The following is a 288358-nucleotide window of genomic DNA, read 5'->3' as shown; positions in this document are numbered from 1 at the left end:
ATATTGATTAGGTACTCAATTGATTGTACTAGGTAACTCAGTACTCCCAAAATGAGATGGTCTCTGTTCTTAAGGAACTCATGCTTATAACTTAGTAGAAATCTTTCCTATATTGCCTTTTCCCCCCAATTTATAGTGAAGGCTGAAAATCTAGATACTATTTAGGGTTAGTAAATATTCTCTTATAAAAAGTCAAAAACTTCTTGAGGAGTCTCACTTAGTCATTCACACATTAGTATGATTTAATTTAATAAGATTGCTTTCCCTCTCATACCTAGTTAAACAGCTTGCCTTGTAAGAATAAAGATTCTGATTGGGGAAGGAGAAGTAGGAAATTTGGAACTATAAAACAATTTTTGGAGGTTGGCAGCCTCAGGGAAAGCCCTTGGAAGAGGATAAGAACACTGTTCATTAAGATAGAGATTCTTGTTTTAAAATGAAATCAGGCCGGACACAGTGGCTCACACCTGTAATCCTAGCACTTTGGGAGGCCGAAGTGGGTGGATCACCTGAGTTCAAGAGTTCAAGACCAGCCTGGCCAAATGTTGAAACCCGGTCTCTACAAAAATACAAAAATTAGCCAGGCATGATGGCAGGTGCCTGTAATCCCAGCTACTCGGGAGGCTGAGGTGGGAGGATTGCTTGAACCCGGGAGGTGGAGGTTACAGTGAGCTGAGATCGCACCATTGCACTCCAGCTTGGGCAACAGAGTGAGACTCCATCTCAAAAAAAAAAATTAATTAATTAATTAAATAAATAAACAAGTAAATAAAAAATAAAATGAAATCAATAAAAAAATAGATATTCTTTTTACCCAAGGATTGTCAAACACCTCTGTGACCTATAGTTTTAATTTGAACCAAGGCTGAGAGAGAGAATTTGGAGGGATTATGATTTTAATTTCTCCAGTTGTAAGAATCTTTGACTCTACTCTCAACAGCAAGAGGTGGAACTTTTTTACTCTCTTCTCCACTAGACTGTAAGCTCCATTAGGTTAAGATATGATCTGTCTTGTTCATAATTGTGTCCTCACTGCCTAGAACTATGGCTGGTATACATGTAGTAGGTGCTCAAGAGATACTTGATGAATAAATGAATGAATGAAAAAAGTGACAGTTGGATACAAACTGCTAAAGGGTGTAAACGAGGTGGAAATTGCATCAGGTTGAAGAACACTTTCTACACCCTGGTTTAGAAAGAGCTTCATGGAGAATAGTTTTCAACGCAGAGCTAGTGGACTGTTTGCCTGGACCTCAAGGACAACAGAGGAAGAAAATAACTGCTGAGAACCAGTAGGGAACATTACCCAGTTGGAGTAATAACACTTCCAAAAAGTGAACACTCTAACAATGAACTATTTCTTGAGTATAATGGAATGTACAATCAGATTGTGTGCATATTCTGATTGTACAGAATATGCCTGGTGGGATGATTTTACTTCTCTTCTGAGCAATCTGGGAATTGTCAGGAAAATGGAGATAGCTTCAGGCTAAGAAGGGATTGCCCAGGGAACCGCCTGGTGTTTCTGCAGAATCACTGCATGCTCCACAGGGCAGAGCCTCTCATTGAAGGCTCTGGGTGCTTTGTATCTCAAGAGTTGTCACCCCTTAAGCCCAGGAACCCACTCCAAATTTGTTCTACAGGGTTGTTCCTATCTGGAGTGACAAGTGACTATGCAGTCTGTTTGCAGGGAAGACTTTCCAACCCAGTGTGGCGTGGGTGTGGGGATGATTCTGCCCCAAGGCAGGGAGGAGAGAAAATGTCCTTCAGTGAGACCCTTCAGCCTGAGAATCCATAATTACCGTGTAGACTGGCTGCATAATATGACCTATTCTCCAGCTCCCTGAGTGATGGCAGGTGTGGTTAACTCGACAGTCTTCCTCCTGTGCCGTACATCTTCTCCTTTCCCCAATTACACCGACAGATTATTCCTTCCTGGTGTCCTTTTTTTTCCCTTTGTCTCAGAAATAACGAGGTGTCATGAGTCTGCCATACATCACCCTATCGGCAGCGAGTGGTGACTTCTGATTAGTGGAATACCATGGGAGCAGAGGGAGGGAGCGTGGCAGCACCGGCTGCTCTGCCTGGCAGCCCTGTCGCGCCTCAGAGACTGGCGTTTTGTCTGTGTCAACAAGAATCCGCCTGGATATTACTCATGTAGCCGGACATAATGAATTCAGCTGTTTGCTAGTGCAGCAAATAGGTTTTTTGCCAGTGATATTAGGATCAAGCTGAGTAATAGGATGTGTCCATACCAGAGTAATGTCCATTTATTAGCTTCTGTGGGAACACACACACATTAAGAAAAATCACATTTCGCATGGCTCTGTAGCTGAGGGAATTGCATGTTAAAAATTTCCACTCAAGCAACCTCAAGCTAAGGATTTGTATTCCAAAGAACTGGACCTATTTCACCAAAAGTATTTACTTTCGAAGTAGAAAAATCTTACAAGCTTAATGAGCACAAATGACTCTGCCTTATGTAAAAATCCCTCTGGGAAAGTTAACCTTAGTGGAGGAGAAAAGCTGGAGGTCTACAGAGAGGGCAACCCAGGGGAAATGGCTGACACATGCTGTCTTTCAACATAACGTCAATTGGCTTTTTTTTAATGGCAACATAAGATTGACTTTAATTGCCTAGGAGGTTACGCTGGGAACAAGAACAGGCTTCTAAGTCATCAGGAGAAGCAGCTGTCTACTTGATTTCAGGGGCTGGGGGCATATTCCCTTAGTCCTCCTTAGAAACCTCTCATCAGCTCAACCTCTCATCAAATGGTGGGACTAAACTCCCACCATTTCAGATTCATCCCTTGGCTTGAGATTTGCCTTTGCCCAGTGAAAGATGTCAATAGGAAGCGCCAAACGTGAAGCCTCTTAGAATTGTACAGTGCCAGCCCCCAGAGACTTAGTAGTTCGGAACTCTTTCTTATGAATGAGTTTTGATGGGAGAGAAGGTGAAAATTGGAGGGCTCTGGGATCTGGTGGAGGGGAAAGAGAATATAGACAAAGTAGAGAGGGGGTGACTAGTAGTTCCAAAAAGGTATGAAAAAGTGGATTTGGCATGCCTGTAGTCCCAGCTACTCAGGAGGGTGAGGTAAGAGAGTTGCTTGAGCCCAGGAGTTCATGGCCAGCCTGGTCAACATAGTGAGACAGACAGACGGAAGGAAGAAAGGAAGGAAGGGAGGAAGGAAGGGAGGGAGGGAGGAAGGAAAGAGAGAAAGAGTCGAGACCAGAAACAGAGACCTAAAATTTTGCCTATTTCACAGTCTTGCAAAGGAAAACGTAATAAATAACAGTCCCGATCTTTGTCACTTGGAAGTTTACAAACGTAGAATGCCTTCTAAGGCACATCCCATGCAGCCTAGACAACCGCTTTCCACGAAGCCAAAGGGACAGTGGAAATGTCTTAGTGGTATGCCTTCTTCCAGGTGGAAAGGAAAAGGCAGACATGAAGGTGAATATTCTGAGGTGAGGCAAACCCACCTCCTGTTTTCCCACACAGAGGGCCCCACGCAGTCGTAGCAGTGGAGGTGTTGGGTGATGCTCTGCTTCTCCATGGGTCTGTCAAGCATGTCTCCCATGGAAGGCACCCCCTTGGCACCAACTTGGCAATTGCAGCCGTCAGCATTTTGTGATCTAGTGAAAGTGTCCATGTTCCCTGGAAGACAGTAGGGCAATTCCTTCAGCTCAGACCACCAGGTCAGAGAACGCAGGGGGCTCCTGCCAGACAAGCACATCTCCCAACCCAGCCCCCGTGGCCCTGGCTCCACTTTCACTAGTTCCCAGATGCCTCTCCGGAGATCAGGTTGCGTTCCCTGCCCTTCACAGACGTCCCTCACACCGACTCAACTTCTCGAGCCATTTTTTCCTCAAGACCAACTTCTGAATAGATTACTGGCTCATGAGCTACGCTGTTCCTTGCTATCTTAGAAAACAAACATAGGGGTACTCTTTTGTTTTAACCACCTGCCACCGGCAAGAAACAGCCATGTTCCAAAGAAGTTACGATCATAAGGTGAACACACAGGTTCCAGCATTTTACTCATTTCTTCTGGTCACTGTCCCACATTGCAGATGCCAGCTTATCCCTCGACTATTGCTCAGTCCTTGGCCCTCTTTTCTTCTTAAGCTGCATCTGAACAATCATATGACAATCACATGACTTTGTCATTTTTAGGCTGAATTCTTCCAAGTCTCTGTCTCTGGTCTCGAATCTTTCTCTGAACATGAAACCTCCATATCCAGCTGCAGGATCAGCAGTCTCACTTTAGTGTTCTCCAGCCAGGACCAACTCAGCATGTCCACACAGAGTTCATTATGACTTCCCCTACAGTCTGCTCTTCCACCTGAATTATTTATATTGGCTTCAGGCATCCACCTAATCACTTAAACCCTACACCTGGAAATCTTCCCAGACAACTTCTTCCTCTCCAGACCCTCAAATCTACTTACAAAATCTTACATCTTTTTAACACCTCTGTTACTGACCCCTTCCTTCTTCTAGACACAGTCCTCTTTCCCTAATCCAATTTAGGCCCTCCTTGTCTCTTGCTCTGCTCTGGTAGTAAGCTCACCCTCTGGGCTTTCCTGTCTCTAATAATTCTTTTGTAATCCTACCAAAGAATGGCTCCCATAAGGCAGATATGATTGTTATCCTCCTGATTAAAACCCGACAGTGGACTCCTCTTTGCCCTTGGCATATAATCTGAGCTTCTTTGAATGTCCTATGAGGTAGCCCACGAAATGTCTCTGCTGAACCCTCTGACCTTATCTCTGGGGAAGCTGTCCACCTGCCTCGCCCCACTGCCCCCTTGCCATGCTCCAGGTCAACCACACTCCCTACCTCCCTGCTACCCACTGACCCCAATGTCACTAAGTCACTTTTGTCAAGAGAGTCACTCTCCTTGGCAAGTAGGTCTGAAGTTAGATTTGGGGTAGAACAATAACTGTAAAACACATGGCCAAAAACTCAGGACAATTCAACTGCCTTCCCAATCTAAGGACTATTATGGTGGTTTGGCATAATGAAGGTGGGCTGACCCTCTATTTCTAATATAAATAGAATACAGCTTAGCATAGCTCATTTAAAGTGCTTAAATAAAGAAGCAGCTTCCGGAGTCAGAATTCTTAGGTTCAAATGCTACCTCATCAATTAACCGTTAGTTTCCTCATTTTAAAAATAGAAACATTGGTATTCACATGAAATTATTGGCAGCAAATTTTAAAAGTGGAAATAATAATACCTGTCTCATAAGGTTGTGAGAAATAAAAATATTAATATGGTGCCTGGCAAAGGGTGTTTGGTAAATGTTAGCTATTGATGTTATCATTATTAATAGCATTTATAGAATTCCATTTCTTTTCTATCAAATTATCAGAAGAAGATTTTACCTTCGAAACTGTTGGAGAGATGACCATGGGATTCAGCAGTTAGGCTTGCATTCTGATTGGTGGCAGGAGCAGATTGACAGGTGCAGCAGGAAAACAAAGACATACAACCCATTCCTTCCTCCCCCACACTGTTTTATATTTTATAAAGGGAATTCACAGCCTAGTGGATACGGGGTTGAGTAAAAGTACTTCCTGCCTCTATTGAAGCTTCAGGACACTGGACTGGAGTCTTCCACAATTCAGCCAGAACCCAGGGTACTGCAAACCACTTTGTGATCCTCCATCTCTGTAGGCTACAGTTTATAAAACACTTCTATCTCCATGATTTCATGTGATTCCCAGAGTGACTCATGAGATTTCAGACCTCTCCATCCTCAGACAGACCCTGTCACACGCCTCTGAAAATGCTTTAGTTGTTGCCATGTGGATGGACACTCAGAAAATACTTAAAAAAAAAAAATCTAAACTGCTTGCTTTAGTGGTTTTGTGTAAAATGCAACCAGAGAGAGAGAGAGAGAGAGAGGTCCTTGGCAGATAGGTTTAACTCAAATCACTGAGCAGGAAAATATCTGGGAATCTGGCCTGGTTTGAGAAAAAGAGCCAGCTTTTTTAGCTGACTAGAAAGCAGCTTAAAAAGGAAAAAAATGAAAGGAAGGAAACTAATGAGGTATCTCTTTCCTCACAGATAATGTGGGATGCTCACCCAGTGGTTTGCAGTGGCTACAGCATCTGTTACACTTCAGTGACAATCAAAATGCCTTGGAGATAAGACAACAATTATGAGACCTGCCTGAGAAGAAATGAAAGAAAACCCAATCGCAGCCAAATAGCACTGCCATCTATTAACAAATTATTACAGGCTGAAGCAGTCTTTAATGAGATTTTAACAAAAGAAATCCAGTCGTGTTCCTCTGGGGCAAAGAGATTTTATTATCATGTGAATGGTTAAGCAGGTAAGAGGACCTCCCTTGGAGCTCCAATAAAGAGAAAATGTGTGAGCCCTGTGTTCTCCCTCTCCAAGGAGCTCTAACTCCCAGTCAAGATGAAAACGTCTTAGAGAAAGGACCCAAATAATACTGTTCCAGAGAAAGTTTTAGTTTAGTAAGTGGCCTGATGAGACAAGTGAGTCTTCAAAAAAGCTGTGTTAGACCTTTGTGTTGTGATTCCAATCCTTTGTGCTTTTGGTTATCCTAAAGGACATTGTGACATTCTCAAGAGATTCTTAAGTCAAAGGGTATAGTGGCAACATTAATCTGGAGGAACAATGAAGCTAGCTAGAGTCAGGAAGTGCCTGCCCATGATCTTGTAGAACCGCTGGGGTTTCAGAAGAGAAACTGATATGAGTCTAATGTTGTTAGTTCAAAGGAGGAAAGAAAAATTGGTTGCATGGAGTGAGTCAGAGGGAGGGAGGAAAATATGCAGTCCAAGGAAGTCGGTGAGAAGCCCACTCAGATGCACTAGACTGTCTTGCATGAGTTGGGTTTTTCTTTTTGCTTCTCCCACCCCTTTCATTGATCCACTACATGAACACTTATAGGTAGCCAATAATATCAGGAGAAATATAGCCATTTTGATACTAATATTTCTGTTACCCAGGAATTTGCTTTATTTGCAATATGAGCCTCCAATGCCTGATTAAAGGAAACTGAGGACTAACCTCGGTGATCCAAGAATTCCTAGACTGTTAAATAGTGTAGTTTCTTTAGAAAGGGACTCTGGACCTCCTCCTGGGAGGAGCCTTAGAAGGGCAGTGAGGCTAGGGTGAGTAAGCAGGCTCCCCACGTGAGGGTGAGTCAGGGAGACTGATTCCTTAGCAGCTGGGGCACTGTGTAAGACTAGGTCACCTTCTGTGGCAGAAGAACAACCACAATCACTATGTGTTATGCTGGTTATATTCCCCTTGAGACCAATGGCAGACACTGGCTGTTAAAATATTTAGTGTCTGATAATGTATGATTAATGGGTAAGGAGTAGAGTAGCACTTCTTTTAATGGCTCACACTGTAGGAAAGAGATTTAATAGAATTGAAGATGAACTTAGAATGACATAGAAGATAAATCTCAGGAACGTACATCTTTGGGACAGATAGCTCATTTTGTCAGAATATAGTGCTATTATTGTTATTAGCTAACATTTATTAAGCACTGACTAAGTGCCAGGAGCTGCTTCAAGTGTTTTACGTATGTTAACTTAATGCTTCTTGTGCTGTGATAATGAGCCAGTATTTGTTTTTTAAATTTCCAATGTGTCATGGACAAATGCTTTTGTGGAATTCAATAAAAATAAATTACTACAAAAGTGAAAAAAAAATTAAAACATGCAAAATTCAAGCTCAATTTTTTCCTTTTTTAACTATTAGCTGTAAGAGACATCGAATTGTCAAAATGCTATAAAAGTTTCTAAATCCTTACTCTTAGTTGCTATACGTATCTCCCCGTAGACTAGTAACAAACCTTCACCAACTGGCGCAAGTCTACGAACTCTGTTGAAGAGCACTGTATTAACTCATTTAAACCCTCCTAAAAGTTCATGACGTCATTAATATTTTCATTCTACAGATGAGGAAACTGAGGCACAAAACAGTTATCTTGCTACTGAGGCCAATTAGTTTTGCAAAGAGAAAAATATCTATTTCATGGTCATAGAAGAGTACCCCAACTAGTCACTGAAAAATTAAGAGTAGCATAAGAAAAGCAAGCCTTAATGAGAAAGTATGAATGGAGTTTTATTATCCAGGCTTCTGTGGAAAAACCAGGAAAGGCATAGGCCATACTGGTGACATTTTGGGAGTGTCATCGTTGCTATATTGGGCAATAGGATGAAGTGTCTTAAGACTGTGGCTTGAGGGCTAGACTTTCTGGGTTAGTTTTCTTGCTTGGCCACCTACTTCCTATGCGCAGTTGTTAGTTTCTATCTGAAAGGATGGTTGGGAGGATTAACTGTGTTGTATATGTAAAGTATTTTTTTAAAATGCCTGGCACATAGTAAGTGGTTTATAAGTGTTATTGTATTTGCATATGAAAAACCATCCATTGCAAAAATTTCAGATTCCTTAAATGCCTCCATCTATAGTGGTTTGACTTCTGATTAAACAAGCCCATCCTCCCTGCCTTAAACTAGAGCACCTGGTAAAACTCAGCAGTGCTGCAGTGGTCACTGCCAGACCTCAGGTATAGAGCAACGTTTGGGGCTGGATAATTATTTTTCTTGAGGAGGGGGTGGTTACTGTGTGCATTGTATGACAGCAGCATTCCTGGTCTTTACCCACTAGATGCCAGTATTATCCCCTTCCAGCTGTGACAACCAAAAATGTCTTCAGTCATTGCCAAATGTCCCGAGAGGCAAAATTGCCCCCAGTTGAGAACCAGATATAGAGAAAAGAGAATATTGGTAATAGTCTCCTATATTTTCATAGCTTTTCAGTGTAAAAAGGCTTCTGCATGTTTTAACTCAGTTGGGAAAAAGAAAAAGAGGAAAAAGATAAAATAGATCAGAAGAAGAAAAGAGAGAAGGGAATAGGGGAGGGAGAAGGAAGGGAGAGAATGCAGAGTGCAAAGAGATGAAGTGGAGCAGACACGCAAAAAACAAAGGAATGAACAAACAGGTGTGTGAGTTTGTGTGATCGCCCATGAGCGCATCTACACCTGCAAATCCTCCCAGCACCTCCCATTCAACATGTTCAAAACTGAACTCAGCAGGTTGTAGATAAGGAAGGAAGCTGATGTCCATGGCGGTCTAAGGTGTGACCTTGGGCAGATTCTTCTCAGTCTAGTTTCCTTGATTGTAAAATGAAGATAATACCACGTGCCTTAATGGACTGTGTGAGCTGGCATGGAGCTGACCTATGACAGTGTGCTCTTGCCCATCCTTTTCCCTCCTCCTTGTCTCATGCCAGTAAGTTAAGGGCTAGGTTCTGGCACTCTTCCTCCTTCACAGCACTGCCTCCCGGACAGAGGTCCTGTCCCTCACTAGCACCCAGTGCTTCTGTCCATTTGATGCCACCATTCCATTCCTCTTTCCACTGCCCCAATTCATGGCCAGCCCTCAACACTGCACATCTAATGTCCTGTGGGAGCCTCCTAGTAGTTAGACTTCCTGGCTCCGAGCTCTCCCCACGCCAATCCAGATTCAGGTTCTAAAACAGCACTGGGATCAAGTCACTCTAATTTTTTAAAAAACTGTTCACTGGCTCCCCAGCATAAAATCTAAACTTCTTCACCTATCATTAAATGCCATCCTCTCTCCCTACTTCCCACTGTCTGTCTCCAACCTATCTTCCTAACCTTAATTCTCCATTGTGCTACCCATCTCTCTCTCTCTTTTTTAAGACGGAGTTTCGCTCTTGTTGCCCAGGCTGGAGTGCAATGGTGCAATCTCGGCTCACTGCAACCTCCGCTTCCCGGGTTCAAGTGATTCTCCTGCCTCAGCCTCCCAAGTAGCTGGGATTACAGGCACGCACCACCATGCCCAGCTAATTTTGTATTCTTGGTAGAGATGCGGTTTCACCATGTTGGCCAGGCTGGTCTTGAACTCCTGACCTCAGATGATCTGTCCAACTCAGCCTCCCAAAGTGCTGACATTACAGGCATGAGCCACCGCGCCCCGCCTGTACTTCCCATCTCTTATGAAACTAAAAAGTCAGTTTCTTATGCACACCCTATGTTTTCCTCACCTTCCTGGGATTCCCTTCCTAAATCCCCACAGTCTATCCCCATCCCTCAAGGCCTATTTCACTTGTTAACTTCCTTCATGAAGCCTAACCTCCTCTTCCTGGACATGTACAGTTGTCCTTTGTTATCATCAGGGGATTGGTTCCAGGACCCTACAGATACCAAAATCCATGGACGCCCAAATCCTTTATATAAAATAATGTAGTATTTGCACATAACCTATGCACATCCTCCCATATACTTTATCTCTAGATTACTTATAATACCTAATACAATTTAAATGCTATGTAAATAGCTGTTATACTGTGTATTTTAAATTTGTATTATTTTTTATTTTATTCTCAAATAATTTTGATTTTTGGTTGATTGAATTCACATATGCGGAACCCAGGGACATGGAAGGACTATATTCAGTCTCTCTGATCTCTGGATTCTCATAGCACTTTTTCTGCTTCTACTATGTAGCATTTATGTCTTTCCATCTTGTACCATGAATATCTATGTGTTTATGTCTTACTGTGTCCCGAATTGGTGGGTTCTTGGTCTCACTGACTTCAAGAATGAAGCTGCGGACCCTCCTGGTGAGTATTACACTTCTTAAAAGCAGCATGTCTGGAGTTTGTTCTGACAGTCGGATGTGCTCCGAGTTTCTTCCTTCTGGTGGGATCCTGGTGTCGCCGGCTTCAGGAGTAAAACTGCAGACCTTCATGGTGAGTGTTACAGCTGATAAAGGCAGTGTGAACCCAAAAAGTGAGCAGCAGTAAGATTTATTGCAAAGAGCAAAAGAACAAAGCTTCCACAGTTGGAAAAGGACCAGAACAGATAACCGCTGCTGGCTCGGGCAGCCTGCTTTTATTCTCTTATCTGGCCCCACCCACATCCTGCTGACTAGTCCATTTTACAGAGAGCCGATTGGTCTGTTTTACAGAGAGCTGATTGGTCCGTTTTGACAGGGTGCTGATTGGTGCGTTTACAATCCCTGAGACAGACACAAAAGTTCTCCAAGTCCCCACTAGATTAGCTAGACACAGAGTGCTGATTGGTGCATTTACAAACTTTGAGCTAGATACAGAGTGCCGATTGATTTACAACCCTTAGCTAAACATAAAGGTTTCTCCAAGTCCTCACTAAACTCAGGAGCCCAGCTGGCTTCACCCAGTGGATCCCGCACCCGGGCTGCAGGTGGAGCTGCCTGCCAGTCCCGCGCCTTGTTTCCGCACCCCTCAGCCCTTGGGCGGTGGATGGGACGAAAGGGCGCCGCGGAGCAGGGGGCGGCGCTCGTCGGGGAGGCTCGGGCTGTGCAGGAGCCCACGGCGGGTTGGGGGAGGCTCAGGCATGGCGGGCTGCAGGTCCCGAGCCCTGCCCTGCGGGGAGGCAGCTAAGGCCCGGCGAAATAATCGAGCCAGCGCCGGTGGGCCGGCACTGCTGGGGGACCCGACGCACCCTCCGCAACTGCTGGCCCGGGTGCTAAGCCCCTCACTGTCTCCCGGGCCGGCCGGCCGTTCCCAGTGCGGGGCCTGGGAAGCCCACGCCCACCCACAACTCGCGCTGGCCCGCAAGCGCCGCGCGCAGTCCCGGTTCCCGCCCGCGCCTCTCCTTCCACACCTCCCTACAAGCTGAGGGAGCCGGCTCAGGCCTCGGCCAGCTCAGAAAGGGGCTCCCACAGTGCAGCAGCGCGCTGAAGGGCTCCTCAAGCGTGGCCAGAGTGGGCGCCGAGGCCGAGGAGGCGCCGAGAGCGAGCAAGGGCTGCGAGGGCTGACAGCACGCTGTCACCTCTCAATCCTGTCTACTGTTCTGCTAGAGAGGCATCCTAAATGCCAGGCCAAGGTGAGGAACAATTATTTGCTTGATCAACTTCCCAGAAGTTTCTATCAATAATTCTTCTGGGTTCAGAGTTCTCAGAAATATTGAAACAAAGTTGGTTTCTAATTCTGTCTAAAGAGATAACATTTTTACTTTGAAGGAGACATCATATTACTCTTCCCACTTATTTCTATACAGGAGGTAACTTCACTAACTGTTCAAATATCCACTCTCTACTGGTTCCTCCCCAGGTAGAAAAAAAAAGATTAATTCTTTAATTTTTATAGTGAGCAGGGCTATTGGCTTCGAAAACAGGAAACCAGGCCTAGCAGGTCGTCTGGTCCGGGCTTCCACATCTATCTGTCTTCTAGGTGAAGACAGCCCATTGCATCTTCCTTGCCCATGCAATAGAGAGAACTAGGTCTATCTTGCTTGTGACAGTGTGTGTGACAAACCTTGTGGCAGTTTGCCTTAGTGAATTAACGGCAAACTCAGACTCTCAGCACTCTACACATTCCTCACCTTGGAGGCTCGTGCCTGTCCCAAGGCCCAGATTCCAGTGCAGAAGTGAGAAGCCCCCAGTTTGGCACCAGTTTCAAGCAGCTTTTCTCTATCCGAAGTTGTACCACAGATTCTCATATTGTAGAGATTGTTGGGCACTTGCCAAAGTGTTGATAAAGCTAATATTTTTGTCTTTTTTTGGCTAGCGGTGCTTATGTGTATTATCTAAGAGTCAGAATCCAGAGAGGAAAAGAAGGTGGTTTTACATCCAGAACTGCTGGCTCTGTTGCTGGGTAAGGAGCTTTCTCCATCTTAGTCTGTTCTATATCAAGGCTAACCTTACTTTCATGGATCAGCGAATCTGCAGGCCCTTTCAGTGATTTTTAAAGCCATACACACAAATACTATCTAACAACCCTCAAAGATGGCCTGCCACTAGAAATTTATTCATTTTACAGTTACCAAAGTAGGAGGATGGAGACACCTTCAGTAATATTTGTTTAGGGACCTAGAATTCAAAACTAAAAACTATGTAGTCTAATTTTGTCACAAATAGCTCATACATGTTAGCAAGTTAATTCTGACAAAAGTCAATCTAGGCGGGCTTACTTATATTTCTACTTATCATCTTAAAAATAAAGTTTGAGTTCCAGTCCCACTACCAGTTGTTCTGTGATTTGGATAAGGCCTATTCCTGGGCCTCCATTTCCTCGTCTAGAACAATGGGTGTTTTGATCCAGACCATCACTGACAACCCTCCTGCTCCTATGTCCTTTTCATACTCAGAAGTTAGCATTTGAGCCTACGTTGCCTTCAGGGTGTATTTTGGTGGCTCTGAGGGGTTTGGGGAGAGGCGTAGATCTAGAGGAAAATTTAATGAACATAAAGGGAGAAACTTGCCAGATGCAAAGTGGGAGTTTATTCCAGGAATATTAAATTATCATGAAATACATCCATCTACATTTATTAAGAAAAGGAAGCAAAACTCTTCTTGCCTGAGGCCTTCATTTCTAAAGCATTAACAAATTATTCATTTCCTTCATGAGCTCTTTAGTCCTTGGGGTATTTAACACCAGGAGTTTGACCATATTATGACTCATCCTTATATCACATGATAAAGATGATACTAAATATTGTAAACATGACAGTGGATATAAGTTATGAATCCTCATTAATTTATTTTGCTTTTAGCTTAATGGCTTAATACTTTGCAGTAGACTTCTTTTTACCCAAAACAGGACTGGTGCGTCTCAGATTTGCAGTATTTTCATGAGTAAATACCACTGACCACATTAAGAAAGCATTCTTCTTTTATGCAAATGTGTGCCAAAGATTATTAAAATGAGAAAGAATTTTACTTTCTCAGCCACTTTAAAAAAATAAGATTTTAAAACAGGCCATATCATTATTTAGCTGTATACTCTATGTTAGTTTTCCGTGACTTCATAACACATTATCACAAACTTAGAGCAACATCCAATTCTTGGCTCACAGTTCTGTAGGTCAGAGTGTGGGCTCTGCTGGATTCTTTACACAGGATCAAACAGGGCCAAAATCAAGGTGTTTGCCTACTGGCTCTTCCCTGGAGGATCTGGGAAGAATCTGCTTTCAAGGTCATTCAGGTTGTTGACAGAATTCTATTCCTGTGGTTGTAGGACTGAAGTCCCATTTCCTTGCTGGCTATTGGTGGGGGGCTGCTCTTTGGTCCTTAAGGTCACTCACATTCCTTGGCAGATGACCCCTTCCTTCTTCGAGCCAGAAATGGTGCATAGAATCCCCTTTGTGCTTTGAATCTCTGACTCCTCTTCTGTTGCTAGCCAAAGAAAACTCTCTGCTCTTAAAAGGTTCATCTACTGGGTCAGGCCTACACAGATAATCTCTGTAACTCAAGGGTAACTGATTTGGGACTTTAATTATATCTGTAAAATACCTTCTCAGCATTAAGAAGATTAGTGTTTGACTAACCAGGGACAAGCATCTTGAGGGGACATTTTTATAATTCTATCTATCTGTCATACACAGTTGTCCCTTGGTATTCATAGGTGATTGGTTTCAGGACCTCCCCGAATAGCAAAATCCACAGATGCTGAAATCCCTGGTAAAAAATGGTCTAGTATTTGCTTATAATCTATGCACATTCTCCTGTATACTTTAAATCAACTCCAGGTTACTTATAATACTTAATACAATGTAAATGCTATGTAAGTAGTTGTTTTTAGGGAATAATGACAAAGAAAAATGGTCTGTACATGTTCAGTACAGATGCAATATCTTTTTCCAAATTATTTTCTACCTGTGGTTGATTGAATCCATGGATACAGAACTCACGGATATGGAAGGCCAACTGTACTTTAATGCAATTAAGCAAATTATCTAACCTCTTTTTTTTTTTTTTTAAGAATCCTACTATGACAGCTTTAATGAGTAGACCTACAAAGGGATTATGCTTATGATAACTTTTCTACATCAGCCAACAAAACAAAATAATAAAAACAACAACAAAAACTGTTCACACTGGATCTATAAGATGCCAAAGCACATGAATAAAAAATAGACTTAATCATTATCAGTCTTGTTCACTGCCATTTGCCCACCTCTTGGAACAGAGCCTGGCCCAAAGTAGGTGCTCATTAAACATAGTGTTTGCTGAATGAATGGATGTACAGCACTAATTACAGCCCTTTAGTTAACTCTTCATCAAGTGCTCCCTGCACACAGTGGACTTGTGCTGAGTATAGTGAAGGAAGATTCATTGTTCTGGTTGATTTTATGCGTCAACCCAGCTAGGCTATGGTACCCAGTTGTTTGGTCAAACACTAGTCTATATGTTGCTGTGAAGGTATTTTTTAGATGTGATAACACTTAGATAAGTAAAGTTTGAGTTAAGCAGATTGCCCTCCATAATGTGAGTGGGTCTCATCCAATCAATTGAAGATTTTAAGAGAAAAGACTCAAAGCGGGTGGATCACTTGAGGTCAGGAGTTCAAGACCAGCCTGGCCAACATGGCAAAACCCTGTCTATACTAAAAAAAAACAAAAACAAAAATGAGCCGGGTGTGGTGGCACATGTCTGTAGTCCCAGCTACTCAGAAGGGTGAGGCAGGAGAATCGCTTGAACCCAGGAGGCAGAGGTTGCAATGAGCCAAGATTGCACCACTGCACTCCAGCCTGGGTGACAGAGCGAGACTGTCTCAAAAAATAAATTAAAAAAAAAAAAGAAAAAAGACTGAGGTTCCCTGAGGAAGAAGAAATTCTGCCTTCAGATTTCTTTCAGACTCAAAACTGCAATATCAACCCTTCCATGGGTCTGTGGTGTTCTGGGAACAGGGAAAAGAACAGCCCAACTAAAGAATCCCAAAGGTAGAGAAACATGCTGTTATGGAACCTGGAGCTAGGTTGCAGAGAGCCCTGATAAGCATAGAACATAGGCTGCAAAAGCCTTAAAGATTCATCTTTTAAATAAACAGCATTAAGTACTTCTCTTTCTTGTGGCAGGCTAGAGTTCCTATCATCTTGCCCAGGCCTCTCATCTTGTAACAAGAAGCTGAGACCCAGGGCGAGTGTCCTTGGGTCACAGGGGAAATCTTTGCAGGAGAATGCAATCTTCTACTACCTCAGCCAGCACTCTGGCTACCACATTTTCCTGCTTCCTGCGTCTCCAAACTCATCTGCCCGCTCCCGCATTGCTTACTGCAACTCAACCACACTGGTTCTCTTGCTGCTCCTCAAATGCTCTAAGTTTGATCCCACTTCAGAACCATTACACTTGTTCCCTCTGCCCAAAAGCCAAAAGGACCTTGCCTTGGGTTTTCACACACTGGAGCTTCTTGCCTCTGATCTCAGCTCAGCTGTTGTCTTCTCAGAAAAGTCTTCCCTGACCACAGGCTTAAATGGTGCCTCATCCACATCTGTCCCATTGCCCTGATTTACTTTACTTTTTTTTTTTTGAGATTTTTTTTGAGACAGGGTCCCACTCTGTTGGCCAGGCTGGAGTGCAGTGGCACAATCTCAGCTCACTGCAGCCTCCCCTTCCCGGCTTCCTGGGTTCAAGTGATTTTCATGCCTCAGTCTCCTGAGTAGCTGGGACTATAGGCATGTGCCACCATGCCTGGCTAATTTTTGTGTTTTTAGTAGAAACGGGGTTTTGCCATGTTGGCCAGGCTGGTCTTGAACTCCTGAGCTCAAGCAATCCACCTGCCTCGGCCTCCCAAAGTGCTGGGACTACAGGTGTGAGCCCCGCATCCAGGCTACTTTATAGTACTAATCAATATCTAGAATTACTATTATTTACCTCTCTATTGTTTGTTTCCCCAAATAGAATATAAGTTCCATGAGAGTAGAATTTGTTCCCTGATGTGATTTGCTCATTGCTTTAACCCCAGCACCTTGAATAATGTACATATTAGGTACTCTATAATTATGAATCGAATTAATGAATGTTGAATACAGATCTCAGTTCTTGCAAAGTGGTTTAAAGGGGAAAAGAGATCAAGAGAAACAAAGAGGCATTTTTATGAGGTAAGCAGAGAAGCCACCAGCAATCACCTCTGGTCCCACAGCAATGCCCTTTCCCTTCTTCCATTTTTTTTCAAAGCAGATGACTCTAGATGGAATTGTTAAGGTCACAGTTCTTGCTGGATAAAAATCACAAATCGTACTGACTTCAGCTCACCATTAAAATTCCCCATAATGCCAGTTTCAAAACAAAGTGCTCTCCGAAAGATGAAACCTTATGTGTTCCTCCCCTAACATTCCCCTCTTACCCGAGCATCATATGAAGCCTGTCAGCTTCCCTGGACTCACTGTGCTTTATCACTAATCCTTCACTTTTCCCTTTCTGCCTCAAAGGAGGATGCTCCCCGCTTCTCTTACTGAACCAAACATGGATTTGCTTATGCTGTGCAGTAAAGCTAAACATCCACCCTGAGGTTTTGCAGCAAAAGAAAGGAGGATGTTTATTTGCAGGGCCCCAAACAAGGAGAATCTGGCAGTTTACACTTGAGACCTGACCTACTTGATGGCTTACAAGCAAGGCTTTTTGTTGTTGTTGTTGTTGTTTGTTTGTTTTGAGACAGGGTCTCACTCTGTCATCCACGTTCAGCGTGTGCAGTAGTGTGATCTCAGCTCACTGCAACCTCCACCTCCCAGGCTCAAGCGATTCTCCTGCCTCAGCCTCCAGAGTAGCTGGGATTACAGGCATGCACCACTATCGCCCGACTAATTTTGTATTTTTAGTAGAAATGGAAACCGGTTTCACCATGTTGTTCAGGCTGGTCTTAAACTCCTGGGCTCAAGCGACCCTCCCACCTTGGCCTCCCGAAGTGCTGGGATTACAGGTATGAGCCACCGTGCCCAGCCTCAAGCAAGGTTTTTTCAAAGGCTGAGATAAATTTCAGGAAATCAGAAATCACAAGCAAAATGGTAAATCAATACATGGAGGTTATATATTGGTTTGGCCTAAAAAGGTGGTATATCTCGAAGTGGGGCTTTACAGGTCACAGGTGGATTCAAAGACTCTCTGGTTTGCAATTCACTAAGGAAGCAAAGCTTTGTCTAAACATTTGGGGTTGGAAGAAAAGAATGTTAAGATCTAGCCTGTGGGCATGACTTTCTCCAGGCCCCTCAGGAAGAAATTTAGAACAAAGAATGATAGAGTTCAGTCCTCAGTTCTCCCGTTTGAGGTCTACATGCCAGCAGACAGTATTTTCCATTTGGTGGGGTGCGGGGGAAGGTAGGGGCGGGTCCAGGTTTCTGAAAAACAACTCAGGGACAAGGTATGTTAAGATGTTATCTTTAGTTTCTCTAGAGAACCAAACATCCTGTGACTCTAACTTTCTTGGCTACTGTTTTAAGCTATTAGGTTACTCATTTACTTCTCAAGGCTAGCTAGGTGCCTGGAATTTCCCTTGAAGAAGCTCAAGATTTTCCTTTATTCCCATGCTTGGGTTGGGGGTGGGAAGGCAGGATCCTAAAAGGGGTCCCTGCTCTGTCTCACTTCCATTTCAGGATTTTCTTCTTTACTTGTTCTCTGAACCCCTTCCCAACTGATCTTCCTCCTGCCTCAGATCCACATTTCACATTGCCACCCAAGGATCTTCAATAACCACTTATATGAATATTGCTCTCTTACTCGGATACCTTCACTGGCTCCTCAAACTCACATTATTGAGCATGGTACTCAAGACCCTCCCCAAGGACAAAGACCAGCTTACCCTCTTCACCCTTATTTCTACGTGCCCTAGCATTAAACTGACGTCAAAGCATATAGGATATAACTAACTACCTGCAATTTTAATGCAATGGAGCTGTTGGCTTGTAGCTGTGACAGGAAAAGACATTTGACCACAGGGTATCCAGGGTATCTGGTGCAAAGGCATTCTGGCAGAGCAAACCCAACACATCAGTTTTACTGTTTCCCATGACTTGCGAATCCACCCTGGAGAGGATTTGAATCAGTTGACTTCTTCCTCTAAAACCTTCCTAGCTGCCTGGCTGTTTGTGTGTGTGTGACTGCATTACTGAGTACACAAGCCTTTTGAATCAGGGATCTCAGATTTTAGAACCGTCAATTGTTTCACATCATCCTAAACCTCTCTTCCCTTCCATTAGCATGGATAATTGGAAGCTGATGAGGGTTAGCATTACACAAGGAGATAAATTCGTTCAACAAACATTCAGCAAACACTCATTAAGTACCTAATGTATGCCACCTTGAGATACAGTGTAGAAGAGGACACAACCATGTAAGCATCATTACTTCAGAAGAAGAAATGCTATAATAAAAGTATGTTCAATATTAGGTGTACTGAGGGAACATAGAGACAGTGCTTCTCTAACAATCTAAAGAGCACAGGGAAGGCTTTGGGGAGAAGGTGACAAGACATGGAGGATGTGAATCTGAGGCAAGGATAGAAGGAGAAGTAAATTTGCCAGACTTCACCCCCATACCATCAGTATAATTTGAGAAATATTTTAAAACATCATGACTGTACAGATTTTTTTAGTGGCATTATTTGGGCCATACTGAGTGATTGCTGCATGCATTTCTACTCCTTTGACCTACTTTTTCGTAAGTGTCAACAGAGGCTTGCAAACAACCACTAAAATAGTGTTCACAATGTGTCAGGACGGAGTTTTGAATTAGAGGCGTCCATGCTGTGCTGAAGCTGGTGGTCTTGTGAGCAGAAACACTTTGCTAAGATTGTGAGAGAGAAGCGAAGGAAGCATAGCAGGGCAAAAGGAGGGAAGAGACAGAGCAAGCCTAAAGCTAAAGAGTTGTGAGGGGTGGAGCCCGGGTCATTCAGGGATTTTTTTAAAGTGGGTCGCTCACAATGTTTCTGGAAGAGCGTACAACTTAGCAGACAGAACCCATATGACTTGTAAATTACAAGGCAGTCATTACATAGCCAAGCTACAGGAAGGGCGCTTTCTGTTAGTGGCTACGTAACTCTCGATTTCAAAATGCCTACTGGTTCATTTGCAGGACTCAGCAAAAAATAAGCACAAGAGTACATCAAACTTAGCATTTTGGATCAAGCCAATTTTGTTGCCAAAGGACACTTCATGAGATCAGTAGTAGCTGCCTCTATGTTTATCATCTAAAGTCATAAAGGTACCATATTCTCAACTTCTTCCTATTTCAGTTTTTAAATTACTGAGTCAAAAGCAGTAAGCATTTAAATCACTTTTGATAACTAGCCTATAATCAAAAGAGCTGTATTAATTTACTGTACCACCCACAGGGTACATGTATACCAGATTCACCACGATCTGTCATACATTTAGCAAAACTTAGTGAGTTAACAATTTATGATTTAGTATATTTAAAACTGTGTCCGGAATTGGTGGGTTCTTGGTCTCACAGACTTCAAGAATGAAGCCGCGGACCCTCGCGGTGAGTGTTGCAGCTCTTAAGGTGGCGCGTCTGGAGTCTGTCTCTTCTGATGTTCAGGTGTGTTCGGAATCTCTTCCTTCTGGTGGGTTCGTGGTCTCGCTGGCTTAGGAGTGAAGCTGCAGACCTTTGCGGTGAGTGTTACAGCTCTTAAGGCAGAGTGTCTGGAGTTGTTCGTTCCTCCTGGTGGGCTCGTGGTCTCGCTGGCCTCAGGAGTGAAGCTGCAGATCTTCGCCGTGAGTGTTACAGCTCATAAAAGCAGTGTGGACCCAAAGAGTGAGCAGTAGCAAGATTTATTGCAAAGAGCGAAAAAAACAAACCTTCTACAGAGTGGAAAGGGAGCCGAACGGGTTGCCAATGCTGGCTCGTGCAGCCTGCTTTTATTCTCTTATCTGGCCCCACCCACATCCTGCTGATTGGTAGAGCCGAGTGGCCTGTTTTGTCAGGGCGCTGATTGGTGCTTTTACAATCCCTGAGCTAGATATAAAGGTTCTCCACGTCCCCATCAGATTAGTTAGATACAGAGTTTTGACACACAGGTTCTCCAAGGCCCCACCAGAGCAGCTAGATACAGAGTGTCGATTGGTGCACTCACAAACCTTGAGCTAAACACAGGGTGCTGATTGGTGTATTTACAATCCCTGAGCTAGATATAAAGACTCTCCACGTCCCCACCAGACTCAGGAGCCCAGCTGGCTTCACCTAGTGGATCCCGCACCGGGGCTGCAGGTGGAGCTGCCTGCCAGTCCTGCGCCGTGCGCCTGCATTCCTCAGCCCTTGGGTGGTCGATGGGACTGGGCGCCGTGGAGCAGGGGGTGGTGCTCGTCGGGGAGGCTCGGCCCGCACAGGAGCCCATGGAGTGGGTGGGAGGCTCAGATATGGCGGGCTGCAGGTCCCGAGCCCTGCCCCGCGGGAAGGCAGCTAAGGCCCGGTGAGAAATCGAGCGCAGCGCTGGTGGGCCGGCACTGCTGGGGGACTCAGTACACCCTCCGCAGCCACTGGCCCGGGTGCTAAGTCCCCCATTGCCCGGGGCCAGCAGGGCTGGCTGGCTGCTCCGAGTGTGGGGCCCACCAAGCCCACGCCCACCCGGAACTCCAGCTGGCCTGCAAGCGCCGCACGCAGCCCCGGTTCCTGCTCGTGCCTCTCCCTCCACACCTCCTTGCAAGCTGAGGGAGTGGGCTCCAGCCTTGGCCAGCCCAGAAAGGGGCTCCCACAGTGCAGTGGGGGGGGGGGGGGTGCTGAAGGGCTCCTCAAATGCCGCCAAAGTGGGAGCCCAGGCAGGGGAGGTGCTGAGAGCAAGCGAGGGCTCTGAGGACTGCCAGCACTCTGTCACCTCTCAAAACAGTACCTTAACAATGGTTTAACGTGCATTCAACAAACATCCAGGAAACAATTATTAAGCACTTAATGTACTTTGATTACTGGAGTTATCTTTTTAGGCTGGCCCAAAGCCACTAGAAAGGTCCATTTGAATCAAGCATCATTGCTGATTTGATGATTTCTCCCTTTCCTTCATCCCCCATAGGAATCAACATATATATGTGTGTGTGTATGTATACATATGTATATATACAGTCAATGAGTTCTTTTCACTCTCTCTTTCAAAGGTCTCTTACATCTATCTATCCTACTATTTTTATTCCTGCTACCATCAGCATAGTTCATAGTGCAGAAAGCTTAAGTCTGTGCTACTGAAAATGTCTTCACAGGTCTCTCTGCCTTCAGTCTTCCCCATGGTAATAATCACAACTCATTTACTGAGCAACTACTATGAGCCAAGCCGACTGCTGGGTGTTTCATAGACATTACCTCCCACAACAACCCCATGGGGCAGATGTTAACTCCACTTTACAGATGAGGAAAATGAGACACAGAAAATTAAGATAATCACTGAATTTACACAACAGTAAGTGGAAGAGCAGATATTTTAACCTGAGTCTGAGTCCAAAACCTGTGTCCTCAATGAAACATTTCTCGAATCAGTCCTCTAACCCATTCTAAACATTCCTGTACTTGTTAAGTCATTGCCTCTTAGCTTCAAACCCCTCCTATGATACCCAGCTTTGTGATGCTCAGCTGGGACTCTGCAAAACACAGCCCGCTTTGCCAGTTAGCTCCGTGTTGGGCTCTGCCAATAGGGGGTGCTAGAGGAAGAGCTCAAGGCTGGAGGAGGGAGGACAAAGTCCTCAAAGCAGCCCAACTACCTGCTTCCCGTGGACTTCCTGTGAGCATCACTTCTGTGGAACTTCATCCCAGCAGCAGCAGTTCTGTCCTACAGTAGCAGCTAAAATGCAGTTTGCCATTTTCCCAACACTTACAGAATGAGTTTTATCACGTCCCCCTCAGAGATGCCAGCATTAGCCAGCAGGTGCCCCTTTTCCGAGATGCGGGTCCCAGCCCCACTTAGGCCCTCCTCCCAAACAGTATCTCCTCTTCAAGTCTGAGCTTTGGCTTCTCAGAGCTGCTCCTCTTCAGCTTCCAGGGTTTAGTCATTCTAATATCTTCCTTTTGTTCCCTCAGCCGTAGGGGTGGTAGTGTTTTGATGCTAACTTCATAATATCTTAGAGTTCCTTTTTACCTGTTCAAGTATCTAGTTAACGAATTTATACCTCATTAACAATTCTGGAGGAGCTGTTGCCAGAAGGAACTTACTCCAGAAAGCAAGTGAACCTGAGTGATGCAAGGAGTGAAACATATTGGATACTGTGTTGTTCCCCCAAGTCCCCTCTTTTGGGCCACAGCACCCATCTTCTAGTTGCTGGGGGTATCTACAGCTGCATCCCCTGGGTTTCATGGAACTGCCTCACCCAAGGCTACAGCCCCTGTCAGCAGTGTCTCATGGCCAATGACCTGCTGAATGAGGGGATATAAAGGTCAACCCCCTTGCCTTAATCTGGGTTCCAGGATTCCTGTGGGATCAGCAGAAGCCTCAGGAGCTACCTCATTGTGAGTCACTTTCTCCCTCTGCCCAATCTTCCTGCTTTCCTCACTTATTTCCATGTGTTTCTCCCCAGAGTATTCCCAATAAACCTTCTGCGGTAACTGTCTATCTCAGTCTTTTTCCAAGTATTTCTGGTACACTAACCTTAATTAGTGATATCCAACATCACAAATTAGTGATGTCTGCAGAGATTTCGATGGGCACTATGATTGAGGTTGGAGTGGTGGAGAGCAAATACCAAGAAGAAAACTATTGCTACAGGAACAGTTCATACATCCCATCTCCATAAACCCAAAGCAAAATAACAACAATATAGAACTATCATTCCTGAAAAATAGCCTAATGCAGGAAGGGTGTGGTAGTCACATCCTGGTAGCATTTTCAGGATATTTTTGTTGTTCTGTGTTTTCAACTACTTTTTAGCTTTAACAAGTCAAATTGCCTTGCTACCCCGAGGCCGCTTCAGAATACATATGCCGCATTAGTACTTGAAATCTGCATATCTTATTTTTGTTTTCCACTGCCTGTAATTCTATAAATAAAAGGGAAAATAATGTATGAAATTTCAACTTATCTGCAATTCATATTATATAAAACATTAACTTTTGGGAAGAAGGAATTGATTTAAATTATTAAAACCCTAAAAATGCTAATACACAAAACAGTCATCTCTCATAACATTATGTATTCTAAGAAGTTGCTACTTGAGTTTTTCAAAGGCTTACTCATGAACTAATTTTCTCAGTCTGCAAACAAATTTAAGTGTTCATAAATGCCATTAAAATTATATCCTGCAGTTTTGAAACAATATTCAATTAATTTTTAATGAAAGAAAATATATATAAAGGAGATAGAATATTCTTCAATTAGTGGTATGGTTTATACCTCAGGCAAAGAATAAAGCCTCCCTGAAATATTTCAAGAAAATTGACTATTTTTGGTTTATTTTTAATATCATTATAAGCCATAACTACATTTTGTTTTAGGGAGATAAACATTTATAACAACCAAATGTATGCCTACCAGAAGTTTGATTATCTGAATAAACTCGAGTTGAGGAATATTTAATATGTCACTTAAAGTTAATACCTAGGAAGAAGTCTCAGTTAAATCCCAGGTATAGAGGTGAGTCCTCATGTTTTATTTGGCCTGATATGATATTGCTGGGTCTTTCCTAAGGCCTTAAGATAGTGCTGTGAAAATGTCATTTGTATATTTTTATGATACCTGCATTTTGTTTGGATGTATTTTGTATGTTCTTATTTATACCGTAGCTTATACTTCCTGACAGTTTTTCGTTTTAAATTGGATCATAAATATCCTTCACTTAATAATTTCTTGATTTTCCTCTTTGCCATTTCTTCACATTTTATCTTCAAAATAACCTCTCATTTTCTTGACTTCCTGGATAGCACAGAGAAGAAGACACATTCTTCTCTGAACAAGGGGGAGGAAGGAAGGAATTACAATAAGAAGCCTAGGTAGAGGCAGAGTGGGCAGTGAGATACTTTTCCTGCCATCAAATGTCTTCTCTAACATTTAGAAAGGTGTGGAAAGGCCGCTAGTTTAAAGACTAACAAACTAGGAAGGCTGACCACATATTAGCAGAGTTTAATATTTTAACCAACTGAATATTAAATTTATACACAAACACAAGATTAAATACATACTTGTTAATATGCTACCTAGCAACTAGGGCTAGCTATTTAACCAGTACATATAGGTAACTGTAACTGAATCCTTGAACTGTGGTTAAAACCTTCTGAAAATATTTGTGCATGTGTGTGTGTGTGTGTGTGTGTATTTACACTGCTCCTAAACTGACAATGGATTTCAGGAGACTCCAGAATTATATATACAATGAAGTAGGAAAGTTGAATTAAAAAACAAACAAAAAAAACAAAAACAACTAGTGTGCTGGTGTTTGCTGGTTACAAAGCAACCAGTCCCCTTTTCCCTCCTCCTATCTTTACCATTTTTTTTTTTTTTTTTTACCTCCCCAGTGTAACTGGGAGAAAACTGACCCCACTACCAGATCCAGGGTTCTGATTAGTCTAAATCAATCAGGATCTTATGATCTGGATTAGGCCATTTTTGCATTGCTATAAAGAAATACCTGAAGGCCGGGTAATTAATAAGGAAAAGAGGTTTAATTGGCTTATGGTTCTAGGATGCACAAGCATGGCACCAACATTTGCTTACTTCTGGTGAGGGTCTCAGGAAGCTTACGATCATGGTGGAAGGTGAAGAGGGAGCAGGCATATCACATGGTAACAGAGGGAGCAAGAAGGGGAGGGAAGTCCCAGACTTTTAAACAACCAGATCTCATGTGAAATAAAGGAGCAAAAATTCATTTATCAGCAAGAGGATGGTGCTAAACCATTAATGAGGGATCCATCCCCATTATCCAATCACCTCCCACTAGGCCTCACCTCCAAAACTGGGAATCACATTTCAACATGAGATTTGGCAGGAAGAGACATCCAAACCTTATTACTATCTCTCATGTGACAACGCATGGGAGTCCCCTGTTCATAGGTATGGACATAGGACCCTTTGGCAGTCTTAAAACATGGCCCCCAAATTCTTTGACAGCCTTCCTATTGAGAGGTAGAATTTCTGTCTCCTCCCCTTAAATCTAGTCTCTTTGATTTCTTGACTAATAGAATGTGGCAGAATTGACAGTTATGTTAGAAAATACCAGTTCCTACTCCCTGTCTCTTGGGATACTTTGCTTTGGAAACACAACAACCATGCTGTGAGGAAGCCCAAAGCAGCTCATGAAGAGACCCACAAGGAGAGTAATCCAGGCCTCTGGCCCTCAATTCCAGCTAAGCCACCACCTGACAACTAGCACCAATTTGCCAGCTGTGTAGGTGAACCATCTTGGAAATGAATCCTCCACCCAATTCATAAGCTAAATAAATTGTTATTTTAAGCCACTAAATGGGTTTACAAAGCAACAATACATAACTAGAACACTGATACTTGACACCTTGTAGGTGAACTTTTTTTCTTTCTCTTGAGAAGTTTAGGCTCTTTCGTTAATCCCTCATGAAATTTAATGTTAACACCTTTTTTCTTTCCTTTTCATTTCCTTCCTTCTTTTTTTTCTGACATTTGGTGATCCTTTTTAATAACAATAATAATAATAATAATAATAATAAATGCTTCAATTCTAGGGAATGTCTTTGATAATCTTCTTTTGGTAATTATCTCCCTTTCATTTTCTCTGTTCTTTCTTTCTGGAACTCTGTGTGAGACAAATTGGATCTGCTGATTGATTTTCAAATTCTCTTTCCTTTTGTTCATCTTTTTTTCTATTTTTCTTCCAACCCTAATATTGAATTTTTAAGTTGAGCTATCAGATATTTAACTTTCAAGAGCTCTGTCTTGTTCTTTGATTCTCCCTTTTAAATAGGATTCTATTCTTTTTTCCATGGATCAAATAAGTCTCTTTTCTCTTTGGAGACATTTATCTTCAGGATTTTTTAAAAATAAAAACCCTTCCGCTTTTGATGTCATATATATTTCTTCAGTATTCCTATTCTCTGTTTCCTTAAGTTTCTCTTTTATTTTGGAGGCATTTAGTGTTCAAATATCTGGTAATCCTTGGCTACAGATTCATAATTTAAGACAAGAGTCTGTCTAGTTTAGTCTACCTACTGGAAATCAGTTTCAATTGCAATTGAGTTTAATAATTTTTTGAGGGTTGCTTTATAAAATGTCTAATTCTAAGCATTTCCAAGGTTATGAAAAGGAATAAAACAAAGCCCTCAAGAAGTTTATAACCTAGTACAGTAGTCTTATTAGTCTCTTCTCATGCTGCTAATAAAGACATACCCAAGACTGGTTAATTTATAAAGAAAAAGAGGTTTAATGGACTCACAGTTCCACATGGCTGGAGAGGCCTCACAATCATGGCGGACGGTGTGGAGGAGCAAAGGCATGTCTTACCTGGCAACAGGCAAGAGAGCTTGTGCAGGGGAACTCCCCTTTATAAAACCATGAGATCTTATGAGGCTTACTCATTATGACCAGAACAGCATGGGAAAGACCTGCCCCCATAATTCAGTTACCTCCCACCAGGTCCCTCCCACAACATGTGGAATTATGAGCGCTACAATTCAAGATGAGATCTGAGTGGGACACAGCCAAACCGTATCAGTAGTAATTTTTTTTTTCTCTCAATCTTTATTTCTTTGCCTGTTTTTACTGCACTGGCTAGGCTTCCTGATAAAATGCTACATAGAAGCAGTGACAGGGATTTTATTGAATCTGTAGATGAATTTAAGGAGTATTGCCATCTTAATAACATTATTAAGTCTTCTGATCCATAAATGTGAGATTTTTTCCATTTATTTAAATCTTCTTTAATTTTTTTCACAGTGTTTTATAGATTTCAGATTTTAAGTTTTGCACTTATTCAGTAAAATGTATTCCTAAATGTTTTATTCTTTTTGATGCTATTATAAATGAAATTTTCTTAATTTCATTTTTCAATTGTTTATTGCAAGTATATAGAAATAGGATTTATTTTTATATATTGATCTTGTCCCCAGCAAACTGGATAAACTAATCTATTAGTACTAGTATTTTGTGTGTGTGGACTCCTTAGGAATTTCTATATACAAGATCATGCCATTTGCAGTAGAAAGAATTTTAATTATTTCTTTCCAAACTTGATGGTTTTATTTTGTTTTCTTGCTTTATTGCCCTGGCTAGAACCTCTAGTACAACACAGAATAAATGTTTTAAGTACAGACATCTTGTCTTGTTCCTGTTCTTAGTGGGGAAGTCTTCCACTATTAACAATGATGTTAGCTGTGAATTTTTTGTAGATGTCCTTCAGCAGGTTGAGGAAGTTCTCTTCTATTTCTAGTATTGTCAGTGTTTTTTTTGTACTTTATCATAAAAGCGTATAAAAATTTTTAAAATACCTTTTCTGCATTTATTAAGATAATGTGATTTTGGTTTTTTATTCAGCTGCTATGGCATAGTACATTAATTGACTTTTAGATATTATTAAGTTGGTGCAAAAGTAATTGCAGTTTAATAAAACAACCATGCATACCTGGAGTATATCCCACTTGATCATGATATATCATTATTTTTATATATTGCTGAATTTAGTTGGCTGGCATTTTGTAGAAGATTTTTATGTCCATATTCATAAGAATATTGGTTTATAGTTTTCTTGTGGTGTTCTTGTATGGTTTGGTATTTCGTCTTCTATTTTTTGGGTACAGTTTGTGAAGAATGCATCTTAATTCATCTTTAAATGTTTCGAAGAATTTACTACTGAAGATATCTGGCATGGGCATTTCTTTGGAGGTAGTTTTTTGATTACTAATTCAATCTATTTACTTCTTATAGGTCAATTAATGTCTATTTCTTCTTAAGTCAGTTTCAGGAGTTTGTGTTTTTTAGGAATTTTTCTGCTTTATCTAAGTTATCTAATTTATTGGCATACAATTGTTTGTAGTCTTCTTTATAATCTTTTTATTTCTGTAAGGTTTCTAGTAATATCTGCTTTTTATTTCTAGTTTTAGTGATTTATGTTGTTGTTTTATTTCTTGGTCAATCTAGCTAAATATTTGTCAGTTTGTTGAACTTTTCAAAGAACCAGCTTTCAGTTTCATTGCTTTTCTCTATTGTTTTTTAATTCTCTATTTAATTAGTTTCCACTGTAATCATTATTATTTCCTTCTTTCTGCTTGGTTTGGGTTTAGTTTGCTCTACTTTATTCTTGTGTTTTAAAATAGATAATCAGATTATTGATTTATGACCTTTTTTTACTGTAGGCATTTACAGCTATACATTTTCTTTTGAGCACTGCTTTAACTCCATCCCGTATGTTTTAAATATGTTGTATGTTCATTTTTATTCACATCAAAGTATTTTATACTTTCCTTTTTGATTGTGTTTGATTCATTGATGATTTAGGAGTGTGTATTTTGATTTCCACACATTTGCATGTTTTACAACTTTTTTCTGTTATTGATTTCTAATTTAATTTCATTGTGGTTGAAGAACATACTTTGTATTATTTCTTTCCTTTTAAATGTATTCAAGTTTGTTTTGTTGCCTAGCATATGTTCTATTCTGGAGAATGCTCCATGCGCAGTTGAGAAGAATGTGCTGTTGTTGTTGGATAGAGTGTTCCATAGATGTCTATTAGGGTAAGTTTGTTTACAGTTGTCCCAGTCTTCCAATTCCTTGTTCATCTAGTTGTTCTATTCATTATTGAAAGTGGGGTATTGAAGTTTCTGGCTAATTGTCAATTTCTTTATTTCTGTTGGTAGTTTTTGCTTTGGGTATTCTGATGCTCAGTTGTTAGGTACATATTAATTTATAATTGTCATATCTTTCTGATGGATTGGTCCCTTTATCCATATAAAATATCCTTCTTTATTTCTAAAAATTTTTTTGTTTAAAAGTCTATTTTTTCTGATATACGTATAGCCACTCCATTTTTTATGGTTGGTGTGTATAATATATGCATTTTATCATCTTTGACTTTCAATGTATTTGTACCTTTGAATATAAACTGTGTCTCTTGTAGACAGCATATAGTTAGATCTTGTTTTTTATCCATTCTGACAATCTCTGTTTTGTGATTGGGATATTTAATCTGTTCACGTTTAATATTAAATAGCTTATTTAATACATATTAAATATATTACAGATAATTGTACATATATCTAATCTCAGTAATAAATAAATATAAATAATTATTTGATGACATAGTTGGGCTTATGATGTGATACAATACAGTTAATATGGTTGGATTCATGTTTGCCATTTTGTTTTTTGGTTTTTATATGTTTCTTTTTTTTTTTTTGATCCTCCATTCCTCTTGTACTGCTTTTTTTTTGCGTTAAGTGAATATTTTCTAATGAAGCATTTAAATTTCTTACTGATATTTTGATATTGCTCTAGAGTTTACCATATTCATCCTAACTTATTGAAATAACCTTCAGATTTATAGTAACAATTCCAATGTAACATAGAAACGTTTTTCCTATATAGCTCTATTAATTTCCTCCCCTTTTGTGGCATTATTATTATACATATTACATTTATACATGTTAAAAACACAAGAATACATTGTTATAGTTATTATTTTATATAATTTTGTCTTTTAAAGAAGCTAATAGAAGAAAAGACAACAAGTTTATATTTATAGCTTTTGTTATATTAACCTGTTTATTTGTCATTTCTGGTTCTCTTTGTTTCTGTGGATTCAAGTTACCAGCTGGATTCATTTTCTCAGCTCAATAAAGCTTTGCTCTTATCCACCTCTTTTGTGCTGTTAATGGCAAATATATTACATTTCTTTTCCTTCCTTTCTTTCTTCTTTCTCTCCTTCCTTCCCCTCCTTCCTTCCCCTTCCTTCCTTCCTTCCTTCCTTCCTTCCTTCCTTCCTTCCTTCCTTCCTTCCTTTCCCTTTTGTTTCCCTCGATTTGTCACCCAGGCTAGAGTATAGTGACACAATCATAGCTCACGGCAGCCTCAAACTCCTGGGCTCAAGCAATCTTCCTGCCTCAACCTCCCAAGTAGTTAAGACTACAGGAATGTGCCACCATGTCTGGCTAATTTTTTTTTTTTAAAAAAGCTTGTAAAAATGAGATCTAAGATCTCATTTTACTGCCCAGACTAGTCTTGAACTCCTAGCCTTAAGCAATACTCCCACCTTGGCCTCCCAAAATGTTGGGATGACAGACATGAGCCATCGCACCTGGTGTGAATATATTTCTGTATGTATTATATGTCCAACAATTTGTTATATACTGTTTATACAACAGATGCATTTATCAGCTGAAACTTTGAATATAATTACAATTTCCCCCCCATCTCCTCATTCTTTATCTCTATGTGGTTAAGAGGTAGTTTAGGGCTGGGCATGGTGGCTTACACCTGTAATCCCAGCACTTTGGGAGGCCAAGGTGGGAGGATTGCTTGAGCCCAGGAGTCCGAGACCAGCCTGGGAAAGACAGCGAGACCCTGTCTCTACAAAAAATAAAAAATAAAAAAATTAGCTGAGTGTGGTGATGCATGCTTGCAGTCCCAGCTACTTGGGAGACTGAGGTGGAAGGATCAGTTGAGCCCCAGAGGTTGAGGTTGCAGTGCGCCATGTTTGTGCCACTGCACTTCAGCCTGTGCAACAGAGAAAGACTGTCTCAAAGAAAAAAAAAATGGGGGTAGTAGAGGAAAAGGAAAAGACCATGACTGATTTGTAGTTGGCCTGGGGAAGGTAATTCTCAGCAAGAAGAAACACATGGAATAAATGACCAGATCAGGTTATTTTGGCAGTGCTTGTAATGTGCAACAATATTGTGCAGAAATTAAGAGCACATACTTTTTTAGTCAATTAGACTGTTACTTCCTGGTTGAGAGACTTTGAGCAAGCGCTACTTTGTTTTTCTGAGCTTCCATTTCCTCTTCAGTATTAATGGGTATAATAATATCTATGTGGTGTGGGAGCTAAGTGATGTAACGTATGCCAGGTGTTCAATAAAAATAGCTATTATGGTCAGCTCAGAAATAAAAATTCAGAGCACACCCACGGAAGACTAGGGAGTACACCAGTGGAAGGACTATGGCCAACAGGGATAATGGCCTACAGTTATTCTGGATGTCATTAGTAGGGCTATTGCACTAAAAGGCAAAGTGGAATTTAGGGACCACGGATGTAGAACTAATGAGTATGATGTGAAGCTTTTCTAATATTTTATCCTTGTCTTAGTGCACTGCTGCACACATTTGAAAAACAGATTGTCAAAATCCCTTGTGTCTACACAGTAGGGTAGTTTTGGATTCATTATTTCTATGGCAAAACATCTTATTTGTAGGTCTTTTATTTACATGCATATTTGCTGGAGAGCTGAAAAAGCAGAATGAGGAGACGAGGGAATACTTGGCATTGCCACACTCTCTTTGTTTTTCTTGGAATCATGATACAAATTGCTTAGGAAAAGAGATAAAGATGCTAATTCAAGAATAGTATCTTAATTTGTTGACTGTGGATATGATAACAGCAGGTAGCAGAGCACTCAGGTAATGAGAAAAATCTTTTATCAACAGAGGACATACCTTTACTATGTTTTTTGCAATTACAATTATATAACTCCCAAATATTTCTTTCTTTCTTATCTTCATGGTGTTTTAAATAATTCCTTTTATAAAATGTATAGGTTGTAATTAAACAAGTTCATGGGCAGAACTTTTCACAATATCCCTGTTTTAGAGAAAATTATCAGGGAAAAAAACTCATAAAGAGAACTGGAAAGTGGCCTGGCCTGCTAAAGCAGCTGATGTCAGCTTTTGGGAACCAGCATGTCCCCCATGTGGGAAGATAGGGCAGAGTCCTTTATCAAACAAGGCAACAGGTGCCCTCCTGAAGAGCTACTCCCTCTTCTTCTCCTGGCTGCTAAGTAAATCATGAAGATTAAATCCTAGCATGTCCAGCTGGGGACATACTACATCTGAAAGGGGAGGAAAGAGATTATACCCCCAAAGCAGCTGCAAGAATTAACTAACATGTACTAGCAGGAGCCAGGGTGCTTGATCAAAGAAGCTAGAAAGTAAGATGCAATAAAGCAAGAGTTCATTGACTAAGGGACACTTCTCAGTGGAAGAAGGGGTGGTTCTTAGAAACCTGCAGAAATTGATGGTTCATACTAAGTGAAGTTGAAATGCCTGAGTGGCCATGGCAGATGGTGGCAGAAGGGATTTAAATGGTCAAGGAGATGGGCATGTTGGAATATATATATGATGTGAGGCCAGAAGACCCACCAGAAGATTATTTTCCACAGCAGGGCCTAGAAGTCACATCATTTACCAAACTGTCAGGAACGTGCTGATAAAACAAGCACCAACATTGCTAAGAAGATCGAGGTTGACTTTTCTCTGTAGGCCAGGGCTGACCGTAGGAGATGCAGTCACAGAGCTGGGCTCATCAATAGCAATGGGGATAGTGAGGTTCTGAAACAAAAAGGCCAGTTGTTGACCCTTAATCGCCGGAAGCCAGAGCAAAACAATTATGATATTGATTGACAAATTTGTAGAGACAGCCAAGGGGATCTAATCTACAAGGAAGCTGTGGAGACTAGGTGAACGTGGCATCCCTAGGAGCAAGATAAATGGGAAACCAACAAGAGTGCTGCCTCATAGAATCAAAAGAAAGCAAAAATGGGTGAATAGAAGGCTGAGGGCAGTTTCCCCAACAAAAAAGTTGTGATACCTTGCTAAATTCCTAAGATAACTGGATCTAAGCCAATTTTCAGACTCTAAACCTATTGACTGAAAAGGTGAATAGGTCCCTAGGAAAAATACAAAGATTTCTCTAGACCTCCCCAAAGGGACCTACAGCCATTTACTCAGGTGACTATCCACTGGAGCAAGAAGAATGCCAAGGCATTTTGAGGACTGTTGGACATGGGAACTAAGTTGATCTAGAAACATAAAGGGTCATATCATAGTCATTCTGTTTCAACGACGGTATATGCAGACCTATTGGAATACATCCAACCTGGAAGAAGCACTGAACAACCAAGAAGGCACTACCGAGCCTTGATCATCAGGTACCCCAAAACTAGTATAATGGGCACATGAACAGAGTGATTGTGGTGTCAGAGATGGAATCTATGCATGAACTCAATAGCATGGAGTCCCACTTACCAGGGCCTTTCTAACTGCCACGTATGAATGTCCGACCTGCCAGCAATGAGACCAATGTTGAGGTCACTTATGGCATTATTCCTTGAGAGACCAACTGGCCACTTGGTTTTAAGTTTTCTATACTGGGTCTTTTCCATCCTGAAAGGGCTAGAGATCCATTTGCACAGGAAAAGAAACTTACTTCAGGTATGGATTTGCCTTTCTCACCTGCAGAGCCTCAGTCAGCACCGCTAATAGGGAGCTTATGGAACAGGTGACTCATAGGCATGAAATCCCTCACAGTATAGCATCTGGCCAGGATATCCACTTCAGAGTGAATGAGTTGTACAAGAAGACCAATAATCATAGAAGCTACTGGTTGTATCACACCTTCCAGAAGCAGCTGGTCTGACAGAGCATTGGAATGACTCGTTCAAGGCAGAATTACAGTGTCAGCTTGGAAACATACTTTGCAAGCGTGGGATGACATCCTATCATATGCAGTATATACGTGTACATTGAATCAAGTTTCTATGTATAGCTTGGGATCAAGAGGTGGAAGCATGAGAGCCCCATTTACCATCATTTTCATTGACCCAATGAGGCACTTTGTGCTTCCTGTGCCCACAGTTCTGGGCTCTGCAGCATTTGAGGTCCTAGTCCCCTCCAAAAGAGCAGTGGTGCCAGGGTCCCATTGATCTACAAGCTAAAGCCCATCTGCGTACTTTGTACTTCTATGTTCAGAGATCAGCTGAGAGAAGAAGAGTCACCATCTTGTCAGTCATAATTGACCTTGATTATCAAGTGGAGATAAGGCTGCTGTTATACAATAAGGGCAGAAAGTAATATCAATGGAATGCAAAGGATTCTCTTTGAGTGCCTCCTGGTACTCTCTTGACCAGTTGTGATGAGGCATGGAAAAGTGCAGCAACTCTGACTTGATTAAGAGGTCAGGAGCTCAGACTTCGCAGAAATCAGGGTTTGACACCACCAGATAAGCCCTCGAGACAAAAAGAAGTGATAGCTTAGTGTGAATAAAATTAGCATGGTTAGTTGAAGAGGAAGATGATGAGTACCATTGCAACCCTATGAACAACTGTAGAGATTGGTACTGCAGTTAATCCCACTAATCTCCTTCTTCTAAGTTTCCAGGAAAAGAGGCTACTATAAGCCAGGGAGATTTTGAATGATATTCTGAAATGTTCAAGGCAAGAAATGCTCTCTCCTTGCAGAGACTGAGTAGAAGACTGAGCATAATAGGGGGAACTGGGGTTTGGCCATTTATATACAAGGAGAAATTCTTGTAACAGGCCATCTTTGCCCTGGAGCTTGCTATCAGGCTGGCTGAAACCTTCTCAGAGTTGCACCATAGCTCTTTTCACCTCCTTCCTTCCTCTTCTCACTTCACAGGGGTCAGACCTGCATTGTGGCCTGGTGACCTTCTATACCTACTTCTACTCCTTTTTCCCTGTTCTTTCACAGGCATTAGCCTCGGTAAATCTCTTGCACTTCTAACTATATTTTGACATTTGCTTCCAAGACAGCTCAAACTGACATGCCAACTGTGAGACTTCCCAGTTTATGCATTTCCATGACTTGAGGAAGTAGATTTCCATGTTTATTTTTTTAACTTTTTTCTTTTTTAAAAAAATAAAGTTATGTGTGAACAAAGCTTAAAAAGTAAAATAGTTCTACAAGATTTGTTATTTAAAAAAAAACAGCATCCTCCTGGCCCTCTCTTACCATTTTCTTTCTCTTAACAGCCAATCCTTTCCCCTTGTTTACCTAATTAATTTGGCTTTTGTCTTCCTATCTCCAATTAACATGGTTATATAGTTACTACTTAATTTTTCAGTTTTAGACATTATCTATTCCACTGTATAAGAGGATTTAGCTGTCTTTCTTTCCCCTACTCCTACCACACACATGCACACTTGCCATAGTTCTTATACTCCCCAAAGTCTTTAATCATACTTTGATTAGGTCAACATCCAATGTTTATATTGTGATAACTAAGTGATTGCTATTCAGAGCTAACCCAGGTAGTAAGCTATGATTACATTTCCTTTCATGCAAAATGAAATTAATCATGATGTGTGTGTGTATGTATCTTCTTAGTTTTTTAATGCACTTATTCAAGCCCCAGTACCTAAATACCCTCTCAAGATGTTCAGGCACATCAAATATTCTATTAATTTCATCTTCATGAAGAAGTCTCTCTCATGGAGCCTCCTGACTTGTCCCTGATAGAACTCACTGACTTCCACTTTTGGTGTCCAGGTGTTTCTCTGGTTCTCCTTACCATCATTCTAGGATTCCAAGAATTTCTATTAGAATATGTTTCTGACAAGATGACAAGAGTACATGTCAGAACTCCTGTTTCCTATAATTTGTGTTTTCTTTTTTTTTTTTTTTTGGCTTATTCCCTCATTATGTTGGAAAAGATTTACAAATAAATATTTAAGAAAGGGTGCATAGGAGGTAACATGTTTTGAAACCATACATGTCTGACAATGTTCTTATGCTATCCTTCCACTTTATTTATAATTTTGTAGAATATAGAAGTTTAGGTTGGAAATAATTTTCCTGCAGAATTTTAAAAGCATAGCTTTATTGCTTTGTAGCTTGTATTATTGCTGCTTAGAAGTCTACAGCCAATCTGATTCAATTTACTGATCAACTATTATGCACCAGATTGTTCTATATCCAATATATCTGATTTCTGACCTTCTTGCTGTCCCTAGTATTCTAAAAGGTCATGAGAAGTGTCTTAGCGTAGGCCTCTTTTTATTAATTATACTAAGCATTCAGAGTGTCCTTTCAATCTGTAATCTGTTCTTCAGATATAGGAAGTTTTCTTAGATTTTTTTTTTTTGGTTGTTGATGATTTCTTCTCTAATTTCTTTTTATTTCCTTTGATGATTTCTTCCCTTTTTCTTTCTGAAACTCCTTTTATTGGTATATTGGACCTTCTGTGTCCCCTTATTTTTGCCCCTATTTTCTATAGCTTCATCTTCATCATTGTTCAACTTTCTGGGAAATGTCTTCACTTATGTTTTTCAATCCTTCTATTGACATTTTAATTTATCTTATTTTTTATTTTGAAAATTTTTTTTGTTGTATAAGTGTCCCTTTTTATCTTGTTCTTGTTTCACTGTTGAAATATTTTCTCTTGTCTCAGGCATAAGTCAAGAGAAAAGGCAGCTCTGGGGAGATTAGTGTTAACAGTTTGTGAATCTTATTCTAAACCTTAAACCTCCCAACTATCATGTTCTTTTGGTGTCTTAGTTCAAATGAGAGAAAGAGGTTGACTGGGATTGATTAGTCCCTGTGTGTTAGGTGTTTATTATCCCTGACCCAATCCACTATGGCCAAGGGCTTAGGCATACTACACAAACATGACTTCCAGATATTTTCCATTGATATCTGAGAGAATAATTCTCAGAGAAGAGCATACTTGTCATGGAATAGAAAGATATCCCAAAAAGTACGTTTTTCTAGTTTTTATTCCTAAACTTCTTTAATACATCTTTTTTTTTTTTTTTTTTCTGAGACGGAGTCTCATTCTGTTGCCCAGGCTGGAGTGCAGTGGCGCGATCTCGGCTCACTGCAAGCTCCACCTCCCGGGTTCACGCCATTCTCCTGCCTCAGCCTCCCTAGTAGTTGGGACTACAGGCGCCTGCCACCACACCAGGCTGATTTTTTGTATTTTTAGTAGAGATGGGATTTCATCGTGTTAGCCAGGATGGTCTCGATCTCCTGACCTGGTGATCCGCCCGCCTCGGCCTCCCAAAGTGCTGGGATTACAGGCGTGAGCCACTGCGCCTGGCCTAATACTTCTTATACTTGAAAATTTTCAGTATGTGTTAGATTCCAGAACTTAAAATTGTATACAGGTGAAAAATACTCTGCGTTTAAAATCAGTCTTTATGGAGCGAGTGGTTCTCAAGCTTTGGTTTACACAAGAATCACTTGGAGGAGATGCTTTTTTTGGTGCAAAATACATTTATTTCCAATTAAAATTGTATTTAAAAATAAACATTATTTTGTACAAAAGCTTTAGGTTCACAGCAATACCGAGTAGATGATCCCATCCCCATGCATGCATATCCTCCTTCATTATCAGCATCCAAAGGGATGCTTTTTAAAAATGTGATTTCTAAGGCCCTACTACAAGAGATTTGTATTCGTTTGATGTGGGATGGAATCTGGAAATTTGTGTTTTTTAAAAAATCCAGGTAGTATTAATGCCATATTAAGGACCACACTTTGAGAAATGGCTATAGAGAAGGTCTTTTTAATGGCATGTTATAAAAGAATAATTTTTTAAAAATCTGGTTTTATTTCAGGAGCCAAGAATATACATGAATGCATTAAGACAGGTATTTAAAAGAAAGACAGGTATTTCATAACCTGTTGGGGGATATTTTGCTTAACTCACTAGGTTGGATGGCCAACAGAGCAAACTCATCTTGGCAATGGTTATGTAGTTGTTGCCAAAAGTTCTTAGTGAACAACTCAAATTCAGCATTCAGATCAATGAAGGCTTTGCAAAATACCATAATTATTATGGCCACCTTGTCACCTCCTGGGCTAATCAGTTTTCTGGGAAAGAACTTTCTTATCTCTCAAAAAAGGGTCATATTTTAAAATTATCTGTATTTCTATGACATTGAACTTAATCTTTTTAGGCAAATGCAAGACATATTATCATGTGACTAAGGAATGGATTCATGGAGGAAAAAATTTAAAAACTTAATGAATTGTTGACTTAGTTTTCAGAATCATTTAACATTCAATTTCCTTCTTTTCTTAAAAAAATTGTAAAGACAGATCAGTAGAATATTTTCTTCTTGTTCTGCATTTGGATTCCTTTATGTATATATATGTTATTTATATATATTATTTATATATGTTTTATATATGTAATTATTCTTTAAAGAAATGGTAACTTGGATTTGGCTTTTTTTTTAAAGGGAACACTCAAAAGTACTTACCACTGTTTGGGTAGTTAAACCATTATTTTGACTTTAACCATGCTTGGCCTTTATTATAACAAATAAAAATATAGTTAATTTGAACTAATTAGCAAATTACATTAATGAAGGATATGTGTGTTGATAGCAATTTCATTTAGATTATGTACAAGAATACAAAATAAAAAGACCAGAAAGCTGGGCGTGGTGGCTCATACCTGTAATCCCAGCACTTTGGGAGGCAGATCACCTGAGGTGAGGAGTTCAAGACCAGCCTGGTCAACATGGAGAAGCCCCGTCTCTACTAAAAATACAAAAATTAGCCAGGCACAGTGGCAGGCACCTGTAATCCCAGCTATTGGGGAGGCTGAGGCAGGAGAATTGCTTGAACCTGGGAGGCAGAGGTTATGGTAAGCCAAGATTTTGCACTGCTGCACTCCAGCCTGGGTGACAGAGCGAAACTCTGTCTCAGAACAAACAACAACAACAACAACAACAAAATCCAGAAATAATTATCTAATTATATGGCAAGAAGTATGGTGTCATGATCTCGGCTCATTACAACCTCCACCTCCCAGGTTCAAGCAGTTCTCCTGCTTCAGCCTCCCAAGTAACTGGGCTTACAGGCACCTGCCACCACACCTGGCTAATTTTTGTATTTTTGGTAGACACGGGGTTTTACCATGTTGGCCAGGCTGGTCTCGAACTCCTGACCTCAAGTGATCTGCCTGCCTCGGCCTCCCAAAGTGCTGGGATTATAGATATGAGCCACTGCACCCAGCCGAGCCCAGTATACTATCTTGGTAAACTGATTTTACGTTCTAGTTTCAAGTAGTAAGTCTATTATGTGTCTGTATCTCATCCTGAAACTTCTCACTAAGGCTCCAATTTTTTATTATCCTCAATAATCTAATTACATTTCTATTTGGATATGCTGTTGTGTCTCAATCATCTCTCATGAGGAATTTCTAATTCCCATATTTTTGTGACTAGCACCATTATTTTGGTCTCCTATGCCTATAACATTAGAACTAACTGCTTCTTATCCTCTACTTAATCCTTTGTCTATTTTGTCACTGTGTATATTAATTATGAGTCTTTTGGCTTCAAGTGACCGAATTTTAAACTCCAGCTACCTTAAGAAAAAAAAAGGGATTTATTGGAAGGATCCTGGGTACCTCATATAATTTAGAAAGAAAAAAAGAGAGAGAGAGAGCTGCAGGAAACTAGAGCAGCTCTACGCACCTCAGGAACTGGAACCAGCAAAGTGGTGCCACCAAAATGCACTCTTTCTGTTTCTACCTGGGTGATAGCTATACTTTCTGGGTCTTTTCCACAAGGCTGGGATTCTAGTAGTAGACTTAGGTCACACCCATTCAGCAGTATCTGCATTTAAAAACTCAGTTTGGCCTCTAGTTTAAATTCAGCCAGTCTCAGGGGGCATTCTTAGTGGTCCAACTTGGGTCATGTGCCTATTCCTTAGAATAATCACCATGGGTAGATGGATGCTGTACTAGGTAATTGGCCCAGGCTGGATCATGTGCTACCCCTGGGGCATGTGTATGTGTAAAAGAGAGAGAGGGAGACAGAGAGACAGAAGACAGAGCCAGAGAGAAAGAATAGGATTGGCAGTTGCATTCGTTCGTGTCCTCTAACAAGCAGATGCCAAACAGGATTAAATGTATAAGGATTTTATTAGATATATTTAGACATATACAACCTATATATCTGTGTAAAAGGATATATATATAGGGAGGGTGCTGGAAATGGCTGGGAAGCCATCAGACCATGATGCAATCTGACTCTAAGTGAAGGTAAAAGAGAGAATAGTTTGGGTCTAGATTGCTAGGCAGTCTATAGAGGGTTCTGCAAGATTATCAGGTAGTTCCTGAGGCAAAGTTGTTGAAAGGGAGTCTCTTGTCTTCCTGGATTGGAGCTGTCTTGGTGTCCCTATCACACTCAGTTACTGGTGGCAGCAACCTGTATGACATGTGGCCTCAGTGCATACATGGAGATGGATTTCCAAGTGCAGCAGCTGAGGCCCTTATTGAAGTGTGCTCTTTTTGGTAAGAGTTCTACCAAGGGCATTGTCATGGCTGCACCTCAGTCCCCTCCATAATCATATGGCTGGAGTGGGAGAGGGGCAACTTTTGGAAAATAAAGGATATATTTTTCTGGTCAGATAAGATAATGTCCAGTACACTAAGTATCGTCAAAATTCTTTTAACATGCCTCTCCACCTAACTTCCTTTCCATGCTTACAGCTGCTCTCATTGTCCATGCTTTCACCATCTGATTCTTGGACTACTGTGGCGTCTTCTAATTAGTTCCTGCATTTATTCTCTACTTTCTTGAACTAATCCTATACTCCCTCTTATAATTTACTGCCTAGAATGTCACTTCGAACATATCACTTTCTTGCTAAAATCCTTACAAGATTCTGGGGGTCCTCAGTCTGCCATTCAGCAATAGTAATATGACTCTTACAATTCCTCAGTTCTACTTCTTTACTCTTGAAAATCTCCTCATCTTTCAAGTACATCATGTTCATTTCCATCTCAAGCTTGTCTTAGAATCATTGACTCTTAGGCAGAAAATCTCTATATGAGCATTAATTTCTCTCCACTTTGGCTTCTTGGACCTTTGGGAGATTAGAGGTGAATCACTGAAAATTAAAGCTAAAGTATAAATGAGGAGGAGTGAGGCGAGAGAAACCTAAGGTATGGGCCCTATGACAAAACTAGCATGTGGTCCTTAGGATTTTGAGAGCAGGAGACTGGGATAAAATGAAACCTGCTGGAAAGTTGGACTGTGGGAGAGAGAGGGATAGGGAGACTGGTACAGGTTCCAGGATGGGTATTTGGCAAGAAGAAAGCCTACCTGGGAAACCATTGGTTTCAACTATCTCAAGTGCTTCCACCAACACGGAGTGGAAAAACCCCCAAAAAACAAACAAACATAAAAAATGCCAAGTAAGGAGGAGGGGAAAGGGCTGGCAGCTTCCCAAATCTGCCATCCACCTAATGCTTTTGTTGAGTCGCCTGTTAGCATAATTCTCTTCCAATAGACCTTGCATGTAGGCTATGATTACAATCTGGTTTAATGTGGTAAAAAAAAAAACCCAATTATTATGCACACTAAACCAAGAGAGACTATTCATGACAGTGATAATCTCGGCACTGGGGCTTATAACAAGCACAGATCTCTTCCTGTACAGCTGCCACCCACTGGTTTTGGCTCTAACCATCGTGACCATACTGAATAAGCCTGATCTCTTTTCATCTGGCAGACATTCAAATATTTGAAAACAATTATCATGGAGTCCCTGAGTCATTTCTTTTTCAGACTAAACATTATCAGATTTTTAGCCTTTTTCACATAGAATATAATTAGAAATATCTTGCCATTGAATTCACTCCAGGTATTTTTTTTTTTTACCAGGGCAGGGAAGACTGGGATTGCTGCTGTCTTTTTGATAGATAATAGGTATCTAAAATTGCAGTCTAAAACCACATTAATAATTTTAGTAGGCACCCCATATATACAAATTGAACTTACTCTCAATTAAAACTCCAGGTCCATTCTACCTGTGCTGCTTCTGGTCTAGGTTTTCCCTATTCTACTTTCATTCATTTATTGAAGGGCTTTATTGATGATTTCTTATTAATTAAATACATTTTTACTAATGAGGGATCACTGTGGGCTTGGCACTGGGAGTGGGGGAAGATTTAGAACTGCTAGGATCCTCTCCCATTGCTGTGACCCAGGGGAGCTAGAGATGGTAGGAATCCCAGGTCAGGACTAAGGCTGAGGTAAGCCAGGAACCTAGGGTGCAACACTTAAGGAGGCACTCATTGTCGGGTTGGTGCAAGCGCAGCACAAATAGTGTACTATTCTGGACAGAGTTCTTATCCAATCCCTTCTCTGGTTTATTGTTTAGAATAAGCTGAGAGCATAGCTCAGGTGGGTCAGTTGCAGGTTTTGGACATTTTAACTACAAACCAAAGTTTTACAGTTTATATTCTGCATTTATATTCATTATAGAATACATTCGTACTCTGCACAAAGGACTACACAAGCATATACCGTTATTTAATATACAATGAGGAAAATCATAGTTGTTATGTGGTATGTCAGGGTGAGAGAATTCAGAATATAAGACTGGGGTTTTTCCTGGAGCCTCCCTGACAGCACTGTAAGGAGGGATAGGAGAAGTATACATAGAAATCCAAATTTTGCCCCCAGTTTGTAAGGTGTTTATGCTCAGGGTCCTCCTGTGGTTTTTGGATCCTTGATGTCATTGTCCAAATTAAAAAAAAAAAAAAACTATAACCAGGCTCCAGATTCTCCCATCTGCAGAGATATAGCTCAGCACATTAAATGACTTCCCATTGACCAGCACCAATAGAAAAGCCCTACATAGAAAATTTGGAGAAAATAAAGAACTTCATCTGTGATTATATAACTAAGCCTCAGACATAAAAGGAGGCTAAATCAAAAGGGAATGGCCCCTAAGAGAGAACAGTAAAACCCTTTCCAGGAAAACAAAGAGAATGAGAGCACAGACCAAGGTGGGTTGAATACACACTTCCTCCCTCAGACTGGCTTGCCCTGTCTGGCTCAAACCAATTCTATTTAAGGAATTCCTCATTTAAGCCTCCTCAGTGAAAGGGAACCAGGAAGGTGAATGAAACAGAGTTACTAACTTAGGGCTCAGTTTAGGGCCCATTCAATTATGAAGAGACACTCTAAATATAATAAACATAAATGCAAATATCATGAGAATTCTTACCTCTGATGGAAGGTAGGCTTGGGAGGCATCACAGAGGAGAGAAGCCATTCGAACCTTTACTTTCAGAATATATTTTTATATTTTTAATGTCAAAACAAAAATTAATATTTTCCAATTAAGACTCCTCCATACCCAGCATATTCCCAAGAGGCAAACTTTTATAAGTTTCTGTTTTTAGTTCTTGCGATTATCACCATATGCTAAATAATATAATTCTATCAGCTGGGCACGGTGGCTCACGCCTGTAATCTTAGCACTTTGGGAGGCTGAGGTAGGCGGATCATCTGAGATCAGGAGTTTGAGACCAGCCTGACCAACATGGTGAAACCCTGTTTCTACTAAAAACACAAAAATTAGCCGGGTGTGATGTCGCGTGCCTTAATCCCAGCTACCCAGGAGGCTGAGGCAGGAGAATCGCTGGAACCTGGGATGCAGAGGCTGCAGTGAGCCGAGATCGCACCACTGCACTCCAGCCTGGGTGATAGAGCAAGACTCTGTCTCAGAAAAAAAAAAAAAAAAAAAAAAAAGAAAGAAAAAGAAAAGAATATAATTCTGGCCGGATGTGGTGGCTCACGCCTGTAATCCCAGCACTTTGGGATGCGAAAGTGGGTGGATTGAGACCATCTTGGCCAACATGGTGAAACCCCATCTCTACTAAAAATACAAAATTAGCTGGGCGTGGTGGCGCGCGCCTGTAGTCCCAGCTACTCAGGAGGCTGAGGCAGGAGAATCGCTTGGACCTGGGAGGTGGAGGTTGCAGTGAGCCGAGATCGTGCCACTGCACTCCAGCCTGGCGACAGAGGGCGACTCCATCTCAGAACAAAAAACAAACCAAAAAAACCCATATATAAATATATATATATTTCTATCTTCTAAGTTTAGACATCTATTGATTCCAGGTTATGAAAGAAGAAGAATTTGGCTCATATATAATCTGTCCTCTGTAACTGTGGGTTCTGCATCCACAGATTCAACTGTGAATTTAAAAATTTGAAAAAAAAAATACCAATACAACAATAAGAAATAACACAAATTAAAAAAAATACAGTATAATAAATAGCACTTACTTTGAATTTGAAATTATGAGTAATCTAGAGATAAAATATACAGAAGGATGTGGTTAGGTTATATGCAAATTATCTTCCATTTTATATAAAGAACTTAAGCATTCATGGACTTTGGAACGGGGAGGAGTGTCCTGGAACCAATTTTCCGAGGATACTGAGGGATGACTATATACTATTTCCCACCTCCTCCCTTCCTCTTTTTCTGAATGTATATATAGAAGATACAATAGAAGAATATATAGGCCAGTTGTGGTGGCTCATGCCTGTAATCCCAGCACTTTGGGAGGCCGAGGCAGGTGAATCACTTGAGGTCAGGAGTTTGAGACCAGCCTGGCCAACATGGTGAAACCCCATCTCTACTAAAAATACAAAAATTAGTCCCATGTGGTGGCACAAACCTGTAATTCCAGGTACTCAGGAGGCTGAGGCAGGAGAATTGCTTGAACCGGAAGGTGGAGGTTGCAGTGAGGTGAGATCACACCACTGTACTCCAGCCTGGGCAACAGAGAGAGACTTCATCTCAAAAAAAAAAAAAAAAGAATATATATATTATATATATATATATGTATGTATGTATATATATGTGTTCTATTGCTCATTTATATCAATTTCAAAATATAATAAAATTTGTCCTTATTTTCCATAAATTTTAAAAAGTAATTTTAATTCTCCCTTATGTAAGTTGGGAGAAATTACCATCCTTGTTCTCCATCCCGCATTCCTCTGCTTTACTTCTCAGCCTCTGATGGCTATATTCTTATTTTGATATTGTCAATATTGATAACATTTATGTTTGGTTCTGTGAAGTATTCTGCGCCTTTCGTAATATCTTTGAGTTAATAAATAATATCTATATGTTATGATTAAAGAAATATTATTTACTGTGTTTCAAGTTGTATGATTACAGTTTTAAATTGGAAAATGTGGTGCTATGTTGCTAAATCAGTGCTGCTCAAAAGAGAATATTCCAAGTGTCAAGGTCAACTAGATTTTCTCTAACAACTTTAACAATGACTCAAACTCAAGCCATACTTAATTTGTTTCATATGTGGGCCATATGGCTTTTCCACCCTAGAGCATCTAACTGCTCTTCTTTCTACTAAGAGAAAAAATGTATGCCTTTTTCATAACAATAAGATCTTTCAGCATTGTAGTATATTAGTTGTTGAATGGCAATTTTCTTTCTGAATATTTTCTTCAGACTTCCCTTTAAATTTGTTGATTTTCAGGTTCATTGTCTTCCTATGATTTCTTTTCATTATACTCATAGGTTAGTTTCATGGTTTCTTGGATCTATAACTTCTTCCTTGGATTATTATTTTGTTGGGCTATATCATCAAGTTAAAAATTTTTAAAAATGTGCACAACAGTAGATTTTTAAAAAATTTATGAATGCCTGAAATGCTTTACTCTGTCCTCATTCCTGATTGAGTCAGGCTTGACATAGAATTTGAAGTTCATAATCATTCTTTCTTCAAGACTCCACAGTCATTGCTCCTTTTTTTTTTTTTTTCAGATGGAGTCTCACTGCAACACCCAGGCTGGAGTGCAATGGCATGATCTTGGCTCACTGCAACCTCTACTTCTGGGGTTCAAGTGATTCCCCTGCCCCAGCCTCCCAAGTAGCTGGGACTACAGGCACGCACCACCACATCTGGCTAATTTTTGTATTTTTTATAGAGGCACAGTTTCACCATATTGGCCAGGCTGGTCTTGAACTCTTGACCTCCAGTGATCTGCCGCTTCAGCCTCCCAAAGTGCTGGGACTACAGGCATTAGCCACCGCACCCGGCTGCTCCCTTCTTTTCTAATATCCAGTTTGTCATTGAAATCTCTGATCCCAATTTGAACCTCAGTTTTTCAGAGTTAAGTTATTTATTTTAATTTTTCTTTTTACCCTTTCTTTTAAAAAATCTCTGCTTTAAGAATCTTCACTATTCTTGATGTTCTAAAATTCCATGGGATGTGTCTCAATGTGGGTTTTCATTCATTCATCTTGCTTGGCTCTTGCAGGGTTCTTTCCATCTAAAGTCCAGGGCCTTTCTTTAGATCAGAGAAATAGTTTTGCATTGTTTCTTTAACTGTTTGCACTCCAGAGCCTCTCTTCTTTCCATCTGGAACTCTTATTGGCTAAACTCTAGACTTTCAGAATTGATCTTCAATGAATTTTATTTTTTTCTCCTATTTTCCATTCACCTGTCTTTTGTCTCTTCTAGTTTTTTCTTTTTCCTTTTACAAACAGATTTTTTGAAGCATAACTGACAAACAATAAATTGCATATGTTTTAAGTATATGAATTGATCAGTTTTGACATAGAAATACACTCATGACACCATTACCACAATCAAGATAAGACATCAGTCAGCCCCCAAAACTCCCTTCTGTCCCTTTGTAATCTCTCCCTCCTGCCCCTTCCTAGACCACTTTATCTCTTTCCTCCCAGGCAACCACTGATTTACTGCCTGTCACTATAGATTATGTAGTTTGTATATTTTAGACTTTTATGTGAATGGAATCATAGAGTATGTATTCATTTTTCTCCCTGGCTTCTTTTCATTCAGCATAATTATTTTGAGGTTCATCCACGATGTTGTGTGCATCAACAGTTTATTCCTTTTAATTACTGGTTATTACTTCATTATATAGATATGCCACAGTTTGTTTATTCATTCACTTATGATGAACATTTGGGTTGTTTCCAGTTTTTGGCAACTTCAAATAATGCTGCTTGAACACTCAGGTACAAGTCTTTGTATGGACATATGCTTTCTTCCTTTTTTTTTTTTTTGAGATGGAATCTTGCTGTGTCGCCCAGGCTGGAGTGCAGTGGCACAATCTTGGCTCACTGCAACCTCCACCTCCTGGGTTCATACGATTCTCCTGCCTCAGCTTCCTGAGCAGCTGGGACTACAGGTGCGTGCCACACACCCAGGTAACTTTTGTATTCTTAGTAGAGACAGGGTTTCACCATGTTGGCCAGGCTGGTCTCGAACTCCTGACCTCAGGTGATCTGCCCACCTCGACCGCCCAAAGTGCTGGGATTACAGGCGTGAGCCACCACGACTGGCCACGCTTTCTTTACTCTTGGATAAGTGTGTAGAAAAATAACGAGATCATGTGGTAGCTCTATGTTTAACTTTTAATGAGACGAGCTGTCTCCAACTGGAAGACAAGCTGTTGTCCAACTTTTTCATTTTTTCTAATGAGTATTTTGTTTCAACAATCATATTTTCACAATCAAGTTTCAATAAATCTTTTTTGTTCTTGTATTTCTCTCTTTTTTTTCTTTCAATAGCAGTCTTTGTTTAAAGGCTTGTAATGTCTTATTGAAGCTCTCTGAGTTCCCCTTGGTTTCCTTGGGTTCATTTGTTCAATTGTTCACCTAGGGATTTTTTTTTTGAGACAAGGTATCACTCTGTTGCCCAGGCTGGAGGGCAGTGGCGTGATCACGACTCACTGTAGCCTCTGCCTCCCAGGCTCAAGCCATCCTCCCACCTCAGCCTCCTGAACAGCTGGGACCACAGGCATGTGCCAACACGCCCGGCTAATCTTTTGTATTTCTTGTGGTAAAGTCAGGGTTTCACTATGTTGCCCAGGCTGATCTCAAACTCCTGAGCTCAAGCAATCCACCTGCCTCAGCCTTCCAAAGTGATGGGATTACAGGTGTGAGCCACTGAGCCCAACCTCTCCTAGGTCTTTTACAAATGTCTAAAGATCCTTTATTTAAGAACTTATATTTTAAAATAAAGGCCCAGGTTGAATAATACATGTAGTTAGTATATCAAAATATAGAGGGCTTTATGTCAGGGTGCCAACACTAGGAGCCTTACCTCTTTCTAGAAAGATGTTCAATTTATTTACAATTCTCTGATTCTATACTACAAATTTCACTTCTTTCTGGCAGTTATCCATACATTTGGGTTTGAGAAAAATAGGGGAGGCTGGATTGAACTAGCTATCCATTGATAGGCTTTTTTTTTTTTTTTTGAGATGGAGTCTCGCTCTGTTGCCCAGGCTGGAGTGCAGTGGCATGATCTCAGTTCACTGCAACCTCCGCCTCCCGGGTTCAAGCAATTCTCCTGCCTCAGCTTCCTGAGTAGCTGGGACTACAGGTGCGTGCCACCATGCCCAGCTAATTTTTGTACTTTTAGTAGAGACGGTGTTTCACCATGTTGGCCAGGATGGTCTCAATCTCTTGACCTTGTGATCTGCCCGCCTGGGCCTCCCAAAGTTCCAGGATTACAGGCATGAGCCACTGCGCCCGGCCCACTGATAGGCTTTTAATTAAGTTCCCTTACTTCTACCCTAGAATCTGTTTTCCACTTCATTTCTATCCACTTCAAGCCCGAGGTCCCTGGTGCTTTATTGGGAAAGACAGCTTTCATCATTGCTCTGGCATTCTTCTATGAGTTCTGGGCTGACATTTCTCTCTATTGATATATCCATTGCAGCTAAAGTTTTCCCTCTAGAAAGTTGTTAAAAGTCTGTGATCAACTAATGCACATACATCTCCCTTTCACCACTATTATCTGAAGATTTAAACATAAGAATAAAATGCTCAGGTATGTATTTTGGAAATGCAGTGTATAATATTGATAGAATTGAAGAATATAAATTTGCACAAGGTAATGATATGTGGAATAAAGGGAAAGACAGTCAAAGTAGGAAGATAATCTAGGAATTTATTGTAAAAATCTGGAAAAGAGATGATGAGGGCATCCATTAGGAAAAGGAGATAAAAGTAGGGTTTTGATTATACACATATGGTGGAATCTACAGATTTAATGACCTTTTGAGAGTGAGGAATACAAATAATTCTAAGTCATTCTAATTTGGACGACTTAGTGGATTGTGGTATCAATAACTTAGGTGGTGAATAAAGGAAGAGGAATAATTTTTTTTTAAAAGACAATGTAGTGAGTTTGATTAACAAGTAGGTTGAGCGTAACAGGTGGAAATTACCAGTAGGCAACTGAAAGTAATAGTCTGATATTTAAAAGGTTTAGAAATGGATCCCAGTGGAAATGTTATGCAAACATTACAAAGGACAATGTAGTTGTTACATTTTAGATTGAGAGTTTGAAATTTAGTAGCCTCTTGAACAATGGTGAATTCAGTTGGATTAATATTTAACAATATAGACATAAACTCAATCAAGTGTATTTTGGTTGGGTGAGGAGTGTGGGGGAGAAGAAAACAAACATGGCTTAGCATCTAGCACAGGAGTACATTTCCCCTCTGTAAATTCATAACAATCAGATGCAGTGAACAGAAGCTAGTAGAAGTAGCAGGTACCCTAACTGCTTTATCTCATATTTTCTATGTCATCTTTTCTACTGAAAGCTAAGCAAGGTCGGGTGCGGTGGCTCACACCTGTAATCCCAGCACTTTGGGAGGCCGAGGCAGGTGGATCACTTGAGGTCAGGAGTTTGAGACCAGCCTGGCCAACATTGTGAAGCCCCACCTCTACTAAAAATACAAAATTAGCAGAGTGCATGCCTGCAATCCCAGCTGCTTGGGATGCTGAGACAGAAGAATCGCTTGAACCTGGGAGGTGGAGTTTGCAGTGAGCCAAGATCATGCCACTGCACTCCAGCCTGGGCAACAGAGTGAGACTCTGTCTCAAACAAACAAACAAATAAACAAAAACTAAGCTAAATATTTATGCATGGAGTTTTAGGAGACAAACTGGATTACTTAAGTACTTATTATCAAGAGTTTATTTAATCAGTTTTTTAGTATTTTAAAAATTCAGTATCTTCATGAAATGAAAACTTTACCATAGCAATTGAAACATGAATTGTGCTTGGAGTCTCACAATTTACTTCCAGTCCTTAATATATCATTTACAATTCAAAATTGTACTCTTACAAGTCATTCTATAATTGATTTTATAGTCTTTCTTTCTGAATCCTTAAAAAATGTTCCATAATTCCTTTAGTAAATTGCTCCATGTTAAAATAGAAAACACTAATAAACTTTCTGTCAGATTATGGCATGTTATACCATGTTAAACTATTAAGTTTTTTCCCTTTCCTTCATAACAGTAAGTAAATACTTAAGCAAAGAGAAATTCTGTATTAGGAAATGATGATTAGGAAGATGATAATGAGAAATACTATTTTACATAAAGAGTTTTCAATAATCCATTTTTAGCTTCTCTTTATCACAATCATCAATGGCTATTTTATCCAATTTTTGTGTAGATGTATGCATCAGAGTTTAAGAACTACAATTATAAAGGATACATGACACCAAGCCTGTTATAATTTATTCATTTAACAACAATTTATTGAGCACCTATATTTATACAAAGAATAATGTTTGACAGCATTGTATTTGAACAGTGTAAGCAATAAAAGATCTTAGTGACCTTCATAGACTCTCTGGTCTGATCAAGCCCATTATTTTACCTCCTTTTTCTAAATGATGCCCTAATCATCTCTTTTCCAGATTATCCTAAATTATCTTTTGCTTTGACTTTCCTTCCTCTATTCCACACATCATTACCCTGTCCAAATTTGCAATTATATAAACCAAGAAGATTTGAATAATGTTTTTGCAGCAGAAGACCATTTTCTCATCTAACTCAATTTATTCTAGGTGTAAAATTCAATTTCTTTCCTGTATATATATATTCTTTAGGGCTTCTAAAAGTTGCTTCCGCTTTCTACATGATAGGTGGCTGCATTTACTGGTGGGTGACATATTTATGTCATGTAAAAGGTTTGTGGCACACTTTTTGACCTCTGAAAGTCACTATATAAATGTCACTTGTCATTATCATGGAAACACTCAGCTGTGAAAAAAGGTTTTAAATATAGTCAAGTACTCTTACCTAGAATAAAATAATAACTTCTTTGTTGTGAATAAGAACACTTAGTTACAGTAGCCTGTATCCTACTAAGCATGTACTTGTTGATCATTTTGTGTTAAATTGGTCTATATGTTTAAAAGTTCTGTTCACTCCTATGAGCTGACAGGCCAGTATCGTGCTGTGTTATTATTCTTTTGAAAAACCTCTGTGTACTGCTCCATGCAGCTAGCCAATAGCAATAACTTCAGTGAGCAATAAGAAAATTATAGCAGATTATACAGGAATAATATCATAGTTACAGAGGAAAAGGAAGTGTAGTTGGCCCTTCTGTCTGAATGAAACGCTTAGAAGATACCATGGAAGGAAAGCACAGGATAATAAATTAGTGTCCGTGCTATTTGCTTACTTCTTTCTTTTCTTTGCTAGAGCTTGTGTTACTTCTAAAGCTTTAGGTGGCAGGAAAAAAACTACCATTTGATCTAAGTGAACAAAAATAATTCTAGAATATTTCATGTTAGTTTTCCCTGTTATAACTGTGCTATCTATAGTAGAGTAAATGACAACTCTTGAGGAAAATATTTGCTGGAGGAAATGGAAGAGAAAACAAAATTATTCTGATTTCTGGTTATTTTTTTCCATCTCCATCTTTAACTACCTCCACACAGCATGATGGATATATTTCTTAACAGTGTCAGGTCATTAGATAGAATTGCCAAACATGGGAAATTGCTGCTATTCTTTTCCCACTACAGACATTACAGTTTATCTCACCAAGTGCTCATTAAATGATCTTCTTTCTTAGTTCCTGGCTGAACACTACCATGCCATTTCTGTAGCTCTAAGTCTATGCTGTTTGATATGGCAGACAATAGCCACAAGTGGCTTTTTAAACTTTAAACTGAATAAAATTAAATAAAGCTAAAAATTCAGTTCCTCAGTTGCACTCCCTACGTTTAAAGTGCTCAATAGTCACAGGTGGCTACGGGCCACTGTATTGGACAGCACAAATACAGAGTGTTTTAATAGTTGCGGACAATTCTTTTGGATAGCTCTGCTGTAAGGGAACTGCAGGGAAGTACGATGAAAGGCAAGTGCTTGCAAAAGAGTTAGAAGGTAGACAAGAGGTGGATGTCTAGACAGTACAGTACCTTTGTAGTTACTACTTAACTCATTTATCCCTGAGGTTGCAATTTTTAGAATTTTTGCAATCAGACCTTGGCGATGACCTTGAGCAGCAGGATGTAAACAACTCCCGCATGCTTAGCGTTCCAATAATGGAACACTAGGCATAAGTTAAGTTCTTTCTGTCCAACAACCTCCTTCTAGGAACTATCTTCCTTCTTCCCCAGTTCATCCACATGAGTCTCCTGGACAAATAAGTCTCCTGGACAAATAGTAGCGATGTTAATCTAGGTTATGGAAACTCACATAATCTGGTTATTTACTTAGTAACTATGTAATTGGTGAGGAAAGGATGGTTACATTTTTCGGGCTTTCAATATGAAATTCTTTAAAAGTTTGAACAATTGGATTACTCAGAACTAGCCAGAAACCACAACTCACAACTGTGGTGTCAAGTTCAGATCAATGTCTTGGAGTTCAAGACTGTTTTAAGGGAGGCTGCCTGGGGAAAATGTCATTAAACATTTTACCCGAATCCTCTAGATGTCCATCATAAACTCTCTCATGGAGCTTTCCTAAAGTATAGGCATTTTAATGTTTCCTGAGTAAAACAGTATTTTCTTTGATCCTTCAATAACAATTCTTGCTTGTAGCCAGTTTTCAGCACAGTGCTGGCTTCACAGATACTCACTGAACTAAAGAAAATGGTAAAGGATGAATGTCTATTGAGCATAAAATGCGACTGAGGGAGAGGTTATATAAAAGCAATGGAAGACAGTTTCTGCTCTAGATTTACAGTCCAACCTTACTTACATAAGTGTAAAATATTTTCTTCTTTGTTTCAGTCCCTAATATAGCTATTTTGCTCTAGGAATTAGCATTTCCTCCACAAGAGAGAATCACTAAACTCCCTATTTCTCAATGTTGTTTATGCCGTTGATTGTCCAGGTTCTCAAATTACTAAATGAAGTTGAGAGTTGGTAAATGGTTGAGCGGTTCAAGTATCTTAAGTAAAAACTAAGTGGCCAATTGTTGATGTGCTCAGGGTTGGCCTGGGACTGTTCACAATGGTCACAGGTTTACAAATTTTTAAAAACCTGCGTGTGACATGCTTTCCAGGTCCTTTGTCAAAACGTCCGTCTGACCCTTACTTTTGTGTGGCTTCAAATGTGCGTTTGCAATGTGTAGACAAATTCCAACTCTGAGTTCCAAGAGGTAAGCCAAGCTCTGTGTGGCAGCAAGGCTTATCAAGAGCGAGGCTAAGGGGTGAAGTGAGTGCGTGCAAGTGAGTGTGTGTGTGTGAGAGAGAGAGAGAGACCACTGCTGTGCTCAGGATTCCTCTCTCCTTTTTGCTTTTTGCCAACTAGCTGTTTCTCCACAGCGGAGATCTGAGACGAGTATGTGGCTGATTCGGGCAAAACAAAACAAAACAAAACCAAACGAAACCAAAACAGACTTCCTATTACCGAATCTGAGAGTCAGTGGGTGGGAATCCTTTTCAACCAAGGAGACCTGTCCATGGTCCTGACCACATCATTTGCCACTCGCCTCCTTCATGGACTCCGTTTGCTCCAAGTACCGGACGGGAGGGCGCCCGGCGCCAGGAAGCTTGGGCTCGGGCCCCCACACGAGCTCGGCGCGCTTCGGGCGGGTCTCGGGCGCGGGCCCGTGGCTCTCCGGGCCGGGCACCTGTTTCGAATCGAGGCGCGAGGCGCGGTGGGGGCGGTGGGGTGGGGTGGGGTACGGTGGGGTGGGGGCGGGGTGGCGTCACGTGCCAGCGGCGGCAGCGGCGGCCCCGGGAAGGTTCCATTTCTTCCGCGGCCCGCACTCGCGCGCTCGGGGCCCCTCCCTCGCCCCGCCCGCGGCGCCCCTCGCGGCCGCGCAGCCGGGCGACTCCGGGCCGGGCCCCGCCCCTCTCGCTGGCGGACTCAGCGCGTCCTCCGCCAGCCCTCGCGTCTGCTGCCCCCGCCATCCAGTTGGTGCGGTCCATGGCGAGCCCATCATGGCGATTGAAGGTAAGTGGAGGCTGACAGCGGGGAGCGAGGACCGGGACCGCCCAGCTGGCGGGGGGCTCGGAGGTGCGCCGGCAGGCCGAGGCGCTGACGGGGCCGCCTCCTGTGGTCTGGAACCGGCTGAAGACGCGCGGGGGTCCTGGCCGCGTCTCGGGAGGCGGGTGGGCGGAGCGGCGCCGCTGGGACGCCGGGCTCGACTGGCTCGCTCGCCCCGGCCTTCGTGGTTTTGCCGGCCTCCCGGCGGCCGCACGCGGGGCAAAGCGGGCTGGCGGGCAGGTACAGCGTCCGGGCCGCCGCCTCCTGCCGGCCGCGCGGAGTGGAGGTCGGGGTGAGGCCCTGCACACCCCACGGGACGGGCTGGGAGGAGCGAGGGGCCACGGGGGGCTCAAGCTGCCCTTTCTTTTCTTTCCCCGGCCGCGGCAAACCATCCTTCCGCAATACCCACCTTCCTGCCAAACTGAGAGTCCAGTTTTTTGTCCCATTCCTAACCCTTCCCTGTGCCCGCTCGGGCTGATGCTGGGTTACACTCTCTGTCCGTTCCCCTTCTGTTTGCTGTTGTAGGGGGTCCAGGAAATTTGGGGTTAGGTTAATTTCCTCCTCAAGTGGTTTTGTTCCCCCCCAACACTCAAAACTGTTTTTCTCCATGAAAAGAAGTAAATAACGTCTTTACAACAAGCACACATTCTTAGAATCCTGCAAATACCAGTCTATGAAGTGTTATGGTGCCACAATGCTCATATTTCGAAAAACAGCTTAATAAAAATTAAGTTCCTAGATAAGGTAGTTGACACTAAAGTGTATTTTTCTCTTGTTCCAGAAACATGTAACTGGGACCAAGTGTCTATATTTTGCCTTGTTTTTAAGGAAGAGATTGTGAGAATTAATTTCACACGTCTAGGATATTTATGTGAAAGATTACATCTTCCAGGCCCTGTCTCTTAGATTAACTCAAACAGTGAAAGTAATTTGTAAATTTTCCCTGTGTGTGTATATTCATCTGTGCGGCTGTGCAAGGTACCTATAGCTATATCATTATTTCTCTACATTGAAAGTGTGTTCCTAAGTAAAACTTTTTAAAGCGTTTCCCTTCTAAGTGATCAATCACTGGTAGTAGGCATCTCTGGGGACTTCTTTTTGTCGGATCATGTGGACTCCAAAGTAGAGTTAGCTGTGTGTTTACATTTAGCTTATTTATTTAAGAGAGGGAGTACCTATTGTATAGAAGACACATTCAGACAGTTTCAAATGTCTGCTTAAGTTAAAATGGTGGGGAATAAGATCTACCTGTAATCTATGATGTTCCTGTTATCTGCAGCAGTACTTTCAACATTTGTTTCCCTCACTGTCCTTTTACCAAAGGTTAAAAATCAAGAAACCAAACCCACTGATTTATGTTGTGTACTTTATTTTCCCAACTAGTTTGTGGTAGAGTTTCTTGTGAAGCCGTGAAACTCTACCACACTACCACACTACCGCACCACGTGAAAGTAGAAAGGTTTAGGCAGAGCATGAGGAAAATCCTTCAGGCAGATGCCATTCGGATATGATGCTATAACTTGTAATTTCTTAAAATCTTTTCAGTTTTTTCCGTTTTTTCTTAGTTCTTCCTTTCTTTCTACTGGCAGTTAAGTGTTACTGATTCATTTTCCATGTCACCTGATGGCATTTTACTCTGCCTACTGCTTAACATGTTTGAAGAATAAGATTTTTAAAATCCTCACATTCTAGAGATTCTTCTGTGTTTGAGATACTCTCATAAATATTTTCATACTGAAGCATTTGCTTACGGTTTCATAATACAAAGATCAGGAATTATATCTTTTCTAGTTTGGCAAAGAAACTGTAATTAATATTAGCACTTCAGATAAAGATGGCAGTTCGAATTAGCCTAACTGTGCGCCTTATCACATAGTAAAATAGATTCATTATGCACACCCTTCCTAGGCTGTGTTATGAAGTAGAATGAGTTCTGCATGAGACTCTGTACTAAGGACATCTTAAAAATTTAGGGGCCCAAAAGGGCGTCTCATCTTTTCAGTGAAGTGTTTCTTAAAACATTCAGTTTCTTCATTCACCTATTAATTCAGTAGACCTTTTTTTTTTTGTACAATAGCTGTATACAATGTTCATTGCTAGATTCCATGGGGCCAAAAAGATAAATAAGACTATAACCCTTCTCTCAAAGAGTTCATGTTCTATTCGGAGAGACAGATAATTTTAAACATGCAATTACAGTGTAGTGTGAATGCTAAGAGATGGATCATCTTTCCTTTGTATAAAAACATTCAATGATGATGGGTCTAACACTGTTTTTTGGCAGTAATTCTTATATTCATAAGGTCTTTGTATTTGGCCGAATATCTGCCATTCAGTAACGTCTGTCTACCCATCCTAGTTTTGCTTTCTGTGGCAATAAATTAAAAGCCCACTATTCTCTCTATATATGATATCCCTTCTGCCATTTGAAGACAGCTCTAGAGTGTTTTCTAGATAAAATATCCACTTCCCTCCTCTGGATGATCTGTAGTTGTATGTTTTAAAATTTGGAATATAGTAGTGGGCCATTTCATTCCAGTTATATTGTTGAATAGCATACATCAAAACTGTTATACCACTCCTTCACTTATGTGTAATCCTATTAATATAGCTTAACATCAGAATAGGTTTTTTTGGAGCTTCATGTTGGCATAGAGCGAGGCTGTAATCAACTAAAACCACAGTCTCTTTTAGCTTGACTACTCCCTTACTTAGCTAACCAATGTTTTGAACTGAACAGATCGTTTATATCTGTTAAGCATACTCTTATTAGCTGTGGCCCAGTGTTTTAGCCCTTGAGTCTAGACTTTTAAGTACTAAGGATTGTTTTCATTTTCTTCTCTGTGTAAACCTATTTTATAACACAAAATTATTTCTACTAAGTAATCATTCATTTCCTCCTTTTATCAGTCAGATGTGTAACTATTAATCAAAAAAAGAGACAAATGTAAGATGATAGAGTTACCACATGGAGCTAACATAATTCCAGTCAGCGGTAAAGAAGTTAGGCTATATTAGGCAAAGTTACAATTTTTGAAAGGCATTTTGAAATATTGACAATAGTTACACATCCTTACTGTTGGCCCAGTGATCTGGCAATACAAGGTTGGGAATCATTGTTGTAGCCTAGCTTATGAAGTGATGTAATTGCTATCCAGCATATTAATTCTTCTAGTGTTGGCCTCTGTTAATCTGATAGTGTTGACACTTTTTTGTTGTATTTGAAATTTCCTCCTCTCTTGATTACATATTTCTCAGTCTTGTCTTAATCTACCTGACCTAATGTTCTAGTGGCTTCCATTCTTGACCCTGTTGCCATTGTCTGCTTTATACACATTGCCGTAATTGCACGCATTGAACAATTTAGTAATCACTTATTTACAAATTTGTTTTTCCTGTCCGACTGTAAATTTCTAGAGGTTAATGTCTTATTCATTTTTGTACCCCTTAGATTTTGTATAGTACCTGAATACAGTTGTCCCTTGGTAACCGTGGGGGAGATTGGTTCCAGGTCCCCTGGAGATACTAAAATTTAAGAATGCTCAAGTTCTTTATATCATATGGCATAATATTTGCATATAACTTATGCACATCCTCCCATATACTTTAAATCATCTCCAGTCTACTTGTAATACCTACTATAATGTAAATGCTATGTAAATAGTTCTTTAGGGAATAATGACAAGAAAAAAAGTCTGTACATGTTCAGTACACATACAACCACTGTAGGCCTAACTACGTTTTCCATGCACGGTTAGTTAAATCCATAGATGCTGAACCTGTGGATATGGGGGGCCAATTGTATTTTGTATGAACTCAAGCCAAGTTTCTATGCATTGTTTCGTGGAATTCTGAACATCGTCATCATAAATTATGCCATTGTCCAGAAGCGTATTTCTAACACAGAATTTTCCTGACTTATATTTCCAAATAGTAGCTAGATACTTTCACATGGATGTCCTCGGCAATCCAAAATGTTAAGCTTAGGATATTCAGAATGTCCCAAAGTTGTCATCACAGCCACCAAACCCAGCCGCCGTGCAAATTTAACCCCCCCGCCACTCTGCAGATTTACCATCTGAGAGGCATTTTTAAGTAACCAGGAATCTGAGTTAAAAAACTGGACACCAACCTTGTGTTATAGTTCACCTCCCACATCTGTTGATAACTAAGTCCTGCCAAGTCTACAATTCAAGTCAATTTGTGCTGCTTGGTGTCTTCACTTTAGTTTATGTCCTTATCGCTCATTAAGAGACTTGCATTAATTTTCTAAGTAGTCTCATTTCCAGTGTTAAGTTTCCTTCCAATTCATTTTCCAAGTTAGTGCTAGTTATCTTCATATTACAAAATGCAAATCTGAGTTTCTTAAAACCTCGAGATAGGGCTGGTCCTTAATGATCTAACTTCCTTCCTTCATCCAGTCCACATTTTTCTTTCTCTTCCATAAGAGTATCAGAAGACTCTGCAAACTGTTTTGCCAAAGTAAAAAATAAACACTTGTTACGTTGCTATATTAACTTTACTTAACTTCTCTGGGTAACATTTTTTAAAAATGTAGAATAAGGTTAAACTAGTGAGAATCTATGTGTGTGTATGTGTGTGTATATAGTGCATTTACTTTTATTAATAATGTACCTTATAGTTTGCTACATACATATATTGTATTTTTACAATAATGAGAAGAATACTGAGATGTTCCTTAAGGTTTCTTTTGGCTCTAAGATTTCTAAGGCAAAATTTAGACTTTCAAAAGCCATTTGAAATATTCAGTTAAAAAACCCAATAGATTTACTTTTGAATAATTTACAGTTTATTCAAGGTTACTTTTCTAACCGACTACACAAAATTAGAAACACTTAGGGAACATTAGAGACACAGTGGTATTTTATTTTTTGTTCTTTTAAGGTTGTATTAGAATGCAGCAGTGCACTTTGGTAGGCTGAGGCGGGCAGATCAGTTGAAGTCAGGAGTTTTGAGACCAGCCTGGCCAACATGGTGAAACCTTGTCTCTACTAAAAATACAAAACTTAGCTGGGTGTAGTGGCGCACACCTGTAGTCCCAGCTGCTGGGGAGGCTGAGGCAGGAGAATCACCTAAACCCGGGAGACTGAGGTTGCAGTGAGCCAAGATCGTGCCACTGCACTTCAGCCTGGGCAACAGAGCGAGATTCAATCTCAAAAAAAAAAAAAAAAAAAAGAGAGAGAATGCAGCAGTGCATGCCAATGGGGAAAGCAGAGAGAACCATATACTGGCTTAATTTATACAATTCGTTATTTGTTGAGTAATACTATTTGCATTATCAGTTTATTTGAAAATATTATGTTCGCACATAGCATATGTGTGGTAGTATAATAGATTGTTTTCATGAATTTTATTTCCATTTAGCTGACTTTATTCTTTTATTCTTTTCCTCTGAATCCTAGTCGATTACTACCTAATATGAAAGTGCTTACATATGAATAATGTAAGAATGAACAAACTACTATATATAAAACATTTCACGCTTTTGAGTAAAATGATTATATGCATATTTTGTATGTATATATAGTAATAGCTAAATTGGAACCTATCGAATTAGAACCCTTGATTTACCATTTTTTTAGAAGGGGGAAATAGTGACAACTCAGGAAGCTGTTATTAGGAGTTTATGAACAAATTTCTAAGAGCCACACATGTATTCAGAACAATTTCTTATTTTCACATTTTTAGGACTATGTTAGAATTGGTATTCAAGATATTATTTTGAGTCATCATGAGATAGAAGTTTTAATGAATATTAAATTATCTTCAGTATTCTGAACTTAATGCAGTAATGCATATTAGTAGCTTTAAAAAATGATCTGGTGCGGAAGTAAAAAAAAGGTTTTGTTTTATTGTCAGCTAACTAGAAAATTCACTTAAGTAGAATTTTTTGTGAGCACATACTTAAGGTTTTATTGTGTTACGTTAATGAGCATCTAGCAGTCAAAAACATAATTGACTAAACGAATTGAATTAAAGAGTAGCTCAAAAGTTGGAAAAATGGATTAATTTGTGAACAGTAATTTAATTTTATAAGATAAAATTTATACCTCTTAGAAAAGACTATTGAATAAATTCATAGGAACTTATGTGGATCAAATGAGATACCATATTTAGCATGCTTTGTAAATTATAAAGTGCTCTGAGATATCGTGAATAAGATCTAGTTAATTTTATGTGATGCTGGAGGGGTAATATGTGTTTCAAAGTGTAGGCTGCTATTTAGTAGAAATATCATAGATGAAATGAGTTTGTAAAAGTATAGAATGGACTTGACTTTTTCAGACTATTTTAATTCTACAGTAATTGCATAGCAACAGCAAAAAGTAAAGGAATTCCAATTTGGGAGGATAACTCCCAGAGGGTTGGAGGCCTGAAGTTTTTTTTTTTTTTTTTTTTCTCTCTTTTTTAAAGAAAAAATTCAAAAAAGAGGACAGGTTAAGAAGTATGAGAAAGTTAAACATTTATTTTGGAATATTTACATGGGAGAATGCTTGAAATTCAATGATAACTGTAGAAGAGAAGAAAACATCTCCAGAGCCTGAATTTCTTTGAATTTTATATTCTACTTAGTGAAGAATGCAAAGGGAATTAACTTTTTTTGGGTGTTTGCCATGGGCCAGGCAACATATATTCATTTTCTCAATCATGAATAGCACTGCTTCTCCCTCTCTTGTCTGCAGCAGACATCTGTTTTATTAAGACATCTTTTTTCCTGCCAGTTGTGGACTTGGTTTCAGAATCCTTGGCAACACTACCCTCCACCCCCACTCCAGCAGCTACTCCCAATCCATCAGAATTAGTATACAAGATGAAAGCTATTTTCTGTCCTGAGGTTATTATTACTATTTTATACATTACTTTAGCTATTATTTTTACTTACTCCAAAGGTTAAGTAACAAGCACAGGTTTGCAAAGACAGTACTAGGTGATGCTGACTTTAGAATTGAAGTCTGACTCAATTCAGAAGCAATGATCTTTATGTAACACTGTGTTTTAAATTGGTGACCAAAATTGGTATTATTCGTTGAATGGTCTAATTAGGGACAAAACTAAAAGATGTCTAGAGGTTAGTGATGATGGTCTAAGTGGATTAAATTCGTTGGGGGGAGTTGCATTAGTAGTTTCATGCTTATGATGTACAGTGTAGGTGTCTGCATAAGGATTAGCTATAAAAGAGTTTATAAATGTAAGCTAGGTGATCATTTAAAGGCTCTGACTAATGCATGTGCTTTGGAGAAGAATCTTTAGATGAGATGGAATTTAAGACATTTCTAAAGTAGCCTTTCAGTGTTTGACCAAGAAGAAATAAGTAGAACCTGTAAATTGTGGTGATTTAGGCTAATGGTCAGAATAAACATGGTAGACAAAAAAATACAGTTGATTTTGAAAAGGACTCTTAGATCCATTTTAAAGGAACTAAATTTTGGGGTTTAATTCCATTTTTGTGTACAGGCATACCTCCTTGCCCTTCATTTTGTTGTAAATTCACAAATTTGCATTTTTTACAAATTGAAAGTTTGTGGCAACTCTGTTGAATGAATCTATTGGCACAATTTTTTCAACAGCATGTGCTCACCTTGTGTCTCTGTGTCACGTTTTGGTAATTCTTGTAATATTTGAAACTTTTTCATTATTATTATATTTGTTATGATGATCTGTGATTAGTGATCTTTGATGCTACTATTGTAATTGTTTTGGGCGCTACGAGCCATGCCAATATAAGATGGCAAACTTAGTTGATAAATGTTGTGTGTGTTCTGATTGTTCCACCAGTTATTCCCTCAGTCTCTCTTCCTTTCCTTAGGCTTCCCTATTCCCTGAGACACAACAATTAATAACCCTACAAATGTTCAATGAAAGGAAGAGTCACATGTCTCTCACTTTAAATCAAAAGCTAGAAATGATTAATCCTAGTGAGGAAGGCATGTTAAAAGCTGAGACTGGCCAAAAGCTAGGCCTTTTGTGCCAGTAGGCGAAGTTGTGAATGCAAAGGAAAAGTTCTTGAAGGAAATTAACAGTGCTACCTGCTGTAGTGAACACATGAGTAACAGGAAGGCTTAACAGCCTTATTGCTGATATGGAGAAGTTTGAGTGGTCTGGATGGCAGATCAAACCAGCCACCACATTCTCTAAAGCCAAAGCCTAATCCAGAGTAAGTCCCTCACTCTCTTCAATTCTATGAATGCTGAGAGAAGTGAAGAAGCTGCAGAAGAAAAGTTGGAGGCCAGCAGAGGTTAGTTCATAAGGTTTAGAAAGAAGCTATCTCCATAACATAAAAGTGTGAGGTGAAGCAGCAAGTGCTGATAGAGAAGCTGTAGCAGGTTATCCATAAGATCTAGCTGAGATCATTGATGAAGGTGGCTACACTAAACAACAGATTTTCGTTGTAGGTGAAACAGCCTGTTAGAAGAGGATGCCATCTAAGAGTTTCATAGCTAAAGGGGAGAAGTCAATGCCTGGCTTCAAAGCTTCAAAGGACAGGCTGACTCTCTTGTTAGGGGCTGATGCATCTGGTGACTTTAAGTGGAAGCCAGTGCCCATTGACGATTCTGAAAATCCTTGGGTTCTTAAGGATGCTAAATGTGCTCTGTGTGTGCTCTACAAATGGAAAACAAAGCCTAAAATTTTGGGGTTTTAAATGACAGAACATCTGTTTACAGCATGGTTTATTGAATATTTTGAGTCTGCTGTTGAGTCCTACTCAGAAAAAAGATACCTTTCAAAATGTTACTGCTCATTGACAAGGCATCTGCTCACCCAGGAGCTCTGATGGAGACGTACAAGGAGATGAAGGTTGTTTTCATGCCTGCTAATACATTTATTCTGCAGCTCATGGATCAAGGATTAATTAAGACTTTCAAGCTTTATTATTTAGGAAATATATTGTGTAAGGCTGTAGCTGCCATAGATAGTGATTCCTCTGATGGACCTGGCAAAGTAAATTGAAAACTTTCTGGAAAGGATTAATCATTCTAGATGCCATTAAGAACATTTGTGATTCATTAGAGGAGGCCAAAATATCAACATTAATAGGAGTTTGGGAGAAGTTGATTCCAACTATCATGGATGACTTTGAAAGGCTCAAGACTTAAGTGGGGGAAGTCACTACAGACGAGGTGGAACTAGCAAGAGAACTAGAATTAGAAGTGGAGCCTGAATATGTGACTACCTTGCTGAAATCTCATGATAAAACTTGAATGGATGAGGAGTTGCTTATATGGATGAACAAAGTGGTTTCTTGAGATGAAATATACTACTGGTGAAGCTGCTATGAACATTGTTGAAATGACAAAGGGTTTAGAATATTATATACACTTAGTTGGTAAAGAAACTGTAGGGTTTGAGAGGACTGACTCCAGTTTTTAAAGTTCTACTGTGGGTAAAATGCTATCAAACAGCATTGCATGCTACAGAGAAATGTTCCATGAAAGAAAGAATCCATCAGTGTGGTAAACTTCATTGTCTAATTTTAAGAAATTGCCACAGCCACCCCAACCTTCATCAACCATCATCCTAATGGGTTCACAATCATCAACATCAAGGCGAGACCCTTCACCAGCAAAAAGATAGGACTTGCTGAAGGCCTAGACAATCAATAATTTTTTTAGCAATAAATTATTTTTAAATTAAGATCATACATTTTTTAAGACACAATGATATTGCACACTTAATAGACTACAGTCTAGTGTAAACATAACTTTTGTATGCACTGGGAAACCAAAAAGTTTATGTGACTTGTTTTATTGTGATATACACTTTATTGCAGTGGTTGGGAGTCAAACCCATCGATATCTCTGAGGTATGCCTGTACCTGGATGTATTTCGATGGGGCTGCCATGTAACTACATATTTTCCTTCTGTAAACATGTGTAAACATGTACATATGTTGTAATGATCCTCTTGTGTATTTTTTTAAAATCCCAGTTTCCAGTTACAGTCACACTTATGTGTATATTCATATACAAACACACATGCACACAATCACAGCACACGTGTGTGCCCACACACATCTATTTTCTCTTACACCCCTTATGCCAATTGTAGAGGATTATGCCAGTTTACATTTTGCTCCTACATGGGTTTGCCTGAGGGAAAAGATGGTAACTTTGACTAAGCTTGTCACTTTCTGTTTCTCCTTTCCATGTTGCTGAGATGATTATTTCAAAAGCAATGCTAGTATTATCTCCGCAAGTATAGTTTTTATGCAGTTCTATTTAAATTACCTTAAAGTATTGGAAAACAATTTCATAACTTTCATTTTTTCATAAAAATGAGGAAAAATCAATATTTACTTTCCAAAATACATTAAATATAATGTTCTTTTTTTTCTGACAATTAACTAGTGACCTTGAGCAACTTTAACTTTTGGGCGTCTCCATTTATCTATAAAATTATGAACTAGACAAATGTAGTTCTGAGTTCTAGTGTCTTCTGTTCTGTCATTCTAATATGGTGTCCCGGTCTTCATTTTCTTGAATTAAATTTGATGTGTGGAAAATTGTATTTATACAGGAGTTCATTTTGGGGGTGATTATTTATTTTAGTGGAAGATTAGTCTCTTTCCAAAGATACTGGCTAAGTGACCAAGTAAGCATTCCCTCTTGTGCATTACACTGTTAAAAGCAGTACACCACTTTTTAGATAACCACCACATCTAAGTCAAGGTATGTCTGCAGTGTCTTTCTTGCCTCCTGATTACAAATTTAACATTTCTTTTGGAAACTTTTCAGATTTACTTTTCAAGACAAAATAGACATAAAATTTGTACAAAGTTCAACATATCTCTAACTGAAAAAGTATTTAAGGCTTTGACTTCCCAACAGACATATACATTAAAAAATTTGCATTTAACCTGGAGAATGCATGTTTTTTTCCTTACACTCCTCCCAGTCTTAGGAAGGATTGGGGATAAAAGGAACGCTAGGCTGGGCGTGGTGGCTCATGCCTGTAATCCTAGCACTATGGGAGGCCGAGGCGGGCAGATCATGAGGTCAAGAGATCGAGACCATCCTGGGCAACATAGTGAAACCCCGTCTCTACTAAAGATACAAAAATTACCTGGGCCTGGTGGCGTGTGCCAGTAGTCCCAGCTACTCGGGAGGCTGAGGCAGGAGAATTGCTTGAACCCGGGAGGCAGAGGTTGCAGTGAGCTGAGATTGTGCCACTGCACTCCAGCCTGGCGACAGAGTGAGACTCCGTCTCAAAAAAAAAAAAAAAAAACACTCAATTTCAGTTTCCAATAATGTAATAAATTTATATGACTTTTTTATATTTCTTCTTTTGTGTTTTTAAAAGCAGGGTTTTCTTGAATTTTATTTTATTGTCTGGAATGTATCCTTAGTATTCCTGTTCATTTTCATAAGAATAGTGATTGCTTTTAAGTTCCACATGTACATCAGTGAAGTCTTATTTGTTGGTTAGAATTTAGGGGACAAATACCAAGAAAGGTCATGCATAGTCTTATTTGCTTGTTTGACTTTTGTGGGTACTTGGACAAATTTGGCAGCTAATTGACTGTAAATTTGAAATATAGTGATTATTCGAGTAACTTAAAAAATTTAAGAGGTTCTTTTATATAATATAGATAAATTGAATACTTTTAAAAGTGGGAATTGGCTTTCATTGTCATTCTGCAGTTCTGATAAACGTCTTAGAATGTAGTAGTTTTTATTGTTACTGTACATACTAAGCCTTGTAAAAATAATGCTGTTACAGTTAAGATTAGGTGTATGTGGTAAAACCTAATCAATTTATATTAAATACGGGGGAGAGTTTAGTTCTAATTACAGGCTTTAAAAAGTACAGCCTTTTTACATGAATTAACTATGTAACTCAAATTAAGTTACGTGTGTAACTTCTAGAGAATAAGCCTTAATATGTATGGAGAATATTTCTAAGTTACCTATGAAAACATCATAGGCCTCAATATATTAATACATTATAGTTATGTTATTTTTATTACATGACCCTTCTAATGTCTCAAAAATAGCCTTTTGTCATAATTTGGTAAATATCCAGTCATTGGACTAGTATCTCCTCAATTGGAAAGAACTGTAGTACGTAGGTGTATTTCATTCTAGCCTTTCAGCAAGTGATCTGTGGGTAATACTCCAATTAGCACTCTATTTTTTACACTGGGGTTTTGCTGAATAATTCATTTATAACCATAGCTTTAAGTTAGGTGTTTCTTCTTGCAAAGCCTATCTTCCTGATAATCAGTGGTTATTCTGTATTTTTAATAAGAAAGAAGCAATGCCATTGTTACAACCAAGTCAGAATGAAGATCTAACCTACTTTGGTGATAGAAATACTATTTTCTAGTTTTTTTAGCTTGCTTCTCAGATGACCTACTTTTTTTAGTGGATATCATGGTTTTTACTTCTCATGTTATTTCTGTAGGATATTTCTGTTTCTTATAACCAAGCTGCTTATAATAAGCTTCTATGCTAAACTGAAATGATTATTTAATATTTTCATTATGGAAAGTTTAAAAGTAATTCACAACATGATTATAAGGTCATACATATATGGAACACTACAAAATTTTATTCAGCTTACATTAAAGTAATGACATGATTCTGAGTGAAAGAAATATGTCTACATGGTAGTAACTAATAGAGAAAATTACTGTTATAATAAATTAGAATATTCAAAGTATGTATTTATGGGGTACAATGTGATGTTTTGATATATGTATACATTGTGAAATGATTAAATCAAGCCAATTAACATATCAGTCACTTCACCTTTTTTGTGATGAGAACATTTAAGGTCTATTCTTTTAGCAATTTTGAAATATACAACACATTATTAATAACTGTAGTCACCATGCTGTGCAGTAGATCTCTAAAACTCCTCATCTGTCTGAAACTTTGTACCCTTTGCAGTATCTCCCCTTTTCCTATCCTGCCCCTCTCCATTCCCTTCTTCTCTCCCACCTCTGGTAACCACCATTCTACTCTACATCTGTGAATCTGACTTTTGTAGATTCCACATACAAATGAGATCATGCAGTATCTGTCCTTCTGTGTCTGCTTTCTTTCACTTAGCATAATGTCCTCCGGGTTCATCCATGTTGTTGCACATGACAGAATTTCCTTCTTTTTTTAGACTGCATAGTATTCCACCGCATATATTTACCACATTTTCTTTATCCATTTCCACCATGTGCCATTATCTTTTAAAGTTAAACATGCACTTGCCCCATAAACCCAGCTGTTCTCCTCGGAATACATTTAGAAGAAAGGCACGCACAGCACACATGTGGGAAACAGAGACATATGTTATATAAAAAGGTTCATAGCAAAATTAGTCACAGCAAACCCAAATCAATCCAAATGTTTATGAACAATAGAATTGAAATTTATGCATATGTATGCATGAATATATGTGTATATATGTATATTTATACACAATGGAATTCTATATGGAAATGAAAAGGAATGAGCCACAACTACAAGTAATAAAATAGTTTGATCTTACCAACCTAATATTGAAAGAAGTAGGACTCAAAAATGCCCACTTAACAATTCCACTTGTATAAATTTTTTAAGCAGACAAAACCAAGCTGTAATGATAGCACTCAGGAGATTAGGTACTTCTGGGGCACAAAGTAGTGCCTAGGAAGATGAGTAAAGGACTCCTGGAATGCCAGCAAAGTTCTGGTTCTTGCCTTGGTTTTTAGCAACTCGGGTGCTTACTTTGTGACAATTACATGAAAGTTTTATATATTTGTGCACTTTTCTGTATTTTTGGTTTTTGGCCCAATAAGTAGAGATTTTTAAAAAAAGAAACATTACAAAAGACTCTTTCCAAAAAAGAATAATCAAAATATCTTTTAAAGTTAAGTTTGTTTTTATCATACTATTAAATTTGTTTTACAAATTTATAATAGTGGGTTGTTGGAGAATATATAATATGAGCATATATGATAAAATATAAATAGTAACTTTACAGGATTGACCTTTCAATAACTTAACCTGTGTATGTTAAGGCTCAGATACAAAAGTGGGTCCTCTCTTACAGTCTTTCCTTCTAGACGATGTGAAGAGATGCTTGGGAAATATTGATGTGATTTCTGCTGTTGAGAAGCTTGCCATTCAAAATCACATACTTGAATGAAGTGTCTTCATTCCGAGACTTCCTAAGACCTAATTTCTGGGTTGTTCCAGAAAATTTTGATATTAGGCTATCATATTCATTTAGTTAAGTATAAAGAGAAGAGTTAGGGAAACTTTTTCTGAGGTCACTTTTAGGTGCTAATTTAAAATGATTCTTTGTAACAGATTCATGCCACTTTCTATGTTTTTAACTTCCCATAAACTTTTTTTAATAGGTGGAGAGAGAACCTGTGGAGTACATGAACTTATCTGTATTAGAAAAGGTAAGTCATTGCTCTGCATGGCTATTTAAATACTAAATGAATACTTTCAAAGTATATAATAGATTTTAGTAGGATGGTGGATAATTTGTATTTATAAAGTGTAAATTTTAGTAAATATTAACATTTATCTTACAGACTTAAGCATTAGTAAAGTGCATATTACTTATTATGTGATTATTGAGAGTTGTTGCTTTATATTTAGTTTTGATGGGCTAACAAAGCCTGGTTTCTAGCATATTGGTCGTTAGACATGGTGAAGAGGCAAAGAATGGAGGGTTTGATTTTTGTTCCCTTTCAGAATCTGGAATCTGAGTGCATGCTGATCTCCCATTGACTTCTGTTCTATTACTGTACCCCATCAGAGAGATGTGAGGAGTTGGTTGAAATTCAAATCGGGAACATATCCAAAGACCACAACATCCTTTGACACCAACAACTGTCTATGCTTCCTTAGAAGGAGCCACCTGACAACTGGGTGGTTCAACAAAGTGGCCCCAGGAAAGGTAATTCAGTTACTAGGTGGGAGGCAAGGAATCAGGTATTCTCTAGATTTGGAAGAATCAGGAGAACCTTGGGAGTCCCCACAACTCCTTATAAGTAATCACAAATCTATGAAATCATATGAAGGAAAGATATTCCTGGGGAGGTCAGGGGAAGAAATCCTCATAAATTTACTACTCTTGTCTCTTTTTAAACTTGGGGCACTTTCTTTTCTTGCATCTCTCTTCAGACTCACTTGGCCCTCCTGAGTCTAGCCAACTAACAGCACTCCTCCCATCCCTAATATTTCACTTTAAGGAAGTTTGGAGCAGTGTCATTATTTGTGATACCTGGGTATGAGAGGCATGGCAGGAAAATATCAGCATATTTTCAGTAAGTCTTTAACAGCTCTGAAAAGCCTCAGCTTCTTTAGACTTGAAAAAATTTTTAATCCTTTTTAGGTGAATTTATGTGACTATTGTTGATATGGTCATACTAGTTTATCTGTGAGTCATTGCATACAATTGCTGTTCATTTAAAATCTTCTTCCTTTATTATAGTTTTTCCATATACCTTTTCTCTAGTACCACAAAGGAGGAAATTGAAGTCAGTTTCGTGAAATCTCAAATTTAGGATTGTGATTCTCATGCTATAACTATTGTTGATTTGTGCTTCTTACCTAAAATGGAGGTAGGGGATAGACAAATTTATGCGTTGTTTTATTTCTCTACATAAACATTTGTAGTTTTCTGCTGTATACATAAATCCAGAATTACTAAAAATGTTTAAAATAATTTTATAGTTATTATCCAGTCCCACTAAAACTTTTTAAAACTTTTAATTTGCTGGGATAGCCAAGGACACAGTAAAGCTTAGTTGGAGTCAAAAGCTATTAAAGATGTGGTCAGGTGAAAAGAGAATCAAAACAAGAGTAGAGACAGCTAGAAGTAAGAAAATGAAAATGTTTAGAGGGTCTTTTGTGGCTACAAAGGGAACAGAAAGCTACAATGGAGAAAATTAGATAAGGATAGAGGATGGTGTGAATATATCTTTTTTTTTCCATGGCTTTTTTATTGTTGTTGTTCTTTATTGCTGTCTCTATTCCTATCCGGGTAGTTCTCAAAGTATGCTTTGCCCAGATTTCTCTATATTAGTCTAGCTTTTTTGCTGTCTTCCATTTATCTATAGAATTTTAATTCTGCATTTAAAAATTTATTCACACCATAGGCATGACGTGGAAAAGTATCTGAATCTCTGTTTATCCTCTCAGCATTCAGTACAGTGAATATTTCATAAGTATTTGAATATTTTTGGAATTAATGCTCTGAGCTAAAGCTTTTTACATTTTATCCTAGACTTCCATAGAGTAGATCATATGAAAGTTATGTAGAGTAATTATAATTAGTATCAGTGATTATTCTAATGAAATGACATCTCTGACATCACAGCCTCCTTTTTGCTTTCTCTCTTTTTTTTTTTTTTCGAAGACAGATTCTCACTATCTCCCAGGCTGGAATGCAGTGGTACGATCTTGGCCCACCGCAACCTCTGCCTCCTGGGTTCAAGCTATTCTCATGCCTCAGCCTCCCAAATAGCTGGGATTACAGGCGCATGCCACCATGCCCAGCTAATTTTTCTATTTTTAGTAGAGATAGGGTTTCACCATGTTGGCCAGGCTGGTCTCGAATTCGTGGCCTCAAGTGATCTGTCCACCTCGGCCTCCCCAAATTCTGGGATTACCACCATGAGCCACCGCACTCGGCTAGACATCACAACTTCTTTTTACCTCTTTGACTGTTTCTGTCTCTTTTGCTAGCCTCTCTCCCCTGTCAGACCTCTGATTATGTCATGTACCAGGGGTTTGGTCCTGGGCTTACTTCGTTTTTCCATCTTTTACTCTGATTTTATCTAGTTCTGTTGTTTTAAATGCCACACAAATCCAGTTCTTGGCTGTCTGAGCTCCCTCATCTTTTATCAAATGAGTTACTTGATATTTCTATCTGGATGTCTGTTAGAATAACAGCTTGACACGTTTAAAATGCAAGTCTTGATTTTCTTACCTGAGCCTATACCTTCCTCAGTTTTCTCCCTCTCAGCTAATAAATAGCACTGTCTACCCAGTTACGCAACTCCTAACTTAAGAATCATCCTGTATTTCGCCATTATTATTGTCCACATTTAATTTATTAGTAAGTTCAATCAGTTCTACCTGCAAAGTATATTTTTTAATTTATCCTCTTTTTTTTCATCCTGCTGCTGTCATTGTAGTCTAGTTCTCTGTGTTTTTTGCCTAGATCACTGTCATAGTTTTCTAACTGGTTTCCGTACTTGGCATTTTTATCTCCTTTCACTAAGTATTAGTGATTTTCAAAAATGTAAATCAGGCCAACCACTTTGCTTGTTGAAATTTTTCTATGGATTCTCATTATACCTCAAATAAAAGTATCTTACCCTGATCTACAAAGACATTATAGTATCAACTCGGAGTCCAAAATGTCATCTGAATATCATCAGTTCAAAAGTCTCATTATCTAAATCACTTACATTATGTATGGGTGAGACTCTGGTTGTAATCCATTGTGGTTCAAAATTCCTTTCTATCTGTGGACCTGTGAAAATAGAAACCAAGTTACCCTCCTATGCATTTCTTCAAATCTCATTTCCCTAAGTTGTGTTTCAATTTTGGTTAAGTCAGTTTTCAGAACTTACATTTTTATGATCAATATTGTTTGCAGTAAAGCCATATTATATCATAATTATATTTCCTTTTTTATATATTTTTCATCTTAAAATATCCCTTCTTTCAGATTGTAAGCACCCATCTTAACTCCTCATTAACCATGGTTCAGAATCCACTCTGATTTCTCTGTCATTCTTATTTTTCTTCTGCTACCACCCTTCCCCCTATATTGAAGTATACGTCTCCTATATCATATATCCCTAGAAAAGATTTTTCTGCTTCCCTAGGAAATAATTAGTCAACATATTGTATTACTCAAGGTACTGTTAGCTGCTGCACTGAACAAACCCCAAACAAATAATGACTCAAACAGGATAGAGGTTTGTTTCTCTCTTTTGTGAAGTTTAAATCAGGTATTTCTAGTTGCCATAGAACACTCCTTCAGCAGTGATTTAGGGATCCAGGCTCCTAGCTTGTGGCTCTGGCATCTTCAGCACATGGCTTTGGAGGTTACTATGTTCATCTTCATTAAGCAGGGAGTGTGGGGGGAAAAATGGGGAAAGGAAGATTGTGTGTAGGAGATTTTTATGGGATAGGCCTGGAAGGAAAGTACATTCCTTAAGATTACCATGTCAATAATTCAGTCACAGGGCTACATCTGTAGTAACTTCAAAACAGGCTAGGAAGTGTTAGTGAGTCAGTGAGCCCAAGAAGTACAGCAACCTATAGTCTGCCATTTATCAATTAATCTACCCTAATATGAAGTGCTTTCCTTGCCATAGTCTTACATGCTCTATATATGCTAATGGTGACCATCTGGATAAATTTCTTCTAGAGGTAGGTATATAACTTAAAGGTGTGACTTCAGTGAGAAAATTTAAGGCTAGGTAGAAGGGGAGATTCATATGGAAAGATGTAATAGGGTTGTTTTGTTTTGTTTTGTTTTGGAGGGGAAGGGGTTGTGAATCCTCTGATTTTGTGATTGTCTTTTGTCTCTTAGGACCCTACACCCTTTTTTTTTCATTTCCCCTTCACCACCTGATTGCTGAAGGGCCTTTTCCCTTCTGCCTTTTTTTCTTCTGCAGAAGCTATGTACAAAGACTGCCTAACTACCCTGTTAAGTTATGCTTGAAACTAACTTATGCTGACTGAGTTATGCTGAAAGTAACTCACATGTACTTTCAGAGTTCCTTCCCTGTAGGCTGTGCTGTCATCTACCCAGTTTTGTTATTGCCGTTGTTAGTATTTTCAGATTTAACATGGACTTTCCTTTCTAACTTTAGCCCCCATTGCTGTCTTCTCTCTTCTGTCTCTCTGGTAGCTTTTCTCTTCCTTTGTTTACACCAAAGCCTTTCCCTTTTGTTTGGGTGGGGTGGGAGCACGAGAGATTGCACCTTATGATTTGGTTAAGTTTTCTGTTTTTACTCGTGTTTATTTTGAGATATTAGCATTCTCTGTATTCAGATTATTCTGAGGATATAGTTTTTATGTGGCTTTACTTTTTTTTCTTTTTTTTTGAGACAGTCTCGCTCTTGTCACCCAGGCTGCAGTGCAATGGCATGATCTCGGCTCGCTGCAATCTCCACCTCCTGGGTTCAGGCGATTCTCCTGCCTCAGGCTCCCAAGTAGCTGGGATTACAGGCATGCATCACCATGCCCGGCTAATTTTTGTATTTTTAGTAGAGACTGGGTTTCACCATGTTGGCCGGGCTTGTCTTGAACTCCCTACTTCAGGTGATCCACCCACCTCAGCCTCCCAAAGTGCTGGGATTACAGGCGTGAACCACCCTGCCCAGCCTGTAGATTTTTTCCTTCTTGTTTTGTAGATTTACTTTTTCCTTCTTGTTGTATCCAGTTTTGGGGAGGTAAAACTGGGAGACATGGAGTTAGGCAGATTCCATTTTTTTTCAGATACTTAGAAATGTCTATGGTATGTTCATGAACAAAAATTTTAATGTTAATTTAGTCTAACTTCTTAATATTTTTTCTTTTCATTCTTTTCTCTTTCTCCCCCTCCTTCCTTCTTTCTCTCTGTCTTTCTAGTGCTTTTTGAGATGTTTTGGGGAAATCCTTCCTTAACCCTAAGATCATAGCAATTCTGTTACTTTAAGAGGTTTAGTCTTGCTTTTTATATTTATGTTATTAATCCATCTGAAATTGATTTTTTATATGGTTAAGAACCTAATTTCATTTTTTTAATGGTTAAGTAGTAGTTCCAGCACAATTTACTAAGTATTCCAAACATTTCCCACTGAAATGCAGTGCCACCTCTGCTACCTCTGTCGAGTTTGTATCAAGTTGGTCTATTTCTGTTCCATTAATCAATTTACCTATTCCCTAACAGTGTCACTATCTTAATTATTGAAGTGTTGTGATTCTTGTTATCTATTAGGACAAATTCTTCTTATTTTTCTTCTTCAGTAATGTTATAGCTATTTCTGGGCCTTTGATTTTCCATATAAAGTTTAGAATCAGCTTGTCAAGTTCCTTAAAAAAAAAAAAGCCTTTTTGGAATTTTAATAGGAATTGCTTTGAATCTCTAGATCTATGTGGAGACGATATCTTTAAAATACTGAGATTTCTTATTCTTGAACATGGTGTATCTTTGCATTTGTTTAATGCCTTTCAATAAGGTTTTGAAAATTCCTCTATAATGATCTTGCATTTTTTTAGATTTATGTTTAGATACCTTATATTTTTTGTTGCTATACTAAATGAAATTTGTTAAGGGAAATGCAATTAACTTTTCCAAATTAGTGTTATATGTAGCTATGTTGCTAAACTATTTAACTATTTCCGTAGATATTTTGGGTTTTCTCAGTAGACAGTTATATCATCTTCAAATAATAAGTTTTTTAATCTTTTCTAGTTATACTTTTTATTTCTTTGGCAGCTTCCTCGGGAAAATAAACAAAATAGAACTAAAAGGATACTCTATAATCCTCTTCCAACTGCTTGACTAAGCATGATCTTATAAATGGACAATAACAAGTGTTGGCAAGGATGTGGAGGAATTGGAACTCCCATCTATTGCTGGGAATGTAAAATGGTACAGCAACTTTAGAAAACAATTACAAAGTTCCTAAAAAAAAAATAGAGTTACCATATAACCCAGCAATTAATACTGCTAGGCCTGTACCCAAGAAAATTGAAAACATATGTTTATACAAAAATTTGTAGATGAATATTCACAGCAAGATTATTCTTTTTTTAAATTTTTTATTATTATTTTTTTGAGACAGAGTCTCACTCTGTCATCCAGGCTAGAGTGCAGTGGCGTGATCTCAGCTCACTGCAACCTCCGCCTCCTGGGTTCAAGTGATTCTCATGCCTCAGCCTCCTGAGTAGGTGGGACTACAGGTGTGTGCCACCACACCCAGCTAATTTTTTGTATTTTTAGTAGAGATGGGGTTTCACCACATTGGCCAGGCTGGTCTCAAACTCCTGAGCTCAGGCAATCCGCCCGCCTTGGCCTCCCAAAGTATTGGGATTACAGGCGTGAGCCACCACACGCAGCCTGGCAACGTTATTCTTGATAGCCAAAAGGGAAACAACCTAAATATCCATCAACTGATGGATATCAACTGATGAATGAATTAAATAAAATGTGGCATATTGACACAGTGGAATATTATTCATCCACCAGAATAAATGAATTATTGATACAAGCTACAACATTGGTGAACCTTGCCAACAGAGAAAGAAACCAGACATAAAAATTGTTTCACTCGCAAACAGTGAAAGAAACCAGACACAAAAGGCCACATATCATGTATATAGGATTTCATTCATATGAAATGTGTAGAATAGACAAATCTATAGAGACAGAACATAGATTAGTAGTTGCCAGGGCTAGGGGAGGGGAGAATAGGGAGTTACTACTAATAAGTATGGGTTTTTCTGGAGAGTGATGAAAATATTCTGAAATTAGATAGTGGTTGCACAACTCTATGAATATATTACAGAACACTGAATTATGCACTTCGGTGAATGTTGTGGCATATGTGTTTTATCTCAATAAAAAAAGCGTCTGCTTACATAGTGTTTTATTCTTAACCAGCTCCTCTTTTTATGCAAAAGTTTCCATTACCTGAAATTCTATTCCTTTGATATTTATTACTTTAGATTTTTTATGTCTTTATGAACCTAAATTAAAATAATGATATACCTGAGACAGGTGAATGTATATACTAATATATGTTAATATGTCCAAGTCATATTAACCTGGAGGGTGGTTTGTAGTTTTATGGCACAGTACTCTCTATTGTCCTGGCCTGTTAGTATTTTTATATACTAAATCTATCTTTATGGCATTACTTTATTGGGTATTCACAAATCAACATGTAATATCCCAGTATAAATGACAATCTGTTTTTGGAAATTGTAGAAAAAAGTCTCTGTAGTGGTTAGAGAATAGGAGATGATCAGTGGTTAACTTTGTTTTTTCAATTTAGGAAAAATATATGCCTTTTTTTAAACATTGAAAACAAAAATGACTTTACTGAATCCATTGGGAAGATGTATAGAATGTTTAAATTTATTACCTTCCATGTTTTTCCTTGACTAGAAGGAAGTCACTTATTTAAACCACTAAAATATAAATATCTGAGCATACTTGAGAAATAGTAGCAAAAAACAGCTTTCCAATCTTTTCTCCCATTTGAATCAAAGATTGTCTTGAAGCTAGGTTGGCCACCTGTGGTTTTTTGAATGCTGCTCATCACTAGTCTAGGTGGCCTTTCAAATATGATCCGAAATAATAACTTAAACCTCATCAATTAACATCTTAAAGTGAGTAGTTGTAACTCATCTGAGAGCAAAGGCTTGTATGACTGTTGACATAGGATGTGCATGGTAGTGGTAGGTTTACAAATTATGGGGCTACAATAGATATCCTATATCTGTTCAATTCTGATAGTTTCTTATCCTAATACAAAACTGTATTAGAATAATACACTTATAAGAGAGTACAAGGTGTGAGAGATGAAAATTTGGAGACAACAGGTAGATTACTGTTACTAGAGCTAGGGGAGAGGCTGAACTTGGTGCTGCTTTTCCAAACTTATGGCAATTAAGGGAATGTTTCTGCATGTGCTGTTCTTTTCCTTTGAGTTGGCTGATGTCACTTTATGGACAAATGGAAATCCAGTTAGGTGTTTATATTTTACTGTCTACACCCTCGGATTCTCCCTTTTTGCTGGGTAGACAGATTTGTTCTTTCTTTCTCTTCCCCCTCAAGTGCATCGTGGGCTCTTCCTTCTTTTGGTAGTGTTTCAGTTATTTCTTTTGGGAGCATAGTAGAAAAGTGTCTGAAATGTAGGTGACAATTTTTCATGTAGAATTTGTGAAGTTGTAGAACTATATTCTGACTTTTTGGGGGCTGGGATAGGTACAGATTTCTTGCTTAGTGACCAAACTTGACTTTCAAGGCTTTTATAGTTCTAATTGTCCAGAGTAGAAGAACAATAAAGTAACTTTTCTTTTTTCTAGTATTTATTAGAGCTAGTATTTAGTAGAAAGAGTACATGATTATGAAATAAGGAGATATGGATTAAATTTCCCAATTTGCTTCATCCAGGCTGGGTAACTAAAGTCATTAAATTCTTTGAGTCTCAGTTTCCCCCTCTGTAAAATGGTGACATTATTAAGGCTTATCTGTACTAATCTCACAAGACTTCTCTGAGGATCAAGTGAAATAAAGTGTATGAAACCCTTTGTAGTCAGTAAACTGGTATGTACATATTATTATTATCTTACTGAAGAAGGTAGGGACAGTCTTGGAACTTGTAGACTCTTACTAGAGATGAATCAGATGTATTTTTTTTTTTTGTATGAATTCTGGAAGGCATGACCTGATTGTTTCTATTGTTTATTCTTTCAGTGGTTTGACACTCAGGACTTTGAATGTATGAGACCTACCTACTGAGTTACTAATGTTAGCCTTCTAAAATGTTTCTATAATTCATTTAAATAATGGCATATGTCTATAGGAAACAGTTTGCTGATCTCTGAACAACGAAGTGGCTCCTAGTATGAAAAATTCTGATCATGAATCTTTGGGTGTTGGCGTATAAGCAGACCTCCATCTTCAATTTCTATGCAAATCCAGTAAAATAATTTTTCTCCTATTGTTAGATCAACATGCAAATTCTAAAATGAGAAATTCTAAAAATTATGTAAAAATTATAATTGTCTTACTTTTCTTTCTTTCTTGTGACTAAACAGTATGTAATGAATAAAGTGCTCTTTTTCTCAGTGTATAATTTAGTTTTAATTATTTTAAAAAATATTGTCATAATATGATTCTCTTATGCCATTTTCGTTTTTTCTGGTTCTTAGCGTAGATATCTTTTTTTTTTTTTTTTTTTATAGCTCAGTGACTTCTAGACACTACTGTTAAGGGATATTCTTGAATTGAGGAGACCAATAGATTTTTGTAACTGCCCTGTTGGTGTACATTGTAAGCTTTTTTTTTCTTCTTTAACCTGGCTCAAGAAATTTCAATTAGGTTGTGAATTTATAGAGCCTCGGTAGTAGCAGAGAATAGGGCTTTAGCTACTATGATTAACATGACAGTTTCATTTACAATTTAGTAGAAGGTGGAGATCATGGAGCTATATTTTCTTTGATTCGTTCTCAGCTTCTTTGAACTTCTTAATGAGAGGTTTATGTGCACCCAGAGGGAGGGTGCCTACTGCATTGACTCATGCTTGTTATTTTTAATTTTATATTCCAAATTCAGGCTGCCATAAATTAACATATATGCTAAGAGTAAAGCAGACCCCCAGTCTTTGAAGGGGAATGAAGTTCAAGAGATAAAGGGAAAGATTATATTATGGAGGTCATAGGAGTACAAGAATCTAGAGTAATCCAAATAAAAATGGAGAGGAAATGGGTGATGAAGACTATGAGAGCCCATCCTGTACCTCACTAAGTTCTGCTTTACTCTGAAAAAGCCATCTAAAAGTGTCATTTTCTTCTTCCCTTATTTCTTCCTCTAATGGCTGTATGAGTTGGAGTTTTGCAAGTGTAAAACTAAGGTGTTTACAGAATGATGTCTGTGGACCAACTTCAGAAATTTAAAGCCTGTTTCAGTTTTTCCTAACCCTTCTGCATTATTCAGTTGAGTTATGGACTTAATAAATCACATTGAAATGGAACAGAAGTTCATTTATTGCTACCGGAACAGAAAGACTAGAATGTTGTTTATCTGCCTGGCCCTTGGTTCAAGGGAGGTGATCTAGGCATTCTTTTACTCTGAATAGACACTGTAGTTCAGATGCCCAGGGTGTGTGTAAAAAAGAAAATCTTTTTTTATTCTTGAGAGAAGAGGAATAGAGATGGATTGCTGAGATGGTCCTGACAGAATTGGTGTCATACATACTATCCACTATAGTTTCTTTGGTAAGGGTCCAGGTATTATACAAAATGACCCATTGCCAATTTAGTTTAGATTTCTCTCTCCTAAGGTCTTTTCCATTGGAAGGAGGGTAGGGAAGAGGGAAATTTTCTTGTTTTATCGACCTATTTCATTCTAAGACTTAGGCAGAGGAATGGGATATATACTAAGTAATTTTGGCTTATGTATTTGTTTTACCTAAATGAATTATATATGTAAAAATATGTATGGCTGGGATCTTTTGATCAATAAAATTAATTTTCTGGTTATTTATTCTGGCCTGTCATCATTTTCATGAGGAGAAAAAATATCTACAGAGGACAGTTTTCATACATCAACTGAAATATGACTCATCTTTTCTACATTTCAACCCCAGAAGTTAGGTAAACACAAACAAACCTTTAAGAAATATATCTACAAAATGAGAGTGATGAATCTGATGAAATGACAGATTTGGTGACGATTTCCTCAAAGAATTGGTTGTTCACATCAGTGCATCTCTAATTACTGTAAAATATGGGCTTCTTTAAACATGTAAGTGTTTACATCCACTTGTAATTTATTTCAGTCAGAGGTGTGAGGGAAGGATCCAGCTTTATATTGATCTCTAACTGATCAGCCAGCTATACAATACCAGTTATTGGATAATTCATTTTCCCTGACAATTTGCAATACTACTGTTTTCATATGCTAAGTTGTTATACACACTTGGGTCAGTGATATAGTTTGGCTCTGTGTCCCCACCTGAATCTCATCTTGAATTGTAATCCTCATTATCCCCACACGTCAAGGGAGGGACCAGGTGGGAGGTGATTGGATCATGGGGGCAGGTTCCCCCATGCTGTTCTCGTGTTAGTGAGTGAGTTTTCACGAGATCTAATGGTTTTATAAGAGTTCGGCAGTTCCTCTTCTCTCCCACCTGCCGCTGTGTAAGATGTGCCTGCTTCCCCTTCTGCAATGATTGTAAGTTTCCTGAGGCCTTCCCAGCCGTGTAGAACTGTGAGTCAATTAAACTTCCTTTCTTTATAAATTATCCAGTCTTGGGCAGTTCTTTATAGCAGTGTGAAAATGGATTAATACAGTCAGTTTCTGTAGTTAAGATTTTTTTCTTTTTATTCATCTATATGTGTTTACTGGAACCACTATTACACTGCTTTTATTATTGAGGCTTTTGTTGCCTAGTAGAAAAGGGTTTCTTGCATTAGTGTTCATTTTAAACATTTTCTGGTTATTCCCTTATGTTTATTTTTCGATGAACTTTGGAATAAAGTATCCTCTCCTACAATTTATATTCCAAAATAATCGTTTTTCCCAGAAAGAATCCTAATGCAATTGAGTTTCCTTGTGCTCTCTCCCTATCATGAGGGGTCACACAGAGCACACTTCCTCAGCAATGAAAATGCAGCAACATGTATACCATCTTCCTGCCTAGGAAAGTCCATTAGAGACTCAGAGCCCAAGGTTTTCATGGAGGGCTTGCCATGTAAGCACCCTCTGCCTAGCTTGCAAAAAAAATGCAGATTTCCAAAAGGAATATACGAGTTCAGCATAAACCATAGTATTTATACAAACAGTCTAGGCACAATAAACTACTTTTATCAATTAATGTTGACTGGGACCACTCTGAAGGTCAAGTTCCCAGATGCCAGCCAAGGGCCAACCTTATAAGCAGGCTTTTCTAAGGATAGCAGTCTCAGGTCTGCTATGTTCACTTTTTTTCTGTACAGAAGGTCAGTGCCAAAGAAGGGCATGTTTTGACGAAGGCTATTTTAAAATAAAATTTTAGATTCAAGAGGTACATGTTCATGTTTGTTACATGGATATATTAATATACTGTGTGATGCTGAAATCTGGGCTTCTGTTGGATCCATCACCCAAAGAGTAAACAGAATACTCAATAGTTATTCAACCCTTTTCCCCCTCCCTCTCTCTTCTCTTTTAGAGTCCCCGTGTCTATTGTTTCCATCTTTATGTCTGTGTGTACTCAGTGAGAAGAAGTGATGTTTGATTTTCTATTTCTCCATTAATTCACTTAGGATGATGGCCTCCAGCTACATCTATATTGTTGCAAAGGACATGATTTCATCTCTTTTGTGGCTGCATAGTATTCCATGATATATATGTACCACGTTTTCTTTATCCAGTCAATCGTTGATGGGCACCTAGTTGATGCCATGTCTTTGCTATTGTGAATAGCACTGGGATAAACATATAAGTGCGTGTATCTTTTTGGTAGAACAGTTTGTTTTCCTTTGGGCATATACCCAGTAATGAGATTGCTGGGTTGAATGGTAGTTCTATTTTTAGTTCTTTGAGAAATCTCCAGACTGCTTTCCACAGGGACTGAACTAATTTCCAGTCCCATCAACAGTCCGTAAGCATTCCCTAAGGAAGACATTTTGAGTTAGTTTTTATATATGATGTGAGATACATATCAGAGTTCACCTGATATGGATATCTAATTGTTTCAGCCTCATTTTTTGAAAAAAACTATCCTTTCTCTGAAATGCCTTTGTCCTTTTGTATCAAATCAATAGATTATATATTTATCGGTTTATTTTTGAACTTCTTTTTTTTTTTTTAGATAGGGTATTTCTCTGTGGCCAGGCTGGAGTACAGTGGCGCCATCTTGGCTCACTGCAACCTCTGCCTCCTGGGTTCAAACGATTCTTCTGCCTCAGCCTCCCAAGTAGCTGGGACTACAGGTGCATGCCCACCACACCCAGCTAATTTTGGTATTTTTAGTAGAGACGGGGTTTCACCATCTTGGCCAGGGTGGTCTCGATCGCTTGATCTCATGATCCGCCTGCCTCAGCCTCGCAAAGTGCTGAGATTACAGGCATGAGCCACCGCGCCCGTTCTGTTTTTGAACTTTATCCTGTTCCATTGATCTGTTTGCCTTGTTGCCAATACCAAAGTATCTTTATTACTATAGCTTTATAACCATTCTTGAAGTGCAAGTCTATAAATTTTATTTGTTTTCAGATTCATTCGCTCTTCCAGACCCTTTGCACGTCTGTGTGAATTTTGGCTTCAGTTTATCAATTTCTACAAAATAGCCTGGTGGAATTTTGGATGGGACTGTGTTAGAAAAAAACACCTGTAGATAAGCTGGATAAAATGGACAGTTATTTTAATATTATTGAGTCTACAGATCCATGAACCTAGTGTATATTTCTATTTAGTTCTTCTTTAATTTTCTTTAGATATGTTTTGTAATTTTCAGTGTATAAGTCTTAAACATTTGATCAGATATATCCCTAAGCATTTCATATTTTTTAATGTTGTAAATAGAAATTTTAAATTTACATTTTTAGTGGTTCATTGATATTATATAGAAATACAGTTATGTTTTATACATTATTTTGTATGCTGCAACCTTGCTAAATGCACTCGTTAGTTCTAGTAGCTTATTTTGTAGATTCTAAAGAAATATTTACGTAGATGACCGTGTCTATGAATAACGACAGTTTTACTTCTTCCTTTCCCATCTGGATGCCTTTTCTTTCTTTTTCCTGCCTTATTTCACTGACTAGAACTTCTAGTACAATGTTGAATAGAAGTAGTGAGAATGAGTATCTTTGCTGGTGGTCTCAAGGGAAAGCATTTAGGGTGATCTCAAGGGAAGAGCATTCAGTCTTTTGCCAGTAAGTATGATGTTAGATGTTTTTGCCTGGGTGAGGAACTTCCTTTTTATTCCTAGTTTTCTGAAAATTTAGAAGGAGTGATTGTTGGAATTTTCCCAAGAAAATGCTTTTTCTGTATCTACTGATATCATATGATTTTAAAACTTTTTTTAGTTTGTTTACATGATGAATCACATGTTAAACCAACCTTACATTTATGAGATAAATTCCACTTGTTCATGATGGATTATCCTTTTACTATATTGTTGGATTGGATTTGCTAAAAATTTGTTAAGACTTTTCGTGTGTCAGTAGGGATGCTGGTTTATTTTGTTTTCTTTTCATGCCTCTTTCTAGTTTTAGTATCAGGATGATACTGGCCTGAGAGAATGAATTGGGAAGTATTCCCTCCTCTTGAATTTTGTGAGAGAGTTTATATATAGTTGGTATTATTTCTTTCTTAAATATTTGGTACAGTTCACTAGAGAAGCCACCTAGGCCTTGGTGGCATAAACCTTCTTTATGGGAAGGTTTTTAACTGCAGACTTAATTTTTTAAAAAATATATAGGCCTCTTTAAGTTATCTATTCTTGAGTGAGCTTTTATTATTTCTGACTTTCAGGGAATTTGTTCATTTCATCTAAGTTGTTGGATTTATTTGTCTGAAGTTGTTAATAATCTTTTTTATCCTATTAATATCTGTAGACTCGAATGAAGATAATCTATTTCATTTCTGATATTGATAATTTCTGCCATCTCTATTTTTTCACTGATCATTATAGGTAAAGGTTTATTGGTTTTCTTGGTGTTAAAGAGTTAGGTTTTTGTTTCATTGATTTTGCCTATTGTGTATCTGCTTTCTAGTTAATTGATTTCTGTTCTGATCTTTATTATTTCCTCTCTTCTGCTAACTTAGGGTTTTATAAGCTCTTCTTTTTCTGGTTTAAGATGTTTTTCAACTCTTATCAAGTAGCACATATCATGTAATGCCCACTCTAGAATTCTGAAATTAAATTCATAGAAAACATTACCTGCTCCTACACTAAATTTTTTTTAAAAATCAGTATATTGAACTAACTATAATATAACTGAGGAATAAAAGGAAAGGAATTTATAATGCAGTGTTAGCTATTTCAGTATGTAAACAATCAGGTGAGACTGTACTATGGCAAGAAACAGTAACACAATCAGGTGCTTATATCTATGCATAAGTTCACTGGGACTGTGACAGAATGTAGCCTCATCTTAGGTCATTGACTGAGACCTTGTTTTCTAGAATAGACATTGAGTGCTATGCATAGTCCTATACTGACATATCACTATTGACCAGAGTTCATAGTTTTACATTAGGGGTCACTCTTGGTGTTCTACAGTATAAGGGTTTTAACAAATGTGTAATGACGTGTATCCACCATTATAGTATCATATGGAGTAGTTCCATACTCCATATGGATAGTACTCCATATGGAGTAGTATCATATGGAGTAGTTTCATATAGTAGATACTATATGATATTATAGTATCATATGGAGTAGTTTCATATGGAGTAGTTTCATCATATGGAGTAGTTTCATCATATCATATGGAGTATGCTCCGCATATTCATCCCTTTCCCACCTCCACCCAACCCTTGGCAGCCACTGAATTTTGTACTGTCTCCATAGTTTTTTTTTTTTCTTTTCCAGAATGTCATATAGTTGGAAACATACAGTATGTAGGCTTTTCAGATTGGGTTCTTTTACTTAGTAATATGGATTTAAGATTCCTTCATGTCTTTTCATGGTTTAGTAGCTCATTTCTTTTTTTTTTTTTTAATAATTTAAACATTTATTGTAGATTCAAGGGGTACATGTGCAGGTTTGTTAAATGGGTATTTTGTGTGATGGTGAGGTTTAGGGTACCATTGATGCCACCACCCAGGTAGTGAACATAGTATCCAATAGGTAGCTTTTCAACCATTGCCTCCCTTTCTTCCTCCCCACTCTTATAGTCCCCAGTGTCTTTTGTTCTCATCTTTATGTCCCTATGTACCCAGTGTTTAGCTCCCACTTATAAGTGAGAATATGTGGTATTTGGTTTTCTGTTTCTGTGTTAGTTCACTTAGGATAAGGGCCTCTAGCTGCATCCATGTTGCTGTAGAGGACGTGATTTCATTATTTTTTATGGCTGTGTAGTATTCCATGGCGTTTATGGACACATTTTCTTTATTCAATCCACTGTTGATGGGCACCTAGGTTGATTCCATGTCTTTGCTATTGTGAATAATGCTGTGGTGAACATATGTGTGCATATGCCTTTTTTGGGAGAATGATTTATTTTCTTTTGGAGATACCTGGTAATGGGATTGCTGCATCGAATGGTAGCTCTGTTTCAAGTTATCTGAGAAATCTCAGAGTTGCTTTCCATGGTGGCTAAACTAATTTACATTACCATCCACAGTGTATAAGTGTTCCCCTTTTTCTGCAGCCTCACCAGCATCTGCTAATTTTTTACTTTTTAATAATAGCCGTTCTGACTAGTGTGAAATGGTATCTCATTGTGGGTTGTTTTTTCTTTCTTTTTTTTTTTTTTTTTGAGATGGAGTCTTGCTCTGTTGCCTAGGCTGGAGTGCAGTGGCGTGATCTCGGCTCACTGCAACCTCCGCCTCCTGGGTTCAAGTGATTCTCATGCCTCAGCCTCCCAAGTAGCTGGGACTACAGGCGTGTGCCACCACACTGGGCTAATTTTTTGTATTTTTAGTGTAGACGGGGTTTCACCGTGTTAGCCAGGATGGTCTTGATCTCCTGATCCACCCGTCTTGGCCTCCCAAAGTACTGGGATTATAGGCGTGAGCCACTGTGCCTGGCCCTCATTGTGGTTCTGATTTTCATTTCTCTGATGATTAGTGATATTGACCATTTTTTCATGTTTGTTGGCTGCTTGTATGTCTTCTTTTGAGAAGTGTCTGTTTATGTCTTTGCTCACTTTTTAATGGGGTTGTTTTCTGTTTGTTGAATTGTTTATTCCTTATAGATTCTGGATGTTAGATCTTTGTCAGATACATAGTTTGCAAATATGCAAATATTTTCTCCCATTCTGCAGGCTGGCTGTTCATTGTGTTGATTACTTCTTTTACTGTGCAGAAGCTTTTTAGTTGATGTAGTCCCATTTGTCTTATTTTTGTTCTTGTTGCATTTGCTTTGGGGGTCTCAGTCATGAATTCTTTGTCTAGCCCAGTGTCCAGAGGAGGTTTTCCTATATTTTCTTTTAGAATTTTTATAGCTTCAGAATTTACATTTAAGTCTTTAATCCATCTTGAGTTAATTTTTGTATATAGTGAGAGATAGAGGTCCAGTTTCATTCCGCATATAGTAATCCAGTTTTTCCAGCTCCATTTATGAATAGGGTGTCCTTTCCCCAGTGTATGTTTTTGTTAACTTTGTCAGAGATCAGTTGGCTATAGGTACGTACCTTTATTTCTGGGTTGTCTGTTCTGTCCTCTTGGTCTATGTGTCTGTTTTTGTATCAGTACCATGCTGTTCTGGTTACTATAGCCTTATACCATTTAGTTTAAAGTCGGGTAATGTGATGCATCCAGCTTTATTCTTTTTGCTTAGGATGGCTTTCACTATTTGGGCTCTTTTTTGGTTCCATATGAATTTTAGAATAGTTTTTTTCTAATTCTGTGAAGAATGACATTGGTAGTTCGGTAGGAATAGCATTGAATTTATAGATTGCTTTGGGCAGTATGGCTTTTTTTTTTTTTTTTTTTTTTGAGACAGAGTCTCACTCTTGCCCAGGCTGGAGTACAGTGGCACAGTCTTGGCTCACTGCAACCTCCGCCTCCCAGGTTCAAGCCATTCTCCTGCCCTCAGCCTCCCGTACTGGGATTACAGGCATGTGCCACCACGCCCAACTAGTTTTTGTATTATTAGTAGAGATGGGGTTTCACCATGTTGGCCAGGCTCGTCTCAAACTCCTGACTACAGGTGTGAGCCACTGTGCCCGGGGCAGTATGGCCATTTTAATGATACTTACTCTCCAATCCATGAGCATGGAATGTTTTTCCATTTGTATCATCTATGATTTCTTTCAGCAGTGTTTCGTAGTTCCTCTTGAGGAGATCATTCACCTCCTTGATTAGATGTATTCCTAGATATTTCTTTTTTTGTGTGGCTATTATGAAAGAGATTGTTCTTGGCTTGGCTCTCAGCTTAAACATTATAAGTGTATAGAAATGCTGCTGATTTTTGTACTTTGATTTTGTATCTTGAAACTTTACTGAAGTCGTTTATCAGTTCCGGGAGTGTTTTCGTGGAGTCTTTAGGGTTTTCTTGGCATAGCATCATATCATCATTAAAAAGTGACAGTCTGACTTCCTTTTGTTCTATAGGGATACCTTTCATTTCTTTCTCTTGCCTGATTGCTCTAGGTAGGACTTCCAGTATTATATTGAATAAGAGTGGTGAGAGTAGACATCCTTGTCTTGTTCCAGTTCTCAAGGGGAATTGTTCCAGCTTTTGTCCATTCAGTATAATATTGGCTATGGGTTTGTCATAGATGGGTCTTATTATTTTGAGGTATGTTCCTTTTGCTGCCTAGTTTGTTGAGGGTTTTTATCACAAAGAGATGTTGGATTTTATCAAAAGCTTTTTTCATGTTGATTGAGATGATCATGCAATTTTTGTTCTTAACTCAGTTTATGTGGTGAATCACATTTATTGATTTATGTATGTTGGCCCAACCTTGCATCCCAGGAATGAAGGCTACTTGATCATGGCAGATTAACTTTTTGGTATGTTGCTGAATTTGATTTGCTAATATTTTGTTGAGAATTTTTGTGTCTGTGTTCATCAGGGATATTGGCCTGAAGTTTTCTTTTTTTGTTGTATTTTTGCCAAGTTTTGGTATTAGGGTGATGCTGGCTTCATAGAATAAGTTACGGAGGAGTCCCTCCTCCTTGTTTTTCTGGAATACATTCAGTACGATTGGCACCAGTTCTTTTTTATGCGTCTGTTAGAATTTGGCTGTGAATCCATCTGGTGCAGGGCTTTTTTTGGTTGGTAGGGTTTTTATTATTGATTCAATTTTGGAACTTGATGTTGGTCTGTTCAAGGTTTCAGTTTCTTCTTGAGACAATCTTGGGAGGTTGTAAGTTTCCAGGGATTTATCCATTTCCTCTAGATTTTCTAGTTTTATTTGCATAGAGATGTTCATAGTAGTCTCTGAAGATCGTTTATATTTCTATATAATTGGTTGTAATGTCTGGATCATCTCACTTTTTTTCTTTTTTAATCTAGTAGCCTATCAATGTTGTTTATCGTTTCAAAGAACCAACTTTTGGTTTCATTGATTCTTGGTATGGATTTGGGGTCTCAGTTTCCTTCAGTTCTACTCTGATTTTTAGTTATTTCTTTTTTTCTGCTGCCTTTCAGGTTAGTTTGTTCTTCTTTTTCTAGTTCTTCTAGGTGTGATGTTAGATCATGAAGATTTTTTCTATTTAGGTAGGTGTATAGCACTATGAACTTTCCTCTTAATACTGCTTTTGCTGCATCCCAAAGATTTTTGTATGTTGTGTCTCTGTTTTCATTTATTTTAAAGATTTTTTAAATTTCTGCCTTAGTTTTATTGTTTACCCCAAAGTCACTCAGTAGCAAGTTGCTTAATTTCCATGAAATTGTGTGGTTTTGAGAGATCTTCTTGGTATTGATTTCTGTTTTTATTTCACTGTGATCTGAACGTATGGTTGGAATGATTTCAGTTTTTTTGAATTTATTGAGACTTGACTTATGGCTGAGCATGTGGCCTATCTTAGAGTGTGTTCTGTGTGCAAACAAGAAGAATGTATATTCTGTGGTTGATGGGTACAATATTCTGTAGATGGTTATTAGGTTCAGTTGGTCAAGTATCAAACTTAAGTCCAGAAATTCTTTGTTGGTTTTCTGCCACGATGATATGTCTCATGCTGTCAGTGGGGTATCGAAGTCCCTCACTATTATTGTGTGTCTTAAGTCTTTCCGTAGGTTTAGAAGAATTTGTTTTATGAATCTGAGTGCCTCAGTGTTGGGTGTGTATGTATTTAGGATAGTTAAGTCTTGTTTAGTTGGACACTTTATCATTATGTAATGCATTTCTCTGTCCTTTTTTTATTGTTGTTGGTTTAAAGTATGTTTTATCTGATATAAGAATAGCGACTCCAGCCCTTTTTTTTTTCTGTTTGTGTGATAGATCTTTCATTTCATTTGATTTTATTTTTTTATTATACTTTAAGTTTTAGGGTACATGTGCACAACGTGCAGGTTAGTTACACATGTATGCATGTGCCATGTTGGTGTGCTGCACCCATTAACTCGTCATTTAACATTAGGTATATATCCTAATGCTATCCCCCCCCTCTCCCCTCACCCCACAACAGACCCCGGTGTGTGATGTTCCCCTTCCTTTGTCCACGTGTTCTCATTGTTCAGTTCCCACCTATGAGTGAGAATATGTGGTGTTTGGGGTTTTGTCCTTGAGATAGTTTGCTGAGAATGATGGTTTCCAGCTTCATCCACGTCCCTAAAAAGGACATGAACTCATCCTTTTTTATGGCTGCATAGTATTCCATGGTGTATATGTGCCACATTTTCTTAATCCAGTCTATCATTGGTGGACATTGGGTTGGTTCCAAGTCTTTGCTATTGTGAATAGTGCCGCTATAAACATACGTGTGCATGTGTCTTTATAGCAGCATGATTTATAATCCTTTGGGTATATACCCAGTAATGGGATGGCTGGGTCAAATGGTATTTCTAGTTCTAGATCCCTGAGGAATTGCCACACTGACTTCTAGAATGGTTGAACCAGTTTACAGTCCCACCAACAGTGTAAAAGTGTTCCTATTTCTCCACATCCTCTCCAGCACCTGTTGTTTCCTGACTTTTTAATGATCGCCATTCTAACTGGTGTGAGATGGTATCTCATTGTGGTTTTGATTTGCATTTCTCTGATGGCCAGTGATGATGAGCATTTTTTCATGTGTCTTTTGGCTGCATAAATGTCTTCTTTTGAGAAGCGTCTGTTCATATCCTTCGCCCACTTTTTGATGGGGTTGTTTTTTTTTTCTTGTAAATTTGTTTGAGTTCATTGTAGATTCTGGATATTAGCCCTTTGTCAGATGAGTAGATTGCAAAAATTTTCTCCCATTCTGTAGGTTGCCTGTTCACTCTGATGGTAGTTTCTTTTGCTGTGCAGAAGCTTTTTAGTTTAGTTAGATCCCATTTGTCAATTTTGGCTTTTGTTGCCATTGCTTTTGGTGTTTTAGACATGAAGACCTTGCCCATGCCTATGTCCTGAATGGTATTGCCTAGGTTTTCTTCTAGGGTTTTTATGGTTTCAGGTCTAACATTTACATCTTTAATCCATCTTGAATTAATTTTTGTATAAGGTGTAAGGAAGGGATCCAGTTTCAGCTTTCTACATATGGCTAGCCAGTTTTTCCAGCACCACTTATTAAATAGGGAATCGTTTCCCCATTTCTTGTTTTTGTCAGATTTGTCAAAGATCGGGTGGTTGTAGATATGCGGCATTATTTCTCAGGGCTCTGTTCTGTTCCATTGGTCTATATCTCTGTTTTGGTACCAGTACCATGCTGTTTTGGTTACTGTAGCCTTGTAGTATAGTTTGAAGTCAGGTAGCATGATGCCTCCAGCTTTGTTCTTTTGGCTTAGGATTGACTTGGCAATGCAGGCTGTTTTTTGGTTCCATAGGAACTTTAAAGTAGTTTTTTCCAATTCTGTGAAGAAAGTCATTGGTAGCTTGATGGGGATGGCATTGAATCTATAAATTACCTTGGGCAATGTGGCCATTTTCACAATATTGATTCTTCCTACCTATGAGCATGGAATGTTCTTCCATTTGTATCCTCTTTTATTTCCTTGAGCAGTGGTTTGTAGTTCTCCTTGAAGAGGTCCTTCACATCCCTTGTAAGTTGGATTCCTAGGTATTTTACTCTCTTTGAAGCAATTGTGAATGGGAGTTCACTCATGATTCGGCTCTCTGTTTGTCTGTTATTGGTGTGTAAGAATGCTTGTGATTTTTGCACATTGATTTTGTATCCTGAGACTTTGCTGAAGTTGCCTATCAGCTTAAGGAGATTTTGGGCTGAGACAGTGGGGTTTTCTAGGTACACAATCACGTCATCTGCAAACAGGGACAATTTGACTTCCTCTTTTCCTAATTGAATACCCTTTATTTCCTTCTCCTGCCTGATTGCCCTGGCCAGAACTTCCAACACTATGTTGAATAGGAGTGGTGAGAGAGGGCATCCCTGTCTTGTGTCAGTTTTCAAAGGGAATGCTTCCAGTTTTTGCCCATTCAGTATGATACTGGCTGTGGGTTTATCATAGATAGCCCTTATTATTTTGAGATACATCCCATCAATACCTAATCTATTGAGAGTTTTTAGCATGAAGCATTGTTGAATTTTGTCAAAGGCCTTTTCTGCATCTATTGAGATAATCATGTGGTTTTTGTCATTGGTTCTGTATATGCTGGATTACGTTTATTGATTTGTGTATGTTGAACCAGCCTTGCATCCAGGGATGAAACCCACTTGATCATGGTGGATAAGCTTTTTGATATGCTGCTGGATTTGGTTTGCCAGTATTTTATTGAGGATTTTTGTATCAATGTTCATCAGGGATATTGGTCTAAAATTCTCTTTTTTGGTTGTGTCTCTGCCAGGCTTTGGTATCAGGATGATGCTGGCCTCATAAAATGAGTTAGGGAGGATTCCCTCTTTTTCTATTGATTGGAATAGTTTCAGAAGGAATGGTACCAGCTCCTCCTTGTACCTCTGGTAGAATTCGGCTGTGAATCCATCTGATCCTGGCCTTTTTTGGTTGGTAAGCTATTAATTATTGCCTCAATTTCAGAGCCAGTTATTGGTCTATTCAGAGATTCAACTTTTTGCTGATTTAGTCTTGGGTGGGTGTATGTGTTGAGGAATTTATCCATTTCTTCTAGATTTTCTAGTTTATTTGCGTAGAGGTGTTTATAGTATTCTCTGATGGTAATTTGTATTTCTGTGGGATCAGTGGTGATATCCCCTTTATCATTTTTTATTGCATCTATTTGATTCTTCTCTCTTTTCTTCTTTATTAGTCTTGCTAGCGGTTTATCAATTTTTTTGATCTTTTCAAAAAACCAGCTCCTGGATTCATTGATTTTTTTCAAGGGTTTTTTGTGTCTCTATTTCCTTCAGTTCTGCTCTGATCTTAGTTATTTCTTGCCTTCTGCTAGCTTTTGAATGTGTTTGCTCTTGCTTCTCTAGTTCTTTTAATTGTGATATTAGGGTGTCAATTTTAGATCTTTCCTGCTTTCTCTTGTGGGCATTTAGTCCTATAAATTTCCCTCTACACACTGCTTTGAATGTGTCCCAGAGATTCTGGTATGTTGTGTCTTTGTTCTCGTTGGTTTCAAAGAACATCTTTATTTCTGCCTTCATTTCGTTATGTACCCAGTAGTCATTCAGGAGCAGGTTGTTCAGTTTCCATGTAGTTGAGTGATTTTGAGTGAGTTTCTTAATCCTGAGTTCTAGTTTGATTGCACTGTGGTCTGAGAGACAGTTTGTTATAATTTCTGTTCTTTTACATTTGCTGAGGAGTGCTTTACTTCCAACTATGTGGTCAATTTTGGAATAAGTGCGGCGTGGTGCTCAGAAGAATGTATATTCTGTTGATTTGGGGTGGAGAGTTCTGTAGATGTGTATTAGGTCCACTTGGTGCAGAGCTGAGTTCAATTCCTGGATATCCTTGTTAACTTTCTGTCTCGTTGATCTGTCTAATGTTGACAGTGGGGTGTTAAAGTCTCCCATTATTATTGTGTGGGAGTCTAAGTCTCTTTGTAGGTCTCTAAGGACTTGCTTTATGAATCTGGGTGCTCCTGTATTGGGTGCATATATATTTAGGATAGTTAGCTCTTCTTGTTGAATCGATCCCTTTACCATTATGTAATGGCCTTCTTTGTCTCTTTTGATCTTTGTTGGTTTAAAGTCTATTTTATCAGAGACTAGGTTTGCAACCCCTGCCTTTTTTTTGTTTTCCATTTGCTTGGTAGATCTTCCTCCATCCCTTTATTTTGAGCCTATGTGTGTCTCTGCATGTGAGATGGGTTCCCTGAATACAGCACACTGATGGGTCTTGACTCTTTATCCAATTTGCCAGTCTGTGTCTTCTAATTGGAGCATTTAGCCCATTTACATTTAAGGTTAATATTGTTATGTGTGAATTTGATCCTGTCATTATGATGTTAGCTGGTTATTTTGCTCGTTAGTTGATGCAGTTTCTTCCTAGCCTTGATGTCTTTACAATTTGGCATGTTTTTGCAGTGGCTGGTACTGGTTGTTCCTTTCCATGTTTAGTGCTTCCTTCAGGAGCTCTTTTAGGGCAGGCCTGGTAGTGACAAAATCTCTCACCATTTGCTTGTCTGTAAAGGATTTTATTTCTCCTTCACTTATGAAGCTTAATTTGGCTGGATATGAAATTCTGGGTTGAAAATTCTTTTCTTTAAGAATGTTGAATATTGGTCCCCACTGTCTTCTGGCTTGTAGAGTTTCTGCCGAGAGATCAGCTGTTAGTCTGATGGGCTTCCCTTTGTGGGTAACCCGACCTTTCTCTCTGGCTGCCCTTAACATTTTTTCCTTAATTTCAACTTTGGTGAATCTGACAATTATGAGTCTTGGAGTTGCTCTTCTGGAGGAGTATCTTTATGGCGTTCTCTGTATTTCCTGAATTTGAATGTTGGCCTGCCTTGCTAGATTGGGAAAGTTCTCTTGGATAATATCCTGCAGAGTGTTTTCCAACTTGGTTCCATTCTCCCCATCACTTTCAGGTACACCAATCAGACATAGATTTGGTCTTTTCACATAGTCCCATATTTCTTGGAGGCTTTGTTCATTTCTTTTTATTCTTTTTTCTCTAAACTTCTCTTCTTGCTTCATTTCATTCACTTGATCTTCCATCACTGATACCCTTTCTTCCAGTTAATAGAATCAGTTCTTGAGTCTTGTGCATTCGTCACGTAGTTCTCGTGCCTTGGTTTTCAGCTCCATCAGGTCCTTTAAGGACTCTTTGCATTGGTTATTCTAGTTCACCATTCGTATAATTTTTTTTTCAAGGTTTTTAACTTCTTTGCCATGGGTTCAAACTTTCTCCTTTAGCTCGGAGTAGTTTGATCGTCTGAAGCCTTCTTCTCTCAACTCATCGAAGTCATTCTCCATCCAGCTTTGTTCCATTGCTGGTGAGGAGCTGCGTTCCTTTGGAGGAGGAGAGGCGCTCTGATTTTTAGAGTTTCCAGTTTTTCTGCTCTGTTTTTTCCCCATCTTTGTGGTTTTATCTACCTTTGGTCTTTGATGACGGTGACGTACAGATGGGGTTTTGGTGTGGATGTCCTTTCTGTTTGTTAGTTTTCCTTCTAACAGTCAGGACCCTCAGCTGCAGGTCTGTTGGAGTTTGCTAGAGGTCCACTCCAGACCCTGTTTGCCTGGGTATCAGCAGCAGAGGCTGCAGAACAGCAGATGGTGATCAGCAAATGTTGCTGCCTGATCGTTCCTCTGGAAGTTTTGTCTCAGAGGAGTACCTGGCCGTGTGAGGTGTCAGTCTGCCCCTACTGGGGGGTGCCTCCCAGTAAGGCTACCCAGGGGTCAGGGACCCACTTGAGGAGGCAGTCTGTCCGTTCTCAGATCTCCAGCTGCGTGCTGGGAGAACCACTACTCTCTTCAAAGCTGTCAGACAGCGACATTTAAGTCTGCAGAGGATTCTGCTGCCTTTTGTTTGGGTATTCCCTGCCCCCAGAGGTGGAACCTGCAGAGGCAGGCAGGCCTCCTTGAGCTGTGGTGGGCTCCACCCAGTTCGAGCTTCCAGGCCCCTTTGTTTACCTACTCAAGCCTGGGCAGTGGCGGGCGCCCCTCCCCCAGCCTCGCTGCCGCCTTACAGTTTGATCTCAGACTGCTGTGCTAGGAATCAGCGAGGCTCCGTGGGCGTAGGACCCTCCGAGCCAGGCGCGGGATATAATCTCCTGGTGTGGTGTTTGCTAAGATCATTGGAAAAGCGCAGTATTAGGGTGGGAGTGACCCAATTTTCCCGGTGCCGTCTGTCACCCCTTTCTTTGACTAAGAAAGGGAATTCCCTGACCCCTTGCGCTTCCTGGGTGAGGCGATGCCTCGCCCTGCTTCGGCTCACGCTGGGTGCACTGCACCCACTGTCCTGCACCCACTTTCTGACACTCCCCAGTGAGATGAGCCCGGTACCTCAGTTGGAAATGCAGAAATCACCTGTCTTCTGCGTCGCTCACACTGGGAGCTCTAGACTGGAGCTGTTCCTATTCGGCCATCTTGGCTCCACCTGATAGATCTTTCTTCCACCCTTTTCTTTGAGCCTGTGGATGTTGTTATGGATGAGATGGGTTTCTTGAGGACAGCAGACAAATGGGTCTTTTTTTCCCCCCAACTTTTAAGTTTAGGGGTACATTTGCAGGATGCGAAGGTTTGTTGCAGAGGTAGATGTGTGCCATGGTGGCTTGCTGCACAGATCATCCCATCAACTAGGTATTAAGCCCAGCATCCATTAGCTATTCGTCTTGGTGCTTTCCCTCCTGCTGCCCCCTACTGTCCAACAGGCCCCAGTGTGTGTTTTTCCCCACCATGGGTCCATATGTTCTTATCACTCACCTCCCACTTGTAAGTGAGAACATGTGGCATTTGGATTTCTGTTCCTGGGTTAGTTTGCTGAGGATAACAGCTTGTGGCTCCATCCATGTCCCTACAAAGGACATGATCTTGTTTCTTTTTATGGCTGCATGGTATTCCGTGGTGTATATGTACCACATTTTCTTTATCCAGTTCATCACTGATGGGCATTTAGATTGATTCCATGTCTTTGCTATTGTGAATAGTGCTACAATGAACATGTGCATGCATATGTCTTTATAATAGAATGATTTATACTTCTTTGGGCATATACCCAGTAATGGGAGCATTGCTGGGTCAAATGGTATTTCTGCCTCTAGGTTTTTGAAGAATCACCATATTGTCTTTCACAGTAGTTGAACTTAACTTACATTTTTACCAACAGTGTAAAAGTGTTCCTTTTTCTCTAGAACCATGCCAGCATCTGTTATTTTTTGACTTTTTAATTATAGCTGTTCTTACTGGTGTAAGATGGTATCTCATTGTGGTTTTGATTTACATTTCTCTGATGATCAGTGATGCTGAGCTTTTTTTCATATGTATGTTGGCTGCATGTGTATCTTCTTTTGAGAAGTGTCTGTTCATATTCTTTGCCTTTTTGATGGTTTTTTTTCTTGTAAATTTATTTAAGTTCCTTGTAGATGCTAGGTATTAGACTTTTGTGAGATGGATAGATTGCAAAATTTTCTCCTGTTCTTTAGGTTGTTTGTTCATTCTAATGGATAGTTCCTTTTGCTGCACAGAAGCTCTTTAGTTTAATTAGATCCTATTTGTTAGTTTTTGCTTTTGTTGCAATTGCTTTTGGCACTTTTGTCATGAAGTCTTTGCCGGTGCCTATATCCTGAAAGGTATTGCCTAGATTTTCTTCTAAGGTTTTTATAGTTTTGGGTTTTACATTTGATTCTTTATTTTATCTCAAGTTGATTTTTGTATATGGTGTAAGGAAGGGGTCTAGTTTCAGTTTTCTGCATATGGCTAGCCAGTTCTCCCAGTACCATTTATTAAATAGGGAGCCCTTATCCCATTGCTTGTTTTTATCAGGTTTGTTGAAGATAAGATGGTTTTAGGTGTGCAGTCTTATTTCTGGGTTTCTATTCTGTTCCATTGGTCTATGTGTCTGTTCTTGTACCAGTACCAAGCTGTTTTGGCTGCTGTAACCTTGTGGTATAGTTTGAAGTTGGGTAGCATGCTGCCTGCAACTTTGTTCTTTTTGCTTAGGATTGTCTTGGCTATTTGGGCTCTTTTTTGTCCATATGAATTTTAAAATAGTTTTTTTTTCTAATTCTATAAACAATGTCAGTGTTAGTTTAATGGGAATAGCATTCAACCTATAAATTACTTTGGGCAGTATGAATTTTCATGACATTGATTCTTCCTGTCCATGAGCATGGAATGTTTTTCCATTTGTTTGTGTCATTTCTGATTTCATTGAGCAGTGGTTTGTAGTTCACCTTGAAGAGGTCCTTCACTTCCCTTAGCTTTTTGCTTTGTAGTTTTTATTGTGTGGAAGCTGTATAGGGTCTACGGGCTATGTACTTTATTATGTTTTTGTGGTAGCAGGTATTGTTCTTTCATTTCCATGTTTAGAATTCCATTAAGGATATCTTGTAAAGCTCATTTGGTGGTAATGAATTTTCTTAGTGCTTGCTTGGTTGGAAAAAGATTTTATTTTTTCTTTGCATATGAAGCTTAGTTTGGTGGAATATGAAATTCTTTGTTGAAATTTCTTTTCTTTTTCTTTTTTTTTTTTTTTTTTTTTGAGGCAGGATCTCACTCTGTTGCCCAAGCTAGAGAGCAGTGTTGCAATTGTAGCTCACTGTACCTCAAACTTCTGTGCTTAGGCAGTCCTCCCACCTTAGCCTCCCGAGTAGCTGGGACTACAGGTGTGTGCCACCACACCTGACTAATTTTTAATTTTTAGTTTTTGGAGAGATGACGTCTTGCTATGTTTTTCATGCTGGTCTCAAACTCCTGGACTCAAGCAATCCTTCTGCATCAGCCTCTCAAAGTGTTGGGATTATAGATGTGAGCCACTATGCCTGACCCAGACTTTCTTCTTTTCAAGAAAGCTGAAAATAGGCCCTTATTCTCTCCTGCCTTGTAAAGTTTCTGCTGAGAGGCCTGCTCTTAGTCTCATGGGGTTCCATTTGTGCATGATCTGACACCTTTTTCTCTAGCTGCCTTTAAGATTTTTTTCTTTAGCGTTGACCTTGGACAGTCTGGTGACTATGTGCCTTGGTGATGTTTATTTTCTATAGTATCTTGTAGGTGTTGCCTCGATTTCTCATATCTAGATGCCTACCTCTCTTGCAAGATCAGGAAGATTTTCTTGCATTATTCCCTCAGTTATGTTTTCCAGATTTACTTTTTCTCTTTCTCAAGAATGCCAGTAATTCATAGGTTTGGTTACTTTACATAGTCCCATATTTCTCAAAGACTTGTTTATTAATTATTATTATTATTATTTTTTAAATAAGGTCTCACTCTGTAACCCAAGCTGGAGTGCAGTGGCGCCATCACAGCTCACTGCACCCTTGATCTTTTGGTCTCAGGTGATCCTCCCACCTCAGCCCCCAGAATAGCCAGGACTACAGGCATGTGCCACCGTGGCTGGCTTATTTTTGTATTTTTCGTGGAGACAAGCTTTCACCGTATTGCTTAGTCTGGTTTCAAATTTCTGAGTTGAAGCAATCCACCTGCCTCAGCCTCCCAAGATGCTAGGATTACAGGCATGAAACTGTTTTTAAAATTCCCTTTGCTTTTGTGTGACTGGGTTAGTTTAAAACACTGGTTTTGAAGTTTTGAAATTTTTTTTCTTTAATAACTCGTTTGTTTTTAACACTGAATAGTATTCCATTGTCTGGATGTTGCACAGTTTTATTTATCCATTCACCTACAGAGGGACATCTTGGTTGCTTCCAAGTTTTGGCAATTATGAATAAAGCTGCTGTAAGCATCAATGTACACATTTTTGTGTGGATGTAAGTTTTCAACTTTTTTCAGTAAATATCAAGGAATGTAATTGCTGGATCATATGGTAAGAATATATTTAGCTTTGTGAGAAGCAGCCAAACTGTCTTTTAGGGTCGCTGTGCCATATTGCATTTATGGCAGCCATTAATGAGGGTTCCTGTTGCTCCACATCCTCGTCAGCATTTGGAGTTGTCAGTGTTCTGGATTTTGGCCATTCTAATAGGTATGTGGTGGTGTCTCTGTTGTCTTAATTTGCATTACCCTGATGACAGATGTGGAGTGTCTTTTTATATGTTAATTTGCTATATGCTTATCGCTTTTGGTGAGGTGTCTTTTAAGGCCTTTGGCCCATTTATTCATCAGGCTGTTTTTTTTTATTGTTGAGTTTTAAGAGTTCTTTATATATTTTTGAAACAGTCCTTTATCAAATGTGTCTTTTGCAAATATTTTCCTGTAATCTGTAGCTTGTCTTCTCATTTTCTTCGCATTGTATTTTGCAGAGCAGAAGTTTTAAATTTTAAATTGAGATCCAGTTTATCAACTATTTTTTTTCATGGATTGTGCCTTTGGTGTTATATTTACAAAGTCATTTTTGGCCATTACTTCTTTTGATATTGTTCTGCCTTTTTCCTCTTCTCCTTTTGGTTCTCCTATGATACATGTGTTGGTACGTTTGATGGTATCTCACAGGCCCTCATTATGTTCATTTTTCTGCCTTCTTTTTTTTCCCCCTGCTCCTCAAACTGGATCATTTCAATGGTTTTATCTTAATGTTTACTGAGTCTCTGATTTGCCTGGCCAAATCTGCCATTGAACATCTCCAGTAAACTTTTCATTTGATCTAGTGTACTTTTCACTGTCAGAATGTCTATTTGGTTTCTTTTTGTAATTTCTATCCCTTTATTGACACTTGTTCTCCTGATTTTCTTTGTGTGTGTGTGTTTTTTTTTTTGTCCCTGGTTTATTTTAGCTTATTAATCTTACTTAAGAAAGTTCATTAAACATCCTTAACTAGTAATTCTAATTTTGGATCTTCCTCAGAGATTGTTTCTGTGAAATTCTTTTATCTTGAGAATGGGCCATACTTTCTTGTTTCTTTGAAAGCTTTGTAACCTTTTGTTGAAAACAACATTTTGAACACTCTATTGTGGTAAGTAGAAATGAGATTGTCCTACTCCTCAGGGATTTCTCATTTTTGGTTAGTAGGTGCTGCAGTCATCTATTTAGTGACCTCCCCAGACTATTTTTGAAAAGTCTTTATTCCTTCTTGTATATAGTCAGAGATGTTTCTTTTTCCTTATATCTGTGGTCAGACAAGGACCTCTCAGAGGTTTTCCTAAATGTCTGGATCCAAAAAAACCAACCAAAGATGTATGTGCCATCTGGAAATAGCCACTGCTGGCAAAGCCACTGCAGCCTGAGGCAGCCAAAACAAAGGCAGGCATCTACATCTGTTCTTCAGGGAAATGCCAGAATGATCAAAATGCACAACCGCCAATTTTTGGAAGTCAGGGTCCTTACTGCTGATTTTAGCGCCAACTAGCCAGTCCAGGTATATGAGCTGATGTCCCCATTGCCAAGGTGGGGCTGAAGGATGGGGGATGGTAGCTGTTTTGTGCATACTGTTCTCTTACTGAGTTTCAGCAGTCTCTCCCTTCAGCAAGCATATCCCTCGTTGCTGTAATTGTCCAACAAGGTTCCAGAGTTTTGAAATAGTTGATTCTGACAATTTTTTCCTGTTTAATGGTTGTTTCAGTGGAGGTACATACCCTTGAAGCTTCCTTCTCCCTCATTTTCTGTGATGTCATTCTCTCTTATCTTTTAAAAATTTTTAAATAATAAGATGAAAATTATTTTTTAGTACACTGTATTCTTTTTGTTGTATATCTGGGTTTCCATCTTGTGTCATTTTCTTTCTGTCTGAAGAACTTTAATATTTCTTACAGCAGATTTGCTGGTGATGTTGTCTTTCAACATTTGTGTATTAGTCCATTCTTCTACTGCTATAAATACCTGAGACTGGGTAATTTATTATAGAAAAGAGGTTAATTGGCTCATGGTTCTGCAGGCTGTATAAACATGGCACTGGCATCCCTCAGCTTCTGGAGAGGGCTCAGGGAGCTTTTACTCATGCTGGAAGGGAAAGTGGGAGCAGGCACTTCACATGGCAAAAGCAGGAGCAAGAGAGAGTCAGTGGGGAGGTGCCGCACACTTAAACAACTAGATCTTGTGAGTACTCACTATTTCAAGAACAGCACTAAGCCATGAGAATTCTGCCCTCAGTACCTAAACACCTCCCACCAGGCCCCACCTCCAACATTGGGAATTACATCTCAACATGAGATTTGGGTGGGGACAGATATACAAGCTATATCATTCCACCCCTGGCCCCACAAAATCTCATGTCCTTCTCATGTTGCTAAATATAATCAGGCCTTTCCAATAGTCCCCCAAAGTTTTAACTTGTTGCAACACTAAAAATCCAAAGTCTCATCTGATACAAGGCAATTGCCTTCTGTCTAGGAGCCTGTAAAATCAAACAAATTATTTACTCCCAAGATACAGTGTGGATAGAGACATTGGGTAAACATTTCCATTCCAAAAGGGAGAAATCGGCCGAAAGAAAGGGGCTGCAGACCCCATGTTAGTTCAAAACGCATCAGGGCAGTCATTAAATCTTAAAAGTTCCAAATCAGTCTCCTCTTTGACTCCACGTCCTATATTCAGGGCACACTGCTTCAAGGGGTGGGCTCCCAATGCCTTTGGCCACTCTGCCCCTGTGGCTTTTTAGGGGGTCAGCCCCCACATCTGTTCTTCCAGGATGGAGTTGAGTGCTTGTGGCTTTTCCAGGTGTACAGTGAAAGCTGCTGGTGGATCTGCCACTCTGGAGTCTGGAGAACAGCTGCCCTTTTCCCACACCTCCACTAGGAGTGTCCCAGTGGGAACTCTGTGTGGGGCCTCCATCCTCACATTTTCCCTCTGCACTGCTCTAGTAGAGGTTCTCTGTGAGGCCTTCATCCCTGCAGCAATCTTCTTCCTAGACACTCAGGCTTTTCTAAACATCTTTGAAATCTAGGCAGAGGCTGCCAAGCTTCCACTACTCTTGCACTCCAAGTGCCTACAGGCTTAACACTACATGGAAGCCTCCAAGGCTTACAGCTTGCACTCTCTGAAGCAGCAGCCCAAGGTATACCTGGGCCTTTTTGAGCTGAGGCTGGAGCCAGAGTGGCCGGGATACAGGAGCAATTTCCCAAGGCTGTGCAGGGCAGCAGGACCCTAGGCCTGGCCCACAAAACCATTCAGTTCTCCTAGGCTTCAAGACCTTTGGTTGGAAGGGCTTCCATGAAGGTCTCTGAGACCTTTCTCCCATAGTATTGGGTATTAGTACTTGGCTCCTTTTTAATTTTGCAAATTTCTCTAGGAAGTGGTTGCTCCGCAGCCTGCTTAAATTCCTGCCTTGAAATTGGGCCTTTCTTTTCTACCACATGGCCAGGCTGCAAATTTTCCAAACTTTTATGCTCTGCTTCCCTTTTAAATGTAAGTTCCTATGTTAGTCATTTCTTTGTTCCCACATCTGAACATAGGCTGTTAGAAGCAGCCAGGCCACATCCTGAATGCTTTGCTACTTAGAAATTTCTTCTGCCAGGGGCTGGGCGTGGTGGCTTATGCCTGTAGTCCTAGCACTTTGGGAGGCCAAGGCGGGTGGATCATGAGGTCAGGAGATCGAGACCATCCTGGCTAACATGCTGACACCCTGCCTCTACTAAAAATAATAATTAAAAAAAAATTAGCTGGGCGAGGTGGCGGGCACCTATAATCCCAGCTACTCAGGAGGCTGAGGCAGGAGAATGGCGTGAACCCAGGAGGTGGAGCTTGCAGTGAGCCAAGATTGCGCCATTGCACTCCAGCCTGGGTGATAGCATGAGACTCCATCTCAAAAAAAAAAAAATTTCTTCTGCAAGATACCTTATCTTTCTTTTTTTCTTTTTTGAGACGGAGTCTCACTCTGTCGCCCAGTGCAACCTCTGCCTCCCGGGTTCAAGCAATTCTCCTGCCTCAGCCTTCTGAGTAGCTGGAATTACAGGCATGTGCCACCATGCCCGGCTAATTTTTGTATTTTTTGTAGAGACAGGGTTTCACCATATTGGTCAGGCTGGTCTTGAACTCCTGACCTTGTGATCCGCCCACCTCAGCCTCCCAAAGTGCTGGGATTACAGGCGTGAGCCACCATGCCCGACCCAATTATCTTTCATTTTCAAACTTACACAGATCCCTAGGACATGAACACAGTGCAGCCAAGCTCTTTGTTAAGGCATAATATGAGTTACCTTTGCTCCAGTTCCCAGTATGTTTGTCATTTCCATCTGAGAACTCAGCAGCCTGGACTTGATTGTCCATATCAACATCATCATTTTGGTCACAACCATTTAACTCATCTCTAAGCAGTTCCAAACTTTCCCTCATCTTCCTGTCTTCTTCTGAGCCCTCCAGACTATTCTGACCTCTGCCTGTTACCCACTTCCAAAGTTGCTTTCACATTTTCAGATATCTTTATAGCAGAGCCCCACTCCTTGGTACCAGTTTTCTATATTAGGCAATTCTTGTGTTGCTATAAAGAAATACCTGAGACTGGATAATTTATAAAGAGATTTAATTGGCTTACAGTTTTGTAGGCTGTGCAAGCATGGCACTGGCATCTGTTCAGCTTCTGTAGAGGCCTCAGGAAGCTTTTACTAATAGTGGGACATGAAGTGGGAGCAAGCACTTCACATGGTGAAAACAGGAGCAAGAGAGAATGTGGGTGAGGTGCTACACACTTAAACAATCAGATCTTGTGAGTACTCACTACTGCAAGGACAGCACCAAGCTGTAAAGGATCCTCCCCCATGATCCAAACACCTCCCACTAGGTCTCACCTCCAACACTGGTAATTACATTTCAATATGAGATTTGGGTGGAGACAAATATCCAAACTATATCCTTTTGTGTGACTCAAAGTTGTGTTGTGTTGTTTTACAAAATTTCACCTTTTATTTTTCAAAGATCATTTAACTGGCAAGGACTTCTAGATTAGCGGCTTTTATTCTTTCAATACTTTAAAGATAGTGTGCCACTTGTTCTGTCTTTTATTATTTCTGATGAATCTCTTGTCAGCCTTACCTCTTTTCTTTTGTAGATAATGTGTAATTTTTCTGACTACTTCTGTTTTTATCTTCACAACTTTAATGCATTTGAATATAATGTTCCTTTGTGTAGTTTTCTTCGTTTTTTTTCTTGTACTTTGAATTTACTGAGCTGCTTTTGGTGATAGTTTTCATTAAATTTGGAACAATTTTGACCATCACTTCTTCAAATGTTTTCTTGATTTCTTCTTTTCTCATCTCTTTTCTGTGGACTTCAATTACACATATATTTATCTATTTGAAGTTGTTCCACAATTTACTGATTATTTGCATTTTTTTAGTCTTTCTGTTGTGTTTATGCTTTCTGTTGATATGTCTTCAGGTTCATTAACATTTTCTTTTGTAATATCTGATGTGCTGTCAGTCTCTTTCAGTGTATTTTTATCTAAGACATTTTAGTTTTTACCTTTGGAAGTTTGATTTAGGCTTTTAAGAAAAGTTCCGTATCTCCTCTTACCACATTCGATCATTCCTCTGGTTCTTCAAACCCATGGAATATATCATCATAATTGTTAGTGTCCCTGTCTCCTAATTTTATCAATTTTCTGAGTCAGTTTTGATTGATTAATTTTTCTGCTAGGTTTTTTTCATTTTGCTTCTTTGCATACCTGATAATTTCTTTATTGGATGCCAAACATTGTGAAGTTTCCCTTGTTGAGTGTTAGATCTAATCGTGATTAGTTCTTGAGCTTTATTCTGAGATAGGTTAAATTACCTGAGACTTTCCTTTCAGTCTTGCTTTTCACCTTTGTTAGGAGGGGCAAAACCTGCATTTAGTGTAAGATTAATTTTCTGAAGCAAAATCCTTCATATGTCAGTCTAATCAGTGGCTCATAAGGTTTGAGATTTTAAAATTCTGGATCTTCAGAATAGTCCCCATTTCGTGCTCTGTGTAAGATTTGGCATGTCTTCCCTCTAATCCTCTTAGGCAGTTTTTTTCCCAGCCTCTGATTGTTTCCTTACATGTATGTGCTAAGAAGTACTGAACTGTATCTTAGGAGTGACTCAGTGCAGGTGTCTGGAGTTCTCTGTCTACACAGCTTTTTATTCTGGGACTCAGCCACATGAACTTGAGCACACTTGGCTTCTTCATACTCCCAGGTTTATCTCCTCAACACTCACCTGACTGTACAGTGACCGCACTGTCCCCTTTCTCCAGGTAGTAAGCTTGGAAAATCATAGTCATACAGATGATCTCATTTTTTTTCTTCCTCTGAATGATCACTCCTTTATTGCCCATCTTCAGTGTCTTGAGTGCCATTGTTTCATACGCTCTCTCTTGTTTTAGTGTTTTCAGGTGGTGGGAGAAATCTGTCCATGTTATTTTATCTTAACTGGAAGTAGAAAATGTGTTTATTAGAATGGGGTCATTTTTGGTATTTAAATAGACTATATAAAAATCTGCAGCAGCGATTTCAGGAGAGACTGGGAAATTACACAGGAACTGAGAGTCCTGGATTAGAGAACAAGATATGGTGAAATTTAAGAGGAGACAGAAATTTGATTATTTAGAAGAATTGGAAATTGGACAATGTAGGTTTATGAATAAAAAGTAAAAACAAAATTTATTAAGGTAGAGAATTAGTTTTATCTTACATTTACCTTAAGGAAAGGCATTCTCTAGCTGTCTGCTCTTCAGCCTTTGAATCATTGTCTTAGAACATTCCATTTGATTTCTGAATGAGATTACTTATTAAGTTTTAACATTCCAGAAATGGTGATATAAATGTAGTTGCTTATATCATCTTTCTTCCTTTAAAACTTAAAGTTAACAGTGATAAAAGATAATGTGTATTATATTTACGTAGAAGTTAAATATATTTTATATTACTTTTTGAGCATGTCAGGGGAATTAGAGTTTAGTATAGTTACGTTAACTAGTAGATATATGGTGCCATCTAATGGCTAACATGAAAATATATTTAGTAAATACTTCAGTGCTTTGCCTAGTGTGTATATATGAAATTTTACTGTGAAATTATTGTTGCTTTAGATGTCCAAGCTGTCATTTTTATTTAAACTCTAAGATATATGCATATTTTCATTTCAATTTATAGTTTTAAAAATTCAGCTATATATTGGTCTGACTTTTCATCACGTTTAAAGCCATGTACTTGCAATTAGCACAATTTAAAGTATATTCAATATAAAATTAGCATATAAATCAATTTTAATAAACAAGTAAAAGTTACAGACCTCCTGTTTGCTATCTTTTACTTCTGGTTCCTTCAAACTGGACCCAATATGTAGTTATAAATTATGCCTTATAGAACCTCAGCTTTATTGTAAACAGAATTCATTTTCCCTCCACCTTTCATCTGTTTTTGTACATTTTACAAAATATATAAAAAATGTTAGAATATTGTATTAGATTGGTGATTTTTCAGTGCTGTTCCAGATTGTTAGGGCTTCTCTAGAGCCACTCACAGGCTGTGACGGAGATGGCTAAGTTTAGAAAATTAGCATATCAATGGCTCTAGAAGTCCTGCACTGAAAAACTTCTCAACTTTATTTAGCCCAATATTTCCTGAATACGTTTCATCATGGAACCCCCCCACCTTCCTTTTTAAAAATCTCACATCTTAATATCTGTTGATCTAGTGTTCCTCAGATGTCATTTTGGCAATTGTCCTAAATTCCATTTTTAAGGATGAAGGAATATTTCATATATATATATGTATGTATGTATATTTCTTGTTTTAATGAAATAAAATGTGTTGCTTTTTCTTATCATATGATAATACTTGTTATTTATCAAAAATTTAGCAGTATGCCATTTACCCTGATGTAATTATTACACATTGTATGCCTGTATCAAAATAACTAATGTACTCCATAAATATATACACTTATATATATACCCATAAAAAAAATTAAAAAATTAATAAATACAGAGTAATCATTGTTTTTTTTACATTCTTGTCATTTCCTCGTTAAAAAAAGCTTTGTCAGATTGGTATTATTACAAAGTTGGAGGTATCACTTTACCTGACTTCAAATTATACTGCAAGGTGTTAGTAACCAAAATAGCATGGTATAAAAATAGTCGCAGATTAGTAGAATAGAATAGAGAACCCAGAAATAAAGCCCCACGCTTACAGCAAACTGATCTTTGACAAAGTCAACAAAATTATACACTGGGGAAAGGACACCCTATTCAGTAAGTGGTGCTAGGAAAATTGGATTGCCATATGCAGAATGAAACTGGACTCCTAACTCTCACCACATACAAAAAATAACTCAAGATGGATTAAAGCCTTAAATGTAAGTCCTGAAGCTGCAAAAATTGTAGAAGAAAATCTAGGAAAAACTCCTCCAGACATTGGCCTAGACCAAGAATTCATGACTGAGACCTTCAAAAGCAAATGCAACAAAAACAAAAGTAGACAAATGGGGCTATATAAACTGAAAAGCTTCTGCACAGTAAAAGAAATAATCAACACAGTGAACAGACAACCTGCAGAATGGGGGAAAATACTAGCCAACTTTGCATCTGATAAAGGTCCAATGTCCAGAATCTACAAGGAATGCAAACAACTCAACCACAATCCCTCAAATAACCCCATTAAAAAGTGAGCAACGGAAATGCACAGACATTTTGCAAAGGAAGACATACATATGGCCAAGAAGCAAATGAAAAAATGCTCAACATCACTAATCATCAGAGAAATGCAAATTAAAACCACAAGGAGATACCATCTTACACCAATCAGAATAGCTGTTATTAAAAAGTCAAATAACATCTAACCTGGCCAATATAGTGAAACCCCATCTCTACTGAAAATACAAAAATTAGCTCGGCGTGGTGGTGTGTGCCTGTGGTCCCAGCTACTCGGGAGGCTAAGGCATGAGAATCGCTTGAACCCAGGAGGCAGAGGCTGCAGAGAGCCAAGATCACACCACTGCACTCCAGCCTGGGCAATAAAGCGAGACTTCGTCTCGAGAAAAAAAAAAAAGTCAAATAACAGATATTGACGGGGATGCAGAGAAATGGAAACATACGCTGTTGGTGGGAATGTAAATTTGTTAAGCCACTGTAGAAAGCAGTTTGGAGATTTCTCAAATAATTTAAAACAGAACTACCATTTGACCTAGCAATCTCATTACTTAGTATAGGCTCAAGGGAAAATAAATCATTATATCAAAAAGATACCTGCACCTGTATGTTTATAGTAGCACTATTCACAATGGCAAAGATATGGAATCAACCTAAGTGTCCACCAATAGATGACTAGATAAAGAAAATGTTTTTTTGTTGTTGTTTTTTTTTGCTTGAGACAGGGTCTTGCTCTGTCACCCAGGCTGGAGTGCAGCGGCACGATCATAGCTCACTCATCCTTGAACTCCTGGGTTCAAGTAATCCTCCTGCCTCAGCCTCCCAAGTAGCTAGGACTACAGATGCACACCACCACACCTGGCTAAAAAATGCGGTTTATATAACCATGGAATACTACTCAACTATAAAAAAGAATGAAATCTTGTCTTTTGCAGCAACATGGAGGGAACTGGAGGCCATTATTTTAAGTGAAATAACTAAAAAACAAAGTCAGATACTGCATGTTCTCATGGGTAAGTGGGAGATAAATAATGTGTACACATGGACATAGAGAATGTAGTAATAGACATTGGCAACTCAGTAGGATGGAAGTGTGAGAGAAGGACGAGGGATGGGAAATTACTTAATGGGTACAGTGTATACTTATTCTGGTGATGGCTATGCTGAAAACACCACTATGCAATATATCTTTGTAACAAAATGGCACTTAAACCCCCTGAATTTATAAAAAACAAATTAAAAAAAGGCAAATGTAAACCATGCTTGCTTAAGAAAACTGAGGGGGGGACAAGATGGCCTACTAGACGCAGGGAGGAAGTACCATTCACACTGAGAGAGACCATATTATTGAGTAAACCACCTTAATTTGGGCAGATCTTCAAAGAGAAAAAGCTGAGAGTGAATGGAAAGGCGACACTGAAGCTGAGCATGAAGGTGGGGAAGCTGGGAACACTGTGTAGGTTAACTGAACCCTAGGACTAGTTCCTGGCCCTTAAGAGCTCCTGGGAAAGAGGCGAATGAAGGACCTGAGGGACAGCTCACTTTCACCACTGACCCCTAGGATCCTAGTTACTCGTCTGCTGTGGACATGTGAGCTGGCAGAGGGATCTTGCTGGGGATAGGCAGAGACTAATTTTCAGATGTTGCAGAGCCTGGGAGTTTTTGTGGGCTGGGTAGCTCTGTCAGAGAGTGACCATAGATGTCTTTTCCCTAGGGTTCCCCATCCCCCTTCAGGAAGTGCCAGCCCCAACTGACCTCTGAGCCAGAAAAGAGTGGGGCTGGCTTCGCCATGGAACAGGGGCACATCTGTTGTGCAAGCTCGCCTGTCGACTGCCCCTCCCTGGACACATGCCTAGCTGCCCTGCATGATTGAGTGCACAGTGTAGCATCTGCAGCCCAGCCTGAGTGCATTGTTTCACCTTATTTCTTTTCCTAGTGGCCCAGAAACACTTGTAATTCCTCAGCACAGCTGGAACCTGACCCCAAGCTGTGGGACATCTGGGTACCCCCAGAGCTCCAGCCTGCAGCCAAGATCTGTGGCCAGCACCTGAGCTGGGGAGGAGACTGTATGTACCCTTAGAACACTGAGGGAGTGACACGCATGGGTTGCTGGACCAGGGTGGGAACCAGACATGCATTTCTCCTTAAACAGGGCCTGTCCAGAAGGGGTTTGGCATATCTCTCTGTTGCAGCCTCTGCCCGGGGGGCCTGGCAGCCCGGAACACCTAACAAAAGAAACTCGGGCATGGGCGCCCATGATTGGAGGGAGCTCCCCCAAGTGGACCTGGTGAGGCTATCTCTTCTCCTTCCCCTCTCCCCGTCCCTGACTTCCCCACTGCAGTGCACACCTGTGAAACTGAGGAAGTACCAAAGAGTTGTGTGGCTGGGTATTAGCCTAGCTACTGGCCATTACTCTTAAGTGCCAGCTACTGGATTGTAGCCCAAACTGCAACACCAAAAATCTGCTGATATATACACCTGTGAAACCAAGTGCAAGTGTTTACCTAAAGATGTTGTATGGAGCCCTAGTCCTCTGAAAGCACCCAGAAATGAAGCTAACTGACTATATACAGTTAACACTGCAGAACACCAACCCTCCAAGATGAGAGTCAGTGCTAGAACTCTGGCAATTCAAAAAGCCAAAGTGTCCCCCTACCTCCAAATGAATCTACTAGTTCCCCAGCAATGGTTCTTAACCAGTTTGAAATGACTGAAATAACAGTCATAGAATTCAGAATCTGGATAGAAGGGATGCTCACTGAGACTCAGGAGATAGTTGAAACACAATCTAGGGAATCCAGTAAGATGAGCAAGGAGCTGAAAGAGGAAATAACCATTTTAAGAAAGAACCAACTGAACTTCTAGACCTGAAGAACTCACTACAAAAATTTTATAATACAATCAGAAGTATTAACAGCAGAATAGAACAAACTGAGGAAAGAATCTTAGACTTTGAAGATTGTTTCTTCAAGGCAACTCAGACAAAAACGAAGAAAAAAGAATTTTTTAAAACTGAAAAAAACCTCTGAGAAATATGGGATTATGTAAACTGATTAAATCTAAGACTCATTGGCATTCCTGAGAGAGAAGGAGAGAGAAAAATAACTTGGAAAATATACTTGAGGATATAGTCCATGAAAATTTCCCTAATCTTGCTAGAGGTTGACATGTTAATCCAATAAATACAGAGAACGCCAGCTAGATACCATAGACGGGAACCATCACCAAAGCACATAGCCATCAGATTCACCAAGGTCAATATTAAAGAAAAAATCTTAAAGGCAGCTAGAAAGAAGGGTCAAGTCACATACAGAGGGAACCTCATTAGGTTAGCAGCAGACCTCTCAGTAGAAACCTCACTAGCCAGAAGAGATTGGGGGCCTATTTTCAACATCCATAGAGAAAAGGAATTCCAGCTAAGAATTTCATCTCTTACCAAACTAAGCTTCATAAGTGAAAGAGAAATAAAATCTTCATCAGATTTTAAGCAAATGCTGAGGAAATTTGTTTCAACTAGACCAGCCATATAAGAAGTCTTTAAGGGAGTGCTAAACATGGAATCGTAAGAACAATATCTGATACCACAAAAACCCACTTAAGTACATAGCTCACAGGTACTATAAAGCAACTATGCGATCAGTTCTACCTAACAACCAGCTAACAAGATGATGACAAGATGAAAATCATACATATCAATACTAACCTTGAATGTAAATACACTAAACACCCCACTTAAAAGACACAGAGTGGCAAGGTGGATAAAAAGAGAAAGCTCAACCATCTGTTGTCTTCAACAGAACCATCTCACCTCTTGTGACACCTGTAGGCGCAAAGGAAAGGGATGGAGAAAGATATGCAAACAGAAACCAAAAAAAGAGCAGAAGTCACTATTCTTATATCAGATAAAACATATGTTAAGCCAATAAAAATTAAGAACAATGAAGGACATTACATAATGATGAAAAGTACAATCCAACAAGACGACTTAATTATCCTAAATACATAGACACCAAACATTGGAGCACCCAGATTCATAAAACCAGTTCTTCTTGTCCTACGAAAAGACATATAGACAACCACGTAATAATAGGGTGAGACTTCAACACCCCACTGACAGTGTTAGATCATCAAGGCAGAAAACTAACAATGAAACTCCGGACTTAAACTCAGCATTTGACCAATTGGACCTCGTAGACATCTACAGAACACTCCACCCAACAACTACAGAGTATACATTCTTCTCATATGCATACTGAACATATTCTAAGAGCCAGCACCTGCTCAGTCGTAAAGCAAATCTCAGTAAATTCAAAAAAACTCAAATCATACCAGCCATATTCTCAGACCACAATACAGTAAAAATAGAAATCAGTATAAGGAAGATCTCTCAAAACTGCACAAGTACATGGAAATTAAACAACTTACTCTTGAAACTCCTGTGGGAACGTTGAAATTAAGGCAGAAATAAATTATTTGAAATTAATGAAAATGGAGACACATCGTACTAGAATCTCTGGGATGCAGCTAAAGTAGTTTTAAGAGAACAGTTTATAGCCCTAAATGCCTTCATCAAAAATTTAGAAAGATCTCAAATGGGCAATCTACCCTTGCACCTAAAGGAACTAGAAAAGACGAAAAAATACCAACCCAAAGCTAGCCGAAGAAAAGAAAGAACTAAAATTAGAGAAGAATTTAATGAAATGGAGCTACAATAATCCATACAAAAGATCAATGAAATCAAGAGTTGGTTCCTTGAAAAATTAAACAAGACTCATAGACTGCTAGCTAGATTAACAAATACAGTTGGAAATGACAAAGATGGCAGTATAACTGATCCCACAGTAATACAAAAGATCCTCAGAGAATAATGTGAACAACTCTAATGCACACAAATTAGAAAATCTAGAGGAAGTGTATAAAATCCTGGAAACATGCAGTCTTCCAAGACTGAATAAGAAAGAGATTGAAATCCTGAACAGATCAATATAGAGATCTGAATTTGAATCAATAATAAAAACTCTACTAACCAAAAAAAAAAAAAAAAAAAAGACCTGGACCAGGTGGATTCACAGCCAAATTCTAACAGACACACAGAGAAAAACTGGTGCCAATCCTACTGAAACTATTCCAGGAAATCAAGGAGGAGGGACTCCTCCCTAACTCATTCTACAAAGCCAGCATCACCCTAATACCAAAACCTGGCAAAGACACAACAAAAAAAGAAAACTTCAGGCCAGTATCCTGAACATATTGATGAACATAGACACGAAAATCCTCGGCAAAATACTGGCAAATCTAATTCAGCAGCATATCAAAAAGTTAATTTACGATGATTAAGTAGCGTTCTTTCCTGGGATGCAAGGTTGTTCCAACATACATAAATCAAAAAATGTGATTCACTGCATGAACAGAATCAAAAGCAAAATCCACATGATCATCTCAATCGACACAGAAAAAGCTTTAGATAAAATCCAATATCCCTTCATGACAAAAACCCTCACCAAACTAGGCATCAAAGGAACATACCTCAAAATAATGAGTCATCTATGCCAGACTCATAGCCAACATCATACTGAATGGGCAAAAGCTAGAACCTTTCTCCTTGAGAATTGGAACAAGACAAGAATGTCTACTCTTACCACTCTTATTCAACACAGAACTGAAAGTCCTAGCCAGAGCAATCAGGCAAGGGAAAAATAAAAGGCATCCAGATAGGGAAAAAAAGAAAAAAAAAGTCAAATGGCTTCTTTTTGCTGACGATATGATTCTACATGTAGAAAATCCTAAAGACTCCACCAAAAGGCTGCAAGAACTGATAAACAATTTTAGCAAGGTTTCAGGATATGAAATCAGTGTACAAAAATCAGTAGCATTTCTATACACCAATAAGGCCAAGACTGAGAATCAAATGAAGAACACAATCCCATTCATAATAGCCACACAAAAAATGAAATACCTGGGAATACATCTAACCAAGGAGGTGAAAGATCTCTATAAGGAATATTAAAAAACACTACTGAAAGAAATTGGAGATGATACAAATAGAAAACACTCTATTCTCATGGATTGGAAGAATCAATATCGTTAAAATGGCCATACTGCCCAGTGCAATCTACAGGTTCAGTGCTATCTCTATTAAACTACCAATGTAATTCTTCACAGAATTAAAAAAAGGCTATTCTAAATTTCGTATGGAACGTTGGATACTCAGGGACATAAATATGAGAATAGTGGACACTGCAGACTACTAGAGAGGGCATGGGGGCATGGGTTACAAAACTACCTATTGGGTACTGTGCTCACTACCTGGGTGCAATATAAATAACCATGTAACAGGCCTGTATATGTACCCCCCTGTATCTAAAATAAAGGTTGAAAGTAAAAATTTATTATTTAAAATTGCTTTATTACTCTGAAGTTGGATATTTTTTCAGTTTTAATGGTGATTTAACATTTAAGAATTAAACATTCTTCTTTGGTGACTACTCCATGGAAATTATTCTTGAAGATTTATTAATGTTCTTTATTTAAAAAGTTAAAGGCTTTTTTGAGTAATTTTTTTTAACCATATGTTAAATTTTGCCCTCTTTTTTGTTTAACTTTGAATTTTGATTGCGTGTTTTTAAGGCAGAGTTTTCATATTTGTACACAGGAAAAAAGTATTAATCATTTTTATTTCTAGGGTTTTTAAAATTTTATATAGTATTTCTATACACCAATAATGAGTAGCTGAAAAAGGCCAAGAAGGCAATCACATTAACCACAGGTATGGAAAACAAAATAAAATAATAAAGTTAGCCATGGAGGTGAAAGACCTCTATAAGGAAGACTATGAAACACTGATAAAAGAAATTGAAGAGGACCCAAACAAATGGAAAGCCATCCCATGCTCATGGATTGGAAGAGTTAATATTATTAAAATGACCATATTACACAAAGCGGTCTACACATTCAGTGCAATCCTTGTCAGAATATCAATGTCATTTTTAACAGAAATAGAGAAAACAACTCTAGAATTTGTATAGAACTAAAAAAAATATCCCAAATGGTCAAAACAGTCCCAAGCAAAAAGAATAAAGCTGGAAGCAGCATACTATCTGACTTCAAAATACAAGGCTGTAGTAACAGAACAGCGTGATGTTGATATTAAAGCAGACACATAAACCAATGGAATATAACAAAGAACCCAGAAATAAATCTATGTATTTATATCCAACTGATTTTGACAAAAGCCCCAAGAACATATTTTGTGGAAAGAACAGCCTCTTCAATAAATGGTGTTGGGAAATCTGGATATTCATATGCAGAAAAATGAAACTGTACTCCTCTCTCACCATATACAAAAATGAACTCAAGATTGATTAAAGACTTAAAGGTAAGACCCAAAACTATAAAACTACTGAAAGAAAAAAGGAGAAATACTTCAGGACATTGGGTTAAGCAAGATTTTATGGCTAAGACCCTCAAAAGCACAAGCTAAAACCCCCCAAAATAGACAAATGGGACTATATTAAGCTAAGAAGCTTCTGCACAGCAAAGAAAACAACAGAGCAAAAAGACAACATGTTGAATGGGAGAAAATATAAAGTATTAGCAGGAACTTATTTGACAAGGAACTTATTTGCAGAATTTACAAGAAACTCAGTGGTAGAAAAGTAAATAATCCCATTAAAAAGTGGGCAAAGGAGATGAATAGACATTTCTGAAAAGACAGTTTCATATCACTGATCATCAGGGAAATGCAAACCAAAGCCACAACGAGGTATCATCTTACACCAGTTAAAATGGCTATTATCAAAAAGATAAAAAATAACAGATGTGTCAAGGATGCAGAAAAATGGGAATTCTTATACATGGTTGGAGAGAATGTAAATTAGTACAGCCACTATGGGAAACAGTATGGAGATATCTCAAAAAAGTAAAAATAGAACTACCATACAATCCAGAAATCCTTCTACTGGGTATTTATCTGAGGGTGAAGAAATTAGTTTATCAGTGGGATACCTGCATCCATAGTTTCTTGCAGCACTATTCACAATAGCACAGATATGAAATCAATGTAAGTGTCCATTTTCCAATGAATGGATAAGAAAATGTGGTAAATTTACACAATGGAATACTATTCAGCCATAAAAAGAATGAAACCTTGTCATTTGCAGCAACATGAAAAGAACTAGAGGTCATTATGGTAAATGAAATAAGCCAGACACAGAAAGACATTGTATGCTCTCACTCATATGTGGGAGCTAAAAAAGTGGATCTCGTAGAGAGTAGAATAGTAAATATCAGAGGCTCAGAATGGTGTATGTGGTAAGGATGGGGGAATAAGAGGTTGGTTAATGCATATGAACATAGTTAAATAGAAGGAATAAGTTCTAATGTTCAGTAGCAGAGCAGGGTGACTAGTTAACAACAATATATTGTATATTTCAAAATCTAGAAGAGAGGACTTGAAATGTTCCCAGCACATGGAAATGATAAATACCTGAGGTGATGGATACCTTAAAGTACTCCAACTTTGTCATAACACATTCTATTCTTGTAACAAAATATCAGATGTACCCCATGAATATGTGCAAAAATTATGTATTAATAAAAATGTTTTTAAAGTTATGATTTTATTTTTATTTTACAGATATTTGCAAATGTATACAAACATTTTTTGCTGTGGTATATAAAGTATTTGCTTTAAAATTGTATATGTATATATTTACTGTTATCTCCCTATTTTTGTGTACAGTATTCTATATTTGTAAGTATTGTATTAGTCCAGACAATTGAATCCTGACTCTGCCACTTACGGCTTTGTGAATTTGGACAAATTCTTCCCTCACATGTTTCGGTTTCCTTTTCTGCAAGGGTAGTAGAGTTGTTGTGAAACCTGAATGAAAGTATACATGTAAAATACGTGGGATAGTGCATGATGCAGAGTAAGCCTTGAATTACTTTTGTTGTAATTTTTAATAGACTTGCCAAAGTATGTTCATCTTATTTTAGTCCTTCATCCTCATACGCACACGCACACACACATACACAATCTAAGAAAATGTTCTTAGATACTTCTGTTGCTTTTATCGAATTTAATTTATTGCTGCTTTTCTTTTTATTATGTTCTCCTTCTACTTTCATTAGGGCTGTTTTATGCCTTCTTTTTTTTTTTTTTTTTTGAGATAGAGTCTCACTCTGTCACCCAGGCTGGAGTGCAGTGGTGCGATCTCGGCTCACTGCAACCTCTGCCCTCCGAGTTCAAGCGATTCTCCTGCCTCAGCCTCCCTAGTAGCTGGGATTACAGGCGCCTGCCACCGCACCAGGCTAATATTTTGTATTTTTAGTAGAGACGGGGTTTCACCATCTTGGCCAGGCTGGTCTTGATCTCCTGACCTCGTGATCCACCCACCTCGGCCTCCCAAAGTGCTGGGATGCCTTCTTTTTAAAACTTGTGTCTGCGTGCCTCATAGTTTTCATCCTTTTGTGATTAAAAACACATTATTTTAAGACTGAATTATGTTTTTCATTAACCTCTGAAGAATGAAGTTTTATTGTTAAAATAATAAAGGACTCTTGTTTTCACTGAGGCTCATGGAGGCTAGAATTGATTGTTGTTTTGAATCCAGGGCATCCTAAAACCTCTTTAGTGCTGAAAATAAAACAAGCAGCTTTGCTGTGTTCCTAATTTTAAAGTTAATACTTTTGAATTGTAATATATTTTCATGAATTTTTTTGCTATATTATTTTGGCTGATTTCCTTTATCAGGCTAAGTAAGTTACCTTCCAGCACAAATTTACTAATTTTTTTTTTAATTATAGGTTGCTATTGAGGTTTCTTAATAACTTTTTTTTTTGGCCCTGTTGAAAGGATGTCTTGACTCCTTTAATGTGTTAGTGTGATGAATTCTATCAGTTGATTTTCTAACGTTACATTATTTTTACATAGTGGGGATAAATCTAACTCTGTCTTGATGTATTTCTCCATATATTTCTGGATTTGGGTTTTAGTATTTATATTTTACATTTATATTCATCATTTTAAATTACATTTATATTCATAATTATTGCCTAGCAATCTATCCCAAATATCAGCTGGCTTCCTGCCTTTTGAAGCGTACATGCTAGTACGGGAAGACAGATAACAAATGATATAAAAAGTAATAAATTATTTGGTATTTTAGAAGATAAGAGATACAAAAAATAAGCCAGGGAAAAGGTGAGGTATGGGTGTTAATGGGTTGCATTTTAAAATAGGGTTGACAGAGTTGCTCTTATTAAGAAAGTAATGTTTAAGCAAAGACTCGAAGGAGGTGAAAGAATCAGTTATGTGAATATCTGGGAAAATGCCATCACAGCAGAGGGGGAACATCCAGGGAAAAACAACCTGGCTAATATGTGAGAAACATCAAGGCCGACTGTGGAATGAACTAGTAGGGAAGTGGTAGGAAATGAGGTCAGAGTAGTCATAGAGAGCCAGATCATGCAGGAAATGAGGAGCCATTGGAAGGTTTTGACCAGAGGACAGTCAGTTCTGATTTACATTTTGAAGGGCTCATTCTGGACACTGTGATAAGATTAGACTGAGAGGGACAAGATTATAAGTGGGTCATTCAGATAGCAGCTCTTGCAGACTGGAATGATTCACCAGGTATCACCATAACCAAGATAAACTGCCCATAAGAACTATACATTTTTTTAGTTCTTTTTAAATTTTGAAACAAAATGAAGAATAATACTTAAAAGCAAGCACCTATGTAACCAGAACCCAGGTAGAGAAGTAGAATGCTGCTATTTCTTCAAAAGCCCCCGTGCACTCTTCCTGAGTATTATCCCTTTTCTGCTTGCTTTTATGGACATTAATATTTTTTTCTTTAAGTTTTACCACCTAAGTACACATCCTTGAAAGATTAGTTTTGCCTGTTTTGAACTTTATATTGGAATCTTTATATTGGAATCTTGTCCCTTCTGCCTTGCTGCTTTTGCTTAACCTCATATTTCCAAGATTCAGTTTTTTGCATGTAACTATTATTCATTCATTTTTATGGCTACATAATTTTCTAGTGTATGACTATATACCCATGATTTTTTTTTCTGTACTGTTGAGTCTCAGATTTTTATCATCTGAAAGATTTCCAATTGCTCCACTTCCTAACGAATACCTCATATTACAAGATCTAAATTTTGGCCATTCTGGAATAGTGATACTGCATTATGATGTAATTTGAAGTTTTCTGATACATAACAAAGTTGAACACCTTTTCATACATTTATTGGCCATTTTTGTTTTATCCTTCATGATAAGCCTGATCAGGACTTTGCCCATTTTTTTACTGTGCTGTCTTTAAAAAAATGTTTTTACACATTTTTTATGTATTTAGATATGAGCCTTTTCCTCCTGATTATGTGTTGCAAATACATTATTCCATATAATATATTATTGGGCTTGCCTAGTCATTATGTGATATCTTTTGATGATCAGAAATTTTAAATTTTAATGTAATAAAATTTATCAGTATTCTCTTGTGTGATTTATGCTTTTTATGTCTTGTTTAGTAAGAAATCCCTTGCCTTGGGATCATGAAGAAAAGTATTTGTATTTTTTTCTACAAAATTGATTGGCTAAAGCATTTCACATTTAGATCTATAATCTATCTAGAATTGTTTTGTATGTAAATTCATTTTTCCCTTATATCCTCGATTTTCCAAGCACAATGCATTCAAAACATGATCCCTCACTCACCCACTGCTCTGCAGCCAACTTTGTCATACATCAGAATCCATGTGTGCAAGTGTCTGTGTCTGGCCTTTTGGTCTGTTATCTATTCCTGTGCCAATACCATCTAGTTTTAATTATTCTACTTTTAAAATAATTCTTGGTATCTGGTAGAGTTTCCTCCCTTTAGTTTTCATTCTGTGCCTGCCAAGAAACCTTTTAATTACTGTTTCAGCTTTTCAGGTACTCTAATACCAGGAAGATGTGTGTGTCCTAATTTGACATTCTGTTAACATTTCTGTTATTCTAATGGAGTTTTCTCCAGTTTAAATTTTAAGTTGTTCATGTATCCGCTGCCATTTGAATTTATTTGGATACTGTGTAACAGGATCTAACAGCTAGATTTTTTACCTCTATTCATTTTTTTTCCTCACATAGGCCCTCTAGGCCCTGAAAAAAGACAAGTTTTTGGTCTTCTAAAAGTGAGGGTAAGACAGTAGACAGTGATGAACTCATCAAAGATCATACTGTTCTGGAAAGCAGCTTGCTGACCAGTCACTTGCTGGCAATGCTTCTTAACTTGCTGTCTTTAAGCCATTGCATTATATTCTTTAGCAGGATTAGGAAACCAGTTTCCCTTTTAAAATGCATTAAATATTGCCAAATCCTTACAAATAATTGGTTTTAATATTTTTTCCCACATAAATTTAATTTTATTCACAAATGATTTATTTTTTTAACAGATGCTGTTTCTGTTTGTTTTATTCTGCTTTTTAAATTTTTTTCCTTATTGTGAAAGTCTCCAAATGTATTCTTTACTAGGTGTTCTCAATTTTACTTTGAAATTGGAGACCATAATTGCTTTCATCAGAATCAGATAGCATAATAGAATGATTAGTTTTCACCAGTTAGAAACATTAAACTGCTGATTTCTATTTGACTAGTATTATATTATTTTAATTTTTTTCCTGACACATTTTACTGAGCCAACATTTTCATTAACATTTATTAGTGTTTGGCTCCTAATGGTGTAGTAACCTTGAAATTATCCATATTGAATTTCACTTTGTTTTGATGTGTTATTTCTTTAATATATTGAGGTCCTTAGTGTATCTTTCTTTCTTTCAGAGAATTAGCAATCATGCCCTACCTAGTATTCCTAGGACCTTCTACAAAATTAATGAACATATTCTCAATTCCTTTATTCAGGTCATTGGTAAAGGTATTAAGTAACACGGGTTTATATATCTCCCAAAATATCTAACTAAGATGGATACCACTGAAAGACGTGTCATGGTATACCACCAAATTTTACATCTCTTAATTTCATCATACATCTCTTAATTTCATCATTTCATTGCTTATCTTTTCTCTTTTTGATTGACAAATTCTTTCTTCAGTTAATGTTGATTTGGTTGCTGGTGACCCTTGTGGCACTATTTCTTACTTTATAACACCTTACTTATTGAAAGTAGCTCCTACTTCATTTTAATTACTTAAAATTTTTATTTCAATCTCTAAGGACAAGACTCAAACTGTTTCTCACATGATTCTGCTCCAAAACTGCGATGCTTGTTCAGAGGTTACTCAGCAAATCTATCAGCAGCTGAACTTAAAGGATTGTATCTTTTCTCAAAGCTTTTAGAGTAGTTTTTCTTTAAAATTTCAAATATATTTGCTTTTACTATATTTGATACAGATATCATATCAACAAAAAGGTAGAATGATATCATTGTGCAAATGGAGCTACACATTTTTTATTCTGTATGCATTGAGAATGCAAGTGAGTCGAACATTCCAATTGCTGTATTCAGGTGGGAGCACAGTATGATCTTGATGTTGAGCTCTTGTCATCACTAACTGAACTATGCTGGACTCATTTATTTAGTGGATAAGAAAACATGATATGCTGGTAAGGTTAGATGAACCTTTGATTGCCTATGTATATGTTCATACACAGTAAATCTATTGAACCATTCAATGTTTTCAGCAAAAGCTACTTCTCTTCAAAATGGATCAGGCTTAGTAGGGGAAAGATGGTTTTAGAGTGAGCAAACAATGTTTTGATCATTTCAAGAAGAGAACCAGGTGTCCTAATATTAAAATTTGAGAGGAAGATGGTGTCTCTCTGAGAGATTTGAATGAAACTGCTTTGTATTTATCAGAATTTTGATGGGTTTGAACTAAATCTTGAAATAAGCATATCTAAAACTGTAGTTGACATCACAGATTGGCTTTAACCAGAATATTCCCCTGCAATTGGTGTTGAATTCAAAATCTTACTCATAGTAGCTCAGCATGAAGATCTTATTGAAAAGAAAGAAAGAATCATTGAAAAAGTAAAGGAGAGGAAGCAGTGACCTTAGATATTGTCCATGCCATTTCTCATTTAGATAATTGTGAAGAAATCCATACACATTGAATAGGTAATGAAAAAAATTGAGACGATTTGTTGTTCAAAAGAATGACTATGCTTTGCCATAGGGAGATTTGCCAGGAAAATAAGTTTTTCTTAGTCTAAAACTTCATTGGAATCATAATTCTAAAGCCTCAATCAAGACTGTCCTTGAAGAAAAGTCTCTGCCAGAGATTGATAGAGTTTTATATTAAGATTTGGTTTAAATATATGAAGTACATTAAGTATTATTAAGTAAGAAGTATATAGTTTAAATACACTTTATATTTGGTTTTCCATACTTAATAAAAGTTTGGGTTTTCTTTTTTTTTCCAATTTCTTCAAGATTGATTTAGAGTTTTTTGTTATGATAGTCAAATGAAATTTCAATTTATTGCATGTACTTAGAGGGAATACAGGTTCAATCTATTCATGGCTTGAACTGTGAAACAAATTGGGTGGCATCTGTTTTATCAACCTGGCCAGGTAGGTAACTGTTTCTTTTAGAGGGCATTTTTTTTTCCCTAAGATCTTAGTGTTTCACATCACTGCCATCTATGCCTTCTTCCATTGTCCCTTTAAGTTACTCACCAGTGAATTGTGTTACTTCTATCAGTAAATGCTCTTTGTAATGATTGTTTTTTATAAAATCTGGAGTTAACAGCTAGCATTGTTACATTCTTTTTTTAATTTACATATATTCTTTCCAGTTTTGCATTGTTTATAATGTAATACGAAAATTTGAGGGAAATTTTATTTGTAAACTAATTGAAATGTTATAAAAGGAAACTGAAACATATTGACCTTCTGTTTTCCTAAATTATCTCTTAGAATTATGAATAATTCTCTATGTCCAAACCCAGAGCAAAATAAATTATAGCATTTTTCTGATTAAAATATGGAGAAAATATTTAGAGCTAATTAAATGTAAAACAGGTATATCTTTTTCAATGAAAGTTGACTTTGATAGTTCACATTTTGGTCAAGAGATAGAATTGCATCTATTAAATGAATTATTAAAGTATCCATGACATGGAGTTAGAGGATTAGTGTTTCATGCCCAGCAGGACAAATCAGCAATACATCCCTTATAATGCAAATTGTAAGTTGTTACTTTTTATCTTCTTAAAAAAATAATTAGATAAAGCATAGGTACTTTTTGTTTAATTTTGCATTTAAGATATAATGAATAGAATAGTCTTACAAAATTTATTTTAGGAGTTATAATTAATTTGTTTTGATAGAAATATTATTTAGAGTATTATTGTGGTCCAAGTAAATCAAAATTGAAAATGTGTTGGTTTAGTAGATAAATATCCCCCATATATTTAATTATTTTCATGTATATCCTAGCATTTTTCTTAGAAAAACATTTTCTTAGCTAGAAAATGTTCTTTCGTGACAAAATATAATGGAGAATTTAAGTGAATTCTGCAATACTTGCGAAGTCGAAATGTATTTGCTCTTGCTTTGACTTTAGTAAGACTATAATTTTTTCATTTTTTTCAATGACCAACTTATCTGTAGAAATTAAAATGAATTTTACCACTGTTACTGAAGCTTAAATTTTAAAAAATTGGTATTTTTTAAGTTTATTTTTTGTAAATACATACATTTATTTCTAAATATAAAGATATAACTGCCAAAGCCAGTTCAGTATACATAACACAAATAATCATTAGTCTTGGAAAGACTAAACTTTCTACATTTTCTGGTGAGATATTGTACCTAGTGCCCCTTCTCACTTTGCAGTATGGTCTTTAGGAAATTCATATAGCGGACGATATAGCTCACAGAGAGCAGTTAATATTCTTTATTGAGCACTGCTAATGAATATCAAGCTATTTTCTATAGAGTATCTTTAGTTTTTAAATTCGTATTTGTTTTATTAGCTTTTCAAATGTGGCATATAAGGATGTACCACATATTTTGGTTTTTAAACTTAATTCTAAAATTAATTTTAAAATATTTTGAATAGTAACTTGAATAGAAAAAAATTAGAATTCCAGTTTTAAAATTCATGTATTTATTTTGAGGAAGTTGAAATTGCTTGCTATTTTTTAACATATATAAGAGCTATAAATAAAATATTTGCACATAATGTATATAGTAAGCTATGTTACTTTGGTCATATAGCTTTTTCTTATCTTTTATATGCAGGTTGGCATACAAGGAGCAGTATTACTTGGTGTTTAAGATCATGGATTCTGGAGTCAAAATGTCTGGATTCAAATCCAGGTTCTACCACTTCATAGATTTGTGAACTTGGACAACTTAATTATTCTCTGGACTTCAATTATTAATCTAAAGACTAAGATAATATTATAGTACTTATCATAAATTGTCTTGAGTATTAAATTTTAAAATGAAAGCAATTACAATATCTGGCAAATGGGAAGCTAAGAGATTAGCAGTTAACAGTTTGGGTTCAGGAGTCAGTGTGCCCAAGTTCAAATACAGACTGTGTCACTGAATAATAATTTTAAGATCTTGAAAGTTTTACTTACTCCTTGTGAACCTCAGTATCTATATCTGTAAAATATGGTTTCAGTGAGGATTAAATAAGATAATGCTTGTAAAGGACTTAAAACAGTCCCTGTTAAATAATAAGCACTTTTTAAGTGTTTGATATTGTTCAGGTTGTTATTAGTTGGTCTTGGTTTTGTTGTTTACCACATTAAAACTTTGCAAATTTGGATCATGGGAAAACGTGCATTAGTGAAATTTGAGTTATTGACTATATTCAACAAATTTAATTCTTCAAATGTGTAATATTAAACTAATTATTGGCTGTGTGCTTTTAAATAGAATTTTTTTTTTCTTTTTGAGATGGAATCTCGCTCTCGCTCAGGCTGGAATGCAGTGCCGCGATCTCAGCTCACTGCAGCCTCTGCCTCCTGGCTTCAAGCAATTCTCCTGCCTCAGCCTCCTGAGTAGCTGGGATTAGAGGTGCCCGCCACCACACCCGGCTAATTTTTGTAATTTTAGTAGAAATGGGGTTTGCCATGTTAGCCAGGCTGGTCTTGAACTTCTGACCTCAGGTGACCCACCTGCCTCAGCCTCCCAAAGTGCCGGGATTACAGGCGTGAGCCACCACACCTGGCCTAAATGGAGATTTTGAAGATCCTCCTTAAGAGGCATATGTGTTTTAAATAGATTTACTTTCCTGCAGTGGGTGGCCTAGAATGCTTGAAAGAAGGTATATGTATAGATAAATTACATTATCTTATACTTATGCAGAATGAGTTTCTAAGCAGATTCATAGTATACAAAGATTTTAGGGGAAATTCTTCTCCTATAATGAATAAGAATATATTTTTTATTAGGGAGGTATAAATCAGTGTAATTTTTTAATTGATGGTGTACAGCAGGGGTGTCCAATCTTTTGGCTTCCCTGGGCCACATGGGAAGAAGAATGGTCTTGGGCCACACATAAAATACACTAACAATAGCTGATGAGCTAAAAACAAATTGTAAAAAATAACTCATAAGATTTCAACAAAGTTTACAAATTTGTGTTGGGCTGCATTCAAAGCCATCCTGAGCTGCATATGTCTGGCAGACCATGAGTTGGACAAGCATGTTGTACAGTATTCATATCTTTAGTTTAATTTCAGTGTATATCCTATTGCAGTTTTATGTACAGGTGGGATTTACCAAATGTTTTTATACTCAGAACTGTTACTGGCTGACTTCTGGTATCATAATGTATTTGAAATAATAAATATTAGTTTAGTTCTCAGATAAGGATGAAAAATAAGCCTGAAGATTTTTAGTATTTTTATTAGAAGATATTTTATTTCTTCTCTACAACCATACTACTGTTTTAAAATTGTAAATAGATAAAATATTTTTAATGAATGTAAAAAACAGGCATTCAGTCAGGGAATTGTGTGAACAGTATGTTTACAGCAGGCATATTTCACCTTTTCCTAGTGGGGAAAGCTGCTTTTTTTTTTAATTTGTCTGAAGCTTTAGTATGTATTTATCTAAAGATATGTAACATAAGATATTTACCATTAATAAAGCCTGGCACCTGCATTTGCCAGCTTGGTATTATTTAGTGAGTGAAGTGTTTCATATGGAATAAGAGGATCAAAAAAGAGGGAAAAATTTTCAAATTTTGTTAACTAACCTGACCTTTACCAGAACATCATACTCATATTTCCCTCTGTGAAATATTCTGTTGGCATTTCCAGTGTAGCATGTCAAAAACTAAATTAATTATCTGTCATTCTCCTTCTACTTTCCTCTTTCCTCCCATGCTCTAATCCAAATGCCTTTCTTTTCATATCCTTCATTTTGGTTAGTGTATTACCATTTACCCAGTCACTCAAACTAGAAACTTTAGAATTAACCTCAACTCTTCTTCTGTCTTATCCTCAACTCTTCTTCTTTCTTATCCTCAACTCTTCTTCTTTCTTATCCTCTAATTTACATAAGTGGATCATTATCAATTTTCTTTGAACAAAGACTAGATTTTACCCTTCTCTGTTACCACTGCTACTACTTAGTTTAAGAACTGAAGATATTTTACCACTATTGACTTGCTACCATATTTCAGTTTTCTAGTTGTTTTAACCAATATAGTTCTACAAGGCAAACTTGTAATCATGTTACTCCCCAAATACAAAAATTTTTGGATGATATTCAAGGTTCTTTGACAATTTGGACCTTGCTTTCATCTCCAGTTACAGCTCCTCTGGTGTATTCTTAATCTTTCCTGAATACACATACATTCATTCATTCATTCATTCATCCATCCATTTGTCCACAGATGTTTATATGTCAGCTATGTGGTGCTGTCCTAGGTACTTTGAAGATACCGAGGTAAATAAATATGACTGCCGTGATTATTGCCCATTAGTGCTTATAGAATGCCATGTATATTATTTCTGTCTTTAACCATGCTATTTCAAATGTACTTTTACTATTTATAGAGGTTCTATTCATTTTTTATACCCTACTCAAGTGTCATCTCTTCTAAAGCATTTTATGGCTTTCTCAGGTAGTGCTTCTTTGTGCTCCAGTAATAATTTATATTAATATCTCTATTATAGTATTTACTGTATGTTATACTTACTTGCTTATAGTGGATCTCTCCCATTAGGTTGAATTTTAGGGCAAGAGAAAGATGAAAGAGGAACATAGAAATAAGGATTGAGGCAAGGGATAGAAAGAGGCAAGAAGAGGAGAGAAGGAAAACAGAAGCAGTATGAGTAGTATTTAAAATACAGACACTGGGGCCAGACAGGGTTTGAATCCTGATTCTTCCACTTACTATCTGGACACATTTTTTAATATCTCTTTGTCTCAATTTACAATGGGGATGATAATAGGATCATTGTGAAGATTAAATGAGTTAATGTATGTAAAGTGCTTAAAACAGTGAGTGGTGTATAGTATCTGCTGTATGGTTTTGTGCTATTTTTGTTATCAATAACTAGCCTTCTTAAGTGACATGAGCTACATTTTCTCTTTCATTTAGTTTTCCAAGACATGGGAGATTTTCAGTCTGCATGATATCTAATCCTTTGTAGCCACTGAAGGCATTAAATGTCTGAGTGTTTTGAGCCTGTACTAAAAGGGGAATTCCTATATATATTTTGTTATTACAGTGTAATATTGAAGTACTACTCTTTTTTGCCTCTTCATACCAGATTCTGTCCTGCTTCTGATTTTCCTGGCTATCTGAAATGTTGATGATAATTACTCTGTTTTCATTTTTACTCCATATCTCAGGCTTGATACATACCACTGTTTTATGTCATATACCTTAGCTTCTTTTATTAAAATCATTTTCTTCCCTGGCTGTGCTTCAGCCTGAGGACAAGACAGGCAAGGCTAATGTCTAGCTATAATTTCTTGGTTCTAGGAGCAAGGCCTGTCCCTCAGCACCAGCCTGATATCCAGCTAGCACTCCTACCGTTCCTCCCGCCTCCTCCTCTCACTCCCATTGCCCCTGCCTTACAATATTACTCTCTGCTTCATCTCCTACTGCAACACCATTGACCCAGCTTTGAAAAGATATAATGTCTTATTCAATTCTATACCTGGTATGCCTAGTTTTTATAAATAATGAAAAAGGAAATCAAAGCACTCATCATTGACCGGTTGTTGACTTCATTTTTAACAAATGAGTTAAGATACTATTTGCCATTGCCCTCTGATTTAAGAAAGAATCTTAGAGAAAATAACATTTTAGTTGCTGCTTGAATGATGGAGGAAGAAAAGTAGATTATACAGGGATCTTTGTAGGGGTGTTTGAAGCTTAGAATCATTCTCAACTAATACTTGAATATTATCTGTAAGGCATGGAGGATACAAAAACTTAGTTCCTGTTTAACTCCAAATGACTGATACAGTGGCAAATAATAAAAAAGTTGAAAGAGAGATTGCCGAGGACTGGAGAAGCTGTCTTTTGTCTTTTCTTGCTGTATAAAACCTCTCTAGGTGATTTCATATATTTGCTTGAGACCAAATTCTCTTGAAAATCTAGTAGCTTATCATAAAAGAATTTCATTCAGTTTCTGGAATATAATGTGATTTTCTGTCTCTGGGCTTTTGCAGATGTTACTTCTGCCTGAAGTAATTCTTACTAATTTCTTAAAATATAATCATAGAGTCCATAACTTCCAGAAAAGCTTTCTTGATCTTTCAGCACTGGAATAAATGTTCCTGTGGTTCTCATAGTCCCTGTTCTTTCCCAATCATAGCCTTTATTACACTATATTGTCTTTATTACACTGTGTTGTAATTGTCTTCACCAGATTGTTCAAGGAACACAGGAACTGTTTATATAACAATGCCTGGTGTATGGTTGGTGCTCCAAATATATAAGTTGGTTGAGTGAATGAGTACGATACAGTAGAGAGGAGTTGGTCGTTCCAGGCAAGGGAAGAAGATCAATAAAAACAAGGAGTGTGGTATTGAATATTGCGGATTCTGAGGCAATGAGTACAACATTTGACTGGAGTATAATATTGAAAAGAGAGGTTAGAGCTTTAAATGCCACATTAGGGAGTACAAAGTTTATTTACTAAGAAAGAGTGATTGAAGCTTTTAGAGATAAAAATAATGATATGTGTTCTCATAAATTTTGTTAAGTAATATATCCGTGCATCAGATATAACCTTTTTCTTTCTTTCTTTCTTTTTTGAAACAGTCTCGCTTTGTCACCCAGGCTGGAGTGCAGTGGCGCGATCTCGGCTCACTGCAACCTCTGCCTCTCAGGTTTAAGTGAGTCTCCTGCCTCAGCCTCCTGAGTAGCTGGGATTACAGGTGCCCGCCACTACACCTGGGTAATTTTTGTACTTTTAGTAGAGACAGGGTTTCGCCACGTTGGCCAGGCTGGTCTCAAACTCCTGACCTCAAGTGATCTGCTTGCCTTGGCCTCCCAAAATGCTGGGATTGCAGGCATGAGCCACCACGCCTGGCCTTTTTTCTAATTCTTATTTTCAAATTTTTGCAGTGCTCTTTGATGGATTAAACATATGATGACTGCCTATTTTATAGACTCCTGTCTTTTTTTTTTTTTTTTTTAGACAGTTTTGTTTTGTTGCTCAGGCTGGCACAATCTCGGCTCACTGCAGCCTCTGTCTCCCAGGTTCAAGCGATTCTCATGCCGTAGCCACCCAAGTAGCTGGGATTACAGGCATGTGCCACCGTGCCAGGCTAATTTTTGCATTTTTAGTAGAGACAGGGTTTCACCATATTGGCCAGGCTCGTCTTGAGCTCTTGGCCTCAAGAGGTTCTCCCACTTGGCCTCCCACAGTGCTGGGATTACAGGTGTGAGCCACTGTGCCTGGCCGACTCCTGTCTTTCTTTTAAGATTGTTCCTACGAATTTATAAGGAAACTTAGAAAATTTGAATGAATGCTGCTGAATGAATTGAACAACTGTCATCAAACTTTGCAGTTTGTTTTTCTTATAAACGAAACTGTTTTTAAACTATGACAATTAAAAAATATAATTCAAATAAGGTAGTAAGCTAACTTATGTTTGGGGTTTCCTTCTTATTTGTAGCTTAAAGAAAAATAAATGCTTACAGCTGTGACTTTTTTTTCTCTAGTATCTCCAGAGGCAGTTGGATTTTTGTCAGCTGTTGGGGTGTTTATTATCTTGATGCTGCTCCTTTTTCTCTATATTAATAAGAAGTTCTGTTTTGAAAATGTTGGCGGGTTTCCAGATCTTGGTTCGGAATACAGTACAAGGAAGAATTCACAAGATAAAATTTGTAAGTATCGTATTGCTGCTTCTCTTGTTTGTTCTTTTTATCCGTACTATTATTTACTTATTTTAATATATGCAATAAAAAGGTTGGTTGTGACATACAATAAACTAATATTTGAGCTACTGTTCTGTAAAAGATCTGTTAAGTAAATTATGTTCAGGTATTCTTCTGTTGTTTATGAATTGCTATTACATAAAGGTGAATTGTCTACTATGACAAAATGACATTTTAATTTTTCATATGTAAGATATGCTTTTGAGCCTATAATAGGAGCAGATACACTTGAGGAAGAAGGAGGTATCTTGTTACTTTATGTAGTGTACTTCCATTGTCCAAGTAGCTCTTTAGAGAGCTTTTTTTCTCCATATCCCTAGAATGCTTTTGAAAGTATTCACCCTTTTTCTTTACCTGCTATTTAATTTTCAGCTAATGGGTAATTTATTGTTTGGAGGAGTTGGAGGTGGTTTTACTTAGTAACTTAATTTATATATAAATTCCGATGATAAAAAATAGTGTTCCACTCCCTCCCTTGGCACCATATATTATAGTGTTACTAGATACTAGGAAAGATGACGGCTGTAATACCATTCTTTCTCCTATGGAAACATTTTCCTTGGAGTGTTTTTTTTTTTTTAATTACTACAAGAGTTTTAAAAATTTTCTATTTCCAAAGACTGGTTTATAAAAATGATAGCAGAAACAAATTGGAAATTATAAAAGCAAAGTGTTAATTTAGAAGAATGTGACAAAAAATAGCTGAGAAATCTGGCTTTACTTGTCTGTGTACCTGTGTTGGAGATATGCTTTTCTCTTACATTTGATAACTTAAAAGGCGATAGCCCCATTACTTATAAGACTCTATTAGTTATTGAATTATATTTTGTGACTTTTGCATTAAGAAACTATAAATAGTATTTTATACAGTTTTAATTTGGTTAAGTTCAGTGTTTCTCATAATCCACTCCAGTTCTGCTTTTTGATCATTTGTGCAGAAAGAACTGGCTAAAAGTATCTCTTTACTGGCCTTTGGTAATTCTCTGGTTCAGCATTTCTGGTTTTTCCTTTGTTTAATGACAACTTTGTACTTTTAAATTTTATTGAGTAGTCCCAAAGAGCTTTTTGTTTATGTGGATTATATCTATTGATATGTACCATATTAGAGTTAAAACTGAGAAAATTTAAAAATATTATTTACCAATTTAAAACTGAGAAAATTTAAAAATATTATTAATTTATTCTTTTAAAAAAACAAGACTATTACATGTTAATATAAATAACATCTTTAAATTTTACAAAACTATTTTCCAAAACAAAAAGAAAATGGGGAAAAAGTGGTGAGAAGAGTGATTTTGTTTTATACTTTTTGCAAATCTTTTTAATGACTAGCATAATGGAAGACAGCTGGATTCTCATTTCTGCCTCTACATTCAATCTGTCATGTAGCCTCCGGATAACTCCAGTGTTCACTTGTGATCCAATGAGAATGAAAAAGTTAAGTACCCCCTTGCTGTTATTGTAAAACTAGTCTTGACCTTGAGGATCCCTTGAAAATGTCTCAGGGAACTTAATTTTTCTGAGCCTTGTTTTTCTTTCACTTATTAAATAGGAATAATAATATTTACCTCCTAGAATTACTGTAAAATCAAGTAGGATAAAATGTGTCAATTACAATGCCTTGCATATAGTAGCCACTCAGCAGGTGTCCACACTTCCTCTCCCCTATTCTTACCACTATGCAAAATTGTTTAGATATTTCTCTTTAATATTTTTCTTAATGTGAAATGATACTGGGTAGTTTATTAGTAAGATAGGGTAGTTCCCTTACGTAGACTGTTAATAAGCAAACTAAAAGTACATAATAAAAATCCTTTTTATACTTCTTTTTTCAGGTGTAGAATAAAAAACCAATAGTATTTGAGGGAAAAATATTGTCTTGCTGCTGTTATAATAGCTGTGGAGTGAGAAAAAATGTCATAACGTTTAAACCAAGTGGTTTGATTTTTTTTTTCCGGAAGAATCTTTACTTCAACATATTTCTTTCAATGCATAATGTATTTACAGAAAGATTAAAAGCTACAATGTGAATTGCTAATATTGAGCTGACGAATAGCAACATTTAAGTAAATGTTAAATTCAAGTTCCAAAGTGGTTGATATTTTCAGAAGAGAAAATTCCATTATTGCACCTTTTAGGAACAAGGAATTAGAAAATGGCATTTTTCAGAAATTTCCAACAGAATCTGCCTTCAGTGTCCTCTCTGGTAGACACAATCAGTAGTGCTGTAGAGGATTTGACCACTGCTGTTGGGGAGGTCAGCTATGCTTTAACTGACTCAGTTGCTGAGCAGGTAACAAGTATGATGAGTGGCTTTCGCCCAGAAGAGGAAAGCTCTGTAGCAGAAGAAGCTGTAGACACTTCTAAACAAAAAAATGCCGGGTTAACAGAAGTCTCCAAAAACACTAATTGTCAGAAAACACAAGCCAATTTAGAGCATAGAGCAAAGCAAATAAATACTTGTAAAACTTCACTAAAGCAAGATCAAGGAATACATGAAGAAAGAGTATTTAAACATGTTAATGATAGGCAACAGACTCTATCAGAGTATCAAGACACTGGTAATACTCGTGATTCTTCTTTGAAAGGCTACATGAATAATGGTGGGATATCAGTTATCAGACAGAATACAAGGGCTGGATCTATTTGTCAAGAACTTGAAAGTACTGACAGATGTAAAACAATTGGAGTAGGAATTTCCAATAATGGTAAGAATGATTTAAAGGAGGTAGGATATCAAGAAATGAAAGGAAATCAGAAGAATGCCAACGGAATAAACAAATTGTATGAGCAAAAGAAATACGTTGGTACAGATAATTGTAAAAAGGAGGAATATTCTAAATCTCGACATGTATATTTGGGAAGAGATCAAGAGAATATGGGGCATTTCAATAAATGTAAACATCTTCCCGATTTAGGGCATTCAGATCATTTAAAGAAAGCTGAAAAATGTGTTAAAAGTAAAGCATCCAAAGGGAATGAGTGTTCAGGAAATGAATGTTCTTTAAAAGATATTTTGACAAGCAATAGGCATATGACACAGAAATCCATTATAAAAGAAGACATACATCCAGCACCATCAACTAATTCTAAAGATAAGTTATCTGGGAAAATTGAAGAACAAATAAATTCAACGAAATACTGTAAAGTGAACGAAGACATAAAACCCAAGAAAACTGAGGCCATTTCTGCCAAGAAAGGAACAGCAAAGAGTAAAGATGAAAAATATTCTAAGATAATACCAGAAAAAGGTGAGGTCTCCTAATGTTGGTGTGAGTGATTAAATTTTCTCTTGATTTTTTTAAATTAGTAAAACATCATCCAAATTTCTCAGCTTTCCTGTTCATGTGTCTATATTTAAGACTTTCTTGAATCCTTTTACTGGGAAACATTTTTAAAGCCATTCAGTATTTTTTCTAAAATCATTTCGAGAGCATTCATGTTATTTGTCCCACTAAGTATTGCCCCTGGTCCCTGCATTATTTGGCCAACTTTTCAGCAGCCCTAGTTTTTCTTAATGTCCATTTGTTTTACAACCAGAAACTCCATGGTTTTCTTACCTGCTTTATTTGGAGTTTATTTGATGTGCTGTAGTTGCATTTGAAATTTTTATATAACTAACTCTGAAGCCCCTTATACAGTATTGCTCTTTGCATCTATCCAAATTTATATCAAATGTTTAATTATTTCTTTGAGAGCAATAGATTTTATTTTATTCAATAATGTGGTTCACAATGTATTTTTATTCATTTCGCCCATACATTAAAAATTTTATATTACTGCCCTGTTTACAATAAGTATACATGAACAATCTATTATTATTCATGAGTTCTCTATGTAGAATTAGGATTCTGACTAAGCATTTATAGTTTTCAATCACAGTATTTGTGATAATTTTCATTATTCACAGTATATGTGATAATTTTCAATATTCATTAGCAGCTCATACTGCTAATAATTACTTCTGGTAATCCCTTAGTCATATCCACTTATTGCTGATCTGATCACAAGGCCAAAAGTACACTGGCTTTTATTTATAAAATACACATCTGGAATTTTTCTATAAGTTCATACTCTCGTAAAATAACAAAAAGCAGAATAGCGGTAATGAGGAAGACTTTTCAGTTCTGCTACGACTACATACATAATAGGGATCTGCTATTTATCTATGATATGAGTGGTTTTACAGTGATATAGGAGAGGCTAATCCAGGATGGATGAACTAACTTAAAAGAAATGTCAGTTTCTGAAAATGTATCCGTTTTGGAGTCTATTCTTCTAGCAGTTTTTTGTTTTTTGTTTTGAGACAGAGTCTTGCGCTGTCGCCAGGCTGGATTGCAGCGGTGCAATCTCGGCTCACTGCCATCTCTGCCTCCCGGGTTCAAGCGATTCTCCTGCCTCAGCCTCCCGGGTAGCTGGGACTACAGGCACGCACCACCACGCCCAGCTAATTTTTGTCTTTTTCATAAAGATAGGGTTTCATCATGTTGGCCCGGGATGGTCTCGGTCTCCTGACCTCGTGATCCACCCGCCTCGGCCTCCCAAAGTGCTAGGATTACAGGTGTGAGCCACTGTGCCTGGCCATTCTAGCAGTTTTTTGATTGTCAGATTTAGTGATCTTTGGTAGGCCTAGTTTAGTTCTGGTAGACTTACTGCTTAAAGTAGCAAAAATTAAAAAATAATGTAAAATAGTTTACATATTATTTTATTCAGAAAATAATGATAGAATGGATACTAGTAATAAATACATTACAAATAGCATGTAGGGTTTTTAACTTTTTAAATTTGTTTTCATTAAGAAGCATGCTAGTACCTAAAGAAACCAAATATTTCTAACATATTCCACAATATAGTCAGTACTAAACTTATACACGCAATGTTCCCAAATGATTTTCAAAAATTGTTTGACACATAGATTAACCCTTCATTTAGCTGAATGGTAATATTACTGGTACCTGAGTTCTAGGTTCTGACACAGGGTTTATAAGGTATAGAAAAAGGGGGAAGGCCAGGCACGGTGGCTCACGCCTGTAATCCCAGCACTTTGGGAGGCCAAGGCGGGCAGATCACGAGGTCAAGAGATCGAGACCATCCTGGCCAACATGGTGAAACCCCGTCTCTACTAAAAATACAAAAATTAGCCGGGCATGGTGGTGGGTGCTTATAATCCCAGCTACTTGGGAGGCTGAGGCAGGAGAATTGCTTGAACCCAGGAGGTGGAGGTTGCAATGAGCTGAGATCATGCCACTGCACTCCAGACTGGCAACAGGGCGAGACTCCTCAAAAAAAAAAAAAAAAAAAAAAAAAAGGAGGAAGGGTTTTCTTCTTTATTTCTAAATGTAGGTTATGTTAGGTAATGTTTTTTAATAGGTGAAGTTTGACCACAGACTAGTTACCCTCCTCAAGAGACTCAAAACCCTCTGCTGGTTTAAGATCCCCACCATGGTATCCCAGAAAGTGCTAACAGCTCTGCACTGGGAGTCAGAGGTCTTATGGCTCGGCCATCTCATTGTTGTCTAATAGTATTTTCTGCAACAATGAAAAAGTCTTATATCTCTGCATTGTTCCATATAGTAACCGCTAGCTGCATGTGGCTGTTGAGCACTTCAAATGTGGCTAATAGCATGGGGAACTGGGTTTTAATTTCTGTTTAATTTTAATTAGTTTAAATAGCCACATGTGACTATTGGCTACATATTGGGCAAGCACTGCCACAATATATGACATTGGTGATGGCATTACCCATTTATGGCTTTATTTTACTGATTTAAAAACTAGGACTAGACTAGATGACATATAACCTCCTTCTAACTCTTAAGCATTTAGTTTCTGTCCTGTATTTAAAAAATTACTTATCCTGTAACTCCCACTCAAATTTCAACCTCAATTTCTTTACTACAGAAGCTTAACTGACTATAAAGAGAAAAATAACCAGATTGAACTAATGAATTTTAACTACTGTAGTCTCTTCACCTTTCTAGAATTGTTTAATAATTCTAAGAAAGTTACACCATTGTGCAGTTTCAAAGTGGTTACCTTTTTAAAAAACTGGTAATAACTAGTGCTTTTTAGAACAATAAAAAATTTAGACCTCCTGAAAGTTTTGTTTGAAATTTAGGTATATTTAAGTAAAGTTTTCCTAGAAATTCTGCCTTTCACAAGCAGTAAGTGTTAACAGTTTGGTGTATATCCTTCCAGATAGTTTTGTCTGTGCATACCTATGTATGCATTATGTGTGTGTATATGCCACATGTGTGTGTATATATATTTTTCAAATGGGAATATAATTATAACTTCTACTTTTTTACCTCCTTTTTTCTCATAACATGATATTGTAGTTATTCTTTCCCTGAGAGTTCTTTTAAATTCACATCCTCATTTTTAATGACTGCATAATATATCATTGAATAGATACATCATAATTTATTTAAACAAAGCTCACTGATGGACATTTAGGTTATCTCTTTTGCCATTAAATACAGTGCAGTGAATTGTCTCAAAAATATATCTTTATTCATCTGTTAATTAATTTCTTAGGCTGAATTCTTAGAAATAGAATTGGTAAATTCCTGGAAATGGATCAGATTATGCAGATTTAAAAGTTTGATATATTTTGCCAAATTGCTCTCTAGGAAAGTAGTATCAGTTATAATTTCACCAATAGTATATACCTGTCTATTGCTGTATTTTACTGCTAGCACTGAGCATTATCCGTTGTGAAAATTTTGACCAAAATGAGAACCAGAAATGTGTCTTTTAATGTGAGTTATTTGAATCAGAGCTATAGTACTGGCAATACTTAGAACTTCACTTGTGTGTTACTTATACTTTAAAAAATGTAAAATGGTATTATAATTTACTTTATATGTAACATGGTTGAAAAATCCCTGTGACTAACAAACATTATTTATATAATAGAATATACAAACTGATCTTTTTCCAAAGCTTGGGCTTCTTATGTGAAAAAATTGTATTTTTTTAAATCTGAAAATTCAGGTTGTGTATAATATATATGTGTGTGTGTGTGTATATATATGTGTGTGTATATGTATATGTGTGTGTTTATATATATAACTTCAGCAAATTTTCTATACTTTATTGTGTAAAAATTATCATTTGACGGGCCCAGTAGGGCCAGGTGAGGGGAGGGAATTTTTTTTTTCAATTACCGTTTGTTCTTCATGTCATTCCAAATAGATAATTCCTACATGGACAAAGATGAGCATGGTTCATCCTCTGAAAGTGAAGATGAAGCGCTGGGTAAATATCATGAGGCCTTATCCAGAACACACAATTCCAGACTACCACTGGCAGATTCTAGACAAAAGAACTATGCTTGGGAAACAAGGCAGAAATACAGTCCTCTATCGGCAGAGTATGATGGATACAGTAGTGAAGCATCAATAGATGAAGGTAAGATGGGCTGTTTTATTTTTTTGTACATGACACACTATAGTATTTGATTACTTGTGCCTGAAATTCTAGGAATCTGTGGTTGCAGAATAAACAAGAGAGCACATACAGTAGAGTCACATTTCTGGGAATGTAATTTATTCAAATTTGTATCTTTGGGCTCAGGCCAAAAATCAAAACCAATACCAAAACACCCCAAAGCAAAAACCAAATAATTTACGTAATGTGTTAATTGTAGCTCTTATTTCACAGTGAACATATGCTTAGCAAGCATGATATGAAAAGATGTGAATCTGCTGTTCTCTCAGATGGAATTGGTTTCTCTATACCTGTTATAGGAACTGATAGAGTTTAAGTCTCTCACGGTGTTGAATATGATTCCAGTGTGTAAATGTATGCTGTTTCATTCAATATGGCTCCTAAACACCAGCCAAATGTTGCACATGGCAGACAGCGGAAGAAATGGTAATCTGTTTTGTGCAGAAGGGAAAACTGTCTGAGATGAATTTATTGAGAGCTAGTACTATATTATACCATTCTTTAAAGGCAATTTAAGGTATTTTCAAGGATTTCAGTAATTTGAAGGATTGTCTCTAACTGATTTTGTGTTATGTGCTGAAATTGACTTTAGAACTCAACCTATATAGAAGATGTCAGTCCACTTATACATGTTTTTACGTCTTTCTGTGACATAAATAAGACAGATTTTGCCATTAATTAAAGCATATTTATTTCCACATTTAAATAAATTATTCACTTGCTTAATAGAATGTATGGCTACTCATCATGATTATTATCTTTATACCCAGATATGAGGGACAGAATAATATATCCTAGATATCATTTTTATCATTATACATAAACACAAGCTATCCTTGATTTTGTAGCTGTGACTTAATGTTTTAGGGCCTATTACTATTGATGACTTAAAGTTTTATCCCAGCATGTACAGTTGTCAAAGGGGGTAAATCACCTATTGCTGTATTTGGCTTCATGCCAACTAAAGATTAGTGCACCTCAATTCTTATGTCTGCTGGTACACAGATATAATAATAAATTAATCAAATACTGAATGATTACTATATGGTCATTATGAGATTCAAGGGAAGAAATAAAAAATATCTGACAGGTACTCTACCCTCAAAAATACATTTTAGTACTAGGGAAAATAAGACATGTGCTTACTAAGTTAATTAAATAATACAAAGCAGTAAAACCAGTCCCCAAATTATGTACACCCCTGGTACATGAATAGTAGAGCAGGAAGAGAATGTGTTTTGAGATCTGGTCCTTGTTAACATTCTGGCCATATCTCTTAATATATTAGCTGTGAAACCTTTGGCAATATAGTTCATTGTTTTTAGATTTCTTTCATTGTCTGTAAAATATGAATAAAACTGAACTGGCAGGGTTGCCATGAAAATTAAATGATATATGTGGTACAGTTTTTAGCATAGTGTCCGATAGCTAATAGGTAAGTGATCAGTAAATGTAGCTAATTATAATGGTAGTGAAAAGAGTGATGGTCATGAGCAAGCCCTGAGTGTGCCTTCCCTTTTTGCAGGTACGTTTAGGATTTATTTTCTATTCATTTCTCTTTCCTCTTACCCCAACACACCTCTGCTGTCTTGAGCACTTCTCGGTAGTTCTGTTAGTCTAGCCTGACTTTATAGCCTATGGAAAGAGCAGTGAGGAGAGAGGTACACAATCTAGGTGCTTCTACTATTCTTGCCCTAACCTCTGCAAGTGGTCCAAGTGCCCCAGAATCACCTTCTCATTTTATTTTACCCATATATTTAGGACCTATCCTGTACTTTTTTACACATTTCTACCCTCAATTATTTGATGAAACACTTAATTTTAGGCATTCTGAGATTATATTTATTTATTTTGTAAACACAAAAAGCTTTCATGAACGCTTTTTAGCAGTCATACACTGCTAGATACTGTGGATATGAAGATCATAAGCTTGTTTATCTCAAAAAACCTACTGACTGGAGGAGGAAAATCAGTGAGTATATACGTAATATGATGAGAGGTCTGTTAGTCACATGAACAAAGTGCAGTAGAAATATAGAGGAAATAAAAAAAAGACAAACTTTCTTGAGATGGAGTCTGACTCTGTTGCCCAGGCTGGAGTGCAGTGGCACGATCTTGGCTCACTGCAACCTCTGCCTCTTGGGTTCAAGAGATTCTCCTGCCTCAGCCTCCCGAGTAGCTGGGATTACAGGCGCCTGCCACCATGCCCAGCTAATTTTTGTATTTTTAGTAGACACGGGGCTTCACCATGTTGGCCAGGCTGGTCTCGAACTCCTGACCTTGTGATCTGCCCGCCTCGGCCTCCCAAAGTGCTGGGATTACAGGCATGAGCCACCGCGCCCAGCTGACAAAACTTTAAAAAACAAAAATAAAAAAAGATACAGAGAGTAGGAGGTGATTTCGATTTTGGGAAGTAGGAATCTGAGGAAGTCTAATGGGGTCTAGGTGAGTTAGGCTTGAGTGAGAATTATTTCAACAAGCATGGAATAGGGCTTTCATGCAATCATGAATCCAAAAGGAAGTGTATTTCAGTGCCTGTAACTTGGGATCTTTGTTTGAAGAAGGAGAATGCCTTGCTCAGTAGTTTTTAAGCAGGAGAGTGTGATAAAATGTAGCGAATATTTCAGGGATAGAGAGAAGTCCACTTGACTCCAACATAGGTGCATTTATACACATACTATCTGTATACATTAATCAAGGTTTTTAAGCAGGAGAGTGTGATAAAATGTAGAGAATGTTTCAGGGATGGAGAGAAATCCACTTGGCTCCAACATAGGTGCATCTATACATATACATCTGAGGGAATAGAAGATAAAATTGAAAGGAGAGATGAAGTCTAAGGCCTGGAGTGCCGCCTGACTAGGAAGATAGGGTTTAATTTGTTTGCCAGTGAGAATTTGCTGAAAAGTTTTTTACTAAGGAACCATAATCAGGGTTGTGCTTTAGACAGATTAATTTAGCAGCAAGCAGACTATCAGAAAAGATATCAGTTAAGGAGATCTTTGGGGTAGTATATGTGGAAAATGATAAAAGTCTGAATTACAGTAGTGGCAATAGAAATAAAGGAAGATAGGAGGGAGATTATTGAGGTGGAGCTTACTGGATTTAGGAACTGAATGTGTTTGGAACATTTGGAAGAAGAAAGGAAGCATCAGAGATGACTGATTTCCATCATGTATGATGAGGAGAATGATGATGTCATTAATATAAATATGAAATCCAGAGAGGGACCTGTGTTTGGTTGGAAGTGAGCAGTGAATAAGAGACATAATAAGTGATTTTACATATGTGATGAGGCAGGATATTTAAGCAGTTGGAAAGGGCTGTCAAGCTTGTAATCATGAATGCGTTTCAGGGAGAAGTTTTCAGATCGCATATGCTTAGAGAATAGAAACTATGGGCGTGAATTAAATTGATGAAGGAGAATGTGTGGAGAGAAAAGATCAGAGAATCATTTCCTTTGACAGGAGAATTAAGGGCGTCATGTAAAGACACAAAGAAACAGTAAGAGATAAAGAGGAGAATCAGGAAAACGTTATATTTTATCAGCCATGGAAGAAAAGTTTTAGAAGAAGAAGGAAGGCAGCATGGTTGGGGAGAATGATAATTCAGATAAACCCCTTTGTCCAGTAGAAGTTGAGCAATCATTTTCAATTAGAGTTTTAGGAGAGTAATAAGGAAGTCAGATTGAATGTTGTTAAGGAGAGTATAAGTGGTAAGGAAGTATACATTTGCCGCCTTCACTTTCTTAGCATCTATTCTCTCCTTATCAACTTTGAGAGTCAGAGAGGTAGTTGGGGGGTTTTGTTTGTAACCCAACTGTTCACCTTCTTCCTGCCACCCACTGATACTCTCCTCTGGTATATATTTGGGAAGGAGGGGGATTTGCGTCTCCACCTGGTGGTTGCCCCTTGGCAAAGCTGCGTCTGCAGAAACTGCTGCTTTGTGGCTGATCACCCACCTAAGAGAACTGCTGGGTACAGTTCTCTTGGTAGGACTTCATTCATTTTCCTGTGTGAATAGAAAATAAATGACACACAAGGAAAGAGATGAATAGAGTAAGTTACACTTCTTATTGCTGTGACCCTTTGGTCTGCATGTGACCATCACACAAGTTTATAAAGGTTAAACTTGACTAATGTGAGTTAACTAAAGGGAATCACAAGGTAGAAGGAAAAATATTTTAAAATATACAGTTTTTACATGGCATAATATTTACCTCATTAATGCTAATAAGGAACCTTTAGTCTATTTCTCAACAGCCTGAGTAATTCCAGTTGAGAAGCTTTGGAACAGCCAAAGCTTCTCTACTCCTACAAATCTGCAGGAGTAGAGAAGATTAGAGAGGACCTGAAGAGGTATTAGGAGAGACCAGTGCAAGAGAACTTTTACCAGGTAGCGAGTACTGCCATTTATTGAGTTCCTACTACGTGCCTCACTCTGTTTCTGTTATGCTGTCATATTTAATTTTCATTGCCATGTATTGTGGTAGGTAATGTTATGCTGTCATATTTAATTTTCATTGCCATGTATTGTGGTAGGTAAGATTCTACAGAATTGAAGTGACTTTAAGTTGATTTTTTTAACCCAAAGTCACACAGCAAGATAAAAACTATACTTGTCAAGTTGACAGCGAAATTAATGTTATTTGGCTTTCATTAGGTCATCACTGCTACTTTAGTAGTCTCCCTAAGTCTATTTCATACAAGATGAATCCCTTCAGTTGGTCCTTTAGAGCAGGTTATATGTTATAAATCTGAAATACACATATTCTAGAAAAAGTAGGAAAATGTAATGGCATATTTGTTGATCATGTTTTCTCCTCTAGGTGGCCATATTAATCTTCTGGGTTTTTTTTTTTGGAACTACAAAAGGGATGATATCTGTAAGAAATTTTTCTAGAAAAAAGAAACATTAAAATAATTTATTAAATCCTTTTGTTCACAGTTTTAATTTATTTTTACTGTGTTGTGCTTAAAATTAAGGGCATTTTCTGATAAACCTCTCTTATTTTAAAAAGGTCAGTGTCAAAATATGGTTCGTGGATATCCCGTTTAATCGATGAGCTAGACCAACCTCTGAAATTTCACTCATGCTAATTAATACTTTCTATTTTTATATTAGATAGGAGAAGCTTATTAAAGATGATTCTATATGAAGATCAAGTTCAGTGTAAAATTACTAGAATGTCTTTTCTTATTGATAGCTTTTTATTATTAGTTTACCATAGAGATTACATAGCTATACTTATGTATTATGGAAAGCTGTATTATTAAATTTACATTATTTATTTTGGGAGCAAGTTAATGTAAAACCCACTGAAAAATAATTTTCAGCATCACTTATGTCTTAGGGTATATAGCTTACCCACACACACACACACACACACTCACCCCTACTTGTCATTCTCTTTCTGTTATAGCTATATCACAAGCTTCATTCTATTAATTTTGTTATCTTAAAATTAGGACTACCAAAATACATTTATTTATTCCTTTTATTTGTATTTTACTTTTATAATAGTTTAATATTTAAGAGTAATAGATTATTTGTTTATATTTCCTTTAAGTCCATTTTAACTTATATTAAAAATTGTTTTATTAATTTTCGTAATTTCTTTGCAAAGTGGAAAAGTACTAAAAATTCTCTCTGTATTTTCCAGAATTCTTTGATATAAAAATAGTATAGTGACTTTGCATAGTTAAAGTTAGGTATATTACATTTGACTCTTGACTAACCCAGGAGTTAGAGGCACTGATCCCCCCATTCAGTCAGAAATTCACATATAATTTTTGATTCACCAGAAACTTAACTACTGATAGCCAGCTGTTGACTGGAAGCCTTTATTGATAATATTAAGTCAATTAATGCATATTTTTTATTTTATCTGTATTTATGCTGTATTATTACAGTAAAGTAAGCTAGAAAAAAGAAAATGTTATTAAGAAAATTATAAGGGGACTTGGGCGCAGTGGCTCATGCCTATAATGTCTCTACAAAAAATTTTGAAAAACTAGCCGAGCCTAGTGGCCCATGCCTGTAACCTTAATTTCTCAGGATGCCAAGTCGGGAGGACCACTTAAGCCCAGGAGTTTGAGGTTGCAGTGAACTGTGATCATGCAACTACACTCCAGCATAGGCAACAGAGTGAGACCCTGTTCCAAAAAAAAAAAAAAGTCATAAGGAAAAGAAAATAAATTTACTGTTCATTAAGTGGACATGGATTATCAAAAAGGTCTTCATTCTTGTCTTCATGTTGAGTAGACTGAGGAGGAAGAGGAGGGGTTGGTCTTGCTGTCTCATCCATCCCAGAGATGGATGAAAATCTATTCATAACTACACTCGCACAGTTCAAACTCCTGTTGTTCAAGGGTCAACCATACATGTTTATTTAGATTTTGGGTAAGCTTTTTTCTTAATTTCAGATTTTTGTTTATGAACATCTCTCCTCTAAGGAATTCTTTATCATGTGTATTATTTTTAAAATATGGCCAATTTGAAGGGGAAATAATCTTGACTCTTTTTACTGCATCTTTGGTGTTTTGGAGATCTTTTTATGTGATGGGATTAATTCCTCCCAATAGTGTAGAATTTTATTTTATTTTTTACAACTACAGTATTTTTCCCTTTTTATTCCTTATTGTGATAAAATATATACATCACAAAACATCACTTTAATAATGTTTAAATGTACAGTTCAATGTCATTAAGTGTATTCACATTGTTGTACAACCATCACCACTATTCCATCTCTAGGATTTTTTCATCATCCTAAACAGAAACTTTATACCCATTAAAAAATAAGTATTCTGTCATCCCAGCCTCTGATAACCAATATTCTACTTTCTGTCTCTATGAACTTGACTACTCTGGGTAGATCATATAAGTGGAATCATACTGTATTTGTCCTTTTTTTGTCTCGCTTATTTTAGTCAGCATGATGTCATCAAGATTCATCCATGTTGTAGCATGTATCAGAATTTTATTCCTTTTTTTTCTTCAATTTTAAAATTGTGGTAAAATACACATAACATAAAATTTACCATCTCAACCATTTTTAAGTGTGCAGCTCAATAGTTTTCAATTCTATTGTTGTGCACCATCACCACTATCCAACTCTAGAACTCTTTTCATCTTGCAAAGCTGAACTCCATACCCATTAAACAGCTCCATTCCCCCTTCCCCCAACCCTGGCAGCCACCATTCTACTTTTTGCCCCTGTGATTTTAACTACTCTAAGTACCTCATACAAATGGAATCATACCCTATTTGTCTTTTTGTGACCAACTTATTTCACTTAGCATAATGTCCTCAGTTTCATCTGTGTTACAGCATGTATCAGAATATTCTTCCTTTTTAAAGCTGAATAATACTCTGTTTTGTGCATGTGCCATACTTTGCTTAACCATTTATCCATTGGGGGACACTTGAATTGCTTCTGTGTTTTAGCTGTTGTGAATAATGCTGCTGTGCACATGGGTGTACAAATATCTCTTTGAAACTCTTCTTTCAGTTCTTTTGAGTATGGACCCAGAAATGAAATTGGTGGCTCTATGGTAATTCTATTTTTAATTTTTTGAGGAACTGCCCTACTGTTTTCCACAGTGACTATACTATTTTACATTTCCTCCACTAGTGTACAAGGGTTCCAATTTCTCTGCCTCCTAACCAACACTTATTATTGTCTGTTTTTCCAAAATAATAGCCATTCTAATAGGTATGAGGTGATATCTTACTGTAGTTTTGATTTGCATCTCCTTAATTCTTAGCGACACTGAACATCATTTCATGTGCTTATTGGCTATTTGTATATCTTTTTTGGAGAAATGTCCAAATCTTTTGCCCATTTTGGAATTGCATTGTTTGTTGGTTGGTTGTTGAGTTTTAGGAATTCTCCATATATTTTGGATATTAATCTCTTATCAGATATATGGTTTGCAAATATTTTTTCCCATTTTGGGATGGCATTTTTTACTCTATTGATAGTATCTTTTGATAGACAAAATGTTTTAATTTTCATGAAATCCACTTTGTGTATTTTTTGTTGTTTTCTGTGCCTTTGGTGTCATATCCAAGAAATCTGCCAAATCCAATGTTGTGAGGCTTTTTCCCTATGTTTTCTTCTAAGAGTTTTGTAGTTTTAAGTCTTATGGTTATGATGTGATCCATTTTGAGTTAATTTTTATATACGATATTCGGCAAGGGTTCATTTTCATTCTTTTACATTTGGATATCCAGTTTTCCCAGAACATTTGTTAAAAAGGCTCTTCTACATTGCGTGGTCTTGGTCCCCTGTCAAAAATCATTTGACCATATATGCAAGGTTTTATTTCAGGACTCTCTGTTTCATTCCATTGGTCTATATGTTTGTCTTTAGCCAGTACAACAGTGTTTTGATTACTGTAGCTTTATAGTACATTTTGAAATCAAGAAGTTTGAGTCCTCCAGCTATGTTTCTCTTTTTCAGAATTGGGATCTCTTTGAGATTCCATATGAATTTTAGGAGGTTTTTCTATTTCTGCAAGAAATGTCATTGGAATTTTGTGGAGGTGGCATTAAATCTGTAAATCACTTCTGGTATTATTGACATGTTAACATTAAGTTTTCTAAGCATCAACATAGTGTGCCTTCTCATTTATTTATTTATGTCTTTAATTTCTTTTGGAAATGTTTTACAGTTTTCACCGTACAAGTCTTTCACCTCCTTAGTTAAGTTTGTTCCTAAGTATTTTATTCCTTTTGATGTAATCGCAAATGGAATTGTTTTCTTAGAAATTTCTTTTTCAGATTGTTCATTATTAGTGTATAGAGATGCAGCTGGTTTTTTTAGTGTTGACTTTGAATCCTGCTACTTTGCTGGATTTGTTTATTAGTTTTTTTTGTTTTTGTTTTTGTTTTTGTTTTTGTTTTTGTTTTTAATGGAGTCTCGCTCTGTTGCCCAGGCTGGAGTGCAGTGGTGTGATCTTGGCTCACTGCAGCCTCTGCCTCCTGAGTTCAAGTGATTTTCCTTCCTCAGCCTCCCGAGTAGTTGGGATTACAGTTTCCTGCCACCATGCCCATACCCAGCTAATCTTTGTATTTTTACTAGTGATGGGGTTTCACCATGTTGGCCAGGCTGATCTTTAACTCCTGACCTTAAGTGATCTGCCTGCCTCAGCTGCCCAAAATGCTGGGATTACAGGTGTGAGCTACTGTACCTGGTCTGATTTGTTTATTAGTTCTAGCAGTTTTTTCTAAGGTGGAATCTTTAGGATTTTCTGCATAGAAGATCATATAATCTGTGAGCAGAGATAATTTTTTCCTTTTCACTTTGGACACCTTTTATTTCTTTTTCTTGCCTAATTGCTCTGGCTAGGACTTTCAGTACTATTTTGAGTTGAAGTGGTGAAAGTAGGCATGCTTGGCTTTTTCTTGATCTTAGAGGATAAGGTTTCAGTCTTTTATCATTGAGTATGATGAGGTGAGGAGTGTTTTAGGAAAGCATGTCAACTTTCTCTGTTGTTGGGATTCATGCATGTCTGTGTGTGGCTGTTGCACAGGGAGGAGCGTCTGAGAGAAGATCACTCACAAGAACAGTTTCTTGAGAGAGGTTTAGGAACCAGACATGGTGAACTTAGCTCAGTAATGAAACTAATTAGTATGGGAAGGCAGTGTTTTGTTTGTTTTGTTTTGTTTTGTTGAGGCAGGTTCTCACTCATTTGCCCAGGCTGGAGTGCAGTGGCACAATGATGGCTCACTGCAACCTTGACCTCCTGGGCTCAAGCAATCTTCCACCTTGGTCTCCTGAGTAACTAGGACTACAGGCGTGCACCACCATGCCTGTCTTTTTTTTTTTTTTTTTTTAATAGAGATGGGGGGTTTCTCCACGTTGCCCAGGATGGGGCAGTTTTCAATATAGCTTGCTATCTGTATCTGTTGATAGTATCATATGGTTTTTCTTCTTCAGCCATATGTGATGGATAGATTACATTCATTCATTTTCAAATGTTGAACCAGCCTGGCATACCTGGAATAAAACCCAGTTGGTTGTGGTTTTTATTCATTATTGGACTTGATTTGCTAATGATTTGTTTGGGATTTTTGAATCTTTCTTCATGGAGATATCGGTCTGTAGTTTTCTTTTCTTGTAATATCTTTGGTATTAGGGTGATGCTGGCCTCATAGGATGAGTTAGGAAATATTCACTCTACTTCTGTCTTCTGAAAGAGAGTGTACAGAATTGAAGTAATTTTTCTCATAAATGCTTGGTAGAATTTACCACTGAATCCAAAATTTCTGCTTTGGAAGGTTATTAATAATTGATGCAATTTTTAAATAGATATATACCTATTCAGGTCGTCTGTTTCTTCTTGTGTGAGTTTTGGAATATTGTGTGTTTTAATGAATTGGTTTATTTCACCTAGGTCATCAAATTTGTAGGCATAGAGTTGTTTATAATGTTCCTTTGTTATCCTTTAATGTCAATGTGGCCAGTTGTGGTGGAGATTGCTATCTCTTTCTCAGGTTGTTTTCTTGTTATAGCTTTTACCTGATTAATGCCTGAGTTTTGTGAAGAGCAAGGGGGCCATTGTAAGACCTCAAAAACCTGTTTTAATAAATCCTGTAATGCCCACCTATTGTTGTTTAGGGATTTTTTCTAAAAGAAGGTAACAAGAAGGAGGGAAATTTATTCTTTCTCTCTTTGCTATGGACTACTGTGCACTTTAGCATCTTCAGGACAAATAAGGGACAACTAGCAGAGAATGACTATGCCCGGAAGTAGAACAGGAAAGTAATACCTGGTGGAGCATTTAAATGCCATGGCAGAGTTAAGTATCTTCCTTTTTTCTCTTCTTCATATGGTGATTTTTTTTTCACAGAGAAGGATATCATTGGAATCAACTGAAGATGCTAGATTAAGAAAGATTAAGTACACTGCCATCTAACTCAGATATTTTTGTATAGTACCGACATAACAGAATGGTATCAATGCAGTTGAATTTCAGTAGCATACCAGCAGCTTCCATAGCCTTAGGAAAAATAATTAAATAAGCAGTGTTTTCTACCAGTTCTTCCTACTTTGGTCTCTTGTATTACCTTTTTATCACCATCTTTTACCTTTAGATTGCCCTAAGCACTTCATCAGGTTTGTCCCACACCAGGTATCTCTTACTCTCAAATCATGTTTTCCTCTCTTGCCAGTAGAAAGATTCTTTACCACTAGAAGTTTCCAAGTTATCATTTATTTCCTTTCTAAAAATGGAAGTAAAAAGGGGGAGCAGAGGAAAACCTAGCTTGAGTTAGAGTATTAAACCATGTGAAATCATACTTGTTTATGATATTAACTCCTCATACCTGCTTCTTTCATTTTTTCATTCAAGTGACTCTGACTCTAGTACCCAGTAAAAAAAAAACCCATCATTGAGAAGTAGAGTGTAAATATTAATAGTTACAAATAAATACTGTAGCAGAAGAATATATCAATTCTGTTGTTTTTTTATTTAAATACTTACTATGAAGACAATAATTAGAAACTGATTAATTTAGCTATACTGTTCTCCTAGTTTACTCTTCCATGTTTTCCATTCTACTAATTGTGATAGAAGCGTACCTATACGTTTGCACTATTTATTTAAGTATTCTCTAAATTTGTTCATAGTACTCCCCAAATTATTGCATTTTCAATTTTTTTTTTTTTTGCCTTAAAACTGAGTTTTAATACGGGACAGGATCATTCAGATATTCTTTCTTTCCAGTTACTGCTATCGTACAAACTAGAATAAGAATTAGGGGATACAAAAAAAGTAGAAGTCAGTTATAATAGCAAAAACCTACACTGAAATGTTCAGATGATAATGTCAGAAGAACATGTCCTGTCTGTCCTCTCTTGAGGCAGATATTAATCATGGTTTGAGTTTTGAGAAGCAAAAAGAAAAGAGACCTGACCGAATGCAAACTTTTATTGGACAATAGGGATAGACCATGAGAGTTGAGTTAAAGATATAAGTATATAAATTATACATTATGGTAATATGTTTCTCTGGCTTCATTCATGTTAAATAATTACAGAGCCATTTTAAAGAGGTAAATATCAACTGAATATCATTAGTTTTGGGTGAAATGGAATTGAGGTTCTATTTATTTTAATGTGTAATTCTGAAAAATCTTTCGTCTAAGCAGTCTTCATGTGGAGCTCTCTTTTTGAGATTTCCTACCTTTGAGAAATAAATTACATTGAAATCTTTGATGTGTGAGTCAAAAATTACCTTGAGAATATGAGGTGTTTTGACGCCTTAGAATATCTCTTTCATTTTGCTTGATATGTACTCATAAGGGTAAAGATTTTCCTAGAAGATCAGATTATATTTCAGTCTGAGTTGTTGAAATGCCATCCACCAAAAGTAAGATCATTTAAATGGATTTTGAGTCTCAGTAAGGCAGTTATTTACTATTCAGATAGTTATGAAAAAAGCTTTTAGCTTTTTATAATTTAACCAATCTTTTAGTCGTTGTGCCTTGGTTTTAGTAGGTAAGTGAAAAACGTATCGTGGGATTTTGGTCATTGGTAACTTTGGAAATGCTTCTTTAAGTATAAATTTAATAAAGCATAACACTTTATAAGGAAAATATTTACACCCTTAAACATTTTTACTTGTTTCTCAAAGAAAGAATATACCCTTAAACTTTTTTATAATTTCATAGTGAACAGCTTTTTAAAGATGATGGATTACAATATTTTGGAAGTCTGAAAAATCTGTATTTTTAGTACACTAATAAAAAGTATAGTTCTGCAAATAACAATAGCTATAATTTATGAATGATTATGTGGTAAACACTATTGTAAACATTTTACATAAATTAACTAATTTAATCTTCATAATAACCGTTAAGAGACAAGTTCTGTTAGTGTCCATATTTTGAAGATGAGGAAACTGAAACACAATGAGGTTAAGGAACTTAGGTCTAAGGTTAATACAAGTGTATGGCAGGGCCAAAATTTAAACACACAGTGTCTGCCCTCAGAGCTAATGCACCAAACTTCTCCACTGAAATAACTTAGATAACATAATATGAGAAAATGTTCTTTTGTGTAACTGTTACACCCAAGTAAATCTTTATTGCTGCTTTATTTTTATTGTGTAAGTAGTACATGTTCATTATAGAAAAATCAGAAGTTAAATTTTATATAAATGTATATACATATATTTTTAAATAGATGTAAGGGGTACAAGTACAGTGTTGTTGCATAGATATATTGCATAGTGGTGAAGCCTGGGCTTTTAGTGTAACCATTACCCAAATAGAGTACATTGTACTCATTAGGCAATTCTCATCCCTCACCCACCCACTTTCCCTCCACTTTTCTGAATCTTCAGTTTCTGTTATTCCACTCTCTATGTCCAATTTCTACGTTCAGTTTCTATTATTACACTCTCTGTGTGTAAATATTACCTAGCTTCCACTTATAAGTGGGATCATGCAGTATATGACTTTATGCTTCCGAGTTATTTTACTTAAGATAATGGCCTCCAGTTCCATCCATGTTGCTGCAAAAGACATGATTTCAATTTTCTATGGCTGAGTAGTATTCCCTGGTATGTGTAAACCACATTTTCTTTATTCAGTCCTCTGTTGATGAACACTTAGGTTGATTCCATATTTTGCTACTGTGAATAGTGCTATGATAAACATAGAAGTGCAGGTATCTTTTTTGATATAATGATTTCTTTTCCTTTAGGTATATACCCCAGTATTGGGATTGCTGGATTGAAAGGTAGATCTACTTTTAATTGTTTCAGAAATCTACATACTGTTTTCCTTAGAGGCTGTACTAATTTACATTCTCACCAACAGTATATAAGCATACCCTTTTCTCCACATCCTCGCCAACATGTTATTTTTTGACTTAATAATAGTCATTCTGACTGGTGTCATATGCTTGTTGGCCATTTGCAAAATGTACACCTTCTTTTGCAAAATGTGTATTCATTTCCTTTGCCCACTTTTTAATAGGGTTATTTGAGGGGGTTTGGTTGAGTTGTTTGCATTCCTCGTAGATTCTGGATATTATAACTCGTCTATCAGATGCATAGTTTGGAAATATTTTCTCCCATTTTTCAAGTTGTCTGTTGACTGTGTTGATTGTTTTTTTGCTGTGCAGTTGCCTTTTAGTTTATATAGTCCCATTTGTCTATTTTTGTTTCTGTTGTTTTTGCTTTTGATGTCTTAGTCATGAATTCTTTGTCTAGGCCAATGTCTAGAGGAGTTTTTCCTAGATTTTCTTCTAGAGTTTTTAAAGTTTCCAGACTTGTGTTTAAGTATTTAATCCATCTTGAGATAATTTTTGTATGTGGTGAGGGATAGGGGTCCAGTGTCATTCTTCTGCATATAGCAGAGGAATGGAAATCCAGTTTTCCTAGCACCATTTATGGAATAGTGTGTCATTTCCCCAGTGTATGTTTTGGTTGACTTTGTTAAAGATCAGTTATTTCTGGGTTCTCTATTCTGTTCCATTCATCTGTAAGTCTATTTTTGTACCAGTACCATGCTGTTTTGGTTATTATCGCCTTACAGTATAATTTGAAGTCAGGTCATATAATGCTTCTAGCTTTGTTCTTTTGCTTAAGGTTATTTTGGCTATTTGGGCTTCTTGTTGGTTCTATCTGAATTTGGGGATTGTTTTTTCTAATTCCATGAAAAATGATATTGTTATTTTGTTGGGGATTACACTGAATCTATAGAACACTTTGTGTAGTATGGTCATTTTAATAGTATCAGTTCTTCCAATCCCTGAGCATGGGTTGTCTCTCCATTTGTTGGTATCATTGACGGTTTCTTTCATTAGTGTTTGGTAGTTTTCCTTGTAGAGATCTTTCACCTTCGTGGTTGAATGTAGTACTAGGTGTTTTTTGTTTGTTTGTTTGTTTTTGTTTTTTGTAGCTTGTTATAAATGGAATTGCCGTCCTGATTTGGATCTCAGCTTATTGTTGGTGTATAGAAATGCTGCTGATTTCTGCACATTGATTTTGTATCCTGAAACTTTACTGAATTTATCAGATCTTGAAGTCTTTTGGAGGAGTCTTTAGAGAGATGATTATTTTAGGCATAAGATTATATCATCAGCAAATGGAGATAATTTGACTTACTATTTTCCAATTTGGATGACCTTTCTTTCTTTCTCTTGCCTGATTGCTCTGCCTAGGACTTCCCAGTACTGTGTTGAATAGGAGTGGAGAAAGTGGGCATCCTTGTCTTGTTCCAGTTCTTAAGGGGGAATGCTTTCTTTTACCTATTCAGTACGATGCTGGCTGTGAGTTCGTTGCATATGGCTTTTATTATTTTGAGATATGTTCCTTCTATATCTGGTTTGTTGAGAGATTTTATCATGAAGAGATGCTGAATTTTATCAAATGCTTTTTCAGCGTCTGTTGAGATGATAATATAGTTTTTGTTTTTAATTCTGTTTATGTGGTGAATCTCATTTATTGATTTGCATATGTTGAACTATCCTTATATCCCTGAAATAAATCCCACTTGATCGTGGTGTATTATATTTGTGATGTACTGCTAGGTTCAGTTTGCTAGTACTTTGTTGAAGATTTTTGCATCTGTGGTCATTAGGGATATGGATCTGTAGTTTTCTTTTTTCGTTATGTCTTTGGCTGGCTTTGGTGTAAGGGTGATACTGGCTTTGTAGAATGAGTTGGGGAGGATTCCTTTCTTCTTGGTTTTTTGGAACAGTTTCAGTAGGATTGGTATCAGTTCTTTGTATGTCTCATAACATTTGGCTGTGAATTTATCTGGTCCTGGGCTTTTTTGTTGTTGTTGGGAGATTTGTTATTATTTGTTCAGTCTCACCACTCATTATTGGTCTGTTCACAATTTCTATTTCTTCTTGGTTATCTTGGGAGATTGTATGTTTCCAGGAATTTATCCATTTCCTCTAGGTTTTCTAGTATGTAAGTGTAGAGATGTTCATGTAGTCTCTGACAATCCTTTGCATTTCTGTGGTATCACTTATAATGTCTCCTGTTTAAAATTTCTGATTGTGCATATTTGAGTATTCTTTCCTCTTTTGTTTGTCTTGGTAGCAGCCTATCAATTTTGATTATCTTTTCAAAGAACTACCTTTCATTTGCATGATCCTTTGTAATTTTTTGGTCTCAATTTTATTTAGTTCTGCTCTGATCTTTGTTATTTCTTTTCCTCCAGTAATTTTGGGTTTGGTTTTCTCATTCCTTAAAATGCAACATTAGGTTGGTGATTTGTGATTTTTCTGTTTTTTTTTTTTTATTGTTGTTGTTGTTAATATAGGTACATAGTGCTATAGACTGCCTCTTAGCATTGCTTTTGCTGTATCTCAGAGGTTTTGGTATGTTGTATCTCCATTTTCATTCATTTCAGAAATATTTTAAATTTCTATCTTAATTTTGTCATTGATTCAAAGATCGCTCAGGAGCAATTTGTTTAATTTCCATATATTTGTATAGTTTTGAGCATTCCTCATGGAATCGATTTCTAATTTTATTCCACTCTGGTCGAGGAAGATATTTGATATGATTTTGATTTTTAAAAAATTTATTGAGACTTGTTTTGTGGCCTACTATATGGTCTGTGTTGGAGAATATTCCATGCACTGATGAGAAGAATGTATATGCTGTGGTTGTTGGGTAGAATATTCTGTGAATTTCTGTTAGGTCTATTTAGTCTAAAATCCAGTTTAAGTTCAGTGTTTTTCTTTGTTGATTTTCTCTCTCGATGATCTGTCTCATGCTATCAGTGGGATGTTGCAGTCCCCCACTATTATTGTATTGCTGTCTGTCTCTTCTTAAATCTAGTTATGTTTGTTTTATGAATCTGGGTGCATATAAATTTCGGATTGTTACATCTTGTTGAATTGACCGCTTTATCATTGTATAATGCCCTTCTTTGTCTTCTTTTATTGTTGTTGATTTTAAAGTCTGTTTTATCTGATATAAATGTAGCTATTCCTACTCACTTTTGGCTTCCATTTGAATGGAGTATCTTTTTCCACTTCTTCACCTTCAGCCTACAAGTGTCCTTTCCAGATAGGTGGGTTTCTTGTAAGCAGCATCTGGTTGTGTCATGTTTTTTACAAATCTGTTCTGCCAATGTTTGTCTTTTAAATGGAGTATTTAAGGCATTTATGGTCAAGATTAATATTGATATGTAGGGTTTCTTCTTGTCATAATGTTTACTGTTACCTAGTTACTTTGCAGTCTCATTTGTGTAATTATTTTATAAGATCTATGAGTTTTATACTTTTGTGTGCTTTTATGATGGTGAGTATCAATCTTTCGTTTCCATGTTTAGAATTCCCTGGAGTATTTCTTATAGGACTGGTTTAGTGGTGATGAATTCCGTTAGCACTTTCCTGTTTGGGAAAGACTATTCTCTTTCATTTATGAAGCTTATACTAGTAAAATAACAAATTCATGGTTGACAGTTTTGTTTTTAAGTCCGAAAATGGGACCCCACTCTCTTCTTGCTTATACAGTTTCTGCTTTTAGTCTGTTGGGATTTCCTTTATAGGTGTTTAGATGCTATTTTCCTCCCGACACTAGGAATTTTTCCTTCATATTGGCTTTAGTCTGATGACTATTTGTCTTGTGAAGTCCTTGCAATGTATTTTCTAGAGTTTTCCGAGTCTCTTGTATCTGGATGTCTGAATCTCTAGCAAGACTAGTGAAGTTTTCCTCAATTATATCCTCAAATAGATTTTCCAAACTTTTTGCTTTTTCTTTTCCCTCAGGAATACCTATGACTCCTAGGTTTTGGTGTTTTACATAACTTGATACTTCTCAAAGGCTTTGTTCATGTTTTAAATTCTTTTATTTATTTTTGTCTGACTGGATTAATTCAAAAGACGTATCTTCAAGCTCTGAGCTTCTTTCTTCTGCTTGGTCTAGTCTGTTTTTAAAGCTTTCAGCTATGTTTTATAATTCCTTCAATGAATTTTTCACTTCTTCCAGACTCTTGGGACACTCAGATTGGTGAGACACTGCTGTCTAGCCTGCAGTGTAGCCAAGAGCTATAAAAGACGCCTGCCCTTAGGCTCACTGCCAAAATAGCTGTAGTGCAGAATCTCCTGCCTCAGCCCCAATCAAGATGGATTAAAGACTTAAACGTAAGACCTAAAACCATAAAAGCCCTAGAAGAAAACCTAGGCAATACCATTCAGGACATAGTCGTGGGCAAAGATTTCATGACTAAAACACCAAAAGCAATGGCAACAAAAGCCAAAATTGACAAAAGGGATCTAATTAAACTAGAGAGCTTCTTCACAGCAAAAGAAACTGTCATCAGAGTGAACAGGCACCCTACAGGATGGGAGAAAATTTTTGCAATCTGTCCATCTGACAAAGGACTAATATCCAGAATCTACAAAGCACTTAAATTTACAAGAAAAAAACAAACAACTTCATCAAAAACTGGGCGAAGGATATGAACAGACACTTCTCAAAAGAAGACATTTATGTGGCCAAAGAACATATGCAAAAAAGCTCATCGTCACTCGTTATTAGAGAAATGCAAATCAAAACCACAATGAGATACCATTTCACGCCAGTTAGAATGGTGATCATTGAAAAGTCAGGAAACAACAGATGCTGGAGAGGTTGTGGAGAAGTAGGAACACTTTTACACTGTTGGTGGGAGTGTAAATGCGTTCAACCATTGTGGAAGACAGTGTGGTGATTTCCTCAAGGATGTAGAACCAGAAATACCGTTAGACTCAGCAATCCCATTCCCAAAGGATTATAAATCATTCTACTATAAAGACACATGCACACATATGTTTATTGCAGCACTGTTCACAATAGCAAAGACTTGCAACCAACCCAAATACCCACCAATGATAGACTGGGTTAAGAAAATGTGGCACATATACACCATGGAATACTATGCAGCCATAAAAAGGATGAGTTCATGTCCTTTGCAGGGACATGGATGAAGCTGGAAACCATCATTCTCAGCAAACTAACACAGGAACAGAAAACCAAACACAGCATGTTCTCACTCATAAGTGGGAGTTAAACAATGAGAACACATGGACACAGGGAGGGGAACATCACACACTGGGATCTGTCGGGGGGTGAGGGGCTAGGGGATGTCTAGCATTAGGAGAAATACCTAATGTAGAAGACGGGTTGATGGATGCAGCAAACCACCATGGCACGTGTAAACCTATGTAACCTTCACGTTCTGCACATGTAACCCAGAACTTAAAGTGTAATTAAAAAAAAAAAAGAAACCAAAGTGATATTAGCTCTACATAGATGTTTATACATTGTTCATTTATACATGTTACATTGTCGTTATAAATAAATGGACGTAGGATCAGACTTTAAAATCTAACCTGTGTGTAACTATAGGAGTTTCTGAACTTAGTAAGAATTAATTCTATGTCTTTATGATATGCATCTTCCAGCAGCACTGGTTCCTAAAGTCATTTAGTCAGGAATCCCCTGTAGTCAAAATGATCTTTGAAAATTCCTAAATGGGTTTGTGTATGTAACTGTATAATAATTCTAAAGTTTGAAGACTATTTGGTCTTCTAAAAATGAATAAAAATAAGCTCTCAATGCAAACAAATAAGTAAATAAAAAGGGGTTCTCTATTTAGGGCCTGTCTCCAGCCCCAGATAGCTGGGCTTCCATGATCTCTGTTCTTTTACGGGAGTGGCCTGCAGTGCAACACCAATATGGTGCCTGTGGTGGCTTCCATTGCCACCTTTAGTTTTTTTCAGAGCCAGTAAAGGCTGCAGTTACCATAAGGAGCTACACAAAGGAAATGTGGGCAGTCAGCAGATGGCCTCAACCTGGGTAGGACAGATGGACATTGAACATTTGCCCACTGGGATGCTGGTGCCAAGGATGTCTCCTCTGATGTTGGGAAAACATGTAAGGATAGGGCCTAGAGAACTGGTGAGTTTAACAGCAGTCCCTACCCAGGGCTCCTGAGGGAGCCAGATAGGAGGCTTTAGGTCAACCCTCTTGAGTCTTTGTGATGTTCAGCAGGAGGGACTTATGGTGGCTACTTGCTTGGGCACCAAACAGCCTGAAAGAAGGTTTCCAAATGAGGAAATCAAAGCTATACTCATACTGTGTGGCTGAATGTCAGCCCTGAGTTGATCACTGATTTTAATTTGATTATTAGTTAAATAGGTGAAGCCCTATAATTTACAAAAAATTTTCTAAAGGAAGCATGCATGTGGGATGCAGAGGTGAATATATGCAGTACATTAATGCTTAATATTGATAACTGCTACTAGGAGATGTATAGCATACACTAAGTGAAAAAAGCAAAGTGTAGAACAATTCGTATACTATACTACCTTTTATCTAGAAAGGGGGAATATGTTTGTATTTGCTTATTGTTAAAAACAGTAGAAGAAATCATAAACTTAAAAATAAATACTCATGAGGGAGGAAACAAGGTGGAGGAGACAGCAGAGACCCTACTACTTGGGTCTGGTGAGACAGAATACTCTTACAAGTTAAGCAAAGCAACTTTATTACTCACAGATAGGCAGCAGGATAAACAGAAGCCAGGGATCCATGGTGAGCCAGTCCCCCAGGATTTAGGAAAGCTGCCCTAGGTAGATAGAGTCTTGTCTGTGTATGCCTCTTGTTGCAGCACAACTGAGGGACCTCAAAAGCATTCTGCTCTGGGTTTTATATCCCAGCATGACTGGGATCACTGAGCCAAGTGTTGCTTAGTGATAGGAGGAATGAGGAGCCTGGGTTTTTCTGGACAGTTTCTTACCTCAGGATGTTCCATTCTGAGTGCATTCTACAGTTATTCTCACAACTGCAAGCAGGAGAGGCAGGGGAAGGGCTGAGTGGACCAAGGCCATCTGGGGACCTGTCCTCCTGCATGGACAGGGATAGAAACTAGACTTCTGTGACAAACCTTCTTTACATAGTAATAAAGCAAAATTAAATTTACGAACACATTTCCTAAAACCAAAAGCACAGTGAAACAAATGAGCTTAACCCTGTCTTCAATTACTTTAACCATACAGAGAAGGATGTTTAATTAAAAAATAAGTGGAAGTTTCTTTTGCTGTGCAGAAGCTCTTTAATTAGCTCCCATTTGTCAATTTGGCTTTTGTTGCCATTGCTTTTGGTGTTTTAGTCATGAAGTCTTTGTCCATGCCTATGTCCTGAATGGTATTGCCTAGGTTTTCTTCTAGAGTTTTTATGGTTTTAGGTCTTACATTTAAATCTTCAATCCATCTCGAGTTAATTTTTGTATAAGGTGTAAGGAAGGGATACAGTTTCAGTTTTCTGTTTATGGCTAGCCAGTTTTCCCAACACCATTTATTAAATAGGGAATCCTTTCCCCATTGCTTGTTTTTGTCAGGTTTGTCAAAGATCAGATGGTTGTAGATGTATGGCGTGAAGGCCTCTGTTCTGTTCCATTGGTCTATGTATCTGTTTTGGTACCAGTACCATGCTGTTTTGGTTACTGTAGCCTTGTAATATAGTTTGAAGTCAGGTAGCATGATGCCTCCGGCTTTGTTCTTTTTGCTTAGGATTGTCTTGGCTATACAGGCTCTTTTTTGGTTCCATATGAAATTTAAGTAGTTTTTTCTAATTCTGTGAAGAAAGTCAATGATAGCGTGATGAGGATAGCATTGAATCTATCAATTACTTTGGGCAATATGGCCATTTTCACGATATTGATTCTTCCTATCCATGAGCATGGAATGTTTTTCCATTTGTTTGTGTCCTCTCTTATTTCCTTGAGTAGTGGTTTGTAGTTCTCCTTGAAGAGGTCCTTCACATCCCTTGTAAGTTGTATTCCTAGGTATTTTATTCTCTTTGTAGCAGTTGTGAATGGGAGTTCACTCATGATTTGGCTCTCTGCAGGGGCAGATTGTAGAACCTTTTTCAATTCATTTCTTTTATTCTGCTTTCAAAGGATTTGATCCAATACAAAGCATGAAGCTACATGTGGTGTGTACAGAAATGATACCTTTCCATTAAAGGAGAAAGGCTTCAGTAGGTAACCATGGAAACAGCCTAGTATCTGTTCCAATTTCTAAGAGAAAATCTTAGTCTTCTAATGAAAACCTACCAGATAGATATATTTCTACTCCAACTCTCTAGTTCTAACATTCTAAAAAGTTTTGGAATCTTTGTTTTACTGAAACAAAAAAGTAAAATATGTGTGTAAAAAAAAAATAAGTGCAAGTTGGGTTAATTGGAAAATGTTGTTATGGTAATCCAAATGGCATATAGTTGTCTCTACTACCGTGGTAACACTGGGGATAGAAGTAAGAATTTGAAATATATTTTGGAACCAGAATTAACAAGTTTGGATGCAGTATGGGGGCTGACAGAAATTGAGAAATCCAGGATAGATTTCTGGGTTTTTGTTTGAGCAACAAACATAGTATGAGAAAGACTAGGGTAGGCATAAGGATTTTCTGGACATGTTAGGACTTTGAGATACTCACATAGGATATGAAGTTGGAAGTTCACTGTGAGTCTGTTTACTCAGAGGGAATATCTGGTCTGGAGATAGGAATCTAATTATCATCACTGTATATATGGTATTTAAAACCAGGTACTCTATTTTTATTATATACTACACTGCAGTTGAATCTGTCTCACAGACTATTCCAGATTTTTTATTAGGATAATACCGAGAATTTCTGTAATATGGGCATGGAGTGTATTTTTTCAGAAATCGTTTAAAATATACTTTTGCATTGGTTTCTCAACTTAAAGCAGTTCCCCATTCTTTAGGAACTATCTTTTAATTTCTAGCAGTAGACTCCAGAAGTTATGTCTGTATTTCATGGCCTTATCTCCACTGCTGTAATTGGCTGGTTGGTGCCAATGTCGTAAATAGAAGGTGCATAAACATCTACTTTTGGATCCCTGGAGAAGTCTTGGTTCAAGCACTTTTTGAGGCTTAGTTTTTTAATCATTTACTGGATTGCATGATGCACCTTCCATTTTTCTCATACTTTTATTTCCTTTGTGTTAGAATTCTAGTTCAAGTTGGTTTTGTTTTATTTAGTTTTACTAATACAGAAATAAATGTAAAGACCCTTGTGTTTTACTACCCGGAACTCATAATAAGTTTAGATAATGTTTTGAAATCTCTAGAAATTTCACTTCAACTTTTTACTCCATTTTAAGCCACTGCTGGCATCTTTCCTTTTGTGGAAAGCTTATTCGAAACAGTCTTTTAATGAATCAAAGCCATAGGAATCTTGTTTCAGCATCGAAACTTATTAGGGTGCTTCTGCCAGGCAATGTGATAGATATGTTCTTTCTGGATCTTGTAGTTTTGATATTAAAGCTATCTCGCTCCTTACACATTTTTCTTCCAAGAATAAAAGTATCTCTGAAGATTTCTCTTTTCTTGGAATTTCCAGATAATGATTTGTATTAGGCTCTTCTCATATTACTATAAAGGAATACCTGGGAGTAGGTAATTTATAAAGAAAAGAAGTTCAATTGGCTCACAGCTCTGCAGGCTGTGCAAGCATGGCACCAACATCTGCTCGGCTTCTGCTGAGGCCTCAGGGAGCTTTTACTTATGGTGGAGCATGAAGTGGGAGCAGGCACATCACATGGTGAGAATGGGAGCAAGACAGTGAGTTGGCAGGGATGTCCCAGACTTTTATTACCAAGGGGATGGTACTAAACCATTCATGAAGGATCTGCCCCTATGATCTAGTCACCTTGCATCAGGCCCCACCTTCAACACTGGGAATCACTTTTCAATATGAGATTTGAGGGGGACAGACATCCAAATCATGTCATGATTCTCTTTATTAATAATAATACATCTACTTTCAGAATATTTACAAATTTTCCAGGTATTTAGACTTGAATAGACTCATATCATTCGGTGCTATACACATTTAGTTCAAAGTTTACAATGTAGAAATTAATTCATCAGTGTAAGTTAGTCAACAAAATATTTTCTTAATGCATTGTAAAACCTTGTCAAACTAAGATCTGTTTATTCATAATAGTGCTAAATACAAAGTAAATGCTTCCCCAAAATTAATTAGATTTGTGTAAAAAATATATAAGATGCTTTGAATGTAGTTAATTTGTAGTTCATTTATTTCAGACCCTTACATTTCAAATTAACACACTTAAAAATTTATAAGTTTAGTACACTTAATGGAGGACATATTCTTTTTTTGTTGTTGTTTTTGCATTCAGATAAAATTAACTTTAAATACAGAATAATGCTACTAGCGGTTTTGAAGGAATATTCTTTCCTATAAGATGAAGGCATTGAAAAGAGCCACCTCCAGCCATTTCTTATCTCTGAATTAATAGTATAGTTACATTAATAAATAAGGACTTTAACCAAATGAAAATGCAACTTCTTATCTTCCTGTACTTTCATTTAGAATAACATTTGGAGATATATTTATCAGAAATAAATAGGAGACTGTATAAAACCAAATGAAATATTAGTAATAAATGAGTAAAATCATGTTAAAACAAACTATTTTTAAGTCTGTAGGGAAAATTTATATTTCTATTCTAGGTATAATATTTTTATGTCACTTTAGAACTTCTAAATCTTCAGGAAATTATCATTATATATTTTCATTAATTCTCAGAAATTTAACAATTTTATTGTATGTTCTGTTCTTGGAAAATTATTATTTTTGTATCTTGATTATATTTGATACTATAAATCACATAATACAAAGAAAATTACTTTATCTTAATAATTGCTAACACATTGAACACATTTTTCACTAAGTATTTTTGAATTGCTTTATGGAGTTATGTTTTTTCTTTAAAATTTACTCATGGCTGGGTATGGTGGCTCACGCCTATAATCCCAGCACTTTGGGAGGGTGAGGCAGGAGGATCACTTGAGGTCAGGAGTTCAAGACCAGTCTGGCCAACATTTAGGTGAGATCCTGTCTCTGCTAAAAGTACAAAAATTGGCTGGGCATGGTGGCGGGCACCTGTAACCCCAGCTACTTGGGAGGCTGAGGCAGGAGAATCGCTTGAACCCAGGATGCGGAGGTTGCATTGAGCCAAGATCACACCACTGCACTTCAACCTGGGTGACAAAACAAGACTCAGTCTCAAGTAGAAAACACACAAAATTTACTCATTTCAAGTGTACAAGTCAGTGATTTTTTTTTGTAACTTTACTGAATGGTATAGCTATTACCATAAGTTATTTTTGGAACATTTCCATTAGCCATTCAGATCTGTCATGCCTATTTACAGTTAATCCCTACTCTCACCCTCAGTATCAGGCAACCACTCATCTACTTTATATAAATTCGCCTAATTTGGACATTTTATATAATTGGGATCATACAAGATGAAGTCTCTTGTGTCTGGCTTCTTTCACTTAGCATGTTTTTGAGGTTCATCTGTTGACTTAGCAGGGTCAGTAGTTCCTTTTTATTACTGAATGGTACTTCATTGTATAAATATACCACATATTGTCTATCCGCTTAACCACTGATGAACTTTTAGGGCATTTCCAGTTTTTTACTATTAGGAATAATGCTGCTATGAACATTCACTTGCAAGTCTTTGTGTGGTTGCTTGTAAGTATTCTAAAATCTCTGTGTACATTAATACCTTTAATCTTCACAGCATCTCCAGAGTTAAATAGTATTATCATCCCCATTCTATAAAAGAGGAAACTGTAAAATTATATTAACATCATATAGCTACTAAGTGATGGACCCAGAAATCAAACCAGTCTGATTCCAGATCCCCTGTTTTTAATTCTATAATTAATTAATTTTATATTAATGTGTCTATCATATTGATAGGTATAGTTAAATAATTATTCTAATTAACTTAGATCCACCATTATATAGTCCTTTTAAACTGGAATTTAAGTAAATATTACTTTATCATTAGATTTATTATTAGAAATTTTTATGAAAAGGATAAAGGTGGCCTTATTCATCCTTCTTTGTCTAGCACCTGTCAAAGAGTATGGCACATAGAAAGGTAGCCAATAAATGTTTATTGAATTAATATAGCCAAAAAATAAAAAATTATGTGGATTTTTCTGTTGCTTAGGTATAGTTTTTTTTTCATTATTTATCCTTTTCTTGTGTATCCTAATTTGAAGAATTTACTTGATTTTATTTTATTTTTGAGATGGAGTCTCGCACTGTCGGCCGGGCTGGAGTGCAATGGCGCAATCTCAGCTCACTGCAACCTCCGCCTCCCAGGTTCAAATGATTCTCCTGCCTCAGCCTCCTGAGTAGCTAGGATTACAGGCACCTGCCACCACACCCAGCTGATTTTTTGTATCTTTAGTGGAGATGGAGTTTCACCATGTTGGCCAGGCTGGTCTCGAACTCCTGACCTCGTGATCTGCCTGCCTCGGCCACCCAAAGTGCTGGGATTACAGGCGTGAGCCACCATGCTTGGCCTTGCGGAATTTAATGTAGATTATATTTTCAATGCATTTCTGATTAAATATCCTGAGACTACTACAGATGTTTTAAGATACTATAATTGGCAAACAGGTTGACTGTAGCTCAAGAATTGGGAATCCAAGTTATATGTTATGCAAAATATGAATAAAAAAGATGTCCACTTTTTTCAGGTTGATTTTTGGCAGGAATACTATGTCAGTGAGATGTCTTCAGTGTGTTACATCAGGGACCACATGATCTCAGATATTATTGGTGCTACTAACTTTGCTTGTTTAAGTGGTGTGGTGTCCACTAGATTGCTCCATTTTGGAAGACCTTTTTCCACTTTTTCAGGAGTAAATAATTTCTGGATTGATACTTTGAGACTGTGTGAATATCCTGTTCCCCAATACCTAGTGGTTTTAACATTCATTGATGATTCTTGACTAAATAAATTATTACCTTTTTCTTTAGTATTGATACTCATAGATTCTTTTTCTATTCAGTGTTATCCACTCCTGTCATTTTTTATTTGGAGCCCCAAATTGTCTCAAATTGGGCTATCAATTGTTCACTCAAACCGACTCCCACATCTTTTTGACCTGTATGTGTCCCTGTATTAGTCCATTTTCACACCACTGATAAAGACATACCCAAGACTGGGCAATTTACAAAAGAAAGGTTTATTGGACTTACAGTTCCACATCACTGGGGAGGCCTCATAATCATGGCAGAAGGTGAAAGGCACATCTTACATGGTGGCAGACAAGACAAGACAGCTGGTGCGGGAAAGTCCCCCTTTTAAAACCATCAGATCTCATGAGTGAGACTCAGTCACTATCACAAGAACAGCGCAGGAAAGATGCACCCCCATAATTCAGTCACCTCCCATCGAGTGCCTCCCATGTCACATGGAACTTGTGAGAGTTAAAATTCAAGATGAGATTTGGGTTGGGACATAGCCAAACCACATCATTTCGCCCCTGGCCCCTCCCAAATCTCATACCCTCACATTTCAAAACCAATCATGCTTTCCCAACAGTCCCCCAGAGTCTTGCCTTATTTCAGCATTAACTCAGAAGTCCACAGTCCAGCATCTCATCTGACACAAGTCAAGTCCCCTCTGCCTATGACGCAGTAAAATCAAAAGCAAGTTAGTTACTTCCTAGATACAATGGGGGTACAGGCATTAGGTAAATACAGCTTTTCCAAATGGGAGAAATTCACCAGAACAAAGGGGCTACAGGCCCCATGCAAGTTTATAATCCAGCAGGGCAGTCAAATCTTAAAGCTCCGAAATGATCTCCTTTGACTCCATGTCTCGCATCTGGGTCATGCTGATGCAAGGGGTGGGTTCCTGTGGTTTTGGGCAGCTCCACCCCTGTGGCTCTGCAGGGTACAGCCTCCTTCCTGGCTGCTTTCACAGGGTGGTGTTGAGTGTCTGCGGCTTTTCCAGGCACACTGTGCAAGCCATTGGTGGATCTCCCATTCTGGGGTCTGGAGGACAGTGGCCCTTTTCTCACAGCTCCACTAGGCAGTGCCCCAGTAGGGACTCTGTGTGGGTGCTTCGACACCACATTTTCCTTCTGCCCTGCCCTAGCAGAGGATCTCCATGAGAGCCCCACCTCTGCGGCAAACTTCTGCCTGAACATCCAGGTATTTCCATACATCTTCTGAAATCTAGGCGGAGGTTCTCAAACACCAATTCTCTTTTTTTTTTTTTAATCTTTTATGTGGATTTTGATTTTTTTTCTTTTTTTTTTTAAATTATACTTTAAGTCCTGGGATACATGTGCAGGACATGCAGGTTTGTTACATAGGTATACATATGCCATGATGGTTTGCTGTATCCATCAACTTGTCATCTACGTTAGGTATTTCTCCTAATGCTATCCCTCCCCTTACACCCCACCCTGCTGACAGGCCCCAGTGTGTGATGTTCCCCTCCCTGTGCCCATATGTTCTCATTGTTCAACTCCCACTTATGAGTGAGAACATGTGGTGTTTGGTTTTCTGTTCCTGCCCAAACACCAGTTCTTGACTTCTGTGTACTCACAGGCTCAACACCACGTGGAAGCTGCCAGGGGTTGTGGCTTGCACCCTCTGAAGCCACGGCCCGAGCTCTGTGGTGGCCCCTTTCAGCCACGGCTGGAGCAGCTGTGATGCAGGGTATTGAGTCCCTAGGCTGCAGACAGCACAGAGACCCTGGGCCTGGCCCACAAAACCACTTTTTCTTCCTTGGCCTTCTGGCCTGTGATGGTAGGGGTTGTGGTGAAGACCTCTGACATGCCCTGGAGACATTTTCCCCATTGTCTTGAGTTTTAACGTTTGGTTCCTCATTACTCATGCAAATTTCTACAGCCGGTTTGAATTTCACCTCAGAAAATGGGATTTTCTTTTCTGTCACATTGTCAGGCTGCAAATTTTCCAAACTTTTATGCTCTGTTTCCCTTTTAAAACTGCCTTTAACAGCACAAAGTCACGTCTTGAATGCTTTTCTGCTTAGAAATTTCTTCCGCCAGATACCCTAAATCATCTCTCTCGAGTTCAAATTTCCACAAATCTCTAGGGCAGGGGCAAGATGCCGCCAGTCTCTTTGCTAAAACATAACAAGAGTCACCTTTGCTCTGGTTCCCAACAAGTTCCTCATCACCGGAGACCACCTCAGCCTGGATCTTATTGTCCATATCACTATCAGCATTTTGGGCAAAGCCATTCAACAGGTCTATAGGAAGTTCCAAACTTTCCCACATTTTTCTGTCATCTTCTGAGCCCTCCAAACTATTCCAACCTTTGCCTGTTACCCAGTTCTAAAGTTGCTTCCACATTTTTGGTTATCTTTTCAGCAGGACCCCACTCTAACTGGTAGCAATTTACTGCATTAGTCCGTTTTTATACCACTGATAAAGACATACCTGAGACTGGACAGTTTACAAAAGAAAGAGGTTTATTGGACTTACAGTATCACATCATTTGGGAGGCCTCACAATCATGGCAGAAGGTGAAAGGCACGTCTCACATGGTGGCAGACAAGAGAAGAGAGCTTGTACAGGGAAACTCCCCTTCTAAAACCACCAGATCTTGTGAGACTCACTCACTATCATGAGAACAGTGCAGGAAAGAGCCACTCCCATAATTCAATCCAGTTCCACTGAGTTCCTCCCGTCACACACAGGAATTGTGGGAGTTACCATTCAAGATGAGATTTGGATGGGGACACAGCCAAACCATATCAGTCCCAATCAGGTCTTGAGTCCTTTCTTCCTTTTAATCCTTTTGTGAGGAAGGACATTTAGAAATGAAGATCTAAGTGTGCTTGTTACTGCTGGGTATCATGTCGTCTAGGCTCTTTTAGTGAACAGTTTATTTTGATACCACGCATTCAATCCAGTACCAGAGTTCTTCCTCTTCTTTCTCTTTTCTGTATTTGTATCTCTCTTCACCCATAGAACTGTGGTTCCTAGCAAAATTCATGTATGTATTAATTTGCTCAGTCCTACGATACATATAAAATAGTTTAGGTATTGCTACTTAAATGCCAGTACCAATAATAAATCTATTACATAAAATTCAAGAATTTTGGTTGCATAATGTTTGTCCTCAGAATATATCCAATAAGGTTGTACAATATACTGTGTTCAAAAGTTATTTGCATTAATTCTTTTTTGTGGTTATCTGTTTGCTATGAATATAGTTCACTTCACACTTTTTATTTCATTCGATGTTGAGTTTTTCAATTTGTTTTTGAATATGTAAAACATTAGTCTAAATTAAAAGCTAAATAAAAACATATACTCAGATAAATCCCATTTCTTTTTTATTTCTTCTGCTTCATTCCCACTCACCTGTGTAGATAACCACTTTTTTTAGTTTCTGGCTTATCATTCCTGTGTTTTGTTTTGAAAAAATAATTATGTGTGTCTTGTTATTTTCCCTTCACATAGAATACTACATATGTGTGTATGTGTGTATATGTATTTTTTCTTTTGCATTTTTCTTTTGTTACTTATTCTGGAAACCACTCCATATGAATTCACAGAAATCTCCTTCCTTCTTTTTTACATCTGCAGGTTATACTTCTGAATACGCTCCTAACTTATATTCAGCCAGTATCCCACGTTCATGAGAAATACCTACCTTTCAGACCACTTTTTATAGGATATTAATATCAGATTCTTTGAAAGCATAATTAGCCTCATATCTGTGTTACCTTCTTTCCTTTACATTTAATATGATTGAGACTGCTAACAAAATCTTAATTGTTTTTAGAAGATTGTTGGATTTCTTGTCTGCTACTTATGTTAACTTTTGGACCCTTTTTTGCATATGTATAGTCAAATTTCTTTATTTATATCCTGAACTGAAGTCAATCAGGAACACACTGTTGTCGAATTGTTAACAATAACTTGTTAAATTCTTTTTGAGCTCTTGGTTAAGTTACTCTTTAAGAGCAATTTATTTGGATTCTAATTATAGAATTTTCAGTATATTCTGGCTGTTTGAGTTTTTTCCCCCATGACAAAGTGTTTGGAGCAAATTTTAGGGGTTTTTTTTTTTTTCTGATACAGAGTCTTGCTCTGTCGCCCAGGCTGGAGTGCAGTGGCGCGATCTCAGCTCACTGCAAGCTCCGCCTCCCGGGTTCACGCCATTCTCCTGCCTCAGCCTCTGGAGTAGCTGGAACTACAGGTCCCCGCCACTCTCCAGACCTGGCGCAGTGGTTCACGCCTGTAATCCCAGCACCCTGGGAGGCCGAGGCGGGCGGATCATCTGAGGTCAGGAGTTTGAGACAAGCCTGGCCAGTATGGTGAAACCCCGTCTCTACTAAAAATAGAAAAATTAGCTGGGTATGGTGGTGGGCGCCTATAATCCCAGCTACTCAGGAGGCTAAGGCAGGAGAATCACGTGAACCCAGAGCCGGAGGTTGCGGTGAGCCGAGATCACGCCACTGCACTCCAGCCTGGGCAGCAAGAGCGAAACTACATCTCACCAAAAAAAAAAAAAAAAAAAAAAAACTCTCCAAGCACAGAAACAACGGCATTCTAAGCAATTTATTAAATATTAAAGAGTTGACAGGCAGAAAGCGTTATAAATGCTTAGGAGTCCATTTAATAGGTTGCTAACAGGAAATTATTGAGGTGTTTAAATTTTTAAAATAAAAAATAGTTCCACATACCTATTATAAGCTTATTTTCCTTTTATTAAAATTTAATTCACCTTTAATGTTACCTTTAAATTTTAGATGTGATATTAAATGCCAAGATCATTCTGCCATATTCTCTACATTTTCTTATGACTACTACTAGTATTACAATTTTATACAATATCCTACATGACTACAAATTTTCTTTCCTTTATTTATACATAAGGACAAAGCCCAGATCAAAGAAGGGCAGATTACACCAGAACATGGAAATAATTGTATCCATACAATATCAATATAGATCAACATTTTAATTTAACTTTTTATGTTCATGCATAGAAGGTAGAATTATATTGTAGTAGAATCTCCTTTGGTTTTTTATTACAGTGAATCACTAATTTATGCCACTGTAATTTTATTTTTGAATGCCTGCTATGCTATGCACAGAGATAGAAAAAGAGCTGTTTAAGAGAAGATTAACGTCTTTCTGCCAAGTTGAGAAGCAACAGGTGGTTTGTGTGCTGAAGTAATAGTAGTGGTAAAATATAAGACTGAAAAGTTAAATTGGTATAGATCATTTAGGGTCTTAACTGATGGGCCAAGCAATTAGGACTGTTTTTTAGGCAGTGAAGGCCATTAGAAGATTTTCAACTAAAAGCCTTACATGACCTGACTTTTGCTTTAGGAAGATAACCCTATTAAGTCTATGAAGAATGGATTGGAGCTGATGGAAATGAGAGGTAGGAAGATGAGTTAACTGTTGAGGCAGGAAGATTGTTTGGTTTAGTTGAACAGTAATAGGAAGCTTGTCAAATAGCTAAATGTAACAATTCCTAGCATTCATTAGGTAATTTTGTGGATTGTGTCTATAGTTTGAGTGCTTACATGTTCAACTTCTGGTGCCAATCTCATTGAAATCTAGAGCCGTTAACTGTTATCCTAACTCTGGTCTTATCATCACAGCACCTTTAATTTTCTATTAATTTATGTATGTAAGTATATTACAAACTCAACAGTCTTTTTTGTTTGTTTTTTTACTTTCTCATTTTGGTATAAAGCCTATCTTCCAGTAGCTTCCAGAGAAATAGTGTATAGCAAGTGAGCTTTTTGAGATGCTGCACATTTGAAAATCTCTTTATTCTAACTTGTAATTGATTAATGGTTTGGCCAGGTATAGAATGTCAGTTTGGAAATCATTTTCCTATAGAATTTTGAAGTCATCGCTCTATTGTCTTCTCACTAATAGTGTTGCTATTTTGGTTCTCATTTATTTTTAGATATTTTATTTTCTCTGCAAGTTTTAATTGTTATTCTTCCTGTGTTGGGAAATTTTGTAACATTGTACCTGGGGTACAACTTTCATTGTTGATGCCAGGTATTTGATGGACACTTTCAGTTTGAATATTCATCTCTTAAGATGTAAAAAAAAATTGAATCATTTATTTCATAGTTCCTTCCATTTTCTCCTTTGTTTCTGGCAAGATTATTCATTTGATATTGAAAAGCCTAGTTTCCTCCCATACTGTAACTTTCTGCTATCACATTTTAAAATATCAAGAGTTGTTTCTCAGTCTCTGATGGTTTCTTACTTTAAGTAATTGTTCCTATTTTATGATTGTAATATCTTTTCATCACTAAGGATATTCTTTTCTTCCATCTTAAGCCTTTTTCTTGTTCTTATATTACATTTTCTTTTTTTTAAGTCTCTTGTCTTTTATATTGGAGGTTTTCTCACATGTGTAGAGATTGTCATATGTAACAGTGATACGTAGAAAAGTAGATTAGAAACTGTGTGCCTGGACTGAGTTTGTTATCAGTGACTTCACTGCTAGTTGATTGGGAAGGAATATGACCATTTCATTTCAGACTCCCACATGTCAGTGTTTATAACTGTTGTCTCTTAGGCCCCTTAATTTTTCGGATTATCCTGCTTTTGTTGAGAAGTGTGATATAATGCTTGGCTGCAGCACTCTTGGAACTGAGTAATAAAAGGTAGCTGAGCATTTAACTGTTCATCAGATTTTCACTTAATTCTCTGTTTTCAGAGGGGGAGTGCTTATCCCTGTTTCCTCTTATGCCTGATGTTCCTTAATTGGATTCTTGGGTGCCTATGATAGAGGACACAGTTTGGGGTGGGAGTGTTGATATTGCTTACTGGGCAAGCTTTCATCTGCCTACTCTTGTTTTAGCATACTTCTTACCCACTACCTTCTAAGGTACTAATGCCTTCAATTCCTGAGCCTTTCTGGACCTCTGTTGAGTGAAAGGGCTTGTTGCTCATCATATTCTGATTTTCACATGAGTCAAGAGATGAATAAGCTGTGGAAAAACTTAATTCTGATCCTGTCTTCAGTGATTATTATCTATGTGATATAATAAACTTTTCAGAGTCTTTTCTTAAATGTAAATTGTCTAAAAATACTTGCCCTAAAGAGTTAGTGTGAGGACTAGAAATACTGCATGTCTTGGGATATGATAGTTCTGAATAAATGGTAGCTATTAACATATTTGTATTTATGAAAAGTCTTTATGTATAAAATTAAATAGGTATGCCCATTGATAATTTGTTGAAAAAAGTAAAAGTTAATGAACTTCAAACTATCTAAAAAATGGGAACAGCTAGCTTTTAATTGATATTTTATTGATTGAGAGGGCAAAATATGTTTTTTTTCCTATTAGAATGTCTTAAAAATAGAATTGTTGGCCGGACACAGTGGCTCATGCCTATATTCCCAACACTTTGGGAGGCTAAGTCAAGAAGATTCCTTGAAGCCAGGAGTTCGAGACCAGCCTGGTCAACATAATGAAACCGCATCTCTACAAAAAAAAAAAAAATACAAAGAATTAGCTGGGTGTGGTGGCGTGCTTGGGAGGCTAAGGCAGGAGGATCACTTAAGCCCAGGAGCTCAAGGCTACAGTGAGCTATGATTGTTCCACTGAACTCGAAATAAAAAAAAAAAAAAGGATTGTCTCCCATATAAAAAGTTAATTTGTTATAGTTATTGGTTATATATCAACTAAAATTTAAGTCAAAGTGAGTTCTCAGTTACCATCTCCAGTTCACCTTTAACCATTTAGAAATTTCTTCTAAGTAGGTGTTTTACTTCTCACAGAACATTTAGAAACATCATGTAAATAAGATTTTTGATGCTATTTTTAAAAAATGCTATTTTGCCTAAGACTAATCCTCATTTCAGATTTAAAACTCTGTAATTATACAGTTAGAGGCAAACTTTATTTTATATTCACTTTAAAAATTGATATAAATCAGCACCCAATGTGAAACTTACCTTTATAAGTTTATGTTCTTTAAAGTACATTTGATGACATCGTATTATAAAAGCTGTACTCAACTAAATATTTCCAACATTTATCCTTATGGAGCTGTTGTCTCTCAAGAGCTTTCAGTGAAACTGTGGGTGAAGGAATCTATAGGGCGTGCAACTAGATGAGAATTGAACCAACTAAAAGGTAATTGAGACCTCACCCCCCACCAAAAAAATATTCCACAACAGTTTTAAACATGTTTTTCATTAAGGGGTTCTGTGGATCCTTGGTAGGGGTTTGTTCTAGGAGTAAGATAAAATGAGGGTCAGGGAATCAGAATGAGGAGGCAGAGCTCGAGCTCCTTATTTCTTCTTTTATTAGTTTAAATAGATTAGATTTTATTTGAACAAAAGGTTCTATAACTAAAAAGTTTTTTTGGGGCCGGGCACAGTGGCTCATGCCTGTAATCCCAGCACTTTGGGAGGCCAAGGCAGGCAGATCATGAGGTCAGGAGATAGAAACCATCCTGGCTAACATGATGAAACCCCGTCTCTACTAAAAATACACACACAAAAAAAAATTAGCCGGGTGTGGTTGCATGTGCCTGTAGTCCCAGCTACTCAGGAGGCTGAGGCAGGAGAATCACGCCACTGCACTCCAGCCTGGGCAACAGAGCGAAACTCCGTCTCAAACAACAACAACAACAACAACAAAAGTTTTTTTGAAAGCTTCCAGTTGTTACTATTATTTATTTATTTATTTATTTATTTTTGAGACTCAGTCTTGCTCTGTCACCCAGGCTGGAGTGTAGTAGCTGCAGTCTCGTCTCACTGCAACCTCCACCTCCCAGGCTCAAGCAATTCTCCTGCCTCAGCCTCCTGAGTAGCTGGGATTACAGGCGCACACCACCACGCTGTGCTAATTTTTGTTCTTTTAGTAGAGATGGGGTTTCGCCATGTTGGCCAGGTTGGTCTGGAACTCCTGACCTCAAGTGATCTGCCTTCCTCGGCCTCTCAAAGTGCAGGGATTACAGGCATGAGCCACCACGCCCGACCCCAGTTGATATTGATAATTGAAATCCCAAGATTGGAGACAAACCCAAACATGAGGTAGTATAAATATCTAAATTAACCTTTCCTTGTTCGCCCATTGTTTAAAACCTTCTCTAGTTGGCCAGTTCTTTGCAGAGGTAATTTGGTCATCATGCATCATGGCTGACTTTGTACCTTTGTTAATATTGTACCCCAGTTTGAAACATTGAACCCTCTTTCAACCTATTTAGCACTGCATTTCAAGGCCAAAGTTAAGGGCAACTCCTGCGATGAAGTTTTCTTGCCAACACTCTCACAGATTAATCTTTCTATTTTCAGAATTTCTATAGACCTCGGTTGCTTTGGATATTCTTTTGTTATGTACAGTAACTTGTTTCACTTCACTTCGGTATGAGTTCCCAGTATCTCACATAGTGCTTGCTGGATGCAAATTTAATAAATCAATAATTTTTTTATTTAATTGGAACAAAGTTATGAACTTAATTTTTCTAATTAAAACCTCTCTTGCCCTTATTACCATTAGCCTTTGATTTTGTTAATGATTTATATATTTGGACTTCTTGAGTTTCTTGAGTTTGATTCTTTAACATTCCTTATGATCTCTTTCATTTTGCATTCATCTTGATTTGGCCACAAAATGGAGTAATAAATCATTCATGTTTGACAGCTAGCTATACTCCTACTTCCCCATAGCCTGACAACAGAATACTCCTTCCATATGCAGATTTCTTGTGACTATTTGGGGGTAAGGAGGACCATCTCTCAGAATATACAGAACACATAAACTTTCTCTCCCTGTGTGTTCTTACATAGGCATTTGATTAGGTTGTACATTTAGGTCTATACCTACCACAGATTATAGTGATGTATAAGAAAGATTGTTTGTCCCTATATTAATTGTGTTTGTATCAGGATGTTTAATGGGACTTTTCTTGAGGGTTTTGTTATTCTGGAATCGGTGACTAGGGACCGAAAGCTGGAATAAAGAGGTAATAGTAATTCATCTCTCTATCTAAAATCTTGAGCTAACAGCCATTGACATTCTGGGTCAGAGACTTCCCTACGTATTTATTATGAGGTAGTCCAAACTGGTTTTATTGCTCCCAAATATCAGTCTAACTGCTGTGCTCCCACTCCCACCCCATATCAAATAAGCAGGAGATGAGGTAGGGGGAGAAAGAGAGTTGGAGTTTCAAAGTTGGGAGGTACTGTGGTTACAGCTCTTCTGCCTCATCGTCTTTTTCAGTGGGCACTTGAGATTTGTGAGGAATACGGAGATATTTTTGAGGCTCCCTTTGAAGGAGCATGGAAAATAGAGGAGGCAAGAGTTATAGGGCTAATGAGGCAACCAGCAAACCAGGGAATTTGTTACCTAATTAGGGGATTAGGAGTATGGACTGCTGACCACAGGAGAAGACTTGGCTGCCCTCCTCTTGGTAGTTCCTCCGTGACTGCAGAGGCTGAGATGAAACTGAATATCACCCAAATGAATTATCTGCATAATTTATGAAGAAACCACCATATCAGCAAAAGCTACCACAGCCAACCAGTGCTAGAGTGAGGTTTAGGGTACCTTTCTACTACCTGCATGCAACCAGTAAGGCAGTCTCAGCAATTTCTGCTATTCCTTTTCCTTACCCCAACACATCAGAGTAATTAGAGGTGGAAGAGAGGGGGAAATGTTCCCGAATGAAGTCATTCAAGGTGCTGGATGGAGTAAAGAGGATTAAAAGTGCAGACCTCACTTTGTCTCCCACTCAAAAGTTCCATGAACAGAAGCTTAGCTGGCATCAGAGGGAGGGAGTAACAAAAGCAAATACATATATAGTGCTTGCGATGTAACAGGCACTGTTTTAAGCCCTTTACTTATATTAGTTCATTTAATGTTTTGACAGCACTGTGAACTATGAACTATTATTAATTCTGTTTTACAAGTTAGAAACTTAGATATAGAGAGGAAATTAAGTTAGACCTGGGAATGGAGTTTTAAATTCTACTAGCTTGAGATTCTTTACTAACAGAAAGTGACTGGTAATGAATGAACTCTGCCTTAGGATCAAATTAAGGGCAGGATGAGAGAAATTCACTATCATACAATTAAAACATAAGGATTAGAATAAAAATTTCCCATGCAAAAAATTCCTGGGAATTTCCCATGCTAAAGTCCCATACTAATTTGGGAATTAATTTGATGGCTAAGAGTTGACAAATTCTCTTACTCAACCTGAGTAAGATAAATTATATATATACCTGTATATGCATGATGACAAGAAAGAATATATATATATATAGAGAGAGAGAGAGAGAGAGACATGAATAGGATTACATTAACATTATTTCCAAAATAATGGCAACTGAAATAATTACTGTCAGAGTTGTGGACCCTAGGATGTAAAGAGGCTGTTCTTTCAGTTCATGCACTGCATGTTTTCTTCCCAGGGTGTGAATGCATTGCCGGAATTGGCAGGATAAAATAATTTATTAGCCACCACATTGCACTAGGGGTCCATACTCTTCTCTGACCTCAGGCCCGATAGCCTGATATGGCTTTCTGTGAAAGATATCTCCTTTTCTTATTGTGAGTGTTAAGAGTCTTATTGCACTTTTCAGAAATTTGGATTGTTACATTCACTTCACCCTCTAATTTGCAAGACATGTTTATATATAGTCTTAGTTTAAGATGCTTTCTCTGAAGGCATCTCACCCTCCCATATAAATCAGTGGATGCAAGTTTATCTACAGTGGGTGGAGAATGAGGAAATGGGGTGGGAACTGGGAAGTGGGAAATTGAAGGATATGGGTGCGTGCCATCTAATTCCATTGTATGAGAGGTATCTGCATCTCAGCTCTAGTCTAGCATTGGTCCTTGCTACACCTGTTTCAGCATTGGAATTATATGCAACTTCATTTGTTTTTTCTTAAGCATACTTAGACGTAGTTAGAGCCAATGGGTATGGTTGTATAGGTCTGTACTCAGGAGACTTGTAAATAGCAGACATGGTTTCTAATCTTACCCTTTGTATAAACTATTACCTTAGGCATGTCACAGGCTCGCGTTTCCTTTTGCACAAATGTTAAGGTTAGGCAATGCGATCTAAGGTAAGGTCCATTCCACTTCTCACATTTTGAGTTCCTATGTTCCTAAGTAGAGCTACTAAAATTGCATTTTATTGCCTTTATAATTGCCAGCATAATATGTAAAGTTAACTTCAAAAAATAAACTGTGTATGCGGTTTATATTCTGTAATCTTTCTTTTAGTTCTTTTATATAGCTACTTTTCTAAAATTTATCATTTGTCTCTATGTCAGGATTAACGTGAGAATTCTGTGTGCTTTGAACTTTGGTGCTGTATTACAAATATTCCAAAGTAGGTTTGTAAAGGAAGAAAACTCTGAGCCAATAACTTATTTACCTTTAGAGAGGTTTAAAATATTCATTGGTTGTACTTGTGGGCAAAAAATATGGAAATTTAAAGGGAAACAGCCCTCTAATAGAAAGGAAAAAATACATATATTTAATCCATGGGCCATGCTGCTATTATTGCTGAGTGAGATCACATGTCCTTTTTTAGGGCAATTTTCCATTTGCTGTTACTGTTATGATGTTAAATTTCTATGCATCATTTTCTCCAGCTTTAATTGGCAGTTGAATTGCTATAAAACATGTTTTTCTGCTATTTTCTTACAGAATACTTAGTGAATAGATTTGATCAACAGTGTTATCTATAAACTCCTAATTAAATTCAGGGCTTAATCAATTAAGACATCTTTGATTTATCTACTCTGTCATCGTTATTTAAGTTTTTTATCTTTGCAAGAAAACTGAAAAGATATGTTTTGTTTACCTGAACTAGATTCTCTGTCTTCACTGAAAGGACTTCCATGCCTTTATTGTATTTCCCAAAGGCCTGCCATTTAATCTTTTTTTTCATTATCTCAGATACCATTGAATCCTTTTTCTCTATCCCATTAATTTCATCCTTCATATTACTACACCTTGACATTAATGGACTGTCATTGTAGAGGATATTATGTTTGGTATGTCAGTAATATTGAATAGGACTAATACGAAATTTTCATAATTGAGTTGGGTTGCACGAGCAATGATGTTCGTATCTGGAGGGTCTCTTTAAATGATGAGTCAAATTTGAAGCTTCTGGGAAGAAAAATTATCAAAATATATGCGTTTATTCTTGCCTATGCGAATTTTAAATCAGAGGCTAATCAACTGTGTGTTACATTTCAAGTTATTGGTAAACATTTATGTTCTTGGTAGCCTCAAAAATAGATGTTTATAGACTAAGATTCAGTTATCTTTTCTTCCTTATTCTTTTAAAAGCAAATATCCACAGTAAAGGTGACATAAACTAGAGTCTGGTATAATGGATATTCAATGCTGTATCTTGACATGCTTAACTAAGAAAACTCAATTTAAGTTTGATAGACTTGAGCTTTTACAGATGAGGGTCACTTCTAGACATGTAACTAGTTATGGAAATTTAGTAGTGGGGTTTATACTTAAGGAATTTAAATGAAGCTAATTTTACTGATACAAAAATAGTAATCTGAATTTAAGTATTAAAAGTATTCTCAATTCACAATATAACTTAGAACTTTGATTTTGTAATTTTATGTACATGTTTGTTGGCTAAACTTCATATAATCTATTGTTATATTGTGAGCTTTGCTATTTGAATCTTATTCAGCTTTGTCTCTTTCAGTATTTAGAGTTAATTTTCTAAGACTACTGTAGTTGCCTTATTTTTTCAATTATCTCTTTTTTTCAATAGTGTAAAGATCTATTATACAGTGGCTTTGCATTTTTGGCATTCCATTGCAGAAAGTATCAATTTGTCACATAAAAAGAAAAATTAGATATACTTTATTCATGTTAAAGTCACACCCTAGCTTTTTTAAAGGCAGCTTTGACTTAGACTTCCAAGCCTGAGGATATTGATTTGAATTATGCATGACTGTCTGGTGTGCAGTTGCATTAGCCTGCTGGATGGATAATGTAAACATGTTCTGAATTTTAAGTACACGACAGTATATGAGTGGCAGGTTAAAAATAGAACTAATAACCAAGTGCATATTTGGAAATTTGATTCTTACAGTGTAAAACTATCCAGGGATGATCTCTGCAAATGGTTGACTGCAAATATAATAACTTGTTTTGTATTCTACAAATATAAAAGATAGTGTCTGATAAGTATACTGGGTCAATGATTTTTTTTCTAATTTGTCAAACTTTTGACATTAGAAAACAAAAGCACAATAATGTGCAAATGAATAAGGATTACCTTTCACAGATTATTAGTTGATTGCTCAGCCATGCTGTTTCTAACATATTTTTCAATAAATAGGCAGGAAGATTTGATGCTTGTTATACCACTTTGCCATCAACACGTCCATTTTGAATTCTAGAATTGCAGTGGGTACAACTAAACGTTGTAGTTTACAAATGAAATTTGACATTCTATTCTCATGAATTCCTGTACCTTTCACTCCCATTTCAAATTGGTAGAAAACAGTTCATTCTAACTACAATCTGTATCTTTGACACTTATATTTTAATTTACATTTCCAACTATACATTTTTCCTAACGTTTTAATTGTTCTTTAATTGTGAAAATAATTTCTAGTTTTAAAGTTTAATATTAAATGTTTTAGTTTTTTATAGTTTATGTGCTTGTATTATATATGCTGTGTGTATGCATGTATATTTATTTGTGCATGTTGGTAAATTTGACCGTTTTTCTTTTGCGTTGATGGTATTTTTCTTCTTGATTCATAATTCATGGATATTAAGAATATTAGCCTTTGTTGCATGTAATATTTTTTCTAGTTTTTTTTTTTTGTAACATCGATGGTGATTTTGTTGACCCAAAATTTTTATATTATCTCAGATTTTTTGTTTTTTTTCATTTATAGCTTCTGGATTATATGTCACGTTCAGAAAGACCTTTCCTATTTTGAGATTTGGAAAATTTTGTTCATGTTTTCTTCTAGTATTTTTATGGGTTCATCTTTTTTACCTGTAAATCTTTGAGCTAGCTTTGATTTTTGTTGCAAGAACTGAAGTGGAGATCTAGCATTCTTCTTTTCCAAATTGCTGCCATTTATCACTATGTTATTGCTGGAAAATCTAATTTATTAATCACTGATTTGAAATACTGCTTTTATCCTATATTACATTCCTTTTTGGACTAGTATCTATTTCTGAACTTTATTGTGTTCCAATTAATTTCTCTATGACAGTGTCTAATGCTGTAACATCATATTCCTTGTCAAATCTTTTATGGTTATTCTTATTCAATAATTTTTTCAGCTGAACTTTTAGAATAATTCTGGTGCTATTTTGAATGAGATCACATTGAATTTATGTTGAGTGTTTCTTGATTACTTTTAATGCAGATTTTAATTACCATTGTGAAGTTTTTTGATGCCCTTCCTTTCCATTTCAAAATATTCTTATGTTTTTATCCATCATTTCTATGTTGTATTCTAGAGGCCAGATACTTCTCTTATGCCTTAACTGCTGTCTTCATTTGGCCACAGCTGGAATTGGTTATCAGTAATCACTTATTCTTTTTTATTGTGTGATGGACTTCTTTTTTCTCCATGATTCACATTCTTCCATTCTTAAACACTCCTAGGTTTCCCTATATGAAGAGTACCCTCCCTCTAATCTTAATTTTTTTTAGTATTTTTTAAAAAATCAACTTGAGATATAACAGCCTTCTAATCTTTTAAATTCCTTTTAACACCCTCTTTCCGTTTCTTATAAATCTCTTTAGAAGGCTAGCTGACAATGCTTTCATATTTTCACGATCCATTTTTCCAAATCATTTGAAAGCTGACTTTTAGTTATCTCACACTAGTGAATTTTTTCTATTTAGTTTTTCATTGTGGTAAAATACATACGCAGCATACAATTTATCCCGTATAAGTGGGACTGTGTATAACTTAAATCATAATATATGCCTTTTTGTGTCTGATTTATTTCACTTAGCATAAAGTTTTCAAAGTTCATTCATGTTATGGCATGTATCAGAATTTCATCCTTTTAAAAATCTGTTATTTATTTCTTTTGGTAAAATATGTAAAATAAAATTTACCATCTTTAAAGTATGCAGGTCTTTGACACTAAGCACATTCACAATGTTATGCAACCATCACTATTATCTATTTCCAGAACTTTTTTATCTTCCCAAATAGAAACTCTGCCTATTAAAAAATAACTCATTTCCTCTACCCCTTAGTCCTTGGTAACCACTATTCTATCTTCTGTCTCTATGAATTTATATGTTATAAATAACTGATGTAAAAATCATACAATATTTGTCCTTCTGTGTTTGGTTTATTTCATTTAGCATAATGTCTCCAAGGTTCATCCATATTGTACCAGGTATTATTTCTTTTTGTGGCTGAATAATATTCTGCTGTATGTATATACCACATTTTGCCTATCCATTCATCCTCTGATGGATTCTTGAGTTGCTTCTACCTTTTGGCTATTGTGAATAATACTACTATAAACACTGATGTGCAAGTGTCTGATTGAGTTGCTGCTTTCAGTTATTTTGGGTGTATACCTAGGAATAGAATTGTAGGGTCACATGCTAATTCTATGTTTAACTTTCCTCAGAACTGCCAAACTGTTTTCTACGATGGCTGAACCCTTTTACACTCCACCAGCAATGCATGAGGGTTCCAATTCCTCCACACCCTCGCCAACACTTGTTATTCCTTGCTTAGTTTTGTTTTTAGTGGTAGCCATTCTAGTGGGTATAAACTAGTATCTCATTATGGTTTTGATTTGCATTTCCTTAATGACTAATGGTGTTAGGCGTCTTTTCATGTGCTTACTAGCCACTTGTCTATCTTCTTCTGAGAAATGTATATTCAAGTCCTTTGCCCAGTTTTGAATTGGGTTGTTATGAGTTGTTTCATATTTTCTTCCATTCTGTGGGCTATCTTTTCTTGGTAGTGTGCTTTGATGCACAAAAGTGCTTGCTATGGTTTGGCTTTTTCCCCACCCAAATCTCATCTTGAATCGTAGTTCCTGTAATCCCCACATGTCATGGGAGGAACCCAGTGGGAGGTAATTTAATCATGGGGGCGGTTACCTGTCATGCTGTTCTTGTGATACTGAATGAGTTCTTATGAGATCTGATGGTTTTATAAGGGGCTTTTCTCCCTTTTGCTTGGCACTTCTTGCTGCTGCCATGTGAAGAAGGATGTGTTTGCTTCCACCTTCTGCCATGTTTGTGAGTTTCCTGAGGCCTCCCCAGCTGTGCTGAACTGTGAGTCAGTTAAACCTCTTTCCTTTATAAATTACCCAGTCTCAGGTATGTCTTTTTTTTTTAAGTTTTATTTAAATTTTCATTTAAAATTGAGACAATTATATTTATATTTTGTCTTTTAAAAAATAATTTTGAATATTTTAAAAGGCAACTTTTTTGAAAACATGAAAATAATTTTTAATATTTACTTAACTTTTCATTTTCAATGAAATGTATGTAAATATACATTTGAAATACTTTCTTAAATTTAATTTTATTATTATTATACTTTAAGTTTTAGGGTACATGTGCACAACATGCAAGTTTGTTACATATGTATACATGTGCCATATTGGTGTGCTGCACCCATTAACTCGTCATTTAGCATTAGGTATATCTCCTAATGCTATCCCTCCCCCTTCCCCCCACCCCACAACAGTCCCTGGTGTGTGATGTTCCCCTTCCTGTGTCCATGTGTTCTCATTGTTCAGTTCCCACCTATGAGTGAGAACATGCAGTGTTTGGTTTTTTGTCCTTGCGATAGTTTGCTGAGAATGATGGTTTCCAGCTTCATCCGTGTACCTACAAAGGACATGAACTCATCCTTTTTTATGGCTGCATAGTATTCCATGGTGTATATGTGCCACATTTTCTTAATTCAGTCTATCATTGTTGGACATTTGGGTTGGTTCCAAGTCTTTGCTATTGTGAATAGTGCCGCAATAAATATACGTGTGCATGTGTCTTTATAGCAGCATGATTTATAATCCTTTGGGTATATACTCATTAATGGGATGGCTGGGTCAAATGGTATTTCTAGTTCTAGATCCCTGAGGAATCGCCACACTGACTTCCACAATGGTTGAACTAGTTTACAGTCCCACCAACAGTGTAAAAGTGTTCCTATTTCTCCACACCCTCTCCAGCACCTGTTGTTTCCTGACTTTTTAATGATTGCCATTCTAACTGGTGTGAGATGGTATCTCATTGTGGTTTTGATTTGCATTTCTCTGATGGCCAGTGATGATGAGCATTTTTTCATGTGTCTTTTGGCTGCATAACTGTCTTCTTTTGAGAAGTGTCTGTTCATATCCTTCGCCCACTTTTTGATGGGGTTGTTTTTTTCTTGTAAATTTGTTTGAGTTCATTGTATTCTGGATATTAGCCCTTTGTCAGATGAGTAGATTGCAAAAATGTTCTCCCATTCTGTAGGTTGCCTGTTCACTCTGATGGTAGTTTCTTTTGCTGTGCAGAAGCTTTTTAGTTTAATTAGATCCCATTTGTCAATTTTGGCTTTTGTAGGTATGTCTTTATTAGCAGCGTGAGAACGGACTAATACAGTGCTCAATGAAAAGTGTTTGATGAATTTCAATTTATCTCTTGGTCCTTTTGTTGCCTGTGTTTTGTTAGTTGTATCCAAGAAATAATTCCCAAAACCAGTGTCATAAAAAATTTTTCATTTTCTTCCAAGAGTTTTATACTTTAAGCTCTTATATTTAGGTATTTAATTTTGTGTTAATTTCTATATATAGTATAAGATAAGGGTCTAATTTCATTCTTTTGCATGTGAATAACCACTTATCTCAGCACCATTTGTTGAAGACTGTTCTTTCCCCATTGAATGGCCTTGGCACCCTTATCAGTTGACCATACACATATGGTTTTGTTTCTGGACTGTCAAGTATATGTCATTGATCTACGTGTCTGTCCTCTTGCCAGTACCACACTCTCTTGATTACAGTTGCTTTTACTAAGCTTGAAATCATAAAGTGTGAGTCTTCCTACTGTATTCTTCTTTTTCTTTATTGTTTTAGCTATTCTGGTTATCCTTGCAATTCCATAAGGATTTTAGAATCAACTTGACAATTTTTACAAAGAATTCGTCTGAGATCCTTATGGAGATTGTGTTGAATCTGTAGATTACTTTGGAGGATATTGCCATCTTAATATTAAGTCTTCCAATTCATGAACATGAGATGTTTGTCCAGTTATTCAAGTCTTCTTTAATTTCTTTCAACGATGTTTTTCAGTTTTCAGATGTTTTATTCATGTTGTATCATGTGTTAGAATTTCATATTACTATATTCTGAGAACTTTTTTAGGACGTGAAACATTATATAGATTTGAAGACCTCGCTCTATATATCACCATATTCTAGAATTTGGTATTTATGCATCTTAAACATATTTTAAAAATTTACCCTCCCATTAACAGCCTTCTTACTGATCTTTTATGTCCTCATCAATGCTTACATTTGCTAGATTTTTGCATTTTTGGCAATGTGATAGGTGGTATTTCACATTTTTGTGGAGTTCCTAGGAAAAGCTGATAATATAGAAATGTGAGATGTAAAGATTGAAAAGGAAGAAATAAAACAGGAATTGCTTGGAAATGATATGGTTGTCTTATCTAGAAGAGGAAAGAGATTCTACAGGCAAATTATTAGGAAAGGTGTCTTGTTCAACAATCTTGTTCATTATTTCTAATAAATTCTAATAATTTACCTCTAGCTCTGGCTAGGAACTCACATACAATGTTTAATACCAGTGAATATGCCTCTTGTTTCTGTTTTAAAGAGAATGCTTCTAATGTTTGCCTTTTATGATGTTTGCTCTGGTTATTTGGAAGATACCACTTATTGAATTAAGGAAATTCCCTTTTGTTCCTAGTTAGCTAAAATGATAATCATTAATTGATGTTTAACTTTATTATTTTCTCTTTCTAATCTTTGGAAATCACATGGATTTTATCTTTTAATCTGTTCATGTTGTGAATTACATTAAAAGATATCCCTTTGCTAAACTAACCTTGTGTTCCTGAAATAAAACCCAATTTGTCATGCTGTCTTTTGATTACCTCTTGTGTTCCCTTTATAAAGGGGTTTCCCAGAGAAGCTTACTATACACTATTTCTTCTCTTGCTATCTTTGTTTGAGTCTTAGGATCAAGGTTTTACAAAATTGTAAAGCAAGTTTTGGATTATTTGCTCTTTTTCATTTCTCTAGACCATTATACAAGATTAAGAGTATCTGTTCTCTGTTTGGTAGAATCAACCTATGAAATCACTTGTATCTTACGAGTTTTTTTGTAGATAGATTTTTATTGATTTAATACTTTAATGTAGGTGTCATTGGATTCTCTATTTCTTCATGAGTCAGTTTTGGTAAATTATATTTTTCCAAAAATTTTTTATTGTATACATTTTCAGAATTATGATTGTAAAGTTGTTAATAGCATTCTTTTCTTTACTTAATTCTTTCAGCGTTTTTAAAAAATAATCCTTTAATTCTTTCAAGGAAACATTTTGGTTTTGTTAATCCTCTCTATAGAATTGGTTTTTTAAAAATTTTATTCTATCTACTTTCTTTTTTCTTTTACTTAGATTTATACTTTAACTTCTTGAGCTGGATGCTTACTTCATTGTTTTTCAGTCTTTTTTGGTTTCTAACATGTGGATTTAAGGCTATACATTCCTTTTAAAATACCATTTCAGTTATATCCAACACATTTTAATATGCAATATCTTCATTTTTATTTGTTTTTATAATTTTTCTAATTGCTGTTATGATTTTTTTCAGTTGCTGGGTTTGGATATAAAATTCCAAATATTTAAGCTAAAAGAAATCTCTTCTTGTTTCTGAGTTCTAAGTTAAGTGTGTTGTGATCAGCTATCAAAATCTATGCAATTCAACTTTTCCTATTTGTTAAGACTTGCTTTATGCGGCTGGTGTATTTGTGTATGTGTGTGTCAAGGGGATTAATATCTATTGTATCCAACAAAAGAGGATGCATTCTCTAATTCTTGGTTATAAGTTTCAGTGAATGTCTTTTAGTTGAGCTTATTGAGTTCAACTCATCTGCTGTATCTTTCCTAAATATTCTTTCTGCTTTGCCTTTTAATCAGTAGGAGAGATATGTAATATCTTCCACTATGATTGTAGATTTTGTCAGCTTTTTCCTTGGAATTCTGTCTGTTTTTCTTAAATTATTTTAACGTTGTGTTATAAGGGACTTACATGTTTACAAATTCATCTTTCTGGTGGATTGTCCCATATATCATTTTGTGGTAATAACCTTCTTTATGTATTTATATTTATGTCTCTTCAGAGAGGGCTCAAAAACTATTTTATTTGTTATAATGTGCTTACACAGCTTTTAAAAATTGGTATTTGTTAAATATATCTTTTTTATGCTTTAATATTCAACCTTTATTCTTAATTATAAGTGTATATTGTAAACATTTACTTCCTATGTATTTATCGCAGTACTGTTTATAATTATTCTCTTATTTGAATGTGTTTTTGCTATATTATTTTCTTACATTTACTCCACTTTTTCTATGCTTTTTTTTCTCTCTGTTATACCTTTTTTTTTTGTTTTTGCCTTTGTCATGATGTGACTTTTAGGAACGTGATAGTGTGCAAAATTTTTTGATGGTTTCTGCATTTGATGGCATCTCTCTCTGGAAATAACGTCAGGAAAGATCACATTATGAACAGCTTTAGGAATTTAGAAACATTGAAGCAAAACATTATTCACATTAAAGTTGAGTTTACTAATGAGATCCTAGCATATTAATGTAAAATGTCTGCAAAATATAGTGGTCACTTAAACATCACTTAGCATAAACATTTTATTCTGAGGAGGAAAAAATGTTTTTATTCTTTTCATGTTTTAACCTTTGCATATAACTTCTCTCGTTCCGCTCTCCATCTCCTCCCCGACTGTGCCGTCACCATACATTTAAGGATCTTGGGAGCTTATGTAGTCTTGCAGGAAGGCCTTGGATCTCAAATATGAAAAGGTAAAACTCTGTTAGAGTATCTAGACTTTCAAGAAATGAAGTTCTCTAGTTCCCTTTTATAATCCATTGCAGCAATAGCGGTTTTCACTTTTAGAAAATTAATCCCTTATTCTATTCCACTTTCAAAATGGAACTGTTAAATGTTATGGATTCATTGTAGTTAAAATTACACAGATCTTAGCAGTTTATGGACAAAAGCCCAGAGAGTTTAAATACTCACTTTGCTTTTTAGTAGCAGACCATGGGTTCAAACTCAGGTTTCTGCTCTCCCTGTTCAGTGTTCTTTATTGATTTTCCCTTTCCCTGTTATAAAAGCTTGACAAATTAGGCTTTCTTCTCAAGGCCTATGGAGTTTAGTAACTTGCATAATGCCTGGCACAAAATAGGTCTTAAAACAAATGCCCGTTGTTTACCATTTACTGGGAAAGACAGGTACACTTGGAGTTTTAAGTGGCTCGCGCTTTGTTGTATGTGGGCACAGAAGAGGCACACTGAAATCAGCTGAGTGTTTCTTGGTATAGGGTCTTCTGCTTTTCTCCAAACCACTCTTAACAGAACATGGGATTGTCTCCAGTAGCAGTCATGAGAGAAGCTGATTTAGGTGGATACATTTTCTCTGCTAGTCAGCTCAATTTAACAAAGATAGTTGGGTATAATTTTTTTTTTTTTTTGGCTAGACTTTTGCTACAGTCCTTTGTGATGAGGAAAAACAGATACTAAACATTCACTGTGAGTCTTGATAAAAACTTCAGACATGTATTGTAATATTTTTCCTTCAACTAATTCTCATATAAGCCTAGTAATACCATTTTTTACTATTTTTATGGTTTCTACTTAGAAACATTTCATAATCTTTCCAAAACAACAAAAGATGCCTTCCCCCTCTACAGATGGAAAAATTGAGGCATTGTGAGTGTTGAGTTGGAACCTCTGTGAAATTCACTGCATCAGACTGAATTTGTATATATATGTATTGCTTGTAAATTAAAGAGCTTTCCTTTAGTAAGTAGTATATTTATATATTAGATAAAAATATTTATGTTTATTCACTCTATGATCTCTAAGTCACAAGTCCTTATAGAAGGAGTAATACGTGTTTCTACATTGTAATACATATCTTAATCATAAAATTTAAAATAACTAAACATTCACTAAAAGGACTTGCCTAGCCACATTGAATAATATAATTCCTGTGAATTGTTATGTCATGTGAAGTTTCTTATTATTTATGTGGGTACATTTGTCTTAAAAAGCAGAATTGTATCTCTCTGACAAGAAGTCTGCCTAACTGCTTCATACATATTTATGCTATTTTTAAAAGGATAAGTCACAAAAGGAGTTGTTGAGAAATATTTTTTGTAGGAGCTGAGTTTGATATTCAATTCCTGATTTTTTAAAAAGATCTCATATGTAGTAGAAGATATTAAATAGTGAAGAAAGATTTGGTTGCTACACTAAGAAAGAAGAAAGTAGGGGTAGAATGAGATGATTTCTGACATAATCTGAATAATTTTTACTGATAAAAAAGCTTCGATTCCATTTTGCAATGATGTTTTTATTACAAGTTAACACTTAACCTTGAACAATCTGCATGTTCTCACAAACGACCTCTTTTGAAATTTTTTATTATGGGCTATATAATATGAATGTTCCTATAAGATATTGTCTTTCGTATAATTAGAAGTTTTTATTACTGAAGAACTCAAAACTCAAGTTTACTTTCAGATTCAGGTTTTACTTTGAATCACAGGTTGTCATACTGGCTTATTTTAATGTTTATACCTTTTTAAAAATAACTCATTTTCTATTCAATAATTTGATGTCTATTCAGATTTTTTAAAATAATTAGCTGGTTAGCTGGTTAATTAAAGAGATATATATATATATATATACTATTTTTTAAAAGCATGAACAGTGATATAAACAATTAGAGATTCATAGTGTCTTGATGCCTTGATTCCTGCCATGTCAGTTTTCTTGTGTTTGATGAGACACAGAGCAGTTATGGGAGAATACTTGTCACTGGTATCCATGGTAACTCCAAAGATACTTTGGAACTCAGAGGCATAGAGTGAGCCATAGTAATAGATCTCATTATAAGGGCAAAATACATAAAAGGTTCAGGCATATGCTTTTAATTAGTTGCCAAAAATAGAGCTGGAGAGGATGCAGTGAAATATTTTTCACTGTTAGAAATAGTATGGGCAGTGTTAAATTTTAAATGCTGCCCGTAGTATTATATTTTTTTACTAAAGTAAGGGAGATGTACATTCTGAATACTCATAGTAGTGCAGTTTCTTAATCACAATTTGGACATGGGAGTACAGGAGTACACATTCATAAAAGAGAAGACTTAGTTTCATACTGATACAAATATAGTATTTGCTTATCATTTTTAATTCTTAGTCCTACAACATAGTTTATTCAGAAAAGCACTTCTTAAGACTTTTCCTTGTAGATTCTAAACTACCCCTGAGATTTACTTTCTGTCTAAATAACATACAGAATGTTATTCCATGCATTTTTGTTTTAAAATGCAAATGATACAGTAGCTAAAATTCTTATTGTTCAGGTATATTAAATTTTCTGTATTTTTTGGGACATACTAAATTTAAATTAGCAAAACAGGATTCAGGAAAAGTAGACAAGAATAATTAAGTATTTTCCATTAGAGAATTATGATGGATAAAAGATTAATAACTCTTTTAAGACAAAATTCTTTAAAGATTTCCTTTTGAATTGCAATCTGTAAAAAAAAAAAAAATCTTGTATTGCATTGCAATTCAACACATTATTTCTTCCTGTTGCTATAGAAACTAATTCTGGTGCAGCTGTGATTGCTAATCAAAATTCTAACATTATACAACCTTTTCCCCCTTAGTATTTCAGTTTATTTTTAGTTACAAAATAATAAATTTCAATGGTAAGTTCATAACAATGGTCAAAACATTAATGCAAAGATTTTTTAAAATGTAAGCCCTTTCCTTTGAAAATAAGGAGGTATTCTTATTGTGTAGTTTCAATATGAATAACAAGAAAACAAAGCATTTTAGCTGAATTACAAAGGTCTGTAATTGCTGTATTACATCAACATTGTGAAGCACTTAACTGCTTCATAATCCTAAATTGCTACTGTTTCAACCATCTATTTTTGAAGTGTCTGGTTATTTGGTATTATAAAAATGAAAAAATAAAAAAAATCCTCAGAATGCCTGAAGTCTTTTAACACAAAATGGGAGTGAAACTTCCTTATTGTTTTATCTTCAAAGAATTGATATCACATCCCCAATTTATGTCATAAGTAAAAGCTAATTAGTTCTCATTCTTGCCTTTATTGATATATACTCCCCAACAAACTGTACTGTTAACATCATCCAATATAGTCCATGTATGTTTTACAGGCCAGAATGGAGTTATGTTTTGGGTTTGTTTTTGTTTTTTTTGTCTTTCTAAAATCATTTGTTCTTTTCTACTTCATAAAACAAATATAAAAACAAATCACCAATTTATACACAACAAAAAATGTATTCTGTCTCTATGTATATACACATTCAACAGGCCTTAAGCTGAATCTAAAATAAAATCTTCGGTATGTGTTATAGTATCAATTACGGTATGTTATTTGCATATACTATCACAAAGCTTTAATTTGGTATATCAAGAAAACAAAGATGAAATTTATTATTTCAAGTTGTTGATTGAGTTTAATAAAAACTCAGATGTAAAAACATAACATTTTTTATGGTTTAACAGGGTAGACTGTGTCCAAAATTAATCTGAAAACAAATTTAGAAGTTCCATGGCCTTTTCTCAAGAACACTAAATAAAAAATGAAAAATACAAATCTAATTTATCCATCCTTTCTGAGCCTCACCTACCTCAGGGGGTTACTGTATTGATTAATGCTAATATGATCACTGTAATAACAATTAAATTTACCGACACTATGAAGCACTGCGCAAAGCACTTAAAACATTAACTGAGTTAATCTTCAAAAATTACAATAAGATTGATGCTATTACAATTCCTGATTTACAGATGAGCAAATAAAATCATCAGAGATGTAAATAAGTTGTCCACAGTCACACAGCTAGTGAATGGAAGAGGTAGAATTAGAACCAGGTAGTCTAATACCAAAACCCACGTTCTTAGCTCCTGTTAAGTACTGTATAGACCATAAATTATTATATGAGCATAAGGTATTGATACAAACATAGGCACTCTGTCACCCAACTGCTGCCCTAAAATTTACATTGTTTATTAATAATGTTGGAAGACGTATACTTCACTCTGTAAAAAATTTCTGTTAGGATGTTCTCAGGTGACTATAGTCCCAATTCTGTAAATTCATTACTGTCGGAAGAAAATGCCCTCAGAAAGCAATACATTTTTTCCCAACTCTCCATAATAGTGAAATGGGAAAAGTTCCCTTGTCCCCCTCTCAGGGCGTGTGATGGTGGTGTGGATTGCTTCTTCAGTGCCCCGCTACTCAAACCTCTAGGGGAGCATACAGACTGGCAGGCTGTGGGGCTCAGACCCCATGGCAGTGTCTAGAGATGAATGTTTACAACTGAAGCCCCAGTGGGCATGTGTTACAGGGTGCTTTTTTAGTTTAGCCATCCATAGGCGGCTTGTGTTAGTCAGCTCAATTAGACCCCTGCCTTATCGCAAGGACAGAAAGCTTTCTGTATCCCAGGGTTCTTGCCTTAGTGTACTGGAAGAATCAGATTACATGTGGGCTTGGAGAATGAGTACAAGGTTTATTGAGCGCAAGTAGCTCTCAGCAGATGGGATAGCCAGAAGGGAGATGGTTTTCCCCTGGAGTCCGACCACTCAGTGGCCCGGGCTCTCCTCTGACTGCCCCAGCCAAACTTGGCCTCATCCAGCCAAACTTGGCCTCATCCAGCCAGTCGATGGCCTGTGGGCGTGCCAGCTGACGTGTGCTCTTCCGCTGGTCTTCCGCTGGCATGCTCCCCTCGATGTCCTCTCGCTGTCCAGCTGTTTGTGTCTTCTGCTGATGTGTTCTTCTTGACGTCTAGCCGCTTGTGTGCCTGCCTGCTAGGGTCTCGAGGGTTTTTTTTTTTTTTTTGAGACAGAGTCTCTCTCTGTTGAGAAGTGCAATGGCACAATCTCAGCTCACTGCAACCTCCACCTCCTGGGTTCAAGTGATTCTCCTGCCTCAGCCTCCTGAGTAGCTGGGATTACAGGTGCGTGCCACCATGCCCGGCTAATTTTTGTATTTTTAGTAGAGACGGGGTTTCACCATGTTGGCCAGGATGGTCTCCAACTCCTGACCTCGTGATCCGCCTGCCTCGGCCTCCCAAAGTGCTGGAATTACAGGCATGAGCCACCGTGCCTGGCCGGTCTTGAGGATTTTTATAGGCACAGGATGGGGGCGTGGCTGGCCAGGGTGGTCTTAGGAAATGCAACATTTGGGCGCAAAGACAGGAGTACCTGTCCTCACCTAGGTCTGTGGGCACAGGCCTGGGGGGGTAGAGCCCTTACCAGGGACCTGCCTTTCCCTTCCCAGCACTTCCCTGCCCTCCTTCCGTATCAGTAGTTCCCTTGTATAGATTTTCTGTTACCAAAGGTATATCTTTGCTATTAATAGGGACTTAAATTTGTGTTAAATAGTACCTGCATGATGGGTGTATTTTTTAAATATTAAGTATTTTATATAATTTTCTTTCCCATAGGCTTATCCCTTAAGCAAACAACTTTAAACTTTTTGATGGCAGCATTCTATCTTACTGGTTTTATGTTGCCTCCAACTAACACAGATTTGCTACTTTATTTATCCATTGAGATATTACTCTGTAGACTTTGGGAATAGTAAGAGCCATTTTCTCCACTTAGAATCTCAGACACAAGTAGGAGAGTTTTATTGAGATACTTGACTTAATTGAATCTTTGATGATAATTTTAGGTGATGATTAATATTGATTACTAGGTGGAACCCCAAAAAAGCTGAAATTTAAGGTGCTCTTACTAATATAGATGCCATGGTGTGTACTCCTGAATGACTTGATATGAGCAGTATCAGATCAAAAAATTCACTCACAGTATATAATTCAAGAGTTTTACAACCATCACAATAATTTAATTTTAGAACATTCTCATCACGCAAAAAATAAATCTTGTACCCATGAGCAGTCACTCCCCAGCACCAGCATCTAAGTAACTACTACTCATCTACTTTCTGTCTCTTTATATTTGCCTGTTCCTCACCTTTCATATAAATGGAACAATACAAAAGGTGGCTGTATTAGTCCATTCTCACGATGCTATAAAGAAATACCCAAGACTAGGCTGTTTATAAAGAAAAGAGGTTTAATTGGCTCATGGTTCTGTACAGGAAGTATAGCAGCTTCTGCTTCTGGGGAGGCCTCAGCAAACTTAGAATCATGGCAGAAGAAAAATGGGGAGCCAGCGCTTCACATGGCTGGAGCAGGAGGAAGAGAGAGAGTGGGCAAGTGCTACACACGTTTAAACAGCCAAATCTCATGATAACTCACTCACTGTCACGAGAACAGCACCAAGGGGAATGTGCCAACTCATTCATGAGAACTCCACCCACATGATTCAATCACCTCCCACCAGGTGCCTTCTCCAACAATGGGGATTACAATTCAACATGAGATTTGGGTGGGGACACAGCCAAACCATATCAGTGGCTTTTTGTTACTGGTTTCTTTCACTTAGCATAGTGTTTTGAAGGTTCTTCCTTATTGTAGAATTCTTTTTTATTGCTGTGTTAGGCCATCCTAGTGTTACCATAAGGAAATACCTGAGACTGGGTAATTTATAAAGAAATGAGGTTTAATTACCTTACAGTTCTGCAGTTCCAATAAGCATGATGCCAGCATCTTCTCGGCTTCTGGGGAGGCTTCAGGGAGCTTTTACCCATGGTGGAAGGCAAAGTGAGAACCAGCACTTCACATGGTGAAAGCAGGAGCAAGAGAGAGTCGGAGGGGGGGAGATGCCACACACTTAAAACAACCAGGTCTCAGGAGTACTCACTCACTGTGACAAAGACAGCCCCGAGCCGTGAGGGATCCACCCCATGACCCAAACGCTTGCCACCAGGCCCCACCTCCAACATTGGGGATTACATCTCAGCATGAGATTAGGTGGGGGCAAATATCCAAACCATATCAATTGCCAAATAGTATTAAATTGTATAGATGTACCACATTTTGTTTATCAGTTCATTACTTGATGGTCACTTGGGTTCTTTCTACCTTTTGGCTACTATATGAGTAATGCTGATGTGAATATATGTACAAAAAATCATTGTGTGGATACATGTTTTTATCTCCTTTGAGTAAATACAAATGTACAAGTCAAATTGCTGGGTCATATTGTAACTCTGTTTTTACAATTTTGATAACTGTTTTTTGAAATGATGGTACCATTGTACGTTTCTATCTGCAATTTATGAAAATTCCTGTTTTTTCATACCTACCGATACTTACTATTGTCTATATTCTTATCATAGATATTTTAATGGGGTATAAAGTGGTATCTGACTGTGATTTGGGGGAAATTTTTTTAAATAAAGAATTAAATACTGTGTTAAGTGCTATGGAAACTAGATGCAGAATGGTGCCACAAAGGAAGGGATTGTTAAACAGACCAGAAAAGGTTTTATACTAGAACTGAAGTCTTGGACATTGAAAACAAAGGATATCTCCATGTTGATGTTGGAAACAACATTATAGCAAACGCCACAGAAGCATAAAAATATGCATCTATTTCAGGGAACTGTAAATGGCCTGACAGGGTTGGTACAGTGATTTGATAATTGCATGTGGATCATGAAATCAGTTTAGTAGGTCTTGACAAACACTAAAAAAGTGATGTGCCATGACAAATATTTAGGAAAAACAAATTGTATTTCTTATAAAATATGGTTATTGCACATACTAAGAATATTACTTAATGACTCTTTTCCCCCCATAATTTAAGACATATACTTTTAAAATGTATTTATGGTGTGGGTTCTGGTTCAAGAATTTGAAATTCACAGGTCTAGAGTGTACATTGAAGGACAAAAAAGTCATGAAAACATGTTACCCTAGTGTGGACTCTAGAAATATCAAGCATGTTAGAAAAAATTTTCATTGACCGTCTATGAATAATATGATATACATATGAATTTTTTTTTTTTTTTTTTTTGAGACAGGGTCTTACTCTTTCGCCCAGGCTGGAGTGCACTGATGTTATCATGGCTCACTGTAGCATCGACTTCTCAGGCTCAAGGGATTCTCCCACCTCAGCTTCCCCAGTAACTGGGACTACAGGGTTATGTGCCACCGTGCCCGGCTATTTTCTTTTTTTTTCAATCTTTTTGTAGAAATGAGTTTTCACCGTGTTTCCCAGGCTAGTCTTGGACACATGAGCTCAAGCGATCAGCCCGTCCTGGCCTCTAAGTGCTGGGATTATAGGTGTGAGCCTCTGCGCCCAGCATGTATGAATCCTTTAAAGCTATAGTATTGTAACAATTTTTTAATCATTGTTTTTTTTTAGCCTGAGTAGATGCCTTGTAAAACTATCTAGGTCAGTGTTTCTCAGCCTTTTTTCATTATTGCTCCCCTACAGAGATCATTTCAATTTAATTTAAATAAATCAATTAAATTAATTAATTTGAAAATAATCTCTATATAATAGGGTACTATGTTCACTATTTGTGGGATGGGTTCAATAGAAGCCCAAACCTCACCATCACACAATATAACAATTATATAACTATAATTGTTACCGTTATATCCATGTGACAAACCTGCACATGTACCCCCTAAGTCTTAAAAAAATTCTACCTAATGAGAAGATAAATACAAAGGAATAAGTTTTTTGTCAGGTAGGGTTGTGTTTTGATAACCCATAAAACGTAATAGTGAGGATATTTTTGCCATCACTCCAAAAACCACTTGTAGCTCATTTGGGCGTGACATTGTCCGAGTTGAGAATGCATATCTAGCTTATTCCTATTTTGTTTAAAATTAGAGGACTTAGAATTTTTACCTCAGCCCATGAAGGAGTAGCTGCTAAAGGACTTGCTTTCCTGCCAGAAATAATTAGAACACTGGAAAAAAAAATGTAAGAAAAAACTATTTTGAGTCATTGGACAGTAGGCAGGGCAGGGATATGATCCATGAGAGAAAGCAAACGAATGAGGAAATACCTATGAAGACCCCAGCTTATTACTTAGAGACAATTTTGAGGCTGCAGTGCAAGGAGGGAAAACCAAAATGGAATCTGGCAGTCTCCAAAAATATCGATTGAAATTAGCATTGTAATTTTGGACAATCTTCCTTTCAAAATTTAATAGGGAATTATTTATCAAGAGTCTTTTAGTTTCAGTATAGTTGAACAAAGTAAAAAGAAATTCTGGTCTTTGTTGATATTGAGTTGTCCTCATAGTATTTTAAAGGTGATAAAATACATATTGTTAAATTTAATTCTAGATTTATCTAGTTTGGTTTTGTGAAGTTTTCTGAGGAATACCAATTATCTTTTTAATTTTGTCCTCAAAAATTGCTGCATTATTTAGGATAATTCAGTGAATTTAAAGCAATGGATTTGAAATATCTACTCTGTATATTTTAAACCAGATCAGCCTTTTAGCAGGAACACTTGTCATTTCATTTAATTGTTTAGGCAATTTTGTGAATAAAACACCCTCCAGTGTCCCCTAAAAGAAATCTGAAGTCATTTTCAGAATCATAATTTAGAGTCATAATATCATGTAGTCAGATTAGAAGGAAATTTTTAAAATAATTGTTTTCTTGGCTTTTTTCTAACAGCCTGGTATTTCTGTGACATGTTTCAGTTGGAAGAGTTTTATAACTTTGAATAGTCACACCTCTTGATATCATGTACTCTTTATTTTCTTAATGTTACAACAGAAAATATAGTGTGAGTTCATGACATGGGAACCCAGAGGTTTCACTGCCCTGCCAGTCATGGTTGGGTCACATTGAATACCTCTGCAACAATTATTTTGCCCTTTATTCAACAAACTGTTTAAAAATTGTGATGTAGCAACTGCATTTCAAGCAAGGTACAAAGATAAGAGACAGTTCCTGCTCTTTCAGGAAGCTCACATTAACATCTAAACGGAGATAGAAAAGTTAATGTTAAATGTTAACATAGTGCAATACATTGTAAATGATGGAAGCAATGTGTGCTGTAGAAATAAGTACTTAGGACCACTTAACCCAACATGCATGCATAGATGGATGTGTTTGGGGAGAGCATGGTTATGTTTGGGGATGGGGTGACAAATGCAACTGGGAAGGATAGGAGAGAGTGAATCTTTGAAATTCTTCAAAGAGGTAACAACTAAGCTGATTCTTGCAGGATAATATGTGAACTTACCCAAGTAAAAAGGAGGAGGAAGTGAAGGATATCACAGGCCAAGGGAAGGGCATGTACCAAAGACAGCATAAAAGACCATAGCGCATTGAGGAAATTGCCAGTGTACGGCTGTGACTGGATTGAGGGGTATAAGTATTCTGAGAAGGAGAGGCTGAGAGATAAAGCTGGAGCAGGAGCTGGATGTCTGAGACTTTTCTTAGTGCATGCTAAAAAACATTTAGGATATTGTCTTGAAAGTAATGTGTATACCTTTAAAGAGTATAGAACCGGCTCTGAAGAACTATAATACTATATGATACGAACAAAACATTTTGTCCCTGGAACCTGAGCAAGACTAAGTCTGCTTCCGGGTATAGTTAGGGATGTTCAGGCATACCTGAGAGATACTGCAGGTGCAGTTCCAAACTGTTGCAATAAAGTAAATTTTGCAATAAAGCAAGTAACACGATATTTTTGGTTTCCTAGTACATATAAGTGTTATGTTTATACAATACTCTAGTATATTAAGTGTGTACTAGTATTATGCCAAAAACAATTTACATACCTTAATTAATACTTCATTGCTAGAAAAATGAGCACATGCTGTTGGGAAAATGGCACTAGTAGACTTGCTTGATGTAGGGTTGCCACAGACCTTCAGTGTAACTGCTGTATCTTTGAAGCACAATAAAGCAAAGCACAATAAAACATGATATGTCTGTGGTTTTTAATATGATACAGAATAAACACAGTTGGAGAGAGAAAACTATAGCCTCAGCCTCACAAGCATCATGAACTACCCAACTACCTAGTATCCAAAGCACTTCACAAAACAGAATAAACAATATCATAGTAATCCTACAATCATAATAGCACTATAGTTTGTAGGAAGTTTGAATTAAAACCTGACAAGCATATGATAGTGAAACATCTAGACAGTCTTGATTAAAGATGAATATGATTAAGCATAGGAATTAGATTCATTTGGAAAAAAGTCATGCTGAGCTCAGTTGTGGAAATTCCTCGATGCTATTTGTAGAGAGAAAAGTTAACGTTAAATGTTAAGATTTTCAGTTTCTATTTGACAGCAGCAGGAATTCAGTTTAAGGAGCAAAGCAAAGCAGTTGAGTAAATGTAGTTGTTAGAATATTTAAAAGTGTTTTCCATCTAAGAAAGAGTTAAACTTGGAATATGTGGGGTTAAATTTTAGAAATCATGATATTTGGTGCATATTTGAGTTTTAAGTTGTATTGGAAATGTAAATGTTTTCAAGCCATAGAGCCATTCTAGGTGACATCAGTCTTCCAGTCTTTCTCCTCCCAAGTCCATACATCGAGCCAAACCATTGGCAGCTAGGAAATAATGGAGACCAACCCTTATTCTAAGCAAAGTTGAGAACCAAAGAGACTACTAGGAATTCTATCCACCGAGGTTTTCCTTTTCTATTATCTTTCAGGGCCACCTCTGAAAGGTACTAGAATACCAGAACATTTCGCTTCTGTTGGTGTTGGTATATCACTAGATATAATTTTTCTACTCAGTTAGCTAGTCATGATGTATTCCCCGTGAGACTATGAGTGTAGATAAGCAAGAGAAAACAGGCATAACTATAAGACCTACCTATCTCTTAGAGCCTACTTAGCCTGATAATTATCATCCAATATATGCCAACTTTTGTTAAAGTTGGTTTGCAGCTGGACATCCTCAACTTTATAGCTAGGAGATCACATGTCATCTGTTTCATACTGGACAGGTTGGACCACATTGCTAACTGGTGTTCCTTGGTCTTCCAGATAGCCTCTGTTTGATACTAATAGTAGACCGAGAGCTGTTTCTCAAAACAGAAATGCTTTTCACTTTACTTGCTGATGTGAGTATGGTCTTGCTTTACAGCTCTAAGGGTCAAGAAATGAGAGGCAGTGAATTGATTTTTCACTAGAGAAATAGATGTACTGAATAAGATTGTACTGGTAGAAAGTTGGTAGCTATACGTGCAGTCTGGTTTGAGTAATGGGTTATTTCTTTTTTTTTTTTCTTTTTTTGAGACGGATTTTCACTCAGTCACCCAAGCTGGAGTGCAGTGGCATGATCTCTCCTGACTGCAACCTCCACCTCCCAGGTTCAAGAAATCCTCCCACTTCACCCTCCCAAGTAGTTGGGATTGTAAGCATGTGCCACCATGCCCAACTAATTTTTGGGTTTTTTTGTATTTTTAGTAGAGATAGGGCCTCACTATCTTGGCCAGGCTGGTCTCAAACTCCTAACCTCAAGTGGTCCACCCACCTCGGCCTCCCAGAGAGCTGGGATTACAGGCGTGAGCCACCATGCCCAGCCAAGTAATGGATTATTTCAAACCATCAGGAAAATAAACTAATTAAAGATTAGACTTTCAAGGCATGACACAAAAATAATCTGAACTTTGTTTTCTAATAAAATATATCTGAAGGTGCAAAAGAAGATTATATATTTATTTTATAACAGGGTCATGCTCTGTGGCTCAGGTTGGAGTGTAGTGGCACAATCATAGCTCACTGCAGCCTCAATCTCCTGGGCTCAAACGATCGTCTTTTAGTAGCTGCAGTTACAGGTGTGTGCCACAATGCTCAGCTAATTTTCAATTTTTTTTTTTTTTTGAGACAGGGTCTCACTGTGTTGCCCAGGCTGGAGTGCAGTGGTGTGATCATGGCTCACTGCTACCTTGACTTCCTGGGCTCAAGTGATCCTCCCACCTCAGCCTCCTGAGTAGCTGGGACCATAGACACACGTCACCACCCCTGGCTAATTTTGTATTTTTTGTAGAGATGAACTTTCGCCACGTTGCCCAGGCTTAGTCTCGAACTCCTGGGCACAAGCTGTCAGTCCACCTTGGCCTCCCAGAGTTCTGGAATTACAAGTGTGAGCCATTGCACCTGGCCAAATTTTTAATTTTTTGTAGAGACGGAGTCTCACTATGTTGCCCAGGCTGGTCTGGAACTCTTGGTCCCAAGCAATCCTCCCACCTTGGCCTCCTAAAGTGTTGGGATTATAGACGTGAGTCACCATGCCTGGCCTAGAAGATAATTTTTAAAAATCTATAGGCCTCCACTGCAATTTTACCATCAGGGCTTCCCAATGATATTTTTTAGCGCCATTACTTACAGCAGACATTGTAGCGCCACTTGGTTTGCTGGGTCTCAAAGGTCAGGCGTAGAGCTTCCTCTACTGTATCCTCAATCATCTGGAGAGACTTACCTTGCTCTGCATGATACTCAAAGCTATTAGCTTTTTAGTTTACCTTATAAATGGATAAGAGCTATATATTAAAATATAGAATGTGCTGATTTCAAAGTGTAAAGAGGCCAACAAAGCTTTTTGTCTCCTTATTAGGAAACAGACAAGGAATATAAATTCTCTTTGACTTTGGGAGGAATATTCTTATCATATCCCTGGATCCTTGGGAACATTATTGACATGGCAAGCCCATGTATTTTTGTAGGATTTAGTTCTCGATTCTGTCTCACCTGTGTATCTTACCAAGGCACTTCATCTCTCAACTCTTCTACTCTCCTGGTCATAATAGCTTGCTGTCATCAGAGCAAGCTTGATCCTTCAAGGAAAAGTAATATGGAATATTGAGGCAGGCCAAGGTTTCTGCAGAGCAGATCATGGCATAGAACAAGAATTCTTTGTTTCCTTAAAGCAGGTCAGTAAATGTATTCCTGTCCTTGCCAGGTGAAGACAACCTGTTAACTTTTATTCTTTCTGGATAAATATAAAGGAAAAGAGCATTTGTAGGTTAAAGCTACATATCAGATACCAAAGCTGTCTTAATTTGCTCAATAAGAAGACTCCATCTGGAGCGACAACTGCAGTTGAAGTCATCTTCTAATTAAGTTTATGATAATCTGCCATCATTTTTCAAGCCTACTAATTTTTGCAGTAGCCAAACTAGTGAAAGCATTTGTCAAACCTGCAATTCTCTAATCTCCGATGGTAGTCTAGTCTCTGCCTTTCTTTTGAGATGCCGTGTTACTGGAGAAAGGAAGCTCTGTTGGTTTTCAGCTGTCCTTTCCTGTACCATGCAGGCACTGCCTAGAATGCCGAAGTTTGGATTCCACCAATTGCTAAGAATATACATTCTAATTATAAACCCAAGAACTGGAAAAATAACAACAATGTCATTTCTTAGCATTATCCTTAGGTATTTGATGTTACCTGATGCTATTATATGTGAGATTTTTAAAATTTTTGCTTTCTAATTGATCATTGAGTGTAGAAATTCATTTTTTAAAATATTGATCACATAGCCAGTGAATTTGCTAAATTTACCAACTCTTAATAGATTATCTCTAAATTATTTTGGGTTTTCTACATCACAATCATCATCTGAGACTAATGACTGTTATTTTTCTCTTTCCAATCATTTTACATCTTCCTTTTCTCCCCTTATTGCCCTGGCTAGGACCTTTAATACATTGTTGACTATAAGTGATGATAACAGTCATCCTTGTCATTCCTGATCTCAGAGGTAAAACTTTCAACATTTCACCATTAAATACGATGTTTGCTTTAGGACTTTCATGGATACCTTTTAGGAGATAAAGGAAATTGCTTTCTATTCCTAGTGCACTGAGAGATTTTATCATGAATGGATAATGAATTTTATCAAATGCTTTTAGTAAGTCTTTTACAATTATATTACTTTTTATATTTGTTCTTTCAGTGCAATAAATTAGATTGATTAGTTCTTAAATGTTACATCTTAAATGTTAAATGTTACATGTATAGGATAACTGCATTCCAAGTTGATTGTGATATGGTACCCTGTTTACATAACTCTGGGTTAGATTTGCTAAAATTTTGTATAGATTTTTTGTATCTATGTTCACGGGAGAGACTGGTTTATACTTTTTCTTTCTTGTAAGATACTTTTCAGGTCCTGATGTCAAGGTTATTATGGCCTCATAAAATAAGTAGTCCCTCTTTTTTGTATCACCTGAAAAATTTTGTGTAAAATTGTTATTTTTTCCCTTCTTTAAATAATAAATTCACCGGTGAAGCTCTCTCTGGGCCTGGAATTTTCTTTATTGGGGAAGTTTTAAAATAAGGATTCAATTTCTGTAATAGATAAAAGATTATATAATTTCCTGTTTCTTCATGGGTTCATTTTGACAGATTGTGGAGTTATTTTATAGAGGTATCCTATCTGTTTTATTAGAGATATTCCTCACTGCATTTTATCAGGTGGGGTACAATTTTGAATTTGTCCTGTTTCTCATAATGTTCACTTTGATCTCTAGTTTAAGCTGGTATCTACCAGGCTTCTCCACTGTAAAGTTACCCTTCATAATTAAAAAAGTATTTTGTGGGAAGATACTGTGTAACTACGTACATATCCCATTCCTCAAAAAATTTTTCACTTATTCATATATTTATTTATATCTATATGGACTCATAGTTTTCTCATTTCTTCAATGAGCAATAATCAGTTACTATATTTATTTTGAGCTCAGATGGTTAGTGGTCAGTGGGAGCACTGTCAAGCTGATTTATTTGTCCTTTTGACATATCCCCATCAGTCTTTGAACATCTCCTCACTTTCAATACACAGACTTTTCTAGGCTCATCATGTACTTTACCTGGTCTCACTCTGGAATTAGCCATTTCTTTTTAAAGAATCCTGGTTCCTATTAGTGGATAACAGATTTAGAAGCCAAGACCCAGGCGCTCAGTGGACTCACTGCTGTTGAGGTGGTGGTGGTCACAAATCTCCTCAGTGAGCAAAGCTAGAATATTTATGTGTGGGTGTATGTGCAAATATATGCACACATATATGCACATTTGCACTAATAACTTCTATCTATGTATTTTTAAACTATGAGTTTATGTGGATTGTCCAATTCCAATCCAACACCACAGAATTTGTTTTAGTTTTTTCTTTTTTCATATTTGTAACTCCCTTTTCCATCAGTAAGAAACCTGGCTGCCATTAACCTTAAATGTATTTATTATTTGATCAGTCTGCACACATGTTCTCCCATCTCCCTGCACACATGCCCCCTTCACTCTGTTTGAGTTTGGATATCTCATGTTGCCTTTCCCACTTGTGGGTGTCCTCATGACCGGCTGAGCATGGGCTCTGATACCCGAGGTCGGCTTGCCCCACATTGGGTGCCCTCATCGTCCTATCTAGGCCCTGACTTGCTGCTTGAGTTTTAGTACCATGGTCCAGGACTCCTCCTTACTCCACATAGTTGCCCTCTTCACCCCACTTCGCCACACTCCAGGCCACCCTCACACTGGACACCCCGCCCATGCTGCTTAGGCTCTAGTTTCCTGATAGGCCACCTGTCTGTGCAGATGCACACCTTACCCTGCTCGTGCTCTGATATACTTCACCAGATACTCCTGTGTGTGGCACCCTCCTCACCCTCCTGGGTTTTCATAGCCCACCCCAGTCACCTGGCTCTATAGCCCTCATACTTCTCATTCTCTGACTGCACATTAGGTTGCTCTCCTTCCTCAATGCGAACACACTCCTTATCTTGTTTGGGCTCTGTTGCCCCAGGCCAGGCTGCCCTCCCATGGGGAGCTTCCTTATCCTGCCAAGGCTCTGACTCCCCTCACTGGGCCTTTCTCACCTGCTTGGGCTTCAGCATGCTCTGTAGGACTGCCCCCATGTATGTGTGATGTCTTTACCCTACTTTACACCTCAGTCTGGTCACTTTCTGAATTGAAAACCCTTCTCACCTACCCTTGGGTTCTGACACTGCATGTTTGATTGACTCCACTCCCTGGTATGGACATGGACACCCTTCTGTCATCTCACTGGGGCCCAGGCCCTGAGATACTACACGGGGCTGGACATCTTCCCACTTGGGCTCTAATGTGGCTCTGCACCTCTGTGGTTTCCTTTGCCACCATCAGTGCAGCCCTCTGCCTTCCTCTGCCCCACTCAGTGGCTTTAGGGCTGAAATTTTCAGAAAGAGAAGAACAAAGGGGAAATTTCTGTCTTTTTAATGCCTGTGGGATTTGAAATGATGTCCTCTTTTTATTCCTGGTATTAATACTTTATGTAATCTCTTTTTTTCTGGACTCGTCTCTTCTAGTAGTTTATCAATTTTATTAGTGTTTTCAATGAATTTTATTTTGATGCTTTCTGTTATATGCTTGGTTTTTTATTTAATTTCTGCTCTTTATTATTTCATCCCTCTACTTTCTTTGGATTTAATTTGCTGTTTTTGTTAACTTTTTTTTTACAATGAGTTTTTTTTTAAATTATACTTTAAGTTCTGGGATACATGTGCAGAACATGCAGGTTTGTTACATAGGTATACATGTGCCATGGTGGTTTGCTGCACTGATCAGCCGGTCATCTACATTAGGTATTTCTCCTAATGCTATCCCTCCCCTAGCCTCCCACTTGCCGACAGGCCCTGGTGTGTGATGTTCCCCTCCCTGTGCCCATATGTTCTCATTGTTCAATTCCCACTTATGAGTGAGAACATGCGGTGTTTGGTTTTCTGTTCCTGTGTTAGTTTGCTGAGAATGATGGTTTCAAAGGATTATAAATCATTCTACTATGAAGGCACATGTACACGTATGTTTATTGCAGCACTATTCACGATAGCAAAGACTTGGAACCAACCCAAATGCCCATCAATGTTAGACTGGATAAAGAAAATGTGGCACATATATACCATGGAATACTATGCAGCCATAAAAAAGAATGAGTTCATGTCCTTTGCATGGACATGGATGAAGCTGGAAACCATCATTCTTATTTTTGTTAACTTCTTGAAGTGGATTCTTAGACCATTGTTTTTCAGCCTCCCACCTCCCCCCAATATTTTATGCTCAGACCTATAAATTTCCTTCTAAGCACAGATTAGCCACATTCTACAAGTAGTTGTGTAGATCATTTTCATTATCATTCTCTTCAGGATTTTTATTTTTTATTTTTTTATTATACTTTAAGTTCTGGGATACATGTGCAGAACATGCAGGTTTGTTACATAGATATACATGTGCCATGGTGGTTTGCTGCAACCATCAACCCATCATCTACATTAGGTATTTCTTCTAATGCTATCACTCCCCTAGCCCTCCATCCCCCAACATGCCCCAGCGTGTGATGTTCCCATCTCTGTGTCCCTGTGTTCTCATTGTTCAATTCCCACTTATGAGTGAGAACATGTGGTGTTTGGTTTTCTGTTCCTGTGTTAGTTTGCTGAGAATAATGGTTTCCAGCTTCATCCATGTCCCTGCAAAGGACATGAACTCATCCTTTTCTATGGCTGCATAGTATTCCGTGGTGTATTTGTGCCACATTTTCTTTATCCAGTCTATCATTGATGGGCATTTGGGTTGGTTCCAAGTCTTTGCTATTGTGAATAGTGCTGCAATAAACATGCATGTGCATGTGTCTTTATAGTAGAATGATTTATAATCCTTTGCCTATATACCCAGTAATGGGATTGCTGGGTCAAATGGTATTTCTGGTTCTACATCCTTGAGGGATCGCCACACTGTCTTCCACAATGGTTGAACTAATTTACACTCCCACCAGCAGTGTAAAAACATTCCTATTTTTCCACAACCTCTCCAGTATCTGTTGTTTTCTGACTTTTTAATGATTGATATCTTCAGGATATTTCTAATTTGTATTGTGATTTCTTCTTTGATCCATGGATTATTTTGAAGTATATTTTAATCTCTAGTTATTTTCGTTTAGATTTCTATACATTTTCTAGCTATATTTTTGTTTCTGATTTCTAGTTTAATTCTGTAATGGTCATGTTACCAGTGGATGTCTTGACTATGAGTCGTCCAGATTCTTGGTGTTTTGAACAAAGAATTGGACAAAATGCATGAACAAAGCAACGAAAAAATAAAGCAATGAACGCATAGATTTGTGCTAGCATAGATTTAAGCATAGTGAAACGAAAGTACACCCCACAGAGCAGCCCAAGAGCACTGGCTACAGAATTTTCTGGGGTTTAAATACCCTCTAGCGGTTTCCCATTGGTTACTTGGCTACATCCTATGTAATGAAGGACGGGCCTGTGACCAGTCTGATTGGTTGGAGGAGGCGACCAATCAGAGGCTGAAGTGAAGTTACAGCGTTACACATGAAGACTTGGCTGGTCACCAGTCTGATTGTGGGAGGAGACCAATCAGAGGTTCTTCCCATTTTTCATCTGCCACACAGTGCAAAGGGAGTAGCCTCTGATCCTTTTGTTACTTGGGTGTGGAGAGGTGGGGTTTTACTTTTGATTCAGTTCTAGGAAGTCAGCATGGCCTTAGGTTTCCTGCCTTCAGACTTTATTCTCCTGCCTCATTTAGAAAACATCCTCTTCATGCTTCCAATTTGTGAAATGTATTGAGACTTAATTGCTCAGCATATAATCAATTTTGGCAGATTTCCACAGGCACTTGAAAAAAAAAAGAATTCTGCAGTTGTTGAATATACATCATTTTTTTTTTTAGAGCTGTGGTTCTCACCACTGTTTTAAAAGTTAAGAACCACAGGTCATATTCCGTGTGTGCACACATGCTGTTTTTTCTATGGTAAGAAAATACTTCATCTTGTTTTGTAGGTGCTATGCAATATGCAGATGGTAAATTAAAATGCTTAAAATATATCCATGCCTAAATCCTTTTATAGATATATCATTTATATAAAAATCGGGGTATGAAATTAGGTAATAAAGCAAGAACTAAAGTAATGGGAGGGCATCATCACGTGGTGTTTGATAGTTCCACTAGAAATTTCTTCTTAAGGTTGATGTTTACAGTGTAATTTAACAATAATAATATAAATTTTGTTACTTTATAAAATTATTTAAAATTTTTTCTTATATCAATTACATTTAAGCCAACTCTTAGTACACTATGTAGAATAAAAACAGATTGCAAACATTTAAAAAGGAGGGATCTTCATAACTATATTTTTTAATGAAATTTTTATTCCACCTACATTTGTGTGTTCTACACTTTAAAAAATAAAGTGAAAAGTAAAGATAAAAGGGTGGTATTACTATTTTCAAAACTTGGAGGATATGGTGTGGCTAAAATAAATTTTATATATTCACAGCTTTAATGTTGTTTCTCTCAAATCCAGAAAACAGTAGTGAAGTCTACCCATTGAGCCCACTTAACATCTTTAAATATCACAAACCCATTTTGTGTAACTTGTGCCTTGGTCTCTGGAGCAAGAGTTACGCTAAATCTGAACTAGTGCCAGATGCCTGGAGCTCAGCTGTTAAAATACACTTAGTTGGCCCACAGCTAGGCAAGGACCTAATATAAAAAAGCAAACCAAAGGAAATAAGGTGTAACATCATTACCAAACCGAAATTATACTGTGCTGGCATATCAAAAGGAACCTCAGAAAAGGATTATTATATTGAGGAAAAATATAACCACAGGCAGAAAAAAAATACTCTGATCAAGAAAACAGGCCTGGCGCAGTGCCCTATGCCTGTAATCCCAACAGCTTGGGATGCCGAGGCAGGCGGATTACTTGAGCCCAGGAATTCAGGATCAGCCTGGGCAACATGGCAAGACCCTGTCTCTACAAACAGTTTTTAAAATTAGCCAGGCATGGTGGCTCATGCCTATAGTTCCAGCTACTTGGGAGGCTGAGGAGGGAGGATCACTTGAGCCTGGGAGGTCAAGACTGTAGTGAGCCATGTTCACTGGATCATGAACTGGATCATGTTCATTTTGTACCAACATTCTTTCTCTTTCATCCTCCCTCCTGGATCCTACATTGTTCAGGCATCTACTCTTTTCCATATAGATATGAAGAGTGAAGCTGGCCCCATCCCCAGCTTCAAATTTTGATGGCTTCTGATTAATTTAAGCCAATTATGGTCATCCCATTTCTTCTACCAATGATGGATTTAGGAATAGACATGTGACCCAGGTCTGTGCATTAAGATCTGTGAGGCAGTATGCTCAAGACTTCTAGGAAAGATCACCACTCTTCTAAGAAAAAAGGTAAAGGAGTAGATGGTGTGCTGACTCCCAAAACCACTTACGTTGGAAAATTTTTAATTGACTTCGTGTTGCAGTATTTAGGTATTACCCTTTAATTAAGTGGCTAATTAAATATGTACTTTTAAAGGGGCAGAGGATGTCAGTTTAATGATTAATAAACTATATCCATTGAGAATGTATTTGGAAACAGTAGAAAATCCAACTATTATAGTTTTTTTTTCTTTTTCTTTAACAAATAGGGATTTGTCTCAGGCGTCAAGTTTGGAGGTAGGTATTTAGTGATGTTTCAGATACCCGGGCTTTTCATTTTCCTGCTTCTGCCTTCCTAGCTTTCATTCTCGTACTTGTCACTGTATGGTCACAAGGTAGCTGCTGCTACTCCTCCAAGAGGGAAGCAGGGGAAAGGCAAAGGGACAAAGGGGCATGCCAGTAGAGTCTACCTGCTTTTATCAGGAAAACAAAACTTTCCTGGAAGGTTCACTCTGAAATCTGCTTAGATCTCATTGGCCACTCCTAATCAGAATGCTGCTTAGGAGAAAAAGAGGTTATGGATGGAGTCAAGTCAGTCTGCCAGCGGTGGCAGCCACACATACTTACCTACCACATAAATGGATCAAGCCAATTAACTGCCTAAAACCACTTGTCTCTTTACTATTCTGGAATTCTGTGGGTTTTTTGGCTATGACTTGCAACATGTCTAATCTGTCTTCTTGAATTTAGTTTCAACTTTATTAATTTAGCCACTTTTTTACTTTTTGCTTATGTTATAAACTAAAGTTAGTACAGCCGGCCCTCCATGTCTGTAGGTTCTGCATCTGTGAATTCAACCAACCTCAGATGGAAAATATTTGAAAAAATGTATGGTTTCATCTGTACCAAACATATACAGACTTTTTCTTATTATTTCCCACACAATATAGTATTACAACATTTACATGGCATTCACATTGTGTTAGACATTGTAAGTAACATAGAGATGATTTAAAGTATATGGGAGGATGTACTTAGGTTATATGTAAATACTACACCATTTTATAACAGGTACTTGAGCATTTTTGCATTTTGGTATTTGAGAGGGAATGGTGGGGTTAGAACCAGCTCCCCGCATATACTGAGAGATGACTCTGTGGTTAGACTATTAGACTCACTAGGTAAGACATTTAGTTTTTCTTTTTTTTTTTCAAAATTGGGGCCTCTGAGCAAATATGTAAATTTGTGCTACATTTGTGCAAATTATCATTTTTCATTTGAACCAAGCATTTTGGTAATTTTTAAAGGAAGCTTATAGTTCTTATGTAACTTTTTATCTTAGGAAGAACAGAGGAACTATTGAATATTTGAACTGAACTCCATAACAATGATAATACAAACTACTGTTTCAGGGTCCCTTTTGAGAAAAGAGATGCACAGTTCATTAAAAGAAAAAAAAAGATCAGTGTTTAAATTTAATGTTTAGTACTGCATTCAGGATTTATCTACAAAGACTTAGCTGTTCTTAAATTATGTACTGGACTCTGTTTCCTTATTTCCCTCCTGCCCCCAACTCTGTCCTTGTTCGCAGATATGTTTATTCTCAATCACCGAGGTAAATCATTGAGGTATAAATTAAAAGGATAATTTAAGAGTGAAAGAAAATGTGGTTTCATGTTAACTGCTAGAGGTAGAGATGTCTACTATAGACAAGATGGAGTCATAATTTATAAAGAATACAGACACAGATGTAGAGTGGGATAGAGTGCCCTTATAATGGAGAAGAGACAGAACACAGCCTCCAGTCTTTGCTGATTGATGGATGTTCGCAAACAGGGAATGGGCCTGATTCACAGTGCACCTCATTCTAGGATTCTGGATCCAGGACAGATGTAGAAAAACATTTCTGACACTGCTAGCTGAATGCTAGTTTAAGTTCATCTCAGTAACTGAAGAATGTAGGTGAGTTCTTGTTGAACATAGGTGAAGAACAAGCAGAGGTGTTATGTTTGTTTTTCCAACCATATTTGTATCGCTTTGACCCTAGGGTGGCCACAGATCACGGGGTAATAGATGAAGTATGTATACATCAGGATTGTTTTGAGAGAGACAAATAAGCTGTTTAACTAATACTTATCACTCCCTAATTTTTATGATACATAACAGGATCTTTCTTCGTATATGACTTTTATTTTTCCTAATCTTATTATGCAGGAGGCAAGGAGTGGGAAACCAGATCATTTTATTTGTGCCTCTGAACTAGGGAAAAAGAGAAGTCATTAGTAAATCTAATAGTTATGTTGCCATCAATTTTTTGATCCAGTTTTCAAAAGTTATTTACAATTATTGTAGACTATACTGTGTGTTGAGGCTAATTGGAAACAGTGACCAGATTCTTAATCATTATCAGGAAACTGCATTCAGAGAATGAGAAGAACACCCCCGCTGGATGAATTGCAGCCACCACCATATCAGGATGACAGTGGTTCTCCCCATCTGTCATGTACACCCTCAGAAATTGGGGACAGTAAATGTGAATTTTCCCACTGCAGCAACAGTCCAAGATGCTCATATAACAAGTGCCCAAGTGAAGGAAGCACAGGTCATGAAATAGAAAGTTTTCATAATAAAGGATATGAAGAAGATGTTCCAAGTGACAGCACTGCAGTCCTGAGCCCTGAAGTAAGTAAAAGCACATAGAAGTTTGAAAATGAATGTTATTTGGAGGATAATAATCCTGTGCTTCTCCTCTTGGTAAGAAGAATTGATTTTATCACTTATTCCTTTGTAACTTATAGTACCAGTATCCATCCTTAATCTAATCTTTATCCAACAAACTTATCAGGAATGTCCCAACTAGTCTTCAGCTGCCCCCACTCCCCAACCCCAAGCCCCACCACCAAAAGAAGATGGGTACCTAAAGATGTTTTTTTTTAAATACTTTGTATAAAACATTCTGGAATAATTTACCTGTTTATTTCGTCTTGAGGTTACTATTTGTATTATTTTTATTTTATTTTGGATTTTTTTACTATTGGGAGGTTACTCAATGTTTCACAAGTCTTTCAAAATAATCTTATTGTATTTTCATATCATAGAAAATGCAAGGGATAAATGATGATCAGCTTTACTAATGAAATTTGAATCCATGGCTTCATGCGTTCAGAGTGGCTGGTTGGTTGAGCTTTAAGTTTACTTACTGTTTTGGAGCAAAAATGTGAAAATTACAACAAAAATAATTTTGTGGCAGTTTTGAAGTATCAGTATATTCTAAAAAGAATTTGTTTTAATGTTTCTGTCATAATGAAAACTATATAAAGACAATCTAGAGTTTTTATAAGTTAGTATTTAGATTTACTTTCAAGTGTTTTTGTTTTTGTTTTGAGACAGTCTCTCTCTGTCACTCAGAACAGAGTGCAGTGGCACAGTCACAGCTCACTGCAGCTTCCTCCCACCTCAGCTTCCCAAGTAACTGATACTACAGGTGTGCACCACCACACCCACAAATTTTTTAATTTTATTGTAGAGACAGGCTCTCACTATGTTGCCCAGGCTGGTCTCAAATTCCTGGGCTCAAGCAATCTTCCTGCTTCAGCCTCCCAAAGTGCTGGGTTTGCAGGCATGAGCCACTGCACCCAGCCTACTTAAAAGTTTTAGATTGCAAGTTTTTACTGTTTTTGTTCCAGACAACATTCAGTAATACTGAAATATGTCCGTATTCTTACCAGATGAATTTTCAGATCTGCTGCCAAAATTAAATAATAGGTGTAGTTTCCTAATACCCAGAACAATTAAGCTATGGATAGAATTTCCTTAATTTTAGGTTTTTCTTTTATAATTGTTAAAAATACTTTGTATCTGTTATTGCTTTTTTTAGTATTTCTAGTATTACAGTATCTGACCGAGAAGAAAATTGTACACTGATATTTTAAGTTTCATATATCATTATTTTATGATTTTTCATGATGAATGTTTCTTTGTGTTCCATTACCTAAACAAATTTGAGACAGCTGTTTTGTAGCTTTGTAAACTACATATATAGCTCACAAGTTAACAGTGAAGCCTGGATTGTGGGATTAATAAACAACAACAATAATACCTATCACCACTTGTGTCAGGAATTTTGCTATGAGCTTTATGTAGTCTGCTCATTTAATTCTAACAACCACATCTTTAGGAAGTTATTATTTCCATTTTATAAATGAAAACATTAAGAGTCAGAGAGCTAAACAATTTGACCAAGTAGAAGCAGCTCTTAAATAGTGAAACTATAGTTCCAACCCAGGTCTGTCTGACTGCCAAAACAGTGCTCTTAACAACTATATTATATTGCCTTTTTTGATCCAAAATGTTGTGTGAGAAATTACTTTGATTCAGTGGTACCCTCCAAACATTACCAGGCAAACTCTGTCAGAGGAGTAAAGGACCAAAGTAAGATGCTCAAATTATTGTGTGTGCGTGCGTGTGTGTGTGAGAGAGAGAGTGTGTGTTTTAATCCATTTCACATACAAAGCAAGAAGCAAGAGGAGCTGGATGAAATCAGAAATCCATTAACACACCTGGGGATAAGCTGTAAGTGAGTATCGGTAGCAAGACCACACTCTGTGAGTCCTGTTTTATGCAGTGCCCATACATCCTGTCTCACTGTCTCTTTTCCATCAGCATTCCTATTTATGATGTAACAAGGACCAGAGTTGAGATTTGAACAAGGGTATCAAGAGCCAACAGCACACACTTGTTTGTTTTGTGGAAGAGATATAGTTATACTCCTGGCCACCACTGAAGCTTGTCAACCTACTAGGCAGTTGTAGGTTTTATCTGCATTTCTTAAGTAGAGCACATGGGTGACAGAGCTGTCAGCCCAGAGGCTACATGATCGTGGCTTGTGCATTTCATCCCTTTCTATAGGTAACACTCATTTGATCCGTCACATTTTCTATTTAATCTTTCTTTGGCATATGTTATAAGTTATTAACTATTTATATTTAATATCTTATGAATTCTGCCTATGTCTCACAAGCTGCTTCTTTACTCACTATCTATAGTTATCACACACTGTGAGTTTTGTCCGTATTTCAGAAGCTGCTAACTTGCTATCTGTAACCACTTCTTTGGAATTTCTTCCATCCTGCTTATTTTTGTGTCTTCTGTAGTAGCATTGAATGTACTCAAACAATATAGCAAGTGCACATTACAGAAATATTTAGATGTGAATGCCGATAGCCTATGCTAATATAAAATTAACTTTTGTGTTTTTTCAAGTTTATTTTGCATCCTTGTAATAGATATTATGTGTCAGATAGAAAATTCTCACTTTTCTCTTGGTTTAATCCAGGCTGTAGCTATCTTAGAGCCTATCTACATACATGATTAAACTGAGAGAGGAGAGAAGGTTCAGAAGAATTCCATGGGAAGGAGTTTATAAACGCTGTTGATGACCTATTGCTATCTAAATAAAGATTTTTTAAAACTGGTCCCATACCTTGAAAGGAAGGATTGTTTGCTTATTGCCTGTTTTCAGAATGCAGATAATGTCTTTTATCTGTCAGTGTTCTACCCTTTCAACATTGGGTTTCATAAGAGTTGTTGGAATTTTGAAAAAAAAGAAAAAACAATCAGGGAGGCACCAAGAGAAGTAAAATTCAAAAATAGCTATCTAGGACCTGATAAACATTTTTATTGCCTGAAAATCTTAGCTGTCGTGATGCTATTTTAGAAAATATTTAATTGAAATACCAAAGCCATATAATTAATAATCTTTAATTACCAATTATAAAGTAGTATACATTAACACATTTTGCTCTAAACCATAAATTTTTTAACAGAATAAGAATATGTTTTGATTTTCTTATACTACATTAAAAACTGAATTCTCTTATGGGAATTTATTTCTTCTCCCCAAGTACTGTTCTTCTGTTGTTTCTTTTCCTGCATACATTATACCAACTAGCATATAAGATTTATAAGATCAAGGACTAACTGGGCATGGTGGCTCACACCTTTAATCCCAGCACTTTGGGAAGCCAAGGCAGGAGGGTTCCTTGAGCCCAAGCGTTTGAGACCAGCCTGGGCAACACAGACTTTTGTCTCTACTAAAAATCAAAAAATTTAGCCAGGTGTGGTCGTGTATGCCTGTGATTCCAGCTACTCAGGAGGCTGAGGCAGGAGGATCACTTGAGCATGGGAGGCCAAGGCTGCAGTGAGCCATGATTGTGCCATTGCATTCCAGCCTGGTTAACAAAGCAAGACCCTGTGTCAAAAAAAAAAAAAAAAAAAAAAAATTAAGGACTCATGTCTTTTTGGTTCTCTCTGCAGAAAGAAGCACTCTCCCGACCTAAAATAGGGGTTGGCACATAGTAGATACAGTAGTTACGGTACATGTTAAGCTGCTACAACAAAAAGACCCCTAGCCCCCACCAAATACAATGGCTAAAGAACACAGAAACTTAATTCTCTTTTGTTTAACAACAGTGCAGGGTGAGCAGGGGGCTTTGCTCTATGAGATTATTCAGGAACCCAGTTCCTTCTCTTCTGTTTCTCTGCCTTCCCCTAGGGTATTGTCCTAGTCCACATGGTCTGAGCTGACCCACACATCCTGTCTGTATATCTGCTTGTGAGAAGAGTGAGACAGAGAGTAGAGAGCAAGTAATTTCTTATATAAACCTGATCTGAATGTTTCACACATAAATTATTTTTGCCTCCCATTGGCCAAAGCTGAGTCATGTAGTCGTATGAGCTATACTAGAGGCACTGAAGTATAGTCTCTTGTGGACAGTGTTTTTTTTTTTTTTTTTTAAGCAAATTCTCACCCTGTCACTGAGGCTGGAGTCCACTGGCATGATCTTGGCTCACTGCGACCTCTGCCTCCCTGGCTCAAGCGATTCTCCTGCCTCACCTACCTGAGTAGCTGGGACTACAGGCACCTGCCACGCATGCCCAGTTAATTTTTGTATTTTTAGTAGAGATGGCCATGTTAGTAGAGATTCACCATGTTGGCCAGGTTGGTCTCAAACTCCTGACCTCAAGTGATCTGCCTGCCTCAGCTCCCCAAATCTTGTGGGTAGTATTTCTAGCTAACACTCAGGAAGGTTTTGTTTTGTTTTATTTTGTTTCGTAAATGGAAAAAGAGAAGACTGAGATTCAGTAGTATTCACTGCCACTCAAAATTTAGAAAATTTTAGAAATTTATTAAATTGGCCCACATTTTGAAATGAGAATTATTTAAGATTTATTAAAATACTTGAAGAGGCAAAATGGTATAGTTGAAAGGTCAGAGACGTAGGTTTTACATTGTTGGTAACTAGCTAAAACCCCTATTACATTCTAGATAGATAGACTGGCAGGAATTTGAGACAATTACAGGAAAAATGGTTATAATTTCTTTTAATTTCATAATTAAAATCTACCGTTTCAGCCTTTCTTGAACTTTTAAAATGTGTGTTCTGCCATTTTCAATAGTCATTAATGTTAGAAAATAATATGTTTTTAATTGTGTTTAGAAATTGAAGTAAATACAGTCTATGTTATGGAAAGTAAATATTTGACCGCTAATATTTTGAGACCTTTATTTATACTTTCATATTTCACATTTCCATTGATTTTTAAGTCTAAATATCTTTATATTTTATTACAGTTGGGGGTGTTTTAGAACAGTCTCTGAAAACGGAACCAAATTTTTCCATAGCGTTATACTTTTATTTATGTTCTCTTTCTCTGCAGCCTGATACTGTGCTGTCAATGGCATTGTAAATGAAATTGAAAGTAAAATGTAGTAGTTTTCTACAAAGGGAGCAGATATACCCACTAAAGGATATATTTTAAATTCTCATTTATAAAAACATACATCACACTTTCTCAGAATTGTAATGGTGACTATTAAATTCTAAACGTGTCTTTATTATCATAAGTTTTGAATTTAACTTACTGCCTATACTAATCTCGCTCTATAGGGTAGCTTTTGGTTGTAGTTGACTGTTAATTATTATTGTATTACTTTCTTTGTGGCAGAATTGTTTTCACATCTTCTAAAGAAATATTAAGTATTTATTTACATGCTAGGTTAAATAATTGAGTTAAAAACTCTAACATTTAAATTTTCTTTTCTTAGGATATGTCAGCTCAAGGATCATCTTCGCAGCTTCCTAAACCTTTTGATCCTGAGCCAGAAGCTAAATATGGCACACTGGATGTGACTTTTGACTATGACTCACAAGAACAGAAGCTTCTGGTAACAGTGACAGCTGTCACAGACATCCCAACATATAACAGGACAGGTGGCAACTCATGGCAAGTACACCTTGTTCTTCTACCTATAAAGAAACAGAGAGCAAAAACCAGCATCCAGAGAGGACCATGCCCTGTCTTCACAGAAACATTTAAATTTAATCATGTTGAATCTGAGATGATTGGAAATTATGCAGTTCGGTTTAGACTGTATGGTGTACATCGCATGAAAAAAGAAAAGATTGTGGGGGAAAAGATTTTTTATTTAACAAAATTGAATCTTCAAGGGAAAATGTCATTGCCTGTGATATTGGAACCTTCTTACAATCATTCTGTGAGTATCTCATCAAATGGCCTGAATACAGTTTATGTTCATGGTTTATAGTATGCACAATTTTAAAAATCTTTAATCAAGCCAACAAGTTTGTCAGTCTATTTTTTTACATAGTAATCATGCCTTTACAAAAATATCTAAGCCCTGGATAGATAGATATACTTTTTCTTACCTAAAAAAGTTGCCCTTGAAGATAATTTGTGATTTATGTCTTTTATTTTATCCTTCACAGAGTTTTGGCCCAGGGTTTTACATGTTTTTTGTTGTTGTTGTTGAACATTTATTAAATGTTTGATTATGAAGTCATCCAAACTCCTTATAGAATTTATTATTTTTTTTCCAGGTTAAAACTAGGCAATACATTAAGAAGTATCAGCCCCATATGTTATTTGCTGTATGGCAGAAAGGATTTGCCCTTACAGAATATATATACCGCTCCCTAGGTCCCGACTGGATATGTTTCCAGAACTTCTGTGAAATTATTTTAAAATTTCAAAATAAATCTGGCCTCATTAGACTTTCCACCCTTTTTAAACAGATTGTAAAGTATTTCAGGAGAACCCTTAAGCTTAGTACTTTGAGCTAGTTCTCTCTTTTCTCTTTTTGTCCTCCAGATGATAATCACATATAAATCTCTCTCTCTGTCTTCATATTTTTAACTAAATTCCCACAAGGCATTGCAAATCACAGGAGAGAAATGTCTGCACTGTTTATTTAAACCAGGGAGATACATTATGCCACATAGTTATTTAGATTATGAAAAAATCTGTGATATGTTGTAAGTGTGCATTATGGTTTATATTTATTCCTCTCTGTTATATTGAATACAAAGCATTTTTAAAATATAAATATACAGATTTTAGAATAGATTTGTATTTTAAAATAAAGGTATACTATTTTAGTGTTGTTTTGAGCTTTTAAATGTATAAGCTTCAGTCCAAGTAGTTTAGGGTCTCATCTCATTTACATCAGGCAACATTTTATGTTGTAAGACCTTGATTCACAGTCAACACCATACCAGTTTAACTAAATGATTTCAGTGTCTTTAAGTACAAAATGATGATGTAAATATAGTATATTCATATGGGTTTCTAGGATAAGACTTAATCTCTGTTGGGAAAATTGATAACTTGTTATCCTTTTAAATATTCAGAGTTATTTTGGGGAAATACCTTTTAAAAATAATAGCAGCTTAAAAGAGGGGAGAAAAAAGAGTTCAGGCAATATTTTGGGGGGGGGAAGAACGAATTTTTCATAAAATTTAATAATCTACAGTTATTAATATGATTTCTAAACTTCTTCATTATTTGGTCTGAGTGATCACTAGTTACTCTGTGGAAAATAAATGCTTATATAGAAATCTCATTTAAATTAGAAGAGAAAGACTCTGTCATCAAGAGGTATGTAATTTATCTGTTCCCAATTAATTATGTTTTAATTACATTCATTTCACAAAGAGAATGAAGCCATTGAAAATAATACTGTCTTATCTCTGTTCAAACTAAGCAGTTTTTTAATGGACCTACATTATGTGTGTTAGCTTCTAGTCATTGATTCTGTAATCTTTTTCTGCCAACCAGTACAATAATTTCTGAGGAAAAAGTGCCAAATAAATAGCTTGTAAGACATAACATTTATTTTTTTTTACTTTTATTTTAAGTTCAGGGGTACATGTGCAGGTTTGTTATATAGGTAAACTTGTGTCATGGGGGTTTGTTTTACAGATTATTTCATCACCCAGGTATAAAGCCCAGGACCTAATAGTTAATTTTCCTGATCCTCTATCTTCTCCCACCTGCCACCCTCTGATAGGCCCCATTGTCTGTTGTTCTCCTCTAAAGATGTAACATTTATATTTGAATAAAACTATCCATCTTCTGCCCTTTCTCTGTGTTGACATGCTTCTCAAATTCAGTACCCTGTATTTAATTGTTCTTTTTTGTCGCTTTCCTTCTTTCTCCACCTTCTCAAAATCTCATTGGTTGCTTTTGGCTTCTGTGCTATCAGTTGTTTAGTCATTAAAATATACCAATAGAATGTATATATTCTATATATACTATAGTATTAATGTTCTCCCTGGTTAGGTTTTAATATTAACTTTGTGGGGAGATCTTGTAATTGCAGTTTACTTGGGTGAGTTTGGCTCTAATTTTTGTAAGATGCAATAATATATCTGTAAGAGATACACTCATAATTAAACATTTGTTCTAGTTGCTTTTTTTCCCCAGAGTCAGGGTCTCACTCTGGGAAAAGTCAGGGTCACCCAGGCTGGGGTGTAGTAGTGCAATCATGGCTGACTGTAGCCTGAAACTCCTGGGCTTAAGTGATCCTCCCACCTCAGCCTCTCGAATAGCTAGGACTATAGGTGCACACCACCAGGCCTGGCTAATTTTTTTTTTTTTAGAAATCGGGTCTTGCTGTGTTGTCCAGGCTAGTCTTGAACTCCTGGCCTGAAGCGATTCTCCCATGTCAGTCTCCCAAAACGCTGGGATTACAGGCATGAGGCACCATGCCAGGCCTTCTAGTAGCTTTTGAATAATCGCTTATTATTGTTGTCATTTTTATTGTAACTTTTGGCAAGGAAAAGTTTTAATCCAGCCAAAGAACTTGCAAACTACCATTAAAACACATTTAAACTTACAGTTTTTTTCATAGATAATAGGAAAATAGAATTTTGCATATAAAATTTAGTTTTATAGCTAGTTTTGCAGGAACTGATTGAGAGAAAAAAAAGACCAATGTCACCAAAATGACTTTCTGAGGACTAAACAGTGAGTTTCCCTGAGAATAAGATTAAAGTTTAACATTAAGGCCGGGCGCAGTGGCTCACACCTGTATTCCCAACACTTTGGGAGGCCGAGGTGGGCAGATCATGAGGTCAGGAGATTGAGACCATCCTGGCTAACACGATGAAACCCCATCTCTACTAAAAATACAAAAAATTAGCCGGGCGTGGTGGCAGGTGCCTATAGTCCCAGCTACTCGGGAAGCTGAGGCAGGAGAATGGTGTGAACCCGGGAGGCGGAGCTTGCAGTGAGCTGAGATCGCGCCACTGCACTCCAGCCTGGATGACAGAGCAAGACTCTGTCTCAAAAAAAAAAAAAAAAAAAGTTTAACATTAAGATATAGTTTGAAGTGTGCCTTCTTGATCAATGCATGATAGAAAATATACTTAAGAGTTTAAAAAGCATAATTTCTTTCTTCTGACTAGCCCTGTAAACTAAGTAAATCATCTGATTATTTTGGGCATCAGGTTTCTCATTAGTGAAATGAGAGGATTAGACCAAGTGATCTCTAAAGGCCTATCCATCTCTGATATTGTCTAATTATGCTAGTATATATTGGGAAAGGAGTTAGGCAGGAACAGAAATTGGTGAATTTTAGATGAGTTTTGTATGCTTGATATGACATTTTGTGGCAGACATGTATTATGTTTTCTCTTCTACCTTTTCAGTAACTATCTGGGAATAACCATGTCTACCTCCCTAAGGTAAGCCATAAAATTGACTTTCCCTGTCTCACTGGTAGATATGGCAGGAGCTGTGTGACCTAGACTCTGCCACTCATACTTATTTTCTGGAAACCTCAATACAGACTGAACAAAGAAGCAGACACTGCAGTCAGATCATGTTCCCATGAAGTTGATGGTGGAGGTATCTGGTGTTCAGAGGCAATAGTAATTCTGTTATAAAATAGCTCTGCTGATGCAGAAATGGTATTGGTGCTGGGCCACTAACAGTTGCAGTAGAGGAAAGTCCTTGGCAGAAAAGAATCCAGTGAGAACAGCAGCAGGTTTTCCTCACCTGACCAATTCTGTAGTATGGTTTTTAGACTTCATTCTTGAGAAGCTTAACCATTAACTTGGTTCTTTATTCATCCCTAGTCCTTTAATAAATTACTATTCCACTTTATGAGTCAGAGTTAGCGTCTGTTGTTTTCAAATAAGAATCGTGAAATAGCCATATGGTTTACTATTTACTTGCTTTAGTACTGTCTTATGCCAAACTCAGTAGCTAGAATGTTATCAGTTATCCTTCCTACCATGGCGTATATCCCTCTCATAATTTGAACTCTTATATACACAGCTTTGTTCAGATGGCACTCTTTCTTAGTATTTAACCCCAATTAATTTCTTCACTTGCATTTTTGGTACTATATTACTCTCTGTAACAGTTGCATAAAATAGCCTTTCCCTTTTTCCTCATCCTGGTTTTATGTCTAATTTCAGCTTATTAGATTTGTTAATATTATTATATTTATTGATTGATTAATAATGAAACTCTATTCTTTATCTCACAAACATACACACAACCCTTCCTGTACAAACAGTACTTAATTAGCCTGATCTCTTCAGAGTGGCTAGCAATAATAATAGTGAGGCTATTGGACAATTCTCAGAATATAGGAGTCTTTATTAAATCCTTGGTTTATTTTCATTATTATATATATGGTTTTTGGTGAGTTGCCTTTTAGGAAAACTGATATTTGACAAAGCTGTGATGTGTTTCATCTTGAAATAAGGTTCTCTACATTAATAGATGAGCAGCAGGCGTACCTGTTAAGTTTTTTTTTCTGTAGACAAATGGTTCTCGAAGTATGATTCCTGGACCAACATCATCACATAGGAACTTGATAGAAGTGCAGATTCTCAGTCCCTCTCCGAAACTTTCTGAATTAAAAAAAACTCTGAGGGTAGGGCACAGCAATCTGCATTTTAACAAGCACTGTACATGATTCTGATATACATTAAAGTTTGTGAATCACTGCTTTTGACCAGGGTTTGCAAACTATGACTTGTGAGTCAACTCTGGCATGTAGCCTGCTTTGGTAAGGTCTGTTGCTCCTCTCTGCAAAAGCAGCATAGATTACCACTCTGTTGAACTCAGGTGTGGCCAGGTGACTTGCTTTTATCTTCTGCTCGTAACCTTTAAGAATTAGAATAATGCATTCACTACTATGGAAGCATGTGTGGAAATGGAACCTCTTTGAGCTTTGAAGGAAGCCTCTGTTGCCAATCCAAAATCGATATGTTGTATAAGGAGGAAGTAAACCATTGTTGAATTAAGCTGCTGAGAATTTGGAGTTCTCTGTTACTATAGCATAATCTACCCTGGCTGATAAAACATTTGCTCTTCTGACTAAGGAGTACATTAACTCCTGCGGTCGAGAATCAGATGAAGCAGGTAATATAGTTTGGATTTCCCCTCCAAATCTCATGTTGAACATGTCGAAATGTAATCCCCAATGTTGGAGGTGGGGCCTGGTGGAAGGTGATTGGATCCTGGGGGCAGATTTCTCACGAGTGGTTTAGCACCATCCTCTTGCTGCCGTCCTCACGATAGTAAATTATTTCTCATGAGATCTGATTGTTTAAAGGTCTGTGGCATCTCCCCCTCTCCCTCTCTCACTCTTGCTCTCTTCATGTGACATGCCTGCTTCCATTTTTGCCTTCTGCTGAGAGTAAAAGCTCCCAGTGGCCTCCCCAGAAGCTGAGCAGATTGCTGCACCATGCTTGTACAGCCTGCAGAACTGTGAACCAATTAAACATCTTTTCTTTATAAATTGCCCAGGTATGTCTTTTTAACAACATAAGAATGGCCTAACACAGCAGGGAATTGACTAACACAGTTGCCTTCTTCTGAAAGAATCTAAGGCACCGTATGTGTTGCAGATTTGATTACCTGGGAAGCAGACTCTGAGAGGGAGTTTAGTGTGCTAAATGTTTGTTAAGGAGTGCTCTTGGGATTCATACTTGTAAAAGAGGAGATGGAAGCAGGATTGGACAGAGAGAAGTCAAGCTGCAGTGCATGCCCAAAGACAGTCTTAGCCTACCCCCAGGGAATTCTGGAACTAAAATAGTCCTTCAGAGTTGTCCCCATTTGGGCTGAGATGGCCAGGCCTTTATACTCCCATCAGTCAGTCATTGCATGTTGGTTGCCGCTTGTATTAGTCTGTTCTCATGATGCTAATAAAGACATACCCAAGCCTGGGTAATTTATAAAGGAAAGAGGTTTAATTGACTCACAGTTCCACAGGGCTGGGGAGGCATCTTGAAACTTACAATCATGGCAGAAGGGGAAGCAAACATGTCCTTCTCCACATGGCGGCAACAAGGAGAAGTGCCAAGGAAAAGGGGGAAAAGCCCCTTATAAAACCATCAGATCTCTTGAGAACGAACTCACTCTTATGAGAACAGCATAAGGGTAACTGCCCCCATGATTAAACTATGTCCCACAGGGTTCCTCCCATGGAGGCGGGATTATGGGAACTACAATTCAAGGTGAGACTTGGGTGGGGAAACAGCCAAACCATATCATTCTGCCCCTGGCCACCCCCCCAGATCTCATGTCCTCACATTTCAAAACAAAATCCTGCCTTCCCAACAGTCCCCCAAAGTCTTAACTCATTCCAGCATTAAGTCAAAAGTCCAAGTCCAAAGTCTCATGTGAGACAAGGCAAGGCCCTTCCACCTATGAGCCTGTGAAATAAAAAGCAAGTTAGTTACTTCTTAGATGCAATGGGGGTACAGGCATTGAGTAAATACACCTGTTCCAAGTGGGAGAAATTGGCCAAAACAAAGGGGCTACAGGCCCCATGCCAAGTCCAAAATCCAATAGAGCAGTCATTAAACCTTAAAATTCCGAAGTGATCTGCTTTGACTCCATGTCTCACATCCAGGTCATGCTGATGCAAGAGATGGGCTCCCACAGCCTTGGGCACCCCTGAAAGGGTGACCTTGGGTGAGGCAGTTCTTTACAGTTGAATCAGTTCCTGAAGGGACTGACATTGAAGGCTGTCTTCCAACAGCCCTCCTGACAGCTAGGGCAACAGTCTCTTCGTAGATAGATAGGGAATTATCTATTGACAATTACAATTGTCAACTACAATTCAAGGTGAAACTTGAGTGGAGAAACAGCCAAACCATATCATTCTACCCTTGGCCCCTCCCACATCTTATGTCCTCACAATTCAAAACAAAACCATACTGACATTTGATTGACAGTGTATCACAGTGTCTATCATAGCTATAAATCTGGACAGTATAAAAAATACTGTATTTGATTTTTTTAACTGGAAGGCAGACATAGGGCAGATGGGAAGAAATGTAAGAATGCTAATATGCTAATGTAGTTAAGAAAAATGACTAACCCTCTTCTATTTAACTTAGAGAAGGATTATTTAGAAAATAATCAGCAAGGAAGAAATATTCATGTAAAGTTCAACTATTCATTTTATTTCATTTTTTCTATTAAATTTATGTAAGGTAAAATGGATTTTTAAATAAAATAGCTATAGTTTGATCCTATTTTTATAAAAGTATTTCTATTCCTTTTTCTGTTAGTATAGATTCATAGAATGATGCCTGCAGGATGTTTACCTAACAGCAATTTAGGTTTAGGTTTATGGTGATTTTTTTTTACTTCTTTGTTTATTTCTGTCTTTGTTTATTTATGATAATCATTTGTCAGTTAAAAAATGGAGGGTCAGAAAGGGCCAGGGAATTTGGACCCTGGTCAGTTTGGTGGGGGTGAATAAGTAGATAAGTTCCTTGCTGGATTATTTAAGTCCTTGAAGGGATGGGAGAAAACACAGGACCACAGTGAAAACTTAAATTTTCTTAAGTTCTAATGATAGAGGGTACTTAATATTTTCTTAGATGTCTGTATTTCATTAAATCTGGCTCTTGCTTACACTTCTGTGTGAACACAAAGCAGTTCTGGAAGTAGACATGAGAGTACATGATTGTCTTGGGTGAGAAGAGATCTTCAGGAACCCCTAGATTTAAAAATTGGAGAAAAGAGAGGTAAAGTAGGAAGAAAGAGGCAATAAGAGATCATGAAAGCCAAGAATGAAGTTCATGAAGGAAGGAATAATCAGCTTTGTCAGATGTTGCTGATGGAAAGAATAATCTGAATATTAAAAACTGTGTGTTGGATTTAGGATATGGAAGTCATAGATAGCTTTTCAGGGGCTAATTTTGATAGTGTGAAGGGGCTAGAATCCAAACAAGAGTGACAGTCATTTAGACAATTTTTTCACCAAATCTGGCTGTAACAATAGGAAGAAAGAGAGAACAGTATTTGGAAAGCGAGGGTTTAGGGAGAATGTTTTTGAGGTGAGGAGAGCCTTGGGCATGTTTAAATACTAATGCAAATGATTTGATTAAAAAAAAAGGACAAATAACTGAAGAGAGCCATTAATCAATGTGTTTGGGATATAAACAGAGAGGCAAAAGTGTTAGAGTATTTTCGAGAGATTTACTTAAATGGTAGATCATGAAATAAATAAAGAGAGAAGTGAAGCCAGAAAGGGGATTATGGGCAGGAGAAGTAGAAAGGTTAGTGGACTGAAAGTCCCAAGGATATCAGGAAAGAGTTGTGAGAGGAGTAGCTAAGCAAGAAGTGTTGAAGGATGGCAGACTGGTTGAAAGGGGAATGTTTTCAGTTCATATGATGTGGAAGGAGAAGGGTCCAGAGTGTGATGGTGGAAGTGGGCATCTGAGATAGAGTAAAAGGTACAATTACTGGAGAGGGATAATTGTCAAGAGGGCTAGGTTCTTAGATAGGCTGAGTGGACACTGAAGTTACAAAAAATGATGATGGAAGTTGAAGTGTAAAAGAAGGTTGAATCCAGAATCAAATTTACAAGAAAAAAACAACTCCATCAAAAAGTGGGCAAAGGATATGAACAGACACTTCTCAAAAGAAGACATTTACGCGGCCAACAAACATATGAAAAAAAGCTCATCATTACTAGGCATTAGAGAAATGCAAATCAAAAACCACAGGATACCATCTCACTCCAGTTAGAATGGCGATCATTAAAAAGGCAGAAAACAGACCAGGCGCGTTGGCTCACACCTGTAATCCTAGCACTATGGGAGGCTGAGGTGGGCAGATGACAAGGTCAGGAGGTTGAAACCATCCTGGCCAACATGGCGAAATCCCATCTCTAATAAAACACAAAAAATTAGCTGGGCATGGTTGCGCGCACCTGTAGTCCCAGCTATTCGGGACGCTGAGGCAGGGGAATCACTTGAACCTAGGAGGCAGAGGTTGCAGTGAGCCACGATTGCACCACTGCATTCCAGCTTGGCAACAGAGCAAGACTCTGTCTCAAAAAAAAAAAAAAAAGAGAGAAAAAACGAAACAACAACAACAAAAAGGAAACAACGGATGCTAGAGAAATAAGAATGCTTTTACACTGTTGGTGGGAGTGTAAATTAGTTCAGCCATTGTGGAAGACAGTGTGATGATTCCTCAAGGATCTAGAACCAGAAATACCATTTTGCCCAGCATTCCCATTGCTGAGTATATACCCAAAGGATTGTAAATCATTCTACTATAGAGACACGTACACATGTATGTTTATTGCAGCACTGTTCACAATAGCAAAACTTGGAACCAACCCAAATGCCCATCAGTGATAGACTGGATAAAGAAAATGTGGCACATACACACCATAGAATACTATGCAGCCATTAAAAAGGATGAGTTAATGTCCTTTGCAGGGACATGGATGAAGCTGGAAACCATCATTCTCAGCAAACTAACACAGGAACAGAAAACCAGACACCACATGTTCTCACTCATAAGTGGGAGTTGAACAGTGAGAACACATGGACACAGGGAGGGGAACATCACACACCGAGGCCTGTCAGGGGATTGAGGGTTAGGGGAGGGATAGCATTAGGAGAAATACCTAATGTAGATGATGGGTTGATGGTTGCAGCAAACCACCATGGCACGTGTATACCTACATAATAAACCTGCAGATTCTGCACATGTATCCCAGAACTTAAAGTATAATTTAAAAAATTTTTAAAAGAAGATTGAATCAAGGACCATTTTCCTCAAGGAACAAAGAAGAAATGTTCAAGGAATGAAGATGAAATGTCCAGGAGGACAAAATAGGAGGACAGGATGATACAAACTTTAAAGGAAAATAGTTGTTCTTTTCCACAACTTTTAGAGGAGCAATGCTTGAGAAACAGCAGAGAACTTTGCTTCCTGATCTTGAGTCACTTGGGATATGAGGGAATAACCAGAATGAAAAGTCAAGAGGGAATGAAGTATCCTCCAGGAAGAATTCTGTTTCAATTAAACAAGGTGTTGGGAGTCCAAAGCAAAGACTAAAGTTCTAGAAGAGTTTATCGTAGATCAGGGGTACCAAGGAGACATAGTAAAGGATTATACTAAAATGTCAATCTCAGTCATAATTTGATTCTATTTAAATCTCAGATTTCACAAGTCTAATTTAAATCATATCTTTATAGAAATATATTAGATTGTTATTATTATTCTTATTTTTGAGACAGAGTTTCATTCTTGTTGCCCAGACTGGAGTGCAATGGCACGATCTTGGCTTACCACAACCTCTGCCTCCTGGGTTCAAGCGATTCTCCTGCCTCAGCCTCCCGAGTAGCTGGGATTACAGGCATGTGCCACCACACCCAGCTAACTTTGTATTTTTAGTAGAGATGGGGTTTCTCCATGTTGGTCAGGCTGGTCTTGAACTCCCGACTTCAGGTGATCTGCCTGCCTCGGCCTCCCAGAGTGCTGGGATTACAGGTGTGAGCCACCACATTAACATAAACCATTTAACTTATCTATGTAAAACCAAAATCCGGTACTAATTTTCACACACGTCTGTGTGAAGAGACCACCAACCAGGCTTTGTGTGAGCAATAAAGCTTTTTAATCATCTGGGTGCAGGCGGGCTGAGTCCAGAAAGAGAGTCAGCGAAGGGAGATAGGGGTGGGGCCATTTTATAGGATTTGGGTGGGTAGTGGAAAAATTACAGTCAAAGGGGGTTGTTCTCTGGTGGGCAGGGGCGGGGGTCACAAGGCGCTCAGTGGGGGAGTTTCTGAGCCAGGAGAAGGAATTTCACAAGGTAATGTCATCAGTTAAGGCAGGAACTGGCCATTTTCACTTCTTTTGTCATTCAGTTACTTCAGGCCATCTGGATGTATACATGCAGGCTTGGGCCCAGAGGCCTGACATTCTGTTTTCTTAATAAGAAAAATAAAACAAAATACTGTTGAAGTGTTGGGGTGGCGAACATTTTTGGGGGTGGTATGGAGAGATAATGGGCAATGTTTCTCAGGGCTGCTTCGAGCAGGATTAGGTTCGGCATGGGAACCTAGAGTGGGAGAGATTAAGCTGAAGGAAGATTTTGTGGTAAGGGGTAATACTGTAGGGTTGTTAGAAGAAACATTTGTCGTATAGAATGATTGGTGATGGCCTGGATGTGGTTTTGTATGAATTGAAAAAGTAAACAGAAGACACGAGGTCCGAATAATAGGAGAAAAACAGGTATTAAAGGACTAAGAATTGGGAGGACCCAGGACATCCAATTAGAGAGTGCCTAAGGGGGTTCAGCGGAATTACTTGCTTGGTTGGCAAGTTTTTGGGTTCTATCCTTAATAGAGTCCTCCTTTTTAAGTTGGAGGCTGTGAGGTGAGGTGTGTTTTTAAAAGACCATTAGTCCATTTTACCTTTCCTGAAGGTTGAGGGTGGTAAGGGGTATGAAGGTTTCACTGAATACCAAGAGCCTGAGAAACTGCTTGGGAGATTTGACTAGTAAAGGCCGATCCGTTATCAGACTGTACAGAGGTGGGAAGGCCAAACCAAGGAATTATGTCTCACAGAAGGGAAGAAATGACTGCGGTGGCCTTCTCAGACCCTGTGGGAAAGGCCTCTACCCATCCAGTGAAAGTGTCTACCCAGACCAAGAGGTATTTTAGTTTCCTGACTCAGGGCATGTGAGTTAAGTCAATTTGCCAGTCCTGGGCAGAGGCAAATCCCCGAGCTTGATGTGTAGGGAAGGGAGGGGGCCTGAACAATCCCTGAGGAGTAGTAGAATAGCAGATGGAACACTGAGAAGTCATTTTCTTGAGGACAGATTTCCATGATGGAAAGGAAATGAGAGGTTCTAAGAGGCAGGCTAGCGGCTTGTAACCTACATGGAAGAGGTTATGAAATGATGACAGAATAGAATGGGCCTATGAGGCTGGAAGGAGATACTTTCCTTGGTCCAAAAACCATTTGCCTTGTGTCGGAAGAGGTTGATAAGTGGAAGTTTTAGTGGGGGAGTATTTGGGAGTGACCAATGAGAAGGAGAAAAACTGACAGTGAGGGACAGAAGTTGGAAGCTAGCTGCTGCTTTAGCTACCTTGTCAGCAGAAGTGTTGCCCTGAGCGATGGGATCTGATACCTTTTGATGGCCCTTGCAGTGAATGACTCCAGCTTCCTTTGGAAGTAAAGCATCCTTGAGAAGAGTTTTTATTAAAGAGGCATTAATGATGGAGGACCCTTCCGTAGTGAGGAAACTTCTTTTTGCCTATATAACAGCATGGTGGTGCAGGATATGGAAGGCATATTTAGAGTCAGTATAAATATTGACATGTAGTCTTTTGCAAGAGTGAGGGCTCAAGTCAAGGCAATGAGTTTGGCTTGCTGAGAGGTGGTGGAAGGGGGCAGAAAGTATATGCGTCAGGTGTGAGGAAGAAAATAGATTTTGCAAGTTTTGAGAACTGTAGAGAGTGAGTTGAGCATAGTTTTTTATTTTGAGGGCCTCTAAAAGTATTAAAGCAGCGGCAGCCGCCACACGCAGACATGAGAGCTAAGCTAAAACAGTAAGGTCAAGTTGTTTGGACAAAAAGGCTACAGGGCGTGGTCCCGGCTCTTGTGTAAGAACTCTGACCGCACAGCCCTGCACTTCGGCTGTGTGTAATGAAAAGGGAGTGATGAGTTAGGGAGAGCTAGTGTGGGAGCTGTTTTTTAAGGAATGGAAAGGGGAGTAGGGAAAGGATTTAGGATCTGTGGGGTCAGCTAGGTTTATCTAGAGCAGAATAATGGGTTGTGGAGGGGTTGTGGAGGGAGGTACTGGGGATAGGAGAGTATATGGGTTTGGCACCATGAGGTGGATAGGCAAAACAATTTAGTTGATAAGGCACAGATCCTGAACTAACTTGTAAGACTTGTCTGGTTTTTGGACAGGTAAAATGGGTGAATTGTAAGGAGAGTTTATAGGCTTTAAAAGGCCATGCTGTAACAGGCAAGTGATAACAGGCTTTAATCCTTTTAAAGCATACTGTGGGATGGGATATTGGTGTTGAGCGGGGTAAGGATGATTAGGTTTTAATGAGATGGTAAGGGGTGCATGATCGGTTGCTAAGGAGGGAGTAGAGGTGTCCCATACTTGTGGATTAAGGTGGGGAGATACAAGGGGAGGATGTGAAGGAGGCTTTGAACTGGGGAAAAGGGTGGCAATGAGGTGTGGCTGTAGCCTAGGAATAGTCAGGGAAGCAGATAATTTAGTTAAAATGTCTCCACCTAATAAGGGAGCTGGGCAGGTGGGGATAACTAAAAAGGAGCGCATAAAAGAATGTTGTCCAAGTTGGCACCAGAGTTGGGGAGTTTTAAGAGGTTTAGAAGCCTGGCCATCAATACCCACAACAGTTATGGAGGCAAAGAAAATAGGCCCTTGAAAAGAAAGTAGCTCTCCCTCTCCCTCTCCCTCTCCCCATGGTCTCCCTCTCTTTCCACCGTCTCCCTCTGATGCCGAGCCGAAGCTGGACTGTACTGCTGCCGTCTCGGCTCACTGCAACCTCCCTGCCTGATTCTCCCGCCTCAGCCTGCCGAGTGCCTGCGATTGCAGGCGCGTGCCGCCACGCCTGACTGGTTTTCGTATTTTTTTGGTGGAGATGGGGTTTCGCTGTGTTTGCCGGGCTGGTTTCCAGCTCCTAACTGCGAGTGATCTGCCAGCCTCAGCCTCCCGAGGTGCCGGGATTGCAGATGGAGTCTTGTTCACTCAGTGCTCAATGTTGCCCAGGCTGGAGTGCAGTGGCGTGATCTCGGCTAGCTACAACCTCCACCTCCCAGCCGCCTGCCTTGGCCTCCCAAAGTGCCGAGATTGCAGCCTCTGCCCAGCCGCCACCCCGTCTGGGAAGTGAGGAGCGTCTCTGCCTGGCCGCCCATTGTCTGGGATGTGAGGAGCCCCTCTGCCCGGCTGCCCAGTCTGGGAAGTGAGGAGCGCCTCTTCCCGGCTGCCATCCCGTCTAGGAAGTGAGGAACGTCTCTGCCCGGCCGCCCATCGTCTGAGATGTGGGGAGCGCCTCTGCCCCGCCACCCCGTCTGGGATGTGAGGAGCTCATCTGCCCGGCCATGACCCCGTCTGGGAGGTGAGGAGCGTCTCTGCCCGGCCACCCCATCTGAGAAGTGAGGAGCCCCTCTGCCCGGCAGCCACCCCATCTGAGAAGTGAGGAGCCCCTCCGCCCGGCAGCCGCCCTGTCTGAGAAGTGAGGAGCCCCTCTGCCCGACCACCACCCCGTCTGGGAGGTGTACCCAACAGCTCATTGAGAACGGGCCATGATGACGATGGCGGTTTTGTGGAATAGAAAAGGGGGAAATGTGGGGAAAAGATAGAGAAATCAGATTGTTGGCTGTGTCTGTGTAGAAAGAAGTAGCCATAGGAGACTCCATTTTGCTCTGTACTAAGAAAGATTCTTCTGCCTTGGGATGCTGTTGATCTATGACCTTGCCCCCAACCCTGTGCTCTCTGAAACATGTGCTGTGTCCACTCAGGGTTAAATGGATTAAAGGCGGTGCAAGATGTGCTTTGTTAAACAGATGCTTGAGGGCAGCATGGTCGTTAAGAGTCATCACCACTCCCTAATCTCAAGTACCCAGGGACACAAACACTGCGGAAGGCCGGAAGGCCGCAGGGTCCTCTGCCTAGGAAAACCAGAGACCTTTGTTCACTTGTTTATCTGCTGACCTTCCCTCCACTATTGTCCTATGACCCTGCCAAATCCCCCTCTGCGAGAAACACCCAAGAATGATCAGAAAAAAAAAAAAGCTAGAAAAGAAAAAAAAAAAAAAAGAAAAGTAATGTGGAGTTGGTAGCCTCGTATTGATTAAGAAGGGGACGGACTTACCTTCCACTGTAAGAGTTACTGAAAGAGTCTGTGATGGTCCAGGAGGCTTCTGAGGCAATTGGGCAGTGCCAGTCTTCAGCCGCTAAGCCGAGAAGATCTGGGAAGGAGTCAGTCAGAGAGCCTTGGGCTAGGGTTCCAGGGGCTCTGGGAGTGGCTGCCAGGCAAGCTGGACAGTCCGATTTCCAGTGGGGTCCCTCACAGATGGGACATGGTTTAGGAGGAATCCCGGGCTGCAGGCATTCCTTGGCCCAGTGGCCAGATTTCCAGCACTTAAAGCAAGATCCTGGGGGAGGAGGTCCTGAAGGAACACCTGACCACTGTGGCTTAGGTGTTTTGAAGTTCTTGTGTGCTGGAGATGTGGCTGGGGTTCCTCTCACAGCAGAGGCAGGTAATTGCAGCTCTTCTCTATTATTGTACACCTTGAAGGCGAGGTTAATCAAGTCCTGTTGTGGGGTTTGAGGGCCGGAATTTAATTTTTGGAGCTTTATTTAATGTTGGGAGCGGATTGGGTAATAAAATGCATATTGAGAATAAGATGGCCTTCTGACCCTTCAGGGTCTGGGGCTGTAAAGCATCTAAGGGTTGTTGCCAAACGGGCCATGAACTGGGCTGGGTTTTTATATTTGATAAAAAGGAGCCTAAACGCTAACTGATATGGGAGAGGTCGGATAAAGAAAAAGGAGCATTAACCTTGTCTGTGCCTTTAGCTCCAGCCACCTCTTTAAGATGAAATTGTTGGGCAGGTCAGGGAGGGCTAGTCATGGAACGAAACTGTAAACTGGACCAGGTGTGAGGAGGGGAGGTGATAAAAGGATTATAGGGTGGGGGAGCGGAGAATGAGGAAGAATTGGGACCTGGCTCAGCCTAGCAAGGAGCAGCCTGGGGAGGAGGGGAGAGGTCAGATGGGTCCATAGAAAAGGAAGATTGGAAAGACTTGGCAACGCTTAGGGTTGGGACTGAGGGGACAGGCAGGAGGGAAAGAAGGAATATTTGGGACGAGTTGCATTGGGAACAGAGACTAGGGAGGGACTGTTGTGTAAAAGAATGCCTGGACATCAGGCATCTCAGACCATTTGCCCATTTTACGACAAGAATTATCTAGATCTTGTAGGATGGAAAAATCGAAAGTGCCATTTTCTGGCTATTTGGAACCATTGTGGAGTTTGTATTGGGGTTAAGCAGCATTGCAGAACAAAATAAGGCATTTAGGTTTTAGGTCAGGTGTGAGTTGAAGAGGTTTTAAGTTCTTGAGAACACAGGCTAAGGGAGAAGGAGGAGGAATGGAGGATGGAAGGTTGCCTATAGTGAAGGATGCAAGCCCAGAGAAAAGAGAGGGTAGAGACACAGAGAGAAGGGTTGGGGGGTGCTTGCCCCCCAGGAAAGTGGTGCTTGCCACTAAGGGTGAAGGATCAAGGCAGGCATCCCTGCAGTGATCAGACACCTCTGAAACATGGGTGAATAATCAAGCAGGCGTCCCCGCAGTGATTAAACACCAAGGGAAGACTGTCTTCCAGAGTCCGTTACCAGCACCGGCGTTTTGGGTTCATGGATAAAATGCGTCTTCTCTGTCTCTACCAGAAAAGGAAAGGAACTGAAATTAAGAGAAGGGAGAGATTGAAGGATGGCGGCAAGGTTGAAAGGAGAAAGAGGTTGAGGGATAGTGAGAGAGGTTGGAGAAGAGAGTAAAAAGAGGCCACTTACCCGATTTAAAATTGGTGAGATGTTCCTCGGGCTGGTCGGTCTGAGGACCCGAGGTCGTAGGTGGATCTTTCTCATGGAGCAAAGAGCAGGAGGACAAGGGATTGATCTCCCAAGGGAGGTCTCCCAGTCCGAGTCACAGCACCAAATTTCATGTGCATCTGTGTGAAGAGACCACCAGGCTTTGTGTGAGCAATAAAGCTTTTTAATCATCTGGGTGCAGGCAGGCTGAGTCCGAAAAGAGAGTCAGCGAAGAGAGGTAGGGGTGGGGCCGTTTTATAGGATTTGGGTGGGTAGTGGAAAATTATAGTCAATAGGGGTTGTTCTCTGGTGAGCAGGGGCGGGGGTCACAAGGTGCTCAGTGGGGGAGCTTCTGAGCCAGGAGAAGGAATTTCACAAGGTAATGTCATCAGTTAAGGCAGGAACCAGCCATTTTCACTTCTTTTGTCATTCTTCAGTTACTTCAGGCCATCTGGATATATATGTGCAGGCTTGGGCCCAGAGGCCTGACACTAATTATTGCTGTATAAATGTTGAATGAATGGATGGGTGAATAAGTTCATAGGGTATGTATATTATCTGAGTTTATTGCCTCTAGTTTCATTTTTGCAGCTAATCTTATTGAACTTGTTTTGTTTTTGTTTTGTTTTGTTTTGAGATAGAGTCTCACTCTGTTGCCAGGCTGGAGTGCAGTGGCACAATCTCAGCTCACTGCAACCTCCACTTCCCAGGTTCCTGGTTTCAAGTGATTTTCCTGCCTCAGCCTCCCAAGTAGCCAGGACCATAGGCATGCGCCACCATGTCCGGCTAATTTTTGTATTTTTGGTAGAGGTGGGGTTTCACCATGTTGGCCAGGCTGGTCTCAAACTCCTGACTTCAAGTGATCTGCCCCCCCTTGGCCTCCCAAAGTGTTGGGATTACAGGCATGAGCCACCATGCCCATCCTGAACGCATTGTTTTATATCTTAATCTAGATTTTAAACACTTGGAGAAGAGAGACTGTTTTATTTATATGGTATTTTTCATAGTATCTAAAACATAGGTGTTCAATGAACACTTATTAAATTTATTCATCAACATGTCCAAGTAAATCTGATCATTCCTAAATTCTTATTCAGTTTCATATAATATAATATTATTTCTTGAGAGGTGTCAGTATCCTGCCCCTACTAAGAATCTTTTATAACCTGGAATGCAATAAGCATGCATCTCAGGGTATTTAAATAGGAACACATCAGGAGTTGTTTTATTTTTAAATAATAATTGATTAATTAGGGACATATGTGTGTATGCCACTTCTCAGTCAAGAGTATAATGCCACAGACTCTTAAGAGTGAACTACCCTCTTTATGACTTACTGCAATGATGAACTTGTAGATAGTTGTAATTTCAACCTTTAATTTCTAAAATTCCTATGTGTCAGAAATAGCCTATCTTTTATGTTAATGGATTAAATCACTTCAGTTTGATGTTTATACTGTTATTTTTATTTTTAAGAGGTAAATTATTGCTGATACTCTATAATTCAGATGTGTGTCCCTATAAGAATCATTCTTTATATTATAAGGAAATACCTTTCAAAACTTAGCTTCATCTGTTTTCATATTCACTATAATTCACAACTACCATTGTCAGCAAAAATCTACATTTTCTGAATGTAGATTACTCTTCTTCTTTGTAAAACAATTTGTAATAAATACTTCATGATAAACTAATAATCACAGTTAAAAATTACTACATGAAGGAGAAAGCTACATGTGTTCTAGTTCCCTAGACAACAACAGTAATGAGTCATGGCTCACTTTAGTATAAAAACTCAATGATTATAGACCTATTTACAGACAATTATTCACAGAGAAAGTAAATGAGCATATATTATTAGTTGAGAGGAATAACTGCAGTCTCACACAAAGAATTGTTATCAGATAAATCTTTTAGTGAAAAGAAGAAACAAACAGGTCATAAAAGAAAGCCTTTTGTTTAAGTCAGATTTTTAGTTTTGTAGGAAAAAAGTCGGGTTTAAAGGTCAAGTCTCAAGAAATTTTGAACATGCAGGAAGACTGAGTGAGAAAAACTGAAATTTCAATATGTAAAACTGCTTTTTAAAGTATTTAATATAGAGAATAAAGAACATCAAGCACCTAAATTGGGATTCATTTTGTTGAGCCATCCAAATGCTAATCCCTTCACTGTCAGCAACCAACAAGTGTGTATTATGTTTTTCAAAAATGAAAGAAGAAGCTTAAAGCACAGGTATTGTTTTCCTTTGCTGCTCTATTTTATTTTAAGCAATTTATTTCTTCATGATACCAACTTTAGTTGTTTGTAATGCGAATGAGAGAGATTAACAAATGTTTTATGGAAAGAGAATACTACTTGACCATTTTATGGTAGATTATAACACATAAATGGGTCCAAGCAAGCAGCATATTCTGTAGTTAAGTATGCTCTAAAATTTATTAAATTGAGAAAGAGGGGATAAAATAGTGTTTCTTATAAAAACATCATAGGGAGACAACATTCAAATTCTAAATATTAACTGTTATTTCAAAAATTATTTCTTTGGGGAGTATCTAGATTATGGACATCCTGAAAACATGCCTTCTTCATTATTATCAACATCTATGAAATTATATATATTTAAGGAAGCATTTTTATTACATTACAGTGTTCCCGAGTAAGTTCCCTTTTGTGTTGATTGTTTTTTGTTTTGTTTTTGTTTTTTGAGATGGAGTCTTGCTTTCATTACCCAGGCTGGAGTGCAATGGCGTGGTCTCGGCTCACTGCAACCTCCGCCTCCCAGTTCGAGTGATTCTCCTGCTTCAGCCTCCCAAGTAGCTGGGATTACAGGCACCTGCCACCATGCCCAGCTAATATTTTTGTATTTTTAGTAGAGACGATGTTTCATCATGTTGGCCAGGCTGGTCTCGAACTCCTGACCTCAGGTGATCCGTCCGCCTCTGCTGATTGTTTTATAATAATAGTTGTATCCACTGTGTTTCTTGTTTATTATCTTACCATTTGGTGGATGGATGATAATTAAATGAACAGTAACATTGAGTGAGGTTGTTCTTGAGGTCTACCCTTTACAAATGAAAGAAATAGCAAACAGAAGCAATGTTTTATTCTTTTCTTTAATCATTTTCCCCATCATGCTAATCTAAAATAACAAGAAAGTATACAATGGGCAAATATGTTTTAAAACCAAAATCCTTAATTCTCATATTTTTGTACTCAAAATCTTGACAGATGATTTATAATAGTAGGTGCTTCATTTGAAAAATGTTTAATACTATTTTTAATGATAGATATGAATATGTATTTTATAAGTATATTTTATCAGCAAACTACTAGTAATTACATTGCTTGTAATCTTTCCTCTGAATTTAGCAGTAGTGAGGATATTTCTTCCAAGAGTTATGGATATATCTGCTGAGACAGTTATTTCGAGGTGGACAGGATTTAATGCTACTTTTCCAAAGTAGTGTCCATTTAGGCAGATGGTGAGAATTTAAAGAAAACTGGGAAATACTAATTGCAAAAATGTTTTTCTCTCCAGAAAACTTGAGATTTAATTTAGAAAAGAGGCAGTTTTTATCCTTGATGTATTTATGTTCTTAGAATAGAGTAGAACTTAAGAAATACTGAATGCAGCCTAGGACAAAGGAACTTAATTTTAAACATTTTAAATTGAATGAAATTGTTTATTAGCAGGTTTCCAGTCTCATAATCACATTTGTGCTGTGGATTCAGTAGAGGCTTATAATGAGTCAGAAAGAAATCTATTTGAAAGTTACGTTGAATTTTATGCAGGGAAAAGAATAATTCTGGTCATAAAGTTATTGTTCATGATGAGCCAGTATATAAATTTCCTGATGTTTATTTTAAGCAAATAGATGTAAATTTCCATAATTGAAAATGAACATGCTCCTGCAAGTACCACGTGTTTGTATTCCCGGAGCTCCTGTTAGAGTAAAATACACATTTTTAGGTGTTGATTATGCAAAGATGTTCTGGTAAAAAGGCTAATTCTCCATAGTACACATGTTAGAATTGAAATAGTAGTGCCAGCTTACCTGGGTACTTCACAAGGTTGTGAAGATTAAATGAGGTAAAGTATGTGAAAACCTTTGAACTAACAAATATTAGTTGCATCTCTGAGATAAAACAGGTGTCCTTAATTTAATTTGAGTAATTCTACCATTTTTGGTAATGATATTCTCTGATCTTACAAAAGGTATACATTATTTTCTTTCCTATATCTCTTAGAATTGTTTTTATAGGCTATACCTTAGCTATTTACCATGTCCTTTTTATAGTCAGTCACTTTTGGGGCAACTAATGATTAGAATGGTACTAAATTACTTTTTTTTTTCTAGTAGGAAAAGCTAACAGAACTAATAGAAACTGAAAACTTGAGTTTGGTGCACATAGTTTTGTTATATTTTGGAATTACCTGATATTATAATCAAATTATATACAGTCATGCACCACACATAATGTTTCAGTCAACAACAGATCACATAATTGATGGTGATCCCAGATTATTACACGGTCTTATCACCATAAATTTTTTTTGGTGTTTTTGCTGTGTTTTGTTTTGTTTGAGATAGGGTCACTCTGTTAGGCTGGAGTGCAGTGGCACAATCAAGATTCACTGCAACCTTGACCTCCTGGGCTCATCAGCCTCCCGAGAAGCTACTATACCTTTTATATGTTCAAATATGCTTAGATACACAAATACTTACCATTGTGTTACAGTTGCCTACAGTGTTCAGTACGGTAACCTGCTGTACAGGTTGGTAGCCTAGGAGCAATAGGCAATACCATCTAGGTTTGTGTAAGTACACTCTGTGATGTTCCCACAATGACAAAATTGCCAAACAGTGCATTTCTCAGACCGTTTCTGTGTCATTGACATGTGACTATAATTTGTATGATAAAAGTTATAACATATCTAAAGAGAATAAGATATATTTTACTTTATGGATAGCAGCATATTAGAAGTACCTTTTTTGTTAGTCAGTTTACTTTCGGTGGTATATTTCTCCCTGAAATGAAAATTAGCACTGTCCTTTAAGCTGTGTTAAAGTTAAGAAAAATTTTTATACCAGCTCATTTGTGATTTGTCACAAAATATTAAAGAATTACTAGATAGGAGAAATCTGCCATTTTAGTGCCAAAGTTGTTAGATATTCAAGACCAAGTTTATGTTTGCATTTGAGGGTTGGTATAAAGTTGGGAGCATCTGCAGTCTCTGGATTCACATCATGGATCCCACTTCATCCCAACTGTGTGTCCTTGGGTGAATATTCAGCCTCTCTGTGCCTCATTTTCTTCATTTGTAAAAAGAGATAGTAATGATAATAGCTACCTTATAGATTTTTTGTGAGGATTAAAGGAGTTAGTCCATGTAGAGTCCGTAGAACAGCAGCTGACAAAGAATGGGAACTTGCTAAATGCTATTTTTATTTGATCTTATCCATGTATGAATAAATTTAATGTTCTAATTTTGTGGTAATCTTAATTAGATACTAGTCCGCAAGTAAAAAATCATTGCATTGTATTTTTTCAAGTTTCAAAATCAGAAGGGACATACCAAGCTGGAAAAGAAGAAGGTAAAAGTACCGTTATTACAACAGAAGTAGCTAGTAATAACTGTTTTCAGGAACTAAATATAATTCAAGCCTCAAATGTTTTTGAGATACAACTTTTTGGAAATATATTCTGAGTAGGGCCAGGCGCGGTGGCTCACACCTGTAATCCCAGCACTTTGGGAGGCCAAGGTGGGCAGATCACAAGGTCAGGAGATTGAGACCATCCTGGCTAACATGGTGAAACTCTGTCTCTACTAAAAATACAAAAAAATTAGCCAGGCGTGGTGGCGGGCGCCTGTAGTCCCAGCTACTCGGGAGGCTGAGGCAGGAGAATGGCGTGAACCCAGGAGGCAGAGCTTGCAGTGAGCCAAGATCACACCACTGCACTGTAGCCTGGGCAACAGAGCGAGATCCCATTTCAAAAAAAAAAAAAAAGAAGAAAGAAATATATTCTGAGTAATTATTAAGATGACTGAATTATAAATATTCTTTAAATAAATGCACTTTTATTATTTTCAGGCATGCGTAGTAACTCATATTACATTGATACATATCAAGCAGCTTAAACCAGGCTATTCTGAAGTAACAAATCCTGAAACTTTTAAATGCCCACAACAAAGGTTCATTTCTTACTTATGCCACATGTTTATTGTGGGTCAATTATGGCTCTATTCCATGTTTTCTTCACTGTAAGATCCAGACTGATTGGGCAGGTTCTTTCTGAAACTTTCTTGGTTGTCATGGCAGAGAGCATAGAAAACTAATCCTTGTCTTTTAAAGCTTTTGCCCAAAATTGACACATGCCACTTCCATTTACATTTCATTGTCTAAAGCAGGGGTTGGCAAACTTTTTCTGTAAAGTGCCAGAGAGTTCATTTTTTTTTTTTTTTTAGGTTCCACATATGGTCTCTGTCGCATTTTTTTTTTTTACAATTCTTTTTAAAAATGTAAAACCTTTCTTAGCATGCTGGCTGTACAAAAAAACAGACCACATGCCACATTCAGTTTGCCTCCTGTAGTTTGCTTACTTCTGATCCAAAAGCAAGTCTTATGGCCAAGCCTGGGATCAACAGTGAGGGTCAGTGAATAACTGTAAACAATATTCCATACCATGAATTGTAAGATTAATATAATCTGTATATTCACCTTATGATTTGCATATCAGTCAGTAGTTTGTAAATAAATTCGTGCTTTTATAGTACATGAATTTGCTCTCTTGGGACATTCTCTTTTACATCTTACTTAAATAATAGATTTGCATAACAAAGCCTTTCCTAAATACTCAACTGTGTCCAGTTATCACAGTTCCTGAATCCAAGTGTTTAATTTATAAAAATATTATTGAATGTGAAATACTTAAATATCTGACAAGTCGTAGTATGTGTTAAACAAGTTGGCCTGGACTGGCACTGCCAAAAGAAAATGCAAGAAAGAGTTTATTTTTACAGTTAAAGATAGTGGATTAGGCACATATAATTATTTATTCTTCCTGTAATCTCCACTGAAATGATAGTGTCATAGTTTACAACAGTAAATACATATATATATACATTCACATTTATACCCATAAAGTCCAAATAGCTGGAAAGAGGGCATCAGCAGATGAGACATACCACCTTCTGAAGACATTGTGGGTGGAGGCTGGTAACTGACTCTTTAGAAAGAATGGAGATAACTGAGCATAAAGTGCACACAGAAGGAGAGAACTAATCTGATCACACACCCGTGAATACTACCAGGTACAGCATGGGGTAGCATGAATCTGGGGATTAAAAACAAGATAATCACTAAAAGCCTGTGAGATGTATAGTTGTATTTCCATCCAACATGAAGAATAGTGTCAGGCTTGTGTCTAGCCCTTGGGCAGTAAATATCATAAGTTTCTTCTCTGGAAAATCTCAAGATTCCAAGCAAAGATTGCCCCATACTGACATTTAAGAGTCCCCAGGGAAATTGCCTTATCTCCATCTAATCATGTTTATGCCTGTCAGTGAACAAGTTGCATTTAAACGTTTAGAGTTTTTTGGGGAATGTATTCTTAAATATAAACAGGCAATCATGGCTGAGGAGACACTAAGGGAAAGCCTCCACCAGGAAAGAGAAAATCCAGGATAAACAGAAAATAAAATTATGCAACAGAAAGGGTCCATAATGGAAAGATGACAAGAAAACTAAAAACTAATTTTAATTAGTGTTTTCAGAAAGATGTGAGAAGACAAATTTTTTTAAAAGAGAAAAAATGCTCAGAAAAAGGAACAGTCATAGAAAAAAGGGGCTCTTGTAAATTACAAGTATGATCACCAAAACAAAGCAAATAGTAGAAGGGTCAGTACGAGGATTGGCAAACTATGGCCTTCCACCTGTTTTTGTAAAGAAAGGTATACTGGAACCCAGCACTGCCTATTTGTTTTCATATTGTCTATGGCTGCTTTCATGCTACAACAGCAGAGTGAGTAGTTATGACAGAGATCATATGCTCATGAAACCAAAAAATTTACTATCTGGCCCTTTACAGAAAAAGTTTGCTAACCCATTAATTAGAAGACAGAAATGAAAAATAAATAAATAAATAACTCCAGGAAATATAAAAGGAAAATAGAGTGGAAAAGAAACAGATGGAAAGATTTAAAAAAGGATTAGAGACTTAGACAATCCAGGAGGATTTAACATATGACTAACAGGTGATTCATAAAGAAAGAAAACAGAGGGGAGGAAGTTGTATTAAAAATACAAGGCAATGTGCCAAAGCTGAAGAGCTTGTCTCCAAATAAAGGATCTGAACAAGAAATGAAAAAATCCAGACCTAGACACATCATTGTGAAATTTTAGAACACCAGGGGTAAAAGAAAATCCGGAAAGACCCCCTGATGACATAAAAATTAGAAAGATCAGAAGGGCATCAAACTTTTCAACTGCAAAGCTAGATGCAACAAGACAGTTAAGCTAAGGCTTCAAAATGGTAAAGAAACATGATTTTCACTATATTAAGTGTTTCGATGTATAATCTCCTTAAATTCTAAACACAACACTATTATGGGTAGGTGTCATTATTTAATCCCCATTTTACCGATGACAAAACTGTAATTTTATAACTTTGACTATCTCAAAGTCACTGTGTTACATTTGATTGCTTGGCAAACTACAAATATTCCCAGCCCTTTCTAGTTTTTATTGTGTGTTTTTTTTTTCCTGTACTTCAAGAGAAATATGTTTGAGATTCTGTAGCATTCTGGATGCTAATCAGGTTCCAACAATTAAACACATCTGTGCATGATTTGCAAAGTTAAAGTGAAGGCAGAGGCCATTTTCTTACTGCTTCAGGCAGGCAAGTTCAACGAAAGATGTTTTTCCTCCTCCAGTAACATTCTTTTTCTTTTTTTTTTAGATTCAGGGGGTAGGTGTCCATGTTTGTTACAAGGATATACTGCATAATGCTGGAGTTTGAGCTTCTATTGAACCCATCACCCAAATAGTGAGCATAGTACCCAATGAGTAGTTTCTCAATCCTTACCCCCATCCCACCCTCCCCACTTTTGAAATTCCCAGAGTCTGTTGTTTCCATCTTTATGTGTACCCATTATTTAGTTCCCACTTACAAGTGAGAACATATGGATTTGATTTTCTGTTTCTGCGCTAATTCACTTAGGGTAATGGCCTCCAGCTGCATTGGTGTTGCTGCAAAGGATATGATTTCATTCTTTTTTAGGGCTTCATGGTATTCCATGGTGTATAGTAGCTAGTTTACCGCTTCATGTACACTAAGAGGTAATTGCAATGGCTGTGAAGACTTTCTGATCTCTTGATCAAACTAAGATAGTATGTTTTTTAAGTCATATCTTCCTGCCTTCCCACTACTTAGTAGCTCCTTTGGGGGATCAGCTTTTCAGTGTTCTAGGAGTCATTTCTGCAGAACTAGCCTAAACCTTGCTACTCCAGCTCTTCTAACAATTTTGTAAGCACCTAATTTTCTGAATTAAATCTCTTTCTTAAAATACCCAAAGTGATTTCTTTTTCCTTCACTGATTCCTGACTGATGTAGTTCACAGAAGTTTAGTATTAATGATAGAATAAGAGGTTTTCAGATTTTAAAATTATATCTAGGCAGTCCATGCTATACTAAAACACTGCCAGTCATAACCAGGGTTTGATTCTAGTTAAAATGGTTTCTTAACATATAATGTCTAAGAATCATTACATTAGTGGAAAGAGGTAAAGAAAGGCAACGTCCGGCCAGGCACGGTGGCCCATGCCTGTAATCCCAGCACTTTGGGAGGCTGAGGAGGGCAGCTCAGGAGGTCAGGAGATCGAGATCATCCTGGCCAACATGGTGAAACCCCATCTCTACTAAAAATACAAAAATTCACTGTGTGTGGTGGTGCGCGCCTGTAATTCCAGCTACGCGGGAGCCTGAGGCAGGAGAATTGCTAGAACCAAGGAGTCAGAGGCTACTGTGAGCTGAGATCACCCCACTGCACTCCAGCCTGGCGACAGAGTGAGACTCCGTCTCAAGAAAAAAAAAAACAGAAAGGCAACATCCACTTACTTTCTTCAGCTTGAAAAGTGCTTCCGTGTACTGGGTGCAATTTTAAGCATGATATATATTAACACGTTTACCCCTGAGATAGGTACTATTATCCTTAATTTATGGCCAAAAAAAAAAAAAAAAGGCATAGAAAGGTTAACTGAATTGCCCAAAGTCACATGCTTAAGAAGAGGCAGAGTGAGGATTTAAATTCATCTGTCTCCACAGTCTGTTCTTTCAGCTATTCTATACTTTATCATTATATCTTTGTAACACTAAATTTGACCTGAAAGGGGGTTAAATTTGTCTGGGATTGTTGATAGAACCAAGTTTAAAGTATGAACATGTTTTTATTCCCATGTAATTTGTTTTTTATTAGATGTGAAAATCTTTCAGAATCCCTAAAATGTCAAGATTGTGATTTTTAGGACAAAAATACAACGTAAAGTAGATCCAGAAATGAGAACTAAAAGTACTCTTTTCATCATCGGTACTGGTATGCTGCTGAAAATATATTATGACCAAAATAATTTTATGAAAAAGTGCTGAATTCTCTCTTTGTGGATCCTTGCCATTTCTTTTTAAATTTTGGTCCTTTTGGATGTTTCTCACCATTTTCCTCTGAATCTTTTATGGTTCTGTACCCTAGGATGTATCATGAAATATGTTAACTCACTTAAAATTTCATAGCTCTGATCAATTTAACAGTTTACTAAATTGTGTGAGTGACATATAGAGAAAGAAGTAGAGGCTTTTGATAATGTTATGTTCCTTAGTGGATGGGGTTCTATGGCTGTTGAGTGGGCAGGGGCTTGGATATTTAAAATAGGAAAAATGGTAAAATGTGCTTTCACAGGTAGTCCCTACCTAATGAATGTGTTGTGATCCCATACTCATTTATAAGTTAAAAGTTCATTTGCAAGTCAGCATGTAGAAGTTTGAACTAAAGCTGAGTATTATAAAAGCACTAAAGATCCTAGGAGAACGTAAGTACCACTTAGACTTTATTTTCATTGGATAATGAGGTAGACATATTTCCCATTCTCACCCTCACTCCCAGGGCAGTGGCTTGAGCAATCTATAAGTGGAGATCCTCAGGGAGTTGCTAAGGAGACCCTCTATTGAGGACTTTGGCGGGGGAGGTGACAGTGTAAGTATGGCTGTGTTGGTGGTGGCTATAGCAGATGCCCTCAGCAAACTTCCTCTTAGATTCCATTGGCTAGGATTTGGTCATATACCCATGGCATCTGCCAGAAAGACTAGAAATGCAAGTGCTGGCATTTTTAGTCTCCAAAGTAGGAGGAGAGCCCTTCCAACAAGAAATGAAGAGGTTGGCAGTGGCTGTTGAGCAGGCAAGCAACAGTGTTCACTGTGGCTTACAACCACGAATTTTGGTAGCGGTCTTCAAATTCATGCTTTAATATGAAACTATCCTTTTGGATGAATGTACCTAAAATGAATAATTTCTCCTTTAAGTTTCTCCTCTCTTTCCAAGTATATAATATTTTATTTTTAAAATTGGATGATCAGGGCAGGGCACAGTGGCTCACTCCTGTAATCCCAGCACTTTGGGAGGTCGAGGTGGGTGGATCACCTGAGGTCAGTAGTTCGTGACCAGCCTGGCCAACATGGTGAAACCTCGTCTCTACTAAAAATATCAAAAATTAGCTGGGCATGGGGGCGGGCGCCTGTAGTCCCAGCTACTCGGGAGGCTGAGGCAGGAGAATTGTTTGAACCTGGGAGGCGGAGGTTGCAGATTGTGCCCAATATCGCGCCATTGCACTCCAGCCTGGGCAAAAAGAGAAAATCCATCTCAGTAAAATAAAATAGGATGATTAGATCTATGACTATTAATTATTTTCAAGGTAGATTTTTAAGGCCAGGTATGGTGGCTCACGCCTGTAATCCCAGCACTTTGGAAGGCTGAGGCAGGACGATCGCTTGAGGTCAGAAGTTCGAGACCAACCTGGACAACACAGGGAGACCCAGTCTCTACAAAAAATGTTTTAAAAAATTAGTTGGGCATGGTGACACATGCCTGTGGTCCCAGCTACTTGGGAGGCTGAGGTGGGAGGATTGCTTGAGGCTGGGAGATTGAGGCTGCAGTGAGCCATGGTCACACCATTGTACTCTAGCCTGGGTGACAGAGCGAGACCCTGTCTCAAAAAAAAAAAAAAAGTAGATGTATATATGTAGCGCTTCACTAGTAAACAGCTATCTTATATTGTAAATGCAAACAAAAGTTTGCAACTCATATACAATATTTATTTTTCCTTTCATCTTCTTTTAATAAGAACTTAGACTTGTTTACCTTTGGAAAATATTTTTCACTTTTATATTACATTAGAAATGCCACTCTTTAAAAATCAATATTTAAAATGCAAAATTAGTAGCTAAAGTGTTTGTTCTGAAACAGATCCACTACCCTCTTATGTCCTACAGAATTTCTGAGTAAGCTCTGCCAATCATTTGCATCAGAATCTTATGGAATACGAACAGTGTCTATTTCAGGGACTCAACACTAGATCCACTAAATCAGAATCACTGGAAAGCAGCCTAGGAATCTATTTTAAACAAATTGCCCAAGTGATAGTAGCATACACTAAAATATCAGAACCACTGATACATAAATTGTTTTCCCGAAGAACATTGTGGATATGAGTGAGTTGAAGTACATATTTTGGAATAAGTTCTGAGGACATATTTTGGTCTGTTTTTTTGTGTTTCATCAGATTTTTCCATCTTTTACTGCCTTTGTTTTCCTTTTCAAATATTTAGCAATGTATGTTCCTTAGGTATCCAAAAAAATAGCTTCAGGAGTAGAATTATAAAGAAGTACAAATGAAATTATAGTAAAAATATTAAGTAAAGTTTCCTTTTTAGAAATCCCCTACCATCATTTAATCATATAAAAAGCCAGAGATTACACTGAATAATTATTTGCATCAGTTAAGATTCTGTCAGTTTCAAGTGAATGCACACCAACTCAAAATGGTTTAAGCAATAATAAAGACCTAGAGAGTAGGCCTTTCTTCAGGCATGACAGAAATAATATTACCAAGGTGCTGGTTTCTCTTTCTACTCTCTTCCCCGACCCTGCCTTCCATGCATCAGCTGCATAATCAGGTTTCACATAATGGCCCTCTTGAAACTCCTTGTGTCTCACTGAGTTGTGTGCCCATTCCAGAACCAATCACAGTGGCTACAAGAATGGGACGCACTGATTAGCTTATGCCCTGGAGCTTCTGGTTGGTCGGTCACCTTCCAAATCACATTAGATGAAAGTTAGAAAGGAGTTAAGTTCATGGTACCACCACTAAAAGGAAGTGATGAATGGATGCTAGGGACATAACCAGCTAATGTCTACTATAATATTTATTTAAACTTTCTTGATAATAATGTTCACTAAACCTTTAGTGATTGGACATAATATACATGAAATCCTATTTTAATCAGTTTGATGCTGCCTCAGAATTAGGCAGAATTTTCTGCACATTGCCTTTAAGGAAACTTGAGGTCTATTTCACACAATCAGTGTCTTTCTAATATACTTAATTGGCTATGAGCTAAGTAAGCCCTGAAAACGGTGATTCTCAATCTTAATTACACTAGAATGAGTTGGAGAGTCTTCAAAGTAAAGATGCTCAGGCTCCCACTTAGACCTGTTGATTTGTGGGGCCTGAGTATCTGTATCTTGTAAAAGCTCTACAAGAGCCTCTAATACCAAAACTGCATCAATTGTCATTGCCCCACAGAATCTATCTTACTTTCATATCTTCTTCTTCACTGTCATTTTCTGGATAGCCCCAGGACTGCAATGAGTCACTGTTGAGTTCTGAAATATCTGTCGGGTCTGACCATAGACTTAACATGAAACAAACCATATCATTCAGAAAACTATTATAAAACTGTTTTTTCCAAAACTGCTCAAACTGCAACCAGCTAAACGAATGGAAAGAAGTACTTATACACACTATTAAATGTTAACCATTTCATTGCCCTTGGCTTCTTTCAAAATTTTACATTTCATATACACTGTAAAATATTAAAATTATTTATCTCCTTGATTCATTAGAAGCTTAGTACATTTTGAGAGCAGAAAAAAACAAAAAACATTTTAAGATGGATTAAAGTCATTATGACCATGAGAAAAAAAATGGTTTTTTTTCCAGTGTTCATTGTATGTAACCTAGAGTATTATAGATTACATTTTTCTTTGGATTCAGTTTATTTAAACAAAGTTTATTGTGGCATTGAAGATATTAGAACTAAATTTTTAAGAAACTGACAAATTCATCATTTCCTGGGCTTCACTGGTCATTTAGGAATACTGATGTGGAAAATAGGCCAAGTGGCCCATTAATTATCCACAAGGCCATTTTTACGGTGTATAGTCCCACCTGGACTGTCCTGAACTTCACAGTGTAAAATGACAGAAGGAATGAAAATGACATTAAAAGATTTGTTCCAAAATACCACATCGTGATAAAGTGAAATAGAAACCATTGCTATTTCTATAGCCATTAACTTTCCATTTCCTGAGAAATGCTTTTAATACTCTATGAGGATATGTACAGAAACAACAGTAATAACATCATATGTAATAACTCAGGTAGCTAGAGAATTCACGAAGTTGGTCTCAGAAATATCCTTCTGTATTCCTATTTTAATGTACATATAAATCATATTTTGCCATTATATTTGTCAGTAACTTATTCATAACATTTGAAATTTGAATCAGAAATAATCTTCAAACAGTCTGTTTTGTGGCATAAGAGAATTGTTATTACCACTTTAACGTTTAAGAAAGGAAATTTGAAACTCACGGTATTCATAAATTTAAACTGAAATCATCATTGTCCTAATTCCTTAGTGAGAATGTGTTTAAGATTTTAATTCATATGAAGTGGTTAGCACAGTTCCTGGGACTTAGTAAACAGTCAGTAAATAATAGTTGTGTTAATATTATCATCATCACTGTTGTTTCTACTACCATCACCGCTGTGACTGTCACCTTTTAGGCACTTCTTTCTTAAGGATAGTTTAATTTGATTTCCTTTTAGTTGGAATTGACAAGTTGTTTTCATAATCCATTTTGTCCCTCTGAACGTCTTGCATGAGTAATTTTAAAAAATTTTCTCCCTTTTATATGAATAGTCTTATTAATATATGTAGAACTTGTTATAAAATATGAAAGAAAATGTAAATTGTTAAAGTCTTAATTGCACAGTAGAATGGTATATACTATACTAAATATCTTTCATGCCTTATGCCACTTTTTCGTAGAGGCAAGACTTATGGAAAATTATCCTTCTATTTTTTATCATTATTTATATATATGTATATGTGCATATACATATTTACATTTATATTTATTTCTATACCTATATATTGAAAGCCATGCATTCACATTGAGACTACCAATTTTAATTCAGCACCACAGGATTCATACTAATTTTCTGCCTTTTTATATGTGTAGCTACCTTTTTCCATAGTGAAAAGCATGGCTTCTGTTATCCTTAATGTATTAACTCATTTGATCAATCTCTTTGAATGTAGCCAGTGTTCTGTTGCAGCCATCCCTTCTTCCATATAAACATATTCATTCCCAAACTCAGGTTCTAACTCCCTGTGTTTATTTTCTCCTCCTGCATGAAGTCCTCATTGTATTTGGCCTCTGACACCAAGTAAAAGCTCTCCTCACCCTGCAAAGGTTTTGAAGCCTCATACCAGGCTGGCCCTGATGCAGGACACCAGCCTTGGGCTCTGACATCCCACACTAGACCACTCTTCCATGGAAACACTCTCCTTACTCTACTTGGAACCTGATACCTGAACTGGCTCACCCCTCTGAATGGGTGCCCTTCTCACCCTGCAAAAGGTTCTGGCAGCCCATTCTGTGTTTACTATGTGTTGCCCTCAATGAAATGTCTTGTTTACCCCACCAAGGCTCTACACCCCAGGCAAGGCCATCCCTCTGTGGAAATGTTCTCCTTATTCTGCTCAGGATCTGATGGCCACCACCAGGCTGCCCATCTGGGCTCTCTCCCCATGCCAAGTCCACCTCTTCATATCTTTCTTCCCATCCTGGCATGGACATCCTGTTCACCCTGCTGGTGTGCCACTCCTCTGTGAGGACACCCTCCTCACCCTGCTTGGACATAATTGATTTTTTTTAACTTTTATTTTAAGCTCAGGGGTACATGTGCAGGTTTGTTATATAGGTAAACTTGTGTCATAGGGGTTTATTGTACAGATTATTTCATCACCCTTAATTGGTTTTGTAAGTTAATGACCCCTCAACAGTCCCTCTATAAAGTCTAAGATGATGATGATTTTATATATTGTGTGTGTGTGTGTGTGTGTGTGTGTGTGTGTGTGTGTAGCCACTAACTTATATTGACCATTACGCACATGTGGCCATACTTTATGTCTCAGATAATTCAGATATTTCCCTTTTCCAGATGTCTATGAAATGGCCACCAAGTATAATCTTCAGAGTATTGCAACTAGATATAATTTTTGGCCTTCTGAGATTAAAGACAGAAACTGAGTGGTGGAACTATCCATGGTACTGACAAGTCCCTAGCCTCTCTTCTGGATTCTAGTGTAGCTGCCTTAAATCCGACCATTGTGAATCTTCCCCACTGTTACAGATCTAACTATACCTCTTACTTGTTTCTGAGATTTTTTTTCTAAAGCCCTGTAAAACCTGACTTCATTTCCACACTTTGACTGTCTAGGAGCTTTTGTAAATCTGTACACCATTCTCTGAATTTATTATATCTTACTCTGATCTTTTTATTTTCCCACAATGGTCAGAGGACCTTTCTATAAGCCAGCTGGAGGATAACTAACTTCAAAAGGTGGTACCTTCTTTTAATTAATAGACATGCTCATATGTTAGAGTCCTAATGTTGCAGTTATACCCCTTTCTAGGAGGAGAACTTTCTGAAAGTGCACATATATTTCTAGCAAAGCATCTTAGCAGTTGCCCTCAGGTCAGGTTCTCTGGAGAATCAGACTCAGTTTGGGAAGTGACTTTTGCTGTATTCCACTGGGATATAGGTTCTTCAACACTTATTATTCCTATAATATAATAGATGCAGCTTTTGTGACAACCTCAAATTTATACCAGAAGCTATTATCACTGGAGAAGTCCTCAGATTCTTATGCTGCTCTTCATATTTACTGAAAGTATAATAAGAAATGAGTTAATAGATATTGTATAGCAAATAGGTTTATTTCATTTGATAGCAGAGGACACCAGTAAATGCTTAAATCTGATTGAGTAGCTGGAGTTAGTCAATAGTGGTGCCAGTAATGGTGAATCTGATAGTGGTGTCCAGTGTATTAGTATTTTCTCTTGCCTCCCATATTTTATTAATATATTCACTTATCCATTCTAAGTGAACTGACAGAAAGATCAAAACCTCTGTACTTTCTGAAGTATTATTCCTTTTGCTTCTTGTGCAAGGTGGAGGTGAATAAAAATTTGTAAGAATCCTAGAGCTGAGTACTAATTTTGATGTTTTTTTGGCAACTGTCTGGTTGTTTATTTTTGAGAACCTAGCCCAAAAGATGTCTTAGTCACAGCTGATTATCTTATTTACTCTTTTTTTTTTTTTTTTTTTTGGAGAGCTTATTCAAGTGTAAAGTGTGGGGATGGACCACTCAGAAACACCAACTCCATAGGAATGGAGTTGGCATTCCAAAGTAGGGAAGTTAAAGTTTCATTTGTATAGGCAGAGACAGAGGAGCTTTTGGCAGGATTACAACATTATTCATGTAAGGGTTGGCACATAGTTACAATTTGATTGGTTAGGTTTTGTTGTTGTTGATTTTTATTTATTTATTTATTTATTTTGAGATGCAGTCTCATTCTGTCACCCAGGCTGGAGACAAGGTCTTGCTCTGTCACCCAGGCTGGAAGGCAGTGGTGCAATCGTGGCTCACTGCAGCCTCAACCTCCCAGGCTCAAGTGATCCTCCCACCTCAGCCTCCTGTGTAGCTGAGACCACAGGTGGATGCCACCACACCCGGCTAATTTTTAAAATTTTTTTTGTAGAGACAGGAGTCTCACTATGTTGCCAGGGCTCATCTTGAACTCCTGGGCTCAAGCAATCCACCTGCTTCAGCCTCCCAAAGTGCTGGGATTACAGGTGTGAGCCACCACACCCTGTTTTGATTATCTTGCTCTTAACTATGCATTACTCTTATTTATTTGAACATCTGTATCTAAGTTTTACAGTTTTAAGCTTAGCATCATCATTAGTATTAATGAAATAGAGCCCTGAGTTTCTTGCCTTAGTTGAACACATACTTAAATCATTTGTAAAACACTTCAACTGTTTACAGAGTGTTTTCACATACAGTATACCTTTAAAGCTTCATACTTTTGTCCTTAAACTCACCATATACAATAATGAACTCCTTTCTGCCCCTACCCCTAAACATGCTTTTCCTCCTCCTCCATTTCCTAAATCATTTTACAGTACCACTGTAAAACTGTTGATAAAGCTAGGAGCCATAACCTCATCATACAAATCTCATCCTGTCGATCTGGGTTCATTGAGTTTCTCAAAGGTTTGGATTTGTAGTTTTAATTAAAGGGGACCTTTTGCCAGTACTTCTTCAAATATTAATTCTGGCCACATAACCCCTTTCTGAAACTCTGATACATATATATGAGACCCTTTGAAGTTGTCCCAACTCACCGATGCTGTGTTCTTAATTTTTGTGGTCTTAATTTTTTTCCCTGTCTTTTTTTTTTTTTTTTTCAAAAACAGAGTCTCACTCTGTCACCCAGGCTGGAATACAGTGGCACAATCTCAGCTCATTGCAACCTCCACCTCCCGGGTTCAAGTGATTCTTCTACCTCAGCCTCCCGAGTACCTAGGATTACAAGCATGCACCACCACACCTGGCTAATTTTTTGTATTTTTAGTAGAGACAGGTTTTGCCATGTTGGCCAGTTTGGTCTCAAACTCCTGGCCTCAAGTGATCCACTGGCCTCACCCTCCCAAGGTGCTGGGATTACAGGCATGAGCCACCGCACCTGGCTTCCCTGTCTTTTTTTTCCTCTGTGGTTTGATTTTAGACCTTCTATTGCTGTATCTTTGGGTTCATTGATCTTGTCCTGTGCAATGTCTATGTTGGCAATCCAGTCCAGTGTATTTCTCATCTCAGATAGATTTTTCAGCCTCTATAAGTTAAATTTTGGTCTATTTTATATAGTCTGTGTCTCTTCTTAACAAGCCCATGTTTTCTTCTATTGTCTTGAACCATGGGACATATTTATAATAGCTGTTTTAAGGTCCATGTCTACAAATTCTATCATCTGTTTAGTTTCTGGATCAGTTTTTATCAATTGACTTTTTTTCCTTAATATGGGTTTTATTTTCCTTCTTCTTTTCATGCTTGATAATTTTTAATGGATCCCAGATATTGTGGATTATACATTGTTGGGTGCTAAATTATTTTGTTTTCTCTTACTTTTGAGCTTTGTTCTTGGATGCAATCAGGCAACTTGAAAACATTTTGATCCTTTTGAGGCTTGCTTTTAAGTTTTGCTATAGAAAACTAGACATTGTTTATTCTAGGGCTAATTTGACCCCACTACTCAGGCAATTTCCTTCTAAGTACTCAACTCAGTGCCCCATATATTATGTTTTCTACACTTTGTTCAGAATGTGAATTATTCTCAGGCCTACGTGAGTTTTGGGGATTGTTCTTCTTGATTCCTTCCAGCACTTCTTTTCTTGGCCATAGGTAGTTTGGGATTCAAAATGAATTTTTAAACTATGAGTGAGACTTAAGCATATTTAAATATGGCTGAGACAAATTCACTGAAGCCTGATATTTAGGATGTGAGACAAGAAGGCTGTAGAAAATAGGATCCAGACAGCAGGTGGAGAAATTGGTCTGAAATACAAGGGATGCCTCCTCTTACAATGGTAAGAAAGAAGGAGAGAATCCAGATGTCAGAAAGTTTGTAGATATTTTCACAGGAAGTTGAGGAAGTTTCCACATATTGAGAGGTGTGTGTGTATGTGTGCATGTGTATGTGAGAGAGAGTGAGAAGCAGGAGGCAGGAATGAGTAAGGAGAAAGGGAACAGGGTCAGTGATTTTAGGAGAATGGAACTGGGTCAGCTGATTTTAGAAAATGGAAGATTTATAATAATTGGGGAAATGGAAAAATAAATTTACCCGAGAAGTATAACTAGATTGTAAGTATAGCCAGATGATGGCCAAAGTTCCAATTCATCCCATTGTGTGATGCTTTTCCTAGTACAATCAAGGAGTTAATTGGTTCTTCCAAGGTTAGCGTTTTGGCAGCTTGGAATGCCAGCTTGATAGAGGAAGAAGTAAGGACAAGAAGGGGCTGATGAACAAAAAGTATAGTGTCAAGCACTGAAGGTCCAGTCAAAGCATGGTGTTATGAGAGCAGTTGAGTGAGCAAATTATGTTAGAAAAAAGAGGTGTAGTTAGTACCTATTTTACTTAGTAATTTTGGCAAAGACCTCACCGTAGCCTCTGGTGGTGCCGAGGCCCAATAAATAATAGTGAGACTGGGAGGGAGAAGTCATTAGAGATGAGAAAATCAAATAACTTAGTGTGCAGACTGTTAGAAGGATCATTCATGTGGAAATTTAATTCACCTTAAGTCACATTAAGTCAGAGAGATGTTAGGGTACAGGGGAATCTGTGAGCCAGGTGGAATTCTTCACTAAAGGAGCAGGCCTCACTAGATGATTAGCAGTTGAAACATTGCTGAGAGGGAGAAGATGGTACAGTCAGATGGCAGGAGCTTCAGACTGAACCACAATCTGCAGGAGTGCCTCATGGATCCTGGTAACATATGCTTGAAAATTTTATACAAATGAATTTCTGTCAGTGTTTGGGCAGATTTGAAGGGACTTACCCAATTTTGTAATTTGTATCAATCCCCTCTGAAGGCCCAAACAATAACAGGAACTCTGAAGAGGAGGCAGGTGTGGGCCCCAGATTTGAAAGGTAAACTCGTAGGACACAGCCTCCTTCACCTCCTATGCTCACATTCTTGATGGGCAGTTACCATACCCCCACCAAAAATCATCACCATCCCACTGGCACTCTTCCTTGGTAGAAATGTGGGGACCTCACTACTCTTGTGAATTATAGAGGGAAAAATAATGAAAGTGAATATGAGGATGAAGCTAGATTATAAAGATCCTCAAAAACAGAATAAGGGATTTAGACTTCTTAGTAAAAAGACCATTCGAATTAAGAGTCCAGAATCCTAAGTCCTAGTCCATTTTCTCCAGAACAACTAGATATGTTAAAACTTTCAGAAAGATATTTAATTAACCTCTCCAGGCCTTATTTTTTTTTTCATTTCTAAGGTAAATATGTTAGGTAGAGTAGGTAGATTTGAACCATGTTCTCCAGAAATGCTCTGGGATTCTGGAAATGTTTGCTTCAAATTTCTTTCTTTTTTTTTTTTTTTTTTTGAAATGGAGTTTTGCTCTTGTTACCCAGGCTGGAGTGCGGTGGTGCAATCTCACCTCACTGCAACCTCCGCCTCCTGGGTTCAAGTGATTCTCCTGCCTCAGCTTCCTGAGTAGATGGAATTACAGGCATGCGCCACCATGCCCAGCTAATTTTTGTATTTTTAGTAGAGACGGGGTTTCACCATGTTGGTCAAGCTGGTCTCAAACTCCTGACTTCGTGATCCACCCGCCTCAGCCTCCCAAAGTGCTGGGATTACAGGTGTGAGCCACTGTGCCCAGCCTCTTTTTTTAATTATAATTTAAAATGGTAAATTAAAAAAATCAACATAAACACATGCTGTGTACTAAATTTTAATCTATTGGAAATTGTTTACATGTTAACTCACTGTATTAGTCCATTCTCAACACTGCCAATAAAGACATACTGAGGCTGGGTAATTTATAAAGAAAAAGGGTTTAATGGACTCATAGTTCCACATGACTGGTGAAGTCTCACAACCATGGTGGAGGCAAATGAGGAGCAAAGTCACATCTTACATGGCGACAGGCAAGAGAGCCTGTGCAGGGGAACTGCCCTTTATAAAACCATCAGATCTCATGAGACTTATTTACTATCAAGAGAACAGCACAGGAAAAACCCACCCCCATGATTCAATTACCTCGCACCAGTTCCCTCCCATGACATGTGGGGATTATGGGAGCTACAGTTCAAGATGAGATTTGGGTGGGGACACAGCCAAACCATATCATTCACTATCTACTTTTTTGTCTTCTATAGATTTACTAATAAAGCCACTTCTCCCATATCTCTCTATATATTTGAAATTCTTGTAATTGTGACTTGGGAATAGCTATAGTTTGGTGTTGATATATTGTTTAATTGCTATATATTATTTAATTTAGTCCTATATATGTCTGCCATAAAAATTCTATTAATACTAAATTCATGCATCACAGTCACTGCTTTTTCTATATTTAAAAAATCAGGTAGTTTTAATTATTTGCATAAAATCAGGGTAGTTTTCTTTAAAATATAAGCAATCATTATAGTAATGGTTTAACTTAAAAAGTTTCTGTAATGTTCCCTAACTTTATCTTTCAATTTTCTTGGTCAGTTCAATGAATTAATATTCTGACATTGCAAGACAAGGTAATTCACAACTTATCAGCTCTTTATTGATTTTATACATAAAATAAAACACAAACACTGGATGCAAAGTTAATATATGACTAAACTGTTACCAACAAACCTAAATATCAAATTTCATTTTTTTATTGAAATAGCCTGTTATAATTTGAGCTCAGTAATAAATGTATACTAATACAATGCTATACTTACCTGTTTCATGTATTTGAACGTGGAATAAGAATAAGATTTTATTTTTTTAAAGAGTACTTTTTTTTTTTTTTTTTTTGAGACAGAGTCTTGCTCTGTCACCTAGGCTGGAGTGCGGTGGTGTAATCTCAGCTCACTGTAACCTCCACCTCCCAGGTTCAAGCGATTCTCGTGCCTCAGCCTCTCAAGTAACTGGGACTACATGCGTGTACCACCAGGCCTGGCTAATTTTCTTTTTTCTTTTTTTTTTTTTTTTTTTTTTGATTTTTAGTGGAGATGGGGTTTTGCCATGTTGCCCAGGCTGGTCTCCAGCTCCTGCTAGGATTACAGGTGTGAGCCACCACCCCCAGCCAAAAGGGTACTTTTACTACAACTTTTTGAAAACCACTAGATTAAATTATCTTTGAGATTCTTTCTAAGATTGTATTATTCTGAAATAGGGATCCTGTAAGTAATTTTTCATAACTATTGAGACATGATTCACAGATCATAAAATTCACCCTTTTATAGTGTAAAAGTCATGATTTTTAGAATATTCACATAGTTGTGCAGCCATCACCATGATTTAATTTCACAATATTTTTATTATCCCCGCCACAAAAACTCTGTAGCCATTAGCAATTACACCTCCTGGCAACCACTAACCTATTTTTTGTCTCTATGGTTTTGCCTCTCCTGCACATTTTATATGAATCAAATCATACAATATGTGGCCTTTTGTGTTTGATGACTTTTACTTAGCATGATGTTTTCAAGGCTCATTCATGTTTTATCATGTATCCATACTTCGTTGTTTTTTGGGGACTTAATAATATTCTTTGTATGGATATACCACATTTTGTTCATCTTTTCATTCATTGACATTTGGGTTGTTTCCATTTTTGGCTTTTATGAATAATGCTGCTATGAACATTTGTGTACAAGTTGTTGTGTAGACATATAGTTTCATTTCTCTTGAGTATATGTCCAGTTCTAGAGCTGTATTTATTCTTAACATTTCTGGGAACTGCCAAACAGTTTTTCAAAGTAGGTGCACCATTTTACTGGCCCACCAGCAATGTATGAGAGTTTCAGTTTCTCCACATTCTCTTCAACACTTGTTATTATCTGTCTTTTTATGTAAGCTATCCTACTGGGTATAAAGTGGTATCTTATGGTTTTGATTTGTATTTCCCTAATGACTAATGATGTTGAGCATCTTTTCATGTGCTTATTGACCATTTGTGTATCTTCTTTGGATAAATTTCTATTAAAATCCTTTGCCTATTTTTTAAATTGGCTTGTCTCTTTATTTTTGAGCTGTAAGAGTTCTTTACATATTCAGGAAATCGGTCCCTTATAAGATAAGTGATTTGATAATATTTCCTCCTATTCTGCTTTTCTTTTTACTTGATGATGTTCTATGAAGCACAAGGTTTTTAATTTTGAGAAATTCAGTTTATTGATTTTTTCCTTCTGTTGCTTGTGCTGTTAGTGTCTTATCTATGAAACCATTGCCTAATATAAGTTAAAGATTTACTACCATGTTTTCTTCTAGTAGTTTTATGGTTTTAGCTCTTAAATTTAGGACTATGATCCATTTGAGTTGATTTTTTAATACGGTGTGAGGGAGAGGTCCAAATTAATTCTTTTACATGTGGATATCCAGTTGTCCCAACAGTTTGTTGAAAAAAAATCTTTTTTTCATTTATTTGTGTTGGCACCCTTGTTGAAAATGAATTGCCCATAAATGTAAGTTTTTATTTCTGAACTGTCAATTATAGTTCGTTAATCTATTTGTCTATCCTTCTGCCAGTACCACACTTTCTTGATTATTGAAGCTTTATAATCAGTTTTAAAATTGGGACGTGTGAGTCCTCCAACCTTGTTATTGTTTTTCAAGATTGTCTTGGCTATTCTGGGTCCCTTGCACTTACATATGAATTTTAGGACACGTAAATTTTAGGATTGACTTCTTTGTTTCTGAAAAAAAAAAAAAAAAAAAAAAAAAGAAGGCCATAGCAATTTTGATAGGGATCGCATCAAATCTGTTTGATCCGTACTTTGGGCTACATTACCGTCTTAACAATTTAAGTCTTCCAATCCATTAGCATGAGATGTCTTTTCATTTATTTAGGACTTCTTTGATTTCTTTCAAAAGTGTCTTGTAACTTTCAGTGTAATACAAATTTTACAGTTTTGTTAAATACATTCCTAAGTATTCTATTCATATTGAGGCTATTGTGAATGGAATTGTTTTCTTAATTTTTTGTTTTCTAATTGTTCATTGCTAGTGTAAAGAGATAAAATTGATTTTCATATATTGATCACAAATCCTGAAGCTTTGCTGAGCATATTCATTAGTTCTAGTAGTTATTTTCTTCATGTGTATTTTAGGATTTACTGCATAGGAGATCATGTCATCTGTGAATAGAAGTAGTTCTGATTCTTCACTTCCAATCTGAATGCCTTGACAAAGACATTCTCCTAGACTAGTCGCCCCCATAGTTTATTGTTGCTGTTTGTTGTTGTCATTCCTCTTTGATGACTTTCTTGGATTTTGTAAAGTCTATATTATTGTCATGTGCATCTCAGTTAACATTAGTGGTCAGCTCAGCTAACAACTGGACAGAGATTTCATTAAGTCTTTGCTGAGGGGTTCTGTGTATATTGAGCCATGCCTTCAATGCTCCAAGAGTCAGTTTACAACTGTGCCTTAACTTTCACTTTCTGCATGCACAGAGCAGCAAGATCAGCTAGAGGTAAGAGACTAGGACCTTCTCAAGTTTTTTCTGGGCATGCACATAGCTTTGCACATGTGTATAGACTGCTAGATTTCCAGAAATGTCTTAGAACTTTTCAGAGATCCCTATTAACATCTCATTCCCTAGATTTTGCTCTTATTTTTTCATTGGCCGGAGCCAGTACTGCTTCTTTGGTGACTGCCATGTTAAACAATTGCCACTGATTGTTTCCAACAGATGTTCTAAGGATATAGTTCTTATCAATCTGAGTCAAGTAAAATCAAAACAAAGCCTGAGAATGGAACTTTTCACAGAACTGTGAGACAAGTGAAGTAATGTCATTTCTCTGAAGATGGGGCTCCTGGGCACTCCAAACCCATTCTTCCCCCTCCAGCATCTATGAGGCTGTTGGATTTCACAGTTGCAAGTGTTGGCTTTCAACACTACCAGGGAACTGGGGAGAGGGTAATGGGAATAGGGTATATTTAAAATGCCACAAACCTTGGTAGTTCTCACAGTATTCAGCCATTTTTCTTGAATAAACGCTCCTTGGAGTGTTGCAGGCCTTTAGTTAGTTCAGAGTTCTGAAAAAGTTTTTTTTGACAATGTTTGCCAGTGTTCATGTTGCTTTTATAGAGGAGCAGACTTTCAGAGGTCCTTACTTCACCATTCTGCCTGTAAGGGTGTTTGAGTAGAGGTGTGGCACCACCAAAGCCAGGTGTATGGAAGTCTAGTTTACCAGTGTCTGATGTTCATATGCTGGCATGGAGATTGGTGAACTGTAGTGTGATGAGCTGATCCAAAATGGCCAGTTAAAGAAAACTAAGAACGTTACCAGAAAAAAGATACAAGGCCAAAAGTTCAAAGATTTAAAAGTAAGTAACAGATTGAGCTGACATGGAGGATGACCTGATTGAGCATAGGAGACCTCTCCTGTGCCTGCTCTCTGCACCCCTTCCTCCCCTATTTCCCACTGTATGCATTCACGGCAGACGACACAGATAATAGTGTACAAGAAGCATCAGAATGGGGAAAAGATAACTAAGATGAAATTGCATTATGGAAATATAGTGATCTATTTTTAAAACACTTATGTGTTAGCTCACGTAATCTTATCACTTGAGAGGACATGAACATGAATCTCTGTTTTATAACGGAGAAAAATGAGACTTTCAGTAGATCAATTACTTCCCAGGCTTAGGGCTAGCAACAGGTAGAACTACTCCTAGCTCTTTTGATTTGTCAAGTACTTTTTGCACTATTAGATAATAACACTCTATTAGAGGAGTTTTAGTAATAAGGAAGAGCCTATTTTGAGATACTATCCGGAGGAAAAATCACTAGTGTATATCTGGTTGGTCATGTGAGATTAAAAAAGAGAAGATGCCCAAAAGTTGGAAAAGGTAATGCATTAAAAGTGTAATTTTAAAACATTGCAGCTAGCCAAAAAACAAGTGCCATTCTAATGTAGGGAAATAAAGATAAAGTTGCTATTAATTCGGTGAAAGAATCAGGGAAATAATTACTGAATATTTAATCTTAGCCAGAAATGTATATATTTTGCTAATTTTTCACCATGTGTCAGCAGCACTGTAAACAATAGCAATTACAATAGTTACTTGGAATTGGATATCTAAATTTGTTAAATATTACACAGTTGGGAGGATATTATATTCATTTGCTCCCATTTGTTTATATTTTAATATCTTGAAAAATGTCATATATTATTTAGCGCTACATTCAATATTTTACCATCTATATTATTACTGTCCACCAGCCTACTAGAGAGTTACTTAAGTGTAATACTGTAAGTTTTGACTTAAGTGAAGACTCAAAATATTTTGGAGAAACTGGGTCGGCAGGGGGCAGCACAGTCTTACAATGTATAAAATGTGGTCATTTGAATGACCATTCAGAAATAGGATATAAAGATAGTGTAGTTCATGGCTTTTCAAGCTTTTCAAGCATTCAGACCCTTTATTTCAAATGAAATATTATTTATAACTCAAATACGTAAGGCAGAGAAAAGTGATATTTTACTAACAAATCTTATTTTATAATATTTACTTGTAACATCTATTAATACTGAAAATGATAGGGTTGTTTTGATGAACAAAAAATTGAGAATAAAATTTTCTCGAGGGTACTATTACTATATTATTTTTATAGATGAGGAAATTGAGTCTCAAGGAACTTTTAAAACATGTCCAAGGTCACACAGATGGCAAAAAGTTAGAGCTTATTTATAAACTCAACTGTCTTACTCCAAAGCACAGGCACCTACAGTTATGCAATTGCTGCTAATACATTTTCATCTTGCTGCAGCTCTGAAATCCAGTGCAATGTATTTCTTTTGTTTTAATTATACATTTTAGACAAAACTCTGATTCATATAGATAAGGAGTTACAAATGATAACTTTGACAGCTTGCTCTTTAAACTTCAAATATTCTCAATTAAACAGAAATGACAGGTAAATCTTTAGTCCAAGATACAAATAATAATACATTAAATTTATTTGCAATACAATGTGTTCCCTAATATATTAACAAGTGGTATAACTATTAAGGAAGTAGACATAGTTATTTCACCTTTTTTAGATAACTGAAGTATGGAGATGCTAAATACCTTACTAAAGTCACGGTCCTGTAACAGACCCCCGTAAATCTGACTGCAAAGTTTCCTTTCCTTACGAGTACACTATATTGCCTCTATTATATTACTCATTTATATACTCGTATTGTTTTTATTTTAATTTTTAAATAGTTAAAATTATATTTTTAAAATGAAATTCAATAGATTTCACTAACCACTGTTGGAAAACCAATAGTCTATGGATAATTATAATCCAAAACATGGAAGACACTTAGAAATCATTTGGGGCTGTTATATTAATAATTTAATTTATTTCTATTTAGTTTTCTAATAATAAAAACATTTATATTAAAAACAGATTCAAATCATCTCATTTAAAACAAATTCATTAAAGGGAACATATAACATAATTGGATATATCAACTTGTGTAGGAATAACTGATTCTAACACTCTATATGCTGAGTGACCAATTTAAAAAGCTCACACTTCCCCCAGGTGTAAATGTGAGAGCATTTCTGGGATACAGAGTCTTTAGCAACCCAATATGTGTCAGCAGTGACTCAGATATCTCAGAGAAAGAAGCTTTTTGAAATTTTCAGAAATGTGATAGACTAGTAAGAAATCAAGGAAGTCAGCTACATTAATTTTGAAGCACAATGTGTAGTTCTTAGTATGCGCTAAAGGTCTGTAGGTTAGAAAAATCTTACATGATTACTACAACTATAACGTGTCTAGATCAGTAAGATTGATTATAATAAAACATATTTTTAAGTCTATGTTTTGCTACAGGGTAAAAAATTGCAATTTTTTGCTTGGGATATAAAATGTGCACAAAGCAAGTATTATCTCAAGTAAAGACTTATCTATCACTAGCACAGCTAAGTAAGTTGTGATCCCTGCTCAAGCACTCAGTCATGCAGCATATTTGGCCTTATTTTTTGAAGATGTATATCTGAGCATGTTACTCCCCAGTTCAAAATGCCTCTCTTGCTTCCACTACTTGTAGAGTAGGTCCAACTTTTCTTACCACCGCATTTCATGTCTTTCATGATTCATTATTTTCATTCAGAAATATTTATTAAGTGCCTGCTGAATGATAGGCACTGTACTAATTTGAGGACATACAAAGATGAATAAAACAAAAGTTCTGCCCTGAAGGGACTCACAGTCTAGTGGGAAAGACAGACAAAGCAACAGTTACAGGACAGAAAGTCTCTAATAGAAATATTCATATAGTGCTGGATGAGTAAAATTTGGCTTCAATCTTCCTTTCCATCTGCATTTTCCACCCCCTCCCCATATACACATGCCACTCCAGACCAGTTTACATTTACCAAACATGATACCCACTTTTGGAGGCTTAGCTCATACTTTCTTTGTGTGAAATGCCCTTCCCTATGCCTGCTGAAATACCATTAGGACCAACTTCAGGTATCTCCGGAATATTGTTTCTGTTACCAGAGTTAATCATATCCACATATTTTCTCCCATAAAATCTCTAAAGGCAGTTTATCATAGTCTGCCTTGAAATCAGTTCATCTATTCCCTAGTACAGTGCTTGTGCTGAACAGACATTGAATATACTTTTCTACTGCTGAGTCTCTAAATAACAACTTTATTTCTAGTCTATTCTGTTTCCTTCAGTAAGATAAAAACAGTATGGCCCGGCATGGTGGCTCACATCTGTAATCCCAGCACTTTGGGAGGCTGAGGTGGACAGGTCACCTGAGGTCAGGAGTTCAAGACCAGCCTGGCCAACATGGTGAAACCCCATCTCTACTAAAAATACAAAAATTAACCAGGTGTGTTGGCTTATGCCTGTAGTCCCAGCCACTTGGAAGGCTGAGGCACGAGAATCACTTGAACCCAGGAGGCAGAGGTTGCAGTGAGATCACGCCACTGCGCTCCAGCCTGGGCAACAGAGTGAGACTCGGTCTCAAAAAAAAAGAAAAAACAGTATATGGCCTATTTATTATTTTTGCAACTGGCCTGAAGTCTGGTCACAAATAAAATGAATTAGGATTATAAGATGAATATGAATGTTTCTAAAAACTGTTAAACAAAATGTAAACGGTGTATTAGGTACTACAGTATAATGGATACTGTTGGTTTTCTGCCCCAGGTGTAAATGTGAGAGCATTTCTGGGATACAGAGTCTTTACTATTTAGCAACTCAATATGTGTGAGCAGTGACTCGGATATCTCAGAGAAAGAAGGTTTTTGAAATTTTCAGAAATGTGATAGACTAGTAAGAAATCAAGGAAGTATGTATATACTACATATATACTATATGTAGTATATATGGTCTATATGTGTATATATGATGTACATATGTAGTATATGTATACTACATACATACTATATGTATGTAATATATATACTACATATATACTACATACATACTATATGTATGTAGTATATACTACATATATACTACATACATACTATATGTATGTAGTATATACTACATACATATATATACTACATGCATACTATATGTATGTATGTACTACATATATACTATATGTATGTAGTATATATGGTCTCAGGAGATCGAGACCATCTCCACTACTTCTTTCCTTAAAAGAAATCCTATTTTGTTCAGGAAGCCAAACTTAGGCTATACAATTCCCACAGAAAAAAATAATTTCCATTGAAGATGAACTCACATTTTAAAAAGTATGAGCAGGAAGAATTGGTCCACCATGAATGACAGTAGACGCAAGAGAAAGATGTGTTGGCAGCTCTAGAACTAATAGGGCTCTGTGAAAGACATTATAAAATAAATATGCTTTAATAGAATAAAGAAATAAAAGAAGTAATAGAAACTACAAAAAAAAAGAATAAGAATGTGGGAAAAGAGGCTGATTTAAATAAGGGCCATATTGAACTTCTAGAATGAAAAAATCATTAAAAATACAGTCAATGAAAAATATGAAAAAGTTTTGGAGAGTGGAATAAGAATGTTAAGCATATTTTCCAATAAGGACTCCAGAATGTGAGACTAGAGAAAATGAAAGATAATATTTAAAATACATAGATCATCAGATTGAGAAATTAGAAGTTTTAAACAGGATTATTAAAACTGAGTCCACACCCATAAAAATTACAGTGAAAGGATAAAATACCAGACAAAATGATAAAAGCAACCAGAGAATATATAAGGGAACAACAATTTGACCAACAGCAGACTTCTCAACAGCTACAACAAAGGCCAGAAGGCAGTGCAGTAGTGTAACATACTACATGCTAGACATTGTTCTAAGTATTCAGTATACATTAATGAAAAACAGATATAAATTTTGGCTTGCATGAAACTTAATTCTAGGTAAAGAAGAGAGAGATAAACATAATACATTAAGTATAGGGTATGTGAGAAAGAGATAAGTACTGTGGGGTGGAGGGAAAAACAGGGTAAGCAGAATTAAGAGTGCTAGTGAGAAAGGAGGTGTAATATTAAATAAGGGTCAAGGTATAAGGCTCATTGGGAATGTGACATATGAGCAAAGACTTGAAAGAGGTGAAGGAGTTAACCATGTAAAAATCTGAGGAAAGAACACCGCGAGCGGATGGAGCAGCCCATCCTGAGCCCAGAGTGCGTGTGTTGTGTTCAAGGAGTAGCAAGGAAGTGCATTTAGCTAGAACTCCATGATTGAGGAGTAAAGTAGTAGGAGGTGAAGTAAAAGAGGCAGCCCTCTCACTCCAACCCACCAGAATCTATATTTTTCAATACTCAATACTCACACAAACAAAAAAAACTTCGTAAGTCAACTCAGTGCCAGAGAATAAAGCATAATTAAAATTGGAAATACTTAGGCACAAACACAAATGAAAATACCTAAATTTGTGGATTTCAGCTCCTATCAGTATTATAAGGAAATATCTAGGCCAGGCGCGGTGGCTCACGCCTGTAATCCCAGCACTTTGGGAGGCCGAGGTGGGCGGATCACGAGGTCAGGAGATCAAGACCATCCTGGCTAACACGGTGAAACCCCGTCTCTACTAAAAATACAAAAAAATTAGCCGGGCGTGGTAGCGGGCGCCTGTAGTCTCAGCTATGCAGGAGGCTGAGGCAGGAGAATGGTGTGAACCCGGGAGGCGGAGCTTGCGGTGAGCCGAGATCGCGCCACTGTACTCCAGCCTGGGCGACAGAGCGAAACTCCGTCTCAAAAAAAAAAAAAGGACATAACCACCAATTCAGTGGAGGTCTCAAAATTATAAGAGAATGACTCTAGGAAAATAAATTTGAAAACAAAATGTACAATTTTCTTGAAACATACAAATGTCTAAAAAGTGATTTAAGAGTGGTAGAAAACATGAAAAGAGTGATTATCATTAAAGAAATTCAGCCAGTAGCCAGAGTCCCCTTAAAAGAAAGAAAGAGGAAAAAAAGATGGTCGACTTTCAGAAGCAAGTTTTACCCAACTTCAGTGAACAAGTACTTCTATGTTACATAAGCTATTTCAGAGAATGAAAAGGAAAGGTACCTAACTTCTCTTTCGAGGCTTATATAATTTTGACACCAACTAGACAAGAATAACATGAGAAAATTATAAACCAATCTCATTTATAAACATATATGCAGAAACCCTAAATTAAGCATTTTAAAATAATTCAGCAAAAAATATACACATATGCCTATATTTATACATATATATTCTTCAAATAGGTATTATTTCAGGAGACCATGAGAAAAGAAACTTATAAACTTTATAAACCAATCTCACTTATAAGCATATAGGCAGAAATGCTAATTAAATATGTTCATATCGAATACAGCAAAAAAGTGCATATGTATATATACATACATATACATAAATTTTGATTATAGCAGGAATTTTTTTTTTTTTTGAGATGGAGTCTCACTCTGTCACCCAGGCTGGAGTATAATGGCATGATGTCGGCTCACTGCAACCTCCACCTCGCAGGTTCAAGCAATTTTCATGCCTCTGCCTCCCGAGTAGCTGGGATTACAGGCGCCTGCCACCACACCTGGCTAATTTTTGTATTTTTAGTAGAGGCAGTGTTTCACCATGTTGGCCAGGCTGGTCTCAATCTCGTGGCCTCAAGTGATCTGCCTGCCTTGGCCTCCCAAAGTGCTGGGATTACAGGCATGAGCCACTGCACACGGCGGATCATAGCAGGGATTTTTATGACCATTTCTACATGATGCTATGGTCAAACGCTGATAAAATATTTTGTTATTATGGTTATTTATGTGAATGTTCTATGATTCATTTTTCTTCTATCTTAAATCTTAGATATGTTAATTTTTAGTGTTAATATGTAGTGCTTAGGAAAGAAAAAGTGATCATTTTCTACTTTTATTGTAGCTCTTCCTTTCCTAACCTGAATGTCAGAGCTGTGCTCCATGAGTGTGGTAATATCATGATTCTGTTTCATTGAACCATCTTTTCATCTTCCTTGGCTCCTGCAAGGCTAATAACTGCACAGCAAGAGCCTGTGGAGGGTACTTACAATTGGAGCAACAGCAACATCACCTGCTCCCCAGTAATGTGGATAACAGTCCTCACTGAAGACCAAGGGGGAGAAAGCAGGGACAGACAACTCAGTTGAATGGGCTCTGTAGTTGACGTCTGTTTTTTCTGCCTAGCATTCATATCTTTCTTATGCACACAGTACCCAGATTTTGGTTGGGAGACTAACCTGCCCCTGTATTATGCTGAAGCGGACTTTATTGCAAAGCCCTAGAATTAAATCTCATGGGCTCTAAGCAGCAAGTTCCAGGATTTGGGTTTGAGCAAATAGGATGCTGTCTTCCTCTTTCCCATGACACTCAGAGCTGCTGGCAACTAGGAGGGAAAAGTCTGCCAAAGAATGAAGCCAAATTTGGGAAACAAACCTGAGAAATGGATAAAGGAGAACGGGTTCCTAGTAACATGGGTTGAGGCCTGGATCAATGAGTGCCTGAAGCTGCCTGTGTACAAACTGTACAAAGCCACTGCTCACTCCAGTAGGCTGTCCCTTTGATACACTCGGTATTTTTACAAACCCTACTAAAACCCAGCCTGGCTCTCCTTTACGCTAGACTTACAGTGTGGAGGATGGAAAGGAGGTGGGATTTGGAGCAATCATGCTCTTTCTTCCTCTCTCCTGAAATTGCCTCTGGTGATCTCCTCCTTACCTAGTTCCCTGGGGCTAGGAAAGGACCCTGAGGAGGGAGCCTTGCTGCTAGAGATGAAGCTCATCATTAGTGGCAGCTCTAACTTTGCAGCAGGTGACTTCCCTTGTTTTAACTTCAGCACCCTCTGTGATCGCCCCATTTTCAGAAAAGTATAATGGAAGCATTTCACATATAAATAAAATTAAAAACTGAATGCTATCTTCCAGACACAGTGAGAATTAAGTTGCACAGACACTATTCAATAGATAATTCAATTATAGTAATTATCATTGTACAGTTCAGTAGTTTCACCTTAAAAAATACTGAACATAAGTAGTTTCAAGTAAGCTGGAAGTAATTTAATATTAATAAAAAGCCCAGAATGTTAATAGGAATTATATTGTATTTTTAATCATATTGTTTTTTCTCTATGTATTTACAAGCTTCCACCTGATTTTAATCTGTTCACACCATTAAGTAAATGTAATGGCTACCTTAACCACTAATTCTGGTTATGGTAAACATATAGAGTATATTCATTCCTCTAAAAATTACATATACTTTACTTTCACAGAATTACTTGTAATCCTTTACCCTAGGGCAGAAGACTCAGGGGGAAGGAGGGGAAGTATTAAAAAGAAGTAAAATATTATGCAAGATGGAAAGAAGTTTTACTTTGGGGAGCCTGTGGGACTGTTCTTTTAAGTAGACCTAGTTATGATTGGAATTTGTTTGACTTTGCATTAATCACCTGCAGCTACTGCTACCTAGGCAAGCCCCAGTTATAAATTAATGATGAGATCTGCAGAGGGAGTAGATGGAGATTCCTGAATATACACTGAATGGAGCAGCATGCCCTGAGGAGTAGTCTGAGGAAAGCTGCCATTTGGGCAGATAGCATCGATATTTAATTTGAGGTTGTTTGTTTTTGAGACAGATCTCGCTATGTTGCCCAGGCTGCTCTAGAACTCCTGGGGTCAAGTGGTTCTCTTCTGTCAGCCTCCCAAGTAGCTGAAATTATAGGTGAATGCCCCCCCCCCTTTTTTTTTTTTTAACTACAGTGGTTCTGTTTACATAGCTATTCTTTACTGCTTTTCTTATACTGAGTGATCTCTTTGGACTGCCACAACTCTACCAACATTGAATTGACAGTTACACTAATGCCAGTGGAAGGGACATGAGATTAGCACTTTTTCTAGGGCATAAATTCATAATGAACTCTTCTAGATAATAGTTTCTTGTGTTATGTAAACACCACTATATTTCAGCAGGGCTTACTAAAATAGAATGTGATCAACAAGGATCTTAATGCTCTTGCTTTTTGTTTGGATTTGAAGATAACGATTTTCACAGCAGTGAAGTGGGGAGTGTTTTCCTTAAGATTGAGAAAGGCCTTTCCATCGCTTTCTTTGGGCATCGCTTTGTTTCTCAAAAGTGGCAGTATGACTTCTGTGTATAAACAACTATTAGGTTCACATCTTATCTGACAGTAGGTTAATGTGAAAAATACTATATTGTGAAAAATGTATCTCACAATATTCTAACAGATGCTGCTAGTATTATAGCCTAATGTAACAAATGCACCAAATGTGCTCAAGCATGTTTTTGACACTATTTTCATAAGTGATGATATATCCTAATTGAAACTTACTAAAATTGTTTTCTCCAACTGTCATGAAAACATACCAAACTATGTGTTTTGTGTACCCATGACTTAAGAATATAAAATGTGTATTCCTTTTGGCTTCCACTCTGTAGTCTACAGTTAAAAATAGGAGATTTTACCCTTCTGTATATTAGTCCAACAAGTTTGTTCAGGCTCCAGGTATGTATTAATTCTCCTTCATTACTTCTACAGCCAGTAGTAGGTTTAAACTCCAGGATTCTTTAAAACATTTAAAAGATTTTTAACTACATTGTTATAGGGAATACTGTTAGTGTCCTTTTTTTCTTTCCTTTTTAATTCATGGATTGGATCTCTTTGGGAATCTTCAAAGAAAGTTCTGTATATTTATTTTTATCATTGTATATTCATTTGTGTATACTGTGTCTTTTCATCATGTAATTCTTTTCTTAAATCTTCTTTCTTGCAAAACCCAACACACATTAGAAAAGGGTAAAAAATGCAAGTGTGCAACCCATTTATCACAAAGCAAAACCCATGTAATTACCATCCAGGTCAAGGAATGAAAGAAACATTGTCTCAGTGACCCCAGAAACTCCCATCCTGCCCTTCCCAATCACTGTTCTTCTCTCCCACCTCCAGAGTTAACTACAATTTTTACTTTATGTGAATTACTTTTTTGCTTTTCTTTATAATGTTACCACCTATTAATACATCGGGAACATAATGGTTTAGTTCTGCTTGGTTTGAGGTTTTGGTTTTTGGGTTGTTTGATTTTTTGTTTGTTTTTTTTACTTTACATAAATGGAATTATGCAGCTGGTATCCTTTTGGGCCCAACATGTTTTACTTAAAATCACATTTGTAAATGTTATAATTGGTTTTCATTGCTGTATAGTATGCCATTGTATGAACTCAGTACAAATTATCCATTCTATTGCTTGGATCCAATATGAATAATGCTGCTATGGACATTCTTTCATATGTCTCTTGATAAACACTGCACTTATTTCTGATGGGTATATATGTAGGAGTGGAACTGCCAGATCATAGGGTATGTGTATTTATAACATTTAAAACATTGGTATCACTCCACATTTCTACAAGAGAACTATGATAGTTCCCAGTGCTTTGTCCTCACCACACTTGGTATTCTTTTAGCTCATCTGTTTGTTGTGTAGCGTTACCTCGTAGTTTTCATTTCCATTCCCCTGATTACTAATGAAGTCAAACAATTCAAAGAAACCTGCCGATATTTTTATTGGAATTGAATTTAATCTATGGATTAATTTGGAAAGAATGTTACAAAATTGAGCTAATACAGTAACAGTTTATATAGTACTTTTTGGTTTCTCTCAATAATGTTCATAGTTTTCTGTATAGAGGCCTTGCATATCATTTGTTACATTTATTCCTACATATTTTATATTTAAATGCCGTAATAAATGATACTTTAATAAATTTTATTTTCTATTTGCTTCTGATATATAGTAATGTATGGATTTCTAAATTTTACCTCTGTATACAACTGCAGTTCATCTGTAGATTTGTTCCTGTGTACATAATTATGTAATCTGCACATAAGGGCTTTTTAAAAAAATCTAGTCCCCTTCCAAATCATTATACTTTTTATTTCATTTTATTGTCTTTAGTAAGGCTAGGATCTTCACTAGCTGGTATCTCCACTACAGTGTTGACTAAAAGTAGTAATAATTGGCAATTTCAAAGGGGAAACATTAACATTTTTTGCTATTAAGTACGATGTTGCATGTTGCTAGATTTGGTTTGCTGATGTATATTTAGGATTTTTTCATCTAGATTCATGAATGAGAAAATCTTGTAATTTTTCTTTTTTATAATGCCCTTATTAGATTTTGGTTTTAATATTTTGCTAAATTCTTAAAGGAAGTTGAGGAGTGGTTTCTCTTTCTCTAATATCTGAAAGAGTTTGTGTAAAACTAGCATTATTAATTAGAATTCACTAGTGAAGCCATCTAGGCCAAAGTTTCTTATTTTTGTTTTGTATGTGTATTTTGGAAAGGCTTTTAATTACAAATACAATTTCTTTAGTAAGACTGTTTCTGAACAGTCTTCCAGCGTCTCTTCTGGTTGGTAATAACTTTCTAGAAAGATGTCTATTTCAGAGGTCTCCGACCCCCCGGCCACAGACCAGTACCAGTCCATGGCCTGTTAGGAATGGGCGCTGCACAGCAGGAGGTGAGCAGCAGTGGGCTAGCGAACATTACAGCCTGAGCTCGGCCTCCTGTCAGATCAGTGGCAGCATTAGATTACCCTCTACACCCTGTCCATGGAAAAATTGTCTTCCAGGAAACTGGTCGCTGGTGCCAAAAAGGTTGGAGATCGCTGGTATATTTCATTCAAATTACAAATTCACTAGAAGAAACAACTTTCTTCTAGTATCCTATCCTATTATTTTTTCATGGTCTCTAGAATATGTAGTGATGTCTCCTTTTTCATTCCTGATCATTGTTATTTGTCCCTTTTTTCTTAATTGGACTCTCCAGAAATTTATTCATTTTATTAGTCTTTCAAATCACTTATTTTTATTATCATTTAGTTACCTATGGGTTACTAAAAGTATACCTTTAATTTCCAAAAAATATAGATATTTTATTCTCCTCTAGAACAGAGTTTGGTTTTCTAATCAATCAAAATACATTATGAATAATTTTCGTCATTTGAAATTATTATTTGCTTTAATTAAAAAATTCTGCGTACTTGGGAAAATTATATTTTGTAGTTATTAGGTATAATATTCTGCATATGACCATTAGGTCAATTTTGCTTATTGTGATATTCAAATCTTCTACATCCTTATGGTACTTATTTGTCCACCCATTTGGTCAGTTACTGAATTTGGTCAGTTAATGAGGGAAGTGTGCTTATGTACCCAGTGATTATGGATGTCTGTGTTTCTCTTTCTAGTTCTGGCCATTTTTGCTTTCTGTATTTTGAGTCCATGTTATTAAATGCATCCAAATTTGGGATTATTTTACTTTTTAGTAATTTCAATGTTTTATCATCATTTTGTATACTTCTTCATCTCTAGTGGTGATTATTGCCTTAAAGCCAACCCTGACTGATACTAATGTAACTACATCAATTTGTTTGATTATTTTTTACATGATTAATTTTTCCCATGTTTTTCAACTTTTCTATATCTCTGTGTTTTAGATGTTAGCTTATAAATAGCAGGTAGTTTTGTTTTGTTTATTTAAAGGCACAGTTAGGACATTTGATGTATTGAGTCTAAATCTTTGTCAGTCTTTTAAGGTTGCTAATCTTTAAACAATAATTTCTCATATTCAAAAAACAGTTTATTAGCATCTATAAGTTTAAGCAACATTTCTCTGATTTCTTTATAAATATGCAGGGATTTATGAAATCTTCTCATTTCCTATTACTTCTTTGGCTTTTACATAATGAAAAGAAATCCAGGGGCTAAAATATGCTAAGGACAATAATTCTAATCTGGTGTTTGGTTTGCAACTCATCTTTATTGTGATTTACCTACCTAATCCAAATAAACATGGCATAACAATATATCTCTTAATATATCTCTCTTGCAAAATACTATAAAAATTTTATTATTGATTACAGGGCTGTGACTCCCAAATGAGCGTGTCAGAAATGTCGTGTAGTGAAAGTACATCCTCATGTCAGTCTCTTGAACATGGCTCAGTTCCAGAAATTCTTATTGGCCTGCTTTATAATGCCACAACTGGAAGACTATCAGCAGAAGTGATAAAAGGCAGCCACTTCAAAAATTTGGCAGCAAACAGACCACCCAGTGAGTGAAAAATAATTTTTTTAATTCTAATGTTTTCTGCACTTTTGGGACTGTCAGTATTAGGGAGTTCAATCCTATCATTTAGTCTTAACCAATTGAAATGAAATGGTGTAATCATCAGCTAATCTGTTTCATGTTTTCTATTTCCAGTCATTTGGGAAGTAGAAAAATTTGAAATTCAAAGTATTCATAGTAAGGTGACAACTTTTAATTTTTCATAGTATCTGCAGAATAAATTATCTCTATCATAGCCATTATCTTTTAATGCCAGAAAAGGTTACAGGGCCTTTAAAAGTGAGTAATGTTCACAAATATGAACAGGAATGTATATAGCTATTGTTGTTAACTGAAGAGTAATGTGTTTTCTATCTGCATGCAGTACTGTGAACTATTTTATTTACTTCTATATTTTCCTTCTTTCTCCCTTAACGATTTAAGAAGAAACTATTACTTCACTTTTTTTTTTTTCTCCTTTAATATTATAACCCAGTACTGCCAGCAGAGACTTTTCTTAGATGGAATGGGCTTTGCTCTTACCAGGACAAACAGAATAAGGAACAGTTTGCTGTTTACCCTGGATGCTAAGAAGGGAAAGCTAGATAGCATACCTCTGCCCTGACTATATGCGTGTTATGCCTGTTACTCTTCTCTCTCTGGATCTCTCTCCCAGTTCAACAAGGCCAGGGTAGGTTATGGGAGGATATTGAAATTGTCACCCAATATACCTCTAAAATGTTGGTACCTAAAAGAGGTAAACTGGGAAAGTGGCAGCTTCTTTTTTTTTTTTTTTTTTTTTTTTGGAGACAGTTTTGTTCTTATCGCCTAGGCTGGAGTGCAATAGCATGATCTCGGCTCACTGCAACCTCTGCCTCCAGGTTCAAGTGATCCTCCTGCCTCAGCCTCCTGAGTAGCTAGGACTACAGGCACCCACCACCACACCTAGCTATTATTTTGTATTTTTAGTAGAGGCGGGTTTTCACCATGTTGATCAAGCTGGTTGCAAGCTCCTGACCTCAGGTGATCCATCCACTTCGGCCTCCCAAAGTGCTGGGATTACAGGCGTGAGCCACTGCGCCTGGCCCAGCTTCTTTATACTTACCTAAAATTAAAGCTGTTAATGCCGTAAACTAAAAATTTGAAATGAAATCTGAAATAATAATGCCACTTTAAATTTTCTTAAAGAATTCTCACAGACTTCTTAATGCCATGTTTTATTCCAAGAAGCAAGTAATTATTATAGGAGGGGGTCCAGGCGCAGTACCTTACGCCTGTGATTCCAGCACTTTAGGAGGCTGAGGCGGGAGGATCACTTGAGCCCAGGATTTCAAGACCAGCCTGGGCAACAAAGTGAGACCCTGACTCTACAAAAAATTTAAAAATTAGTCAGGCATGGTGGCTTGAGCCTGTAGTGCCAGCTACTCAGGAGGGTGAGGTGGAAGGATCGCTTGAGCCAGGGAGATCAAGGCTGCAGGGAGCCAAGATTGCACCACCGCACTCCAGCCTGGGTGACAGAGCAAGACCCTGTCTTAAAAAAAAATAATTGGCCAGGTGCGGTGGCTCACGAGGGCCTGTAATCCCAGCACTTTAGGAGGCCGAGGCTGGTGGATCACGAGGTCAGGAGATCGAGACCATCTTGGCCAACATGGTGAAACCCCATCTCTACTAAAATACAAAAAATTAGCTGGGCATGGTGGCGCGTGCCTGTAATCCCAGCTACTTGGGAGGCTGAGGCAAGAGAATCACTTGAACCCAGGTGGTGGAGGTTGCAGTGAGCTGAGATTGCGCCACTGCACTCCAGCCTGGTGACAGAGCAAGGCTCCATCTAAAAAAATAAAAATAAAAATAAATAATATTATTAATTAATTAAAATTAAAAAATAAAGGAGGGGTAACTTTTTTATCCTTGAATTTAACTCTTTCTAGTTGTCATAAAAATTATTTATTCAATGGAAGTAAAAAGTTACTATAATATATTGGGTTTGCCCCAAATAATATTGGAAAGCTTGCTTCTTACATGTATCACAGAAGGTGTCTATCCCTGACTTAAAAGTCTGAAGGCTTAAATTCATATTTCTACCCTTGGACAGTTGACCTCACTCCCCTAAGTCTGTTTCTTTATAGGTAAAATTAAGGTCATGTCTCTCACAGGGTAAGTGTGAGACTCAAATCAGATAAAGGTGCATAAAAGAAGGATGGAATTATTATTGTTCCCTTTCTCATTTCAGAAGGAGAAATTGAGTGAGAGAAAAGAAGCAATTTCTAGAATAAACAGATTTGGTAGTGTGACTTGATCATCTTCATTAGTATAGACTTAGAATGCAAACTCAAAAGGCCTGGGGGATAACTGAAATGAGTAAAACTCATAGGTGAAAGATGGGGAGATGGTGAGGCCTGTGACAAACATAAGAGTGCACACCCTGCCAGAAGACTTTCAGATTCACAGATTGTTAGCACTGTGCTGGATAAATAGAACATTGTTATAGGGTCACATTGAGCCCCCAGTTATCAGTTTGCCACTCGTGCTTTAGCTAATAATTTACTACATTTTTTTGACAAATATTTAGCTGGAGATGCTAAAAAATAGAATGAAATGATATGTTTGCCTTTCTATCCTTACTGTAGTCACTCTGATAGAAACAGAGCAACAAGGATCACAACTAAAAGGGAGGTCTGGCCAAGCGCAGGGTTGGATAATAAACAGATGACAAAAGATTAACATCCGCGACACAGAGTCAATGTTTCAGGTTACAGAATAGGTATAGCAATTGCCATTATTTTACCATTAGATCTTCAGTATAAGGATAATTCATGATGTTAGGTGGGAGGTAACTAGAAAGTAAGTATAAGTCAATTTAATTTTATGAAAGTGAAATATTTATAAAGTAAAAGGTAAAAACAGTTTTATCAGTTTGTCCTAAATAGTATATATTATATAAGATTATAGCCCCTCATATATACCTAGGTTCTAAGCTTTGAACTATGTTATAGACTGAATAATCCCCATTTTTCCAAAGAAAGAGCAGTATTCAAGAGCAAAAAGTTTAATAGTCCTATTTTGTTTTGCATAATTAATTTATATATATTGGGAATAATAAAAGTATTTGAAATATTAAATTGATACATTTTAAATTTAGCAATAATAGTAAGCATAATAATAATAATTCTGATGATCTTTATAATTACTTATTCAGTCTTTATATTATAGTCTGATAATATGCATGATTCTATGTTCAATGTGCTTTAGACCAAGAGGATATCATTAAAAAGATGTCCCCCTTTAAAAAAATGTAATTTTTGTTTAAGATTACACAATAACCTTAAAAATTCTCATCCCATTAAATTTACCCAACATCCTTTTTGTTCAATCCTCTATCTGAATTAAAATGCTAAAGTTCTGTGTTCTTCCACTCCAGTGAACAGTGTTTCCTCTTTAATTCTAACCTTTGACCCTCTTTCACCCAACGATTGACATCTGGTCATTATTTCTTTTACTGCTTTCCACCCCCTGTTGTCAGATGGACTGTTCTGTTGTCTAAAACACTTGATAGGTGGACAGGTTTATATAATCCGAGGTGAGTTCCTGTAGAGGCTAATTGGATGTTGTCTTTTCATGCAAAACCAAAATACCCTAAAACTTGCCAGCAGTGAAGCTGTCCACCATGTTGGTTTCCAAAACAATGCACATTTATTATCTGTGGTACTTTAAATAAAACTAACTTAGAATTTATCTCTGATTATGGATGATGGTATTCAGAGCATATATGAAATAAGCAAAACTTTTTAAAATAAAAATTTTAATTTTTTCATTCATTTGTACTTTGATTCATACAACAGAAATAGATATTTCCTGATAAATATTGCAATTTTCTTTAAAATTAATTGAAATTTTGAGATGAAGTACACATGATGGATCAACATGCTGAAGATCATTTGCATGAGTCTAAAAAACTTGAAAACACAGTCTTATAAAGAAAGGATTTGTCTCCCAAATAATCAGGCAATGAACTGTTATGTTTCACTTCGTACACTAAACATCACATCAATTTTTTTTGTAATTCATAAAAATAGTTCAGATATCATTCTTAAAATTTTACATTAAATTTGTGCCAAAAAACAATCCTATAGTATTTTAACTATCCTGAAAGCACATTAAATGTACTCTTGCATGAAACCAGGAGAAAGTTTTACTTGGTTTGCTAAACTTTGAACCTTTAATGCATTTGGCTTCATTTTTGCCCTTAAATGTTTTTAAAGTATATTTAAAAACCACATCCATGCAGAGATTTTTTTTGACATTTCATCCTAAGCTGTTTTGATGTCATCTTTGCATTCTTGTCTTCCTCTTTTCTCTTCACCATTTGCCTTCATTTCTATTTGTTTGTTTATTCTTATTCTCTGAAAACAGTGGAATGCTTTACAGTGTTGTGGCTAATTGAGCTTGCTAAGTGTTTATTAATGCTATGATGTCCTGCTTAGTGAAGCTAAATGGGAATGGGAATGGGCAGGGGAGGGTAGTGGGAGGTCAAGGATGGGGTGGGAGGGTGGAGGAAGGATTATGAGGTATACCTTTAAATTCTAACTATTACATAGAAATAGTAAGGTTAAGATATTATTACTACCAAAATATTTTTGGCCTATTTAGCATTCTCTGTATTTGTTACATATTATAAGCATCTACATCAAAATGGAATTGGTCAAATGTCCATTAAACATGGTATACACCATATCCTTATAAAGTATAAATACTTAATTTTCTTAGCCTATAAGAAAATTGTTTTGAGTTTGTTTCAAATGATATTTGTGATATGTTGTCTTTTTCTTCTTTAGATACATATGTTAAGTTAACTCTGCTGAATTCCATGGGTCAAGAGATGTCCAAATGCAAGACATCCATCCGCAGAGGGCAGCCAAATCCAGTATATAAGGAAACTTTTGTTTTTCAAGTGGCCCTATTTCAGCTTTCTGATGTGACACTCATACTGTCTGTGTATAACAAACGCAGCATGAAAAGAAAAGAGATGATAGGCTGGATTTCTTTAGGTCTCAACAGCTCTGGAGAAGAAGAACTCAATCACTGGACTGAAATGAAAGAGTCAAAAGGACAGCAAGTATGTAGATGGCATGCGTTGCTAGAGTCATGATGAATAGAATAAGCAAGCAGTTACCATCAAAGGCAGCATATTTCCAATTCCAACATTACTATTTCTACCAAGTCACCATTAGAAGAGCTGTTCTTTGAAGAATCATATTCAACCTTCTACCAAAATGCTTTAAGTTCTATGGAAAGAACATCTCATACTGACATAAATGAAGAAAATATGTGTATCTAGTAGAGCTTGTTTAGGAAACTGAGAAACGTACATTATCATTGCTAAACTAACAGTCCTCCAGAAATTTAATAAGATGTTTTTGATTTGAAGTTAATTTTAATTTAGCAAAAGAGCCAGTCATTTTATGAAAAATCAAAATTATAAGTGATTTTAAAAACCAGAATTTTAGTTGCAATACAATTTTAATATCACCCTACATATTATTTATAAAACATAGTTTGAATGGCCAGTCCCTGGTGTTTGTAATGTTCTTTAATATGAAAAAGTAGTTCTCCAACTCTATCATAAGTCATATCTAATGGTGAAGGGTTTCAGTCACATTGAAAATTGTTTTATTTCAGGCATGTTCCCTTTGTGCACTTAGTTTCATTGTGCCTCAGTTCCTCTCAAAAGCACTAAATCTAAGTGCAAACAAGTATTCATTTTCATACAGGAATTTTTTTAATATGTTATTTTTTTAAAAGTTCATTTTTCATTTGCCTCCGCTTTTGCCTGATCCAAAGAGACCAAGTCACTGTACTGGTCCCTTGCAAGTCTTCTAGACAGGTTGTACTGTAGAACTACGTAACTTTCTGTTGAAAGCACTTCCTGTATTCTTGTATTCCAATGTAGGAAGCTAATAGAGCAGGACTTTACTTTCAAATTTCTTTCAGTGATTGACTCTTCAAAATTGCAGTAGTGTGAAAATACATTTTTTACAAACTGAAAATACAGTAGATAAGCTGTCGAAAATGGAAAACAATTCAATTTTAATTTTCTGCTCTGAGTATTTAGTAACCAACACTGTGTAAAGCAGGTAGCATTCAAAATAAGAAACTGTTCTCTCTCTAAATCTTCACTCTTACTTCAATTTATATTTGTGATATGAAGACTATCCAGTTCTCAGTTTGAATTGGAACATCATGTTAAAAACAGTTATGAGATTCCTTATGAAGTTTCTAGTAACTTGTAACTAGACTTTATGAAATTAACAGATAAAGTTCTTCAACGTGATGTCATCTTGTGCCTTTCATGTAAGTTAAATTTGCTCATACAGCTTGAACGTTGTATTTGCAAAATTAAGCCTTCGATTTTTATAAATGTAAAGATTCCTCAGAACAGTGTTGCAAGATCTTTATTTCCTCTGAAGTATGTAAAAGTTGTATAATGTGCTAACTTTTTAATGGCAAGGCACTTTCATTTGTTTTTATATTTAGGAACTCTAATCAGGAATATTATAAGCTGTTTTATTTTTAATTTTGCTTCTTACCTAATATGTCATTTTATGCATATACTTTATCAGAGTATGTTTTATATATATTAAAAATAGTTTCTTTTTTCTCCTTCTCATTTCTAGTTAAAATAGACAAAAACATACTATTTACCAGTTACTAAAAAGCAGTATATCATTGCTTCTAGTCCCAACTAAGTACTATATATTATTGTAAACTAGAACTTGTTATTACCATAATAACAAAACAATGCATAGATATTACTTCAGCTTGGCTGTACTGAAAGGCCTTAAAAGAAACCCAAAAAGACCGTGAACTTCTGTATTTTTTTAGTTTAAAAAATGGCAGCTCTATGCATTCATACGCATGAATTATAAGAAAAAATACAAATGCTATATTGGATGACATGAGGTTTGAGAATGTGTGTTACAGGGCTGCATTAAAGGGAAAAATCCATCTTTTATTGTTACATCAATGAGCTTTTTCCAGGATTTTTCAAATAAACAAGTAAGAGTTAGAACCTGAATCAAATGGCAAAATATCTCATTTAAGTGTTTTCAGCAACAGTATGAAAAAAGACTTGAAGAGGGGATGTAGATTTTACTGAGAAATTGGACTTAGGCATTTGAAGCTATAATGATCTTATTAGACTTTGAAACAACTGACTGCATTGCTAACAACTGTTATCTTCCTAATAAAAAGAGTTATCAGTCTTATCTGTAACTGTAACAGAGCTTAGTGAAACACATTAGTAAGACCAGCTTGGTGCTTTCACTCTTAGTGAGAAAAAGACCTAACTAATTGTTATTTGTTAAATCTACCTTTTTTCAGACTATTCCCAGAATTGTGTGTGTGATTTGATACATCCCTAGGGATTTATCTGGCATAAGTATCAAATCCTTCATGGCTTAAAAATTAATAAACAGTTTTTTAATATTTCTGGAAAGACCCTACCTCCACCCCAGCTGCCAAGTCCTCAAAGATTATAAATTATCTATATGAGTGTATGTATCTGTATACACACATGCACCATTACACATACAACATAAATATGTATATGTATATTCATTTGTAAAGGCAAAGGTGCCCTGGCTTTTTCAGATAACTGAATAGAAAAACATTTCATACATTTAGGATTATTTTTCTCCTCTATGTATTTACTAGATATTATATTTGGTTTGGGTTGCTTTCTGCTGTTGTTCTCCTTCACACACAGCAAAATATACATTTGTTTCTGTAGATTGACACAACTTATAGTAATTACTCCCAAAAAGTTGTCTGTTCTTTTAGAAAAGGATTAAATAAGGCTCAGGGGACCCACTTCACTCTACTGAATCTAATGTACGAGACAGTACTACTGCTTTTTTGTGTGCTTGAATTTGCATGAAAGCTTAATAGCAAAATCTTCTATCTCAGTAATTATAGCAAATAGGGACCCACTGGTAGGGAGCAGGTGTTGGCTCAGAAACCTGAAAAAGACAACCCACTTTCATATAGTTCTATTAAAATCCCCTAAGTTTTCTAATAAAATGATATAGTCCAAATATGGCAATCGACTGGCATTTATGGGAGCCTCTAAACCTGGAATTATGGGGTTTATTTTTCTCCCAAATGAGCTGCAAAAGATAATTATTGCTGCCCAGTAAACAAAATGTATGTCAAATCAGTAAAGAATTTGTTTAGCATAATATTGCCTTATCTTTCAGAAGCTTTCTTCTATATTCTTGTGTCTTCAGTACAATCCACTTTTGTTTGAAATCCATTTGCATATTATCTTACTGTGCATTTAGTGAATTCTCAATAATGTTGTATTTGCTGACAAGAATAATAAATTGGACCACAATTAAAAAAAAAGAAAACCCAATGAGAAAATAACTACCTGATTAATATACACATGTTTAAATGTAGGGCCTGGTAAAGCAGTTTCATCCAACCTAGCGAAAATGCCCAGGGCTGTTTGTTAAATCATTTGCTTGATACCATCATCATTTTCATTTCACTTATCAAGTGAATCAGAAGCATAATCAATAACTGCAAAGTAAGATAGTACCAATAGGAGAAAGAGGTAAAAGAATTGAGAGTGTTTGTCAATATGAAGATGTGTGGGGATACTGAATGATATCATAGTCTTTCCAGTGAAAGAAAAAATAGGCTATGGGAAGATGTAAATTTTTGATGGAGTAAGAACAGTGGTCACCACCAAGTATTTTTCAACATCCCTCTCCAGCTATGAATAGAAAGGACACAAATTCATTTGCGTAAAATTGCCATTTGCCTACATAGACTAGACAATTCACAGATTTTTCACACAGTTATTATATATATAGTTATTTGAGTTATCACTATATTATTTCACATTGATAGTTTTTATTTCTAATTTTGTTTCCATTCACTGTCCTCAGTTCATCTGTGGCCTACATTGAAGGTAGCTGTCAGTATTATTATTGCCAACCATATTTAATATTGAATACAAGTTTAAGCATGCTGCAAAGCATTTTCTAACGTTAATTTTAAAACATTGTCTCTGCCCTCCAAAGTGATGGTTAACAGCTATAATTTACTAAGATCTAGCACAATAATTTATTACTTGCTTGATTCTCAAAACAATACTGCGAGGTAAGTAACGTTATCAACATTTTATTGATAAAGAAACTGCAGCATGAAGAGGTTAAGCAGACTTTCCCAAGGTCATTCAGTAAGTAAGTAGTAGAACTGGGATTGGAACCCAGGTGTAAATTACTCTAAAACCCATGCTATGCATGTTGCATTTGCCTCCCTGTTTGAAAAAAAAAAAACTACTTAGGACATTATATTTATCAATAATCCCACTCACCTTGATTGAATGGCAGAACTAAGGGGGAAAAAACAGCTGGGGAAAGAGAAAAGACTAGAAAAGAAGATCAGAAATTTTTTTTCTTCTCAGGACACAAATGGTGGTACTTTTGTGTCATTTTGTAGATGACTTTGATTTGCAAAGATTTGGAATTGATTTATTCTACCAGTTTAGCCTATACTTATATTCCAAAAGCATATTAATCAGTTCTGCTCCTTGACCACTTTTAGGAATCCAAGGTGTTTTAATTGTTACTTGACCCCCTTACTACTCTATGAAGGGCATAACCTGTGTCTAGCCCATATCTCACTCATATCAGTGGTGAGACAAAAGATTTGTCTTCCTCTGTCCTCTCATTGCAATTTATTTATGTTTTATTCTCAATTTTATTAAGATTTGTCAGGAATTACAGCTAGTTTATTACATATGTCTCTCTTCCCCCTAGGTAAGTAGTCAATGCCTTGTTAGTATCTTTCTGTACCCCTTTGCTTATAGTAGGCAGACAGTAAATATTGAATTGAACTAAATTCCCTGTGGAAGAAGCCAGTCACACTATTACATGAGTCTTAGTTTTTATGAATCTTGTGTTATGTATGGATTTATTTATTCCTTCAGTTAATGTATATTTAAGAGTACTAGATATGTGCCATGTGTTGTTGTTCCAAGTGCTACAGATGCAGAGATAATAAATTGGTCGAAGTCTTTGCCCTCATGGGGCCTACATTCTAAGGTAGGAAGATGGCCACAGAATGGGATAATTTCAGTCTAGTATAATGAAGCATTAAGATAGGGGCATGCATAGAGTACCGTGGGATTTAGTAGAAGAGTGCAACATGGAATTCAAAAAAATCTTCCTGGAAAAGATAATCCCTGAGTTGGGTCTTAAAGAACAAATACATGTTAGACTCCCATCAAACTTGAGGACACACGTTCTTTCCAAGAACAAAATGTAAAATAATGGTTTCTAAACTGTAGTATCCTTAAGAATTATTTTGAAAATTTAACTTGGGCCAGGCGTGGTGGCTTACACCTGTAATCCCAACACTTTGGGAGGCTGAGGTAGGCAGATTACTTGAGCTCAGGAGTTTAAGACCAGCCTGGGCAACATAGCAAAACCCCATCTCTACCAAAAATTTAAAAATTAGCTGAGCGCGGTGGTGCATGCCTGTGGTCCCAGCTACTCAGGAGGCTTAGGTGGGAGAATCGCTGGAGCCTGGCAAGTCAAGGCTGCAGTGAGCCAAGATAGCGCCACTGCACTTCAGCCTGGGTGACACAGCAAGACCTTGTAGAAAGGAAGGAAGAAAGGAGGGAGAGAGAGAGGAAGGGAGGAGGAGAAGGGAAGGAAGGAGGAGACGGGAAAGAATGAAGGAGAAGGGAAAGAAGGGAGGGAAATTTAACTTGTATTCCAAAACACCTCCAGAGATTCTACTTCATTTGGCCTGCAAGGGAGCCCAATAATCTACATTTTATTAAGCTCTCCAGGAAATTCTGTCTGAGATCTATTGATGTAGTATATTAAGTGTATTACATAGTATTATTCATGAAATGTTTCAGTGCCTGTAGATCAGACCTTTAAGTGTGATAGTGATAGTAATAGAGAGATTAAGACTAGGATTAATGTTATTCATCTTTTTCTTGTGCTTCCTTAAAAAGGAAGATATTTAATGAAAAAAATTAATATTTAATAATGAGTTTCTGTACATTCACATTCAACATACATTTTTCAAAGTGTTTCTTGGTATAATAAATATGTTGATTTTATGGCTTCCAAAAATTCCTTTCTATTACTGTTCAAATATTTCCTTCTAAGTTATCTTTACAATGATGGATATAAAGTGAAGAATGGGGAGGTATTTATCAAGTAATTTCTTTATCAGTATCCTAAATGAAATAAGACTGACCTTTGAGCAAATGTGTAGTAGCAGCCATAGGTGCTGGCATGTTTGCATTCTTGCATACACTAAGATTTCTTGCTTCCCTTTATCATCATCTAAATGGCTTCATTGTCATCACACTCATCAGATGAAATGCAGTACTGGATTCTTCTCTAAAAGCAGTGATTCTGTGACTGCTGCTCTAAACTCTAGTTCCTTGATTGTTTTGTTCTTAGGATCCTTTGTTTCAAATAGCAAGTTAATACAGCAGCCTCAGGACCTTCTCTTTCTCTCAGAATAAATGCTGTGGATAAGGTACATCTGAGTTTCCATTTCCCCTCATTTCACATATAGCCATATTTTCTTCTCTGATGTAATATTTTGTATTAACACATTTTACATTTTGAAGTTTTCTTTTCCCCCACAAAGGTATGTGGTTATCCCACTTAAAAATGAGCTTATTTGAATATGTGAAATAATGTTGTCATTGAATTAAGCTGTTTTGTGACTGCTGATGTATCACTGAGTTTGATTTGGTGACAGCTTGAGGTCTGGTTAATATAATCTTAAGGTAATCAGCTTGATAGACTGGAATTACTAGTTTATTATCAAAAAATGAATGTAAAAATATTGCTCTTTTCTCTCCCTGTTTAGACTAGTATGTGCCTTTTTAAAAATACTCCCTTTCTTCTTCCCTGCCTTTTTTCCCCACTCTTATTCATATACAGTCAAACTAGATACCAGAGTTAGTTCATCAAAGCTGAATAATACCTATCAAAAAGTGATACCCTGACTTTTTTCTCTTAATCACCTGTACTGGACCATAGGGAGGACCAAATAGGCTTTCTTGGGGACTACAGAAAGAGCAAAGCGTAATACTCTTTAATCATAGCATGTTTGTTGTTGCTGTTTCAGTGGTGGTGGTGGTGGTGGTTGTGTACTTACCTTGAATAGTGTGAAGTATCCTAAAATTATGTTGTGTGGGCTGGGAGCAGGAAGGAAACTGATTATTCGTCTAACAAAGGTTTGGCATAATTTTATTGTAAAATTTCAACTGTTTATGACATGAAAATTTCTAATTATAAGAACAAAGTCACTGTGGTGGCAATAGTTGTACAAGATGTTTGACATTATTTCTATGTCAGTTTGATAGTCTGTGTTATAAATTGTCTTATTAGGACCCTTCTTCACCCTCTTCTTTATTATTCTGATTATCAGTAAATCCAGTTTGTACTGTTAGACATTTGAGTTTGTCTTTTAAATATTGAAGACTATTTTAAAAAGAAAAACCATAACATCTTTCTGTTTATTACATTAACATGTGATCTCTCACCTGACGATGTGTTTAAAATGAATTAATAGATAAAATATAATACTCCGTTATATACTGAAAAAAATTTTCAAACTTTGTTTATATATTCAGATATTGCTAGCAGTTCATATTAAATATGACTATTTTGTTTAATGAGAAAATAGGAATTTTTCCTTATCTCTGAGACTTACTGCTTCTCTTTGCCATTCACATCTGGTTGAAGGTGGATGGTTTTGAACCTCGTAACATCACTTCACTCGTCAGTTTCTGAGTGTGCCAACCTCCTTCTGACGGTTTAATTTTCAGTAACAATCAAACCATTTATTCCTCAGGGGTTGGTCCTCGTAGTGATTCCTGTCCTTAATCCCCATTAGTGTTGATGGAAGTAATCCATAAGCACCAATAGGAGAAAAGGCCCATAAAGCATCAGTATCCCAGAACCCTGAAATAGGACGGCCGCTTCAGTACCCAAATGTCATTGCAATTCTAATGGAGTAGAAGCCAGCTTCTTGGAAGTGAAGATTTGAGATCATTATGTCATATTCTCTCCTTTTGGTCTCCTCCCTTCTCCCTCTAGCTTGCACATTCTTTTTATTTTAAATTTTACAGGAAGCCTTCTTTTAAAAACCTGGTTTTTAAAATTTCACATGTTGCTGTAACCAGGTGATTTCAAAACCCAGAAAAGTGAAGTACATACCATATAGTCATAAGAAGTTTGGGGGCTTTTTTGGTTTTTATGTTTTTGGTGGGTTTTTTTTGTTTTTTTTGTTTTTTGTAGTGTGGGGAGTGGGGAGGAGGAAAAGGGAGAAATCGTGCTTGTTTTGGTTTTGGGAAGTCTTTTTGGATAAATATTGAGAATATTTATAGTATTCTGTAATTATGTGACATTTGTTGTGTGAGGGGAGACCAGAGTAGCTGTTGCACATAAATCGACTCTCTTAATATTGAAGCATATTTAAACAGTTGTTTGAAGCAGAGCTAGAAATTAATGGTGATACTTCTAACAGCATTTTGATGTTACAAATATTACTTTAAGTTTATCAAGAGAAAAATTCCAGTAGTAGCTTGCGTTATAAAATTAATTGATATATTACGTTTCTGTATAATTTTATTGAAATTGCTTTTGTTTTGTGGTGAAGATAATATAGTGGCAACAATTTTGAGGAATCTTTAAAGCTGTTTGGAAGAGATGGCCAACCTTTGGCTAGATTTTTACTAGAATTTTGAAATAAGAAAGTGTATAAATATGTTTTCAGTTAAATTAGCCTTGAGGAAGAATAGTTATTATATGAGTTTTGAGGGTCTTGATAAATGTTGGGATCTACTCTGAAACTCATGAGGTTCCTCGCTGATCAATACTCTTGCACTGTATTTTATTTCTCAAAATAATGAAATTTTTATGGAAAAGCTCAATTAGTGGAATCGTTTATTCAATATTCCCTTACTCTTCTTTCTTCCTTCCTTCTTTCCTTTCTTCCTTCCCTCCCTCCTTCCTTCCTAGTTCTTTCATTTTTTGAGGCAAGAAGCTTCCTTAATAATATAGTTTCTACAGAGCTTTCTTACTTATTTTTCTAATAATGGATATAACAGTGTGATAAAGTTTAAATGCTCCGTGAGCAAAACTCTTATCAAACAACTGAAGAAATACACTGCTGATTAACCTTTTCCTTGATCTTGAATTGTCTCCAGCATATTTGCTAGTGACTCTAAACCATTAATGGATCTTATTAGTATAAACACATGTCTGTGTGGTTATCAACAGTGTTGTATTATTGTCACATTTATTTACATTTTTGGTCAAAAATATAAACGTGCGTGTGTGAAGCAGTCTGTTTTATAGAGTGAGCATATATGTAATCATTTTCATGTAATTGAAAATGTGCTGTGTGTTGCATTTTATTCTCATGTCGACTTTTCTACTGTGTATACACCGATTGTCTCGGTGCCTTTTTCCTTTTGTATAATTGTATTACATACAGAAATTGCTGACCTCTGTGAAAACAGTGTAAAAAAAGTTAAAATTATTATTCCAATGAGATTTTAATGGCAGTTTAATTTTCCAGAGAATAAATTTTGTGTGGGTTAAAAGTTATTTTTCTTCACCTTTATGTAAAAAATCTGTTTACATTTTAGTACTCACATGGAATGGGTAAACATCTGACTTCATTGATAATGATACATAAACGTCAGTCCTAATTCTTGTCATTGACAAATAAATGTTAATATGACTGCTACACAAAATAAAATAATGTCAATTACATAAGGAAATATCAAATGGATATATGTACATGTTATTTAGATCTTGGGTTTGAAAAGAATCTCATCTAAATGTGCTATAAAATATTACTCTCAAAAGGTTTGGGTCATATTATTTTCTTTAATTGTAAGTCAAATCTGGCTTCCAAAGAAAATAGACTTACAAATGCAAACATTTAAAAATATTCTCCTTTAAAGTTCATATAAATCACAAATTAAACTAAATAGCTTTAAAATGATCTCAGTATCTTCAGCTGGAATATGAACTGTTACCTAGTTTGTTCTTTCACTTAATGTGAATTTGTTGTCATTCATATCAGTATTGCTATCCTGTTTAACAAAATAATTTTCTCTTTGCCAATAGTAGTTTGTTGATTTTTAATTCTTTTTCATTAGATAGTTGTATTGTTTCCCTAAGACCTGGAGTTTAGATATTTTTCATGTTTCATTACCTTGTCCATTTTACTTCCAGCAACAAAGATTTATAACAACAGACTTAACAAGTACTATTTTGCATATGAAAAAGAATTTAAACGTTTGGTGCTCTAAAACTGAAAGAAATTAAAGTTGCTGCATCATCTAATCTCTGATTGTCTTTGAATCCTTAGTTCCATAAATTATCCAGAGCCTTTTTTAGTTAACATTTTTAAAGAGGGGAATGCCAGTGCCCAATTGGTCTAGTTGAGTTTTTTTTTTTTTCCTTTTTGTAAAGTTGTCTCTACTGAAATATAATGAAAACATGA

At 37.3% G+C, this 288358-nt stretch overlaps 1 protein-coding gene across 4 annotated transcripts; it reads left to right on the top strand.

The window, feature by feature from the left end:
* The first annotated feature begins 54486 nt into the window (after window positions 1–54486).
* SYT14 (synaptotagmin 14) lies at window positions 54487–288058 on the top strand. 4 transcript variants are annotated; one of them, XM_034946008.4, is made up of 9 exons: window positions 54487–54648; window positions 69041–69088; window positions 129859–130023; window positions 137272–137487; window positions 210191–210462; window positions 215888–216337; window positions 272611–272800; window positions 276315–276371; window positions 277627–288058. In XM_034946008.4, exons 1-9 carry the CDS (start codon window positions 54636–54638, stop codon window positions 277938–277940), a joined length of 1725 nt encoding a protein of 574 aa, XP_034801899.3. In that variant the 5' UTR covers window positions 54487–54635; the 3' UTR covers window positions 277941–288058. The 4 variants fall into 4 exon arrangements, with proteins under 4 accessions (XP_034801899.3, XP_034801908.3, XP_054964530.2 ...); XM_055108555.2 differs by lacking the exon at window positions 54487–54648 and adding an exon at window positions 69387–69591 and having other exon boundaries at window positions 69039–69088; XM_034946017.4 differs by lacking the exon at window positions 276315–276371.
* Window positions 288059–288358: the final 300 nt, after the last annotated feature.

The sequence above is a fragment of the Pan paniscus genome, chromosome 1 (genome assembly GCF_029289425.2).
Source record: "Pan paniscus chromosome 1, NHGRI_mPanPan1-v2.0_pri, whole genome shotgun sequence".
Classification (NCBI taxonomy): Eukaryota; Metazoa; Chordata; class Mammalia; order Primates; family Hominidae; genus Pan; species Pan paniscus.
This window is presented reverse-complemented; position numbering and strand designations above follow the sequence as displayed.

Coding starts and splice junctions, on each gene's coding strand:
- SYT14 (XM_034946001.3), top strand. CDS start 132,230: ATGGCATTTTTCAGAAATTTCCAACAGAATCTGCCTTCAGTGTCCTCT. Junction 137,488..210,190: donor TGAAGCATCAATAGATGAAG/GTAAGATGGGCT, acceptor AATCATTATCAG/GAAACTGCATTCAGAGAATG. Junction 272,801..277,626: donor GGCAGCAAACAGACCACCCA/GTGAGTGAAAAA, acceptor TTTCTTCTTTAG/ATACATATGTTAAGTTAACT.